Source organism: Paralichthys olivaceus, chromosome 16 (assembly GCF_024713975.1).
Source record: "Paralichthys olivaceus isolate ysfri-2021 chromosome 16, ASM2471397v2, whole genome shotgun sequence".
NCBI classification, from domain to species: Eukaryota; Metazoa; Chordata; class Actinopteri; order Pleuronectiformes; family Paralichthyidae; genus Paralichthys; species Paralichthys olivaceus.
In genome coordinates, this window is record NC_091108.1 from 6,949,614 (window position 1) to 7,170,000 (window position 220,387).

The following is a 220,387-nucleotide window of genomic DNA, read 5'->3' on the forward strand; positions in this document are numbered from 1 at the left end:
GAAGTTTATATTGCCGGCAACTTAAATTACAATAAATAACACATCACAATGTTCATTATATTTCATTAATACTCTGTAGTGAATCTGTAGTAAATATGAGAAAGCCAAATAAATGTAATGAAGTAATAATAATTGCTCCTAGAGTGTAGCTTAAAATGTAAAAACACACAGGTGAGGTACCGGTACTACAAAATTGTACTTGAATATATTAACTTAGTAAGTTTCCATCATTGCCATTATCTGTTTCCCCAGAGTCACTGCTGTGGTTTGATTGATTGGAAATTGATTAACAGATTCGTCAATCAACAGAAAAAGACTCGCCATCTAATTCCTTCATAAATTGTAGCACATTTGATTGATCAAGCATCAAAAATGAGTGTGGTTGCTGCGATTATATTGTATTTTACATTATCTCACAGTGAATTAAAAAGGATGTAAGTACGACTGTAAAACTGCAGAAACAGATGAAAAAGCTTTCCTCCTTTTTCATCATGATTAAAATAGCGGCTGGATGAGAAAAAAAAAACTTGAAAACCTTCAGAGGCTTTAAATGTTTGTGGCCCAGAACGAATTGATGTTTTTTCATCTAATTCTCCCACACAGGCATTCTGGGTAAAAAGCAGTCGGAGGACACAATAGCCTGGAGGGTTGTGACTTGAAGGACAGCTGACTCCATGTTCTGCAGAATGTATATGACTGAAACAAACCATTGTATTATCTTCGACAAGGAAATTATTTCCATGTTGCTCCACTGGTTTGTGGTTTGTAATTACCTTCAACAAGGAGGTTGTGTTTTCACCCCCGTCCGTTTGTTTGTTTTTGAGCAGATTACCACGAGACTTGGTGAAAGGATGTGTTATAGTTCAGGGAAGAATAGTTTAAATGTTGGTGCAGCTCTAGATCAGGGAGCTTATCCAGGAACTTTTCTTTAACATTGCGACATACAGCGTTTTAAACATTTTCCATTTATAGATCTCGATGAAAAAAATCACACGTTTGTGTGGATGATGTGCGTGTGTGCAAATTGCTATAGGGGATTTAAATCTGATTTCATAACTGTAGGGCCGTGGTGGAGATGTGCAGTCTAAAAATGTGGTCGCATGGGACTGTTTCTAAGTGTGATTGTGGAATAGAACATTTTAAAAAAGGAAAACAGTTCCTACATTTTACGTAAGGTGCAAACAGCAGTGGATTGTGATTGTGCTGGTCATTCACTGGGGATGTGAGTCTGTGTCCCTGTGGATCAAAAATAATTAAAAACAAAACTTACCGTAAAAGGTGGCATGTTATCTGCCCGCTGTCTGCACTTCCTTATTTGGTTACCACACATAATAAAACACTGTTACTCTTTTACAAACACCGGTTAACAAAATGTTTGCAGGATACGATGAATGCCTGCTGGCTGATGTCCTATTGTATTGTATTATTATACTGTTCTTATTCTATTTGATCATATATTATGCTTTGATATTTTTCTAACACTGGTTTCAGTTTTGTGCAGCAGTGTGGGTCATGTATCTGCTGTAAGGAGGCTGAAGACAGTGTCTGATCCCCACAGCAGTGAATGTTCAAATTCAAATTCAAACCTTTGTGAGCATCTTTTGAATATGATGTGTTTAAAATGTCAATATGACAGCTGAGGCTGGGAATAACACGGAACAGATGAAGCTAGTGGTTGATACATCAGCTGTAGATACAAGTTATTTTCATTGTCAGTTGGTTATTTTCCTGATTAATTGTGAATACAATACCAGAAATATATAGCAAAACAAAAGTTTTGTGTGCCCCGCGTGACATCCTCAAATTTCCGGGTTGGTCCTAATAAAAGGCAAATAGCTGGCTGTAATATGCCTGAGGATGCTAATGTTTACCAGCTCACGTGACTGGTTTATGATTGTTTCATATGATGAAAGACAAACAAAAAGGGGAGAGAAAGACAAGATCACGAGCTGAAGAGTCTGTTCTATTTGTTGATCATTTTCATTTATGATTTCCTCTTAATGCTCAAAGTGTTTCCCTTGTAGTGGCCGTTGCCTCTCAGCTGAATTCAGCTCAGCTTTATTTACCATTTGATACTTTACATAACACAGTACATTCAAAGTGTTTACCAGAAAGAAGAAATGGTTCAATTTGGCTTTAAACTTCTCTATTCCAAACTTTCATTTCGAGTGGAAAGTGAAATGGCTTTTAAATCTTAGAGTCACCATAATATTTTAGTTTTTAATAAACTCCTCTCCGTACTCGACTTGGATGTTTGAGCTTCGCTGTGTACATTTACATGATTTATAACTACTTGAAAGTAAATTAACATTTTTTTTGTTTTATGTGTCGTGGAAATTTGAAACCTCCTCTGTACATACAATGGTCTTTTACGTGTGTCCTCTTATTAAGACCAAATTGAAGTTATGACTGCAAACAAGTTCAATATAGTTATGTTTTTACCTATGTTGCAGTTAACTGTGTTTTTAAGATAAAAGCTGTGTATCTTCTGTCACATTCAGACACTTCACCCTCATAGATTTGAGGGTCGACACAAACCTTGATGGCCTGACGCCCGCAGCACTGTGCTCTAACAACTATTAACATAATCAGATAAAATGAAGTAAAGGGAACTGAAAGCCAACTCCTGCATGTTTAAAGTACTTCTGGCCATTTGCATGCCTCCGTGGATAAAAATTACACTCAAGGACATGACAGAAAATTGTAGGATCGACAGAGAGAGGCGACCACATGTAACAAGGGTGGCCTGGTTAAATCCTGGGATGTTGCAGCTCGTGATCTGTCCTTAAATCCTGAAGGCTGTCAGCATGACCAGACAAAACCCTGAGCAGTGAAAAATATTCCACTGACCTCAGAGTACATGGCACATTTTATTAAATGCCCAGACAGTGACACCAACCAGCACTTTAAAGCTGAGGTAAGTTGTTGATTTATTGATCAGCAGACAATTGTTTGTGAAAAGTAACCTAAAAATCACCGGCATTCATTTCTCATGAGAAAACCTTTTCCAGTTTTTCCATAAAGATTTTATTTTTTTATTTTTTTTACCCAAAATAAGAAGCAATCTGAATAATTTAACGATTATTACAAAGACTAACACTGAGACATATTGATAAAGAGAAAACAATTCTTGGTTGCTGCCTTAAAATTATTCTATGAGAAAAAAGAATATCCTTGTTCAGGCTTTCTCTATTAATATAACTTGACAGAAAATTTTAAAGCAATTTGATAAAACAAATTACTTCAATATGGAGTAAACAGCCTAGGTCTTATAACTAGATTTTGAGTTCCTCTAAAAGGACCACAGGATGTAGGACTCAAATAAAGTGGTTCACATATGTGATTAATCAAATTATGTCAAAACCAAATGATGTGGAGTAAACATTTGAGGCCTCTGGAGTTCTGAAATCCACATGGATTATCACTAATGCTGAGACACTAACCAAGGCTCAAGTGTTAACAATTAACTTCTCATGTCAGTGGAGTGTAATATGTGCCTCTCCTCACTTAACTGACCCATAAAATGCCTTGTGTATAATTTCTCGGGGCCAAATTATGTTTACACCCTGGTTCAAACCTGTTAGCGACACTAGAATGTAAACGTTATTTGGTTTGACAGCTCAACCTAGCATGTGAGGCTCCGGAAAGTGAGCGCTCCATCCTGCGTCAGTGGAGCAGATAATTTTATAGCCAAAAAGCTTCAAGGTTTTTTTTCCACCCGTTCTTAAAAGTGCACAGACTGAACTGTGATGTGAATTCTTCTAATAAGACTCATTCACTACTGATGTTGAGAGAAAGCATTTTAGACCCGATAATGTTGAGGTAAGATGCACAAAGGGACAGCCCAGATGAATTATATATACATATATATATAAAAGTGTGATACTGTCATTAAAACCTCTAAAGCAACATACACTAGTTACAGCACATAACCCAGATGACTCATATCACTTTGCTAGAAAACAGTGCAAACATTAAGAGATGCCGTCAGAAGTGATGTGAGTGGTAAGATATGAAATGGCGGGATGCCAGAGAAGAAAAGTTGAAAATGTTTGGTTGAGAGTTCACTGATGTTGATGGATAGTCCTATGTGATGAGCTCATGGGTTCAAAAAACCTCTTGTGATCGTCTCTCCACTTCACAGATGATAAAACTTCTCCTTGTTGCAGCAGGTCGGCAAAGATCTCAAGTCTGAAAGCTTACATGCATATGTCAGATTTCTCACACTTCTGAGGAACTCATCTATCTGTGATTCAAAAGAAAGAGCATCCATGCTGCTTAGTTTTGCTAGTTTGAAATGTTTCCTTTGACGTAAATTATTGTTATCACTTGATTCCTCTGGGTCATCTGTCACTGATAAATGATAGTCATTCTTATTGAACTGAAATGCCTGAGGCGAGAGATTAAAATAATTTAGATTCAATATCTAAACCCTCATGGTCTAACGGTGGACAAACTCGATTATAACTGATTATTTATTTATGAACTTTTAGACGTCTGACTTTTGGAGAAATGTGTTGTAATCTTATTACTCTTATTAGTCCAATATAATGAAAATTTTTGTACATTTATTATTCAAAAAGAGTGAAAAGCCTTTACCTGAAGAAATTAAACTGTAAAGATACAACCAAAAGAAAATACAACAAAATCCATAGAAGGATATTATTATTATTTTTATTATAATCATTATTTTTATTAAATAATAATAATATATCTATGTCACACTGAAAACTAGCTAAAACTATGTAGAAATATAAAATATATCAAAGCAACATCAATCGATAGTCTGTCCTCTTGTCTATACTCAATATTATGGATAATACATAGGAGACTTAAAGGCTGTAGTTCCTATACAGGATTAATGTTCTGTTTAAATTGACTAGTCTGCCCTCTGCAGGAAAAGGGAAATAAAAGTGTTTATTTGGCAACACAACAAAACTAACCTGAACTAAACTTAAGTTTAATCACAAACATTTACGGTCTGTCCATTAAGTATAAATATTCTGCAGTTTTTCACATAAGAAAGTTGTTAGTATAATAGTGTGATTGGCAAACCATTACCCTATCCTTTGAATTCATTAATTTATGATTTTTATCAAATAAATAAACTTGCTTCCCCAGTGGGAAACTGAAAATCAAACATTTAAAAAAAACACATTATGAACTAACAAAAATGATCTCATCTCTTTCTCCACAGGTAAGCAGTCGCTGTGAATCTCTCTAAATATTCCCCTTTTTCAATTTTCATCGTTAAAGTTTGATAAAGAAAAAGGAGAGAGGGACAGGAACAGTTGTGTAACATTCATGTTTCAGATCTGACAGACTAGTTGTTATAATGAAAAGAAGAAGAGTGATAATTATGGATGTAATGATGTCATTGATGATAGCAGCAACAGTTCATATAATAATGATATTAAAATAATAATAGCAATCCTGCAGGTCTGGAGCAACTCTGGAACTACTACAGATGAGTTACACTTCATGCACTGACCTTTCATCAAGGTTTTATTTTAAGAGATGCAGTGACAGTGGTCATTTCATGAGAAAGACAAAATCAACATTAAATTAAATTATATTGAATTAAACATATAAGGCCCACAGCCTGTCAGGACATCAGGGGATGTATTTATTTATTTATTTATTTTTACTTCAGGGTAAATCCTATTTACAGCTGCCCGTCAACTGCCGCTCCCCATGGGATCATGGGAAATGTAGTCTATGTTAAAGTGGATCATACCAATCTTTAAATCCAACGTAAATAGCAGTAAAAACGCAGATGAACTCTTTACTCTATTAATCTATAGTCTGTCACTTATTTCCCAGTGTGTTTCATATCATTTTATTATTAACGTCGGTTAAATTAAAGTGTAAATTCTTGATAAATCAGTCGAACAGCCAAAGTCCGCCCCCCCTCTTCCGTCACAGCTGAATACACGCGGCCCGGTACCGCGAGCTCTCTTCTACCGTCGGATTACAGGCGAGGCAGCACGCGACGGCCCCGAAACTCCGAGCCACGAAACGTCGAATAAAACCCAGAGTAAGTCCCGACAAGTTTCATTTCCTCCAGCGGACACTTTACTGGAGCTGCAGCTGTTTGTAAGAACCAGGAAATGTAGCGAGTGTGTGAGTTTGTGAGCGCCACGTGGTCAAAGTGAACTACGAGCTGGAGGCGGCTGTCAAAAAAAAAAAAAAAAAAAAAAAAGTTGCTTTGTAACTTGTGGAGTTGTCTCGATGCTGGAGTTTCACACTCGATGCCATTACACAACATTAAGAGACGTGAGACATGTTTGATTAAAGAATAGAACAATGTTGTTTATGTGCAGCTGCTTGTCGACGTTTCTCAGATTCAGTCTGGGACTTTGAGAGGAACTCTTCTCAGACACTTTGTCATCGTGTTGAATGTTAGATTATTAATATAATTATTCAGGGGACAGACAGACAGACAGACAGACAGGACTGGAACTGCTCCCACACTAACTTAAAGGTCCAGTGTGGGAGATTCAGGTGAGAGGGATCTATTGGCAGAAATGTAATGTAGAATAATCCTCATGATGTTTTCACTAGTTCATTTCATCTAAATTGTATGAATTGTAGTTTTCTTTACCCCAGAAATGGCCCTTTATATTTAAATACTTTATATTCAAATTATATTTTATACTTTATATTTACATGGATGGGACCCTCTCTACGGAGGCCGCCATGTTTTTTACATTAGTCCAGACTGGACAAACTAAACACCTTTTGAGTTTTTATGACAATTAAAGTCTACCACAGGTTCTTTTTCATGTTTGGAAGGAGAGGGTGAGGTGAGGGGTGTTCAGCTGCAACATGACACCTCAACACTAGATATCACAAAATTCTACACACTGTACCTTTAAGTCAGCTTAATGATAACTTAATAGACGGTCAGTGTGGCTAATTGCTACTAGTTCGACGGGTTAACATTTATATTAATGTGGAAAAAGGAGCTTCACTGATCTCTCACAGGTCATGACAGAGCCCAGGGTGTCTGTCTTAAAGAGGCTTCGACTGGTTTGTTGCGTTACTCGACTTTGTCATATTGTTTATTTATCATCATCCTCAGTCTTCCCCTGGTCGATGGCTCGTGTGCAACATGCTTCCAAACGGCACCTTTTACTAAAACTGGTCGCTCGGGCGCTTCAGCGGCAGCAGCAGCAGCAGCAGCAGCACTGTCCGTGTTGAGTTAGTTTAATGTCGGTGACACCAGCTCAGTGTCGTGAACGTTAAAGGTTCAGTGTGTAAGATTCAGGTGAGAGGGATCTATTGACAGATTTAATAAAAACTAACCCTAGGGATGTTTCCACTAGTGTCTTCCATCTAAATTGTACAAATTGTTGTTTTCTTTACCAGAAAATGGCCCCTTTATATTTATATACTTTACATTGGGTGCGGGTCCTCTCCACGGGGTGTCATGTTTTTTACAGTGGCCCAGACTGGACAAACTAAACACGTTTATGACAACTGAAGGCTGTCACAGGTTCATCATGTTTCGAGGGGAGGGTGATAGTGAGGGCTGCTCAGCTGCAAGATGCAACTCCACCACTAGATGTCGCTACATTCTTCACACTGAACTTTTAACTAGCGTTCATGTGTTCAGCTGCTAGTGAGGGGAGGGGCTGTGTGAAGTTTTGTGCCAACTGGAGGAGGCGAAGGTGGCACTGATGGTATCGATACTGTTGCAAATGAGTATCTATTTTAGTATGAGGTTTTTTTGACAACCCTAGTAACTTGAAGCAACAAGACGGATATTAAACATGAAATGCACACTTCTTACGGTGAACATTTGAATTAATTATTCAATTTATTAAGCTGTTGTAAATTACTGCGTTCATTTTATCTTCAGCACTTGTTGCTTCCCCATAACGGATTATAAACTGTTTGTGTTATCTATCTTTCCTCTTTTCGGTATCAGCTTCCCATTCCAGTAACCAAAGTCGAGTATTAATGTCGAGGCTGCTCCTCACAGCGTACTTTGGTGAGGTTGAAACTTTTTACATTCCCAGTTTATTGACCAGGTGCATCCAGCTAAAGCTATTGTGGTCTGATACAACAGCTCTGCATTAATTAATCCTGGTCTTCAGACCACTTCAGGTACATGTTGATGAGTTTTCGAGGGTGCAATTTGTGCAATCTTTTAATTGCATTGAGGGGTTATTATATACAATTTACAAAAGTTTTTTGTTGGTTTTGCTTAAACAATTGGGGCTGGAACCAACATTGTCTTTCCATTGATTCATCTGCTTTCAATTAATCTCCATATGTTCTCAATTAACCAAGGAGTCATTTTTATTAAAAAGAATAAAATATGACAGTTACTGTTACTCAATCACTTTTGGAATTGACAAACGTTTGGCATTTTTGCTACGAAAAACAGGACTTCAGAAATTGATTATCTTAATGGTTTGCTGTGAATCTTCTAGTGACAATCAATAAACTAATTGCTCAATTAACTAATGTCAATTGAAACTAACCTTTCAGATCAGATAACCCTTTAATAGAGAAATGGATCAGTCTTCGCCTAACAGTCAGCAGGGCAGGCAGGCAGAAAAAAATTGGCACAACCACAGTGCCCATGAGCAAGCCGAGGGCAACTACTATCGCCGACTGGCCTCCAATAACAACGGACCGCTGTCGTCCTCTCCTCGGAGCCCAAGCACCAAAGGCCACTTGACCTTCCACTCTAGATACACCAGCAATCAGCAGCAGGACCCTGTCACCATCGTGAAGGCCTCTGGAACCCCTCACCGTCAGTCAAGTAGAGGCCGCAACCGCACCTCCTCCGAGAACGAGCAGGGCGGCAAAGGAAGCAGGGGGCCATACCAGCGGAAGAGGGTCCACTCTGAGACGCAAAGCCGGCCCAAATGGGACAAGTATGACTCCTCTCGCACAAGGAATGGGAGAGACTTGCTGTGTGTTTTCAGTTCATTTAACTATGATGATGGTTTTCGGTTGCTGTCTGTCTGCATTTTTGTTTGGCCTTTTTGTTTTGCTAACTTATGTATCGTGTGTTCAAGGGTTTTCAGTTTTTTCCAAAATTTCTCTCACTACACAGGCCTGGGTAACAGTTTGAACAAATTTGACGTGCCACAGAATTTGGTTGGATGTATTCAAACTATTTCAGACGGTCTGATGCACTTCTAGATTGTATATTTAAAATTTGAATGGATCTTAGTGTATAATACTTTTGATAGGCAGGTTTATTTAAACTATAGTTTCTTGTTGACTGACGTAACGGTTTCCTGGCTTGGCCAAAAATATAGCATCTTCATTCTTTACTATTCATGACTTTATAGGAGATCCATCCATCCATTGACAAAGCAGTGTTGCAGAGGGCTTCAACAAATAATTGAATCTCTCTTCTCACTGCATTTCAATGCAACAACTTCCAGCTGCCGTATTCTCTATATTTCTGCTGTTTTATTTCAAATCATTGCAAAGGGAGAAGAAACTTTTCCCTCTCCAGAGTTTTTAAATCCTGTGCAGTCATTTAATAATAAGCCTTTAAAAAATCCAAGGGTAATTCAGTCATGTGTGTTGTTTCAAGACTCAGAAATCAGCTCCAGGAAGCTCAGATTAAGTAAAATATACTTGAACTTTAAATGCTAACCATGTATCAATGTTACATGAGAATCAATGTACAAATTATAGTGATATTCATGCATGTGTAGTAAACTGCGTCTGTGTTTTGATAAGTAGGTTTCTGCTATGACTAAGGGGGTTGTTGATTTGGCTGTGAGCAATGTTTTGTTCTATAATCCAGACTCTGCAGAGCAGGCAACTCTGTTTCACTGGCTGAGGAATGTGTAGACGCCCGTCTGTCGCTGTAATCCCACCAGTTCAATTAGAACTGGGGGTGAAACAAAGATGTTATTATAACCTTTTATTTTTTTATCTGTTATTTTACAGAATGTGATCCCTCAGTTTTTCTCATGTCAGCTTGTGTTAGAAGAAAATGTCTGTCTCATGGTTTGATTTGTCTCACCCTGTTCCACCTTCATGTCATCTGTGAATCTGCACGTTGTGACATGTAACAAGCGAGTGTCTCGTTAATGTGTTTTCTGTTGCTCATTTCCTGTGTCTGATCGAGCCGTCTGTCACGCTTTAACACCCGGTCACGACGCCTGGATAAACTGTCCGAAATACTAATGAATGTTTTACGCTGTCGGGATTTATCCTGAATATCTCACTGTATCTCCTCAGTACCAAGATGAGTGGACTCCAGTGCCTCGCCTCAGAGAACATCTGGTTCGACAAACAACGCTACGATGAGGCGGAGAAACGCTTCTACGAGGGAGTCAACGGGCCCTCCACACATCAACAGGTACAGAAAACACTTTTATTTCCAGCCACACAACAAAAGACTTTTATTATCAGGGCTGTATGTTCATTTTTTGGCACTTCACACTGGTGCTACAGAGGTTGATGGGTTTTGTTGAGCACAGGACACAAAGTTGTTCCACAAGTAAACATTTGTTACTCTGAAAACAGTCGCACAATTAAACTTAAACAGATCTGTGACAAGCAACAGGCTCCCTAATACCAAACCTCAACAAGTCAGGGTTTCCGATAAACGTTGCCAGGACATTACAATTGTTATAGAAAACACAGCTTCGTTTTCTTTCATTACCATATTTTATCGTCTCTGTCTGAGTTAGCTAGCTCGGTCGACGTGCTGAGGTAGAAGGGATGGTTCAGTTGGAATTGTGGGATTTGTTTTTTAATGTATGGACTCTACGCAGGCTTGTTTTACTCGCACAACAGAACACGGCTTACAAGTAGAACAGCAATGTGAATGTAAACACTCGCACACACAGAACTTTGAAGTATATGTCTCACTGTGCAGCCCTGTGTATATACTCGTACTACATTAGTGTCTTTTTTTTAGACGCCTTTTATTGTCAATCCTGCACCTGTGGCACTTTCTCTCTTCCTGTCGTCCTCCTTCACAGCTCCCTGTCAGTCTGTTGGTTTTAAGCAATAGTTACATCATCGTCTGTCATGGCGCTCGGCAGCTCGGAGCAGCCGCGTGCATGCCAGTTAAGCCACTCGATTTAGAAGTGACTCGTCGTACAGAGAAGGGTCAGGTGGTTTGGCAGCTGTCTCTGCCTATCAGGCTGTCCAAGGCTGCAGCTCTCACTACACAGGCCTGGGTAACAATAGAGATTATAGTGTGATCGCTTCTAGTTCTTAAGGGGTAATTTCACCTACTTAGGAAAAAGGGATATCTCATGTGTTTGTTAGTCTTGAGAAACGTGCCTCGGAAACATCTTTTTAAAGTTGATTCAAAAAGTTCATAAATATTTTTTGAAAAAACGCGTTCACATCAGTTTCTATCATGTCACTACTGATGGCTCTGATGATCCGTGTAGCAGCCGACTTTCCTCTTCACCCAAAGACTGTTTTTCTTCTTGTCTTTTGTGCGTTTCCTCCCTTACCTTAAACGCTGTATGTCACCGGGTGCAGGTGAAAACGGCCCCACAATCTGCCAAAGGGCGCCAGCAGAAACGGCAGCACAGAAATGTAAGTGGTGCTCATTCAGATTTGCTGTGGTCAGACCTGAGAACGCTGCAAGCCTGAAACGGACTCTTTGGGTGTGTTGACTGCATCTGCCTGTTTTCATCGCACTAAGATGTCTCACCCTGTACCAGCATCTCACACCCTGCATCTTTTGTAGCCACACAAACACTAACTGGTTTTATGTTGCTCAATTTCATGTTTATTTTGGAGGATATTGTGATGATTATCAAATATAATTAAGATGCTAATTTATTGTTGTAACACTAATCTTTGTTGACATTTCATATAACTTAAAAGTGGGAAATAAACTTGTTTGCACTATTGCCGAGGGTTGCATCAAAAGATCAACCCTAGTCATATCGGTCCGTGCTTAGCTCAGCACAAAGACTGGAAACCTCTAACCTGTAACTGGGAAAAAGAACATCCACCCACTTAAACCTGTGAAGATGTCACTGCTTAACAAGTTAGATCTCGCTGCTTTTAATTCATACAGAAAAGCAGATTTATTTTGGTTGCTTCCCCCCAGCTCATGTTTGATTTTAACCTTGCACGACTTTGTTTAAACATAATAATTGATTTTTGTGGCTTGTTGCTTCACATCAGACTTGGATTGGATCTCAGCCTGGATAATGATGCACCTGGTTTGCTACATTTCAATTTCCACCCTAAACTGCAACATGACACCAGGATAATTGATCTGTGTTAATCTTTCCACAGTCATCCTCACATGCAGGAGCAGACCAGGAGCTGGTTTCACGCATGAAGAGCCTGGAGCTGGAGAACCAGACGCTGCACAAAGGTGTGTGTTTGACTGCTTTTTCACATGTTATGGTTTAATTAATAGTATTAACAGAATTGACGTTTGTTGTGTTTTTGCTTCTGCAGTGGTGGAGCAGATGAGAGCAGCCATGCTGAAGCTGGAGTCCAGAGTAGCTTTGCTGGAAAAGACGCCTGCACCAGCAGCTGTCCCATGTACTAAGGTAGATAAACAAATTAGAATTTATTATAGTATTGTATATTAAGTCATGTCAACTACATGAATAAAACATGCACTCAGCGAGCAGTCTAGTGCAGTGATCCCTCAAAATGAAGTTTCTAAAATTGAAACGTTTTCAGACGGTGCTGGAAAAGAAAAAAGTTAAAAACGGACCTTCCCCTCTAAACGGTTTAAATGTACGACTGCTTTGTATTTTCCAGGCTGCACCAGTCCAGGCTGCTCCAGCCAAGGTGGAAAATAGTGATGATGATGACGACGACGATGACATCGACTTGTTCGGCAGTGATGAAGATGATGAGGAGGCCGAACGGCTCAAGCAGGAGCGCCTGGATGCCTATGCAGCCAAGAAGGCCAAGAAACCAGTCCTCATTGCCAAGTCATCGATCCTGTTGGACGTCAAACCTGTGAGTATCACAGGGTTCCTGCAGTTCCTTAAAGTCCTTAATTAAGAAAAAGGAAATTAAGGTCTTAAATTGGCTGCAAAGTATTAAATTTGCAGGCAATACATTTAAGGCTGATGGGAAAATTGTCACGTACAGTGTCCTACCATCCAAATCGTTTTTAATTGCAAAACACCAACGTGTGTTGATTTCTTCTGCGCTGAATGTTAAGTATTCATGTGTTTCTTAACACAATCGAACAACTTGCAAATTATCAACATAAAAGTTATTTAATAGAAAACTGGTTTTATCTTCAAGTCATTGAAGCTTTATCATGTAAACCCCCTGAACTAGAGAACCCTTGCTGTGATCAGTGATGCTACTTAAGTTCATTAGCCGCTGCTACAGAGCACAAGTCCCCTGTTTATTCAAACTGTATTAAAATTGAATGAATAATTTATCCAAATCACACTGAACATCCGTGGGCCCTGAGCAGTACACATGTCAAGTAAGAAGTTAGAATTACTACATTTATTACATAAACACTGCATTCCAAATACAAGAGATTTCTGGAATTAGTAGCTGAAAACCTGATTTACAATCTTACATTAGAGGAAAGACACAAAGTTTGGAATGAAAAAACAATTTCTAATCCATAAATCTGATTTAAAATGGATTATAAAACCCAGTGTAATAAAACTTGAACAGCATGTGGTGGAAATAAGGTAAATGTATCATCATCTGATTGCAAAAGCTGTAACTCAAATTTGCTGTAACTTGCGCCGAATTGTCTTGAACTTAAAATCAAACTTAATGTTGATGTCCTTCCTCCTCCCTTTCCCCTCAGTGGGACGATGAGACAGACATGGCGAAGCTGGAGGAGTGCGTGCGCACGGTGCAGATGGACGGGCTCCTGTGGGGACAATCAAAACTGGTGCCAGTGGGCTACGGCATCAAGAAGCTGCAGATCAACTGTGTGGTTGAGGACGACAAGGTCGGCACCGACATCCTCGAGGAGGAGATCACCAAGTTTGAGGACTTTGTAAGTAACCGTCAACTTTTATTTGTGTGTCTCCATTATTGCAGCTTACATGTTAAAGGGTTGGTTCACTTTAATCCACCTGATGTCTAACATGCAGGCTGAGAAATATTACTCATCCTTAAAGTATCAGTAGATAGAACGGACAGCGGTGAAAATGGTAATCTTTCACTCTTCAGTCTTTGACCTGGAATCTGTTGTGCATGAGTGACCTTTGTGCACCGCAGTCACCACCTTCAATTAAAATAATTTGTTGAGAAATGCTGCACAGTCTTGTCTAAATCTCTACTAGAAAAGAAGGAATCCTATTTCAAAAGATCTTTCATTTTTGTCTTAAACGTTGAGGGGAAAAAATACACCTAAAGAATTTTAGTGTATATCACTGAATGCTTTATTTGATTTTAGATTAAACCTGGATAAACACATCACAATATAATACACACTTTGACCCATTTGTTTTTCTTGTTTTTCCTTCTGCAGGTCCAGAGTGTAGATGTAGCTGCCTTCAACAAGATCTAAGCTCCACCTGCTCTTCATTTGCTCCACCAAAGTGTTGCTGCTGCTCATCGCTGATACTGTAATTAAAGCTGTGAGCATGAACATCTGTCTGTTTGGTTTTTATTCTCTGTCATTTCAACTGTTAAAGTTTAAGGAGAACACAGCTTCAACACTGAACCTAATCCCACCCAAAATCCTGGGTACACCGGCTGAGTGAATGTAGTTTTCACTTTGTGAAGTAACACCATCGTTTCAGACACATTGTAGAAAGACAAAGTCCCAGCTCGGAGGTCCAGATACACTCCGATCCTGCTGCCGCAGAGAGCCCCGATGGTCGCGCTCTCCTTATTGTGCTGAAATGAACAGACGGAGTTGGAGCAGTCCAGACTCCAGGATTTGGAGTTGTGCCCCAGCTTGCTGTCGCTCCCTCCTCCACTTCTACTCATGTTCTTGTAGCAGACGCCGATGGAAACCCCTCCCTTCCCAACCCACTCCACCTCCCAGTAGCAGCGTCCGGCCATACCGGCTCTGCACAGCACCTGGGCCCAGTTGGTGAAGCGGTCCGGGTGGTCGGGGTAAGGCTGCGGCTCCAAACGTGTGGTCACCACTCTCCGACCATCAGAGAAGTTTAGATAAGGATTGGCTGTGTTTGGATCCAGGGTTAAATCATTGTAATCTGGACAGAGGAGAAAAGAAGAATACATTTAGTCCTGGGTAAATTTATATTCAAAAGTTTAATGTATGTGTCAACAATATGTTCAATAATTTCAGAAGCAAATCAATAATTGCACTCACATTGTAGGAAATCATCTCTCGTCTTCGGTTCTGAGTTGAACTGAACTGAATTTTTTGCTGTTGGAGATCAGAGTTATACATGGAATTACTGAATAACTTATTTGACCATAAAAAGTAAAAGGCATGTACCTTTAGTCTTCTCAGAGGTGCTTTGATTGCTGGTTTCCTTCAGTGAAATCACTAAATGCAAAGAAAAAAATTAATTAATTTGATCATTTCTGAAAACAATTCTGATTTTATGTTTGTTGAGAAAAAGACGTACCTTTCTCAGAGATTTTTTGGAATTCTTTTTCGAGTGTTTCAGCCAGACTGTCCTTCAGATCAGCCAGGGCTCCTTTCGTGGTTTTGTACATTAAATATTGAAGTGCATCAGTTCTGGGCATCTCCACCGTCTTTGTAGGGAAATGAAAAGACTTGGAGCTCTGCAGTCACAACAAATTATTATCGAAATTATTGTTTGTTATTATCGTTTATCACGCTACTGCACAGACAATGTCTATTTCACTACTGCAGTCATACACTCTAGCCTTAAGAGTTGTGTGTTCTTGAAAGTTCAAATTTTATCTTAGATTCTTAAATTTATTGATAAAATTTTCTCTGTATTATCTGAATGCAAAATTTAAAAAAAAGATTTTCTCTGATTTAGTTTGTTTCTTCTCAAAATACCAACTTTTTTTAAACATTGACTTTATTCTCGATACACAAAGTAAATAAAGTAATAATAATTCTTAAAGATGCTGTTACAATAATCAAAGTTTCAGGAAATAAACTTGGACAAGCCTCTGCTTTAGTTCTACCTGAAGGAAGTGGACGTGATCCTCAGAGCGACAGAGCTTCTCCAGCTCGGCGTCAGTCCTCCTCAGCTCCACTATCTCCCTCTGCAACTTCTCCAGCAGCTCCTCAGCCTGACTGACAGCAGCTCTCTCCTGGACACGGATCAGCTCCTTCACCTCGCTGCCTTGTTTCTCTATGGAGCGGATCAGCCTGGAGAAAATCCTCTCGCTCTCATCCACTGCTGCCTCTGTGGAGTGCTGCGGAGGATCAACTGATTAATCTGTTTGGTCTCCAGGAGTCACACAGACCACACTCTGTAAATTCTACAGTTTGTCCACACAGTTAAATCTACACACTCACCTTAATGTATCCGATTATATATCGAAGTTCTTTCTCCGTGTCCTTCAATTTCTGCACAGACTTCGAACAGGTTTCTTGGAGTTTTTTCTAAGAGAATACAGAAGATAAATATCAATCAGTGCTGCTCGCTCAAATATACTTTTCACGCTTCACCTTCAAGATGGACTCTTGATTTTACAACCACAGCTTTGGATCGTAGCAGGGCTCATTTCACTGTGTTTAATGTTTGAAATGCTGAAGCTTTAGATTGTCCATAGATTAATAAATTAAAGGTCTGTTGAGTCGGCTGTTACCTATCAACAGATTATGAATAAATTGATCAATCTATCTTTTTAATCCAGCAAAATTTAGGTTTAGCCAGGTTTTATTTAGAGATTCATTTCCAGCTAATTAGTGGAGGTGACTCAAAAAATACTGCGGAGGTGAAGGAGGGAAGAGACACGAGTTATAGAATATACTTACCGTACAAACACCAGTGTGGTTGTGCAGTGCAATCTCTGTCTACATACATTCTTTCCCCGATTCATATATATATATATATTCATGTCACTGTGACCTTTGACCATTTAAATCTAAGCAGTTCATTCATTAATCCAAGTAAATGTCAGTGACGAATTTGAAAGCGTTTGCTTGAAGTGATATAACATCACAAAGTGAAACGTGTTTCAGAGGTGACAGGGACCCATTGACCTTCGACCCCCACGCACCAAACTCCAATCAATACATCTGAGTCTGAGTGAATGCTCCCTGAATCCAATTATGATCAATATACTGACTTTGACATGTCATCATCAGAGGAATGACTAGAATAAAGTGAATACTCATCGTAGTTGTAGTATAAATATAACTGACTGTGTTTAGAAATATATTTTACAGAGTGTTCATACACACCTGTTGTGCTGATCTCTCCTCTGCCACTGAGACTGTGTCGTGGCCCTTGTGTCTCTCCTTCAGGCACTGAGTGCACACACTGTGTTGGTCAGTGCGACAGTACAGCCTCAGTGATTTGTCGTGCTGCGGACACATCTTCTCTCTCAGCTGATCTGAAGCTGGGAGCAGTTTATGAGTCTTTCCATGAAAGCGCTCTTCGTGGACTCTCAAGTGAGCCACACAGTACGACTGCATACAAACCAGGCAGGATTTCACAGCTTTGCTCTTTCTCCCAGTACAAACGCTGCATTTCACTTCATCCGGTTTGACCAAGGTTTGGGCTGAAGCTTTCAGTCCGCTGCGCTGAAACTGTTCCACCACTTCACCCAGAACCGTGTTTCTACTCAGCAGAGGTCTGGGATTAAACACCTGCCGGCACTGAGGGCAGCTGTACTGGCCTTTCTGCTTGGTCCTGTTCCAATAATCCTCGATACAGTCCAGACAATAGCTGTGTCCACAGGGGATCGTCACCGGGTCTCTCAAAACCTCCAGGCACACTGAACAACAAAACTGGTCCTGTTCTATAGAAATAGTTGCTGCTGCCATTTCTTCTACACTCCAACAGAAACGGGAAGGGACAAAGATGGGCGTAGTTGTCAGGTGAGGTGATCACAGCCTCTCAGGTTTCACCTGCTGAAAGCCTGAAGCCTCCAATCACAGCCTGCACTAGGAAATAGGTCGTCCCAGAAAAAGCAAACAGAGCAAAGAACAACCTGGTGCTGAGTTCACATACGTAGGCAAATTCATTCATGCATCATCTCAAATTTGACACAAAACATTAAGCATAAACGAGCTGAGGTGTTTTTGTGCACAGTAAACCTGTTCTTCTGCTTCTACCTGATAAACACACAATACTGCGAATACAATGAAATATAAAAACCAGCCCATTTTTCAAATGAACACAACCTTGTTTAAACAAGTGTGTTTGGTTTTTTAATGTCAGCACATCATACATTATATATATTATATTATTACACATGTCTGTAAAGCAGAATGTTTAGTGTTAGCAGAGTTTCAGTAAAACAACATGACAAAAAAGTTTATAAAATCAGAAATGAATAAAAACTAATACTGAACTAAATTTCAAGGCAGTTTTCTAGCAAATGCTGAAATAAGACAAAGTGAATTCAGTCCTGTTTTTCGATACCTAAAGGTTCAGCGAGGAAGATTTGTGTGAGAGGGATTTATTAGCAGAATTTGAACATAAAATAGTGAAGTTTTCACTAGTGTATGATCAACTAAAATGTACGAATTGTTGTTTTCTTTAGCTGAGAATGGGCCCTTTATATTTAAATACTTTATATTTACATCGGGAGGGTGAGGTAAGGGGTGTTCAGCTGCAACATGCAACTTCACCACTAGATGTCACTAAATTCCACACACTGAACCTTTAATACAACAAGGTAGATGTCTGTGCGGTTTTCAGCAGCACTTCCTTCCTCTTCGCTTTCCCACCTGCACTTAAAGCAGGTTGAAGGTACAGCTGACTGGTGAAAACTAAAAGACTTAACGAGGGGAAAGGGAGAAGAGATCAGTCAAGTCCAGCGGCGTTCAGGCCGCGAAATACTGATAGAAGTCTATTTCCTCCTGGGGTGAGCGCGTCGCTGAAGGTGCCTCTGTCTGGATCCCGAGGAGAATTTGGCACCTGAGCAGAGACACGAGTAATTATTAGTCAACAGCAGCATTAGGCAACAAATATGTTCCTGTACTGGACAATAAAGATGGCTGCTACAAACATTTTGACCTAATATGTCATGTTAGAAGCTGATGTTCCAATTTAAGTACTTATACCATTAATACCAATGAAATTTAAGGAATAATGTCATAATACTGTGACTTTTCTTATTGGAAATTTACAACTCTTTCTCGTAAAATTACAACTTCATTCTATAAAATTTCTGACTTTATTTTTTTAATTGATAATGTTTTTTCATGTAATATTACAACTTCATTCATGTAAATTTAAGTTTTTTTTGTAAACGTACGACTGTTTTCTCACAATATAATGACTTAATATCTGTAAATGTAAACTTTTGGGGTAGTTTTACAACTCTGTCCTGTAAATTTACAGCTTTTTGTAAATCTATGACTTTATTCTTGCAATTTTTCCCTGCATACTTCAGACTTCTCTTCTCTTAATATTATGACTTTCTTCTCAAAATCGTTTTGTTTTTCACAGAAAAGATTTCACATAAACCAACTCCTTTTTCCTCTTTCTATATTTGTAACATAATTTGCATCATGTACTAAAAAAGCTCTTTTCACAGAAACACACACGATTTCTGATAATGTCTCTATTTACCAAATGGTGAGAGAGCAAACGTGGGCACAGCTCCCTGGGTGAGGAAGGGGTTGAGAGGACTCACGGGACTTTGGTCCAGCCCAGGCGGAGAGATCGCTGCAAACACAAAAAGAACAAAGACGGTTAGTGCGAAGCCTCAGCTGTCCACGGTGTCAGGTTGCAGCAGGAACACGACTCTCATCTCTTTTACCAGTGCAGATTCAGCAAATTCCACTATAAACAACCAAGCTGAATAAGGTGTTTGTACGGCAAGATGTGATATGGTTAGAGGTGGATACACAAGCAAACAGTTTCTACAGGATTACATTTTTTAGAACATTTATAGACAATTGATATTACTTATTTATTTTATAACCACAATTACCTCTGAAGGACGTTATGTATATGTCTGTATTTGTCTTTATGTCTGTCACTTACTAGGATTATGCAAAACCTACAGAACAGATTACCACCAAACTTTGTGGAAGGATGTTGTTTAGTTCAGAGAAGAACACATTAAATCTTTGGATTCCAGATCAGGGAGTGAATCAAGGAATGTTTTTCAATTTCTTTTACATTTCTCAGACTAAACCAGGCCCATTTATGGGACAGATATTCACGAGTGTGTGTAATTTGGTGCAGATCCAAATAAAAAATCGATCTAGCGAATTTGGATGTGGTTTCATAAGTAGACTGTTTGTGGAGGTTTCTTAATAATATCAATAGTTTATCACATATAACCTATAGCCCTTTTCTTATTTTGCACACACACAAAACAACACCCTGTTATACGCAGTTGACAATGTCTGTTTGGGGTATACACAACTTTCCTCTGATGCTTTTCATTTGCTTTTTATGATGTTTTTATGTATTCCCTTGTTGATTTGTGTATTTGAAAAGTCCTTCTAAGGACTTGTTAAGTGAATTTGCTTGGACTATAAATGTTTGACTGGGTGGCATTTCTGCAGGGACACTCGCCCCTATAATAATAAATCTTAGATAAATAAATACATTTTATATGTGGGCTTAAATCTGAAATTTGCCTAAAAAGGTTTTACAATGTGTATAACATACAACGCCTTTTCATGCAAAAGGATATATGTGTCAGTAAAAGTCAAATAAACCCTTTAAAGGGTTCTTTAAAGATGCTTTTACATTGTACATTGAATTCATTCCTGACAGCCAAAAGTCTTGCTAAAAGACTTATTAGTAAGATGAGCATGAACTCCTTTATAGACTCACCTGCTGTTGCTTCCATAAATAAGTTTGATGCAGTGTCACCAGCATCTGTCGAGTCTGTCTGTGCAGCAGGATTTGAAGAACCTACAATCACCACTTCTCTGACTACAAATCACAGAAACACAAGTCACATGAAGAGAGATGATGAAAGAAACAATTTGTTCCAGATAAAAACACAGATCTGACACAAGCCTTTTGCATCTACCTCTCTCGTAGATGCTGATAAATCCTCCCTGGCAAACCTCCTGCAACAGTCCTTTAAAATCTGACACAGCTGTCATCACTGTGCTGAAGGTGAGATTGGGGTCAATGGTGACTGGAGGCAAAGCTGACAGCTCAGGTGGAGCGTGGAAGGACTGACAGCTCTGCAATCACAAACACACAGAGCAGGAGGGAAATTAAGTCTGACGTGTGTGTTTAAGTCACAGAGTTTCTGTCCTGAAGATCTGAAGGAGAGAATAAATCTGAGTGGAGTTACTTGGAGGAAGTGGATGTGGTCGTCGGTGTGGGAAAGTTTGTCCAGTTCGGCCTCGCTCTTCTTCAGCTCGGCGATCTCCTTCTGGATCTTGTCCAGCAGCTGCTCAGCCTGACTGACGGCCGTCTTCTCCTGGGCTTTGATCAGCTCCCTCACTTCAAAGCGTTTCAGCTCGATCGACCGAATCAGCTCGGTGAAGAGGGCGTCGCTTTCTTCAGCTGTGGCCCGAGCAGAGCGCTGGCAGAAAGCAGATGTAGATTCTCACATGATTTACTTGCCACAAAAGAGTGGTGCTGCTTCCCAATAGAAATATATGAATAAATTGTACACTGTTTACACCAATAAAGATCTATCTATTTAGTGAACTGCTGCATTTATATATCTGACAGAACTGAGAGTTAGCTCTTACCGAGACAGAGAAAATGGCCTGTCTCAGCTCCTGGACCTCCTTCTCTCTGAGCTGAATTCTCAGCTGTGAGCTCTGCTTCATGTCGCCGAGCTGCCTCTGAGGAAAAATGTTGTGAAAAAATTGAATTAAAGCCACGTAAACTTTTACAGAAATTACAGAATGTTCGTCTTCAGAACTATGCATTTGCTTTCGCAGCCAGGGGTCAAGGGGAACCGGTGAGAGAAAAATGTTTGTCGGCACCACAGTATGCTGTAGTAAAAAAAAATAACAGGACCAGGTCTGAATCAAAAAAACAATTGAAGTTAATAATAATATGGTCCTCAGAGAAAGTTTGAACCATTAAGGCCCCTTGTGGAAACAGAGGAGGCTAATTTAACTGTTTTTTGAGAGACCTCAAAACTGAAATTCCTGTGTTTTGTTTAATCCAGACCACATCAGAGCAGCTGTACTAACACGTACTAACACGTACTAACATGTGCTAGATCAACAGGGGCTCTCTAAAGACTGTGTTTATGAAAATAGAACAAATGGTGAGTTCATAGCTTTTTATTTATCTAGAGTCTTGACCATATTAGACCAGGCCAAGATTGAGGATTAGTACATTTAAGACGTGCCAAACCTGGACTCAAATAATGTTGGTGCTCTAGTGGCCCAGAGGCACAGACCATAAACCACAACATCCTTTCTCTGTGTTTGGCTAAGGACGTTTGTTTGAGGTATTATCACACCAAGCAGTTTTTAACCCATTCAAGTCATCCTCTGTCGATCAATCAATGATCAATGATGTTTTACATCAAGTCTGACGTTATTTACTTTATCAGTGGTCAAACAGTCCTTTGGGGACATTTCCCTGATAAATTAAAGAACTGATCAAAGAGGCCAGATAAGTGCTGGAGGAGGATTATCTACAATCGTCAATAGTTAGTAAATGATGTATCAAAGTTAATAAAAGTTTATAACCTCTTAAGAAACTGGCACTATAAGTTTTTGTCCTTAAGTTTGTGAATAAGAGTTAAAGTGAAGGGTCTTTAATGTTATTTATAACTTTTAGTATTTTGATCAGAGCATCAATCTAAACACTTGATCATTCAACATGTGTTCTGTGTCTCATCAGCTCTGACTCGATCGCTGATCATCACCTGTCTGTCCTGAGCCTCTGTCTCAGCCAGCACCGTGTCGTGTCCCTTGTGCTCGTCCGTCAGACACAGGTAGCAGATGCACTGTTTGTCGGTGCGGCAGAACACCTCCAGCAGCTTGTCGTGCCGGGGACAGATGGTCTCCTGCAGCTTCTTGGAGGCCCACACCAGCCGGTGCTTCTTGAAGGCGGCGGACTCGTAGTGGGGCCGGACGTGGACGTCGCAGTAGGAGGCCAGACACACCAGACACGACCGGACAGCCCGGTTCTTCCTGCCGGTGCACACGTCACACTCCACGTCGTCGCCCTCAGCGAAGCTCTGGCTCTCGGGCGTCGCGGCCTCCTGGAGTCCGGTCTTCCGGAACTTCTCCACCACGTCGGCTAGCATCGTGTTCCGGGCCAGAGGCGGCCTCGGGTTGAAGTTGTGACGGCACTGCGGACACATGAAGACCCCCAGGTAGTCGTCCTGGTCCCAGTAGTCCTGGATGCACCTGGAGCAGTAGCTGTGTCCGCAGGGGATCGTCACCGGGTCCTTCAGCACGTCCAGACATATGGAGCAGTTAAACTGGTCCCGGTCCAGCACCACCCCGGCCTGGGCCATCGAGCAGTACCGACAGTAAACACGTGGAGGGAGAGAAACCGGAGAAAACAAAAGAGAAACCGCAGAAGACAGAGGAGGACGCGAGAAGACCTCCGGACAGAGGCTGACGCTTTGTTTACAGGAAGTCCAGAACTGAAGGGGCGTTACCGGAAGCGGAAATAGGGGGGCTTTAAAAGTTAAATTCACTTGTGTTTTGTTAAATTCAGTAGAAAGACACAGTTTACAGCTGCCAGACGAATACACAACAGTAAGAAGTAATTTAGTGAAGTACAAGTATCAAGTTGCATTACATGGAGCAGTTAAGTGAAACGACTGGATACAGTAGCTGAGGTTTTTCTTTTTTAAATAACACATGATTTCAAAAATAATATAAACTAAATCTTTAAATAGATATTTTATTATTATCAATCATTATAATAATAAATCAATGTCGTATGTTTTCCTAAGCTCACGAGGAAGACACATGGTAACTATGAAAAATAACTTAAATAATGTTTTAATTTAATAATATAATATTATTACACAGTAAACCAGAAATGATCAATACAGCTGATGGAGTAAAAAGTAATGTAGTGAATTATAAAGTAGCATAAAGTGAAAAAAATATAAAGACTGAAACAGTACCTGAGGACAATACTACATAACAGTTTCTTTCCAGCAGTGTGTATGTGGTGTTTTATGACAGCACCAAACCAATAATGAATGTCTACAAGACAAACTTAAATTTATTTAACATTAAATGAGAAACCACATGTACATACACTGAACCACCAAATTGCAAACATATTTTACATTCAAAATCCTGAATTACAAAGGTAATGGCCATAGCTGTCTATTTACTGTATTTATTGATTATTGAGTTACTTAAAGTTAAAGATGACATCCTCAAATGTCTTGTTTTATCTGACCAACTGTAAAAAAACATTTGCATGAATATTTAACAGGTTAAAGTTGGATATCTTCATATTTGAGAGACTGAAAAAACAGAATATAAATGTTCAATAGGACCAAAAATCAACACTACATCAGTAGCTCAGGTGAATGCTAAACTTATAATAAAGCAAACTCACACAGTAAAACAGTTTCCAATGCATTTTTTATTAAAAATGCTATTAAATAATTGACAAACACAATAAATGTATTCTGGTACAGTGTATCCATTTCAGTAAATTATAAATAATGATGAATGGAAAACAAAAAGGACAACACACATGTTCAAACTTAAAGGAATTAAATATGAGTATTGTGCATTAGCAACATAAATAAAAGCTTAGACAGTGCATCTTTAAAAATGAATTCAGTTTCCTCTTCAAACAGAACAATACATTACTTTGGTCAAAAACTAAAGCTTGGATGAATTCAAGGGAAAGGTTCCAGATTTCAAAAAGGCTGCCTCAATAAAAACCAAGCATCATCCAAACATTCAGTGTTAATTGTGCGTCGCAGGTTTGGAAATGTTGGCAGCAACCTCATACAATATCAACATTTGTTTATCACGCATGTCAATCTGGATCAACCACGTTCTCCTGAAATCAAACAGAACTCAAAATCAAGAATCCCGCCCTTTAAATGCATGGATTACAAATTTGGTCAAGGAACAAAAGTGAACTGAATAAATGATCCCTCAAACAAAACAAAAATAAAACAAGATTCCCTCTCACGTTTTCCTCAGAAGTACAGTTGGGTCATTCCGTGTCAAATCATCAAACTTTTTGGAGTTAGAAATGAGATGCAACTTCAGAAAAGTAATAATGTCTCTGCAACAGCTTAAAATCCATCTTTCTGGAGGTCTTGATTTCATTATATGTTTTTGTATAATTCAACTTTAATTGTTATAATCACTCATAATGCTGCTAGTCTTTATATTGTAGACATGAGAACCAAACCTGTGAACTATATTAAAGGAGATATGACTTAAAGGGATAGTTCACCCAAAAATTCACTCTTTCTACTCACCAGTATGCTGATGGAGGGCTGGATGAAGTGAGTGTCATCAAAGGGTCCGTAACCCCCGACATTCAATTTCGACTCGAAACGACAATTACACCATGTTTTAAGCCTAAATGTACATTGTGAAGTGAACACCACAGTTTCTTAATTTAATTACACTAAAATTTGGATTTCCATACGTTTCTGTGATCGGCCCAAAGGGTTGATGATTTGACACGGAAAGAGCCAGTTTGTTTACTCACTTGTGTTATCTTGTGCAAGGTGCTGATGCTGATGGGAAGATTAAAACTAGTTCCTGTTACATGATGTCTATTCAAGCATTTCATTACGCATACTGTATGTTTTTCCTAAAAAGTTATAATTTTCTGAAATCATAACTGCAGACTACAACCAATGGAGAGGAACAGGCACAAAAAATATCTTCTGGTTGTTTGAAACATGCATCTATGTCAGTGAAGATTAACTTTTGCTCTACATGCTTTATCTGACGTTAGAGGAGTTTGCTAAATGAGAATGAAGATTTCTAAAGCCAGTCTACTCACGGTCCACTACTCAATAAGCTGCAAGGATAAAGCTGTTGTTTCTCTTTTGTAAGAGAGAAACATCAATTATGATCCCAGTGCATACGTGCATTTTAAAACATGTAAAACCTACAGTTCAAGTTTTCATTTTCAGCAGTTTTATGTTCAGTTCACTTCCTACAAAAATACACAGCAGGTAGGATTGACCCAGAACACATCAGTGGAATCTTATAAGTCAAGTAAAACTGTCTATGATGTTTAACTGTTTGTGTGCATGTGTGTATGGATGTATACTGTATATGTGCGTGCAATGCAAATGATATGTGTCTACACTCATGATGCATGATGGTGTCATGGTGTGGCTTCACTTGTTCTTCTCCTCCAGTCCGCTCTCTGCTCTCAGGGCCTGGCTGCTGGCTGTAATGAAGCTGATCCAGTGTTTGAGGTCCTCTGGAAACTCGGGACACTCGATCTGCACACACACACACACACAAACAAACACACCCAAACAAACACAAACAAAACTTTTATGAAGCCCTACTCTCCATTTTGAAAACTTCTGTAAAAGACCAACAAAACTATTTAATAAAGAAAAAGATTGTTAGTTGCAGGACTACAGCTTTACTGATAAATACCATTACTCACCTTCCTTTTGCATACAAATTCTATAATGCTCTCTGGGCTGCAGCGCACCACATTCTGCCTGCAGAGCATGATTGCAGATACAAAGCCATCTTTCTTGGACACAAAGCGCTGCTCCAAGTAAAAGGCCTTCTCGTCCCATCCCACTACTTTGGTCCGAATCTCAAAAGCCTCACGGAAGGCCAATGAGCGCCGGTATCGGATGGTGGAAGCCCCTACCACCATTTTGGCCCCCATCCTGCATGAGGCCATGAACAGCCCGTTTCGCATGTAATGGTGAAAGCGAGCAAAGTCACACTCCCTCAGGTATCGAGAGTTGTTCATGTGGCCCATGTAGTCCAAGTCATGGGGAAGGACCATGCCATCGATGCTTTGCTCTGCTAGAATGTCCCATATTCTGGGCTGGAACCACGACTGGACAAAGACCTGGACCCCGCGCAGGAAGTACCATACATCCAGAGTACAGAAGAGCAGGAGGAGGGCTCCCAACACCAGCAGCAACATCTCTCTGAAACAATAGAGATATACACTATAAACTGCACTTAGGTCAAAATATACACTTTGAGTAGGTGCATTCAACAAATCAAGGAAAAGTTCCTCCAGTTAAACTTATCATTGCTCATAGAGCGATAGAAGAATAGTTAAAAGAGGATTAAAGGTTGTGAATCACATTAGGATTTAAAAAATTCTAAATCTGATAATATTACATTAACGTTGTCATTTTTTATACTGGTTATATGTGTGTTGACACAGAGTCAACAGCACAAGGAAGTGATGGAACGAAAGGACAGAGCAGCTCTGAAGTGCAATTAGAGCGATAATTAAACAAAGTAAAGAGAGCTTAACACAACAAAGACAAGTACAATACTATAGAACGACCTACACTGGAGGATGCAAGTTCACGATCATACTGAACATATGAAAGCCAGTAAGAAAAAGTAGGTTTGCTGAACTGCACTAAACACAGAGGCATGTATGTGGAGGAAACGTTCCCCACTGCCTTTACTTAACTCATTCACAGATTTTGATATTATCTTGCACTGTAGTGGAATTTTGAATCAACCGTTTAACTTTTTCTGGACATGTTGTGCATCTTTCTAGTCCTTTTCTGTCTCTTCATGTTCTGTAGCCTCTCTTTAGTCATTTGCATCCTTCTGTAGTTATTAAGCATGTGTGTGTCTCTCTGTGGTTGTATTACAACCTACATCTTTATGTGTCACTACAACTGAGGCCTATCTATCAGTAATCCATCCATTATGTTAATTCCATGTTTATCTTACGCAGATCACGTTACATCCCCTTGTCGTTATCCTAAACAAACTTTACTTTGCCTTATCATAGTAACTCCTCACTCAGAGCAGTGTTTCTAAATTCACGACTAAAATATTAAATACAATTATCAATGATAATGTAAATAAGAGTAAAAACACGAGGTTTCACTCCAAAACATAATCTTATGGGTAAAAACCCGGAAGCATCCGACTTGCATGATAACTCACTTCAACCTTGAGGACTGTGGAGCTAACGCTGCTCCAGTCAACCTGCTGTCACAGACAAATCTGCTAGCTTAGCCGCTAGCTGCGGGCGGACTGTGGCCTCGGTGAAACGCAGACCACGTCCGGGTTCAGCTCTTGTTCTACCGATGTGTGCTTTCAGGCTGTGAACGCGGAGACTCGGACGCGTGTCTCTGAGGTGGCAGAAACCTACCGTGCGCCCCGGACTCACAGCGACCATGAGATGCGACGCTGCTGCAACTTGAAGAAACCGGTGGAATGAATCTACGCGACTTCCGGGTGCTCGGTGACGACACGAAATCTCATTGGTTGCCGTGTCGGCATGGTTACGAAGTCATCATCATTATCGTCATTATAACTATTATTATTGTGGTTTGGTATTTTTTTATTTGCTGGTTTTTATGATCCTGGTATATTTATGTATTCAATATGAATATATATTAATACTCGCTACATTCTAAAGATTTGTTTTTATTTTATTTTATTTCCTGCATTTGTCAGCCACTGGGTGGCACTGTATGCAAACAGATAGATAGAAGGCTAGATAGATAAATGAATAGATAGAAGACAGAAGGATAGATGGATAGATAGACAAAGACAGATAGAAGGATAGATTGATAAATTAATAGGTAGATAGATATAGAGAGGCGGACAGAGAGAAGGGTTTTATTGTCTGTCCAAAAGTGACAGACCTTCTCCTTTAGACAGTGCTCAACAAAACACATAATCTGTATATTTTTTATTTAATAAGAATCAGCTGGATTGATTGGCCATGATTGATTTTTTTCTGTTTTGGATTTGATTATTTTCAATGAATGAATGAACCTTAGTTTGGACAATGGATTTGCTTTGACTGAATGCATCACATCCCCATGATGCATCAGTGACAGCTTGAGTTTGGACAAATAGCAACTGCGATAGCGACACAAAGGCACAATAAAAGTTACGTTTTAAACATACAGTACGTGCACAGCTCAGTGTTCAGTATTCATCCTGCCAGCAGCTGATGGTGTCAGCCTTTTCTCATACCAGGTATATTCAACTGCCAATGTAATATTAAAGCTCACTTTTCATTTACTTTTAAGCTACTGATAATGTGAATCCTTTTATTTTTCTGGTTTAAAAGATAAGTTACTGTACACCTGGTTTCTACGTTGCATATTCCATTAGAGTGACACTAACTGATTTGACATCTGTTTCATTTTATTGTTACTCTACATCTATAATGGTTGTATTGCCTGTGTATTAACTGTGTATTGTACAGTGAGGTCATAAACGTGCGTCAATAGGATTTCAAAATTCATTTGTTTTAATGCTTATATGGTACATGAAAACATATAATCATGTTACTTCTCTATTGAGGTATGTCGTTTTTTTAGTGTTGGCATCTATGTAAAGCTCTATATCAAGAGTAAAGTAGGCACAAGCATGTGACAGTCGAGCAGCGAACAGCCGCAAATATTTCTCTCAGAAGACTTTGAATCTTGATCGCTGCCTGTTCACAGCTTTATTTGTTCTTCTCCTCTAGTCCGCTCTCTGCCCTGAGGGCCTGGCTGCTGGCTGAGATGAAGTTGACCCAGTGTTGAAGGTCCTCTGGAAACTCAGGGCACTCCACCTGCAAAGAGCAAATGACCTTCAGTGAGCAAAGGATTTATTAAAACCTTAACAGTGTTTAATTTGTATTTGTATTGAGGCCTGCTCTCCTACCTTTCTTTTGCAAAGATGCTGCATGATCTTGTCCGGGCTGCAGCGGATCACACTCTGCTTGCAGTACATGACGGCACACACCAGGCCGTCTTTTGTTGAAACAAATCGCTGCTCCAGGAAAAAGGCTTTGTCATCCCAAGTCACGATCCGACTCCGCAGCTCGTAGCCCTCACCTATACACAGAGCTCTTCGGTAACGAATGGTGGTGGCCCCCACCACCATCGAAGCTCTGAGGGCTCGCACGGCCTTGAACACGCCGTTGCGTGTGTAGAGAGAGAAGCGGGCGAAATCGCACTCGCGGAGGTAACGAGCATTGTTCATGTGGCACATGTCGATGTCATGGGGAGTGACCCGGCCTGTCAGGACCTGCTCTGCTGTGACGTCCCAGACCGGAGGCTGGAACCAGGCCCGGGCCACCGTTGCCGCCACTCGTAGGAAGTACCACACATCCAGGCTGCAGAAGAGAGCCAGCAAGGCGCCGAGCACCCACAGCAGCCACCACATCTCTCTAGAAAGGACATAAACAAGCAGAGGGAGCAATGGGGTCACTGTGATGTGTGAGACCAACATCTTTTATGTGTAACTCTCATGATATTCCATCCTATTGATGAGTGTTGCTGCAGCCTCAGCTCACTTAAAGCTGTCATAAACAAACCAGTGTGAAGTGGAACACCTTCCTTCAATATGGAGGACATGGGCACTGACAGACATATTGGTGTCAGTGTTTATGCCTTTATGTGCTGATATGAAAACTTATTTTGAAGAATAAATAATGCAGAAATATTCATATTACATTTAAAAAAATTCTAATTCAAGTTTTTTGTATTTGTATTTGTGTTTTCAAGGGTTTGATAATGACATATTAAGAGTTATTGCCAATTTATAAAAAAGATACATCATATATTAAAGATATGTTGGTAGATATTTATGCATTGGAAATGTATTACATTGTTGGCATTGCCAACCAAAAATCCATATTGGTCTGGTACTATTTACTCCTTTGAGTGACGTTTGTGAAAAACCTACGCCCTGCTTTTTTTTTTCCTTTAAAGGAAATTAATATTTGAGTTTTGTGTTTTTTAGTTGAAACCAATGGGCCTGAGGCTTTTTTGTCAACAGTCACAATAAAATATTAAGGATAAAATCTGCTTCATCATCAGAAGTTAAGCTTAGGCAAATATATGACATTAACCAAAGCCAGTAAATGTCAATATATTTGTAAAGCATTTTTAAAAAGATAAAATTATAATGCTCTTGATATTATCTTATATTAATGTCAGTGTGGACAGCTGCATGGTTTTGGTTAATTTGCTCCGTGTTTTCTTAACTGGCAGCTGGAAGAAAATATATCTGGGGAGCAGGTTCCCTAGTTGGAAAAAAATAATATCATCAATCAAAAAGAAATTACCACCTCAAACTCCTTCTCCTCTTTCAAATCTCTCTTATATACTCATTATATAGCTTTTATTTCTCTCTAACTCTCTTATAGAAACTTCTTTTTATCTGTTTCTGTGCTCTATTGCTGTGTGATCTTCACTTTGCCTTTAAATGGTTTCTTATTTTGGATTTTCAAATTGTAAATAACCTTGTAACTGTCTTTTGAACGGTGCTATACAAAAATGTGTTGTTAATATTATTAAACTCACATATATCAGCTTTAATTCAACTTATGAGACAGTGGTAGCAGTTTGTAGTCCAAAACCAGTGATACATTTGTATGCAGGTGTATTTTAGTTTTGTGTATTGTGTAAGTCAGTATTTCTGCCAAAAGTAAGAAGTAGTGTTGAAGCACTTTAAGCTGCAGTGTGAATCCTGTGTGTTCATGTGGAGCTGATTCTTTCAAACATGAAGTGAAACTACAAACAAATCAATGACTCTTCAGGATCAGTGCTGTAAACACATGTGAAGGTGTAAACAGGTTCTACAGGAAAATCAGGAACTGGTGAAAACTCTGTGAAAACTGGTTGAACCTCTGAACAAAGCTTCAGAGTTAAACAACAACTCAAATGTCTTAAACCAGAAGCGAAGCCTGAGCTCATGTCAGGTCGGAAGTGAAGTTACCTGCTGAGGCAGCAGTTTTATCTCAGACTTTACGCAACTGACGTAAACAAACGGCAATAATACGAGTAAATGATTGAATCCACGAACACTCACCTGCGGATTCCTGATGCTTCTACTCAAACCTGCGGAGCCACACACACACACAGACACACACACAGACACACTCAGCTACACACACTCAGACACACACCTGAACACACTCCGCCACACGCGCTCCATAACAGAGGAAATCTTCTTCCGGAAACGGTTTTCAAAATAAATACATAATTACATTATATTTATTTAGAACTGGGGTTTTCGACGTTCAATCAACATTAGAAACGTACAGAATTTGAATAGCAGGATTCTGTTTGAATTCATCTTCATGCCAACATTAATCATTTGGGATCAAGAGTGAGTGTACTGAGTTTTATTTTTTTAAGTTTAAAATGTAAGGACATTTATTTTGAAGCCGACTGAGGCGCGTCTTGTTATCAGGACGTGACGTAGAACAGAATCCTTGGCTCTGATTGGTTGCCCACTTCCCCATAATTATCTACCACTGAAGTTAATATTGTAATCTATTAAACATATTAATGAGAGGTTTGTTTCTGGAAACAGTTTATTGCGTAAATAAAAATGAGTTTTATAAGTAAAGGTTTATTTGTCCTGGCTTAAAAGTATAATTATAAAAAGTATTGTAAACCACAAGTGGGCCTTCCTATAAATATTCACGAGTAAGCCTCTTATCAACTAAAATATTGAAATTGTAATATTAAAACTAGGTTTTGATAGTCAAATAGTAAAAGTATTTTAGTTCATAGTTCAGGTGTGAGTTGATGCTAGTTGATGCTAGGAGCGTGTTAATGTATTTAGATTACTTTAGACCGTATATAAAAGTTCAATGAAAATATTGGTTATTGTAAAAGAGAAGAAAGGCTGTGTCCTTCTAAAATGGTTTATTGTTGTGGAATCTCCATCAAGACAAACTTAACACACTTTTATTCCCCACTCTAAAAGGTAACTCACACATTTAGCAATGTCACAGAGTACAATGACAATAAAGTCTACTGAATTTGAATATGAATTGAATATAGGAACAAAGAAAAAACTGGAAAACAATCACCAGACAGCAAAGGAAGGAAAATTACTACGATTGTCCATACAGTTCTCATCTTAGGGCAAAATTACTATAACTGCAAAAACTGAAGATTCACTTTTATCCGCACTAAGAAACACTTATAAGCTACATTACATTTATTAATCTGGTGTATACACGTTTCTAGAACTGCATCTATTTAACTTTGTCAATTCAAACTATGGAAAACATTTATAAGGAATGAAACACAAACAGACAGGCTTTCTATCGAGTAATTTTAAGGGGATTTTCAGAGATTATCTTATGCAAACATACTAAAGCTTCTTCATCATCAAATCAATAAGGTCTCATGTACATTAAACACAGGTCGAACCACTGTGATAATGATGATCAACAGAGTCACTGAATTTGACGAGATCGATGATCCATCACCATTTTCTTCATGTTCCAGTCGGCTGCTAGGTGGTTAAGATCAAGGTTGTGTCCTGGGCCAGCTGTCGGGTCATACTGGTGTCTGCAAGAGTGTATACAATGAACTGTGAAATTACAGTACATGGCAACGTGGCAGATGAGATCGATAGCTGAGATTTATTGTGGGAGATGGAAGTTATGTAGTTTTATGTTTAAAAACGCAAAAAGCAATGGTGTTGTTAAAGCAGTAGCAGCAGTAGCTAACATTTCATTCGAATATCACTCAGTAGAGGGCATTCCTCCGCCAAGGCAGATCAATTCTACACAAGTCTAGTTTGTATGAAGAATGGAGCAGCACATGTTCCGGCTCAGACACAGTCACAAGAGCAAAATCTCTGGAGCGGAGTACACGACACCTCGTTTTCTTCCTGATATATTTGTATTATTTTGTTTTGCATCTATTGCGTGTTTGAAACAGCCCACTTGCACGCTGTAAATTCTATGAGCAATATCCTGCTGTATTTCACATGGGCTCACTCAGACATTCTCCAGAGGTTTTACCAGGGGGCTGGCATGGAAAACAAACACATCCAAACCAATAAACACACATTTAACAACATTGGTGCAGGTAACTATTTCCATCAGTAGTAAATGAACTCACTGTTTGAGGTGTCCCTCGATGGCTTTGCGTTCATACACGGTGCCGTACACCGTTTTCACTGGATCAACAAACATCTTTTTGGTGAGTGGACAGATTAGATGTTGGGGTATAAACTGCTGCACATGATCCACCAATTCCTTTAAAATAAAATAAAGAGACAAGACACATTCAAGAGACGGACACCACATATGTTGATTTTATATAAAAAGTTTGAATCCACCACAACTTTAAATATGTTAGTTCACTCACCTTCTCCATTTCATCCAGTGACTTTCCTGCAGTTTGCTCAGTGTGTTTATTCGCTTCCAGCATGTACTTCTCACGGTTTGTCAGGAACTCCTCAGCCAAAATGCTTCAAAAAGAAGTTCAATATCACATCAGATACTTCAAATCTCTGAGTTAAGTTTATTAATATGCATAACTCACCTGTCCAGTGGGTCATCAGGCTCAGGGATGATGAGCAGTCCATACACAGCATCAAAGATGTCTCTCATGGTAATGTGAGCATTGTAGCTGCGGTCAAAAATGCTGTGGCAGATGCGGCCCACACTGTTGATGTTGCAGTGGTACACCTGTAATCCTGTTAAGGAAATCTTGCAAGCAAAACGTGTACAGTATATACAAGACGAAGAAATATTTAGGATAATAAGTTAAAAATAACACAGTTGACTCTTGATATAACTGGAAACCATGTTGGGATTACACTAGCCATGACGCCAGTAACATGCTGATGATCTGTCTTCTAGGTACTCCAGAGTCATCACTATAACTTATCACAGATCACAGATACTTAGTTGTTACAACATTATTTCATGACTTGACGCAGAAACACTAATCTTCTTTGGCTTTCATTTTGATATTAACCACACACCAGTGGAGTTTACTAAAGTAACTGTATCTGTCACAGTTGTGACTTTGAGCAGCTGCTTTGGCAGCCTGTCATAACTTTTTAGTTGTTTTTAGTTGTGTTTTGGCAGGATACTTGTGTGACAAAGCGAACAAGTGGAGGCTTCACTGGGTATTCAGGACCAAACTGGCAGTATAGCTCAAACACTCCTTTCTCATAGGGCGTGTCGGGAGGGCCCTGCATGAGAATCCTCCAGAATGCTGAAGAGATTAAAAATAAAAATATAGAAAAAGACTGCATTTTACTTTGGAATCACAGGCGGTCCCTTCATGACTTTATCAACTGAACATTATCCTGTTCAGCAGCATTAGACAGCGCCACCTACTGAAGTCTGACTCTGATGTGAAGACTCTGAAGAAGGGATGAGGGTCACAGTGCAGGCTCTTCAGCTCCTCCAGGAGACGTCTGTCCTTTTCCATGAAGCGTCCATCCTTCGCCTCCAGAAGCTTCTTTTTCAGAGCACTATTTTGATGAGATAATGCTTCAATCTAACACTCTTATCTTAAAAGGTCTTCCATCATTGTTAATGTTAACATTTCACAAGGGTCAGATGACCCTGTTGGGCTGTGGGGTGTGAAATACTTTGGTTTACCGTATGTCTGCAAACAATCAACAAAAACTATATGTGTTTGCGTAAGTTTGATACTTAATCATTTGATTTCACTTAAAAATATAAATGTTAATTTAATCTCACCTCTCTGTCCCGCTCACTTTGTTGCTTAACTGGGTTGGCAAGGATGTATCTGGATACCTATCATATCCGTTAGTTGCAAAGATACCTGTTAAATCACGCTATAAAGGGGAATAACAGGTATAAAATCAAAGATTACACGATGAAACATTTTATGGTTGATTTGATTTAATTTAGAGTATTTTCATAATGCCACTGACCTCACTGATAGATGATGCGTCAAGTTTTTTCTTGGGTTTCCTCTGCTCCAAAGACAGGACTGTTTCGATCTCAAAGAGCTTCAAACCCTCTTTGATTGTCTGTGGATTGAAACAGCAGCCACCTGGAAGCAAAATGCATGTGTGGTATAAAGATGACGTAAATATCTGAGTGTTAAAGTTAGGGAAAGCAGCGGTTTAGAAAATGTGACTTTTGGATATTGTTACCTTCACTGAGGAGTTGATGACCGTCTGTCAAAAACTATTATCCATGAAATTTTGTGGATGGGTGGAGCATGAACCCTTTAAATTTGGGAGTGGATCCAGACAAATGGGTGGATTCACTCACATGTCCAAATCACACTAAATTCATCAGTGGAAGCTCACTGATGAATTTAGTGTGATATCAGGCCCTCAAGAATACACATGCCAAGCATGAAGCTGATAGTATGAACGATTCTGGAGATATGTGAGCCACAGGCAGACAGATCTTTGGAATTTATAGATAGATCCGCTTACTACACTCAAGTATGAAAGCATACCTGTTGCATTGCTGATTCCATGCAGCATATTGTTCTTTACATTTCCAAGAAGGATTGAATCCACAATGATGTTTGAGTTTAACAGCCTGGCTGTAACTGCAACTGGCTCTATTGAGGATCTGTGGGAAGGTGAAAACGTTTAGATTAGGACCTCATCTGCCCCCAAATGACAAACAACACTTTGTAGTTGACAGAGTATGAAAGACAATACAACTAACAGATGAAAAACAGCTTTACTTAATGTTATTCTGTAAAATACGTGTGTATTAGAATGGTTGATCCTAACCCCCTAACCATTTAGAGAATTGATTGAGATAGATGATAAACACTGAGGGATTACAGAATCAACCATCGCATTTACAAATTAGCATGAGTCAATGTCTGCTCAACTAAAGGTATGCTAAGCATTTCATATTTATTTTTGTAGTTATATGTAAAGGTGGTAGTGTAGCACATAGAATGGAAATTTACCCAGAATCATTTCCATCAGTGAGGCACATGATGCGAAGTCGACAATCTGGAAACGTCTTTTTGACCTTTTCCAACTCACACGACCCACGTCGTAGGGCATCATACAGCAGAGTGCATCCATTCGGTTGAAGGATACGGATGTACTCCTACAAATGAAAAGAAAAATCTTAATCTTTGAACATTTGTTACTAGGTGGATAACAACATTAAAAATTAGATGCAACTGTTCTCAGAAAGAACCCTCCTTGGCTCAGTTTGATTCTTTACCTTGAACTTTTCCAGATTTTCAGTAAATGTGTGATGAGTTTTCACCATTGAGTCAAACGTCACCAGACCAATGACATGATGGAAATCATAAGCCATGCTTCTTGATGCAAAGTTGTCAAAGAGCTCCTTCACAGCATTAATTTTCCTTATCCCTGCATTTACATAGCACTCTTCTTCCATGGATGAGCTTGTATCTATCAGGACCTGATGAAAATAAAAAACATTTAGAAAAATATTTAGCTGTTTCAGATCTAGATACTTCAGCATGCATGTACATTGTTTATATACTCAGTGGTGTAGGGAACTAATACCAACAGACCAGAAAGGATGATCACATGCAACTACAACTGTTGCACACCACAACGTCTACCAACAGATTTGCTCACTTGTAAAAATGTTTTCTGGTCTTGTGGGTGCTCCGTTTCACACAACATGAAAAATTACATCAAAATGCTGACCATCGAGGTGAGAAGTGCTGATTCTTATATTTATTTATTTTTTTTACACTCAAGTTTTACAAAATAAATGATGTACTCAAAATAGCAAGGATGACTATGGGAGTTTGCAAAATGAGACACAGCTAAAACTAAAATATCAAATATAAAAGAACCTTTACAGATTCACATATTTTTTATTGTTTCAAGTGAATTTGGACTTTTCTCTGTACATGCTTTAAAGTGTGTTTTCTAAATGTAGGAGTGTCATCTAATTTAAGACTTAGCAAGGCAATGATATACCAGTATGGCTTCCTTTGGAGTCCTAGTTGTGACAAATGATCCATCTTCTCTATAGTCACCAGTCCTGTGAAAAAAGTTAAATTATGTTTATTATCTCTTATTTTTCTGTTTAGTTTGTCATTTTCATAAAAGAGAGAAAGAAATACTAATACTTTGGATGAGAGTTGATTTAAATATAATAAATGAAGTGGTGTGAAAGATTGTTGAAACTGCACTCTATAAGTGAAATGGAAATTCATGTTGTATTACCTTAAAGGACTAGAATTACCACACTGCGGTTGTATGCCTGCAGTTTCTGTGTATATATTTGTACGTACTTTTTATATAAAGGTCACAGTAACCTTTACCTTTGACCACTGAAACATAATCACTTTATGTTTGAGACCAAGTGACAACTGATCAAAGTTGAAGAAATTCCCTCAAAGCATTCTTGAGATATTGAATTTTTTGTATGGACGGACAGACGGCCCACCTGAAAACATAATGCCTTCGGCCACTGGCTATCGCCGGTACGGAGGCATAAGAACAGGCATAAAAATCCCAAAATTGACTTTGTTTTATATTGTATGCATACTGATTTAATTATGGTTGTTTTTATACACGCTGTAGGGTTCAGGTGCTCACTTGGCCGCCAGTACATTCACATCCACTTCAGTGCTCGTGCCATCCAGACAGTTGTGCACCCTGATCATATCTGTCGATCCTTTGCTTTTATACAGATAAACACCAAGGTTATCTGCAAAGAGACAAATTCACCAAGAAGCAATCACGAACATGAAACCATAAAGACAAAAATGCTTTCTGAAACATGCTAAAGGGATGGTGATACAGACTGATTTAATCGAGTACCTTCACTCAGCAGAACAAGGCAGGCGTCATTCTCTCCAAGCTTCTTCAGATGTAGAGGTGGGGTCACGTTGAGATGAGGGAAAGATTTCAATCTTTCAACCATTTTTCCAAAAGTCTGTTCATGGACCTGAAAGCTGTCATGTGATTGCTTATTGTAGACATTTAAGGATGAAGTAACCATATGTCTTTACCAAAACATTTGTTAAATGTATTTTAAAAACAAAGCACTGCAATACTTAGCTAAAGCTTTTAAGTTGGTATTTATATTTCTTTATAAAAATTCAACAGTATAATTTAATGCGAAGGAAAGAGTTGATGGTACATACTTCTGACCAGTTATCTTGTCATGATTGATCCAGAGAGGATAGGTCTTAATGAATGGAGGCAAGCTGAGCAAGATTTTCTCAATGTCAGTGGCTCTCTGTAATGAAGTCTCTCCCAAAATCTTTTCTGTGCAGTTTGGAATTTTCACCCCATCTAAAAAGAAGACAGAATATGAAACTGTGCAAAGTCCATGCCAAACTATTCCAGAGGCAGCTGTGATCACAGCTCACAACCTCATATCCAGACATCTGTGATTCATTTTCTTATTTATGTACAAACTTACTGCAGTTAGAAAAGTTTGGTGGTATTATTATTATAATATTACCTTTCACTGATTTCAATGTTTTCACCCTGGTCTGTTTGATGGCAGAACGAATACACATAAACTACTGAGCCGATTTCCACAAGACTTAATGAAAAGATGTGGCATGGGCCAAGAAAGAACCATTAAATGATGGCACTTGACTGTTTTCCATTTTTTATTTTCACCAGTTCCCCAGGGAATGATTACATCTTTAATATATTGATGGAAAACAAAAAGGGGGACTGATATCAATTAGTGTGTACAATTTTGTGTGGCTTGATTTGTTTGTTCTAGTTTTACCTTTGATATTCTGGAGAACGTTTGCTCGTTCAAAGGCACCAGGCACTCCAGGCACTCTCACCGGTTCACAGAAACGTCCGTTGTCTTGAGATGTGAGAGTGATTGGTGCGTAGTTCTCAAAGTCTGATTTCTGTTTCTATTCAAATAGGACAAAACATTAGGGATTACCTGGGAATCAGATTTAAGACACATTGATAAATATATTCAAGTACAGAAACAACCAAAAGCTCACATTTATCTCAACCTCCACGATTGTGTTTGCAGATATTGATTTCTACACAAAATGTATAAAGTTGAATTTGAAATTACAGAAGCCCAGTTAACTCGAACCCTAAAATCATCATACCTTTGCTCTGGAGATGAGATGTGCCCAGCAGCACAATGAATTCTCAAAGACATCGATGTCCTTGATGACTTTCTCCCCTCGTTCTGAGCCAAGTTGGGGCAAAAGCTCTCTGAAGAGAATGTACAAGCCTTCAACTACTGAAATCTGCAAGTATGTGTGAGGAAATTAGGATTACATAAAAAAATAATGGGTAGTTATTGACTTTAGAGGTACAAAACCAAGTAGAGTTTAGCTAAAACTATACCACCTCATATTGTTTACCTTTTGATTCCATGTCATTGTTTCATTCCTGCTGAGCAACTGATGCAAACTTTGGGCAAGAGGGTTACATCCAGTCAGTTTTCGTATGTAGCCAACCAATTTATTTTGTATTTCTGAATGATGCTTCTTCTAAAAGAAAAAAAACAAACAGATGCACTTAAAAACATGGTAAAGAACACTGAAGGAGGAACCTAAACAATTAACCATCTTAATTGTTAGATAAGCTAACCTTTCAGATTAGTTTAAATTCATTTCAGGCAAGGGCACCGTGACAGATCTAGAGCAACTCCCTGAGCTGATTATCAGCTGTTTTTATGGACTATTCAGGGGCAGCCAATAGCCTAGTTGTAGAAGGAGGGGTGTGTGTCAAATGCCGATTATCAACATCCATCCTGAGTGATCCGATTCGCAAGCAGTTAGTGGTAAGTACAGGTCTGAACACACACGTCCTGAATGAGTCCCAAGATCTGGTCACTTAGACCACATTTGGAGGTTGTCTGGTGGCTGGTCTGGTGGCTGGTCTGGTGGCTGACATACAGACACATCTGTATCCACAAAATCATTTGCTCTTCGTGAACACAGATGACGTACTTGTGAGTTCTTACGTAATGCTGTCGACTTGTGATCAGATCTCTCAGGATGGATGTTTATACCAATACTAAAGTAAAGAGGGTCATGAGATATATAACAATATAAGATCAACACTGCTTACAACAATGTAAAGCGAGGACAGGAACACACTCATTCCTTTCTGGGTTTGTTGGACTGAAGGCACAACATCATCAATGAAGAAAGACTCTTGGGATGGACTGTTATCATCATCTGTGTATAAAGAGAAGGCAACTGTTGACCTCTCAGAGATTCCATAGCTTTCCAGTGTGTTACATCCGTGGCGTTGACCTCTGCAAGTAAAATAAGCACACCAGAGAACAGAGGCAGTGCGTGAGTGCCAAGGACTACAAGAAAAGAAAAGGACACTTCAGTGGTTACGGAGATCATTCTGTATTACTTGTAATGAAGGACATGTGCTGGAATTCCACTTGCATTTGCCAACTTGAGTTTAAGAATGGTTATGGTGTCGTTTTTTAAGTTCACCATCACGTCGAAGTCTCCCTAAACAAGACAACAAAACATTTTAAAAATACAGATTCATCTTCATTCAATTTATAAAGTCTGAGTTAAAAAAGAACGGCAACGCTGCCATTTTTTAACCCTCATGAGAGACATCAACATCCTGAACCCTGAGTTCAAGTGAATTTTAAATTTATTTTTTCTTAACAATTAAGTTTTTGATATTTGCTTGGTTTGTCACCTAGGACATTTGCTTTTCTCAGGCACCAGTCTATTTAGTAGCAGCAGTTATAACCTTAAACTAAGCTACAGTTAGACTTTGAGTTGTCTAGTGCTTCGATTTCTTTAAGGATATCAGTTAATATTACTTGTATCACAACCAAGACACACCTTGAGCATGATGTGGCATCGGATAACATCCTCTCCTGGTGTATCCACACACTCGGCTTTGAGCGTTTGAGGAGCATATGTAAGGTTTTCCTCTGGTGTAAAAATGGCATAGATTACATCTCCATTTTGAATGTATCTCTCTTTCAGAGACCCTGTAAGAAGAGACAATAAAAATATAAGATGTTCTTGCACTGAAGCACATTTAAAAAAAACATTAGCAGAGCTATCAGTTTACTTTTAAAGAGTTATATTCGCTATCATGATGAGTTTTCTTGTGGTCTGCACTGTGGTTCTACTCTTTTGATCCCAAATGACATAAAAAGACATCAGCTGTATGATCACTGTATGCAGCTTCCACACTGTATGTGTGTGAACAGAACATAATAAAAAGTTTTCAAATTGCTCAAATAAAAGAAACTGTAAACGCTCTGCTCACATGTGTTGAAGAAAGGATCGTCTGTCAAGGGCATCCCGTCAATTGTGTAGAGACAGACTCCTGTAGAGCGTCCCACGTTTTCAAGGAGACAGATCCTCAACATCAGATCTTTAACAGTGTTTTGAGTTGGATCCAGATCTGAAGAAAAAAACAGACAAATAAACCAGACTCCTCATTTGTGCTTCTTTTATGTAGCCTATTCAGGGCTAGGGTTGGAAATAGCTCTCAGCTCAGAATCACAAAACACTTGTAAGTAAGCTGCGCCTATACTGTAAATAAGTAAATGGAATTACAGAAATGAATGTTAAAATGTTAAAAATGCATTACAAGGTTTGTTTCTCTTACCTGTAATACGTTTTGGTTGAGGACATTTAGGGTACTTGTACTGCAGGAAGAATGCCTTCCTTGATTTTTTCACAGTTGCCAGAGTTTGAACTTCGCACTTTGTAGCTTGGGGTCTTTGAATGGAGTTTTTCAATGCCACAAAACGATTCTTTTCCACACGACTTAAACCTGTAAAAAAAAAGAGAGAGAGAAAATGCCCCCCCCCCCGTCTCTCAAAAAGTCTTACAAGTGAATTTATCTTACACAGCTGTCTATCTCCTTTTTACATTTCCAACTGTGTTTTCTTTCCTTGTTTTAGCCGTATACATGTCAGCTACATAAGTCTATTGCTGCAGCCAACCAACCATTATTGTGAGCATGAGGTTTGCCCAAAGTGCAGTGGTAATTATTATTAATATCATATTGCCCAGCACAGGAAGATACAGGGGGTTTATATAGCGTCAATAAAATAATTTAGCTCTAAATGATTGTGTTTACTTATTTCTGCACAGCCCCCGAAATATATACCTTCTATTGTGTACATATATCACAACGACATAATTCAGTGTAGTTGTAGAATTGCCAGTAAATTACAAATTAGGACAAAAAATAAAATTTTAGCTGAGGTTATTTTCCATTGACTGGTGACAACATAGTTTTAACTGTTTTTCAGTGCTTGTATGATGAAGTCAGATGAGTACTTAAGTGTTCCAGGAGGCTCCAGTTCACTTTTCAGGTTAGGTAGGTTTGCATATTTTCAATCGTCTGGCAACTTGAATTTTCTAACAAAGCATTATATGAAACTGAAAACTTTTCAGCACTCTTACCTAAGTTATGGAGATCTTCATCCGTCACACTATCCAGGAAATCTCTCTCATCTTTTACACCATGCTGAAGAAACTGAATGTGATATGACTCAAGCCTGTACTCCTTAAGTAGGTTGAATATTTTACCCACCTAAACAAAGACATTAGGAGAATTGATTTAATGGATGATGGGGCAAATCCACAATTTTCTTTGTGATAATTCCTACTCTATCAGAACTAGTTATTCAGCTACCAAGTGACAAATTAAATGTGCTTGAATAAGATAATAAAAAAAGGATTTTGACTCTATAAGCATAACTTTAGATCACCCTTTTAAAAGAACATCGTATTTTTTTTCCTAATCATTTAAAGAGACACGATCTGATCACAACAGCTGTGATCACTTAATTTCTGTTGACTCATTCTCTTTGAGGGCAGGGTTATAAGAAAACGAAACCTATCAGAGTGAAACCTAAAAGAAATGTGTCAATTCTGAATTTTAAGAAACGTTCAAACACACCTCTTGTTTTCTTTTCTCATCTGCCTCCAACACAGCCTCTTTCTCAGCTGATGGGCACATCTTCTCTCTCAGCTGATCTGAAGCTGGGAGCAGTTTATGAGTCTTTCCATGAAAGCGCTCTTCGTGGACTCTCAAGTGAGCCACACAGTAAGACTGCATACAAACCAGGCAGGATTTCACAGCTTTGCTCTTTCTCCCCGTACAAACGCTGCATTTCACTTCATCCGGTTTGACCAAGGTTTGGGCTGAAGCTTTCAGTCCGCTGCGCTGAAACTGTTCCACCACTTCACCCAGAACCGTGTTTCTACTCAGCAGAGGTCTGGGATTAAACACCTGCCGGCACTGAGGGCAGCTGTACTGGCCTTTCTGCTTGCTCGTGTTCCAATAATCCTCGATACAGTCCAGACAATAGCTGTGTCCACAGGGGATCGTCACCGGGTCTCTCAAAACCTCCAGGCACACTGAACAACAAAACTGGTTGTGTTCAACAGAAATCATTGCTGCTGCCATTTCCTCCACACTCCAACAGAAACTGGTAGGGATGAAGTTGGGCTAGATTTCAGGGGAAATTGATCTCAGCCTCTCAGGTTTCATCTGCTGCACGCTGACACCACCAATCCCGGCCTGCACACAAGGAAATGGGCCGTCCCAGATATTGCTTAAAAAATTCCCTCAATGACTAAGTGAGCACTGTGTCCTGAGTAATTCTTCCATCTGTGACTGCACACAGTACTAAATAACATTGGTAAACCAAGACATTACCTTTATCTAAACACTAAGTTCAGAAAGATCTGTCTGTCTGCATGTGGCTCACACACCTGCAGGATCATTCACAGGAGGTTAGTGCAGCGTTAAATTTGGATACATTTGAATAAACAGGCAGCGGCTGGGACTGTTGTTGAACTTTGTGCATCAGCGATGATGTGGCTTCAGGGTTGTCTACAGAGTCAGCCCATTCCAAACAGGTATGTTTAGAAAGGGCAATACACACGTATAATAAATCATAATGTCTGGTATTTAACAGCATGACTATACACACAAAAAAAATTTCAGATACAGAAGAGACGGTGCAGAAACAGAGAGAGAGAGCCATATACAGCTTTTTCTCCAAGAGAGAGTAATAATTAACTTTTGTATGACCTCAGCTCAATATATTAAAACTAACTATAATCCACTGGAGAGGAGAGTGGATTTATAAGATTAATTATTGGTGTATTGATATAGATTAGTGGTTTAGGACTGGACAAGCACTGTTGCTTCCCTCTACTCCTTTTAAGACATAATTAGTTCATTTATATTTCTCATCGAAAGTCTGTTTATTATTCATTTTTGTTTCGTTCTTTCTACATTCATATTTAATGATAAACAAATCAAATCTATAATTAATCACTAACCACACACATCCCTGTGCTAACAGTAACATGCTACCACAGTGGAATTAGCATCCAAACGATTTTCCAAACTTATTTAAGTATCTTTTAAAAGCTTTTTAAGGAAAAAGAGCTTCCATAATTGTTTTCACAGATGAGCACACTGACCTTGGGACTTCTCCCTGCAGACATTTAATGTCAACGCTACAGACTAGCACGGTTTAACATAGCTAGCTTTGCTAACTGTGTCGGCTAGCTTAGCTCAAACTAGCCTGAGACACTTAGACCCATGATTAAAACTAAGACAAGATGGCGGCAAAGTAAATTCACTGACTAATCGGGAAAGTCACTTTGAGATCAGTCAGGAGACTTTGGAACAAAGATGGCGACAGTGGACGTGACAGGACTTACATCAACATCTGCACAACTGCTGTTCAAAACAGAATCACGGTTTCAATGTGAACTTGTTCTCGCTGTCATCCACCAAACACAGGGAGCTGTGTAATGGCGTCGCTGAGGAGAATCTCCCTCGTGACAGATTTCAGTTCAGTTAACACTTCCTGGATCCTCTTCACACCAAACACCATTGTTGTTATTGTGACGATGTACAAAAGATGTATGTAATAATAAATACAATGTAAAAAATAAAATAAGGCTATATATATATATATATAAACAAACTCATACATACCCAAAATAAAATATTAACTAATTTGCATTGTTATTTTTAGCAAAAAGGCAGGAAGATAAATTCTCATATTTGGAATATTTAATTTATTTCTATATTTTTTAATTATTAATCTAACTGACCTGTTTTTGTTATTTGATTGATATGTATAAAGATTGATTTTGTGTTGTAACAATGGACTGTATTGTCTGCTCATGGCTCTATTCACCCCACATTTGACTTCTATTTGATAAAACATGCTCCGTCAGTGACTTCAGACAGACAGTGAAACCTGAATAAACAATGTTGAAGCAAGACTCCATAAAGGTTTTAATTGAGTTGATCAACATTTTATTTTTTATTGGACCACACTTCACACATGTATAACCCCAGTGACAGTTATTATCTATGTCTACACTTTCAGTATAATTGCCTCTGATGAAGCATTGACAACCGGCCGTGTGTACAAACGACATTTGGACATGTAGGAAAAGAACACCTTGTTAGTTACACCTGTGGTTTTCCTACCGTCATGTTCAAATATTTCTTGTGAAACAGTATTTTTGGACTTTTCCCTTTTTCAAATACTTGGACACAACAATTACAAGAAATGAAATGACTGCTCTTTGCCCAAAACACAAGTTTCCAATTCATGTCTGATAGAAAAACTCTAAAAACCAGGTACAACGGAGAAAATATTGAATTTCTTTTTCTCCACTTACACCAAGTATGCAACTCAACATCAACACATCATGTTTCACAACACCAAACACTTTCTATTTGGTCTGGGCCTGACTTCATGTTGACACTCTTGAAGGAGGAACTGGCTGGTAAAAGCTGTTGATAACCCCCGGCTCTGTCTGTGTCTCCTGGACACTCGCTGGTTGACTTGTGGCACCTCTGAGTGGTATTTTGGGGAAAGTAAAGACTTTTCCCTCTAACTGTACGGACGCCGGCTGAATGGCTGCTCTGATCTTTCTTTGTTCACAATTGCTTCCTGAATGACTGGAGGAGTGAGCTGTCAAACAGTGGTTACTAAGGCATTGCTGGTAGGTGATTGCCTTCTCAAGATTACTATCGATTCGACTGTTGCTCTGTCTGTCACTGTTTCTTGCAAGACAGCTCCCAGTTTCAGACATGACTGAAGAATGAAAACTCCCAGAAGTCCTCTTCCTTCTCTCTTCATCATCTGCTTGCACTACCCCACCTCCACAGGTACTTTTCCTTGGCCCGTTTTGTGTCTCTGTTTTCCCCAATGTTGACCCAGCATAGTCAGTCCTACTGTTGCAGTAACTGCCTGCATCACTTACAGGGCTGAGTGCTGGAATGTGTGAGGGGGTAACACTGATGTTTCTGGGGCTGCTTTTCCTCTCCCTCTGTGGTAAATCATCTTCTCTGCTCAGGCTGCCATGGGATGAAAGTTTGGCTTCATGGACAGGTGAGTCGCTCTCAGCTTTTATTTGGAAACTAGGACTAGAAGTCGGGGGCCTGCAGTGGACACCAGCACTGTGTTGCCATAGAGATTGGTGGTGATCGCTCTTAATCGTCTGCCTGGAAGTAGTGAGTTTGGGGCAGATAGGTGGCCTGCTTGACATATTAGATGCTAATGTGTGTCCATGAGTCCTGGATGCAGAAGTCTTAGCGGGAGGAGGTCCGGCTGGTGGCCTGGGCTGGCACAGAGGAGGAGGTGGATGTGGTCTTGGGACCGATGCAGAGTAAAAAGCTTGTAGAGTCTCATCAGAGGCCTTTCGTTCTGTTGACCGTCTGGAGGAGAGGAATCAGAATGCAAATTAGACTTAATTTGTTTGGGCTGATGAACCCGGCCTTTTCCAGACTTTCATTCTAATTTAGTTTTAGATGACAGTCCATTGTGTGGTTGGCCTGCATGGCTTCCCCTCTTTTTAATTTCATTTGAATTAATTATGAGATTGTATTACTTTTTTTTTTTTAACTGCTTTTTCTCTATTCTATACGATTATATGAATAATGTTATCGTCCTCTAAGAAGATCTGCACTTTGAAAATCAGCTAGAAACCATTTTAAGATGCCTTTTCATGGACTTGTTTGATTGTATCTCCTGGACAATATTTTATTTATCATATTTATGTAAAATATTAGACCGTCTCCTTGTGGCTTTGGTCAAAGACTATGTAACCATGTTAAGAGAGGTGCTTAACAACAAAACTTACAAACCTGAACCTGGTTTTCATTTCCTTCACAGGGAGAGAGGGCGAGGCCGGGGATGAAGTGGCAAATGAAGAGGGGTAAAGCTCCAAGTCCATTTGTATTTCACCTCTTAACTCTCTCAACTCTGCACACACACAAACACAACAAATCTGAAAAAGCATGAAAATATTGAAACCATCTACTTCCATCCAAGTCTGGGGATTGATTACACTCTTGCTGTTTTAACTAGGCTGCTGCCTCATGTCCTTAAATTACCTTTTATTGCATTTGACCCAATGAAGCTTCTGCAGATTTGAAACTGTGTTTTACCAGCTATGGCAGGAGGGTGGGTAAATCTATCAGCATTCATTTTTCATTTGTAAATGTACTGTCTACTGTGCCACCAGATGGCAGCAAACACCACAATGTCATTATCTGGACTCACCTGAGAGTGAAGGTTCTGATTTACCACTTTTACTCCTGCACTTTTGTTTAATATTTTTCTGCAACACACAGGGACAGAGAAAGAGTTTGTGTTAACGAGGAGTGTACAGTGTAAATGTTTTAAACATGTTCATGAAAAAACACTTGGAAATAGCGAATACGGACAAATGATAAAAATAACTTTGGGAGAAAGAGGAAAGGAATGTGTGTGTGTGTGTGTGTGACCACTAAACGATTGAGCAGCAGTGTTCCATCATAATTTGGCCTCAAAAATCTACATCCAGAGCAACAAAAAACATAGCACTCTCTCTCTTTTTTGTCCGTGTGTGTGTGTGTGTGTGTGTGTGTGTGTGCGTGTCCATCGCTTGCAAAACCAAAAATTTGATTGAAAAGACAGTCTCGTATTTGTGTTGATTATGAATGACTAGCAGCCTCCGCTTCTCATTTTACACTTGCACAAATGCTAATAGAAAGTCTTTATGGCAACCGCAGACTATATAATACATTTCACAAAGAAACACACACAAGCATGTGCACACACACACACACACACACACATACACACACACACACCCAAACATACCCGCAGGCCTGTAGACTGACAGATAAAATATATATTTTTGGTCTATTTTCCCAGTGGGATTCAAACCCAAATCTCCTGGTGCTGTCTTTCAGAGCAGCAGATGAAGAATGTGCGGTCTCTCTGACAGCAAAGTGACTGAAATCCCAAACAGCTGTAAAACACACACACACACACATACACAAAATGAAAATAGGCTTTGTGGTCCATGTGGGGGTTTGACTTGCTGATATTTTAGGAAAGCTTGCATGTTCCTGTCATTACTCTCTTACATGAGCTTCTAAAACTAGAATCCGCCCATGATACAGTGTACACACAAAACATCCCCCTTCAGCTCATGCAAAACCAGAAACAGAAGAACATGGATTGCCACTCCTGCTACAAAATCCAGCTGACACCAGCTGCTGGTGGTGGAGGCCATCTTTTCATCATCTCAGGTGAAAATTTCTGTTGTATCCTGGGAACGTGCTGCTCTATACTGGTTTCCACACATAGTGCTGCAGAATATGATAGTTCAGATTTCTCAATCAGTCTCCATTATTGATTTAATGGTAAACATGTTTAGGTTATGAGGTATTTTGACTGCATGTCTCCTGGATATGCATCACAACACAGAGGATAACAATGTTCTAACTGCTGTTTCTTCATGACTGCTGCCTTCGATTTAACATCACAGTATGAGCAAAGCTGTGGTGCTCCTGTGCTGAAAAAGCACAGCTGATAGTATTAATAGCCAAAACCCCTGGACTGACATCATCTGTTCTATTTTTAACTACACAACTATAAAGGCAAAACTTCTTATGCATTGACGTAAGTCAGTTTGTGTATTTGGATGTGATGCAGTGAGCTTACATGAAGAACCTAACCTGGAAAATAGTGAATGAAAAATGTGCAGAATCATTTTCAGTTTTCGAAAATATAGAGGGTGACACAGACACATGTCCGGCAACACGACATCACAATGTTGGAATAATACAGAAAAAACCTCCCTTACTCATTCCGCACCCTTCCACCAAGTTTCATGGAAATCTTTCAATTGTTTTTTGTGTAAAAACAAAACTACGTAATAAGGCGACCATAACTTTGGAGGTACACTGGTTTTCTGAATAGCTTCCACAGATGGTTTTACACTCAATAGCCACTATAAACTCTTTAACTAGCATAATTGTTAAGACTTGTTTTAACAAGTCTTGTTGTCTAAGAAACGATGAGTCATCACTGTTGTGTTTGGAAACAGTTGCTGCTACATGATGCACTAAAAAGACAATTCGATCGTAGTTCACTGCTCCAGTGAACAGCTGCTATAAAAACTAGATAATTTAACTTCATGGCATAACACAACATTAATAGCAATCTCAGATCAAACACGATGGGGGTGGATGAGAAGCTCGCGGCACTCATCAGACACAGCACTTATCTCCAATTTAATCAAGTACCTTGTTTACAGCTCACTGACAAACACTGACAGAATCATTTTAGACTTTAACACATTTTCTTCTTATTTCCAGTTAATTACCAGCACAGACAATAAAAACTGAGAAAGATCCGACTAATTGTGACAGGCCTTGAAAAATACAAAACAGATGTTCACACTCATGCGCTGAGATTGAGTTGGAAAAGTTCAAATGTTTTCCTGCTTAGCTCTTCAAATGTGTAAAATCTTCACGTTTGGACCAGACTCCAAATTCCTTTTCTCCTTCAAACACATTTACACACTGACAATTTGAATCAGTGGATCTGTGACTACAGTCTAAATATTTTAGACATTATTGTTGGGTAACTAAAGCAAGAATCAAAAAGAATATTGTTTGATTGGCTTTTGCAGCGAGAATTGAGAAACCACTACTTTAAAGCTCATTAGCTTCTCTACTTACAGCTTCCACTATTCCTGTGTCATAGTCTCAGCAGGCGTGGCTTCATGAAGCCTTAAACTGGAGACAGTACATGAATTCACATATTTGTTATCAATAAGAATTTTTAACTTTGATTAAATAATTCCTGATGACGTGTTCTACAACCATAATCTGTGCTGCTTGTCATTTTTTTATTTAACATTTGATTTAGATTTTCTGTATAAACACCTGATAAACAGACTTAATAGGGTTATTGACAGGTCATTTGTCCTCCATGTGCAAATTCCCATTTTCCGCCTTTTTTGTTTCCAGACAAAGTGGCAATGTATAATACTTCCAGACAGTCACACATGTGAGGAGCTCCACACTTTACATCTGCTCGGGAGAAAAGTCTGACATCTGGCCTGTAACATCGCACTCCCTGTTTCTTTCATAATGCTGAACAAGCATGACAGTGTAATCAGATTGTAGGCACACATGCATGTGTGTGTCTTTGTCTATGTGTCTGTCTACATGTATGTATATGTATGCAGTAACCTATTTGAGTGACTGCAAGGGGACTGATCTTACTCAGCACTGCAAAGCTCTTGGCCAGACAGATGGAAAAACAAGCTTTTAGACCGAGCCCTTGCAGGCCTCAAGTGTGTGAGTGTGTGTGTTTGTGTGTGTAAATGGATACCTTGGTAGTATAGAGATTTAAAAGAGCTACCTGGGAGAGTTCAAGGAGTGTTTCAAACTTTAGAGTTTAAAGTTTTAATTTGTAGAACTAGTGTCCCTGCTTGAGGAAATCAAAACATTTTAATGGAAATAATCACCAAAGTTTAATACAGTCAGTGTCAGACTGTGGCGACCCACCATATTCTAAGTTAGTATGTCATAGATTCCTTGTAGATCAGTCTTCAGCACTATTTGCCTCATGCTCACTTGGTCTTTCCTTTTGCACACTTGCACTATTGTTCATTAAGTTTTTACCATCCACGCAGACAGCCACACCTCAGTTCCAGCTGCAGCTGTGTGTGTAGCTGCCAGTGGCATTTGATGCATTTCTCTCACTACAGCTTTTACTCTCTTGTCTGTATACCAGTCACTCGGGTTTTGTTGCATATGAGAATGAAAGGTGTGTGAGAGCAGGTGCACCCGCGCTGGATACATTGTGTGGGACACTTAGTTCTGATTTTGTATTTATAAATAAATTAATCATTTAACAATTAGCATCAAACCAATTAAACCTGATAAACATTGTTCAAATCCTACTGTGGTGTTACATTCTAGTAAAATTTCAAAGAGTGCAATTGCAAGGAACACTAAAACAAGCAAGAGAGTTTATTAGATTCAATTATGTACATATAGCGTAATGTAATTAGGCAATAGAATTCCAAGGTCAAGTATAGCTTCATAAATCAAGATCCTTACAAGGTTGTAATGCCATTCTGAAATTAATGGTCTAACAACAGCACATCAGTCAGTACTTTGACTGTGGCCTGGTTTCCTAGAAATACCTTTAGAATTTGAATCACTACGGTCTGGGAGATAAAATAAAGATAAATTTGTTTTCACTAATGTTTGTCTTACCTTTAAATCCTGCACCAGTCTGTTCAACACTTCACATTCCTCCATTAGCACAGACCTACACAGACAGACAGAGACATAGATAGAAGAAAATAGTCTTGATATTTATCATCAGCACAGTTGCTTTTCATTAAGTAAACTGAGCTGAGGCCAAACGTATAAACTGGGTCAAAGTGGAAACTAAGTGTTTCAGACTCTCACAAACACTAAAGCTCCAATGTTTCCTTTAAAATGGTGAAGATTTTCATTTAAACAAAGATCTTACGAAAAGGACAATAACTTGGTTTCACTGCCCCTAGAATTTTGTGTCCTGCATTATTAGACCACATTTGCGAAAGGTGTTTAAATCTCAACCAGGACACAAATCATTGAGAAAACAAATTCATTTAACTTATTTTATTAACATGAGCAATTTTATCAGTAGCATATGAAATGTAGTGGCATAAGTCAGAGGATATATAAGCAGAAAGGCACCATCCAATCACACAGACCTGACGTCTGCCAAGAGTATAGCCTCTGTGGTTTTCTTACGGTTCTGAGGAAACAGTGTCCTATCTTTCTTTTTCCTCCCTCTCTCCACAATTTCCCCTGCCTCTGGTTACATAACCATAGCAGACGTTATTCACTACTTTTAAATGAAAAAGAATCTGCCTCCTCTTGTCCTGTCTGGGATCCATTTTATGACAATGGGTCCTTTTGTTCTGGTTACTCAGGAAATGGTTGAGAGAGTGAGAGACAGAGAGAGAGAGGGAGAGGGAGGCTCCCTTCTAAGGTAGCCCAAGCGACTGCGCTGCCCCGTGGGCCTCAAAGAAAGGGACGTAGAGGAAGGAAAGGAGGGATGGCGTGTAATGGAGGCCACAGAGGAGAGCTGGGGGGAAAAAATGAGGGGAAAGGAGAGAGCTCAGAGGAACTCACTTACTGAGCACATGTGAATGTCATTTATGACAAACTCACCACAAAGAAAAGGATACGTATAGTAAACACAAGTGATGTGTGTCTTCTCATTGAATTACGTTTCATTGGATTACAAATCGAAGATGGTCCGTGATATTAATTTAGATATTCGTACCATTCCAGTGCAACATGTGATAATGACTGCATCATGGCTGGACCCTGTATGCCAGTGGTATCTAACCTATGGGTTGGGACCACAGACTGTATATAAAGATGGACGATGTGACCGCTCCCATAAAAGTGAAGTCAAAGTGTTTTGGAACCACTGCTGCGTTCTGCTTACCTGAGGCGATCCACCACTTGGTCAATGTCAGTGACATTCAGCTTGTCTCTAACTGCCTCAATCTCGTCTTCAGCGCTGGACTGGACTGAACAACGAGAGCTTGGTCTGAGGAAGAGGAGGTGATTTCAAGAGATTTTCTACATGATGAGACGCACTGTATCACATCAGTAAAATATTTTTCAAACCTGCTTCCGTTCTCAGTATCTCCAGGGCTCAAACAGTTACTGTAACGTCTGTCAAGGTGACCAAGGGCGTAGTTTACAGTCTCAGGTTTGTACCGAAATAGGAGCTCCTCGCCGTCTCTATAGCAACGACAGTACATACAAAGATGAAACCTCAGTCAGTTGACTTTATCTGCAGTTTTTTCACTGCTCTCTCTTGGTGTGCTGAATAATGTGCTTGCCCTGAGAGTGTTAACATCTCGAAACTTGATGTTTTACTTTAGATTATTTAAATCTATATTGTTTGTGCCTTATATCAATTGTATTGGTTTTATTATGTCTATTTTTCATGTGCAATATTCTGTTTTTTAATTTTTTTATTGTCTTTCAGTTGTAAAGCACTGAAATGAATAGCTGAACAGAGTCTAAAAAAAGTCACACTCTTGCTCCAAGCAGGTTGATCTATTAGCACTTTAAGCTTAGTTAAAATTATACAATTTACAAGATTTCATGGGTAAAAAAGCAAAGACATGAATTTTCAGAATGATCCCTAATGATTGGAGAAAAATAAACCAACTACTGGTGCAGGCAGCTGCAGTCTGGTCAGTTCTGTGTCATTTTATAGCCTTTGACTGAGGGAAAATGCCTTCTCTCTGGCTGCTCAGACAATGACATGAAGGTGTGGGTGGATGGCTGGTGCATCAGGGCCCCACAGGAGGAGGCCAATAAGATAAATCAGTTGACTTTTACAAGGTACACACCCACCCACACCCTCAAACAAATGATTCAAATCACAGGAGAAATCTGGTGTGGGGATGAGCACTACTGTCGTCTTCCTCGGCACTTAGCTGCTGCTGTTAATGAGGATTCACACAGATAAGTTGCATTAGGTCTTTGCTGCAAATCCAGTTAAAGGTCCAGTGTGTCAGATTTAGGTGAAAGGGAACTATTGGCAGAAATTTAATGTAGAATAATCCTCATTATGTTTTGACTAGTTCGTTTCATCTAAATTGTATGAATTTTCTTTACCCCAGAAAAGGCCCTATATATTTAAGTACTTTATATTCCAATACTTTATATTTACATGGAGGGGACCCTCTCTACGGAGGCCGCCATGTTTTTTACATTAGTCCAGACTGGACAAACTAAACACCTTTTGAGTTTTTATGACAATTAAAGGTTACCACAGTTTCTTTTTCATGTTTGGAAGTGGAGGGTGAGGTGAGGGGTGTTCAGCTGCAACATGCAATTTCAACACAAGATATCACAAAATACTACACACTAACTTTAAGTGAAAGTGCAATTAAAGTGTGAACAGTTTTAGCCCCGATATACACATGGGACTTAGCCTAATTAATTGTACGATCAAAGGCCTGAAACTCACAGACACACACACACACACACACACACACACACACACACACACACACACACACACACACACACACACACATACACAGTGCCATGCGTCAAAATCAACAAGTATACTAAAGCCTACTTCAAAGAGCAAAAGCGATTTGTGCTGGCACGGACTTGTGTGGCACCAATACTTGGATTTGTTCCCATGCAGCCAATAACAAAGGGCTACATTTCTCCCTCTGAATGGCACTTATTATAATCCATTTACATCCGAGCCGCAGCACTTTACAAGAGTGACTTGTGATGTGTGAGCGAATCAGGCTTCCGTCTGTGTCTTGCTCAGTGGCACTTTAATAGTCACGGTGCCTCAGTGGCCTCATGGTTACTTGATTGTCAACTTAAACATCAGGCCGTGCTGCTGTCCCTGTCAACAGAGCTGCCATAACAAGCACCAGGGTTACAGTATATATTCCAAAACCTTTTTAATTGTGCAGGAGATTAAAACGGGGGAATGTTGCTCATATAGGGATCAGTGTTGTTTGGTTTAAACTGAAATATCTCAAATGTATTGGACAGACGTGCTTACAATTTGTGCAGACATTCATGGTCCACACAGTGTGTATCATAAGTCTCATGATCTTTTTCCTATCACCCAAAAATGAGGTTCACGTTTGTAGTCTTGACGGAAACATTTCAACAACTACTGTTTTATATTAATTACCATTAAATGTGGTTCATATGTTCAAGTTTCCCTCAGAATTAATTTTTTTGTTTGTCTCCTATTTAATATGGTTTGGTTCAATACCTAAAGCATTATTGACATTGACAAAAATTATTCATTTGTCCCAGCTGCCATTGGCCTTTAAAAATAACTACCTCCATCGAGCAGGTTATTTTAATTTTTCAAAACTACGGAACTTGGTGGAAAGATATTGTATGGGTCAGGAAAGAACCTATTAACCTACCATTCATTTCTCAGAGAATATCTCATGGGTGATGATGACCTTCATGTTATTTAATGTTTTTTATATTGTATATTGTCCATCTTTGAGGTGTGTGTGGACACTGATGTCTTTAATACAGATCATTTCATTTTTTAAGTCAAGCTGGCACAAATCTGTTAACAGCAGTGATTCCAAACGGAGGATGCACGCACGCACGCAGGCACGCACACACACACAAAACCCCACAGTTTCCTGCTGCCTTTAGCTTAAAACTACAACATAAATGGACAGAGACAAAATCACAATAAAAGGAAGGCGACAAATTGACAGGCAATAAATGGTTTGTCACAAAAACGGAGAACAATCCATCTGTGCTTTTCATAAAAAGCCTCTGTGAAACCAGAGAGGTGTCATGGGGCAACATTCCAGGCAGCAGCGAGCCAGTTGCTGGGATAGTTACCAGCTCATACGACTGCACACTCTCTCTCACACACTCACACATACACATTGTGACACATCGTTTAGGCTATTAAACTGTAATGTGAGGATGTGTTAGGAAAGGCAGTTTTACTAACTGATATTATCCTGCCAAAAGTTTTTATGAGATTCTTCGGGATATTTTAATGCAAGTCATTAAATTAGAAATTGCTACAAGCTCATCTCCGATGACTTGTGTGATTAGCTGCAGCAATTAGAAAGTTTTATTACTACTTCATATACCTCACAGACAACTACTTCATAAAAACGACACGCAAAGTATCAAGCTTCCCTGTTGTAAGTTTGTGATGTAAGGTTTAAACACGCCTTTAATCCAATCAAGCTTTAAAATCTAGACTAGTATTTGTTGCTGTGGAATGCATGGATGTCTCCCTCCTATAATTGACTTATTGTTCATCAGTTCCTAAATTAGTTCGCAGCATTTCCATGCAGAAACCCTTTGTTCCACTGTTTTCCAATCTCATTTGTAACTGACAAGGGAACACAATTTAGTATTTTATGGCTCTCTTTGTTTGGGCAAAAATGACAGAGAGTGTGAGAGCAGGGTCTTAACCTTCTTGCCCGGTCCCATCGCATGGCATGTGAAAAAGCCATAAATAAGTGCTTGCGTCCTTGTTTTCGAAAAGTCTCTCACACTGAGATTTTGCATGAAATTGCATTCACTGAATGTTAGAGAAATAGATCATATGTTGACTTTAACGGGTGTTTTTACATCTGGACCAAAACTACCTTAAAAAAGTATTTTCCGTCTGATTTCAACTATAAAAAGTAAATAAAAGCCCAATTCCTGCCATTTTGTCAGCCTTCATAAAGTTTAATTAAGGGCTGAGAGATGAATAATTGTCTCGTATGAATTTTTCATGCTGTGCTGTAAAACTGGGGACATGTGGAGTATATTAAAGCTATGGCTGTACTTTAAAGACAATACTCTTTGTCATCTGTCACAGTGTCTGTACCTGTTTCCCTATACAATTACAATAAAATTAGTAAAGCTAACGTTATTACCTCCTCAAAGGCTTTCAACCCTTTCTGTTTGTTTCTTAGTCGGTTTGTTTTTAAGCTCGATTACTCTTCTACTGGATGGATTACCACAAAACCTTGTGGCAGGATGTACTGTGTTTCTTCTAATGTACATAAACTTATACTGTTATCATCACTGGATTTAGATGTACTGCCCTACAAGTACAAATTAATTTAACCCATTATGTTTTTGGACAGTATGTCCAAAGGAATCCTTAAGTGCAGTGAATTTAAGTGTGGGAGATCATACACCTACCTTCCCTCCCTGCTGGCTCTTTCTCTGAGCATCTGTAGTAACATCTTGACCTCAGCCCTCACCAGCTCTTTAACAGCAGGGGGGTCAGCCAGGGGGGAGCCCTGCTGACGTGGGAGTGGGGTCCCTGTCCTGCTGTCATGGTTTCCGCCTTGCTGGCTCTCCTGCCACACCTTGTACCACATCTCCGCCTTCAAGAAGTACCACAGTTAGTGAAGACAACCAGAGGTTTTACACAAACACCTTTTCAACATGTGTTTTACAAATATAGGAGTTCTTTCATGTCAATAGTAAGAAAGTGTATTAATTGTTGTGCGGTATCCACAAGGTGATGGCTCATGATACTGTGACGCGTTTGCAGCAGAGTGGGCCGTCGGGATACAATATGATATAAGCAGTGATTCAGTCGAACATCATTGAGTGACTGCTGATCCTGATTGAGGATGAAATCAAGACTTCATGTCTCAGAGAAGCCACGTGAGAACTATCTTACTACCTCTGAGTCTCAGTGAGTCAAAAATATCTTTGAATGAGTGTAACAATACATTCTCATGGAGCAAATGGAGTACATGGAACCAAAGTTAATTTATATTACACCAACATTTCCCTGTTGTGTAATCCCTAAATTACTAAAGAGAGGCTAAGCTTCTACATGTGCAACATGGAAGGTACATTTCATATTTTATGTTTTTATGAAAAACCTTTTCTCAATTCTTATTTTCATTTTCTCTTATAAAAAACATTGTCAGAGCTTTTTTCCTCGCCCCTGTTTACTGTAAACTGTTTTGAACACAGTGTTCTTAAACTTTTTGAAAACAGTGTCACACATTGTTAAACCGCTTTCACACTATATTATGTCTAAGAAGCAAGGGACACTAACTACATGTGGCTGAGCACAGTCATTTTGTGGTCGGCCTTTTCACCAGACAAACACTCTTGTGTGCTGCAGGACCATGCTGTTTTTCAGTCTGTGTAGTTTTACTGGGATTACTGCGGATGAAGGATTTGTACAAAAAGAGTGAAAAAGTTAGTCTTTATGCGTGACTTCCTGCTAAGCTAGGAGAAGGGCTGAGTGCCCAGGACTATACTTTGCAGTTAGTATTCTGCATTTGAATGCACACCTTCTATGTGAAAATGCAGATGGGCACACTCAAGTTTGGTTTAAATACACGTCTTCGAACCTGTGTCCTGCCAATCATTCCTGTCACGTTGAAAAACGCCACTTGAAAGAAATATACTGGAGGACACTGAACCCACCACTCCACACACACACAGCCCTTTTCCCTCACACGGTTCTCCTGCTCCTGTCTCTGGGTGTTGAGGTGTTTATGTTACAGGATTCGAGGCCCCGCTAGCTAACGAGTTGTTCCTGGAATTCCCCCCCCCCTCCCACTGCTGCGATACTGTTGATCTCATCTAGGAGCTATCTTAAGGGAACGCTGTTTAAACCTGTCAGTTAGAAAAAAAACTACAGAGAGCTACTACTCTAAATTATTTAAATTGCATTTTAGAGAACATTAGCCCAAAACAGCTCATTTTCATTCAGTGAAGAGAGGAAGAGTTTATCTGCAGGTACAGGAGCCTGGCCCTGTGGGCACACTCGAAAAGAGAGGCAAATATTCCTTTTGATCCCACCGCCGGAGACAATGGTGACCTTGATGGAGAGAGGAATGGCCCGGCCAAGGAATGAAGGAGTAGCCTGCAAATCCAATATTACTTTTCCCAGTGGCTTACTGACGGATGGAATTCATTACATGGGACAGAGGAGAGAAAAAAAGGAGGCATAGAGATAGATAGACAAGGAAAGGGGAAAAAAAGAGAGAGGGCAATGGTCCACCTCACAGTAAATGTTCACTCACCCACCACTGTATCTGGAGCACCTGAACACCTGCTTATTCATACAATTACCCAATCAGCCAGTCATGATGCAGCAGTGCAATGTACACACTCATGCAGATACAGGTCAGGAGCTTTGGACTTTGGACATTTGAAGAAAGGTCGAAGTTGAGTTGTTGCTTATTTTGTGGAGAAAGTTGGGGTTGGTTCTGGTACCTTGTCATGATACCTCCATAGGGGATTTTCTGGGCATGCCCAACTGGGAGGGAGCCCAAAGGTAAACCTAGAACTCACTGGAGAGATTACATATCCCACCTGGCCTCTCCAGGAACCCTAGAACCCTAGCACACTCAGCCTGCTGCCAAAGCGACTGGACCTCAGATGAGCAAAAGAAAATGGACGGATGGAAAAAGTTACTTTGAGGGTGTTGGACTATTCTCAGTATTTTCTGACACTGCTGATCTCTTTTCACGCACAACAGTCTTTAGAGAATAGTGCCAAAAAACAAAAAAACAGCCAGTAAGCACCAGATCTGAATCCATCAGCACACATTTGGGATGTGACAGAGCAGCATGGATGTGCAGCTGACAAATCTGCAGAGATGATGTGATTTAATCACAAGAACATGAAACAGAATCTCAACAGAACATTTCCTACATCTTGCTGAATACATGCCACTAAGAACCGGGGCAGTGTTGATAGCAAAACGAGGAAATAGCCAGTATATCTGATAAAGCACTTTGTGAGTGTGTTTACTTTTCGCTGGGAATTTCCCAAACTGCTAAATCTTTCTTTCCATCTAGGGTCTTACACATACTGCATACAAAGCTGTAGGTGGATTATACTTTGTACTTCTATCTTAGTGAAGACATCCATTGGTATAACGTCTCCCTTACCCTAACTGTAACCATCACAACTACATACCTTATCCTTATCCTACCCTAGTCCTAATTCTAACTGTAACCAAATCTTGACCCTTTAAGATCCCAGTGAAAGTGAGGAGCAGCCAATATGTCTTCCAGTTTTAGGCTCAAAGTGGTTCTCACAAAGATTCCTGTACAAGATGACAAAGACAGACAGACAGACAGACACACACACAGACAGACAGACAGACACACACACACACACACACACACACACACACAGACTTAACCTGTTCTGAAGTTGCCACATGTGACCTTTAGAATTTAACTGTCACTAAAACAATATGTGGTCAGTGTGTACATGGAACATTTTGAGAGCTGAGACAGACTGTGTGTGTGTGTGTAAGTGTTTTAAAAGTTTTTTCTGGCCTGTTGGTGCACTACAGGGAGATAGGTGATAAAATCTACAGATGGAGAGATTTAAATACCAAACAAACACACAATGAAACAGAAAAGACAGAGGTTGGCAGACGTGAAAGAAATCAGAAGCATGTGTATGCACTATGTGACAAAAAGAAGACAGTTTAAGGACATGACCTGGCTTTTTAGTGAGATGTGTGCTACTCCACCTTAGCAGGGTACTTTCTCTCATATTGACTGTGCAACTGTGTCTAGAGTGAGATCACTTAGCCAGAGCTGAGCTTTTTGGGGCAAATAGTTTACTTGGCCTTGCGTAAATATTGATGTCTGCCTGGCTCCCATTTGAAGTTTACTGCGGCACCATGCCAGTTAACCCACATTTCACTTTTATTGGGGAGTCTGGTCATTGTAATTAATAAACATATGCAGCCAAACTAACCTACTTACAAACCCTAAATAACGGTTCTTGAGCTGTTTGGCCAGGAATGCTTAGCTGAGCAAATTTTTTGATGCAACCGGCTCAAGTGGAAATTCTTGCTTGAGCAATCTTACTCGAAAACAGACCCAGCGTCTGGAGTCTTTGAAAGGATAAAGAAAAAACATGAATGATGAATCAGCCAAAGAGAAATGTTACAGCTTAAAAGCCAAGCGCTGTTGAGCTATAGACTGGCTGGAGAAAGAAAAAACACTGGAGATGTAAAAAAAATTTTAAAATAAAAGTCTCACCTCAGTGTGCACTTCTGTATACATGTCAACCAGGAAGTGGCCCAGTGCCATGCGGATCTTTGACAATTCTGATCCAGGAACATGTTCAGAGATCAGGCTCCACAGGGACAGGCCCCTGCACCAGAGCTGGCTCTCATCAGGGGACTGCATACAAGTGGCAGTCTAAACAGGGAAATAAAGAAATAACATGTGGTGCATTTACTGAAATACTGCATTTAAATCTAGAGAAACATCAAATTTAAAGGATATATAAGTATAAATATAAGGATCTCCTCTGGGAAGTGGCATAAATATAAATATAAATATACAGAAATTTACAGCATGGGTGTGGTTGGTTGGTTGGTAGCAGTGGTAGACTGTAACAAAGGACATTTCATGCATCTGTACTTAACTCGTTTAATCCAATCAGCAAAAACCTTTACTCTTAACAATCCATTATTTAACATCTTAAGCACTGGTGAAGAAATAACTAACATGGATTCAGAAGAGGCCGAGACTCAGCCATTAATTCAAGTGACAATTCAAGTGTTTCCTGCAGAATCCCTCATTAATATGAGTCTCTACTGTTCTTACAATCCACAGTTAATGATGTAGTAAATCAACTGCCTACACTCAAGTACTATGTTTAAAAGCAGGTACTTAGAACATCTCAGTCGATTTATTTGTACTTTAACTTTAGGAAGGTTTCTAACTTCATCAGCTTTGTCTCCATTCACTGTCTGCTAGTGGCAGCTAACGTTAGCCAGAGAAGCTACAACCTCTTCCCAGGACTAGCTAGCAAGCTACTAAAACAACACGAAGAGCTCATGGAGCGATTCTTCAACACGTTAAAGATTTAATAATGGAACTATCGTGTAAAGCTCCGGTGAAGTTCATAAAAAAATGCGAGGAACAGCTGCTCACCTCAGTTTGTGTTTTGTTGGTAGCAGCTAGCAAGGCTGTGGTTACCAGGGTAAACTTCCCGGTTGCTAGGGGGAAAGATATCGCAAGATCTTTGAACGTAATAATAAAGTTAATACATTTTTACAGTTTTTATGTTGTGTTCAAATAAATATTGATAGTACATGTTTAAAATGCATCACGTTAATTTAAACACATGCGATGCACGGTGATTATTTTATGTTTTAAGCCACTTCCGTCGCACCTGAGCTCCTGTGGAAGTCTATCTCGAGATGTTAACCTCTCGGGGAGGAACATGAGACGGGAGCTGAGACTGTGTGACCTCTGAAGGAACCAGCGATTATTACTTTCCCTCTTTATCCCTCAAACCTCCACCCCCTTCCGGGCTCCGCAGCAGTGAGCGCAGCCCGGGCAGCGCGCAGTGGAGGGAGGACGCACGGGCGGAGGTTCATCCAACAATGGAAGAAACTTTTCCAAACTGATCCCAGCTACTGTGGAGGTTTCACTTCGCTCCGTCGTTAACTTCTGCCTCGCTTTGGACTAAGTGAGATACATCATGGCGCAGGTTTCCAGTGAGCGCCTGTCCGTGGAGCGCAGGATACGCGCGACGCTGTTGGCACTGCTGCTGTGCGCGCAGGCCGGGTTTGGGTTCTCCGTCGCCGGGCAGCAGGACAGCACCTGCGAGGCCAACGGCAGCATCTACTACGTCGGGGAGTGGTACTTTCTGGACTCGGACCACTGCACCCAGTGTGAGTGCACCGCCGAGGGGTCAGCATGTGCCCGCACCGAGTGCACCTCTCTGCCGGCTGCGTGCATCCATGTCAGCCACTACCCCACCGACTGCTGCCCCAGGTGCGAGAAGATCGGCTGCGAGTACCGCGGAGTGGTGTACGAGCTGGGACAAAACTTCCAGGTAGTGATGACACATGATCTCCTGTAAATACACCACTGTGACAAAAGGCTGCAGTATTACTGCAAAACTTTTATTTTCAAGCATAAAAACACTGACCTTGTGTGGACTTCACGGGGCCCAAAGCTAAAGTTAATTTCTGAGGGTCAGATGTGAATCGTGGTTAGGCTGAGGTTGGATTAGGCCTGAATCAGCCATGGTTTAAATTGGGGATAAGGTTTTGGTTAAGCTGACAAATGGAAGTCAATGCAAAGATGAGATAAAATGAGATAATCCTCATTGGTTCCACAATGGGGAAGCAGCAGCAAGGACGGTAAAATACACACAGTACAAGTAATAAATAAGTACCATGTAACACAAACAAAAGGAAATATGTGTATATATAATATGCAATGTAATCAGAATATGTACAATTTAAACAGAATACATACATTGTGAGCAGAACAGTGTAACAGGATTGAACGTTAAACATTGAAAAGTCCTAATAATATCTTTGCAAACGTGCGTGTGTGAATGGGAAGAGAATTAAAGGAGGTTGCCAAGTCCAACACTGTAAAATAAAACAGTTTTAAAGATATTTTTATCAATAACAATTTATTTGAAATATTTTCACTCAAGTTCCAAATGCAGCTACATATATTTTGTATAACATGGCTAATTTTCAACAGGAATGTCAGAGGAAACCCAGAACAACATTGGCCCTTTTAATCATTTTAAACATCACAGTCAAGTAGAGCTTCAGGTGCTCTGCGTTAACTTTCTAGTTTTATGCATTTATCTATCACAGATATCACAAAACAAAAATGAGCACCAGTTCAACATAGTTGATGATTTAACTTTAGATTTCTTGGCTGGTTCATGCAGGTGTTCTGTAACCACTGTTCCTTTTCATTCATATATATATGCACCTATAATCTTTCTAAACATCTGTGTTAGAAATAGATGAAGATTTGATGGTAATTCTTTCTAAAAAACTCTGAACCACATGATTTGTATGTTGGTGTAACTTGAGCATAGAGCAGGGAATTGGAGGTAAATGGCGCCCCCTATTGAGATGGCATGAATAGGGCCTGGTGAACAAACTGTGTCAGCTCACTATCAACGATTAACTCTGATTTACATCATGAAGAGATTATAAAACGACGCATGCTGAGTCTCACTGAGTTTGTTCTCTCGCAGCCGTCAGAATGTGAGCAGTGCACCTGTGACAGTGATGGCATCGCCCGCTGTCTTGTTGCAGACTGTGCCCCTCCACCGTGCGTCAACCCCGTCTACGAGCCTGGAAAATGCTGCCCTGAATGCAAGGAGGGTAAGATGGAGAAATACTGTGTTAAAAAGCTTTTCATACTAAGTGGATGCCACCCTGAGATCTTTAGTCTATCTTCAGTCTATCTTTGCATGCAGAGGTGGGTGCAGACTACACCCAACACCATCCACTCAAGCAGTCAAGCACACTTATCTTTCTGTTGCTCGTCTCCCCAGGTCCTAACTGCTACACTGACGCCTCCCGCAGTCAGGTCATTCCTGCAGGAGAGCCAGTCTGGGTCGACTCCTGCACCAAGTGTCGCTGTCATGACGGCCAGGACGCCGGCTACTGGGAAGGAAACCGTCTTGCTACCTGTTCCCGCCTCAAAAACTGCACACCTGAACAACCGTCCACCCAGCACAACTGATCCGGGCCTGTCAGCAGAGAGTCAGCTGTCTTCTTAAAATACAAATTCCTGGAGCGCAGATCAGCTGCACACCTGCCACATCTAAGACGATGCTGAACCCTTCTCTGCAGCTAAAACAAAATGTCATCTTAAATGTCAGACTTAACGGATCATCTGCAACCACAGAAATCTTTGGAAACAGCAACCAAAGACTTTAAGCTCAGCGGTCGTGTCAAGGATAATCCATCCAATATTTTTATATCACTGACGAGGCCACATGAATTTGTCCCTTTTGTGGACAAGCATGAATCATCAATGTTTCCTCAGGCTGGAGGTCCAGAATTATCATCTGAAGTTGTGACCCTGTTGTGTTGCTGTCATTCTACGTGCTTTTGTGAGTTTTAATTAGTTACAACAACTAATTGACCCAAAGAAACCTCAGGGCAACCGCAGGAGTACTAGTTCTATCAATAGGGACCAACAGCAAATTGTTCACCCTCTTGGCCTCTGACAGCTTCATGCTGCCACGGCACAGTTATGTAAACGAACAGATTCAATTTCATATTGCTAAACTAGAAGATGAAATGTATCTCTTGAAAAACCAAAACGGTGACACCAGACGCAGGAAAACAGGGATGAATGTCTTCATTCAAATACTAGAAAACCTTCAACAAGGCCCAACAACACTCCCTAAATTGCCCTTTTTTTTAATCAAGATCCTTGAATTATTCTCTCGGAAATCAGTGAAAAAAAGCAAAATCTGGCAATTTTAGATAGAATAAAATTTTCCGGGTACTTCCCTGATTTATACAACATACTCCCTCCAAGTTTTGTGTTAATCTGTCTCATAACAATAATGGGACAGTGTTGTAAGAATAATAGATCTCAAACACCAGCAACCATTGTTCTTAACATCTGTGCTTCTAAAGAAAAATCCAGAATTAAAGACATCTGATAGGAACTAGAAATAAACCTGACTCCAGATCTCTGCTCTTTGACATTTCATCTGCCTATAGACTCCAACAATATGTTTTTATAATCTTTAAGGTAGTGGGCGTTTACAAACTTTAAAGACCCAGATGATGTTAATTTTGTACATTTCCAGACGTACTGTGTTAAACTACAGCCGAAGCACAAATGCAATGAGATTACTGGATGATAAGGATTTGTAATTGACCTGTCACGACTTGAAGCTGCACCAAAAATATATGCAGAGCTGTGATGCAATTTAGACGAGTGAATGGCTCAGTGAGGCACTAAACAATTTGAAACTGTTCTATACATTTTAAAATGTTATTTCCATTCTAACTGAAACACAATGGATGAGACTTTGTCCTGAGACATTGTAAGAGACGTATAAGAGACTTTGCTATAGCCTAACATAACTGTACAGTAGTAGACATTTGTAAACAGAGTTTCATTCAATGGACTTGTATTTGTGCATGTAAACTGTAGAGGAGGAAAAGAAAACATAATTTAGTGCTTTAGTCCTTGCTGTTTCCATTGTCAGGTTAAAACGATCATTTACTGTATTCAGAATCAGTGTATGATGAAATGTAGCATTAGGTGAATCGTCATTTTATAGTTTTGTATGCAGCCGCTCATTGATGATGATTTTTCTATTATTTTAATCAAGAGGGACATTTAAATGAAAACCCAAAATAATCTCATGTGTCTATTTGCAGTGTTGGAGGCTGTTATTTATATCTAAGACACCAAAAGAGCTTCTCTATGAAGTGTAATGTTACAACCGATGAGTTCCTCAGCCTTAAATCTTCATTATTTTAAAGCAAGGTTTGAAATGAAGTGCACACAAGTAAATTATATTTTGTCAGAATGTGTTAGAATGAGAAAAAGGAGCGGTTCTACTATAGCAATCATGCTCATCTAGAGACAGGAGTAGTTTGACATTCTGGAAAATATGCAAAATCTGCTTTCTTGCTTACATTAGAAGATCAACACCACTGTACCTTTATGCTAAACTAAGCTAACAGGCCTATTGACATGTTTATTTTGTATTTCCCATTTTGTCAACTCTTTCCTTTACGTGCAGGTTTCAATCCACTGCCTGAAACCAAAGGGAACTGACCCCCCTCCCCAAACCATGTAATGTCTCATGATGGTAATATACTGACATCCTGTAAAGTATTTCATATTAAAAAACCTTTTCATTTCCATTAACTATTGCTCACTTTGTTTTTTTTCTTCTGTCCATAACGTCTACAAGAACAATTTGCTGTTTTGTGAAAAGTTATGATGCAAACAATGCTGATTTCCTTGCAGAGCATTCACTGCTGACAGTTTGGGACCAGGCAGCGCTCCCTGCAAAGAAGAAAGAATATGTGAAAAGTATAGGAAAATAAAAGAGAGAAAGACAGATAGCGTCACACTGCAAGATGGAAGAGAAAATAAAAACTAAAGAAGCCGCCTGTAACCCTCAGGGTGGTATATAGAATTTTGGCTCAGAGTTGGTGCAGACTCAGACACCAGTAACAGGCTTATAAAGGTTGTCATGACAACAGGAAACACGGTTGCCAAAAATTGCGGATATTACAGCTCCGGATAACCTTGGTCTGCAGGTGACATTCCTGTGTAACCTGAGAAAAAAAGCAGGCACATTAACAGCCACACATTAAGAAGACAACACCATCATACAATCTTTAACATCAGATTTATTGATTGTATAGAAAAAGTAGGTTTGTTATGACATAATGCATTCTATATAAGATATAACATTTTCAACATTCAATGTACAAAAAAGACCCATAGCTAGAGATACAGTAAATTTTTAAAAACGCCCAAAGGCCTGAAAGTTGCGTCTGCTCTCTGCAGCAGACGAACAAAACCAAAAAATTTGTATTTTAAGTAGCGTTTGGAGTACTTGAACACCTGAGGCGTGCTCGACGAGTGGAACGGCTTCAAAAATCAAATGTCCATCAAGAAACATCAAGCACCCCTCTGGTTCCTCTTATTCTGGAGTAACAGGAAATGTTTAAAAAGGGATTTTTGCTCAGGTTTCTGTTTCTTACATAATCCATGTTACTGTTTATACACCGTGGCCATGTCTGTCTCGCTACATCCTTCATTTCCTCCATCCAGTGTCACTCATCTCGTACTTTCTTTGTTTAACTGACCTCGTAAATGTTTTCCAGTAATTTATCACAGGAGCCTCGATGAAGCTCGGGACACCTCACCCATTTTATTCAACTCAGTCTGTGTGAAACAGATGGACAGTGTTATACAGTGGGAGGATTGACAGAAGTGGGTATTTGGGTGTTGTGAGGTTGGAAGCATCAAACAAATTTCTATTTTAGAAATTTAAGGTTTCTGTTATGGCCACCACTTATAATTATTTCAAAGACAATCTGAGTAGTATAGAAAATTCAACACGATTTTAAGTGATCAAAACATGGCACCATTGTTGGTTCATTCACCCACAACTGACCTAAAATCCAAAAGTGAATTAACAGAAACTGCAGGTGTTAAAATCAGACTTCAGAATAGGGCAATTTGTAGTTTTTACTATCAGCACTGCACATAACTAAGTTTTAAGGCAAACGATGGATGTTTCTTCTTCACCCACATTTTCTCTTTGTTAATATCACAGTTTTTCTTGGTTGTTTAATGTGTTTTAGAAGCTGTCTGTTTTTAAATGTGTCACTGAACTGTGGAGCACGTCATTTCGCTCGTTGATTCTCATTATGGAAACTGGCTTTAGCAAATATTTTCTAATACTCAAGTGAGTTTCATGTCAGTCCAAGTTCATAGAATGCAAATCATGAGATGTTTAAGGGATCCAGGGTTACCTGGAGTAGCTCCTCCCACTCTGCACCTCTAAGAGACACTATTGAGTGTCATTATGGGAAATTTCCTTTTGGAATTTTACCAGTTGTGACTAAAGGTCCGATTATCCTGGCTACTGCTGCTCAAATTTAGATTTTACTATTTTCTTTTTTTCTGTCAAGTCATTACTTAGAAATGGAATTATAACATGAATCGCTGGGGTCCCCCTTTAACACTGTAAAATCAAATCAAAGCAATAGCTGTGACTATATCTGTTGTGTGCTGATAATACCGTTTTCAAATGAAAAGGTGAATTTGAGAAATTTGAAGAAATCGATTTGGACATAAAGTAAAAAAGAAAAAATGACTGGGTTAAAAACCAAATTCAAACCAAACCTCATCACAAACAATGATATAAAGCAGGAGATGAATAAAACAAGAATATTGCACAGGGTGAGCTGTAAACAGCAAAGAGAGGAGATACTGCATTGACCTCTCCATGTGTAGTCTGTCTGCCGAGGACACTGAAACTCACCAGGAGAGCATACTGCACTCTGACACAAAGAAGAAGGAAAGACAGAAAAGAGGGAGGGTGAATTGGGAGTGGGAGAAAGTGAAGGAAAGGACAATGATAAAAGGGGGAGCGACATAAGGGCTTGAGTACAGAGAGAGAGAATACATAAAATGAAGACACAGTAAGTGGCACTGATTCAGAGACACAAAGAGGAGCCCTGTCGATATCTATTGAGAGAGGAAGAAGAGCTCCAGTGAGACGCAGCAGAGTCTGGAGTGGATTCACCTCAAAGCACAACACTGTGCTGTTGACACACAGAGTCTGGACTGGCAGAGGAAGAAGGAGAACGCAATGACAGAGGAGATGATGCAGAGAAAAACAGAAATGAGTGTGAATCCATGTGTGAATGCTGAAGAGAGATCCAATCATTCCTTACATATAAGCATCACAGATATTAGGCTGAAACAAATATATGATCACATCAGTATCATCCGTCTTAAAACGCACATTTATACACATTGTCCTTTAGTGATACAGAATTACCCCTAAAATAATGACCTGCGAAAAACAACCTTCAGTGCCTCTTTGTGTCATTTCCGAAGGCATCAGTTTGGTGTTCAGGCGGCAACAGTAGAGATGAGAAGAAACAAACAACAAAAAGGATAAGAGCAACGCGTCAAAGTATAAAACAGTCAAAGGCTTCGATACGACGATGGAGGAAATCAGTTTCGTTTGTTCATTTTTTAGTCAAACGGAAGAGAGTCACATTTTTTTAAAATTCAGTAGAAAAAGTGTAAGTTTGATTCATTTAGCTCATCACGTCTTTAATCTGACAGCGTGATGAAATAGACTAAAATAAAGAACTGACGACTGAAGATGATAAAATCTGAAGTAGAAATAGGGACGTCAGTCAAACGGCTCAAACGATAAACTCCAATTACTGCTTTAAAATTCACAATTTCCACCAGCGGAAGACTAGGACCTTATAATTTCCTCTGTCCGGATATGATTCTCTTTTTTTCTTAACGATTAAAAGAAAAAATATAGTAGAGAGAGAAAATGGCATAGTAATAGTATTGATAATATGATTTGCAATGATTAAAAGAAAATCTGACTTCCAGGTTACATCACAGGCTAAAACAAAAAAGAAAGTTGATTATATCTCAGTTAATCTCGTCTGTGGAGCCGGTGTAAAATCTACAAGAGCCACCATGATTTTTTCCTGTAGAACATGAGTCATCATGACTATATCCTGACAGCTCATTTCTGATATTAGCACCCATATGTGTTTAGGAAAAATGGAAAAATGTACATCACAACCAAGTTAAATCTGCACTCAAACAAATACAGACCATGTCCACATGGCGGCCATTTACCTGGGACTTCATGCTCAGGGTGGGAAGCGTTCGGATACAGAATCATGTTGTATTGCTGTGATCCATGATGAAACCATATAAACACACACATTTTCAAACTGTAGGAATACGGGACCATATTACATTTAATGTTAGCGTTCAACTATTTCCTTGCCATGACAGCCGTCTTTACTCTGAAATGAAGCACTTCATGGCCACATTTATTTAAGACTGTGGGAAAATGAACAGTATTTGACGTTAACCGTTGTTGTGTCTTTTCAGGTGACCTCAGAAATATTCCGGAGGAGTCAGTCATTTCACGTTTTGCTCACTGGAACAAAACACAGTTTGTTGCATTCTGGATCTTTGTTCTGGATGGAGGATTTAGCATTTAGAGTTTGATTCCAGTCCATTTTACAATGAAGTTAGCCGGGAAGTGGTTTAATGCAAACATAAGCTATTGATGGCTAATGAACAAACAACAATGTCGTTTAACCTTGAAACATGGTCCCATGTCCCACTTTACAGTTACTGATCAGTTAGAGGGCAATGTAATGAAAACAGTTTTTCAGATTCTCTGTGTTAATATCTCGTATAAACCTGGATCACAGCGGCTCAACATTATTCTGCCCACGACAGCATTTGAGCTTCCCACCTTGAGCGTGCAGGCATCAGAGAAAAATGGCCACTGTGTGAATACAGGCTTTTGATGTCCTGTATCTTTTAATGCAGAAATGACTTAAATAAAGCTGAAAATATCATCAGTATGGACTACAGGGGTTAAAATCTTAACTGAGCTGTCAGTTTATATTTCTGCCCTGGTCCTACATTTTATTTCAAAATGCATTCCCATGGTAGTTCCACCATGTTGCCTTCAGACCCAAGAGAAAACTTTCTGCATCTTCAATGTATTTGCTTTTGTTGCAAAAGTTCTAATAAGTCAGAGTCGGTTTCCAAAGTTTGAGTTCATATATAAAAAAAAGAACAATGAGAACAAAAAGAGAGTTCTCGGGTGTTTGTCGCTGATGACGAACACGTTGTATCAGCTCCAGTTCTGAGTCTTCTGCTGTGGATGCAGGCACAATACACATTCAATAATTGATAGTGGAGGGTAAGATTGAGTTATTAGATCCAAACAGGACACTCCCTGATGAAAAATGTCAATATGAAATTGACACATGTCGAGTGAGCGTCAGCCGATACCTCTGATATGCAAACCGTCATGATGCAGTTCCACTGATCAACACTGCACGTCGTTACGTCGTGTTAATGTTTCAGCTTCCTCCAGTGGCAATCCTCGCTCCTCTGTCCGTGAATTCTTAGTAAGGTTTATTTTCCTGATATTTCCCAACCATCAGGCAGCACATTGTGTGTCCTTCAATTTCTGATTTATTTCCATGTTAACAGCCTGATTTTCAATCATTGGTTTATATCACCTCAATCAATATATTCCAAGAAGTCCCTCAGGATGCTGTCCATCATCTCCAGAATACGACATGAAAGTTATCAAAGCGCGCCACGATAGTACTGTCTCATCTTTTGATCACCCAACCACAGCTCCTGTCAGTGACCTCCGTTGATATGCCATTGGATGCTCTCCAGTTTACAAAAAGGATTGTTGACAGAAAGACATTGAGTTTGATGCCAACCTCCAGTCTGCCACAGATACTTTGGTCCACTCTTCTGAAGTCACTGATTGGTAAATGTAGGAGGTGTAGAAGCCACTGGCTGCTTGAAAAAAAACATCGAGAAGAGCCTGAGTCCTGGAAACAGACACGACAAGCTGAAATCTCAAAAAACAGACAGAGGTTAAGGAGAGATCAAGAGACTGTGATGTGCTTCTGACAACGCTTCCTTCAAACTCTCCAGTTTTCTCTTCACGTCCCTCGTTTAATCTCTCCTCTTTCCACCTTCTCCCTCCAGTTAAATTGCATCACCCCCTCATCTTCCTCCATCTCTCTCTCTCTCTAGCCCTTGATAGGCCGAGGCGGTGGCTTGCCGATCTCCACGGAGATGTTTGTGTAGAGTGGAAACCGCTTGACCTGAACCACTCGGTAGGTCAGCGAGCTGATGCCATCCTTCTTCATTGTGTTCTTTGTGTTCTGGATTTTATTGAATCTAACAGAGAGAAAGAGAGAGAAAACTTTTGATTAGTTAAAAACATAACAGTGCTAGAAATTCCAACATTGTATTGAGCTTTAAACAACATCTGATACAGTAGATAAGTTGTTTCCATCCTTTTTGGAAAGTGACGCCTGAAAACCTTTGATTTTTTTGTATATTTCTACCTGTTCTGGACAGTTTTCTTTTTTTTCTCTTGTGTTTTTACCTCTTTGCATCCGAAATAAGTCATAAGAGTTACTCAATAGAGGACGCAATTACGAAAAAACAAAATGATGTCAATACTTTTGTAAATTATACTTTAGAGGAAATAAGTGATAAAGTGCTCTAAAATAATCACAAACACTCTAAACTTATTTTACAGCATTGACATTAACATAAAATCACCATTCTGCTAAATTGTTTTAGCTGAGTTGTAGTGATATTCTTTTGCGATGCTCCTCATGACCAACAGGTGGTGCTATGGCATCATACTAGGACCCAGTGAAGGGCTCATCCATCATGTCTGCCTCGGTTTGTTTGAGTTATGCTGGTGTATCCTTCCCCATTGGCTGAGCTTCAGCAGTTACATCAGAGTCTGCTCTGGTTTCAGTGATTTCATATTAAAGATGGAAAAATAATTCACACACTATCAGACGGTAACACACTGAACTGTGTGTGGTGCAAACTCTGACAGATTCATAACACAAACCCTCCCTCCACCCTCACAATAATAGTAATAATAGGAAGATTGGAAATGAGGCCAGAGTGTGTTGGTGTCTCCAGTGTGTGTACAACGCTCTCGTCTTAAAGAGCGCTTTTTATGTCTGAGAACAGCCGAGGAGCTCACGTGTGCAGACGCCGGCACCGTGCCCGTTCACTTTTCAAAAGAAAATGGTGATGGACTCCAACATGAGACGTCGTCTTAATGATATGCGTGGACGTAAAACTGGAGTTGACACTTCAGTCCGACATGGACCACTGAGTCTACAAGTCCTTGTCAGAAGTGACTAGTGAACATCTCCCCCCCCTGTCTGCATCGCCTCCTTCTTCTGTCGCTCTCAAATCGAATCAAAAAGAGCTTTAGTGGCTTCAATGGAAGCTGGAAAAATGTCTTATAATACAAGAAGATATAAATAGAATTACGTGTTCTGACGTCCACTAAGGAATGGTGCTTCGATCTACGTGGGAAGGGAGTGAGTTTAAGAGGCAGAGTGCAAACGAGAGGAGGGGAAGGAGAGGAGAAACATCAGCTGGTTTAACTGAAATGACGGCTGGATGACAGGGAGGAAAAAATGGAGGACAGATAGGCAGAGAGATAAATATAAATCAGAGAGAGAGAGTGACAGATGGAGAGAGCGAGATATACTGATATTAAAAATAAAGTGAATCAGAACGGAGGGAGAGAGAAAATTCTTTGGATCAATCTATAACAGCGGAGATTAGAAGGAATAAACTAATCCCCATATAAATATAGAGAGACTCAAACACATGTGCACTTCTGTATGTGTGGCATCATTTCAAACCATCAGCTTTCTCATTTCAGTTTTATTTTAGAGTTAGAGGACAAGACAAAGGCAGCCCTCCTTGTATATTCATTAGTCTGATTTCCTAACTGGGCTAAGTAAAGCTCTATTTTAATTCCACTGACTGTCTCGCAGGAAAACATTTCTGGTTTAGGATCTGAACAATAGCTTGTCAAGCCAGTGTCTGGGGGTTATTTTTGCCCCAGTGGCATATATTTACATCACTGTTGTAGAGAAACATCTCAGGGGATATGTTTGACATTCTAGGAAATACGCTCATTGGCTTCAAATGTTAGGTGAAAAGATTGATATATCTGTAATAGTTAGTGTGGCTCTATCCAAAGAAAAAGGAATCAACCTGAGATTATAAAAGTCTCTGAAAAAGACAAAAATAGGATTCTTGGCTTGGAAGATTCATGGTAACCAGATGTTGTTACGCATGGACACGACACCAGGCTAGCTGTTTCCCCTTATTTTCAGTCTTGATGCTAAGCTAAGCTATTCTCTTTGATCTAGCTTCATATCCAGCATGAGAGCGATATATTTTCATCTAATGCTTGGAAAGAAAGCAATTAAGCCTAAAAATGTGTTATTGTTAAGTTTCAAGTTGTTTTGGCTAAAGCCATCATCACTACCATCTGACATCAGGCGCATCACCAAAGAGAAGCAAATCCAGTGTCAATAAAAAAACACAATTAAAAACAATATTCAAAATAGCAAATATTTAAATTAAAAGCAGTAATAAAATCAGATGAGGACAGAGACAAACACAGAAATTGTAATATAATATTTGTTTTCAATAATTTAGTATGGCCCAGAAAGGATGTTGTAAAAATTGGAATGGCCCTTGATAGATTCCACATAAGACAGTCTAACACACACACACACACACACACACACACACACACACACACACACACACACACACACACACACACACACACACACACACACACACTCCCAAGATGGTAAAATATGAATGGAATATTGAACAGTGTTATGTGCTACTCATTCATCTGCAATGCACAAAGCCACGCTTGCTGGAGACAATATGTGTGTGTGTGTGTGTGCGTGTGCATGTGCGTGTGAGCTAACTGATACTCTCTGCTGGTAATGAATGTCTCGTTTCTCCTTCTGCCATCCAAGTATCTCATTTCTATGCCTAACCACCACCACAAAGAACTGAGAGAATGGACTCCTGTGTGAGAGTGTGTGCATATTTGAGCAAACGTGTGTTCATGCGTGTGCGTGTGGGCGAGACGGTAAACATTAATCAAACAGTCGAGACGACGCTTCCCTTAAACGCTGGACATTACGCAGGTACTCCAGAAAAACTCTCCCAAAAGGCTCAATCATTAATCTGAATCAAAACAGAGAGGTAACTGCACCTGAAGACTAAGTGCACAGACAGATGCTCGGCTTATCTGTGTAATTGAATGACAGACCTCTGCGTGCACAACCTTAGGGCTTTTAAGATATTTCTGAAAGACAAATTGATGTTATAGGTTGTTGGTGTGGAAGTGAACGTGACGTTTCCAGGTTCATTGGACCAAATGAGAGCCAGAATTTATGACTCTACACGTATCTCGTCTGTCATAGTGATCATCTTAAAAGATGAAAATATCATACATATAAATATATATATAGCATCCAGGCAAAACACAGACCTTTGTGTAAAGCTCCTTCAGGAAAAGAAAGTGGTTAAAATTGATTTTCTAGTTGAAATGCAACTTTTCAGGAATATGGAAATCATAATAAAAACTAAAAAGGTCCTGGAAGAGATATAAACAAACATTTTCCTCCATACACCTCACTTTATATTTATGATATATCTTCTGTAGCTACGACGATATTGATTAATCTGTGTGTCTGCCTCTGTGTCCAAATACTCGGCTCCAAACAGAAATATCTTGATATCTCTGCTGAATTTCCATTTTGTTCAGATGTTCACACTGATGAATCCCTCTAATTTCTCTGGCTTTTCCTCTGGTCCGTACATGAGGTTCACATTTGTGGGTTTGAGTAAAATATTTCAAGACCTATTGGGTTGATGGTAATAAATCTGGTACAGACCTTCCTGACCCTCAGAGGATGAACTGTAATCACTTTGATGAGTTACTAACTTTTAATCTGGTTTTATCCTCAGGTTCAAATTTCTATTTGTCCAATATTTTAGTTTTGAAGCTGTACTTTGTGTTTAGTGCTGATGGGAAGTCGCTTAATTAAGATAATGAAAGAAGTAAACACTATAAAAGCTCAACAGTTTCTTACAGGTTTGTCAGTGATCATACCAGATGGTTGATGGAATGAAAGATAATCAGTCTGCTGCAAATAAAAACTGCATTAAAAGAAATCTAAAATTTGTATTTTATCTTTAGGAGATAAAAAGTGATGAATAAAATTTCCGACCAGAAGAGAGATACGGCGAGAGCTCCAACACTGTGTGAACCCTGATGGTCATCCCTCCTTTAACAACTCCTGATTATTCAGAGCCACTGTGCTTTATTCAAGTCTAAATCCCACTTCCTCTCAAAAATATCCTTTAAGCTGAATTTTCCAAGACTGTATAATGAATGTCCAGAAGGGTTGTAGAAATGACGTTTGTGCCGACTAATAGGCCTGTTATTTTCTGCCCCTTGGTATGGTTATGAATAATGTATCGGCTTCAAATAAATAGTGTCCCTGTTGGTGTCACCTCTTATTGAGGAAGTCTGGTCCACAAACCAGGGAGGGAGAGCAGAGCACCGAGCGAGAGGAGGAGGAAAACGCTATCAAGCATGCACACACGCACGCAAGTGGTTGATTTATTGACTTTGATGAAGGCAACTAGACTAGTCTGACCTAGCAGGCTCCCATCTCTATGGTGTCCATTCAGCAGGCAATTACAGAGGGATCGTTGAATCTCTCTCTCTCTCTGTCTGTCTCTCTCTCTCACGCACAACAATGATGGATGACATATTCGGCAGGCCTGGTTATTTCAGACTTCTTCATATTGAAGTTACTGCGGCCATTTTACAGTATAGATTGTTAGTTTGAAAGTGAATCCACTTCTAGATGAAGGTCTGACGTGTTACTTATTTCAGCAGTAAAACATCTTAATGTCGCCAAAGTGTTATTTCTTCTCAGTTGATGTCGCAGGCTTGACCTTTGGCTAATTGTCAGTTCTCACAGACATCAGAAGTTGGTTTTATCTTTATTTGTTAGCTTGGTGAAGGGAATCAACATAGAAATTTCACAAAATACCAAAATAATAAACTGCCAATAAAAGGTATATACTGTACATGTGAGACCAGAGGGAGTGTTAGGTTTTCTCTATTAAAATGTGGTTTGTTCCAAACATTTTCATAAATAATTCATTGGCTGCTTATTAGTCATGAGCATTGGGGAAATATACTGTACCTCTGGATTTCTAAAAAGAAAGTGAAACATTTTCATTACTAAATGAAGTGGTTGTTTTTTTGTTGTTAATTAATAATAATCAAAAGACCTCAGTAGATTGAAACTTTTAATTCCTTTTTTAACTGCAAATCTGAAACTTCTTACCAGCTGATTTATCAGCCGAAACATTCAGGGGCTAGAAACGAAATTCACACCAAATATGTCACAATTCGTTTATCTGCATTAACTGCATGAGAAAAACTGTCACTCCGCTCTCACATGACTCCTGTTGCCAGCAATTTTTAATCATCTCATAAACCAATTTAGGAGCCACAGCTAAAACCATGAGGCGGTGCAGCCCTGTCAAAACACTGTGGCACAATAATTTCACAAGAAATCACACTAAAATAATATTGGAGGAGAGAACCGAGTTCACTATATCTTCATTGTGCCTCGGCTGCAGCAGCTATCGATTTTTGTGTTGAGAGGCATCGCTGCCCGGCCAATCCAGGCATGAAAACAGGGCCTTCTAGAGGAGAATTAACAGTGATAATCCATGTTTAAGCAGCTTAATATGAGGTGCTATACTCCTGGTGATAAATAGGTCTAGAAGGGCTCATCTCAGAATATTGGTTCTCATTCATCAAACCATAACACATTTATATGGGAAAGCATTTTCCCATATTTGTTTTAACAGCAATTCAAAGGGATGAAGCCAGAAGAGAAACATTTAAACCCCTCGGCTATATCTCTTTTCATTTTTGTTTTATTGGAAATGTTTTTGTAAAATCTTCAAATCTGTCACTGACCAGTAAAGGCCAAGTCGATGTCCGCAGAGGATAGTTTTTTATTTTGCTCCATTATTTGGTTCTTAGTTTATCTGACGGCCCCATCTGAGGATCCAACTGTTTCCACTGCACTGACTTTGCAGGAAACTTAGATTATACAGTCTGTTTTAGTGTTTGTGAATTTAAAGAACCAGAAATGTTTGAAATCTACAAATGTCATTTATTCAGCATATGTCCACACCTATAAGGTTTCTTGCATCTTAAAACATCCTGTTATGAGTCATTGTGTTTTATCAGTGAAGAAGAATGTCTCTCAAATCTGTAACCTGATGCAGAACCATCTGAGAAGGCTTTGTTAGAAACGAATAAGGGTAAAGGCTATTTCCAACCATTGTTGTTGCACACAAGACATGGTCCTTCCTTCATCGGATGCTGATTGGTCTGAAATGCTGTGGTTCAGAATAGACTCTCAATTGCAAAGAACCAAGCAGCATTGAAACTCTAATTTTAAATTACTGGGTTGTAAAAAAAATATAGAACAGGAGCAGCAGAACTAGCAGCCATAGTGTTTTTGTGGTAATGTGGATTACAATTGAGGTAAAAACATAGGAAAGACTTCTCGTTTAAGCGTCTCTGTTTAACCAGGGAAAATAAACAGAATTAAATCAGATACAATGGGGAATCGTGATTGTTATCATGTCTCACTGCTGGCCCTCTATTTTTTCTTCTGTGTGTTCTGAGCAGTAAATATAGCTAACACTAATTATCAGGACATGTTATTGATAGTGTGCCCTTTGCAGCACCACATTATCCCAATTCTCTCAAACAGATATGAAAAAGTTAGAGGCGTGCAGAGTGTGTAGCTGTGGAACATAAGCGGTGGGATCGATCTGAATGTAAAGCCGTAGAACGAGTTTGGACAGTGATGCAGTACCTCTGTGGGTTGGGCTCGTTGTGTTTGTCTCGCTCGTGTTTAATCATTCTGTAGCGGCCGATCCGAACGTCTGGCCTGGACACCTTCATCCCGTTCAGAGTGATCCTGCAACACATACAGAGACCATATCTATTAGAGGGAGAGAGCGGGAAACAAAGACAAAGAGGGAGATTATAAGATAAATTAGAAGTACCGCCCTGTGGTTGTACGCCTCCACCAACCAATGCAATGTTAGTCCCTCCATGTGTTCCTGACAAACTGCATTCACTTTAATATGAGGTCAATGTGACCTTTAACCTATGACCACTGGAATCAAACGATCTTTGAGTCCAAGTGGATTTGAAGACATTCCCTAAAGGCAGACTTGAGGTATCATGTTCAAGAGGCCAAAGACATGTTTTGTGAGGTCATTGTGACCTTTGACCATGAAAATCGAACCCAGATTATTGAAGCCTCTTAATAGCTGAACTTGGAACATATTATTTTTCCACATTACATTTTTATTAGCAGTTAAAGTTTGACTTGGTTCGTGCCAAAGCCATGACTTCACATAAAGAGAACCACAAAGAGAATATCTGATTAATTGATTCAACTGGTCGGCTCAGACCAAAGCCATTACTTCCCATAAAGACAGTAGCTGCAGTCAGCTGAGTCAGAACAACGAGTACTACACAGATTTTCAAGTTCAAGTAATTACTCTTTGACCCCAAACATGCTGACCTCCACAGTGTGCCTCCCCCCGTCCCTCTAACGTCCCTATGTTATAAAATTTTACCCACCGGTTCTACAGGGACGGAAAAATCTGAAGCACTGCAGGATAAAGATTAGAAACGACGAGGATACGAAAGAATTAATGTTGTGAGCATGTAGCATCCTAACAGGATGACAGGCTGCTGGTCATTGTACGCTCTGCTTTGCTCTACTATATTCTCTCTTGCTCTTTTGGCCTGAAACTGCATTTTACAGAGTATCTGCACTGCAATAGCAACTAAAGCCATAAATGTGTGAATATTGTTTAAACATAGATGTAAATCCAAACTTATTCCTTAGTTACTACAAGTAATTTTCAGACATGAAGATTCTGGATAATGTCCTGAAAATTGGGATTTCACATTCTCTTGAACATTTCTGGGTCAAACGTGTTCACACTGGCGAGACAATGCCTCGCTGGTGGTGGGGTCTGGGTACAGCAGGAGGCAGGACATGATGTAGAAATTCATTTGCGTTCTCACTCACAGCTCCTAAAGAAATTTCAGGAAATAGACATATCGCAAACAGTGTCACACACAAACAAATGGCCAGACAGCGATCCCTAAGCTTTTACTGTAAAACCTAAAAAGAAAGAACAACTGAGGCCCGACACTTTTATAACACCACGAGAAACAAATGGTTCAGGAGCTGTGAACTTTACGGACACCAGCTGAGAGAGAAGCCTGGGATTTACAGAGAGTTTCAGTTAAAACAAAGCATGAGACCTAGAGACACAGAGTGGTTGTGTTGTATCACTGCCAAGATGCAATACAAGGGCAAATCTGCACAGAGATTTGTATCTAATGCAACAACAAATGGAGAACGGGGCTAACACAAACAACAGATCTGTTCCACATAAAGCCTGGTTTAAACCCAGGGGTTGAGAGAGACATTGATATTCATACCTGCAATCATATTGAGGATTGTGTGTGTGTGTACGGAATGAACAATTCTCATTCGCCGCCCACAACGCTCCAATGCAGACTGTGTCTCAGAAAGCATCCATGCCTGATATTGCTCCTCAGCAACTCCTCATCCTTTCTACCGTTCAAATTCCTGCTCTTGCATAGGAACTCCTGACCCTCTTCTGCCTTATTTTCCATCCCCTCTTCTCCTCACACCTTACATTTCTTGTGTCCTTGCTTCCTTCTCTACCCTTTTTCTTTATTTCCCCCCTGTTCTCTCTCCCTTATTTTGTTTCCTCTCTCTTTTGTATAAGTGGGTTTTTAAGGCTAAAGCCACACGTTGCAGTATATTGAAGGTTCAGAGACTTGGCTAACAATCAGCTTTACACAACGTCAATATTTAAAGCCACATCTGGGAAATTGTTGTTTTTTTTTGCAAGAATATTGAACGAGAAGATCTCACGTCTGCGTTATTTTCCTCTGGGTACACTCACAGTCCAAAGACGAGCAGCATAGGTTAACTGGTGACTCAAACTGCCTATAAAGGTTAATGTGAGCATGTGTGGTTGTTTGAATCTTGTTTGTCGGCCCTGCGATAAGCTGGTGACCCGTCCAGGCTGTACCCCACCTCTCACCCATCGTTAGCTGGGATTGGTTCCAGCTCCCCTGCCACCCTCAAAGGATAAGTGGTACAGATAATGGATGGATGGATGCGAAGAGTAATTAATGGGTTTTAGAGGTGAGGGTGTAAATACTTTTGAACTTTAGACAGAGCCACCATACGCCAGCTGTTTCCTCCTGCCGCTAGTGTTTATGTTAAACTAGGCTGTGTAGTTTACTGCTGCACTGTCCTTTCCTTTCCTTTCTCCCTCTGTTGATTTTCATCCCCCCTTCCTTCTCAGCCCATCTCTTCTTGTTTTCCTTCCCAGCATCCTATTTTCTGTTCCCTCCTGCTACAAGCTTTTCTCTTCATGGCTTGCTCACTTCACCTTCCTTCTCTTCCTGTCCTCTCAAAAGCACAGTAACCCGTGAGAGATGCAAAACTCAAACTCCAATAAAACAACCCTCCTGTAAATACATTCACTGAGAAACTAAGTAACAAATCTTCTTCCTATCTCTCTTTGCTGACTTGACGCGATTGCATAGATGACTGCCTTTGTCTGTGTGTGTGTGTGTGTGCATTCTCATGAGCATGCATGCCTTTTGCATAATTTATAGATTTATTATGGTGCAAATAATGTGAGAGTGTGCAGGACTCCACTTCCTGAGCTTTTCATTGAGCTTATACATTACATTATGTACAGTGCTGCATCTTTAAAATTATCTTCCTTGTGCCCACTGCCCTGCAGAGAGTGAGGATAGAAATAGGACTCGATCACTCTTCTTCCAAATCGGTATAAATTTGTGAAGACAAATTAGTGGTTGGTTGTGTTTGGACTTTTTAAGGAACACTTAATGTTTTACAGCTTCGGATAATATGTAATAAGACTACTTGTCTAAAAAGTAAGATATCAACAAGTGTCCTCATCAACAAGTTTTCAGCGTCACATACAGCAAATATTACATCAGAGCCAAACATCAACATCAAATAATTTTGGTGGTGGCAGTGATTCTGACAGACACTGTAACAGATTGCGATAATATATCTTAACTGTGGTCTGTGAGTGACTTCTTAATTGGTAATGTGCAGTTGTGCGTTTAGATCTAATATATCACTAAATGTAAATGTGAAGTGTGCAGACGGTGAAGAAAATTACAGATCTGCGGAGGACGCAATTTATGAAGCTTCACAAAAGTGAGAGCGCACAGGCACTTGAAGTTTGAGATTTCTCTTCAAGAAAAACTGAGAATGATTAAAAAATTAATATCAACACACGAAATGAATGTGTGTTGTGAACACTTCAATGTTTTGGTTCAGTCTCTCATCAAACTTTTCATGAGCAGCAGCAAACAAGCAAAAAGAAAAAAAGAAATTAGACTAAAATTCATCAGACGGACAGAAACATGACCAGAACAAATTAAGGTTAATGCAGGTTTAAACCATGAGGCCCAACACGTTCACCAAATGTATCATCTGTTCATGTGTTGGCATAATTAGAAGCAGTAGAACTCATCGTGCTTGTGGGATGTGGGAAATGTTCAAGCTTTGGAGGCGACAGTTAACTGGGCTGTGAGATATTGTACGTTGTCAAACGTGGGCAACAACAAAATAAAAATAATCCTTAAGAGAAAACAGAAGCCGTGTTTTTGCAACTCAAAGATAGGTTGGTCAGAGTGTGTTTGCCTGAGGATAATATTACCAGTGCCTCTTTGAAATCTGTACCTTTTGTTTCATCCTTGTATTTCTACTTTTTAACTTCTCTTGCAGCGTTCAAAAAATGCTGGTCTGAGACACCTTAAAAAAAAGGGACACCAGAACACAGAGCAAAATTCCCACTCAGGATTGTGTAGTAGGGTTTGTGTGGTTTCAGATGAAATGTATGAAAACGTGTGTGAAAGAAACATCCACTTCAGCTGTGACCTTGCAGGGTTGTGTGTAAGTGTGGACGCATGCGTGTGTTGTAATGTGCCGTGTAGAAACTAATCAAGTAGCTTCTCCTCCTCCTTGTAGACAGCAGAGAATTGTGCCCTTGACCAAAACAAAACTTCAGCTGGAGCAGAAACGTGCACACACACACACACACACACACAGACACACACACAAACACACGCACGAACACGAACACACGAACACATAGTCCAACATCACATCGGTGGAGTGATAATTTCTCACTGCTGTGACAGCGGCAGGCAGTAACATAGCGTGACAGCATAGTGTGATTATTATGTAACGGACAGGACGCTGAGGACATAGTGAAGAAGCAGGATGGGATTCTAGTGTCTCCTGTGTGATGAACACTATCCTGAGCCGGAACATTCGACAGCCACCTCCACAGAAACACAGTGGGTGGGTGGCGGCTATAAAACTCCCCACTGTCGGGGGTCCTCTGTGCGCTTTTTTGGGGAGTCAAGTGAAAATGAATGGGAGCTATGAAGGAGAAAATAAAATGGAAAACACTGTGTCTTTTCAAAGACTGGATCAGTGTTAAATAAGAATATTTCTGCCACGGTAAGAGTAAAGCAACAGCCTCTGACTGTAATATATTTATAAAACTAGGTTGTACGCCTCCGTTAACCAGTCAACTTAAACCCATGTCTGTCCAGACTGCATATAAAGATGCTTCTCCACTTCCTCTACCGTCTTGTGCATTTGGAGCCAAAGTTAGCACAGTAGCGATTGGGGGATGGAGCCACAGTACTGAGGTAATTTTAAGTTTGGTCACTGTCCTATCCACTAACATGGAGGAGGTGGGACTAATGGAATGTAATAATAAACAACACAGAGTGTGATGCCTGAGTTATGGCTAAACATGTGGTTTGTGAGGTCACAGTGACCTTGACCTTTAACCATCTGAGTCTTGAGTTGACGTTTGTGTGAGAACAGACGTCTCTACATATACAGACTGAGGGACAATCCCAAAACAAAAACAGACTCTAAAGGAATTTAATCAAAAGTAACCTGCGTATTTTGGTGTAATTGAATTTCTACAGTTTCTGTCTTTTGTTACACAACAGGTTCACAGGATAAAGTGTACTTACACTGTTCCTCACGTTAAAAGCATCAAACACAAGAGGCCTTATATTGTGCAGGAGTCACACAAAAACTCTGTATTTTCCAGGACTGAAATTTATACAGTAAACATTTTAGATAAGACATTTTTATCATGCTTGAGCTGTTACCCTGATTATTAAAGGCTCCATATAGGGATAGTGTGGAGTGAATCAATTCAATAGTGTGGACTGCTTTTCTAACAGCAGCAGAGAGAAGAAGAGAAAACAGTCCAGCACGTCTCTCTCCTGCATGATAATATGATCTACCATGAAAACCTTCATTTGCAGCCTAAGGCAAAGAAGGACTGCATGTGTTTGTGTGCATTCTGGGTAAGTGGTCCGAACACACACACATACACACAGAGGATCTACTTGATTGAATTAATCAGGAATTTCTCAGGCTCTCCTCTCGTGTTCCCACCAGTGGAGTTAATTGCATTAGAGCAATGGAGTGAAGGAGAATTGGGAGTTAAGTCTGACATCCAGCCTCGGTTCCCTCTCCAGAAATGAGATGGGAGAGGTAGAAGAGGAGGAGGAGGAGGAGGAGGAGGTGGTGTGGGTTGGAGCACAGCAGAGAGAAAGTAAGAGAAAAGTGACGCATGTGGGAGTGAATATGAGAAAGAAGGAAAGATTTGAAACCTTTTGCTTGTTGTCTTTTTTACACAAACTGAAAGATTGAACACTTTCCAAGCAGAGTTATTTACTGATGTTGTTGCCAGTCAAAATACATGAAATGAAATTATATGTCTGAGATCTGAGCAGGAAATTCAGATTGATTATTTCTAAATTAGCCTGAAAAGCTATTCAAATCAAATCAATGTGATATTAGAAAAGTAAAGAGACTCAGAGGAGAAACAGGGGGGAAATACTTTGGAAGGGAGTATAAATTTAAGACCTAAGCTTATGGTCTCTTGCACAAACATGCTGTATTTTATGGTCGCTGTAATGCCAGCCAATTTTCTGCAAGCTACTCCTCATGATTCCTGGAACATTAGCTGCAAATTGCAAGAATATTTCCAAGAAAGGACAAAGCAGCTTGGTACTCTGTTGGTGTTATGAGCAAAATGAAGAATGTGTTAGTACAGCTCCAGCTACGAGCCAAGCAGCTTATTGTTTTTCAAGTTTTGAATAAAGAAAAAATAAGAGATGTTTGGATAAGTGAACAACAGGGGGTAAAATCCGATAGCTTCCGGAAAAAGACATGAAAACAGAAGAAATCTTTCTTTCTAAATCACAAATGTTGGCTGCTGAAGCCACGACTGTTGGGATTGCATGTCACTTGAAATCCCTTATACGTAACACAATATCCGGAGCAATGTCATGAAAGAATGAATATAACATTTTGCATAATTTCCTTTGAGTTAAACCATTAACAGAATACAAAGAGAGAGAGAGGGACAGCGGTATGGCAGTGATGCACCTTGATGTTGGTTGCCAACTGCCAATAAATCAAACACAGAAGAAGAAGAGGCATCAACCTGGTATTACAGTACGCCCAGGAAGGGTGCATCAACACCTTAGATGGCGGTAATGCACCCTGACGAAGACGAAGAAGAAGAGGCAGCAATTATCAATATTCTTAATATGATGTGAGAAAAATTTAAGGGGTTGTGAGACAATGTAACTACTCTAATCAGTTTCAATTTCTATATGAAAACTGGAAAATTAAATTTTTTATTTCTATTTTTCCATAACTGATAAACGCTGATATTTCAAAGGACACGTTATGAGTCTCATTGTTCTCATTGTTATAATCTGATAGAATTCCTTCATCTGGTGTGGGGGACAAAAATAGGCCTGTTTGTTATATTCATTAGTAAAATAAGCAACTCTGGGCTTTCTGGAAGAGACATCTAAAAACTACAAGTTTGGCTGACTTTCACGAAGGCTTGGCAAAGTGTTAAGTCATCAATATCTTGTGAGGATATTGGGACAACATGGGAACACGTGCCGTCCTTGTGGCCGCGTGTGTACATGATGCTGGCTCAGGCTGTTGAAAGCCACTGCTGGGTGGTTTAGTGGGAGGAGGAGGGAGTGGAAAGAAGGGAGTGTGCATTGAAGGCCAGTCTGCCGGGGAAGCCCTGGGGGGAGGTGCGGCCTCTACCCAAGGCTACTGTGTGTTCAGGGAGGTGAGAATGTAGAAGAAGAAAACCCTTCCCGTCTCCTCTACTCTCGCTTTAATATCATTTTAGATCTAGACGGGGAATGGGTCATGGGTAAGTGGCAGTGGGAGTCATCTAAGTGGAATGTGTCCTCTCCACCGCATGCTTGGGCAGCGGGAACAGCTCGTTCCCTTGGGCGGACAGTAAGCTAGCAGGACCCATTTCAGGCAGTGGCCATGTCATGGTCTGTGGCATCAAAACCAGCACAAAAAGGGAAATCGCTGGAGGGAAGCATGAGTGGGAAGCATGAGTGGGAAACAGGCTGAGGCACGGAAGGTTGCAGGGTTGGAGGAGAGGGGGAGCAGGTGCTGGAGTAGAGTATGAAAGTGTGATTGAGTCATGGAGAGCTTATCGAAAACGTCATCAGATGGAGGTTCAGGGAGACTTGGACTGGACACCAGGCTGATGGACACTAGGCTGCTCGCAGGGTTCAAACCTGTGACCCTGGTGCCTTCTAACAACAGAGGGCAGATTTCACGGGTGCCAAACACTGTGATCTCCACCGCTGCTCTTTTATCTCTCTGCTCCTGTTCCCTTCTCTTCTAGTCATTTCACTGGGTCCTGAGAGATTGAGCCGACCCGCCTGTAAGTTCACTCAGCTGGAGACTCTACGCTCCCCTCTACTCACTGCTGAGGCTGAATGGCCAGAACACTTTCAGCTTCAGATCACACAAGATTGAGGCCTCAGAGCGAACTAGCATGTGACTAAGGAGCATAATAATAATTCTGCAAGTGATTACCCATAAAGCAAAGTACTGGACCAGATGATGGTTCTATTCAGGAGGTAAAGAGATGATAAAACCTCACAATCGATCCTGAAGGGGAAATTAACGTCCATCAAATTTTATGGTGGTCCATCAAACAGTTGGTGAGAATGAACCACAAATATCAACTTCATGGAACTACATGAAACATCACGACTTCACACAAGTCATTAGAATTCATCGTCTGGGAAACAGAATCATTGATTTGAGCGTTGGTCAATTAACAATGTCAATAATAATAATAATACTTATAATAAGTTGTTTGCTTGTGCCACAGCTAATGCACGAATAAACCAAACCCTTACAAAGAAATGTATCAAAGTTTACGCCATTTGCAGAGTGACATCGTCGCTAATCTTTAAATTGTATGAGCACTGAGATATTTATAGGCGACAATACACTCGTAAAATAAGATCAGTTGAGCTTAAAATACTTCAATAGAAGGTAAATACCACAAAGAAACGTATCTATTCAAAGAAATATTTAACATCAAATTCACATAATACATTCACATTAGCAGGAGGAATTGGAAAGTGTCTCCTTTGAGATCTACAGCTTCTGTCTGAGGATGAATTTTGAAAGTTACGGTAAATTTGAATAACAGAATTCAACGTCTGAGGAATTTTTTTAATGCAGGGATTTTAATGATGTTCCTGCGTGTCACTTCATATTTCATGGCAGTCGGAGAGCAGGAAATATCTTGAGGGAAATATACAGCATCTAATGGCCGAGCGCAGCCATCACCCAATGAAAAGTTTGAGGTTTAACTTTATCTGTCATCCTTAGGCACACACGCACGCACGCACACACACACACACACACACACACACACACACACACACACACACACACAGATCTTTTTTATCATATCTTGCTTAACAATTCTCAAAAACACCAATTTTCAAAGATTATTTTTCCCGTATTGTACTGTTTAACTTTTCTTATAATGCTATTACACTGAGAGGAGCTTCACAGTGTGAGAGTGACAGCGGGACACACACACAAAAGCAGATAGTGAAGAAAAGAGATACAATACAAAGATGGAGGTCGCATTAGGTGAAAGGGAACTATTGTCAGAAATTTAATGTAGAATAATCCTCATGATGTTTTCACTAGTTCGTTTCATTTAAATTGTATGAATTGTAGTTTTCTTAACACCAGAAAAGGCCCTTTATATTCAAATACTTTATATTTACATCAAGGGGACGTTTTATGACAATTAAAGGTTACCACAGGTTCCTTTTCATGTTTGTAAGGAGAGGGTGAGGTGAGGGGTGTTCAGCTGCAACATGCAATTTCAACACTAGATGCCACTAAATTCTACACACTGTACCTTTAAAAGTCAGACAATAAGTTCACCAGATAATTAAACAATTCTCAGTGCAGACAAACATTGGAGAAGACGATAAAGAAAACTAATGGCCCTGAAATGCATTTGGGGCGTTCTGAAGTCATCTTTCCGTCTTCCTGTCATGCAGACGATATTCTCCCAGGTCTGATGCTGGCACACGTCCACAGTAATATCATTAGTGAAGTCGAGCGAGTCATTCAAAGCCGACTCAAACGCTTCAAATGGTTAATTTATTTGGGAGTCATTCTCCTTCTCTGAACAATTATACTAAATCAACCACCCCATGAAGAACATCAGAGTCACTTACAGTTCAGGGACCTGATTTCACCACGTTTCACAGAGTAAACAGACTAATAATGTGCATATTTGTGTGAATAGGTGTGTGTGTGTGTGTGTGTGTGTGTGTGTTTTCCAGGTTTATCATCCAACACAACCCTGACAGAATGTATTATATTTAATATTCTGTGAGCTGTATTCACTAGAAAATGCTGCTCTTGACAAGTATTTCATTTTAGTTTTGGTTCTTCAAACTTTACCACCTTTATGAAAATATCAGTTAGCTCCAGTTTCCACTCTTACCTGTTGTAAATGTCATCGTCCTCCCCTCCCCAGCCCCAGTACTCGTTGGGGAAGCCGTTGATCTTCAGAAACTGTTTTTTACTGAGGCCTGAAACTCCTCCAAAGTAGCCTGCGTAGGGCAGCCTGCAGGAGGGGAGGAAGGAGGGATGGGATGGATGAGGGACGGAGGGTGAGAGGGGAGATGAGTTATAAGGGAGCAGATGAGGACAGATTATAATAAATATTTTTTAATTATAACTGATTAAAGAAACAGCAGTTTTCTTTTCTCAATTAATGTTACCTTTGATCGCAATTGATTAAATACCATGAGCGTTTCTGTTTTGTTTGTTTTTTGTACATTATCTCTATACCTACGACAAGCTACCTGACTGTTAAAACAGTTTCCATTCCTCCTGAGGTCTCAATATACACATTAGCCTGTGTCATACAATTCAGAGAAGACAGACACACACCAGCTTTTCCTCCATTGTGCATTATGTAGCTGGAAGCTTGGTTTCTATTGGACACAGCACAGACCATCGAAAGTAATGGTTTGAGGGCACAGCAGTGCCTTTGTCACGTTTTATTTAAAAGGGCTTTAAAGTGAAAAAACAAACTAGAAAACCTCTTGAAATTTCTCTTTCCAGGTCGTGTTGCCAAGAAAAACATTAGTCTCAACACATCAAATGACGTCATCATAACTTCATCAATAAATAAAACTGTTAAACTTTAATGAGTCTTTAATGACTCACGTTTAAATCAATTTAAGTACATAAGTGCCCCTTAATGAATAAGTTGAGAAAACAAATCAAGCGAGAGTTTTGAGAGGAGAATTAACTGATAATAAGAGAACATAAAAACATAAGAACAGAAATACAGAAAGGAAGGAAAACTAAAATTAATATGAGGGAAGAGAGATGGTGATAAAGAATACTAAACTCATGGGGGAGGGTCAGTGTCCTCTTAGTGAAAGTATCAACCATATTATGTACATTATAATATGTATGTATAATTTGTATTCTTCCCTCAACAGTCGTGAGGCTAGTGGAGCCGGATGGACGTCAGCTGGGACATCTAGTGTGCCGCCTGGAGACAAACCTGAGGGGGGTTTATGGATGTGTGTGTGTGTTGTGTACAATATGTGTTGTCAATGTATGGCAGCTTCCTGACAGGAAGAAATTAATGAGACCGTATGTTTCTGCACAACTTTTTCTTGCAACAATATGGTGAGGTGTTTGTTTATGTATATGAATGTGTGTGTGTGTGTGTGTGTGTGTGTGTGTGTGTGTGTGTGTGTGGACAAATTGAAAAAGAAAGGGCTGTTTGAGAAAGAAGAAAGAAGCAGAAGAAGAGGAAGAGTCTGCTGCAGGGGGGTGACGCACATTCAACGGTATTGACTCATGTAAACAACCATCGATTTATGTGACTAATTCCTCCATAGTTTATGTTTTAACGTCACTCACATATATACATTAAGCTGAGTCCCAAGATAATCTAACATCTGTTCAAAATGATTTTAACAACATGATAATATAATATAATCTTATACATTGCATGAGGTCCTGTGATCGACTATTGTGTTTTGAAGGAGCTGTGATCATGTGACCTGAGTTTCGCCGCCAATTTTAAACATTCATTCTCATTTAGAAGCAGCCAGAGTTTTGTTCCTGAAAAGTTTACGGCTGCATGGAGCCTCCACTGAATATTTCAACAGCTCTTTTTTTCCTTCAGGCATAGTTGCCGACTTTTTCCTTTAGTCTGGGAGTTTTCTAAAAAACCAGGAAGGTCGAACCAAAAACAGGCTGCTTCAGACGACTCTAACCTTGGGAACCAATTCTCTATAATGATCTGATTTTTACATCAGCAATTAACCACAGTCAATGTTGTGACCTTCCACGTCATGTTCTCAGTCTTTACTGCTTAATCGCAAATAAGAACTACAACGTCGCTAAACACCTGGTTCTGTATTTGTTGCCAGATAGCATTAGCTTATTGAGCACTTTATCAGCGAGCCGCTGTGACCCTGCGAGGGTTTTCAGTGGCATAACTCTTGAAGAGTGACAGCTCTCAGACGGGCGGGTCACATTCAATGGCCATGTTTGGGCCGTAAATCAATGCTTCCAGTGCTTTTAGAAAATTGAGGGCAGGTGTGGCGCTACAAACTTCAACAGGGGGAATAGTAAACTGCAACATGCATTAAAGGTCATCATATACTGGAGATGAAGCTTTGTGATGTGCAGGGCCTGAAAAGCTGTCTATGCCTTCAGAGGTTTTGCAGCACTGAATCAAAGTAATATATATATATAATACATAATATAAAATATATTCTAATTGTTTCTGAGGGCTAAAAAAAAAAAAGTTAAAAAGAAATGGTTGACTGTGCTATTGTATACAATATATCTTTTATATTTGATTATTCTATGTATTCTTTTACAAATTGATTATTTTAAAAGTTACCAGTCTGATGTTGGATGCTTTATTGAATATCAAATATTGTTTGGATAATTGGTTATTTTCATGTTGAGAGACAAATCAATTAATAGACTCAATTTATGGTATATTTTACATTTCTAATGTTTTTAATTTTTCTCATTGATGAATTTAATAACAAAATATGCACATTGACAACTAAGCCATGACATTTTGTGTTGCTCCAACCTGCTACATGCACACTTCACTTCAAGGTTAATAAGGGTCTTTGCACAGCTGTAGTCCGAACTTGTCAGTTACGCTTTGTGTCATCTGCTCTTGTTACGACTACAGAAATGTGATCAAATCAAGATTGGCAGCACTGGATTGTGATGCATTTTCATGCTAATTTATGCCACAGACAAGAATTTCAAAGTATAAAAAGATTTATTCAAATTAAATACTGCTCTGTCAACTGCCTGTCACAACAAAGACTGCAGGCCATTTCTTAAATGTTTAGTTGGGAAGCCAGTTGCATATCTAAATTTTACACATTTACATTTTACAAACTAAGTGTGGCAAAGTGTGAAAAGGATCTACAGTAATGATTTGAACAGGCAGGGAGGTAAGGAGCCAATCAGACAAAAACATCCTTTAAGCTTTCGAGGTAAAATTATTCCTTTAGGTGTCGTCGCTGTGTGTTTTTATTTGTTCTGCCAAGTGGGATTACTAAAACATCAAAATCAATTTGAATTGGAACTGATTTTTTAATAATGGCCAGAGCTCTGACTGTGTCATCCCACTCACTCAACTGAAACAACTGAACGGTGGATATTTCCCATAATCCCCAGGTTCCTGAACCAGAAGAGCTGCTGCTGTAACAAATCCACCAAACTCTGTTAAGAATGCTTCATACTTTTAAAGTTTCCAGGATCTATCCTTAATATTGGAGACAAATGCGCACCAAAGTTACACAAAGCAAGAACAGACGTTCAGGGTGAGAAGTGGAAATGTAAGCAGCACTATTCTCCCTATTCCAAGTCAGTGTATTATTAAAATCTATTTGAAGCTGCTGTTTTGAGGTCGAATAAGTTGAATAATGTTGCTTTAAGATGGTGTGGGCCATGCTTCATCCTCCAAACTTAATAAGGAGCAAACCAAGTCGAACGCTGTCACCTCACCTGAAGCCAAACTTGTCCATGGCGATGGCAAAGTGTCTCGGCTGGTCGTAGCAGTGGTAGAGGTTACGGTCGTCCATCGGGATTAGGTCCACGTCGCTAAAGATGAAGCAGTCGTACTCTCCGTCCTTCAGAGCCTCCGTGTAGCCGACATTCAACAGTTTGGCACGGTTGAAAGTTTCCTCACCCAACTGCAGGTAGAAACACAAGAAAGAGCATGATTTCATTGTTTATGTATAGATGAGGAGAGCTGACATAATAGATCCATCGATGAATGTCGTCTTCTAGACATTGAATGCTGTTGCTGTTTTCAGTTTTACCAAATTTTAATCACTTCATCGTTGCATCTAACTGAATGTTTGCACCAAATTTGAAGAAATTCCCATGTGGCGTTCTTGAAGTATTGTGTTAACAAGAATGGGATATAAGAACGGACAACCCCTAAACATTAGGTCGATGGCTATCGCTGGTATAGAGGCATAAAAATGTAGTAGTTTGTACTAAATGTAGTGTGTGTTCATCTCTGCATGCAGTATGAGCTGTGTATTGACCTGCAGAGGTCTGACCGCAGCAGTGAGTTGCTGCTATTTTTCAGCCTCTGCATGGCCCAGGTTTAACAGTTAACAGCTAAAGATATATGGATTCTTCCCAGACAGCACAGCAGGGCAAGAGAGTTGAGGTTAATATGAGTGACGGTTAGAAATTCAACATTGTATAATGTACTGCATATCTGTTTTTGCAGGGTCCTTGTGCAACAGCTCGGCAAAATCAGAGTCCTCGTCAAGCTGCAGAGACGTCAGCGAGCACAAAGCGGAGCTACAGTGGAACCTGACACTCTTTGGCAGGCACTTTTCTGTCGCACGATCACAGTTGATTCTCCCTGAATATTTTCTGAATTCATTCCAACTTTCATGACACTGATGAAGCCCAAGTGGTGGATAGAGAGACAGTGATATGGTGTCCGGTGCAGAGAACCTTTGTGCTCTCAGCGCCTGGTACTAACAGACAGTCATAAAGACGTGTCTCCTCAGGGAATGATTTCATTCACTAATGGTACAACTACTCCATTTGTTCAGGTACAAATAGCCTCAAGTCCCAGAGAGAGTTTAATCATCATAGTAACAGCTAATGTCTCAGCTGAAGCCCGACGGTTGGGTCTCTGAGTTCCTCTCTCCACTGTGTGAAAACGTTGGACAAGAACAAATTACTTTACTTCGGTCCTTTTAGTTTTCCAGTTGTGTCTGATTCAAAGCCAAAATATTTCAAATATCTCTCTTGCATTTTGCTGATATTGATGTGTGGCCCACACTCACACATACACAACACCTACATGAAATATATCGTCAGTCGATGGTTACTGACCTGACGGTGGCCAACTGAGTATTTTCATAATCATTCAATGACGTGAGTCAATTTTTTGAAGATGTGTAGCTCTTAGCATGTTAAAATAATAAATATATCAATTTAAAATGACATTTATTTGTATCATCTTTCACATATAAGATTACAATTTAAAGAATCAAGCAACAAAGAGAAAACAAAACACAACCTTCAGCTGATAACTTAATTAACTACTTCAGAACATTTGGAATATTCAAATTGACAACAGAACAACTATCAATTAATATTTAAAGCAGACCAACATAACAGAAATTAAAACATTGTCTAAAAATACAATTATAAATATTACTAAATTGCTATTTATCTTTGGGGGTTCGATTAGTGGTTGGCTGTGACGCAATAATACAAACTTAATTTGTTCATTTTAACAGTACTGCTGCTGATATACAATATCACAATTGTATTGGGTTAGCTGCAAAGAGTCTGACTATTTACTCTGGGTAATGAGCTTTCTGAATTATCATGACTATTATAGTTTCATGCAAATCTGACTTGTGTGGCACAGTTAAGTCCTAACGGCACAGTGTGTAAGATGTGAGGGGCCCCACATGACAAGATTACACGTTTATGGTAATGAGACTGGGTCCCAGTGCGGAGCTTCATTTCTCACATCATAAAAAAAGGACTTCCCAGTTGGAAGAATACATCAGTATCTACAGAATCCGGGAAGAACAGCGAACCACTGTTACAAATTTGCCGCAGCCACATATTCCTATAGCCATTAGAGAAAACCACTCACTCTTGACAGAATAAGAGAATCTCCAAGATAATTAATGCATCTGCTGCTCGTCCTCGTTCTTCTGTTCAGCACAGTTCCTTTTCTTTCCATTTATTTATTTATTTTTTCCATTCACACTTGCTTTCATACTGGTGCATTATCAGTTCAGACTGACCGTGAATCAAGTACAATGTGTAATCCCTCTGGTAAACCCGCTAATACCTGAGATTTCAGAGCATAATCCCCTGTGCAGGTAACAAAGAAATCTATTGTCACAAATCCACCAGGCCTCCAAACATCAGCTTCTGCCCTTTATTAAAATAACAGTGGGTTCAGTAGGTTTGAGCAACATCATGTGGGGTTAGGAGAGCAAAATACCACTGACGTCGGCCAAATCTTCAAAAACATTTTAGATTAAACTACAATATTCTGTCTTGAGATATTAGCTAGATATTTTTCAACACATTATAGTTGAGATTTTAAATATTTAAACTCTAATCCAATCTAATGTTGAAATGATTGTCCAGAACATTAGAATCTGAGGGGTTTTTAATTTTTCCTCCAACGTATTCACAAACACCGGTGCACCTCCTTATTCATGCACTTATCTATTGAACCAGTCATGTGGCAGCGGAGCAAAGCATGACATTAGAGTGGGGAAAAAACATGTGATCTCAGTGAGTGAGACCATGGCATGATCGTTGGTGACAACATGTTTTCAGAATAGTGACAAAAAAACAACATCACACATCCTGTGAGTGACAGTTCTGAGGATGGAAATGTCTCGTTGATGAGAGATGGGTCGAAGCTCGACAAAGAGACCAGGGCAACTCATAGAGCAACACGTCTCCATCTCGTGTGCAGAAAATAATCTCAGAACGCACAACTCGTCAAACTTTGGGGCAGATGGGAAGCAACAGATGACCACAACGAGTTTCGCCGCAGTGGGCAAAATCGTAGCCTGTTCGGATGAATGTGGATTTGTGCTGAGGCTGCAGATGGTTGGGTCAGAATCTGGCATCAACAGCATGAATCCATGGACCAGAGCCGGGTGTCAACAGTCCAGGCTGCTGCTGCTGCTGCTGGCGGTGTAATGATGTGGGGAACGATTTCTCTGGCACACTTTGGAACACTTAATACCAATCAATCGTAGTTTGAATGCCGCGGCTTATCTGAGTATTGCCGCTGCCCATGTGTGTCCCTTTATGGCCACAATTTACTGTCTTCTAATGGCCCCTACCAGCGTAATAATGAACACAAAGCACAAGTCATCTCAAACTGGTTTTAGGGAACATGACAGCGATTCCAGTGAACTTCCGAGGCCTTCACGGTCCCCTGATCTGAATCTAGAAGTACAACACTAACGGGATGTGACAGAGCGAGACGTGGTAGCGCGAATGTGCAGCTAAGGCAGAAATGTCAAAATACTGGGTTGCAATCAGTGTGTTAGTAAGCTAATAAAGTGCTCAGTGTATGACAATGAAGAAAAATAAAATGACAACTACAACATAAGTAAAAAACATCTAGGAGTATGAATACATCTTTAAGATCATCATGCACTCATAAATCTCATGCTCCTTTCTTCTGCCACCTGTTCCTCTGTGCATCTGCTGTCCATCTTCTCATCAATTCAACCAGCGCCTGCTGTATTTAAACCCTCATCCTTCTCTCCACACTTCATCAGATCATACACACACTACGATCAGCTCAGTATCTTCTTCATGATTCGTGCCGCTCTGTCTACTCCTTTGTTTGCCGTGTGCTTCAGGTCCGTCGTCCCTGGTTTGATCGGTACCTCACCTCTCTGCTATAGTCTCCTGAAGTATCGGACCACCGCCTGCTTCACTCCATTGTCCGCCCCGGCTCAGTCTCCTGTATTTTGCAATTGCCGCGCTCCACTGATTTAAGATGTGCATCACAAACAACCCTGCCTTTGTTTGAACTTTTAAATACGAGTCTCAGTTCTGCTCCTGTTAGATGGGTTACACTATATTGAATAAGTCTATGTAGCTTCATTACATTCATCACTTAGACTCTGGTGGCCCGCCTCCGTCTAATTTGTCCCGCCACAGTTTCATAATCATCCGAGAATGTATTGACACTTCTCGTTATAACATAAAAGATTTTTAATCTTATTTGCACCAGCACTCGTTGCCCTGCTGTTGCTCTCTTTCTCTCGCTCTCACTCTATCGCCATCTCTCTCACAAACACCTCATCAACCCTTATCGGCCTGACCCCGCCTCCCGGTGCCAACTAGTGCCACAGATAGAATCTAACTCAATGCTGCACCTTATAATTGAATCGTATATATCTGCAAATCGCCCGTCTTTGAAAGGATCTAACACCATTTATATAATTTATAAATGTTTTTAAATATCTTTCTATCTTTGATTATATTTACACAGTCTAATTTTTTTGCTCCTCTGTCGTGTTGCTGTCTTGCAGCAGATGAGAAAATACATCTTCACCAAAAAGGCCCCCTCTTTTTGAGCCCCTTACCTCATTAAGCATTATTGTGGTCATTGTTTATTACTCTAATAAGACATCTGTGTGTGGACCTCTGGGGCGTCTCAGCTTTATGACCCTCTACATCTTTCCTAATCACTTCCTGCCATAAGCGAGTTTACATCAAACTGACACCCATTATATCTGACAGGCCATTTAAGTAGTGGGGATATCTTAGCAACACGGACACAGCAGTTTCCAGGCTCTCATGAGCGTGCAGGAGCGTGCACATCCTATTTCTGATGCCTTGATAGAAATTCTGATATTCATGTTGTACAGTATTTCTTTAAATCAAACAAATTATTCAACAACATAATTTTTCAACAACATAACCTGGCAAGACACCAAATGGAAGAGGAGAACAAATTCTTCCTCTGTGTTCAAACTAATTCCAACCACTCTATTGTTGTGTTTTTTCTCAGCATGAGTTATTTCATTTTGTTGGCACAGTGTTTTCTGTGGACTCTGCATTTCCCTCTGCTGCCAGCTGCATTTTTCTTTCTCTCCCTCTCTATTACTTTAGGCTGTTGTTTCCTGACCAAAAGCCGCCTCCATTTTCTTCGCACCCATAATGCACTGGAACAAACTGCTCGGCCACAATTTGCCTACAGTGGCCCAAAGGGACCGGTAAAGCCGTTCAAGTGCGAATATTTGACAAATCAACAAATTAGATGTGGACTGGGTGCAGAGAGGGTGCTTTAATTTAACAGCCAGTTTTTGGCTCCTTAATTTACAATTTCACAGGCATCTTTTTGACTTTCAAGGACATTTCTGCTCCATTAATTTTTGATCAGGCTGCACATAATGCAACATGCATATGTATGTGAGTGTGCACTCTCAACCTTGTGCAAATGAGTTTACTGACAACAAGAACTTTGTGACATGTGTGTGTCACAAAAATTGTTTCCCTCAGTTCAGCCCAGGCCTCTTGAGCCTCACAGTTATTAAGTTATTATGAAAATTAGAGACCATCTTGTAGTGGAAGCAAAGTGAAAACATTATTATTACACTGTCACTGCTGGTAATAATTCGATAAGTTCTTGACAGACATTTACACGGCACCAACACTACATGTTTGAAAAGATCCAACACCTTCAGATAAGTTTGTTGCGTGGGTTCTTTCTTTCTACAGTTCGCCTGCATTTGTCACAAAACTAATTTAAAACCTGAACAGGTACATCACACTGACGGATCCTGCATCTCAGAGCCGTCTCTCCCTGTAGGGGTTCGCTTCAAATTAAATGGGCCACGACTGATTCAATACAGACAACAGTCAACAAACCACAGACTACTTCATTATGCATCAACTGGCATTTATAAATAATAATGCTGATATTTCTTTTTACATGAAATTACACTGGCAGAAGCTTTTATCTTTGGAGTGACTTTAAAATATATTTTTTTATTCATAATATTTAAATATATAATTTTAAGTGTTTCATACACGACAGCAAGTACAATTTACATGTCACATGTCATTTACTCTGGAAAAGAGTCTACTACTGAATGCTCAACTATGTTCGTCAGTTGCTATCTTTGTATCCCTGTCATTTGTCTTTTTGTGTCTACAGCCCATAAAATCAAAACAATGAGCTGAAAGACAATAAAAAAATCAAAGGATGCTCAAAGTCGGGCTGTCACTTTTTATTTGAAATTCAAACACTGATTCAAATGTGAAAGAAAGTTCATATTCGAACTGTAATAACCTCTTTGAATCCAAAATATCAGCCCGTCTGAAGTAGTTTGCCTTGTGATCCAGCAGAGGGCGCTCATTATCGGCTTGACCTGTTACATGCCCTCTTAACCGATCAGTAAAGTAAGTCAGTAATTGTGTCATTTTTTGAAACGAAAACTAAAATGTTAGCAAGGCAAGCCGCCCCGAGCGGACAATCACGACACCAAAGCATCTGAGAAGCAGCTTGTGGAAGTGTCGGGGCTTTTGAATGAATTGTGTGTCATGTGGCTTTGAGATCAGACCTCTTACTGGAAGACCGCTTGGATAAATCACTGCCTGTCGGCCTGGGAAAATATGGGAGGGGTAATTGAATGGAAAATGCTTATCATCTGCCATCGAGGTGTCCAGTGGCTCCACAGCAGCCGCTCCGTGACTGACAGCAGGAAACTGTGGTTGTAATGCTCCTTGTTGTGGTTGTTGGCAGCAGCTGCTTGTATTGTATTGTGTGTGTGTGTGTGTGTGTGTGTGTGTGTGTGTGTGTGTGTGTGTGTGTGTGTGTGTGTGTGTGTGTGTGTGTGTGTGTGTGGCAGTCAATCCTGATGGGAAAACTAGTACGTGAGGAAAATTGGGAAATGATACAAACATTGATAAATAATGAGAGAAGGTGCATCAGTGCCTCTTCAGGTTTGTATCAAGACCTTTAGTGATGAGATTTAATCCATGTGGAGCTCAACAACTTTAATGAAATTGAAACTGATAATGAACCATCTCTGATAAAACTGTGAAAAAATCTCACACCACCAGAATCTGTTGAAAGCTAAATGTGCTCTTTTTCAGAGTAAATGTTGGTTAAATAGTTTGAAAATCCTGTAACTAGTTTTTGCAGCTTTGTTTGTTCGATGAAAACATCTGAGGGTCCAAACCAAACGATCTTGCATGAGGGCTGCTGCATCCGTCAGGCTCTAATTCAAACCTTTTACATCCACACTTGATCTAATGTGGGCTGCATTCATGGTGTCAGATTGAGTGGTGGGCCTCCCTGACCCTAACCCTCCTGTATATACAATATAAAAACAAAGCAAAGCAAAGACACTTCACTCTATGAAGTTGGCTCATCCATGAGAGTAGAAGGTAAATCATCTTCTGCACTTGCTTCACCTGTTTTTCTCTTTCTGTGTCTGGCAGTTCTCTCTGCAGTAATCTGGTCAGTGTCTCTCTCCCTCTACATGCCCTCTGAAAACCAATTAACCCTATCAGCCGTATCTGAGCATCACCAGATAAATCCATTGCTGCTCCCACTAACAGTGTGTGAGAGAGTGTGTGTGTGTGATGAAGCCCGGAAAATAACTTTCTACCAAGTGTGGTCACCGCATACACACGCATACAGACGCATACACACACACACACACACACACACACACACACACACACACACACACACACCTGGGGAGTTGCCATGGAGACAGATTAAGGACCAGCCTGTACTCTGCCTGAATGACTGTCACAAAACAGAGAGTCAGTGTGTGCATTTGAATGCAGTGTGTGTGTTTGTGTGTGTGTGGGTCTGTGCACAAATTTGGAGCGTCCATGTTTGTGTGACAGGATTTATCTGTCTCCTGCAGACAGACGGAGGTGGGGTTTCACATCCTATCATTTGGCCGGTCGGTCAGCGCAGGGAAAGCGAGACAGCAGGAGACGTGGAGAGATTTCACCTTATCTCTCTAAATGGATACTGGGTTGAATGCGTGCCTGTGTGTGTGTGTGTGTGTGTGTGTGTGTGTGTGTGTGTGTGTGTGTGTCTGAGCTCACGTGCAAGGAAGAAAATTTAACTGACCTCTCCCAAGTCCAGTCATAGCTTATCAACTGTAACTAGCCACGGCAGGTGCATCAACCCCACGGTTTCTACGACCATAGACTGTATATATAGATGGACAACAGACGCACATGATTCTACGTGATTCTTGCTGTTCTGGGTTTGTACCCTCGTGTTTGAATGCAGCATCATTTTTCCTGTAAGTTTGGATTTATTAGTTATTTGATGCTATATAACAGGGTGAAACGTTGTGATTGACACCTTTAACAGACTTGCGATTGGTCGAGAGCTTGTATCGATGGGACAACAATACCTCCCAAAACTCCTCCAACAGTCTGAGGAGTACTACAAACATAGGGAAATATTTGGATTTTAGAAGCTGATACCAAGGAAATTACGAATTTTGCTATAAAATCTAATTTTCAAGATTGCTGCCAGTTAATTCTCCGTCAATGACTTAGGTAATTGAGGTTTTTCTTTCTTAATTGTGTTTGCCTGTGTTTTACCTGTTTTTAAATATGTCTCGCCCCAGGCTGTGTGTCTGTGTCTCTCCTGGCTCATCTCTGCACCTGTCTCACACCTCATCAAGCTCAGCTCAAGTACCAAAACTTTATATTCCCGCTCAATGTCCTTTCTACTCAGTGGTATCCACTCCCTCGTCCACTTGTTAATTTCCTTGTGTCCTCTCCCCTGCGTCTCGCTGGTTATTTCTGGTGCCGCCGGTGCCAGATCTCCTGCCATGCTTTTCCTCTCCTGATGCCGCACACCCACTCACCTGCCACGACACTCCAAAGCATCGGCCAACTACTCATTCCAACCATCTCACACTCTGCCTGCCCCTCACCCCTGCCTCTTCTCTGTACCTTCATCCCTTCAGAACTCATTATCTATTCACTTTTAATGACTGTGTCCACATCTGCCTTTGTATCCTGAAAAACAACCGTTACTGCACTAATTGTTTGAGCTCCAGTGCAGGTTGGTTCCTGGGCGCCAGGGGAAATAGTGGAACAGTCATGTACAGTGGAGGGGTCAATACAGGGGCCTAATAACAAATGTTTGCCCCAGGTGGTAAATCTGGCCGTGAATACAAAGGTCGACTTGCTCCAATGTTCTGAAATGTTTCTATTTTCACCCCTTCCAGAACAGCTTTCAAATCACATCTGCTGAAAACATAAAAAAAAAAAACTCTGGACAGAGTTTTCAACTAACTCAGGGAGCTGTTGTGAGCTTAATTAACAAGCTAAATATGTAAATGGACCAGCAGCCTTTAATTCTAACAACTGACTACATGTCACATTCCCCCATTCAAACAGCCATGTGCTTTCTCTACTGCACCACTAACTCTCTAATGATGAAGCCATCAGAGGTAATCTAGGGCTCAAGTTTCTTGCCTGAGGCATCGGAGGAGCTGGGGATTGAACCACTGACCTTCTGGTCCTCTACCTCTCCTCTACCACCTGAGCCACCACCATGTGAGATCCGAACTTTGCCTTGTCTTACTTTGGGTAACGGAAGGAAGAAGGCAGTGTAAGAAAAGTGCATGTGATCGAAAAGGGTGACGGAGAGCTGCTGTGTTCATTAGAGCCTCTATGAACATTTGTGACTCAATGCACTCGACCATGCGTTCTTAATAAAAGATGATGATCCCTTCATTCCCCTGCCACCTGGGAAACAGGAGGCTCATCAAAGCTTGATTAGATACCGCAGTCAAGCATGCACACACACACACACACACACACACACACACACACACACACACACACACACACACAGGTCTTTGTATATCTAATTCATAACCTTACAGTCTTCAATCATACTCGCAGCAGCTTGTATGCAGCTTTAGAGCTTGGCACAGAGGGGTGAGGAGTGTGACAGAGTTGGCGTGGGGCCAGAGTAACTAATTTGCTGTAATGACTTCCTGGCAGTCCGGACACAGAGGAGCTCCCGCATAAAGCGAAAGGCCAGGCCACGACAGGCAATTCAATTACTATTCCGCCTCCGTGACGTCGCTACAGCCGCAGATCGAGACAACATCGACACAACAACCGGTGATGATGTGCTCCTGCGCTGCGCCGGAGCAAGTAATTTGTTGTTGGTAAATAAAAACCTCTCAAATACAAACAGGAAGTTCTTTTTTATTGCAGGAATCTGGACCGAGACGTCCCCCTGGAAATTAACAAGTGAAACTGCAGAACAGTCCATTGAGATGTTGTGTAGAGAATTCAGCATAGATTCAAAATGTGAGATAAAATGTGTTTTTTAATTTTATGTGAAAAAGGAGATGAGGAAATCACAATAATTCTGCCCTCTATGTGATACACTGACACACACTGTAAATGTAATGGTTTTATTCCTAATTAAAGGTTAGAACGATTTGAAAGGTTCTTCGAAAAGGCCAAATATTCTCGAGGGGCCAAAGCTGACACAGCACTGGAAATTAAAATTCCAGCATGATTCATTGTGCAGCCTTAACTTACATAGATTAAACCAGCAGCAAAAAATAATTAGAGCCTTTAATACATTTTATTCCATGAGGCAAGAAACTTTACTACAATATTTGAACAACTGCACAAATTTTATTTTGCACAAGACTAGAATAATAATACAACTATGATCTCAATGTGAAAAAAATCGAATCAGTACTAAATTTGAAGCAAGTGTTCCTGACATATTGCATCAGTTCATCCTTCAGTCCAATTGAATGTTTTTACCAAATTTTTCTTATTGCGATATCGTGTTCGCAAGAATGGAATGGACGGACGAATGGAAAACCTGAGCCTTCAGCTACTGGGTATCACTGTATTCACCACTCATATCACATATGCTGCATCAGCTTGTTCCGGCTATATGATGATAACACTGAGTGAAATAAAGATGGAATCGCCACATATTATTTTTTACACCGTTCACCACAGATCAGCCTCACACATTCAGTATTTTGGGCATTTTCGGGACCTCAAAAGCTTCCAGGCCGTGAATATATAGGCTGCGAAGTCAAACTGGAGCTGGATGTAACTGATGCATGAAACAGAAACTGTGATGCTGGAACACAGGGTGACAAAGCAGAGTACAGTTAGCAGCAAACTGACATGACAGCATACGAGGGCAGGAGAAAAGAGGAGTGACTCGCACCCATGCATAAATGTGACAGCGTGAGCCACAGAGGAGAAGGAGGGTCAGAGAGAGAGAGAAACGGAGAGAGAGAGGGAGGGAGGGAGGGAGGGAGGGAGAGAGAGAGACTGATGGACAAAAACAAAGGGAAGTAAAGAGAAAGAAAAAAAAAGGTGATGATCATGATAATGACAGAGTAGCTGCCAGAAATGAAATGACAGAAAAGGTTAGAGCTGCCCTGCAGGAGCTGGCCGGCATGTGTCACTCAGAAACAGCAGACTCATACTCAGCACGCACACGCACGCACGCACGCACGCACGCACGCACACACGCACACACACACACACACACACACACACACACACACACACACACACACACACACACAGCCACCTGACATGTGCAGACAGAGGGACCGACGTGCCAGAGGGAAGTGACAGGGAGGTGAAGGGCAGACAATCAAACCCACCTGACATTCTGACAAATGTGGGGCCAGATGGTTGCTGAGGTTTGTTGCTTTGACCTGACCTGCTCTCACAGACATATGGGGCTCTGGATGTGACAACAACAACTGTGATGCTGTAAAACCCAAAACAGGGTTGCTCTCTCCGCAGAGACAGGATTCTCTCGCTCTCGTCCTCACTCTGGCACCACAGCCGTAGCGTGCCTCATCACATCTAACCTCTCCAGCATCAAGGACACTCCCGCACACAACAACTCCGACACTCTCAGCTTGAAACTATATTCCTGCAAAGTAAACCACCGCTGCTGCCGTGTTAAGACATCGGGCTCCGAGCAGCACTGACTCATTTCTCACACCGAGCTCACAGTGGCCAATAAAAAGTCCAGATAAAAATACCAAAAAGAAAGCATCCGCAAAGAAAACCCTAACCACAAAGGGAACGCAGACAAGATGGAGCAGCCTCGAGTTTTATTATGAACAAAGTTATATTTAACAAAGTGACGGCAGCACTACGGCCACATGAAGAAGGAAAGGTAGGCCACGGGGAAAAAGAATCTTATCCAATCAATTCATACTATTTCAACTACCTCATCTCCACCCACATTTAAATGCATCGTCAATTTTTACATCAAAAAAAGGTAACTTGAAAATGTTGGCGAGTCGAAAATGAGACGAGGACATAATGTCTGACTGAAAGATTCCATTTCGAATCTGCAGCACCTGCATCTTCAGCTTGAAAGCATTTGGAGAGAGCTGCCGGTGTTTTCATTAACAATTATTTGTTCCAAGTGTCAGACAAGATGTTCATCACAAAAAGTTCTCAAACTCATTTTGATGTTTTTGTCGAACAAAACTTGAATATATTAAATTCTAAATTGTATAAAACAGACAAAATAAACCAGACATCACATTTATGAAGCTGGAATTTGCAAATATTTATCCCACATCCTCACATCGTTTCTGTTTGAGACACAAAAAGAAGAGACAAGAGTGAAGTGAAGCAACTTGCTAAAGAATAAATGCTACCGTAGCACATTTAAGGTGGTTCAATAGGTTTGTCAGACATTGCGTCCGAAAGTTCAGACGGCTGCCCGACAAAACTATGTCAGGCACCGGTTCCCCACAACCATCTAGTAAGAAATCACTCTGTGGGTTTATCAACACGTCACGGAACCGTGTTATCGGGGTACGATTCGTTTAGAACACGGAGGTCTCTTCGATACCAAACATCATCAGCTCTGACATCACGCCTCTCCTCTGTGGTGTCGTCTTGTTTCCACCTCCTCTCTGTGTCAGGTTAGGAGCAGGAACGAACACACAGTTGCACACAGCACGTCCCTCAAACCTACAGCTCCACAGTCAGATGACTCATCCTTGCCCATTTCCCATCAGGACCAATATGGGACACCATCTGCCTCGCCCTAATAATGACGGAGCCTTCACCAATTTCCCCCATCAGTTTGAGATATTGCTCGACCTGCATGTGTGTGTGTGTGCAAAGAGCGTGTGAGTTTGAACTCAAGCAAATTACCAATGAGTTATTCTCCAATCTTGCTGGAGGAATCTGGAGACATTCCTCATATATGCCGTGTATGTGTAATAAGATGACAAGCTAATAATGACATCATGATTCTTTCCCTGACATGATTTTTTTCTTTCTGGGAGACGACCGATTCAGTAGCATCATAACCCGAATCACAGAAGTTTCCCTCAGTTCAATGTAGATGGAAACAGAGGAAGTGAAAGACTTTAAAGGTAATCAATACGCTGATATTACAAGAATCTAATGACTGAGTGGAATGTAAAAGAATCAGCTGACTGTGCAGCTCCCCCCAGTATATACACATTTATGCTCAATGAACGTAGAAGTCAGTCAGTATTCTGCGTTCATGACGTCTGTATTTGTTCATATGTTTTGAAAATGTACAAATAAAGACGAGTGTGAGGAACCCCCCAACACATGGAATCAAAACAGAGCACACACACACACACACACACACACACACACACACACACACACACACAGCGGATGACAATTACATTACGTGAAAGTTGAAGATAAATGAAATCCTGATATTCTCCAATTTCTTTTCTTTCTTCTATTGTTTCCTCTGTTTAACTTCCTTTCCTTCTTTTTGCCTTATATCTCGACATCATAGTGTCATATCTTCTTTTCTCCTTCTTTCTCAGTACCCGCTTTCCAAATGAACATTTTCCTTTCTTCCATCCTTCTTTGCGTCTTAAACCTTTCCTAACTTCAGATCAACACCGTCCTGCGTGACAACATTTCACGCCGCAGATTCTTTAACGATAATAATGCTTCATCAGACAAATTTGTCCTGTATGTGCCTCATTGATTACACTGGCAGTCGTTAGTTTGTCCCTCGCAGCAGTTTTCAGTCTAACAGAGTTAAACTATTTGTCATTCCCATCTGCTTCTAAGTCTAAGCCAACCTCTGACATCTTTCAAAAACAATTCAATTACGTTTTTTTTTTTCTAAACTTGAGGCCGGTGCAAGTTGCTGCACTTGAAATTAAATCAAGCTTACACTGGCTGTTTTTGCCATCATGAGGGTGTAAGGACAACGACGAAGATCTAATCAGAGCCGAAAGCTGCCCTAGGAGGATTTATTAATTAGTATGTTGGTGTGAAAGGAAGGAAGCGTGGGAAGTCGGGGAGTTGTCAAGGTTTTTTGGTAACATGACCGCACTGTAATATGAATACTAATCAGCTCTAATTAAAATAATTGAAGTCGTCGCAGCCACCAGGAGCTTCCTAGAGTGTTTTCTTCTTCTCAAAATCCAGAGATCGATTCACTTCACTGACAAGCTGCACGTCACCGGATGCAGATAAACTCCTCAAGAGGCCAAGAGACATAAATCAGACTTTTAAAACAAATGTGCAGTAGATGTTCTCAGAGGAGATAGGCCGTGTGATCTATTGGGATGTTAAAGCTGGTCCATATGATTCATCGTATGACTGTGGTCAGCAGCGTGGCCATGCCGAGAATAAGAAGTGCTGTATCACTCTCCATAAATTCTACAGCCTTCAGTCGTAAAATACTTCTTTGGTACGGATCTGTAAGCCTGGCCGGAGGACACTGCTTAGCTATATATTGATAGTATATTATATATTATGAGTGGAGGATAAATGCTGGATGATGAAGTTTTTTTTTAGACAGGATTACACAAGAGTATAGAGCTTGTGTAGTTTGTGATATTTGTCATTTTGTTTCATTTTGTCTATAAAGTACAACCTTTAGAGAAACTCTCCACTGCCAACTTTGGTGGAGACGTACTTTTTTAGAACAAACATAATTTTACTTCAACAAATCATCTTTGTTTTTTGTTTTTTTAAAAAGGGGCCAAGAACGTACATTATAAATAGTGTTGCAGATTTTGAAGCTTGCATCACATGCAACGCCAGAGAAAGAGTCAGTGTGCTTCATCATCTGGGGACGACGACCACGAACAATTCATCGAGTACTTGTACTACTATTTCAGTCTGAATTTCATCATATCACTCGAAGGGTTTCGAGGTTTACTGCCCAGCACTGAATGTACAAATCAAAAGGGCACCTGAAGAACACAAACCTCTGCCAAGGCTGATTGTCCACTTTATCACCATATCGCATAAGAAAAAACAAAGAAAGCGTAACCTCCTCTGTGGAGGTAAATGTCATTGTAATTCCAGACATTATGGACTTTGGAGGCTGTACAGAAGAGTTTCTTTCCTCACAGTGAACTAACGCTGTTCACATTTACAGAAAACACAATAATGGTTTGATTGCACTGAAAAGAAAGTGGAGGCATGTTGTTCTGCCATCCAATAAAAAGAATATGCCCATAATTTGCCCTTGTCATAAGCGAGAGAGGAGACTGAGCGGAGATGAGGACTTTTCAGTCTGAGCTCTGCAAGGGTACGGAGCCCATCGGGTGCTTATAAACCCAGAATGTGGCCAATCAGCTTATTGCACAGCAGGGGTGGTGTGTGTCTGTGGTTGTGTATGATGCAGTGAAAATAAGAACGGCATGCTTCCATCATTTTAGAATAAGAGTAACAACACACCAGAAACCACAACATTGAAACTAGGGGATGAAAAGGATACGAATAAATGCGTCTTTTAGAAAATAGCAATTAAACTTAAGATGCTGTGAATTTCAGTTGTAACACAGTTATGCTAAAGCCCTCATCAGGGACAAGATACTTTTAAATAATATGCATACATTATATGGTTAAATATTCCTTCCTCATTATTAAGTATAAAACAAATTAGAATTACAAAATCCTGGGCTCAAGTCTGACTGGACAATACTTAGTATGTCATGCTAATTGTATCTCCAACATTTTATTCGATCGATTTCAACTGAATGTGGATTAAAAACAGATCTTGGTAACATGAAAAGGAAGGAGTCATTATTCTCTGTTCAAAATCTGGACACAAAAACGATCTCCATGTGGCTTATTAACGGTTTCCCTCAATTCTCTGTGATTCAGAAACAAAATTATTATTTCAAGTGTTTGGTTCAACACAAGTCTTTGAGAATATGCCCCAAAGATTTCAGCCTGAAAACAACAACCTTCTGAAAACCTTTTTTTTTTTTTTATCACTCCTGTTGTATCTCATCTTTAATATTGAGTTACAAAAACAGTTCAGGTCAACCAGCCAGAGCCTGAAGTTCTGTGCAACAATTGCTGAATATTGCCAGTTAATCCAACCTGCATGTCTTTGGTGTGTATGAGGAAAGGGTTACTGCACACATCCGTACATAAAACACTAAACTTCCTGACTTCTACCAAATATGCTTTTGTTATGTCTCAGCAAAGCAACAAAAATCTCCAGCACGACTCAAATGCTGCAATCGACCGTTGACAACTGTAAGTTGTATTCAATTCAATTCAATTCTCATGCAGAATAAACATTCTCTGTCTTTCGCCTGAACAGATATGCACTGAGTGTCTTCCTAGAAATCAGAACCACCACCACAATAAAGAAACACAAACACTTGCTCCAGCAATTAAACAAAGAGAGGAGAGAGATAAATATGAATCGCATCGCAGCACTAAAAACTTCCATTGAGCGGTTTCATTCAAAATATTTTCTCCAGAGGTTTTTGTTTTTTTTTACACCTGGCATAAAGCTGGGAACGTGTGCTGGAGGAAGAATAACTGTCTGATAAATACGAAATCTTCACTTATGCAACCTGAGCGTCTGAATACATCAACATCAAAGCGACTCCATATGTTTCTGGTGATACCGAGACCTCGTACGCTATTTTCTCCTCCAAAACAGAGACATTATTTCAAGTAACAACTGTCTTTCCTGCAAAACATGTCAAAAGAGCAATCCAGTCATGCAATATAACAATATTACATGATCATAACATATGTGTCATGCATGCATCAGGGTAAAAACTGGTTTCTATCAGCCACAAGCGTATTTGTACAGATGACTTGTTGTACCATAATCCTCCTGCTCTCTAATTATCATCTTAATGCACTCAATAATCACGCACATTCTCGATTCTCTCCTCAAAACACCCGCTGCAGTTTAAATTCTTGCTTTAATTGAATTTCCACTTTTCACATGCTCAAGAGAATTACCACACTTTTATTTTCCACCTTATATAATCATCTTATATCATCTGCCGATTTGGAGAGAGAGCGATTTAACGGCAGAGACGATGAAATCAACTTTTATGATTGGCACACGATCAAACAAAATTAGAGAGAGAGAGAGAGAGAGAAGGGAGGGAGAGAGAGATTAGACTTCACATGCTGTGAAATGCAAATAACCAGTGGATGTAAAAATTAATTGCTTCATGAGTTTATAAGATCCTTTACTACAAATGATCACAGAATATTGACCAGATTTTCTTAAAGATGTTTTTCATGTGGGTGAAGCAGATGTTCAAAGATGGAAGCAGAGGGAGGAATTAAATTCTTCAAAGATGTTTTGATGGTTTAAACACGCGACTGAGGTTGAAACACGCTTCAGCAGCAACTTCAACACGATAAAACGGGATCAAGAGTAAAATATACTCGACTCGGAGCTGACGGGGAGGAGAAGACGAGTTTGGGAGAGGAGAGTTTGTTCAGGGGAACCAGGCTGTTTTACATTAGATGAAAATTACTATTTTAATAAATTGAAGTGGCCTGTAGAGCTAATGTGCTGATGTTACGTGATCATTTTCCATGATGTGAATCAGCGGGTTATTATATTAATGGTATTAGTCGTTATCTTGAAGAGGACCTTATGTCATTAAGGTTACAGAGACCTCCACTGCTACTGTATAATACAACGATCTGATTGGCTCACAGCTTGAAAATTCATCACCTGAAGGATTTGAATAAAATATCCACATGCTGTTGTTATTTCAACTAAGATTATTTTCGATAAATCAAACTAAGACACAGAGGCTCGACCACCAAGGCTCATTTACAAGGACCCTGGTGGGATTGCAACATTTTCTATCAAATTAAATTTAACTCTGATCACAATATATAATAATAACTTTCACAAATAAACCAGATTACAGATAAATAGAGATTCATGCATCCAAATCAGTGTTAATGTTCTTTTTTTTTCACCTGTACAATACTCTTACTCAAGGATTGAATAATTTCTGTTTGACTGTCCAATGAAGACAAATGAAGGGTCCGTCACTGAGTTTATATTATTTTAAACAAAATAACTACAGGAAACTAAATAAACTTTTCTCCTCCTTGTGAAGACAATGTTAATACAGCAAGTTATGATCAAAATCAAGTCACTCCTAAAAGTGTCTATTTCAATATTAAAAAACAAATAAATGTTCAGCAATAGTTTGTGTAAAATGGATTATTCCATATTAAGATTCAGACCAACAAACCGTTACCTTCTATCTGTTTCACTTTTACTTTCATGTATTTTTTTGTCTTCTGTTTTCCTGAGAAAAAGTGAAGAAATTGGCCACAATATCCTTTTCCCACTTTGTCTTTCCATTGTCATTGATACAACTATCACATGAGCTCATTATTTACTCTCTTCTTCGTATTCTCACATTTTTCAGTGATGTGCTGCTCAGTTAAGCGATGACTTAATCTTACTTGACATATAAGGTCTCTATAGTTTGTTGAATTTCTTTCTTTCCACGATTACACTTTATAATCACATAGGAACAAATTGCACATCAGTTTCATTCGGTTCGACAGTGGCGCACTGAGGCTTGATTGCAAAGTCTATAATGATACACTGATAATTTAAAATGCAGCTGAGACAACATCATAATCCGACGGAAAGACAAACACAGGAGCTGTACAGCACAAAAACAAACACTGACAATCATCACATTCTGAGTATTTCCAGACTAAATGCTAATGTGAAAGATGGAAGATTAAGCAAAAAAGAAAAGGAAATCATTATTTTTTTATCATAGAGACAAACTACAACAGGAAACGAGGAACAAATGCATTCTATCAAACCAATCTACCGCGTTCAATTAACACCTCTCTGCCACCGTCTCAGCACAAAGTCATTATTGCAGGGCGACTGTCGAGGCACAATCATACCGCAAGTTAGCTGCATGAGCTTCACCTTCACTCATGGAAATATAATCAACCCACTGGAGGGTTTAATCCCAAATACGTCTGCTGAACCATGAACCACGACATACAGCCGCTCCACGCAGCACACGGGCGGGGCTGGATGTATTTCAGTACGTGACAGGCGAGCACATCTCTTCTGTCTTGGACTGACATGTAGCTGCTCTAAAGGGAGTGGCCCTTCCTTCTCATCCGAGCCATCAACAATGACTCACTGTACTTCAATGTTTTGTGTTTCTGCAACAACTCCACATGAGATGATGGAATTGCTTTGGCCGCTGGTTACAGCTGGCTGTCGGAACCCTCCTGGAGGATTGTTCAGTCATGTGCCTCAGTTGGAGTTTGAACTCCAGCTGTCAGCACCAGTTACCAGAAAACAGCAAAATATGTTCCAAGCCGCACGAACAATTCAGTAGGAAATGTCAGGAAATTACTGTATTTTGAGATAAATAGTTTGGATACAGCAAAGTGATATTCAATTTTATTATTAGAAATCCATATTTTATCCCTGCACCAATCATGCTTTGCCTTTGTCATGAACAGAGAGCTGCTGCTTTAATACCACTGGTGTATTGTGGAGGTGCCTCAGTTTATACGTCATCCCCATTCTAACCTCTCTGCATGATAAGCTGAACAGTACGGAGCCACTGCTGTGAGATACTGACGACCATTTGACTAAAAGGTTATTTCAACAGTCACTTTACTTCCTGTTGGAAGTGGACTTTGAAAATGTGTCTAAATTACATGGTAGGCAGGAGGTTGACATGCTGTATACAGTAGTACAAATATTCAGAGTTTTACTATCCAGTACAAAGCAAGGAAGTATTAAATAGAAGATAACTGATGTAACTGGTTGGGAAATCTTATCTTGAAGGTATTCAATGCCGAAGCTCTGATTGAAAGACTTCTTGCTGCTTCACAGTCTTCTATACATTCCTGAGCTCTGCAGTTTGATGTGCAAATGCACCAAACACAGTTAATAATTTACAGGCATGTCATTAGGGTCGGTCGCCCCCATGTTTTCCAGCTAGTTTTACACCTGATAAGTGGTTGTTGAGGAGGCTCGTGTTATTAGACTCGATGTAGGAAATTAGAGCACTGGTCCCACTGGAGTTTCAGTCTTGGAATATGATCAGGACGCCACGAGAAATTAGTTTACGACCATCTGCCTGCTCTTGGCTCAATATGTTCAAAAATGTGTAAGGAGGAAACTGAACTCGCTCAAATAAATCTCAAACAGTAACAGACTGATGGCTACAACATAAAGTGAGTAATAAACAAAATAGAAGATTATCTCACTGGGTTTATAGGTTTAAATAATATATTCTATATATACAGAGTTTTTATTCATGTGTCATTTCCTCCAAGCTTAAAAAACCTTCAAAAACAGACTGTAATGTCGACCTGCTTTTACATAAGCTGCTAGTTTGCCAAGCTAACATAAATTTGGAGCTATAATGATAACTGAACATAACGCCAATTGGACGAATCATTAGCTAACAGACTACGTTACTAAAACTTTCCGCAGAGAAGGGAACATCCACAAAACAAGGCGCTGCCACACCATAAGTTTATTTTCATATAGACTCAATTAGCCAATTATTAGTGTACTGAAAGAAGATAATTGCAGCATATTCAATATCTTAGAATGAGCCTTTTATTACTAGGGAATGAGTCCGACATGTTGCACCAGCATGTTTCTACAGCAGCCCAGAATGGACAAACCAAACACTGGCTCCAAAGAGGGCCTTCCCTGTCTTTACTGTACCTGAGGACTATAGGTTTTTGAACAGGCTTGGAAGAGAAGTGTAATGCAATGAGTATTCAATTGGTTGCAATATGCAGCTTCACCACTAGATGCCACTAAACTCTGCACACTGCACCTTTAATGTTTGTATGAAATGTAATAACGATCAAGTGTTCTCAGTTAAACAGCTGTAAAAGACAATAGGTTACATGGTGCTTCATCACTGCGGAAACTTCTGAAACTTTAAATTAAAAATCCAATTAACTTTACCCATGAAATCATAATGAAAACCAATCTCTCGATGAAATTCAATCTAAACTGAGTGGAAACCTCTTTTAAACAGACACTGACGTGCTGTTTGCAGAAAGTTCACCACAGTGGATTATAATGGATTCAATTTAATATCTTTGTTTTGGATTTAAAGGATCAGAATTGGTTTGATCATAAGAGGATTAGAGAGAATTACTTCTTCTTTGTAGTAGAACCTTCTATGGATTTCAATATTGGCCACAGGTTTGAAGCCGTAATACTCCACAACACATTATCACATTTGCTACACTGGCCCAAAATGAAGGACAAAAATTCACTCCTCCTGTTTTGCTTTTTCATCTGTCTACTCGTGGTAACCTGGCAACAGGGCGTCACTGGACCAAAAATCTTTAATAATATGCGAGAGCCCTCTGCGGTGTGACATGACCTTGGGTCAGTTTATAATTACACCGTGACAAAGGCTGCCCTCCATCCTGCAACGTTTTAAAGGTCATACATATGATTGGAGTGGAGGGCGAGGGAATAGAAAAAGAACTATCCAGTGCATATTTACCTTGAATCAAGAGCATTCAGTGTGTGGAAGGGACAGCTCGGGGAAATAGGAGTCCTGTAAGGCAACACCAAGCAGTTCTCCTCTTATATTAAGTCCTTAATGATCTCAATTCTGAGACGTGCTTGAATTTTGGCCTCACATATTGTTGTAAAAGCTGGATTTAAAAATGAAACTATCATTTAAATCAGTGGCTTGGAAATAAAAGTGTGTTTGAATGCGAGGAGCAGTCACTCTTAACACAAACTCTTCCAACAACCCCTGAAACTCCAGACATGAACCAAATAATACTTTAAACCTCTGTGAAGCCACAATTTTGACCAAATTCATTAACACAAATTCTCTTTAAAAGAACAGGTCTTTTCCTTTTAGAAATTTTAAAACTGGGAAGATACTTATATAAAAGTTGAGTCTTGCTCAACTACAGAAAATAATACATCTATCTCTGCGATTTAAATGCTTATTTCCACATGGAAAAACAAAGACATACCATGAGACATGTATAGGTGTTGTTACAGTCACAGTTTCTCTGTGGGTGTAGGTGGTCCCAGTGGTAATTAGCACAGAGGACCTGTGGAGACCTGAGCTTGTGCTGAGCGCAGTGTTACATCCAGGAAAATGTTCAGGCATGAAAGACAAATGTGATCTTTTTGCTTGACAAAGATTTAAAAATTCTGCTAACACTGCACAAGAGCTGAGAACAGGATCACGTGTATCATAAACCTCATTTATGTGTGCGACATTTTAGTCACACATATAGCACAAACACACACACAAACACACACACACTCTCATCCTCTGGGAGATGCCATGTGGTGGAGAGTGAGGTCAAAGACGAGGGGAGGAAGGAGGACAGGAAACAGGGAGAGTGTATGGAGAGAAATGTACAGAAAGAAAAGACGAGGGGCAGGAGGAAGAGGGGAAACAAGGCCTGACAGAGATACACCAACCTATCACACACTAGTCAGGGTTGAACGCCTGCTTCCTCGGCAACAGACAAACCGTTTAAAATTGCTGCAGCTCTCTGGAATAAACAGCCTCTTTCACATGCACCCTCACACACAAACACAATAGACTTTACCCGTCTTATGCATAAAGATGTTTTTTTTCTTTGCTGAAATTATGGTCTCAGGGAACATTGCCTTTCAGTCTGCAGCGCTCCTTTTTGTGAGAGAATGAAATGGTGTCAGCGAGGTCAAGATGTTTACTCTGATTTAATCCCCATTAGTCCTCACACCCATCTGCTCCTTTCATTGGTCTGTCAAACGTCCACTGTATCTTGTGACACCAGAAGGTTTTGGGTCTGATTGTCCACTAAGTTTTAAAGGTTATTTTGAAGTCTAAACTATCAACTGTACTAAATAATAACGTCCCGATTTTGGATCTGATTCAACTCTCACCGTGAGCTACGACGTAGCCGGTTTCACCGAATCTTTCAGAAGTTGTAAATATAAAAACATGTTTATAAACATATTTATTTATGAATACATTTAGGGATTACTTGTGTTGTATGAAAGAAAGTGATTGGGTGAGTGATAGCCAATGAGAGTGAGCTGAACGGGAGGTGTCACCAGCCGGATGTTTGGTAGAACTGAAACAGGGCTTGACCAGGAAACTTTCTGTGTGTTCCAAATTCTCTGGAATCGTGTATGTGTAACTATGTGTGCTGCATCTTAATTGGATCACCTAAGCATGTGCGTTCTCGTGTCGTTATGTCCGTGGTCTCCATCGTTTTTTAAAATGTATCTCATACAATCTTGTCTTAGCTGAAGTATGCTTCTCTATCATAACACATCCCAACACACGCTCTGTTCATTTACAGTATGTTTGCCGCTTTACTTGTCTTTCACACCAATGGTGTGAATGGTTTGTGCCAGGTGAGGACGAAGAGCTTTGTTGAAAACATTTCCAACATACAAAGCTGCAAGAACTCTGTTACATGAACAAGCACAAAATTACATCTCTATTATCCACCCAAGATCTGGCAGGGTTGTGGAGCAGAGTTACTTTTACAATAGCAAGTCAGAGAAACATATAAAGAGCTTCTGAATTCGTTCTTATTGTGAAAAACAGTGATATCACACCAGCAAGTTCAATCAAACGCTTGTAGCTTAGTTGCAAAATCTGCTCCAACACTTAAAAACGTGTATTTGGTGTGAATATTTTAAGGACATTTTAATTTATTCATCTCAGGTGAACTGTTGCCCTGTTTAAGCTTTTAGATGATTAAACCTCAAATAGACAGAATGAAGCCACTCTATACTTTATTCCAGCACCAACCTAAAGCAGAATAAAAAACATTGTTTGGTCTTGACAGTCCTCAACTTCTCCTTTCCCGTCTCTAACATCTCTACTCCAACTCTGTTTATTAAAAACCGAACCACTAATAAATACAGGATGCAGAAAAGCTGGGAAGAAAGAGACATAATGGCCTCTTCCACAGAACCAAGGCCATGTCAGATATCTCCTCTCTCCCCACATGCGGTACAATGCCTCTCTTTGTCTGATTTTTATAAAGGAAGCTTTTGCTTTGCTGCCGCTGCGACTACAACAGCCCTCTACCGCTGAGACCTTGAAACCAACAATATCAGATCCATTGTGGAGAATCAATATGCATTACTTTCAAAGATGCTGCTATTGACAGATAACTTCTTTTTCTCCTTCCCAGATTTAATATGGGGCTTTATCCTCGCTCATATTCTCCTGAGTTTCTTCATCAAGGTGTCGAATACCTTTTCTCATTCCGCAGAGATAAACAAGTTGAAGGTCAGTCCGCTCAGAGGGATGGCTCCATATACAGCACTATGACACCTGCCATCACACCACAGCCCATCATGCCAACGCTACATTATTGACCTCCATCATCACTGGGAACAGTCTTGTCCTTGATAATAAAACTTTATTCAAGGAGGGATGGGAAGGACTTCAGGATGTTTAAGTTGCGTGACAAACTATGGTAAATGGTAAACTGTAATTATACAGCCCTTTTCTTGTCTTAATGAATCTAAAAGCGCTTTACAATACAGTTTTTGGCCATTTACCCATTCACACAAACCTTCACACTGTGCATCTATGGGCAGCACAGCCGTCAATGGCAATTTGTGGTTCAGCATCTTGCCCAAGGACACGGGAAAGACTGGGATCAAAACAATGAAGGACGAACCCCTGCGCTACCCCTGAGCCACGGCCCCTCAAACAATGTGGTGATGAATGCAGGTAATGTGGGACAGGGATCCTGAATTAAGCTGCAAAGTTATAATTAGAGCAATCAGTGCTAACCAAACAGAGAAACATATATATCCACCATTGTTGTTGTTGTTTCTGTTCATAACACAAAGCAACAGAGGGCATGTGCAAAGTCTGACGCCATCAAATCTCTGAGTGACCTAAAATAAATCGTGCTTGAATGTGGACGAGAGAGAAACGTATAAGAATGTTTGTTTTGCAGAATATCTCTGACTCAAAACAAAAAGATTAAGTTCTTCATTTACTTCATCTTGGCAGTAATATATTAGTTCTGTGCAAACATATTCATATGCAGACAACACTTCTTGTTTTAAACTGAGAAGAGAGTGAATAAATATCATCATTGTTGGGAAATCTCATAATTACATGTCCAAATATTATCTTATAATGACAGACGCTGCATAAGTACAGCACCGTGTGAATATATTTCATATGTAATGATTGAAGTTTCTTTATAGAGGCAGATTTTCATCAACTATAATGTAAACGTTTTCATGATAAACAGCCACGTGTGTTATTGGTACAAACGTCACTTGTTCATAATTCTGTCGTGGTCTTATGAAGCCTCCTCTCGCACAACAAAGCACAACACTATCATACAGATGAGACGCTGGGATTTGCAGAATTTATAGTGCTGCAGAGGAGGGATCACACACACACACACAGAAACGGTGCTGATAAAGGTTTGTTTTGAAACAAGAGAAAAAAAAAACTAGGCGGTCCTCAGAGAGAGTTGGAAGTAACAGGACATCTCAGTCATCCCCGTGTCGCTTTGGATTCCCTCTCTGCAGCTATTAGAAAGAAAAAACGATAAATGAGAAGCAATTTGGGGCAATTTTCTCAACAATTACCACTAACAGTATTTTATCTGTCCCACTTTTGTGCTTTAAAGCTCACCACAGTCTGCTCGACACAATGATCTCATCCCTGCTGATAATCTCTAATACTGCTGACATTATTATAACCTATCTTCAGTGCAGCCTCTTCTAGTCTTGCCAGAAGTAGACTCAAATAATGAAATACAGAAGCAGGGAAGAATGAAACACAAATGAAAAAGATAGACAACATAAAAGTGTTGTTTGCGTTTATGACAAAGTGTATTGGATGGCATGGGTTGCAGAATATTAAAAACACGTGGGGTGTTTGTAATAATTCACTCTTTAGAAATACAAAGCTCATTTCTCTGTGAAGGTTTTTCTCTGTTTCCATCTGTTCAGTTGCATCTCCCCATCTCAGAACACCTATGGATTATTATGTGTGCCATACCCACAGTCTGTCCAGCTATTATTATATTCATACTCCACACTAACATTGATTTCCTGTGACCAGACTGAAATCAGTATCGTTTAAACCCTTCATAAAGACGGTCTGCACTCCGCAAATGGAGCTGCTGTATACAGTTGATGAACTACAGTCTGTGACAGAAGATTATTGCAGGATGTTATTATTAAAGGCACAATGAAATGAATAATCGCTTTTAAAACGGAGGCGTGGTTCAAACAGACGTTAATAACCTCTCATTCACTTCAATGAGGCTAAAGCAGTGCAGGGCTCAAACAAAAAAACTGAGGATCATCTGCAAAAAAGTTTAACTTGGCTCAACTTTTGCTGGTCAATCAAATACATGCAAAAGCATCTTATTTTTATAGATTAGCAACTTAGTGTGAGCGGAGTAAATCTACTGCTTACCTTGCAACCCTGCTGATAGAGTGTAAAAATGATTACGGCTGTGATTACTTCCAGGAGTTGTAAAAATCTTGTTTCATTGCATTGTAAACCACCGCAGAGCGTTCTGGCAGCTGATAAACCTTCAGGATCAAGGATTACTCAAAGCTGCCTGGGATCTTGAATCTTCTTGGATTAATTGTCCCATCGTTTTCTGAAGCAACAACGAAGAAACTTCAGGGTTTTTTTTCTTCACTTTTATTCTCGTACATTCTGTGTTGAGTTTAAAGCACAAAAACATCTGTTTTAATTATGCATTACGTTTTTGTTCACACTAGTTTTTGCAAAATCAGTGGTAACATTAAGTACAAAATTCAGATATGACTATATCCATCCATCAATGCTTATCTCTGCTGTGGAGGTTGCACATAGTGCTGCACTCTGGGTAAGTTGGGCTCCATCATGTTTTCCAGTCTATTGCAGGACTGAATGACCTGCGTGTCGTTTGAAAACATGCAAACTCCTCAAGAAAAAAAAAAGGTTCAGACCCTCTACCTTTTCTGCACATTGCAAATTGTGAGAATATCCAACATCTTTGAACCTGTGCAATAGTTCACGTATGAAACTGTCAATATTTAAAAAAAAATATTTGCAACATCTGCAGTTGCCTTTCAGTGTGAATGTGATTTTCTGCTGATTATCAGCAATACTAAACCGACCACTGAAGCCGCCTACAGGCTACCACACCGAAATCTATTCAATCATCAATAAAGTAGGAGAGCGCACTCATAATTAATCTTCTCCTGTAATCTCTGTGAGCAGGAGGGAAAGAAAATATTTATTTGTCTGGTCTTTTCTGTCAGATCAGCGAGGAGGAGGAGGAGGAGGAGGAGGAGGAGGAGGGAAACAGCCGAGCTTCGGTATGAGAGTGGAGGTGAGTGCTGGGGGGGGGACGAATGGGTTTGAATCAGAGTGACATTTCCAGGCCGTTTTAATGAGAGGTTGTCAAGGTTGTTAGAAGGTTTCATACACACACAATGCAGCTCTATGAATAGCAAGGTCATCAAGTTTGGCTGTTTGGCTGAAAGCACAGGAGGAAAAACATGGAGAGTGAGCGGCTGCTGTCCAAATATCACAGCGCTGTGGCCCCGAGTGGAGGCACAGAGAGGAGGTGGGCAGTCACAGAGAGGGGGGGACAAATAAACATTCAATATTTCCATGTCAAATACTTTCTTACTCTTTCATGTCACATCAACTTTATTTTACATAGCGTTACAACCACAACTCTACAACTATAACCTAACCTGATGAAAGATTTTAGTCATTGACGTTGACGAATCTTTATTTATCAGAGAAACGAGCCCCTCGGCGTGTGTGTGTCAGCTATAGAGTGTCTGATTAAACACTGATTTTATCCAGTGTTTTTACCAGTTTTAATTACCTGGTGTGTTTGTTATGCAGAGGAGGAATATAAATATATAGATAAATAAAACCCTGAAGAAATCCACCTTAAAATAAAATGGCGATGAGTCATTTAACACTGAAGACTCATTAATTAAATATTACAAATGTACATGTTGCATGACACAAAAATCTAGTTTGGTTGCCTTCTGTATTTTGGACAAAATTATTTTCTTTATTTTATATAACTGCTATGTTTTCTTTGTAATATTTATTTTACATTAAGACAAATCCTCCCTTCATCCTTGAATGTCACAGACAAATATTTGGTGATTGGCTCATATTTCTAAATGTGCATCCACCACCGGATGTTGTGTGAGTCGATGCCACCATCGTCACTGTGAGGTTCTAACGCTGCAGTTTGTCAGTTTAAAATCGTTCAATGTTGACAGCAGCAGAACAGCATGTCCGTTTACATCTACTGTAAAGTGTGTACCTTTAGAAAATCGTGACCTGCCTCAGAAAAGTTGTTCCACACACTAAATATTGATTTGTGCCAGTTCCTCCACGTTTTATGTCTGTACATCTTGAACTGGTTCACTCTGGGGTCCACGTCGAGCGCTGTGCATTTATTTTTTATGCTCGCTGCAGCTCCCGTCGCCCATTTAAGACAATAAAGTTGACTAGAACCTGTAGCGAGTTAAAAAAAGTGAGACAAACCTTCAGAGGTAAAATTGCAGTCGACCAGAGCGCTCTGTATTATTGAGTCGTGAAATGTGTGAAACAGGGAGCGTCTCTGTCTTTTCTCCTGCTGTCTCAACAGCTCGGCCATAATGGATGCTTGATTGAAAGGGAAGTTGAGAGGAAAAACAAGGACGTTAAATTATGCATCACTAAAACGCTGAAATGTCAATTCGCCATTGCACCGTGCTTTAAATCATATTGGTGCACTTTATCTGGAGTAAACAAGCAGCTTATGGTTTGTATTTTAATGCAAAGAGAAGCGGCTTATTAAGACGATGCGTGTGTGTGTGTGTGTGTGTGTTTGACAGCTCTTCTGAGGTTCAGTGATTAATGACACACAGCTGATCAGCTGATAAAATAAGCACAAGAAAACCCTGAAACATTCTGGTGTAGAGATTTAAAAACAGATTTAAATGGTTGCTTGATGTTGATGTGTTTAAATATTCAATTAGTGCTTCTTTTGATTTATCTGAATTTAAACATTATCTAGTGATTTAAGACAAGATAAGTGAGTAGGTATTTAACGTATTCAGCGTAATATGTGAACTAATTCTTGAAATTTGGTCAGAAATGTGCGTTGTTAGGTAACATTGACCTTTGACCACCAAATTCTAATCAGGACTTGATTGAGCTGAATGTTTTTAATCAATATATTTTATAATCAGGTACTTTCCATTTACTGAAGCTATACTTTTTAACTCCTGTGCTCACACTGAGAATCAGATGAGCTGTCGCACACTGGGTGGTCCTTAGATAATCCCAATACAAGACGCCTGGCCCAACCATGTCCACATGATTGCATCTCTTCTGCAGCGACACTCAGTTTTATATCACAAAAATGTCTCACTAGACTAGATTACAGTTTTAGCCATGAAATGTAAACTACTACTTCAGTTATGAATGTATAAATGAGATCATACAGTTTACTGATCTTTTAGTCCAAGTTCCAGAATAAAAATGTTTTTCTCGCTACGATCAACTGTAGGTGATGTTAATGGATGTGCAGACAGAGGAGAGGAGAGGAGAGGAAGAGAAGAGAGGATGGGAGAGGCTAAAACTGATAAATCTATCATCCTTCACAGCTCAGACTGGTGCAATCACATCAAGCCCTTTTCACCCGGACCTGAACAGGGTTTATGAGTGTGTAGAAAACGAGAACATTATTTTACAGTACTTTAGTAACGATGCTGCAACGCAGCACTAAAACATGGAAGAGGAGAAGGAGAAGAAGGAGGAAGGAAGCAAAGTCTCATCAGATCAATATCCTATTCCACAGTCAACTGCACAAAAGTCCCTCTTCTTCAGTTCTTTCTTTAACATTTTCAATTCCTAGTAGAGAGATAGAAGGAGCATTAACCATGCATGACGTAGAGTGCTGGTGAGGGTGAACGACGGAGAGAGAGAGAGAGAGAGAGAGAGAGAGAGAAAAAAGAAGGTCTGGAAAAGGCTTTTCTTTATTCTAAGAGGTTTAAGTCTAAATATCTCATCCAGGCCTGCACCCTTTCCAAGCAGATAAGAGAATAATGAATGTTATAATTCAATAGGTTTTGTTCCGTCTATCACCTGAATTAAAAATGCTAATGCTAACTGGAGATAAAGAGCAGCGTGAATGAATATTCTATGCTCGTGCTGTTGCAGTTTCTATACATCAAGCTGTTACTGCACCATATTCACAAAGACAGACGTACAGTGCTGTGGCTGTGAGCATCCTGTGCTCTTTTAAGTCATCTCCACAGTCTTCCTCACTCAGATCAAAGAAGTCTAGACTTGGTATGTTTCTGAATTTAACAACGCAAGACTGATATTTCAATTTGGACCTATAATATTATCATATTTTCATGACACAATCATTTTGTGCTTTTATTTTATTTATCTGGTGTCCACATAAAGCATTTGAGGTAAACAGGGTATGAAAATAAACAGGAGTTCATCAAATATTTATTTTTCACATTGATGAGTGGTTGTGTTTGATGTCACAAACCTATTAATGCACTGATTACTGCTGATTTTACAAAAATTAAAAAAAGGTTCATTAGAATAATATATTTCTGCGTTGCCGACCAGTTCTTTCAGTGTGGATTGTGCATGTCCTCCCTGTCTCTTGGCAATCAAGTATAACGGGAGGTCTCTAAATATACAGGTCACAGAGATATTGGTGTTATTAGTGAATATGTTTCCTTCAGAGATGATTTGTTAGTACTGTGGTATGTTGACATTACAAGTCTGTTTTGTAACACACACACAGAGACACACACTATGTGGCCGTCTGTCTGGATGTTTTTTGGACCAACGATCTGCCTGAGCCACCTTGATGTGACCTTCACCATAAAGCCCAAACAAATACAGGCAGAAACACACAGAGCTTAATCCCTCCTGATCCTTTGGTGTCCACTCAGTGCCGGACGCTGCTGGAGCTCCACGAACGACATGCATAAGAAACACGAGCGGCATGAAGGCCGACTACATTCACTCATCTACAGCACAACCTGAGGCTCTGGACAGATGCAGAGGAGTGACTGAGAGGCAGAGTGTGTGTGTGTGTGTGTGTGTGTGTGTGTGTGTGTGTGTGTGTGTGTGTGTGTGTGTGTGTGAGGTGGCAGAGGGAGAAAGGAGGTGGCGGTCATATCTTGGTGGATTAGTGGAGCAAGGCGCCCGGCAGAAGCTTAGTAAAGTGTTGTATGTGCTGAGGCCAGATGTCAGCAAGTCGCGTTTTATCCTGCTTTCTTTTGTGTCCTCTCGATTTTCTACTGGTGCTAAAATGGCACGAGAATTGAGATTAAGAGACTCAAAAGTATCTCAGAACATTTGAGGTACATCTTAAGGAGTACATTTTTTTTTAAATAAGCTACTTAGGATGAAAGAGGGGGAAAATCGGTGTGGACGCTTCTGCAAAGGATCAAATATACCCAAGGCTTTCAGATTCTCAAGAACACGTCTACCTCTTTACACTGAAATTAGTGATTATACGTGACCTTGTCACCACTATACATTAACTACAAAACCAGTGCAAACATTGATTTTCCCCTAAAATTGAAATCACCATTAATTTTCTTAAAATGTAAAAACACATTGAACACACTGCGTCAAGTACAACTTTGTGTTTTCTTATTTCTTATCCTTCAACTCCTTGATATCCAGCTTGGATTGACCTGAAGCTTCCATAAAAATCATAACAGCAGATGGCTCTTCTTTCTCATTTCTGTCACTCACCCCTCCTCCCCCACACACTCTTTCTCACCTGCTTTTCTCTTTGTTCTGTTGCTCTCTATGTCCCTCTCTCTCTCTCTCTCTCTCTCTCTCTCTCTCTCTGGGCCCCTCTCCAGTTTTACATGATGAGCTGACGGCCAACAAACAAACATTGGCCCCGGTCCTCGGCCGGCGAGAGAGAACACGCAGCAGCAGGGCAGAACAGCGAGGTTGCTATATCACTTTCTGCCTGAACCCTCTGCAACGCCTACTCACCGTACCTCACCGGCAGCAGCAGCACGGCTTTCTCACAGCGAGACGATGGCTGCTTCAAAATGTCCGTCCGAGGTGAAAACAAGGGCGGAAAGATGGTGCAGCCAAAAGATAAAGTAAACTTCCACCTGAAGTAATGTTCACATGAATTCATGCAGTTTTATCAGTAAGTGATGAGCCGTTTCTGAGACTGAAGGATACAAACAGAGTTCAGACATCATGACATTTGAGCTAGAGGAATATAATATAATAATGGTTCAAAGTTCCAGAGAACCTTTATGTGAACTTTTTCTTTAGAACATTTTAATCACAGATATGTTTCTGAAGTCAAGGATGAATGGAGGAGTTATTTCTTTTTTTTCATCACTTAACTAAGTCACTGGTTGGAGCTGCTCTTTGTGCTGCATATAAAAAACAAACGAAACAAAAAGCCGAACAAATGAAAAGCATCCATGAAGATATTTTTTAAATTATAAACATATATTACAGAATGCGCACAGAGAAATGTTTTCAATTATATTAACACTATTAATAATCATATATAAGCTTAGGGTACATTAAGGTGATGCAGAAAAATGGACACTCATTTCTTAGTTAATGTCATATAATGGAGATCTGAACAATATAAGATATCTTAGATATGTTATTTTTCAAACTATACCCTCTCAATGTATGGTCCCACCAAACTTCTATATATAAGAATACAGACACACTGACATTCACTTGTACATGTTTGTGTGTGTGTTCATGTGTGTGTGTCCTTGCGTGCCTGAGTCTGAAGTACAGGTGCACCTTGGGCATTTTTTTAAATCTCCAGGGGCCACTTCTTTCTGCAAAACGCCTATTTTTTTACTCTGAGGACATGACAGCCATTATCTGTTAGCAAGGAGACTGCTGGGGTGAAATTATCACAGCCCGTCCCCCCCGCCACCTCCATCCCTCCCCAGTGGCTCGGTGTTAAAAGGTTCCAGACTTTCACTCATTTAACACTTGAGCGAGCACGATAGCAAAGTGCTCTCCACCACGCTCCCGGAGAGCGGCGTCGGGTGTAAAGGTTTAATCGCCCCATCGTGTCAGATACATCAGGACGTCTTGTCGTCAAAATGCCACCTCTGTCGGTTTGACTCCCGTTTCTCTCACTCTGCCTGATCTTGTGTCTACCTGCCTCACTGTCCGATTCAGCCACTTCATGTCGGGTTGTCCTCTATGAAACTCAGAGATGGCTGAGATTTCACTTTGAGACAAAGATACACTTAAAAATGCAAATACCATTGAATAAGAGCAGAACAGCTTTGTTCATACAATTACAAACTTGTGAATTATTAATTTAAAGTTCTCAACCAAAAAAAGTTCACAAAGAATGTGACACTTGGGGGAACTTTTTCTTTAAATTTGGAAAAGATTATTTAATACTAATGCTCCAGCTGCAGGATTGAAATGTGAGACTTTCTGATACCTTTCTTTTCTAATAAAAAACTGAATTTAGCTGCTGATCATGAATGATAACAGTTTTTAGGGGAGACTAACTCATTACCACTTGTGGTGGAGGTGAAGTGCACATGGCTGCTCATCTTTTATTCAAACAAGAGGAAGAAATTAACCACATGACGCAACACAACTGCATCGCTGGCTCTCCACAGGTTCAAATGTATTTCATAAATGCATGCGAGTAATTTCCATTTCAGACAAACGTTAGCTGAAATTCAAAATCGTGGAGTGGAGCAAACCTGGATAGTTTCGCTGAGAGTCTGAGTGAGAGGATGAGTGTGTGTTTGAAGTGCAGGTGAATGATATGAAGCCGCAGCTGCAGCTCGACTGACGCTGCCAACTATGAAATTATATCATGTTGTTGTGTGACAGCACATGAGGACTCTCATCGCTAGAAATTTATGCAACAGGATTCAGAGTCTGGGTTCAACTTTTACAATGAGTGCGTTCAACGACCTGTGCAGCCGTCCTTGAGCAAGGCACTAAATCTCCTTTTCTCCACGTGTGATGCATCCATGTTATTACATTTAATTTTAATATGTTTTATGTATTTTATGTTTATTTCAGGTATTTTATTTTTATTTCATTCTCTGTACTTTGACTTGATGGACTTCAGTTATTTATAAAGCATACTAATTTTAATTTTGTTCTTATGATGTAAAACATATTTATAACTTTGTTTTACAGATTCAAACTGATGAAATAATAGTATTGTAGACCTGGTGGGAATGTCAATGAGAAATGACTAATTCTAAAAAATAAAATAAAATAAATGAAAGAAGAGACAGTCAGGTTAAAACTGCTGTGGATGTTGTGGCCTCTCTTACAGCTCGACTCCCCCTTGTCCTCTGTGACTGCTTCTTATTTGAGTCAGGAAAGATTTAGCTGCTTAGAGAATATGTGTGTTTATGTGCGAGGGAGAGAGCGAGTGTACAACACTGGAACCATCGGCGTATCAAGAGTGGAGCACAGCAGGGCAGGCGGAACCAAAGGTCTGTTCCACATGGGGAGTGATTAAGGTGTTGCGAGAGGCCCACGGGGGAGAGAGGGCAGAAAGGAGAGCTCATTACCCATAATGTGGGAGAGAAGGATCTCACACACAACACACTGTGGAAGACTCACACTGTCTCACAACATCGCTCAGAAACTTGTATATATATTTTGTCAGAAGAAGAAAAACAGTGAATGAAGACCAGCCAGAGATGTGAAGCAGCTGTCAGGCGATTAAATACCTACAGAATGACGTGTTCTTAATTTTCCACCATATTAGTGAATACCTGACGATGACCTTAGTGTTCTTATCACTCCTCTGCAGAGCTACTAACCTGACATAAGCTGACAGATCCAGTTCATGTCAACTTTACATCATAATTTGATGTTGGAATAAAATGTTCCTGCAGCTTCCTACTTGGTCTTTAACTCAGTTACACAACTGTTTTACGTTTTATAAAATTAATAACAAAGCTCATTTTCAAATGTTCTATAAATTGAATAGTTAATCACCTACATTGAATTGAGTTGTGGTCTCATGCTATCAAGCTCACATGATCACTTTCCTCTCTGCTCCTGACACAGGTTTGTGTTTGATTGTTCGTGATTAGCAGCGTCACCAGTTTGTCTACGTGTCTGTTACGGGAGACCCCAAACATTTTTTGGATCAGCCACAAAACTTTAACAAGATCTTCTTTGAACTAATTCCACTGAGCTGCACCGCTGACGTCATCGACAACTCCGACACTTGTCACTTGACACTAACAAGTGACAATAGCCTCCATACTCATAATTAGACGACTGTCAGTCATTTTGCAACAGTTAATTGGAAAAGAAATCCCCGGATTAATCGTTAATCCAGCAGCCTCAGCTGACCGACCTGGTTGATGATGTAGATGCCGTAGTCGATTCTCTGCCGTCTGAGGATGGGGTGGAGGTAGTGGAGCCAGTACTTCAGGTGGTTTTCTCTGTGACGGAACGGGATGATGATGGCCACCTATGCGACACACAAATAGTTCCAGTTATTATAAAACACATTGACGCCTTTCTATACCACCTGCAACGATTGGCCAATGATCAGTCAATATATTATTTAACTATGCTGCTCATTCAAATATCAATACATTCATTGGGAAACTTTGGGTTTCAGACTGATGCCAGGACGAAACAAAACAAAAGATGAAATAATCATTCCCCCAGGAAAATAACACCACTGGCATTCACATGTACTTTTCATTACTGGTTTTTATGTTATAAAGATCAACTGATTATTAAGAAAACTATTAGCAGATGCTCTGATCATCGCTTTAACTGTTTAATCAGTGCTGTTGACAAACAGGACACAAGTACAATCTGTACATCTGCTGTATCTTAAACTGTTCTGCAGGTGTGGCCAGAGAGAATAAGTGTCATTTGTTTCATCAGACGCTGAACGGTTCTCCTACAGAAAACAGTTTCCATAGAAAGTCCTCCTCCTGGTTAATGTCTCTGCACATGTGAAGTCTCTTCATATTTATAATGAAGCAGCTCTCAGCGGCATCAGGGACGTGAGACAGTGAGTCACTCTCAGCTGTCCAAACAGTGCAAGGTTGAACTGTAATTGTAGGTTCATGGTAATTTTGTGCTCTGATGAAGATTGGCAGCAAATTGACCTTGGTTTCTTTATAAACTCACCCTGACACACACACACACACATATTAAAGCTGATGTTCAGTCTGCTTCAGTGACCACTCGTTTATTTACACTTCTGAAGATTAAAACCAAAATGACAACATAATTAATAATATTAGAAAAAGAAAATTAACGTAGACCTATTTACTAATCGTCTGCTCTCAATTATTTGGGTAGGTACCAATTAATACCTAATGTTTCCTTACGCTGGGGATGTTTGACATTCTGAGAAGAGACACACAGACATGATCCACTGGAAAGAGTCAAAGGTCAAGAGATAAATGCAGAATTTATAATCCTATTTAGGCCGAGGGATTAGGTCTAGGATTCATTTTTGGAAGATGAGGGAAAAAATAGAAGAAACTTAAAATAGACCATGACCCACAAGGCAAAATCGAATTATTGTGACAGATGTCTTTCTAGTAATTTAAAAAATCCTAAAGAATTTTGCATTAGTAAAAATGTCACATTAAATTGAACATATAATTGTTTTATTATTCAAATAACAGTGGCAATATTATAATTCACCACTCACATTACGTTCTTTGTTCACATGCACATTATATTCATATGCACATATATCACTCTCCTTATATACAGTATGTATGTACTTACACTCGTATATAAAATGTGCATTGTATGAGTAAGAACTGATGGTTTTTTTTTTGATTCGCCCCTGAAAGGAAGGGCACTGGAAACTCACAACTTTGCACCAATATGATATCAATCATTAGTTTTCTGATAAAAACAATCTTCTATTTATTTTGTGCCAATACCTCAGATCTCTATCACCAAAGACTCAAAGATGTTACGAGTACAACAAAGTGTTTTCGGATATTTTGGCCATTTTCATTCGGAAAGTCAACTAGTGAGAATGTAAAAGTATCAGGAAACTTTGAGCACTTCCTCGCCACCAATCTGTGAGTGATGAAATGTAGTTTTCATCATATGTAATTACTTGTGTCTAATTTGCTTCATTGCACATCATTTTCAATCGTATCTTTTTATTTAGTCACTTCATTGAATACAGCATCGACCAGAGTTGATGCCTTTTTCTGTGATGAGGCCTTAATAGTAGAGAACAGAGCTTGTTTTAATGACCCAAAATGAGCCTGTAGAAAAATGTATTTCTTTACTCCTATCAATATTTCAGAGGGACACACATAAGTGAAGATAATAAGGGAAGCTGCCAAAAGCAATGTCTTTAACTATGTGTCAGGAAATAACCACTTTATACACCACTGAGATACAACATCTATTCAACCATGATCCCCAGCTTCCTGAACCACCTGCTTTCACAAATCCACCAAACTCTGTTTAGAATGATTCATATTATAAAAGTTTCTTCACTGAATACTGAGATAAGTTCTTGTTTTTAATGAATTTTAAGTCTTTTAAACGGATCTAAAATTCAGTACTGAAGTTGCTGAGCCTGATTCTGGTCATTAAAGCAGCGTAAGAAGAATGTGTGTGTGTGTGTGTGTTTTACAGACAGAGAGACAGTTACAGACCTTCCATCTAGGCCGACAGTCGGGAGGGGTGTAGCGGCCTCCCTCCGTCACGTTGGGGTTTTCTTTCTGCACTCGCTCCATCGTCATCTGGGAGCTGAACTCGATCAACAAGCGGCCCACTGAGGACAGGAGGACAGAGGGATGAACAGTTAGCATCATTGGGAGGATAACGGAGAAGAGACAGAATTAAAAAAGAATACGAAAAGAAACAGATGACGGGAACGAGGGATGTTGGGAGGGACGGGGAGGGTTTTTAGCTTCAAAGCAATTCTGTACGTGTATCAAAGCAATATGTGCAGAAATAATGGTTTCAAGGGATATCCTCTGCACTATGCAGCATTTAATAAGATGCACAGGCTTCAGAAAACATATATTCCTAAAAAATAAACAAAGACTTTGAAGTCAGTCAGTGTAAACACAACATGAAAGGCAATTACGCTGCTCAGTGATCAAGCCACACCATATGTTATATCATCTCAAATCTATCTATCCCCCCCATTGAGTACCAAGGGATCAAATGCCATCTAAATGTTGTGTGTGTGTGTGTTTGTGTGTGAGTGTGTGTGTGGATGAAATTGCAGGCTCAGACTAATTTAAAAGAACGTTTGGTTTTAAATCTCCGGCCCGGACGATAAATACAACCCTGTCGTCCTGGGAGCCAGGATCATTAAAACACAGGAGCAGGCTTCGCTGTTTGGGCTCAAACTAAAATCCCTGCAACCATAACCTCCTTTTAAAACAAGTCAGAGTTTGAGCGCTCACACTGTAGGAAAATCCCAAATATCACTCATTAGTGAATGTTCTCCATCAGTGTCAGTGTCATGCCAAGAAATCGTTCGTGTCACATGTTTAAAGGACAGAAAATACAATAAAAATTTTATATTTCTCATTAAAAACTCCAAACAGGATCACGTCTGGGAAAGTATCATTGGATTAATTACATACCCTATGATAGATATCAATCAATATATGTGGATATAGAAGTATTACTATCCTACTTCCAAACACTGGAACCACAAATTCCACTTCTATTTTCAAAGGATAAGACCAAACTGATTTTATATTTCATGAAAAAAAGTGAGGAACTGATCTGACAAACAGATTTTGCCTTTAGAGGGAATCTGCAACTTCCGATAAGTAACTGATATAGTTACGGAAAGAACTAAAATGAGCGTACAAGAGATGTTGAAACGCTGCTTCCTTTTTCAGCTCCACACATCTGAACGATAATCGGTTGTTTGCTCGTCGTTTTGCAAAGTTACAAAAAGTTACACAAATTGTCAGACATACAGTAAGTCCTCCCAGTACTTAGAGACACGGTTTTGAAATCTTAAAGTGTTCTGTCTCCACTGATCATACTTCTACACAGTCAACATGTCTGGTCTGCAGCACTGCAGAGAGGAGAGGAGAAGAGGAGATGAAGACGGAGAGATGAGAACCGTACATGTACATGAGCTAATAATCCACTTAGCATTGACGGGAGTTTTGTGTTGAGAGGTCTCCTCAAATCAACACCGCACAGGCAAAGTAGTGTGATCGATGCCAACAAGGTTACGTGTTCATAACGCACCTCTTTACCATCGCACACCAGCTGAATGCAAATAGTCCCCACAGCCCTCTCCTCCTGACCACTTCTGCCCATCATCCTCTCCACTCCCATCCACACTCGTGCCTCCCGTTTCTCTTCCTCCTCGCTCACACTAATGAGACAGTGAGAGGAACATGGTGTTTTCATTTCGTCTCAGCGAGCTGTTACTTAGCTCGTGGACGATGCATGAAAGACACAATAACAAAAGAAATAGGACGAGAAAAAAAGTTCTTGCACAAAATTGTGTGGTTTTTACATAACAAGTTGGGTTTTCTGACACCAAAACTCGTATAATTAAATTAGTTTGGATACTAATGAGTGATGTCATTATTAAACATATAAACTGACGGGTAGAAGTCAGTTTGATGATTTGAGTAGATGCAGAAGCAATAACAGAAGAAAACAATAATACAAGTGTGTGAGTGTGTTAATCCAGCTGAGAACATGTGAGGAAACATATTAAATGAACAAGCTAGAAAAAAGCTAGAATGAGAGAAATGATAAATGAGTGTTGTAACGTGTTGTTGATAGCAACACAATTATCACACAAACACACACACATAATGTCTCATGCTTGTGTGGTGATATTAGAGTCATACATTATAATCACGCTGCTTGATCGCTCTATCTGGGACACTCACTGCACTGGGGGGATACATCACTGCTTTGTCTGCAAATATACACTGTATACACACACACACACACACGCACACGCACACACACACGCACACACACACACACACACACACACACACACACACAGATATTCCCCCACAATAATGAACCAAATCTCTGAGCTATTAGGATAGCAGCACGTGTACACAACACACTGAAAGCAGACCTGAGGCAGTTAGCATGAGTGTACAACACACACACACACAGACACACACAGACACACACACTCACACACACTCACACACTCACACACAGTGAGTTGGCCTATTTGAGTCTGTGATTCAGACTGGGTCAGACGACTTGATACCAAACATGGGATGAAAATTCAGAGCACTCGTGTTTTGTTGGTTCTGAGGGTTTTTGTGTGACGTGTCGTTCATTCAGATTGTGGGAGTTACCTGTCTCTTGCTGTTTCCCTTCTCACCACATAACTCATGAATCAAAGCTGAACAATCACAGAAATGTTACAGAGATTGAACATGATATTTATTTGTTTTAATGGAGCCACCTGCTGGGAACCAAGACTTGACCCGAAACATGAATGGGACCATGGGGGGGTCTGTGTCAATATGTCTGTCAGATCTGATCACACGGTGTGTCAATCACTTCCAGAGAATTACATGCTCTTAGGTTGAGAGTGTGAACTGTTCGTGCACGTTAACTCTTACCAGCATTGGCACTAGATTTATTTTTCCAATTTTCCTTGTGTCCATTGTGGATCCGTGAAAACGTATCTTATCCGTCATCTCTAACATGGTTCTTAGAGGGCAGAGTGTCGTATGGATCCGCAGCACAAATCATTACTGCAATCATTAAAAAAAACCTGACAAATAATCTGTGCTGTGGTGCTGTGACTTGTGAGTAGTTGTGTTCTTTAATTTTGATTATTGATCAGATAAAAAGTCAATTAATTTATAGTGTGTGTTTGTTTTTACATTTTGAGAACTAATTTAATGACATTATGTAATGAGCTTTGTCTAAAACTGATCTATGCATAAGAACAAAACGCACACATTTTGAAGTGATATTAAAACTTTGATTTCTCACCACTTCATGCACAAGATCTCGTGATCAAATCTGAATCAAAAAAGGTTCTGTAGTTTGACTGGCTGTTTTTATGACATAACTTTCTTCCTCCTGTGAAGTATGGCTCCGTGTTCACTTCCCCATGACTTGGTTTGTCCAAACAGAGTCGCTGGTCAGGCCATCTGAGCACACACACCACACGACAGGCTGGTTGTTAACCGACCGTCCTGTTCTGAGACACCTCCTGCCTCCGTGTTACTTAAGAGACACGTGAAGAAGTGCCACGGTCAGATTTCACTTCATAATGGAGTGTGGTTCTTTGGCCTCAGGATGAAGGGAGAGATGAGTCTGAGAAAGTGAATGAGTGGACAGAAAAAAGGAGAGAATGGAGAGTGAAAGGATGGAGAAAGAAAGAAAGGAGAGATTGCTCCTCTCCTCCCGCCGCCCACTGACAGACTCAGTGACAATAGAGACTTTCAGCTCTGAAACGTATTACCCTGTCTATCCTCTTCTTCTCCTCTCGTTCTATCATTTACAAGTGCCTCTACCAACTGCAGGCTATAACTGCCAGTCTTCCAGAGATGAGATGGGGAGAAATGGAGAAAAAGAGAGATGGAAGGAGGAGATGAGAGAGAGAGAAATACATGAGATGAAGAGAGAGGGAGAAAGTGGAAGAAAGTAAACTTTGAAAACTTCTGCTTATACACTTTTTTTTCTTCTTCTTATATGGTCACAACCCCTTTTCAAGAGTCTTCGGTGTGGAGCTGTCCTCTGAAATTCATTAGCAGCAAAGACCACGTTCCACTGTGCAACCCTGTTGGTGAGCGCGTGTTTTTCTATCTGCATGTAAGTATGTGTGTTTTCGTGTGAATTTACTGGATTAGAGGATTATCAGTATCTAAGAATCTCCTCGACATGCAAAACACCCAGTCATCTGTTCACGTGGGTGTGTATTTATGCACAGCAGCCAGTGTGTGTGAGTCTGTGTGTGTGTGTGTGTCTGCCAGAAAAGAGGAGATGAGGTGTTAACAGTTGTGTGTTCACAGCAATCACAAGCGGCAACATCCACAAACAGATAGCTTTGTTGTTACAGGCCATTTTTACTGGAAAATGAAATCCTGACAACAAAAAGGAAACATGAATTTTACGAAAAGGATAATGTGAAACTCGTGCGTTCTCCGATGATGCAGCCGTCTCTTCAAACACCACATGCCAGTATTTACTTGAGAGCAAAGATTTATATATAACAGATAAATTCAAAAATAGTCAGGAAGGTCATTCTTGATAAAAATGTGCACTGAAATTGACAGAAATCCAGAAAGATAAGACGAAACTCATGGTGTGCTTAAGAAGATGTTGGATGGAAGATATAATGCACATAGTTTGAAGTTATGGAGCTTTGGTGAGCGAACACAAGGTTTGGTTGGAGAGAGTTGTCAGGTGGAGCCCTTCAACGGGCTTCAACCTCGATACATCAAGATAAAAAAGTTTGAAAATATCTCGTTCTTTGATACAAAACTGTGTACTTACAGATTTAACAGGATTTACGACTCCAAGGTGCATTTCTGTAACAAACACGCAGCTTGATATTCTGTTGCATGAGCTGCTAATGCTGAGCAGTCAGGCTACTACTCGCACTTTGTAAACGTGGCAATATATTCAGCTGGGAAAATGAATTCGCGTTTGAAATTTGCTTTGATTTCTTCCTCCTTTGCTGCAGAAACAGCGGTTAAGGGTTGTGGGTGATGTAGTGTGTTGTGTTAATTCGCCAAACTGAAAAAGAAACGCAGCCGTCTCTAATATTAAGCTGGAACATTTCACCAATGACGGGCAAAACATGAATATTAAATTGTGTTACATCACATAAACGACCTTAGATGATAAAATAGGAGGATCCTGCTTCAGGAAAACTAAACTTTTCATCTCTATAAAGGAGAAAATCAGTGAAGCTTTAGTGTTTTGTGAGAAATGCTTCATGTGGTCTTTTAACTACAGTCACAGATGCATTACTGAATGTGGCTACTGGGCTTCGACCCAGTTGCAGACTGGTTTGAAGTTAAGTCCACCAAATTAATAATAAGAGATTTCAAATGACTACAAAGAGACAAAACAGCCACAACAAAAAGATTCAAAACAACAGAAACTCAAAAGAGATTAAAGTGAGGTCAGTCCAGTAAGACACAAAACACAAATGAAAGTATATTTAAATAAATGTTACGTATACGTGTGAATTCATCAAATCACATTCAAGTTATTTGATATATTCACATGATAGAAACCTGTTCATTAAATGTGACCCTTTATATCACGTACTATAGTTACAAGAACATTTTATATTTCATTTATAAAGTTAGCATTTTAGGCCAAACTGTTTCATGAGTGAGCACCGAGACTCGAAATGCAAATCAACCATAAAGAGATAAAAAACCAACAAGAGACTTAAAACTCAAAACAATGACCAAGAACAGAAAATGACCACGTGTGTCATGTTGTGTCTCAGCTCAGTCAACATGTCTTCCTCCTGCTCCTGGAAGAATAGGATTTGACCTTTTCCTCATCTGTGTCAATGGGCCGATGGTTTTTTTTAAATCCCTCCAGTGAATAAACTGACTTCATCAAATAATTCCCCTAGGATGTTTGTTTTGCCTTTTTATCAAACTCCAGTTTATTATATTGTAAATTGAAAGACTGCGACTCTGCCACCGGTGTTTTCCCTTGGATGTGTTTTGTTCCCACATGCAGAAATGTTAGCAGTCAGGGAAACAGTGGATTAAAATTAACAACGAGCGAGCACACGAATGAGCCTCAACAACAAATCTCATCAACGAGTGTGAATTTATAAGCAGGCTGATGAAAGTAATTGCAGCACCAGAGAGCTTTATTGTGGAAATGTCTTTTGTTGTAGTGCTTTCCTCGCATCAAGTAACAGTACTTCTATCAGCATTTATTGACGTACTGTTTGATGCTCTATTCAATACCAGTGTTGCGGATCATTACCCGAACAAGCAAGGCAAAACGCACTTAGTGGCTCCAATCCATGTGCGCAGTATGTTCACCGGCGTGTTTTCTGTTCGGAGACGGAAGAGATTGGAAGTAGGGGGCGCGAAACAGATGGAGGAAGGGTGGAACACAACAATGTATCCTGGCAAAGAAAAAACAGAGCGTGTGAAGATGGTGGACAAAGACAATATCAGAAATAATAAAAGTTAAGAGTGCAGCAGAAGGGAAAAGGAGTTTGTTATAGATTTGAGATACTGACAAGACGGCAGCAGGAGAATAAATACAGGGAACGTCAGACAGAGAGGGACAGAGAACAAAAGAGCTGAAGAAACCGGAAGAAAACAATGGAAAGTGAAGCGGGTGACAGATGGGGTGAGTTTGTGAGCCAAATTCCATGGCAACATAACTCCTCTGAAATGAAAGTGCTGTTCCACTACGCAGCAGAGCTCTTTACTGTAATTATCAGGTTTTCTTTTATTACAGGCTGTCATCTATGTTACTAGCCAAAAATGAATGTGGATGTTACAGATAGCACGCACACACACACACACACACACACACACACACACACACACACACACACACACACCCGAGCAGAACTAATGATAAAAGAGTGGATTTGGCTAAACTACCACTTGAATTTAACACAGTTGTTCACATCAGCTGTATTTACAGTTTTAACAAAGTGCTTACCAGGTCTGGGTCAGGATTCATTTTAAGAGATTTGAACTTTTAATTTAATACCTGTTTCATGGCCACGCTGACTGGAGTTTGAAATAATGATGGGAAACCAGTGGAGACAATAAAGCCTCAAATGTTTTATTATTAAATCAGATTTTTTTTTTTCTGCACTTCAGCTGTAAATGACCCAGACCATGAAAAAGAAAACATTCATGGTGGAATGAGCCCCTGAAAGAATGAATTCATCTAGTTCATGCTACGTTTTTACTCATAACTGTGTAATTGTGTTCAAACACACAAAGATTGCAGGTAAGTGCACTGAAGACATTAGATGGTGGTTGGTGCACAGAGCAGAAGCACAAGGTGACACTACAGACTTTTAATAAAGACGAACGGCATCACTGCCTCCCACAAGTGTCTTAATCACCCTCTGGTGTCTCGCTGCATTTTAGGTCATAAAACTTTGCCTCTTCCATGTCATTGGTTTGGATAAAATGTAAAAAGTTAAAGTACGAAGTACAAACTTCAAATAAAGTTTTCTCAAAGATGGTTTCTTTTACTTTAGGTTTGTATCTTTACTCTGGCTCGACGTCACATGATGTCAGCCTTCATGTGGGGATATTTTGAGTATCAGAGGTAATTCAAGTAATGAATTATGTCAGAATTCTTATTTCTTTCTTACTTCTTATTTCATTTTATATAATAATGATAATAATCATGATAATTAAAAGACAAAAATCCTTTTATTCTAATTTAAATGTTCATTACCATGGCAACAGCTGCAGAATTTGTGTCAGCTCCGTCATGAATACATGAAGAAGAGGCAGGGGAAATAATCCAGTGTTTTTAATCCCATGCACTGTTGTTCAATTTAGAGAAACAGACAATTATGCGAACGTAATCCCAGATTATCATCATCCTATTAATCTGGAATTAACCTATCCCAAGTAATCGAGGGACATCAGCCACAGAGAAGCTGAGTTGTGGTCTGGCTCAACCAACCATTCAAATGTGTGTATTTCCCTAGATGCAGTTTTTTGGTGTGATGTCGACTGTTCTACCTCTTACATGATATCAAATCTGCCGGACTGGCAGAAGAAGCAACACTGGCACGCCAGCATGTGTAAGTGTGTGTGCTAGCATGTGTGTGTCTGCGTGTTTGGCCGCACAGCTACAGGTCTCACTCCCACTGTCCAGCTGGCATACAGATGTGGTGGTTGGCACGTATACTGCCGACACACACACGAACCAAAACAAACTCCACACTATTCGCAGAAGAATCAGTATCCTGAAATAACTGCAGCCAAGGTCACGATGCTGCCAGAGAGCGACGAGGATGTTGTGGTCAGAGATGAAATGATGCAGGGAGCTGCCAGAGGATTACCATGCATATCATCAGAGTTTTATAAATCTGAACTGAACTGAGAATCGTCTTGATTTGTGTGGAGCCAGACAGAGAAAGAAATACTGTCCATCATCAGGGCTCACATTAAGATCAAACTATACCTCGTGTTCCCTGCTAACTGTAAATGATGAAGGCAACGTTTAAAATAAAATGATGTCCGTTACAGCTTCATTGTTTACAATGGTTGAGATAATGAGAACTCTAAGCTCTTGATTATAAAAACTGAAGTCAAGCTGAATTACACTCATCTTAACTGCTTAGTTTACATAAAAAGAAACGACGCAGCACATTTTCCATCACTAACACTTTCAGTCCTCAGACCTGCATCAGGCAAAACTTATCAAATCAGCGTCACATTAACAGTATCATATGCTGAGCTCGCAAAAATGAGCCCACTCATATTTCAAAAGCTGTTTTCAGCAATTTCAGGACACAAACTGTGAATTATTCTTATAAAACCTTGAGATCAGAACTCAAAGTCCTAATTAACAGGAGGCTACTTGTGTGTCAATCTGATGAATTTACCAGCATGTGGATATTTAACAGATGTGTGAACACTGATACCAGACACACACCCTGGTGAACCTGCATTAGTGAAAGAAACGTATTCCTCTCAATGCCACACACACACACACACACACACACACACAAGAACAAACAACACAAAAGCTAATTAATTTGAATCTTAAAAGCGTCAACAGAGTGAGAGGATTGAATCTGAGTGAGCTTCAGCAGCTACTGATAAATCCCAGACGTGGAAACAGGAAGGAGCTTTTGGTTAGAGGATCTCAATTCTATGAGTGCAGGAGTTCAGAAACACGATGGACGCATTTAGTGATATAGGAACAGGATACAAAAAAATAATGTGGCTACTGCAAGAACCAGACTAATAGGATCTTGTCTCTTGAGCTTATTAAAAGCCTTGCGTCGCGTTTCTGGAGATGGGATGGAGCAAGATGAGTGATTTCAATACATCAGGAGATGGATATGGATGAATGACTCAGCACATACAGTACAGGGACACAGAGATGAAGATGTACTTTGCTGCTTTGGAAGAACCGAATGAGTCTATGTCTCAAAAACAGATCCTTGTAAATATATTGCAGCCTAATCCTCAAATTGAACATAATCCTCCATTAAATCATCACTGAAACAAAAAAAGTCTTCTGAACGCTTCCTCTCCGCAGAAAATAGCTTAATTTAACCTCTGAGAGCATTTGCACTGCGGCTGGTCGTTTAATGATTTTTCACTCTATTGCAATTACACTGGGTGTAAAATGACTTAATGACTGTGAGGGTAAAAAGCAGGCTATGTGTTTTAATTCGAGTGCCTTGCAGCTACAAGACATGAACAGAACAGCAACAGTTTTTAAGAGCTGCACCATATGGCTTCTAGTTTTTTTCCCGTGTTCTTCTTTGACTCAGCTCAATTAGGGAAATAAGCAAAGAAGAACTACAACTGAAGTCATCCGTGCCCGTCTCAGAACTCACAGCAACTGTAGCAGCGGCGGCAGCACAATGAATCAAAAGCTGCCCGATAAGTCAGACCCTCATTTACTCCACAGTGCATCACTTTAATTAGGAGTCACACAGAGTCACGGATGAATCCTCACAGAAAATAGCACAAATATAAAAAAAGGAATATGGTTCAAATGTGCTGTGTAAGTAGTAGAAATAAGTAGACAGGTGTGAGGTCCAGCGTTGTGGAACCACGCCCGAAAATGTATAAAGTGATGTGAAGTTTGGTTTCTGTGTTTTGGTCTTATTCAATCAAGTCTGATATTTATCAACAGAATGAGATGGTATCTGTCTTGCTGCACTTTTATTATTTGGGGCCTTTTAAATTTGAGATTTTTATTTTCATTTCTCTTCTAAATGCAAAAATATCATCACATTAACCACAGCATCACAGTGTTCACGGTGATGGAAAAGCTGAACAGGCACAAGTTTGTCTGGTGTCAAAAAAAATCCTGTAAGTGCAAATAAGAACCTAAATTCAGGCCCCACTTTTAATTTTCTGCCATTAAACTACAAAAAGCTTAAATCAAATTAAACAATTTGGAAGGATCACCAGGAATTTATCAAAACAACTATTTACCTGCACAAGCGTTTATATATCTATAAAAAGAAAATATAGATATGATGGGTAATAAGTGCCCTTCATTATAATGAACAGAGGATAATGAACTGAGTCATCAGTCCCCTCAGGAAATGTTGTTTCAGTGGCTCTGCAGGTAAAGATCAGTCTTTTGCTGTCTGTGTCTTCAGGCTGAAAACACCCTTTATTATGAAGGGACGGCCAGAGCATCACAGACACAGAGCGGTAGAGGGATGGGATAGTCCTCAGTCTCTCCAGCTGCTTGGTGTTTGCTCAGCCAGAAGCCCTGACAGGCTGCTGCGAACATTCCCCACACCTCAGGTCGCTCCTGCTCTTCTCTCTCCATTTAGAAATCTGACTTCAAAGATAAGACATGGTCCACAGCCCAGGCAAAGGAGCATAAAGGTACATTTCTCTTATTCAGTAACCTCTGCTGCAGCGTACCTGCACACGTTAATGATTTATGCTCAGAGCTGAGGCTTAAATCAGCAGCGGCTGTTAAAAGCCGTTTGTTCACTGTGACAGCACAATCACACTCTTTGTTTGTTGCAGCGACTGTGAATTTATATATTGTTTTCAAAAGCTGCTATAAAGTCTTCTGCTGAGTTTTTGAAACAAAAAGGTCAAAAGCAAATAAAAACTATACTTTTTTTTTTTTTGTAAAACCTTTTCTCTTCAGAAACTTTTTTCTGACCTGGAAGTCATAGACTGTTTTTCTCTACCTGAAAGAACCATTACACAACACACACACACACACACACACACACACACACACACACACACACACACACACACACACACACACAATATCATGGATTCCCGACTCATCTGGTCCCGACAGGCTCAAAGAGTTTGGACAAAACTTTTGAACTGATATTCAGGTCAGGTTTGGTCACGTTGGCATTGGCGACATTTTGATTGTCAATTGGTGGCTGAGTGCAGTATAGATTATAAACCAAGCTTCCTCCATGTTATTGGATGGGACACGTATTGGAGGGTTTCTGTCATTTTAGTTAGTTATTATCACATTAATGTTTCGTTTTCCAGGTGAGTTTATCGAGTGTGTGTATCGGCTCCATCCCCCAGACTCTGGCTTAAAATACACAAGATGGCAGCCATCATATATGGGATATTTTTGGCTTCATTTCTGGATAGTAGGAAAAAGTAGAAACACATTGTCCATCTTTATTTAGTGTGTGCTGACAGCAGCTGACAATGATATCTATCTGTAGGAATGGGATCAGACAGACAACCACGATTCCATTCAGGTTTGGCAATACACAATACACACACCTTTGCCAATTCAATTACTCACTACACACACACACTACACACACACACACACACACAGCAGGCTCAGTAAACAATAAATCCTCGACTTCATAACAAATCAGCTCTTTTCACCTCATATTCTTTTTATGTCGTGCCGTGAACAACAGCAGTCACCGAATCAAGAACTAAATACAGAAATGAAAACATGTTAGGGCGATCTAAAGCGACCACCGGCCACATCGGCTTTTCAGCGGTGTGAGGGAAAAATACTCCAATAATAAGTTAATGAATGTAGAAGTAGGCATTCATGCAAAATAAGGGGGAAGAGCGCGATATTTTCCACCAGCAGTCGAGCATAATTGTGCAGCAACATTTGAAGTATAACAACAATTATAATGTGAAAGCCACATTTCATTAATTTCACAGCTCTGAATTCTCTTCTTTAATTAATGGTAAATAAAGTCTTTTGAGAACTAATTATTTAGCCATTATGAAACTGAGTAACTGATTATTAGTGTGGAAACTGTTGTACTGTGGCGGCTAATGGTGGCCACACTTCATGCTTATTCTATCTCAAAATTAACCTTTTAACATCCAGTCTATTCCTTCTTAATTAAAACAAACGGTTTGTTGGTTTCTTGCAGTGGTTCAAGATAAAAAGGTTTTATTCCGTCACAGAGCTCTTTGAATGTGTGGCATGTTCCAGGGTACAGCTGGTGACAGTGACGATGACATATGGAACTTAGATGAGCTCTACATTTTGCATCAATACCATCATCGGGTCAAAAGTTTTATTTGATCAAAACTTTGGTTTTTGACCAAATACCAAAAAATTGCAGTCCAACAATCCTCAACTGTATTTTGTGCTAGATCTAAAACAAGTAGGCTATAATACAGTATATGTAAAACCATCCACGGACAATATGCACACACACAGAAGTTCAGAGTTTGGCTGTGGCTCTAACAGGAGCCAATTTAACTGATGTAACCACAGTTTTGCTTTTCTGCTGGGTTGAAACCCCTGACAACGATATCTGTCTCCAAAGACACAGATCTGATTTCAACAGTGTGCTCTGAAAGACCTGAAAGAAGAGAGGGATGAGGAGAACTCTGCAGGAGGGAGGAGGGAGAGGTGAAAGGAGGAGAAACAGAGAGCTTGCCGAAAGTGGGAGAGAACAATGAACTGAGGGGAAGATGGGAGTAAAGTAAATGGGAGGGAGAACGTAGAGTACAGAGCTGCAGAAAGAGAGCGACAGAGCCGAATGAATGGACGAGGGAGAGGCAGGGCTATGGAGACAGAGATAGAGGGAGATGGGGAATGCATGCACAGAGGAGGAGGAAGAGGAGGAAGGACAGAGGAAGGACAGAAGGCTTCTTTTGTTTCCTCCTCATAAGCAGCTGTCCTCTCCCCTCTGTTCAACATGCTCTTTCATCTCCAGCCATGCAGAGATAAAGAGAGGGAGGAGAGGAGGAGAGGAAGCTATCCGTCATCCATTGAAACTCTTATGGTCACCATGTGAATAAAGCACATGTTGTACCCAATGTTCCTGTGTTTAATTCAACAACATGTCATACTGGCTGGGGCATTGCAATGGGGCCAGGCAGGTAATTGAATGGGGTGTGTAGGGCCCCCGTACATCCCTTTTGCCGGGGGCCCTCAAAGTCCCTTGTAATGCCTCTGCACACTGAAATATATTGAGCAAAGAAAATGTATGTGTATACGGAATGGAAAAAAATAAGGAGCAGATATGCTCTGAAGAGTTCTTTTCACTCCCTTAGTGCAAAGCAATGTTTTAATCTTGCCACTCCCGTTTTGAGAAGTGATCTACACACAGTGATCAACTCTGTCTCCGACAAAATCTGTACTTTTCTTTGCCGCAGACACCTCAGAGTTTCTAAAAGCTGCCTGGACCACACTATCCTGCAGCTTTTGTTCCGATCATGAGTCTCGTTCTTGGAGAGGACGTGGGGAGGAGGTTGAGCGGATGTTTAGGGTTCAAACCATCCCACACGGGGAAGGCTCCTAAGAACACTTGCTTGAGGTTAGGAAAACAGTTTTGGTGGAATATTGACAAAGTTAGTGTTGATGTCAAATGTTCAACTAAGACTCAGTCTCTGGTTTGAGTTGCCAAAAGATGACTTTAACACTGTTTATCACAGCAGCGGCTAAAATAAGGAAAACAAGTGAAATACATTGTTCAGGACAAACATCCTGTGAGGAGAGGTTTACAGATACTTTACAGTCAAGATCAACAGCTTTCACTCTGTTTTTAAAATCAATAAAAAATGACAATCATTTCCTACAAAACTAATTGTAAGCAAATAATAAATTAATGCGTTGATTTATGCTTACCTTAAAGAATGATTTTGGCCACTTGGGGGCCGCAAACACAAAACACAAAATTCACACCCTATCACCTTTCTGAGTTCCTATAAGCAGCTTCAGGTTTGAATATAATCCCTTTTGGTATATTTTTAGACAATTCAGATATTCATGTCCAAATCTGTGCAGTTTGAATCAGCTCCTGTGCAGTGGCTCTGTGTTTCAGGCTGATAAACAGGGTGTATTTCTGCATGAAGCATTTCAGATATGTATTAAAAAATAACCAAAACTGCAACAAGCCAAAAAGAAATCGCTCCGAATATACGTCTAAAACATTCATCATCACTGTGCTGCCGCTTTGAGGAGAAAGATGGAAGGAGGGGCGAGGAGGAGAGATGTGAGAAACAGTTAAATATTGAGAGGAGAGGAGAGGAGGGTGACCTAACTACCATCACATCTCGTGGTAAACCGATCTTTCTGCCCCCTGATGCCGGCTACAGTTGCTCCTCTCATCGACTACAAAAGCCTTCAGGTCTCAGTCTCTCTTGTTTGCACAAAAACTGCGCCCCGATTCACAACGTGAGGGTTTGTTTATCCAAGACTTTATCCTCTGGTTTCTTCTTCCTCCTCCCATGATTTGGATGAATTATTAATATTGTTTCTTGTACTTTCTTCTGTCTAATATTTCTCTCAGCGAATGCATTCGGCATTTTGAGGCAATATGATGCAGCATTTGCCGCAGAAATGACAGACAGGCTGCTCAAGACAGGAGACTTGCAGAATTTATTGTGAAATGTTCTTAAATAAACCAGAACCCGACTGCACAGAGAGAAAGCAAGTCTACATGAATTGGAGAATATGAAAGTAAAAACTCAAATAAGTGTAGTTTTGACAGCATATTGTCATCATGCCGACTGGGCTGCTGAGGTTTAAGAGAAAAAAAACTGTTTTCGTTGCTCTATGAAACATGTCAGGCAGCTGCATGAAAGCAATATGAGGAAGAAGGACAATTTGAATGTGAGGTATTGCCAAACATTTGCTGATGCAGGTGTTTTGAGGCAGATATTCAAATGCTAGCCTGCCAAATACGCCCGCCGCTGGAATTCATCACACTGCAAAACTTTGTTATAGTGTGGCTGATGTGTAACATGGTGTTTTTGACCGTGTGGCCTCATCTTCAACGAGGGTCGGCTAAAGCTGAACACATAAAAATTCAGTTGAGCAGGTTTTAGATACAGATATGAACTACTGTATCTGGAGCCGCTACAAAAGCACAACAAACACACCAGGGAGGGTTTCATCACTTTGGAAACAATAAGCAGTGAAATGTTTCTACATGTGGGATGGAAATGTAACCGCGGAAAAAAACAACAACAGAACCCAGAGCTGGAGGTTTGAGGAAAACAGATGCCAGACAAGTGCAGGGGTTGGTAAAGGGGCATCAGTCTTTGTCTGCTAAGCCATGCAAACAGGGAACAACAGACTGTTTATGTCAGCACAAGCACCACATTAGCATAGCTCGAGCTCTGCGAGACTCGATAAGCCTTGTGGCAGAGGCACGATGGATGGATGGATGGGGAGGAACATGAGACTGACAGGGGCGCAAATAACGGCAAATGGTGAATAGTGAGAGGGAAATGTGGGAACATGGAGAAAAAGAGATTACGAGTGTCAACAACCATGAACAGCTTGATACATCATACTGACTACAGGGGGCTGGAGCCAAATTGCAGATCATGGTGGTCAAGAGGTGAGGACACCCTGGAAAGGTCTCCAGTGCATCACAGGGCTGACACATGGAGATAAACAACCATTCGCATTCACACCTTTGGAATCGCCAATCAACCCAACTGATATATTTTTGGAAAGTATAATATACACAAAATTTCTCAGAGCCACGTCCGCTCATTTTGTCCGACCAATCGTCTAGAACGTTCATTAATTCGGTTCATTGACAGATGAAGAAAAGCAGGAAATCATCACATGTACGAAGCTGAAACTTTGAATTATTTACTTTTTTTTAAATTACACAAATTGCTAATTAAATATTTAAGCAGTTGCAGATTGATCATCTTTTGATGGACTTAATATAGCAGCTCTATTTCATTGCTTCAGTAGTTGCACTTAGTCAAATTAAACCAAAGCAAACAAGTGCTGGTGCTGGAAATTAGATGATTTTAATAATTTGAGACTAAATGCGACAAGTGATGTGAAGGAGGAACTTGTAAGAACTTAATTAAAGCTCTGTATGTTCTGGATTGTGGGAGAACACAGGGAAACACGAGACCCCAAAACACAATACAGCAGAGCAGACAGCACGCATGCAGCCTCTGACAGGAAAAGTCGTGGCACAGGAAGAACGGAGCTGAACACACAGATGGCTGAGTCCCACTCCAAATGCTGTGAGGCTGATCCAGTATCTCTGCCTAATTGGAGCAGAGGAAAGAAGGATCATTTCCAAACCAGACGGTTTTAGCCCGAGTGTGGACAAGAACCAAAAGTCTGGTCCTCAGTGTCTTAACGTCCTCAGCTAAATATCATTAATTAAAACAAACTTAATTCAGTTAAAACTTAATTGCTCCTCTTGTTAAGCTCTTGCCACTAATAGATTTACTGGACCACATGGACAAAAAAACTGACAGGCTGCAGGGAAGTACCAGTCTGACATTATTCTTTAATTTTATTATTTCGAAATACACTTTACTAACAAGGTAGGGCTGGGCAATAAAAGAATAACTATTGCAATATAATTTTCATCAAAAGCAATATAACACAGATGAATATATTGCCTATGTGTTGTGCCAGCACATCGAGGAGGTGTAACAGATTATTTATTAACCTCAGATTTGTAAAATGTTTTGTTGTTTATCAAGTGTTTGTCCAGTAAAGTAAAGGCAGGTATAAAACCACCACCTTCACTCAGGAGGAAATAAAATCACTCTTTAAACTTGAAAGAAATAATAATGTGTAATTTATCGTGGTAACTATTGATATTGACTCACGTGCAAATTTATCTTGATTAGATTTTCGGCCAAATCTTACAGGCCTGAGTCTGTAAACTCTCTGAAGCTGAAAATCTCTCTGAAACTTTTGTTTATATACATAAGCTATTTCCTGCAATTTCCTAAAACAGCTGTGATATAAAATACTGAAAATCAGGCTTTGGTTATTCAGACAACACTTTGTCTTAATTTGTAGAAAATGGGAAGAATAAACATTGTATAACTTTATTATCAAACTGTAGTGCAAGAAGGCTCAACAGGAACCATCAGCAAAATACTAGAGTCATTGTGTTGTTGCAGGTTTTGAATGTGATGGATACACTTCCAACAGCTTCACACAGCTTCCTCTTCATGTCTGCTGTTACCGATTACTGCAACTGCTAATTGTTCAGGAGTTTTTCCCCTGTGGCGTGGACCCAATACATGTGTAAGTGTATGCATACTTTGCATTTGTGCAAGGTAGGTGTGCTGAAGCGAGTGTGTCTGTGTCTGTGTCTGTGTATGTGTGTGTGTGTGTGTGTGTGTGTGTGTGTGTGTGTGTGTGTGTGTGTGTGTGTGTGTGTGAGTGTGAGTGTGAAAGAGAAAAAGATAAAGGCATTCTACAGTTCAAAGCGGTGACCTAAATTCAGGTACCATGGTAATGTACCATACTGGATCTCCTCTCAATAGCCTGAAAAACAGCCTTTGAAATAAACCACGTTTGGAGCCATTTCCTTTCTTCCCATCACTCTTGTATGTGTTTCCTGGTGTATTTTGCACTGGCTGTCTCTTCTCCACACACACTGAACTGTACAATGTTTTACACTTTCCAGCATTTTTCTTTTTAGAAACGAAATCAGAAAAGATCATTCATTTAGTTCAAACGATCTAAAACATATTAAATAAGTAAAAAAATACAGCCAAATATCGTGAATTACAGCATGTGGTTTGTCGGCACTGAATCTGCCAGCCCTTCTGTCAATACACAGACAGATAGAGCACAAAGAAGAGACGTAGGATGAGGTGATAAACCACCACTTAGGCTTCTGCTGTCGGTCCACTCCGCACAGTGATGCAAACTTGGCCGTATGTAGGGCAACCGTTGAATTTTACATTTTGGTCATATCCATATATCGTATATAAAAATGGACGACACGTGTGCACAAATGTACTTTGACTTTTTAATTTGCTCCATGTCCCATTCACTAACATGGTGAAGGTGGGATTTATCATCCATACCGGCCACCAAGAGGCCCTTTGGCTTCACTTATAAGGGGCGGTAATGTCGTCCATCTTTATCTACAGTCTATGGTCAGATCGCACACTAGCCAATGTCTGCAAAGAGAGAGTTTAAAGGTGGATTAACGAGTTAGTCAAACTTTAAACCTGAAATGTACTTTCCAGTGGAGTGACAAGCAGAGAGGTGATCTGTAGAATAAGCACACATACAGAAGATAAATCTCACCAGTGGAGCCCTTTAAATATAAATAATTACCTCATGACTAGTGAGCTGGAGATGAAATTAACAAGATGTGGCAAGACACAGCTACGAGGCAGCGCACATCCTGTGTGTGTGCATGTGTGTGTCTTTTTCAATCTCTTCTCCACTTTGAATTACATGGAAGTGAAAAGGAAGGTGGCCGTTGACCCAAAATGTTGTTTTGCAGCATCCGCATCTCAAACAAATGTGCAAATTAACACAAACACTCCTGGTCTTTGTGCTGAGAGGATGTTAGCTGGGAAAAAATTGATGAACAAAGCAACGTATGAAAATGTCGTATTTTCTGTCCGTTATTTTGTTTGTGAATTCCAGGCCACTTCTATGAGACCGCTTCCTCGGATAATATGATGAGTCTGCAGTTCTGGATGTTTTGATGTCCTTCAAGAAGAAATAGTTTTTCAAATGCAATTAACAAACACCAAATATATGAGAATATAAAGAAAAACAATGATTAAACTGTTAGTACTCCAGATCTCTGATAGATCGCTTACAAAGCCGTTTCCTCATTTTATTCCTCTGACCCACACTAACACACACTCATCTCACCCATCAGTCAGCTGAATTTTAAAGGGCTCATGAAAAGAGATGCCTGGAGGGTGCCAACAAATCCTTTAAATGTGCTTAGTTTAACAGATGCCCAGTGCATCGGCAGCGTTTATATATACACATGTATAAATAAATATATAATCTTAATCAATGAGCTCCGCTGTCTGTGGAGGGATGATGTGAGGAACCACATCACACAAACATCCCTGCCTCCTCATTGTCCAGGTATCAACAGCAGACACTTTTTAATCCTTCCGTGATCCAAGCATGATGTGAGATAACCCAGGCTGGATCACACGCCAGAGAAAAGTGGGCCACTTCCAGGGAGCCCCAGACCTTTCGTGGCCACATTAAACACAAACCTTCATATTTAATCTCACAACCTTTTACACACTTTGTCTCGCTTATCTGTGGTCAGATTGCAGAAGCAGCAGGTCAAGCAAACTAGTCCAGTGGTCCGTCTCCACAGCAACCCTTTCCAGCTCCTAGCTCCTGCAGCATCCTGAGGCATCTCCAGGCCAAATGAAATATATATAATATCTCCAGCGTGTTCTGGGTCGACCCCCTCTGGGTGTTCTACCAGTGGGATGTGCCTAGAAGTCCTCCTCACCCATCACTTTAGACATGACGAGGCAGCGGCTCTACTCCAGCAGCTCCAGCAGGGTAGCTCCTGTAAGGCTGAGCCAAGCAAATGCAAAATGCCAAATATTTGCAGTATTTCTTTGTAATATGGTTGATGTCACTAAACTGAGAAAGTATGTGGTTTTGTAGGACAAAGCAAATGATTTCGAGATGTAACCCGAAGTTCTGACTATTTGCAATGGACACCTTTCACTTTTTTCACATTTTAAATCAAGGAAATTCATTTTTTGCAGAATTCATTTGCAGTTTCTTCTCAGCTCCTCTTGCTGGAAGCTGCAGTCACTGACACAAAAGCCCTCTAAATTGAGGTACAAGTGTTATTTGTCTCTTAACAGCACATTGACCTGTCCAAGGTCCAGCCCGCCTCTCAACCAGCTTCAGTCCCCCTCGTGACCCATAAAGGACAAGCAGTATAAATAATGGATGAATGGATTGATGCATGAATGGATGACCCTGCAGACTGAAGTAAAGATTAATGGCTCTGCACTGGCTCAAGAGGTAGAGTGGGTCATCCACTACCCAGAAGTACATTGGTTCGATCCCCTGCTCTTTCAGTGAAAGTTTCCTTGAATGAATGCTGTGTGGCGGTATGGACGTGTGCGTGAATGGATGAATGTGCTTTGAGATTCTTCCCTTGTTGTGGATTTTTCTGTAGATGTTGCTGCCTCATTACTCATCAAATATTTGTCCCTTTCCAATATCCTGCACACTAAATACATCAAATTAAAAAGAAATTAAATTAAAGCCCAATTTCTGCTGTCATCATAGTCTTGTAGATGCTCATTCCACGTCGTACGCATTAAGCTTCATCAGTTCTAATCAGCTCAGATGCCAGGCTGACTGGACCTGCTGCCTCACACAGACCAGAGCTGCTGTGCATCTGATGCTAAACATATTAAAATGACAAAAACAACCCCCGGCTGTCAAGCATGTTGCAGGCTAATTTCAGATTAAATAATGTTGCACATGTCAGAGGCAACTGTCACGAGACAGTGGCAGATCATCCACGGGGAACGTGAGGGCTTTACAAAATAAACTAGACACGAGGCACAGCAGGAGGGACACTGAATTCCACCGGCAGGGGGACAGAAGGCATAAGAGGTTTAGGAGACAGTTGGGACACAATCCCTCTAGCTTGCTATTTTGTGACAGCTGACAGAGGACTGCGAGCTGGCCACCGCACCACATCAGCAACATAAGCTTTAAAGCATAAATGAATTTGCATGCACTTTAATGGTATCTTAAATGTAAAGAGATTGATGAAACATTAAACATCATGGCGCAGCACGTGCACGTGATGGCTGCGAGCTCTTACAGACGACTGATCAAAGATTCAATCTCCGAGATCACTGGTTGGTTCTGTGAGCTTTAATTGACTCTGACACAGTCAAACCGAGCGTGGTCAGATGATGTCCCGATGATGAAATGCGCCCGATGCAAATCGTCTTCCCAAACCGAAGCCTGAAGAAAGGGGCGAAGGCGGCTTAGATTCCTCTGTGAGGAGATCTTGACAGCGAGAGAAATGGTTCTTTAACTTCCGCCCAAAGTTAATAAAAGACCATGTTGTTGCTTTTTTTTTTTTTGGTGGTGTTGTTTCTTTTCACGTCAAGGTGAGATCAATCAAATACCTTGACGTGTAATATGAGCAGAAGCGGAGAAAAGTCCCCGAGTAACTGCAGCAGAAAGGAAGTAAATAAATAAATAAACGAAGGAAAACATGATGCGTTTTATGATCACGAGGCCGAACCTTTAAATAACATCCACCTGCAATGACAGCCTAGACTAACTCAAGGGAACTACCTGGATTGTTCAGTGTATTGATTTCTTACTGTCTGTGAGTACACACACACACAGAGAGAGAGAGAGAGAGAGAGAGACAGAGAGACAGAGAGGGAGGGAGAGAGAGAGAGAGAGAGAGAGAGAGAGAGAGGGTTAAAGGGTAAAAGTCTCAGGTGGTTCTGTGCTCAGAGCCTTTGCTTTTGTCTGGCAATTGAACAGAAACCAAAATACCTCTCCTCTAAATTTAGGTGAACTGACATAAAACTGTGTGTGTGTGTGTGTGTGTGTGTGTGTGTGTGTGTGTGTGTGTGTGTGTCTTTGCCTGACTGACAGTGCGGTCAATGAGCCTCTGGTCTCCAGAGGAAGCAGCGACTGTGCACTTACATGAAGTAGTGCTTTATGGAGACTGTGCAGTAAAAGGCACTTGTGCAGTTTTCTATCAGTGACAATGATCACTTTTGACTATGAAATGCTTCACATGGAATAAAGTTCACATCGGATCAGTGGAGGACACGACAGTTTTAAATATTGAAAGGGAGCGAGGTATAAGAAGTGGCAGCCGCACAGTGAACAGGTGACACGAACAGCAGCAGGTCACAGGTGCTGACTTCGGTTTGAGTCAAGTCAAAAACAGTCGACCAGCATCTCTCATGTTGCTGTCTCTGTTGGACCGAAACTCTTTTTGGCTGCAGCAGCATCATACTCTCGGTCATGGATGGTTTTATTGCACTGCTCTAGACATATGACCTGTAAAGAGTAGAGCCCAAACAATGTGGAACTAACCTAACCACAGAAACGGATGCTCAGGGATGCAATATGAATCTTTTCACTATGAACATGAAAATCTGATTGAAAACTGAAAAGCAAATGAAAAAACAAACCTCAAGCCGGCATTACAAAAGGTTTTATGCAGGGTTAAGGTAGAAAATGTGGATTTAAACAGCCTTTATTGTCAAAATATTCTGAGAGTTTAGGTAAAATTTGAGCCGTATTTTTGGGGGATATTCTAGATGAGCATTTTGCCTTTATTGAAAGGAAAGCGCGTGAAAAGAGGTGAATAAAGCTTGTCTTTTTTCTACAGGCATATATTTCTTTGTGCAGAATATAAGACAGACCTCTGCTTATGTATCAACGCAGCCAAATCTCTGACTCTCTCTCTGTCTGTTCTAATCTTTTTTAATATGCATTTGATTAATCGTTACAGCGTTACTAATCTCCTCTGATTACGATGAGTCTGCAAAGCAAACGTACAATATGTTTGATCAATCAGTTAAGTATTGACCTGAATGGGGCCGTCCCTGACACGTGTCATCTCGTTGGCAATAAAGATGACAGTATAAATAATGGCCTCGCTCTTTAGACATTAGATATAAGATTTATATTTCTGAAATGAACGGTAGTTTCCTCCACGGCACATGGACCTTTTTTGCGTCTTCTTCTAGCAGCAGGGAGTCTGGGAGCTGGTTCAATGAATCTCACCCTGATGTATTTAACATTACCTCAACTAATCACTCCCCAACGATAATTTAGCACCGCAGGGAGTCGCAGATGAAGCCTCATGAAGAAATACTGTGGCTGGAAGAAGACATTGAGAGATAAGCAGAGGTATGAAGAGGGAAGGGTTGTTTATCGGTTGTTTGCACGTAACTGCACCGCCACAGTTTTTCTTACATTTTAATAACTTCTACCTGTGCCTATAATTTCAGTCTCATCTAAATACATTTGGCTGTCAGTGAATGAGGGGCTGTGAATAAAAAGAAAAAGAAAATATCTATTCTTTAAATGAAAGCATGTACTTTACCTGAGCTGTGTCATTTGAAATGAGGAATAAAATGTGTCATTAACTTTATGCAACTCTCTGTTTGTCAGTTTTATCATCACGACATAACCATTTATTGTCGATCTATGGTATCGCCCCCTTACTGCCACTGTGTTGTTTGCTTTTACACCGACACATAAATCCATGCAATATTCAGCACACTCTCAAAACTGCTTCTGACTACGAACGCACCAATCCGACGTTTTCTCTCTGGAAAACAGTTCCAGCCATTACCTTGACTCAGCATATTTGCAAATACCTCAAGCATGAGGTCAGGGGATCGCTGTGACACTAGAAACTGAGTCAGCAGCTCGGAAAAAATGTTACTGATGGCAGAAATACAGATTTTTTTATGACACTGACAGAGAAACTGTATTTAAAGTGGACGCCTGCAAAATATGCAAACATCTTAAAAAGGTCAGTTACAGAGTCGATATCAATCCAGCAGACTGATCGTCTCCTCAATTTCAGAAATGATTAGTGGATTCATTCATCAATCAATCAAAAAAAATGTTTATCAAAAGCTATTTTGATGAACTGACATACTGATGAGCTATTTTAATAATTAAATATTATTTCTGCAGGTTTCAACAAGTGCCGAATGAGCATCTCAAATTTATTTATTTATTTTTTATTGACTCAGTTCTTTGCAAGACTAAGATTTGACGAGACAAAAGCAGCCGGATGTGTCACCAAAACAAGGATCGATGGTTTAATTGGCTTCACTTCCAAAAACACATTCCGCTTCTGAGATGATTGACACGCTGCAGGATCAGAGCTGATAACATATCCTCCAGGATCAACTCGGCTATCAGTCATCGCTAAATTACACCAGCAAATTACAATCAGTTTAAAAAAAGAAAACAGAATTTTCAGTTTCTGCATTTTACAGCTCATGCTCAAAAAACCTGCTGAAATCCACTTGGGTTCTAATCATGTTGACACAGACCTGAGACCTGCTGCACTAAACTCCAACCTGACCTGATGAGGATGAACTTTGATCGAACGCAGCCTGATTTAGGTCCCAACTCGAGACTTCAGAGACATGAAGACCTCTAACAAGAGTACAATGACACAGACACAGTACAAATACCCAAAGTTAGATAAAACTCATGAATATAGCCTTTAAAGACAAATGAATCTTCTGGCCTTCAACTGCTAGAAATATAGGTGATATTTTTATATTTTGGTTTATGTTTTTAATAGAATGCAAAGAACTGCAACTGATAAAAAGAATCAGAATCAATGTAAATAGTAAATATTCTGTATTTTTATAGAGCTTTTCTAGCCTTGATAACCACTCAAACTCTAAATGAAACCAATCACTAACAGGTATTTGATAACAGAACAAGTAAAGCTCCTGGTCCCAACTTATTACCGGTGACTTAACTAAGTTAAGGGCAAGGGGCGCCCCACCTTGACATCGCCCATTGGTTCATGAGCAGCTGTTCAAAGCCTTCAATTTCATATTTTGTTCAGTGCCATCTTGGTTGTTTGACTCTTGCAAACACTTTCTTCAACCTTTAAACAGTGGCGATGACGCACCAAACTACGTCCTCCCTCTGTGAATAATTTAAAAAGCAAAATCAACTTTCACACTCTTCGCATGAGTCACCTAAAAGCCTGAATAGAGGTGTTAGCTAACACATTAGCCGGCTCCATTAAGATGAATCATCAGAAGGCAAGTAAAATGCTGAAGTAGTCCTAACATGGGAAAATGTAACTAAAACTTTTAAACTAAAAACTCAAGAAGAAGATTAGATGTGCTGCTAAATCAATTCCATACACTCAGATGTGTATCTATATGGTAGATTTTGTTCTTATTATGATGTCAAACATCAAATTAAAACTCTTTTCAAAACGGGATGGAGTATGTTTATTTTAGTGTGTGTGTGTGTGTGTGTGTGTGTGTGTGTGTGTGTCCACCCAACCCTCTAAATGGATCTATTCACTCCACAGAGGATGTGGCTTCTCCTCAATGATGCTGCCTCTGGCATACTAAATTCTTCTTCTTCTTCAATCCACCCTGATTCTTCATCTTTTCCGCCTTCTTCTGACGACCCCGCCGCCACCCCCCACCCCCACCCCTCTCTTCCTCCACACCAACTCCTCTATTTCTCTTTTATCTCTTCATCATCAGCTCATCTTTCTCTTCCAGCCCTCCCTCTACTTATCTTTTCATTTCCCCGCTCATTTTCTGCTCCCCGTTCTCATTTGTTCTGTCTCTTTCTCCTCCATCGGCCATTATTAACCTGGAAGTCTTCCTCGCACCAAACATGAAACACCAGAAGATATAATGAAATATCTGATCTCATACATCAGGTCCAGTTATTGTGTCCAGTTCAGTGCAGAAAGCTCACAGAACTAAATATGGCTGCACCACATCTTACACATGGTCACTGGAGTCGTAAAAAAGAGGGAACGGCACTTTTTTCAAGTTTTGACTTTTATACTTTTATACTCTCGACAGTATCCATTGACATGTGGGAGTCTTGTTATGATGAGAATAACTTTGAAATATGCTGATTTTTTACTTCTGTGGGTGATCATTGCAGTTATGGTAACACGATCGTAACAAAATAACTTCTGAGATTGAAGGTCCATAAAAGTGAAGCCAAAACAACTAGATTACCCCTGGTGGCTGACTGCAGTATAACCAGCCACAAAACCCATCTAAATAACTCATCTACCATCATGCCCTTTGATATTTTTTGAAGTAGCAGTGAAGCCAAAGTTCCTTCATTGCCACATGTTGGCTAGCAAGCAGAAAAGGTCAATGTCACCTTCTCCATATTAGTGGATGGGACATGGTGCAAACTAAGTTTTTTCCCTGAAAGTTTGGTTTTAATTAAGTGGAGTCCTTCTTTATTTATAGTCATTGGGTAACTCCACTACACCAAAGTCATAGAGGCCAAAAAACAAGTAGTAGGACAGTTAATCAGCTAAATCAGACAACATCTTAGTCTGATGATCAAAACTACTTTATCTGAAGGAGAAACCAAAAGTGACCTCATAGCACAGGTATAGTACTTAAACTTGCTGCAGGTGCTGTAAACTGCAATAAAAGAGTTTGGAGAATAGCTGTGCCCAAATGAGTTTGACTAACCTGGGGGTTTGTTTCTCATTTTATGGCTATACGCAAAAGTCCTATCTCGTTTGGACTGATGGTCATATCAAAAAATAAAAGCAAAAGTTCCAGATGAGTCTGAAGGGATGCTAGCAGCGAGGCACCCAAATCAAATCAATGCTAAACACAAAATACATTTAGTTTTTCAGTTATTTAGACATAAAAGTGTTCGACAATGAAGGGAGGAACACAAACATAAAAACAAAGAGAAATTTCACTCACCACAGAGGTAAACCTGATGGTGGCGCTACAGGAAGCAAGGAGATGTCTGTACAAAATGGCCAATTGAGCGAATCACAGCCAACAGATTTTAGCCTTTCAGCTTTATTCTTAATTCTGGAGACATGTTTAACAAAATAAGAAGAGAGAAGTAGTAAATGTCCAGAGAGAGATTAAGAGAGCTGTGTTTTTTTCAGTAGGCGGCAAAAGCACAATGCACCATCACACCACAGTTGACAGAAATAGAGACGTTATGACGATGTGACATTTCTATTCAAATCTCAATTCTCCAGGTTCATCTCATTCATTCAAATTCAAACTCAAACCCCTTATTTGTAGTCCACTTGTGAAACCACTAGTAATAATCCTTTTAACCAATCCACATCAAATCTCTTACAATGCTAATCCGTCAGGCATGAAGGTCCACGGCAGCCATTCATCTGTGCTCTGGCATGCATTATTAAATTGAGATGGTAATTTGTTGAATTGCTGGGCTGGCCAACAGTTTAACTATTCATGTGCTGGGTGTTCACACTTTCACGTAATGGGGCAAGACATGGTGCAGTTGTGCATTATGTAGAAGACAAGCATGACGTGACTGAGAATGAGGAAGATAGAAAACTATAACCTGTCAAATTAAAGGATACGATTCAGTGTGCAAGACACTTGGATTAAACATAGATTATCAAACGTGCAGATACAATAGATACGATTTCAATGGATGAGATAACAGGATGCGACACTAGATAAGACAGTAAGGAAGTTAATTAGCTAGAATAATGTAATAGTTAACTTTATTTTTACAGCACTTTTCTTAACAAAGCTACAAAATGCTCAACAAAGAAAAAAATGAATTAGAAGAACAGCAATTAAAAAAAGAGAAAGATAATCTGATCATAAAACAGGAGAATATAAAAAAGTTAGACACAAAAAAATCACACTGTATGCCAAAGACTCATTAGAGCTTTATGATGAAATGGAATGATAAAAGGAGAAGTTTTAAAACACTACAGATGTTGCCTGACTGATCTCAATACGGAAAAGTTCCAGCAGCAAATGTTAGAGTAAGTTGCTGCAGAGATTCTCAGGAGTTTTTCTTCTAGCTCCCCGGTGATAGAATCCAGCATGAAAATGCAGAATTCAGAGGAAGAGAGTGTGTCACGTTATTAAACTGGTAAAAAAAAAACAAAAAAAGTGACTTTAATTAAGAAGGCGCAGAAGAAGGTGTCCATTGGAAAGACAGGATTTGACAGCTTTTGGTGACATGGGCTGATGCCAGTGTCGATGTGCTGTGAACAAAATCATGTGTTTCCACAGTGGAATTCATACGTCATGTCCTGCCTCCTGCGTGCTCAACCCAGGATCCAGCCCTCGCCTGAATGTTCCAGACATTTTCCTGCTGACACGGACAATCTCCTGCTGCGTTCAAATGCGAAACTCAAAGTCTTGAAATGTTGCCTGGACCGAATTTCCCAAAACATTCTCTGGAGTTCATGTCGGCTTATGTCTCCGTCCTTGTTTCACATTAGTTCCAGTAGAGTCTTTACCTGCCACAATAATTACCCTCATTTCTTATTATTGGCGCCAATATCAACTTAAGAAGTTTGTCAACTAATCCAAACAGCTGAAAATTCAGCCTCTGCTCTTATAATAAGCTCTTTAAAATACATGCTGAATTGAATGTTAACTGAAAAAAGAAAACAACGTCGTCTTGAGCATGTCTTATTCCAGCTGAAGTGACGACTGTGAAGCTCTATTATAAAGGATGCATCTTGTTAAAGAAAGAAATCCACTTGTCTACACCAACACCCACACAAGCTGAGGCTGCTTTGCACTGTCCAACCTCATCCTTAAAAAAAAAAGGGAAAAAAAGGTCTTGAGTCTTTAATGCGATGATGTAACCGCCTCACAGGCTTAGATTTATATCATACTATAGACCCACAGATAGAAATATTGATCAATCTTGCATGCCTATTCAAGGTTACATAACTAGTGCACTGCAGTTTTTTTTTAGCCCTGACAGACATTTCCTCCATGAAACTCATCCAGGCAGCTGTTTCTGTGGGACCTAACATTGCAAAGCGACTGCATAATACAGCAGCATCCCACTGCACAGCCAGTGAATATATGCACAAAGTACGCCTTGAACACTCGTTTCAAGGCGAAGCGGATCCCTCGTCAAAAGCACCGGGTTCCACCCACTTACGACAAAATATGACAAAACGTCAGCCCACTCGTGGATTCACTGTCTCTCCTATAAAGACAATGACTAACGGACTCACGAGGGATTCAGGCTCGTGACGAGATTGATCTAAACAGGAGTTTTGACTTTGGGAACTGCTCCCTTATCCCCTGCTGGTGCTCTGGTGCTGCGCCTGCTCCTTCAGATCATGTTGATCAAACCAGGTTGAGGTCATGAATATATGCGAGCGTGTTTTGTAATATCCTCCATGAGGCAGAGGCATATACAGTCCAACAGTTTCATGCCTGATATTTGTCATCAATCACACAATGCCTGTGGCTACACTTTGGTGTATTTTATATTCATATGTCAAAGCATTAAACAAGCCTGACATTATAAAGGGTTTTAATGATGATCAGACTCTACAGGCACAGCAGCTGCTCCAATGCTGCCATGCTCACAAAGACAATGCTAATATACTACTGGTTAGCAAGTATAATGTTTGCCATGCTCGCATTCTAATGTGACATAGTCAGAATACTAACATTTGATTATTAGAAGCTTAGACTGGGAATGTCATTACATTAGATTACACAGTATTCGATTATATTCACATTTATTTTATTTTACTCTTGTAGCCTTGTAGCGGTCTTTTTCAGTAAGTTGTTGAGATATGGATGACAAGTTGTCATAATGACAATTTACCCTATTTTTATGGCATCAAACAAAACCATAATTACCAGAAAAATGAGACATGGACATTCATCAAAGAGATAAGAAACTACCTTAAGTGACAGAAACCATATTCCAGACAAATGACTTTTTATTATAATCCATGTCCCATTCACTAACATGGAGGAGGTAAGGTTTATGACCTGTACTTCAGGGGGAGATCAAGTTGCTTTGAGATCGAGTGCAATTCAAATACAGAAATTAAGATTACAGAAAGTTGTTGTATCACAGTATTAATTCATGGTTGGATATCGACAGGTTTGGAGTCACGGTTTGGGGACAAAACAAAATAAAATTTACCCAAACTTTGCCGTCTGCAGTGTGATGAGTGTGATGCAGATGGACACTATTTTCTCACATTGCAGTGCAGATACATACAGATACACATAATCATGCTGAGTGCCTAAAGAACAAAACATGATCTATCGAAATTTGAATCAATATTTTATCAGTAATAAAATAAAACAAAACAACAATTTAGAAATACAATCATGAAACTTAACTATTCCACGGGGATGGTATCTAACACCAGAATCCACTCAGCATGTGTCCTTGTGCTCAAAGACAGTCGACTGACCTTGCACACCTCGTATTGTTAATTCACTGTGGCCAAGCTGTGAACCGCCCACTTTCTCTTGTCATGACATAAAGTCGAACAAAGGTGGCGCAGTGCTGAGGTATTGGAGCATGCTGTGGATCGCTGTGGGTCATGATCAAATCATCAAGTAATGGTGCCCTTCTCCTCTCCTCACGACCGGTCAGATAAACCCACTGCATTTACAGGTTGAGGGATTATCCCATATGGATGTCAGCAAATCCCTCAGATAATTTCAAGCCATCCGCTGTTAGCTCGACATATATGCACACGTAAATTACACAAAGACACAATTACGACTGTGGGCGTGAATCCCTCACCGCTGCTACTTATACTCAGGTTCAAATGAATACAGACTTGAAGATTCAGGGTTTTGCATAATTAAAAAAAAAGATTACTGCAATTTATATAGAGAAAAAATGTGTAAAGAAGTTTTAAGGTGGCCTAGAGATGCAAAACCTCCTGTTCAGAAAACCAAATGACATCTAACATCTAAAACTAGAATGGTTCTCACACTGAATTTGACCTTTCACCTTATTATTCTATGCTTTTAAAAAAAAATTGGAAAATTAAAAGACCATAAATATATTTTACTGCATCAGACAGACAACTGACTGTTTTCACAACAAAATCCATTTCAATTTATGCTTCAGTCCAAGTGAACACATTAAACTCAACAATGGCAGCGGTTCGGTTTACAATAAAAGCTTTCAGATGTGTTTTTAATCCCATGTTTCTATCTGCTTCAGAGGCTGAGAAATAAAGACTGTAGTGAACGTCAAGTCTTCCAGAAAACCCTCAGGTTTTAGGAGGTTGTTTTCAAATGCTTGGGTTTTAGGATGCTTTTATAGACAGCGCCTCAGGTCTCAATGGGTTAAGAGCATCCCAAACACAAAAGGTGATAAAGTGCAACAAAAATGAGGGAAAAAGAAAAAAAAGACAAAATAAACTGAGCTGATGAGTCGACACTTGAATTTTTCAGAAGCTTCCCATCTGCAGCAGAGGGCCCGTTAGTGTTTTCTGTCAATAATACTTTGTATACATTATTTTAATATGATTTTAGAAAGCTCAAGTATACATATATATGTAAAACCATGTACAATACGAATATGTTCTCTGTTAGAGACCAGGTGGAGGTTATCTTCACCTCAGGCTGCCATTCAGATACTATCTATGAAAATGTATTTTTGTTGTTGTTCTGTTTATCAGAAAGTTTGTGTTTTTATTTATTTGCTTCCCTCAGTGTTGTTGTGTTTTCAATTTAAACTACTGCAGTTGATTTTCCTCCAAATCTTTTCTCCATCTGATTTTCGTTAGTGAGCGAGCAAAAAAAAATCCAAGATCTGAGAGGAAACAAAGCTGAAATAAGAGAGAGAGAGAGAGAAAGAGAGAGAGAGAGAGAAAGAGAGAGAGAGAGAGACAGCAGTGTGTGTGAGGGGGGGGGGGGGTGTTATGTAATTTATCATTTGAAGAGCTTGCTTGTTAGAGCACACACATCTTAATAGTTACTCTGCACCGAGATGACTGAAATGAGGAGGCATTTTATTAATCCACACACACACACACACACACACACACACACACACACACACACACACACACACACACACACACAATTTGTTTGTTACAAATTCGAAGACATTCCCTCGAGGCATTTTTAAGATATCGTGTTCATGGGACAGACAACCGGGGGTTGTCGGGTTTGGGTCGGGCTCGGTTACTGCTCTCTCAGACTCGGCTCGTGTTCACTCAGCAACATGAGGCCCGACCCGCGTCACACACACTTAGAACACTGTCCCATCAATATGGTCAGGGGAATAAAGGGAGCAGCAGCATTTGAAGGACAAAGAAAGTGATGAATGTATGTACAGCATAAGCAAACAAATAAATGTGAAGCAGCAGTTCGGACACTCTCTTTACAAGTTAGCCAGAAGTTAACAACAATATCTCAACGCAATGGTTCTCCATCAGATTTCAAACTCCAAAAAACCTGTTTGTGAGTGCAATCAAGCTGTAACAACCAGTTCGAGCCCATTGGAGAACAAACTCTGAGTCCTGAAGGTGAGCTCTCTCTAGCCCTGCATCAAATTTCTTGACTCCACAGCGTTTGCAGAGGACTAATTCTGCCGTCTGCCACAGAGATCAGTCAAGGTGATGAAGTTGTGTGGGACAGTTGCTCCAGACACGGAGTGACGCACCGATGCTGAGACGCGGCTCATGTTTCGCTGTGTGAAAGCACACACGTTGCTGATGCTGCACAATCTCTTGTTTACATTCACAGTGAAGAGAATAATGATTAGCAAATAAATCTAAAAGAAAGACAGATAATACAAACAAACACGTGATAACCAGATATCCTGAGAGACCGATGAACGGACAAACGCATGGAAGGAAACTCACAGACACAGCACAGCCCACAGCCTGTAGAAACAAGTGAACGTCAATGAATAAAGGAAGCAGGGCTATTTTAATGAAGTTATGGCAGCCATTATGTTGTCTAGAGCCCTTTGCCTCAGCGGCCATGGCTGCATTGTTTTTCTCTTTGTGTGGGAGTACAAGGCGAGGCGTTTATAAAGGGAACAACCTTGTTTATTGGCTTGATTGAAAGCTGTGAGGAAAATAGGCTGTTTTCCTTTCTCACTGGACTGATGTTATTTCCCGGCTAATAACACAGTGATAGGTGGGATAACACTCGCACGACAAATAAATCCTGAGCTATTACACTTCTGTTTGTCTCCAGGTTCTTTTTCTTAATAGTCTACCTGAATTACTTCATCACAAGCGTGATTTACTGGATTATTTTGAGCAGAAACTTGGAAACACTGGTATTCTGTGCTGCACAGGAAGATATGGATGTACTGTACCAACACCAGTTTCTGGATGGCTCCAGCTTTCCTGGTGGTTTTTGCCTACAGGCAACACTCAAGTAAAGTCCAGGGTTACAGGTGACTTGTCTTTCCTTTCAAGTGACTCTATGGCAATATATATATATATAAAAAAAAAAGTACAGCACTGAGGACTAGAAAACTGAAATGTGGTCTGAAAATTGCCCAAATGTTTTCTGTGTCCACACAATGTGAGTGGATGAAAGCTATTTTAAAAAGCATGTTGTCATAAATTACAATCAATTTTTTAAACTCCCACCAAACTCTTATTACCATGAAATCAAAAGCACCTAAAATGGCACTCGTTAGAAAGGAAACCTCCACCAAGGCCCAACAGTCCAGCCCACAGCATTGTGTAGTAGTCCAGTGTTTGGACTAAATTATAAGGGAAGGTATAAAGCCACATCAACACTATAGAGAAGCTCTCAGTAAATCATACCTTTGTTCCAAACCTCAGAGACGCCTCACTCTTCTGACAATGACTGAATGAAAGAGGCACAAGCAGCAAAGACGAGATCTCTGGAGTGAGATCACACCACTTGATAGATGAGCTGCTCTGTGATACAGCAGCATTTCAATATTGAGCCGCTGTTCGTTTCGCAGCATCTCTTACATATGGGGAAGGTAACTCACCGCGGACGCTACACAGAAGGAATTATAGTTTCCAGCTGGTTCACGATAAGGATAGGAAACTCAAAAACTTTTTTTTTTTAAAGCAGTTATTTGAAAAGTGAATTGATTGGGTGGACGCAGGCCATGAAATCCTCAGAGGCTGAAGTGCAGCTTTAGAAAAAGAGAAGCAAGAAAATGGCAATGTCAAGACAAAGAAAGTAATTAATCAAAAAATTAAAAGTGTGCAGCGTTTGAGTTCCATCCTCAACTCCCAAGAGGAAACACTTTCCAGTGTATAGTTAATACAGGATGAGCAAGGAATTAGACGTTACGATTGAACAAAGAATGTTCAATACGACATGCCACACATACGATGCAGAGATTCACTGTGAAATATTTCAAGAAATCAGATTTGTCTCTGTTCAGTTCTCATCATCAAGCCTTTCACGATGAGCATGTCAGGTGCATCCTGTTCTACACCAGGCATCTGCACTTTTACACAATGTAAGAAGACAGTTAATTCTTGCTAATTACATTTGATTGGGGAATCAAACCCTGTAGAGAATCCAATTAAACCAGGTCTGTAAAAAAGCTTTTAAACACCCAGTGTGGGTTGGTGTGTGTGTGTGTGTGTGTGTGTGTGTGCGTGCCTAAGCATCCACATGTGATTTGTGTGGGAGGAAGTGATTAATAGCAAGAATAAATAACAGGGTTCAAGCTTCAGAAGACTACACCCCACACACAGACACACAGACACACACACACAGATGTCTGCGCATCCACCGGCTGTAAGAACTCACATATCAAAACCAAACACATTAAAGTAGGTCTCATCGTCCACTGTGGACTAGAAGCAACACCTAGTTTAAATAATGTTGGTCCCAAATCCACAGGAAACACAAGACAAAGACTCTCTTAAGAAGTCGAACTTCTCAAGCTTCTTCAAAAACAACATGGCATGTCTCTAGAAATGGAGGAAGAAGCAGGAAGTGATTTGATGCAACATTTCATAGCAGAGGTTCTGTCATCCGCCCTGAGAGATGCCGTCAGCTTTAAAAGTGAGTGTGTGTGTGTGTGTGTGTGTGTGTGTGTGACTGCATCGACAAAAGTGAGCTGACGAGAGAGAGATCTGACTGAATCAATGATCTGTGTGAAGCAAGACATTACCAATTAAAGTTATCAATCATTACGTGGTGGTCAATGTTGATATTCTTTAATATCAACATTATTAGTAATAAATGAAGTGTAGTGTGTAGTAGTGGGTAGTATTGTGTAGTAGTGTGTAGTAGTAGTAGTTTTATTGTAAAGTAATTTCTGTAAGAGATAAAGAATTTAAATAAACAAGTAATTAATGTTTACAGCTTTCAATTTCCAATCCTGTGAAGTCGTGATTTTTTGGTGACAAAGAAAATCTTTTCTTTTGCCAATATTTGTCAATACCTCGGTCACAGTTTTTGATGAGCAGCTGATTTGTATGTCTCACATGTCACTAACACCAACACACACACATGCAGCCAGGATGTAAACTGTGGATGGTAGCCACTCATACAGGCAGCACCTGTCAGCTGGTGTTCTGGGAAAGCCAAGGGCTTCCTCCCTCTCTTTCTCTGTGTGTGTGTGTGTGTGTGTGTGTGTGTGTGTGTGTGTGTGTGTGTGTGTGTGTGTGTGTGTGTGTGTACCTCCATTCAAGGTCCCTCTCTTTTTTCTCTCACACCCCCTCACCTCTCCACCTGCTGTTGCTTCCTTCACTCCATCCTGCCTCCGTCATTCTCACTTCATACGAAGCATCATACCACCATCCATGAGATCTCCCTCTCTCTCTCCCCCTCTCTCTCCCCTCTCTCTGCACCTGTGACTGAAAAACAGACTCGCTCAGTCTTCCTCTCTCTGTCTTCCTGCTCATTACAGGCCCGAGGCAGCCACTCCATCACACAGAAAAAGGCTGAGATAAGCTACAAGAGTACACCTGTGCCTGGTATGAATGCCAAATCCAGAGCAGCCAGTGACAGCCAATTCCCGGCCAAATAATGGAATCAGCGCAGCCCGGCTTCAGACAAATCAACCTGACGGCTTTATCTCCCGACTCCCGATTTCAAAGCACGTTACAAACCTCATTATCAAATGAGAAAAGCAATCAGTAAAGAGAAAAATGTTGACACTGCTACAATGCGCCGCTCGAATGGGATTAAGTTTGCACCGCTCATTTACAGAAGGAACAGGTGGGAGAGAATGAGAAACATGTTTTCATTTCATCAGCAAAAGTCTCTGCTGAAATATGAATCTGTTATATTAACAACCACACGGTTTTAATACACTGGAATATATTGGAATGACAAATAAGGAAACATATTCACGACTGGAAATGAAAAGAATTAGACTATCATCTGTCGGTATGTATCTAAATACGCATCATGCTAATACAAACAGTATTGAGAAATTCATCGATGCAGTGATGCATGCTGTAAATTTTCTAATAATTTCTTTGCATGTTTCCTGGAGAGAAGAACACAACAAGTCTTTCTATTTTTATATACTCTTCAAAACCTGTTCACTTTCTAAATTTTCTATATTTGAACAAATATGTTGGCACATTTTTGCTTTTTCAATTAGCCTGTTAGCACTTACTGACCTGAATCCTTTCAAGTGGAATTAAGTAATTGGAAAAGTATCAACTAAATAATTAATACTAAATGACATTTCTTTTACAGGAAAAATCCTGGAAAACATTACAGACTGAAAATAATGAGAACTGAAATTATTGATTAAAAAAAAAAAAAATTAACAACATTTAGCATTTATTCTAATTAAGCTTCAAGGCATCTGGGGAAAAGCAGGTGAATAACTTCATCAATGGTGATATTAAATGCATGGTTGTGTGTATATCATGTTTAATAGTGAAGTACTCGACTGTCCTAGGTAGAAAACATTTATCTTAAATATGGAAACTTCGCGTATCCATCAATATATCAATAAATTTAGTCTGATGAAATATTTTTCATTTCACGAAGAACAAAATGTAAATTTTCAAGTTTTCATGCATGTTTGGCTGACGATGTTAAAAAATCCTATTCATTGGCTTCAAGGTGAGCGCAGAGAAACTTTCCTCCTTATGCTGATGAGCATGAAAACTGCCCTACAGTGTAAACGCCTGCACATATATTATTCAGAGTTCAGTGTGTTTAGAAGGTTATTATTTGGTCTCACTGGTATCAGGATGAGTAGAATGGTATAACAATGTTGAGACAAAGAGGAAGCAGTTCAGGCCTGTACTTTAGCTAATGTGAAATAATGACAGTAGTTAGTTCCTCCATTCTGAGCACCATTATGAGGGAGTGTTCATTACAGAGAGCAAAGAGGAAATGTGTGTGTGTGTGTGTGTGTGTGTGTGTGTGTGTGTGTGTGTGTGTGTGTGTGTGTGTCCACTGTGTAATTATAGATTTAGCAAACCCCAGGCTTAGTGTGACTCAATCAACTTCTGATTTGTTGGGTGGATGGATACTGATGATAATGAGGTATATGTGTGTTCATAAGTGCACACTCACGTATACATGACACATTGTACTGATACACCTTCTTCCGACCAGAGTATGTGACTTACACTGCCGTCATATTTGATGTGTGTGTGTGTGTGTGTGTGTGTGTGTGTGTGTGTGTGTGTGTGTGTGTGTGTGTGTGTGTGTGTGTGTAATATACCAGGTCCAGACACCTGGTTCTGTTTTCTTATTTTATGATATATTTATATATATATATATATATATATATAAATATATCAATTCTCACAACTTCATAAACTGCTTCCTTGCTTTGAATTCTTCCTTACATTTAATTGAGGCACTTTTTCAAGCGCTGCATTGGCTCATAAATGTAATGCAGATGATTACAAATACTGAACTAATATCTTTAGACAAAAAAGCTGCCTTCTGTTAAGAAGCATTGATGTGTACCTGTGCTTCTGTGTGCGTGTGTTCCTGTAAATGTGTGCTTACTGGTCCGGCCACATGAATCTTTGCTAATAGCTCCGCTGTGAGTCCATAAGGCTGAAACACCACCGTGTAAATCGTTGACATTAAATCTGTTTTATGTTGCGGGCAGAACCGGGGGAAAAAAACAACTAAATTATGGCTACGTTTCCTCTCCCCTTAATTGGAAAAAGACTGGAGATGCATTTATTTCCTGCATATAAAATAGTAGCCTCTAGCATCGAGCTGAGATCAAGGTCTCATCTAGCCTATTCATTACACTAATCAATGATGTGCAAATTCTCCTGGTTTACGTTATCGGGCGTACGATACGCTGTAAAAACAAATACAACGAGCCGACAGGATAAACAAATAAAGCCAAGAGGACATTGGATGAGTTGATTCAGCAAGACAGAAAAAAAACTCATCTCAAGTTCATTCATGTAATCAAATACTTATATATATATATATACATATGACTTTAATGAAGTAGAATTTACAGCAGAGGATGGAAGGTAAAATTACATAACAGCACAAAAACAAAGTGTACGCAAAGCACAAGACACAAGGGAAAACCCCCCTAGTTTCCATTTGGATTTGGATTCAGAAAAATGTATCACAGGCAATAGAGGTCCAGGCAACCATTTTCAAAAACTAAGACATGAATGCAACCGCTTATTTTTTATGACTCCATGTTATTAGAACAATAAAAGACCTGAACCACCTGCAAGCCTGTCGTAACAATTCAAAAATGTTATCCCATGTCTGAGGACCGTCAGCGCCACATGCTTCAAGTAGAGTACAGATGTGCACTTTAATAATCAGTTTCAGCACAGACTGAGATTTTTTACACCCTGATGGATGCGATGGTTAAATTCACTGCAGGACCGACACAACCAGCTCGTCTGAAAACTGGGAGACAACTGGCTCATGTAGTGAAAGTGTTCAACTTATAGTTTACAGGACTAACGTTGCCAGTTATCGTCTAAATTACCTTATGTCTTATGAGTACCTGTGTTGTAATAACATAATTCTTGTGATGATCGTATTCAATGCAAAAACAAAACTTTCAATCAATCAAATGAATTTCTTAAAAGCACTTGTACATGGTAGCTGAAGTGGAGGAGTACTCTATGAGATTATTACTCACCGAGGCCGGGTGGGTTCTCAGGGCACGGCGGCAGCGGCTTGGGGGAAGGCGTCTGATTGGTCTCAGGCTGCGCGCTCGGCATCAGCTGCTCGCCCGTGGCCAGGTAGCTGGCTAACGTTGCATTCGGCCTGGAGAGGTTGTAATAGTAATAATGATGTCCACTCCCTGCTGCTCCGCTGATGTTATTCCTGGATCCGTTGCGTCCATTGTTGAAGCGGCTGAAGAGGTCGAAGCGCTGCGTGTAGACGTCGAAGTACAGGATCATCATGATGAGGAAGTGGAGCAAGCAGAGCAGCAGGACGCCTTTACAGATGCGCTCCAGAGTCCGGCCCAACATCAGCCGGGGCATGGCCGAGGAAAGTGACCGTCCTGCGACGGCCAGCCACGACAATGCAGGCGTGGCGGGGTTATGCTCTCATGGCAACAACTGTGTGGGCAAGATCAGCTGTTGTTAGATCTCTGTTAGGAACATGGGGTTGGTTGATACCCAACTTCTGCAGGAATCATGAGCTCATTCAGTAAGATAGATTGTGAGAAATCAGGGTGTTCTATGTGTACCCTGGTTCCATGCATGACAAGTACTTAACTGTTTTCATCAGCTTTGTTCATCCCAGAACTATAATTCTTTTGTTAAAAACATGGCAAATTTGTATTACAGACAAGTCCAGAGTAATCTAAGACATAAGGCCCCAATGCAGACAAGACTTAGCGGGACATGTAGTCATATGTTGCGTTGGACACTATCCCAGTGTCATGTTGCTGCTGCAGCCATGTGGTATCCCAGTGGTAGGAGATCCAGTCCAAGATTAGCGTTTCAAACTTCCAGGAAATAAGTGATTCCAGTGATGGCACATGTCTGACTGCTGCTGAGAAACAGTCATCAGTTTGTTATGTATGGGCCTGCAGACATTTCAGTCAGGACGTCACCTTCTATGGCATCAGATCAGTCGGACTCTTTGCTCATCGTCTTAAACCAGGAAGTCTCAGGCACCTGGAGAACAATAAAAGACAAAAGATAGAAAAATAGGATGAAGCCTAATTAATAGTAAATGTTATTTAATTACACCAATTTATCAAATGTTTAATTAAAGGGATAGCTTGTGCTGGTAAATGTTAATGTTTTCACTGCTTACTTAAACCAAAGCAGGTGAAAGGCGATTAATTATAGCTGTGAATGTTTTCAGTGCAATGACTTGTCGAATTATTCGTTGAATCAAATCAAACCAAAACATAATCAATCTTCCTGTGGCATTTTAAGAGAATTCACTGACCTTGTTCTTATTTTATATGCACACTTGAATAGCGTTGGAAAAAATAATGCAGAAGTTCTCAGTAGAGAGACATTTGGCAGAAACCAAATAAACAACAAAAAGCATCTGCAGATGCAAACAAACAAGCAGCCCTGACTGTTCAGCCAAACTTAAATGCTATGTCAATTTTCCAGGCAAGTGGTTTAAAAAGCGTTTATGATGGAATGAGAGGACGAGTGAGAAAACACAAGAAAGAGGGGGCACTTATAGTTTTTCTACAGCGATGCTTTCTGTAGCTTTATTGTTTTTCCAATCAGTCGGAGAAAGGAGAATATGAGGGTGAACGAAACAATAAAAAAACAGAGTGACATCAGAGCAATCGTCCTATAACCTGAGGGTTGGCGGTTTGATCTCACTCTTTCCCATCTGCACCCCGAAGTGTCCTTGGGCTAGATACTGCACATGACTGTGAATGCGTGTGTGTGTGTGTGTGTGTGTGTGTGTGTGTGTGTGTGTGTGTGTGTGTGTGTGTGTGTGTGTGAGAATGGCAATAAAATGGCAACCATTTCACACTTAGACAGAAAGAAGAAGCCAGTGAAAGAAATTCCATCCTAGTCTGGAAATAGATTACTCTTCATTCACATAATCCAGTTAAAAATTGGTACAAAAGTGCTAAAGATCCAGGGATCATGAAAACGTGAGTCATTGAAGAGAGCTAAAGCCCCAAAACAGGAGTCACACATCGACTTCAACTAAAACTGCTGCTTTGAATGGGGTGACTTCACATGTTGTCAAATTCCACAGCTAACATGGCACATTAGCATGGAAGCCATCTAGGATGTGTGTCAGGGAAACTGTGATTGTTGGCGTAATGGCGATGACACCAGCGCCAATCACTGCGCCCACCGTCAAGCATTAACGAGCGTCTCATGATTCAGCCCCTGTGTTGAACATTTGAAGGACTTCTGATTTATCTTTTTGGATCTTTTGCTGGACTCGTCGTTTGTAGTTCCTGATTCCTACCTGTTCACCAGTCTGATTAAAGACTGTGAATTGAAATCTCCTCGTGTGTCATCTGTGTTTGGATGTTTCTGGGTGTAACTGGGCAGTTCATTCTCAAACCAAACACTACAGAGGACAACACGGTGAGGGGGGCAAAAAAGGGGCGGAATCCTGACAGAGTCGAGCGTAAATGTGTGTGTAAATTGGATGAGATTCTATTTATACAACTGGTACAAATTGAATTATATCTAGCTTGAAAGTCCAATAATGGTGTAACTCATTTGAGTTTATGTGTTTTTGAAGCGATGGTGAAATTCAGCAAACAAACATATGTCAGGTGATGGAGCTGAAGCTATTTGGCTGCTGCTTCCTGCGTCTGTCTTTTGTCTGTGGGCAGGAAAGCCAAGACTGCAAAGACTGAGCCCTGAGGGGCGTGTGTGTGTGTGTGTGTGTGTGTGTGTGTGTTAATGAGATGGACTTCTACTGACCCAAGGACCCAGACACCGCACGCCAATCACACCATAATGCTTGTGCAGGTCAGGATTTATTTGCCAGCTGTGCTGCTCCTCAGCGACTTGACACGCTGCCGTGTAATACATCGCATCTAAATGTTTCAAACATGCAGTCAGGCAGCCAGATAGAAAATCAGTCCGTCCAACGGACTGAGGAGTCTTGCCCATTTTTCCGCTTCAACTACAGAGCTTAGGGGCAAAGTGGGCTGCCCTCTGTGTCCGACAGGTGTTAAACCGTGTGAGAGCGAGGTTTGGCTCTGCTGAAAATCAGCAGCAGGGAAACAGAAGAAGGATCTGTTTTTGCTGATCTGCTTATCAGATATCAATGTAAATAAAATACATGTCAGTGCTTTTTCTCTCGTGCGGGTATAAAACAAAGCCCATGAGGTCGAAATCCATCTGCACCTCGGCCTCTTTGCTTGCTGACATTTTGCTCAACTGGCTTTTCTCAAGACATCGGGTACAATCTTTAATTTGAGTTTTTTGTCTTGCTAAAGGTCAGCAGACCAAAACAAGAGACAATGAAACAGTGCAGAGGAAATCTCTGTTTTTCACCTGCTCTGTTGTTCATGTCACTCTTCTTTCATTCTCTGCAACATCTCACAGGTATTGTACACTTGTTTACTTCAACTTAACACAAATTCTGGGGTTTAGGAATGAGTCTCAAGACTTTGAGTAGTTTGAAGGTTGCAAGTTAAGGAAATACCAAGACAAGAAAAGATGTCCAGAGCAGCAGAGAGAATAGACCCTCTAAGTATCCACTTTATTCAACAATCCCCGTAACTGTCTTTTTAACAACAGCAATAAATTTCCTAACAGTCCCTGATCATACCATGTCTGCCAAGAATGCTACAGAGAAATGCAATAAAAATATGTGAAGTGGAATATAATCAGCTGTTTCCATCTCCATTAACTTTCAAGGCTTATTCTGAATGAGCAAACCTGAGACTAGACACTCCAGATGTCCTGAGGAAGAGACTTCAATCATCAGCCTCTATCATCACCATCATCCTCATCATCCTCCTCATCTTCATCATCTTTATCGCCATCATCACCACTGAGAAATGGTAAGTTATAGGCAGCCAAAGAGGGGATCAGATCCGAAACAAAATTGAATGGATTCTTACTCGGCCCATGTCCCATTCTTCCAAGTTTCACAGTAATTAATTTTGCAGTTTTTACGTAATCCTGCTGAGAACCAAACAAACCAACCAACCAACAAACAGACAGGGGCTAAAACATAACGTCTTTGGCGTGGGTATATGATGGGGGACAAAATGATGTCACAGAAAGGATATGGACATATGAACAAGGCAACACCTTCATCAAAATTGGACAGGAGGTATGTCCAAGTGTGGAGAATCTTTGTAATTTGAAAGGATTTGTGTAGCACATTCCAGTGTGTGTCCTATCACAGAGATTAGTCAGCCCACTAATCTCTATGAGAAGCTACAGAAAGTACAGCTTTAGTCACAGAGGTTAACAACCAGCTAACTCATTGTTCAGTGGGTTGTGGATTAATTATAACACTGCAAGAGATAAATTCTGTAAAGAGGTATGACCATAGTGAGCCTGTTGGATCCAGAGGTAAACAAGAAGCTCACTGTCTTCACTGCACACTTTGCATTTTAGATCAATTCCAATCAGCTTCCTTCAGAAAGCAATCCATTAAGACAGAGTCTCCGATGACATAATGGTGTCCATCTGATGTGTGTGAATGTGCAGTTTTCGATACTATGGATCACAACATCCTGATTGATGGCTGAGGCAATGGGTGGGGGTTTGGGGAGCGTACTGGACTGATTCTCATACCATATCTCAGATAGGAGCTTTTCTGCGTTTGGTCCCTACATGTGTGAAACTGCTGCCCTCTCCGGTGGTGTTCCCCAAGCTTCTGACTTGGGTTCTTCACTATTTTCTTTGTATATTTTTCCTATAAGTGACGCTGCTATGCTGATGATATTCTACTGTTTTCTTTTAAACCTGATAAGACTGATACACTTTTTGCACGATTATCTGACTGGCCTTAAGGTCTGGATGGCTAACAGCTTCTACAGATGGCTCAATGTATCGGGCCCCTTTCCTTCGCTCTACACTCTAATCTTAGAAATCTCAATTATTTCATCAGCATCTTCGGTTCATTTTACCTATTACATGTTCAGCCAGTGCATGTTTCTTCCCTTTAGGAAACTCAGGTCTATTGTATGAAATCCAGAGCTTAATACTCATTCATTGAAACTGGCCTTGGTCTCACCTTGTGTGGTCTAGTGGTTACAATCTTGTGATCTTTCTGTTACTTAATATATAATACAACTTGTGAAATGTTATCTTTAATAATCAGATGTTTCTGTGACCACCAGCTGCTTCAGACTGATACATCTTCCACCATTGTCACTGCAAACCAATGTGAGTTTTATTTAAAGGATTAGGATATTCTGCTGAAAGTTAAACCTTCATCTGTATCTTAAAGTTCATCCTTTAAGATACCGGTGTGAAATTTACATTTTAATAACACCGCAGGGCTCGGTTGAAGTGCAGTGGCTCCTGCCTTTGCTTCACGGTTGTTCATACGCACAATTACAGATGTGATGCTGCCAGACCAGAATAACAAAATACAGTAGATGAATTCTTAAACAAAGTGGATCTGTATGACATTTTAGGTTGGAAACACAACAGAGGATAAACAAGACAAAACAATGGGATGTAGGATTAAAAGGAAAGTGATAAGACACATTAATGATTCAGTCATGGTCTGAGCATGTTCACACCACTCTGTCACAAACAAGTGCAGTCTGTCAAATCAAGGCATTCAATCACAGCATATCTTCCCGTTTCTGCTGTTTAAAAAGAAAATTTAAAAATGGAGACACTGTTGTTTGATAATGTCCGATCTTGTCTCACTTTGAAACTTAACACAAAAACTGCAACACGTATCAAAATATACATTCAGGAGGAGATGTTTGCCCGCATGTCTACAACATCTGCATCTTAAAATTTTAATTGGTCGACAGACGGGTGACCAGACTGCTAATTTGTGAGGGTACATAATTCATTGAGTCTAGGCCAAGCATATGTTTGACGGGGAGATGGACTGTGACTAAACTCAGGGTGTTAAATGTGAAAAGACGACTCAGAACCAAACATCCAATATTAATGATTTTATCCAACAAATAGAAAAGTTGAAAAAAAAAAAAGTCGCCAAAGTGTCAAAAAGGAGACTTACAGTCAACAGCAAGTCTTAGATCCAGTAAATGTCTGGATCTCTATGTGCAAATCAAAGATTTCTATATTCTATCTTCCAGTCATACTGCACAGTTGACCGTCTGTTCCTCCCCTTTCTGCTTTGATTGTGCAATACCACTTCACTTCTCATTCAAGTAAACAGCTTGACTTGTCAAATATTCAAAAGTGCAGCCAAGCTTGACAATTTCCACAGAGACAGGAAAAGAAAGGGAATCTCCAGAACATGTTTTCCGACATAAATTATTTCCAGCAGAATTGTGAAAAAGGAACGTTTTGCGGTTTGATCAATTCTGAAGCAGCAAGTGTTGAGAGTAGTGCATCTTTCCTGTGTGTATCCGGAAAAGAAACCACAGATGATGTATTTTGAGATAAAAATATCTGTCTAAATATGTGATCCCCACGTGCCGTTGCTTATACACTAAATGCTCATCAAAATGTCCTTGACCAGAAGCTAATGTATTTTGAATGCTTTCTTTCATCAACTAGTCTAACAGCTCCAAATATTAAAGTTCATTATCCAACATGAGTAAAAAGGTGAAACCACATAATGTTTTTAAATATTTGTATTGATTATTGCTCATTTAAGCCCAAGAAAAGACTTATTGCAGAAAACAGCGACATCAGTGTAAACTATTGCTGTTGGCAATGCTGCACAACGGAAGCATCAGATTAGTTATATAAAGGGAGATGTATCAGTATGTTTGATCTCTAGCTAAATTAATAGCAACAGCCAGGGGTTTTATTTATTATTTTTTTATTTTCCTTAATACAAAAGCCTCAGTGCATCTATGTTTAAATAACAACAATGAGAAACAACTGTAGTGTTCTCATTTATAAATGTATTTTGTTGATACTTCTACCTGCTTCTACCAAATTGTTCTCACACCTATAATTACTTCCTGCTGTCGGCCTACAGGTGAGAATCCGCAGGTAATGAAACACTTTACAGACACCATAGCACGTCTCCATTTTAACACGGAAATACCTGAGAGGTGACGAGCACAGTTGGATGTGGGGAAAAAGGGTCAGGGGGTTAGGGGGGTGTCAGCTGTTAGGATGTCAGTGTTGTGCACTTCAGCAGAACAGAAACTCAAGGACACGTACGGTTTTCATTCGGATCACCCTGCTGCCGCACATGGCAGAACATCAGAGAGGGATGAAAGGACGGAAAGTGGCACATTAGGATGAGTGAAAGCTGGATATTTTACAGTGAGTGATCTGCAGAAGCAAAAACCAGAGAACATGAACCTACAATCCCATAAGGATTCACTGCAGATTAGTTGTTTGAAAGTGAAGTAGCACAGTCAAATAAAGTAAAAACTCGAATGACACTCACAGTCCATACCTCTGCCACAGCCCAACAGTCCCCTTCAATTCAAGTCACACCACAATGCGTGCACATATATTCAGTCTCTCAAATATGCCTGTTTTTTTAGTCAAGATCCATGAATTATCCCTTTGATTGGTGAAAATTTAAAGAACACCCCATCTGTTATGTTAATGTTAAAGAAACGTGGATCTACCCCAATTTAATGGGTTCTTACTCAGACCATTTTCCATCCTTCCATCCAGTTTTAAGGGAATATATTTAATAATTGTGGCATAATCCTGCTGACAAACCAACCAATGGGGGGACAATATAACCTCTTTGGTGGAGGTAATAATAGGCCTTGACTTTCTTATCATCCTTTCCAATGAGGCCAAGTTGATAATCATTCCCCAGTGCACTGTAGCTGCTCAGCTCCAAACATCAGAAAGACAAAGTTAGCAACTTGGTAGTGATCTTACCGGAACATTTAGCTGCTAAAAAGACAGATATTTCCCACAGGAGTCGGTAGAAACCAAAAACCAAACTACCAGCTAGACAGAAAAACGATTCTTAATGTTGTTGCTGGATGTGTAAATAAGGCTACGGCTTCCTAAGACGTTCGTCATGTCAACTTAAAAGGGAATAATCTAGTTTATGTTAACAGCTTGTTTCTGCGGCTCCCAAGTGGCCAGAAAATATTTTTTTGTCATTGACAACATTAAACAATAATATTTCTTCATGTTTTGAATGGATTATTATTATCATCAAACTAGCTAAACTGTAAATAAAACAGATGATTATTGTATAAAAATGAGTCCGATATAGATGGAAAAGATCATAGCCAGAAGAACTCCCTTTGTCTCTTGTCGATCCTTCACTCTTTCCCCGGGCCTCTTGTGTTTTAACCTACAAGCCAGCCCTCCCAGTCTTATCAAACATGCATTAGCCATGCTGCACTTGATCGTATGGAGCCTCTGAGCTCTCTCATGGCTCAAGCACATCTTGCTGTCGGCAAGTTCATCTCCCACAAACCAACTGGTGCACAGTGGGACGTACAGACGTCTATCTTTGGTTCGGCACAGGATCCCCCAACTGCGACTGTATATTAGAAAAAGCAGGTAAATCTATATTTAAAAAGAGGCCACTTTAAAAGAGGTCGTCGAATAAAGTTACACTATTTTAACTGATCCATCTCTGTGTTGAATTTCAAAGATTCAATTTAGAGGTATTTCATGATGTCTGCAAAAAATTCATTTCTCAACACGAAAAAATACATTTTCCAGGAAAGCCAATATATCCCCGGATCTCGGCTGAAAGTTACATCCCCGCTCTGAAAGCTCAAACCCGTGAGTGATACAAAAATAAAGAGCAAGAGGACAGAGAAAGAGAGGATGTTAATAGAGAGAGACAGAGACACAGCACACTACACACAGTCATTATGAAGGATCTGGGTCATGTCACTAAGAAGCAGGGCATTGATGGCACTGATACAACATATTGTGAAAATGACCCACTGTCAGACTGTACCATTGTTCAATCATAAAATATGTACACAGTTAATATACTTCAGCCTGAACCCAAAATAAATTATGCCATTCTCATGCTGAGATATATCACACATATAAATATAAAACTGTTCCCTCTTCCTAGGAAGCTTTTAATCAGAGCACCTTGGATCTACGTATCATTGAGGAAAATATACAGTATATCCACATCCTCTTAAAACCCAGACCATTCTTGGGTAGAGGACAACGTATCCACAGATTGTGTGGAGTTCTACAGGGTCAAGCATCACCAAACACAGGTGAACAGCTCTTTGTGCAGCAGCGGTTCTGGGGACTGAGTCCTGCAGTCGGTTTTTACTTGTCACGGCTCAATTACTGCAGAAAGAAAGCTGTAGCATCATCACAGGCCAAACAAAAAGACCATTCCCAACAGGCGGGTTTAGAATGATCACTGAACCAGTTAACATCCATTTTAACATCTTGATTATCACCTAAATATTTAAATTAAGCAAAAATGTTGAATCTTGACTGGTTCCAGCTTTTCACAAGCAACAAATGGCTGATTTTGTTTTGTGTTTTATATTATTGTTAATATTTTCCACTGCATATTTAATATATTTGGCTACTGATCAGAAAGAAAGTACATTTTTGACAGGAAAAACCAATCACTTGATAACCGACACATGAAATGCTGCTGAAATAACAAATACTTTTGACCTCAGCCCTGGTACTTCACTAGATAAATGTTTATCTGCAGAGAATCTTGGACCAGAGAAGTCCAAAGTGGAGCCTGCAGCAAAAAGTCATCCTGTGATAACCTCTGATTTGTCCCACCAGATGGGTTTGATAACTCAAGGCCAAAGTGTAGATTACATGATCGATGACAAGCATCTCTACTGGCTGTTGGAGGTGAACACCAGAGCCCATGCGGTTCCCCTGCCTGAGGAGAGGACTGAGACGATGCTGTGTCTACAGCCAGGCTCACACTGACAGTTCTTCAAGATTTGCAATGATCGTGCCATCTGGTATATTAAGGGGACTGACATTTATGAGTGTGTGCCATTTGTTGCAGATATAAATAAATAAATGTAAATTAATAAATAAAAATCAGGATCTAGCAGATTTAAATAGAAAATACTGTAACTACCACCAATGTGAAGCTGACATAACAGTAGTTAATCAACACTTTTTAATATATCTTCAATTATCTAGACCAAACATGATGGACTTAAAGCAGAATGTCCAGGATGCAGGGACAATAACATTGGTGAACTTATTTTGGTGGATTTGCTAATCAGGTGTTCATTGTAATTTAAACTGATAAATCCCTGCAAAGAAAACGGAGGTTGTCGTTTCCCGTGGACAAGACAAAAAATGGTGAAGGTGAAGAGCAGAGGGGCAGGAAAATGCTGCATGAGACACAGAAACATTGACTGTTAAAGAGATATCTCAATCAAGTTTGCAGTGAATCTGAACACCCTCTACATTCGCTACCAAGTGCATTCTATTTAAAAGGGAAGTTAATGCTTCATCTTATTTGGAAAATCTACAGTTATTTGACACGAAACTTGTCATTTGATTATTAGAGCCAGAAAACTGTGCCTGCTGACGTCTGTGGAGATTCTTGTAACAACAGAAGACAACAGAGTACAATAGGAACGGAGACGAAAGCGAGTTTAGATGAAAAGAGCCTAGTGAGAGTCAGAACAGAGGAGGAGAGAGTAAGAGCCAACCAAATCAGAACAAAACTGCAGTGTTCAACCCGGCTCCACTCAGCTCTGTCCATGCGGATATTAAATTGCCTCTCAGCTGTCTCTCGTCTGAAGGAGGTTGAACTGTTTTAAAGTCTGAGATCACACTGCCTTTCTGCTGTTCTTTCTACTTCTACGCTGAAGAACCCAGTTCCCTGCTTTGTTGCCAAGGTCCACTCTTTCTCCCACTTCTTTTCTCTTTTTCAGATGAAAGTGACAACACAAAGAGAAATCAATGAGACGCCGTGGCGTGGAAAGGCATTTGATGGAATGCCAGAGTGTTTCCACGTTAAGTCAGATGCTGAATGATGATGAGGAGTTCTTCTCCGCTGCGAGCAGGCTGCACCCCGAGTTGTGCAAGTACAACAAAGTCCCGTCTGGAGCTGCAATCCATACAGTGCAAACGTCGTCGTCATCATCATCATCATCTCTCTCTCTCTCTCTCTCTGTGTGTGCCCTTCCTCTCAGTCTCTCTCCCTCTCTCTCTAATCCAGCTGCTCATTTGGCATCAGAGCAAAGAAATAAATGAAGTGCTTCAGAAGAAGAGAAGCTTCACTTGGGGGATTGTGGGTAGAGGGAGTGCGATGAGGATTTGGTGAGGGGTTTTAAAAACAGTTTATTTAAATGAGTGGCTTCTTTTTTGGCTTGTGGGACTTTAGGCTTAAGGCCACTACCGTCCAATTATGCTTCAATGGTTGTGGACTTAATCAACGTGGGCACTTGGAAGTTATTTTCTTTGTAGCTCTATTTAGTTTGAAAAGGAGTGTTTAATCTTTTTAAGTGTAAAAGAGAAAAAAATACAAGCTCTCTGTTATCTGTGGTCATGTTGAATAGAAAATAGAAACCAAAAGATAAACTTTAGAGACAGACAAATTAGAATAATGCTTTTACAATAATATATGAAGACAGAGAAAAAGAAATGTCTGATTAATGGCTGCTCTATTTACCTTTAAAGAGACTGACTGACTTTACTAATCGTTTGTCAGGGGAGGGACAATTCTTTCTTAGCTTAGCACAGAGACTGGAGACAAAGGGAAACAGTTAGCTAGTCTTTGTCCAGAACCTCTGCAGCTCACAGGTTCTAACTTAGAATCATTAGCACGACTCATTAGCTGTCATCAGTTTCTGCTCTCACGTGTCACTGACTTCACTTTTTAGCTTGTTTATCCACGGTATAAATCATAAAAACCATATCTTAACCAAGAAAAGGTTTTAAAAAATCGTAAGGAATGACCAATAAATAATAATTTTTCCAAAAAGTCCTGACTCCATAAGTCCAAAAGTCAAACTTATTCTCAAATAGATGGTAGCCCAGGTATACACACACACACACACACACACACACATTCCCTCTCTGAACTCGCCCCCTCGGTTGCTCAGGGATGACCCATGTAGTTCCCATGACAACAAATCCCAACTTGAAAGAGTGACCAGAAGAATGCAGCCGAGGCACCGTGAGGAGAAACCTGCAGAAACCAGTGTGCAACATGCTCTTTGCTCCTCACTGGTTTGCATCACCGAGCTTCAGGAGAGATGGAGGCTGGTTCATCTACAGAGGTAACTTCCTCTGCACTGGACTGAAAACGCGAGAACTCTCAACTGTGGAGAAATGATCACAGTATTTACACAACATGTTCCGGTCACGAAGCTACAACATACAAGAGGCTAAATAAAAAGCTAAACAACGATTTTACAGGTTGATCATTTAATCCCAGAGACTTAGAAGTATATGTCTGCTTAAAGAAATGTTTTCACTTTGTATCCTCAAAAAACAGACTACGTCAAAATTTGCAATGGTTGTAATGTCAGGTGCTAACTCGAGATAAATGTATCACTGTGTTAAAACAGGTTGCATCACGCAAGCTAGTTCTTATTTAGAGATTACTTTTAACTAAATATTGTTAGGCTAATATCCTGGGCTAGCTGTTGCATAGCTAATTGAACAAACCAACAATGCAAAAGACTGAAATACTCAAATATTCACATTGTAGATCACATTTGGGAGATTCTTTTAAAAAATGTAGTTTAAATGATAAATCTAAACCCAAATCATTTCAATTAGTTTGCAGTGCTTAGTCTTTCTCTTATTTGCTCTTGATTGGAAGGTACTAAAACTTTTCCAAAAGCAATTTTAGCCCAGTCTTTCAGTTTTCATTAGACTATTTTTCAAGTTTTAATTGTGTAAGCTGATTAACTACATCACTAGTTGGAAACTGGTTAGCAATTACCACAAACTTAACGTCATTTGCAGGTAGCTGATGCAACTGAATCCAGCTTTTGCCACAAGCGAGACTGTGACCTTCTGGTTCCAGATCAGCCCGATTAACCACAGACCCAAACACCACCCTGCCACCTGTAATTCAACAGCCTCATGCCATCTCTGTGCTACATCTGAGGAGCCTGGAGTCAAGTCACAGACAGCACACGTTTTCACAGCAGATGGTCGGACGATGCTTCTGCAGCGTTGAGATGCTGGAGCAGCAAGAGATTAAACCAACAGCTGATGAAATAATTTCAACTCAAGGTCCACTTACTAATCATATTAATGTTCTGTTCAAGAGTCCTATTGAGAGGAGACGTGTGCTGTACCAGGACCCTGAAACTTAAGCAGTTCCATTAAAATTAGCAATAATTCTATTATGAACAGCTTCTTAGTTCTGTAAAAAAAATGGTCTAACAATCCATGAGATATAATCTGCTGATGAGAACTTTGTGATACAGTCAAAAGCTCCAGTGACTGGACCTTCAGCCAAATGAGAAACTCTCTTGGAGTCTATGTGAAATACACAGAGAACATAATGTACAGATTACATAATATTAATTTGACTACATGATAATCCTGAGAATGCAACTGACAATCTTTAAATCTTTAATCAATCTGTTGATTATTTTGATCATTATTCCAAAAAAAATGCCTAGTGATTAAAACTCCTTGTCATTTTTAAAACTATCAACTCCAGTTAGTGTGTTTTGGACAGAATAACCTTTTGATTAAAAATTACTAAATACTAAATAATGATAAAGATGTTAATCTTACAGGATAAATGATCTACAATCTAATCTAATCTGTCAGCTGAGTACAGGGAAGAGTAAACCTAAACTGTTATCCGTATAAAAATCCTCATCATCATTTCCAAACGTAGCTCCAGCTTCTTGCGCTGTTGGTTAAACAACACAAGCATTTTCACAACGTCCTCTTGGGCTTGCAGAAACATTTCCCACTGTTTTCTAACATGTATATGACTTATACTGTAGAATGAGTAACCAAGGAAACAATCAGCAAATTAACAGTGATAACAACACAGACGTTGCTCTTTCACTGAATTGCAATTGAACAACCAACGACAATAAAAGTATAAGAAAATGTTTAGTGCATCGAAGGGAACATTGAAAACTAGGCTGAAGCTGCGGTGCAACTTAGGTGATGAAGAGCAAGGCTAGTTCCAGTCCACTTGCTCCTAGCCTGTGCAGCAGTGGCCCTAAAGAGATACTTTGTCATAAATGAGAGAGATGTCAGGTTGGATTACGGTCTAGGTGCAGAGCTTCTGTGTAAACGCCTGGTTAGTTCATGATGAGGAAGCCTCCTCCTCCTCCTCCTCCTCTCTGTCATTGCTCCAGTGTAATGTACATCCTGATCTCACTGTAACTGAGATGCTGTATTCCTCAGCTTCCTTTAAAAAAAATGGAGGAGATTGTTGCAAACAGTGTACAGACCTTTTTCTTTTTTTTTAAATGAAACCTCCCAGTGGTTGAACAGTGTGAGGAGATGTGGTTGTGTTGAGGGGCAGTGCAGGGTGAAGCCTAGTATGGCGTTTGTTTAAAAAAAAGAAGAAGAGAAATAAAGAAATAGAAAAAGGCTGCTGGTTGGTGGATGTGTTCCATGATAACAAAAAAAGGGCAGAGCGATGCAAACACAGTTCTGTAGTAGCCACGGCTTCGATGGAGGCTGGAGCTGTGCAGGACTGCGAGATAAACGAGTGGAAACAAAGAAAAAGCGAGGATGCGATGCAGAAGCCAACAATGCACCTACCTTGATGTTGTCAGGAGGAGTCCTGTGTTTCCTGGAGCTGCTTTCATTCAGGGGGTGGGTGGGTGGGGGGGGTAAAGTGTCAAAGGCGGACAATGTTGAATCGGTGGAGTTTAAAAAGAAAAAAAGAAAAACACAGGAGAAGCTAAAGGCTCAGTCCAGTTCTGCTCGTTCTCTGTGATGTCTGTGTCTGGTCCTCGCTGCTGCTGCTGCTGCTGCTGGGGGGAGAAACGCGTGATGTTACGTTAGCACAGCGGCTAACATCACCCGCAACGACGTCCTACCGCAAACCGCAGAGAGGAGAGACGCCATCCTCATGTTTCCCCCGTCATCCCGCGGTGTTTGGCTGAGGATTAGGAAGAAAGCGAAGAGGAAGGATGCTCCGAGGCAGGTCCTTTCACTCCTGCTGCCTACGGAAGCTCGGAGGGTCCACACACCCCTTCGCCTTTATTTTTGTTTTCATGTGATAAATAAAAAATGATTCTATTATTTTGATATATTTAGTTCACATTGCTTTCATTACAAACCTCACAAGGCAGTACAAATATTTAAATGTTTTTAGATTTCTTACATTCTTAAAAGATTTTATAAATGAAATACCCTGTACATATATTCTTCATTAATCTTAACTGTACATGATTTAAGTCTGTATTACTTCCCTCAGTTCACCACGATCACTTTAATCATTCAGTATTTATCTACGTTCTTTCAATCAGGTTCACAGATGTTATCTTGTTCACCGTCCTTTTACACTTCTCTTACTTTATAATTTTGGCTTCACAGCGTATGTATGATCTGGTCCCATATTTCAAAGTTTATTGAAACTTATCTAAGTTTAAATCTGTACAAAAAATTGGGAAAATCAATTTTATGTTGAGCCAACCTGCTTGGTTTGGTCCTGGTAAACAAACACATTTCTCACATATTGTGTGGATTTTACATCTACACAATATGTAGCACGTGTTTAAAAACAGAGGAGGACATTTTTTTCTCAAGGAAGTAAAAATGAGAATGAATGAATGAAAATGGTCCTCAATTACTGAAATAAAACTTACAAGGTTTTGTCCTTCATGTTTCTAATATCTGTTTGATTATTATATTTATTGATTAGACTTTATACCATGGACATTTTAGATTAATAATGATGTTAGTTAAGAAGAGTCTCTTTGAAATTTGAATGACTGAATTGTTGATTTTGCATTTAAATAAATTACATCACAAAAAAAACCTCTTATCATAACATTTTTCTAATTAACACTTTTTAGAGGTTTATTTTCAAAGTTTGTATGTTTGCTCTACATCTCATTCACTCAACTGATTAGATTCATCATTGACTCTTTATAATCAACATCACTATTTGTTTGGTCTTTAAATTGGAAATGTATGTATGTACAGTACCAGTTTTATTTTAGCACCACAGATGTTGTGGTGTTCTGCTCCATCTAGTGGAAATACGAAGAAACGCACGTTGACTGCATGGAAACAACTTAATCGTGAACAGATCCACTTCAATCCATTGGCTCGTGTTTAAAAGACAAGTGCAAATAAGAAAAAAGAGGAAAAGTTATATTCAGTTGAATCAGAGATCTTGATTGGACCATTTTATTTTTCTCAAGGACATTAATGAAGCCAGAAGGAAGATCTGTTTTTCTTATTATACACAACGTCAAAAACATCAGTTATTTTCTGATCACCATCACATCAACAAAGAAAACACACAGTACCAACTACAGTCACTGAAAGCCAGGGGTTTGGTACGGAGCCTGGTGCAGTTTCATCTTGGTTTAATCATAAAACCATCGTAAAGGGGAAAGATGATTCTGCAGTCGAGACACAATTGAGAGGTCGGGTCTACGTATTCTTTAGTCTACTCAGCCCCCCCCCCCCATGTTAGAATCAACGTTTGCTATTCACTTTCAGAGCTTCACAAGAAGAGTCAAAGAAAGATTTCAGACAATTCACAACGAGCTGTGGTCTGTCACCCAAGTGGAATGATGCCTAAAGAACAAAATGTGTTTCTAAAGATGTCACCAACAAACATGAGACTGAATATTGCAGCATTTTGCACTCGGTGTCCACATCCACTCTATTCTACTGTCAGCTGGCAGCCAAAGGTTCAGGAAACCTCATGAAAAATAACTTGTTTACCCAGATTTCTTAGTTACCATTAAAGAAATCCACCTGAAACACTGTACAGCAGCCAGCTGACAGTAACATGAAGAGTAAAGAGCTGTGTTGTGATATACCAGGAGTCAATGCGCACTCTACACACACACAAGTCAGATTTACACACACAAAGGAATGTTAGAAAACATATAGGAAAACAGATGTGAACAGTTTACATTTGATATTAATCTCACCTGATGATTTTGGTGGAAATGCATTTTTAAATCTGTGAGTTGATAAGGTACAAGTCCATAATTTTTACCCAGAGTCTTGGACATCAGAGCACCTGAGATTGCTAAAAATACACGTCAGCGGACAAGTGCATCAATACGGTAATATTTTCTGAAAGACTTCACGCACTTACAATCAAGTTTAAGTTAATGCTTTATAAAAATAAAAGATTCCCCTTTCCAGTCTAAAGACAAGGCTGAAGAATCTACAGAGAAAGAGGACAGAAGTTTTGTTTGTTGATGTCTAAAACCATCTTCAAAGCACGGCCATCTTTATTTACCTTCTAAAAATCAACTGAAAGACTGAACTCAAAAAGTCGAGGAGACTCTGGGGAAAAACTGGGAGTAGTGGCTGGCAGCTACGTTCAAGAACCTCATGGATTTCAAATGAAGAAAGTGAATGACAGGATGACATATTCAGAGCAGATCTGCTGCTGTGATCCGTCCTCTTACCTCTCTAATGGTTTTTAATTCAAAACCTCAGATTCTCTCTGGATTTTAAAGTAAGAAACCTGACAAATACTGGATTTGGGCCACGATGTGGAGTAAGGACCACTTGCTTATTAGCAAAGAACAGATGCAACAACAAAAAAAGAAGAAGAAAAATGACAGACCCGGCTACAAACACAAAGGGAAACACTCATGCTTCACAGGAAAATAGAAAAAAAGAAATCACGTATCCAGTGTACACACACTCGCACACACACATACACACACACACAAATGTTTTCAAATACTCTAGTGTCATTTTTAACTCATCATTCATCCAAGAGTGGTCGAGAAATGTTTATGCTATGAATATGACTCAAGCAGGTAAATGACTAGACTTGCAACAGATCTTAATGTACAATCTTTCATGTAATGTACGGTTTTGTTTGCGCTAATTGACATTTTCTCGCTCCAACTTCAAAAGGATGCACCAACGACTCTTGAATGAATAATGGTTAAAAAAAACGAGGCAAATAGAGACATTTAAATAATTTACGATGTATATACACAATAATCCATCTTTTTTTTTTCCAGCAGTGTCTTTTCATCTTCTCAGCGTGTGAAAGCCCTCTAGTCGCCCATCTTTACTTTCGACGTCTGTAGGGGAGAAAACAAACAAACATCATATATACAAATTATTAGAGTATTTGAAATTCAAACACAGCTTGAGTCACCCTGTTTCAGGAAAATGCGGCAATGTCGACTTTTTGGGAAATAAGAATTGTTTAGATTAACCAGAGAGGAAAAAACAATTCCGACAGGCATTCTGGGTTTTATTTTCTGAACCTGATCCAAGCCTGATGTTTTCCTTAATTGCAGGCACTTGCAGTATAGAAAAAAAAAAATCTATCAATCAAATAAAGCCCAGCCAACGCAACCTGAACATGCCTGGCATCCGGTTGGTATCCACATTCTCCTTAGCACCGACATTTCTCACAGATTCCTCTCTGACGGAGAAAAGAACAACTGTAAAGACAAATAAAGAAACTCAGCCTGACTCACTCACCTGCAGAATGGCTACAATTACACCAAACAGGCCAATGGCACTGCCGAAGATCTCCACGATGAGAATCTTGACGAAGAGGCTGGCGTTCTGGGCGTCTGCCAAAGCTGCTCCGCTGCCCACGATGCCGACACAGATGCCACAGAAGAGGTTGGAAAAGCCCACAGTCAGACCGGCTCCAAACATGGAGTAACCTTGTAGAACAGAATAAAACGAGTCAGAGATAGTCAGGACTAATCCACATGTTATATGATATGTGTAAATGTACTAAAACTTCACGTTTTTCAGGTGGATATTTCTTTTATGGCTTCACTCAGCAGCTTTATGTCCATTTTCTTACCAGCTTGATAGTTCCTTGCTCCGATGGTCTCAGGGGTTGTTCCACTGAAGTTCTGTAGAATGAAAGATTTATTTTTAGAAGCAACCAACTATCATTGTTTTGCTGTGCAGCTTCCCTCATATCCCATGTGTACAATGCAGTAAGTTATGGATGTATTTTCCTCTGTACAGTTCTGCAGCCTGAAATTCCCCTGGAGACACAAAATGGATAACTTCACTGTTTTGTGGACATTAATGATGAAGACGCTCATTGCTCACCTCGGCCATGTTGCTGATTACAATGGCCATGATGATCCCATAGATCGCAACAGCTTCACAGAAGATGATGCTGGAGGGAGACATAAAAAACAGAAGCAGAAATAAATGGAGTGAAAATAACCCTGTGGATTAACAGTCACACTGCAATCATGGAAACAGAGTAAGAATGTAATTCACTGTCTAACCTGACAGGAACTCATTGATGCTTATTTAATGGCTGCAAAGTGTTGGTTTTGCTGATGACTTGGGATTTTGCTGGAATCATTTTACAAACAAAGAGTTTGCTGATGTTGGATTTAACATCTTGTTCAGTATATACATTTCCAAAATGTATAGAATTGTTTTAAAAACATGTTTTACTGGAGCTCACTTCTTTGTTCAGCAGCAATATTCAAATACATACACAGTTACTGTATAGCTGAGTGTTTTTATGTAATTAAAACATGTGAATGTAAAACAGATAAAGACAGAATGACACTGAAACTAGTTCTGTTCTTTAGTAAACCTACCTAACCAAATTCTTGGTCTTGATTCGTGGAGCCTTGACACCACCACCAATGATGCTTGAGCCTGTGATGTAAATCCCCCTGAAAAACAAAACCAACAATAAAGATATATTTAACCTCACAGAAAATACCAGGTGACGAGGAGGTCGAGGAGGATGAAGCCTCAACAAAGATGGACTGTTCTGAAAACCACAGGGTATGAAAAGTTAAATGCCACTAAAGGGTGGCTGGTGGTTGACTTTACTTTGTCAAATTATAAAACTCCACTTGATGAAGTTATAAAAGATCAATTTGGCCACTGTGGCAGCATATTTTAACTCTCACAATAAACGTAATGTTATTGATTTATTGAAAATAGAGATACATTCAGAGAAAACTAAACGAGCAAGCAGCTCAGACAGTGACATAAAACCAAATATTTTCAGAATGGGTCTTAATGGTGAAACAAATAAGATAAAAGGAACTTCTTTCACATTTTAAATTAGGTGAATGTGACATGCATCATAATCTCGCAAAGGAAAGTGAGATCAGTGATTAAATGTGTAAATCAGAGAGGCGAGAACATTGTCAGGGATAAATCTGTTATCTAACTAGATCAGATCCGACTCTAAAGTGGATAAAATATGTTCCAGCCGTGACACAAGGGCCCACAACATCTGAAGGACTCTGAATGTGTTGCCAACAGTCGCCTGCAGCTGTAGATTCCCGTCCTGCACCGTTGGCTCTACTCAGCCCTTATCAGTAACGGTTCAGTCAGTACAGCTTGTTGAATCCGCATCAGAGGAAGTGGCTGAAAGAGCTCTCTGACTGGCTTTTCAGTCAAGAAAATGTGGGTTTGGGTTAGATAGTTGTAACAAATACTAATGGTGCATGTTGTATGAGGGTCACTGACATTATAGCTCGTGATTTAGAAGAGAACACAAGAGTTCCAGTATGACTAAATTTCAGATTTTCCACTTCCTTACTTACACATAATGTTTTCCTGAGTGGTTCAAGAAAGAGGAAATGATAAAAGACAAACCAACCTGTGCCTTACACATTGAAATGACCTGACAGAAGTCTGCAGTATATACACTTGAAACCATGGTTCTTGTTAACTACTCACCAGGCAGCTCCCACCACTGACAGAGAAATGGCCAAACCAATTCCCAGATTGGCCCACATGAAGGGAGAGGTCTCCGTGAGGAACCTGTGAGTAAAGAAGAAGAACTGTTACTATCAAAATTACAGATTTAAAGTATCTTGTATAATCAACACCTGCAAGCACCAAAAGTTATTGCAGTATTTAAACTTTGATTAAAAGTAGAACATCAAACTTCAGATTACAATACTGACTTGTTAAGAAACTATTTATTGCTCAATCTCACGCACAGTTCAACCCTCTGAAATTCATTTAAAAAAGGAATCACAATATTGTTGATAATGGAACACAACACACTGGTGTGCTTCCTGTAGTGGAAACCAGGGCCAATATCAAGCTATTTCAATTTCATATCTCTACACATGATGTTTATATTGACCGATTTCTCACACAGCCCAGCGTAACTGTACTATGTTGTATATTAAATCTGCTCAATAACAAAGTGATTAGTTGCAATTTTACAAACAATTTTTGCAACCAAGATTGAATTATGTCTTCACGATCTTTTGTATTTGCAGCATAATTGAAAAAGATTAAAACAGGTTTAGTGCTGCTCTATCAAACTATCCAAGGGGGAGGGCTCTGAATCTGTCACAGCATTATAAAGGCAAAATTTAAACCTTGTGAAACTAGTGTTTGTAGGTAGCAGTACGACTGTGCTGCCTTGCAGTTGTGCAATCTGGGAAAACTTAGTTTCATTTTGCCACTGCCATAGTGTCAGTTTAGTAGTCTAGCATATCAACAGAAAGTCACACTTGTACTTTGTGAGATGACAGAATAACATTTATTTAAGATTGAATTGTCTATGTAGTATAATTTTATCCAAAGATCTATTGAACCTTACATTGTGTTGATATTCAGAGGATTGGTTTGTCAGATTGTTTCGGGGTTTTACTCTCCTGAATGAATCCTGTTCAAATGAATGTCAGGAGCGCACAGCCGAAATCAACAGACCCGAGCAAAATGAAGACTGTGCGTATACAGACAAAATGTAAAAGAGGCTGAAAAGAGGCGATAATAATGCCAATTATTTAACGTGTAAAAAGGTGACACAGTGTAAGAAAATGTGAGGAAAAGGTGGCACTACCAGACAAACACACTCTTACACTTCTTTTACTTTGTGAATGTGACAGTGCTTGTGCTGGGACTACTCACCATGCCACATCAAAGCGGAAACCCAGGTCAAATATGGTGTAGCAGATGCCTGAAGAAACAGAGAAACTCTTAATTCACATTAGGAGAAATGTTCAGACAGCACCAGCACACTGAACTGTCAGCCTGCCATGACTCCAGTCCGTGTGCTGCCTGTGTGTCAGTGTGCAGAGGAACCTCTCCTCGGCCTCGTGTGTGCAGCAGAGTCACAGTAACGTGTTGAAGTCGTGCACAGAAGTTGCAGCCTCGGTGCGATTGTTCACTCTCACGTGAAAACTGCTGCAGTTCCCATTTCGGACCCAGTCAGCTGTGTGTGCGAGCTGCAAACCAGCTGACGTTAGCTTAGCTTCGTTACATGGCCTTAAACGTACCAATAAAATAATATGAATAACAACCAGTGAGTCAATAACAACAGAGAGGAGAATGAGTCACCATGCATTTCAAACACTGCTGTCCAGGGCTTGAAGCTGATGATGCTAGCGGTTAGGCATTAGCTAGCTAGCTAGCAGTGGATTACGCTTCTGCTAGCGACATGCTAACAGGCACGGAAGAAAAAGCTGCCTGTTCCGAATGATAACATAATAAACGATGACAGTAAAGTGTTGTGACTTGTATCGTGTCGTCCATTCACCACTGTGCGAGTGTAACCTTGTCTAGCTAGCCGCTAAATTAGCTTGCCAGCAGATGCTAGGTGATAAAACGGAAACAGCCGCAGCCGCTCTGGCTCCATGTTTTAGCCTGGTCCCTAATCACCGCTGTCAAACGCTAAAACTCACGTTTCCACGCAAACACAACGAGCGACTGTGTGATAACTACTTCACGAGTCCAGGAAACAAACGCTTCCGATCATTTTATTCCACATTCGGGCTCGTTTTCAGGGGGAAACCATGATCTCACCGACGATGAGTATGGTGCTCCAGAAGGCCAAAGTGACCCCCGTGTAAAGAATGGCGTGTCCGTTCATCATCCACTCCAACAACATGTATCCGAGCTGCAGGGTCGGCGGGAGACGGTGGCTCCGATGTCCGATCAGACGCCACAGAGGTAAAGGTGGAGAGGAACCAGAGTGTGAGGAGGCGCTGTCAGTCTGATGATGGAGGAGGAAGAGGAGAGTCCGTCAGCTGATCCTCACACGGGCATGTGACTGAGGAGCAGGGCCGCGTCCCCTTCTGCGGAGTGTTCGCGTCCTAACAAGGAAACCACGAAGGTGACATCCACACACTGCAACTCGGTGCAAGTACTCAAGTACTGTACTCAGCGTGTATGTGGAAGGGTGTATATAATGCACATACTCAGCATTTTTTAATTGAATTGATTTATTTTTATTCTGTTGCCTTTTTTAATATTATAATTACATATATACGGTGTGTCATAAAATCCTCAGAATTGTTTCTTCATTATTTTCTTGAGACTAATTCAACTCGATGTTTTTAGTCGGGGCCTCATATCACTTTTGAAATGTTCAACCAAAGAGATTTTACCCTCACAATGTCTATTCAAGCCAAAATCAATGATTTGTCAATTGCACAGGAAAATATAAATCATATAAAACTTTTCTGGGACGCACACTTTTAACTAGTCATAGTTGTAATGGAATGCGTCCATGAAGGCTGCATTCCACACGGATTGCAGATAGTGGACACTAGATGTCCCTGTTGATCAGCTTGGTTTGTACTTGTGAGCAATCACTCAAGCTTGTATGCATCACTTCTTTCTTTCTTTCTTTCTCTCTTTCTTTCTCCAAAAAATCAAAACAACAACAATAATAATAATACAATCATTGTTATTACAACTATCTCTTGCCCTCTGTCTTCTCTCCTTCCTCTCTCTTCTCTTACTCCCTCTCCCCATCACCAGGTGTTGGCCTGGTGTACTAATTGTGTGTCATCTCTATAATATTGTGAGGTCTCAACCTGACTATGTAAAGAGATAATGTATATTGTGGATTGTTCGCTGTACGAATAAAATCAAAAAGATCCAAATCAAAGATCTTACACGATTGAGCCACGCTGGACAGAAGAAAATGTCACAAGAAGAAAATATTTCTACATTTCTCAGGGAGCTGCGACGTCCCTGAATGTCAAGTGTGACAGGAAAACACTTTGCAGCTGCAAAACAAAAATACAATCGAAATACAATCTATTGAAGAAACAGTAAACCACCAAGCTGTGGGTTGAATGCTTCTTTCTTCTGGTTCTTGAGAGACTGATTCAAAATTGACAGAAAGAAGCTGCAGCCTCTTTCATAACAAACACTTTCTATCATTCTCAGCCGTCCATTCTAAACCGGGATCTTTGGAATGGATAGATCCTCCGCTCCATGAGCGTGCAGCTTCTGTGCAGAGAAAATCCCACATGTTTATTAACTGCTGTTGAAATTGTGAATGTAGAACATTTTGAGTTTATTTACAACTGTTGAAATGTGTTTTGCATCTAACCTGAGGCTGTTCTTCTCCACAAAGCCTCCCTGTTCTCTGCCCAGCTGTCAATCTACATTGCAACAAATAAATCACATTTCTAGGCTTTATATTTTGATCTTGTAAAGTTTCTGATAACCTTTTCATTTCTGCGTTGATTCATTTATCACAAAACTTGATGTTATTTGATTCAATGTATAAAAGACAACAGAACAAATGTTATCCACAGGAATCAACTTAAAATAGAGTGGACATCAATAAGAACAAAACATTTTTATTGTATATTTCAGGAAATGTTCCCACATTGTTTTACATCTGCAGCTTCACACCCTTTTTTATCTCAATCTCGTCTAACTCGAGTCCAGGACAGGAATACCCCACACATCTTAACCCAATTATTGTTCATTCGGACTGTGAAATCATTGGAATGTAAACATGTCTGTACTCAAAAGGAGACAGTGACAAGGTTTTACAAGCCGGAGCTGGTGTCGTCTGTAGCGCCGTCAGGGAACAGATGACTATGTCATGTATCTGAAAGCTTGCACTGGAAAAGAACTAAAACTAATACAACACTTGCAGCATCATTTGTAATATTTTAGATGATAGATTTCGCTGTTTTCTTCCTCAGCATGCACACATCTAAAACAATTAAAAATTCATCTCATTTTGGATTAATTGGTGCCTCTTTGCCAAGGCTTCGCCTTTAATAAATCACACAGCGCCACTTCTGTTTATGCAGCAGCACCATATTGTTCATTAATTGTCCAGGGTACACATCACTCTGGTGCAACCACAAGAACCAGGAAAGCTGCTTATGTAAGTCTGCATAATTCTTAACCTAACTATATGTGTGTGTGTGTGTGTGTGCTTGATTAAACTTCAATCACCAACCTCTTTGTCCACCTCTGCTTTACTTCTGCTCGACAGCCTCCGGGGTCAGATTGACCTCATGCTCTTTCAGCATGTTTTCATTATAACTTCACTTTTCATTCAGATTTGTTCGCTGTTCAATTTCAACAGTTTAATGATGTTTTTAACTTGAGCAACATTCAGGCTTTTAAAATTAGTTTGGACACAAAATGAAACAACATGAGCTGCAGTCTAAACTTCTTTTGGTATTTGGAATCAGCTGTTCCGACAATGATAACTTGCGTCAGTTCTCAGCAAATTTAAAAGGTTAGATGCATCCAGTGGTTTCTGATCTGATATTGGTATTGAACTGTGACATCATAATATTGGTGTATAGACTATAAAAAGGAAATCGTTCTGATATAATTATATAATAATTGGGTGACGTCCTGTGTTGCTGAAGTGCATTGTGTTTCCTGCGTACAGCAGGACATTAATGCCAGAGGAGGCAGAGGCAGCTGGAGACTCTGTGTTCATCTGGTCGTACATTTTATTATTTATTTCCCGTGTTTCTCTGTAGCACTGCACTGGTGGCTACCTGGGCCATGAAAGCTGACTGTATTATGTTTCCCAAGCATCAAATTGTGATTGTCGTTGTTATGACGACAGCACCAGCTTCAAGCGTTGGGCATGTTAAACTTTAAAGCAGTGCACACGTGTGAGTCACAATTACGCAAACGTAGCAGTGGTGAACAATTTCCTTCCATTCACTTCCAATCTGTTAGAGCGGGCGAGAACATTTGCTCCCTGTGGTGAAGAAAAACGCAGAATGGATTTGCATGAAGTCCAACGTTGGTGAACTTTGACCTGCGATATTCGCATCACTTTCCCAACTTCTCCATCATGAACATGCAAAGAAAACACCAAACTATACCTGACTGCACATTAAAATCTTGACCCCATCAGCCCTTATGTTAATGCACTGCAGCTTTAAACCAAACACCATATTGTCCAAAATGACCTGTGCTTATTCAGGGCACGTTTCCACATATCAATAGCCCCGAGGCCTTTGTGTGTATGAATGTGTTTACACAATATTCTGTAAAAGACTCCTCCTTTTCATACAGCTCTGTTTAATGCATCCTCATGCCCCTTTACCAAAATGTATTAATAAAATCATTGAAATTATGTCATGTAAAAAAAATTATCATATCAGTGCCCAAAGTTATATACACGATGTTGATGTAAACGCTTTTTGTGAGATCTTAAATATGAAACACGCACTTTTATCATTTTGAAATATATAGTTGAGTCTATAACTTTGGTGAACTGCTGATGAGTTTTTGTTTTTTTGTGGTTTGAAGAAATGTTGTTCAGGCGGCAAACACGGCTCCATAAAAGGTTAAGAAACCTAAAACTGTGAGCAAAAAGATATGAAACAGATGCAGATCTTCAAGAGGCTTCTGGCTTTTTCTAGTTAAGGTTCAAAAGCAGAACATTTCGCACTGTGGAATAGGCTTCACAAATAAAAATTTGATTTGATTCGAAACAGCAGGACAAATGATCTGAACAGTGTTTGATTTCATAGCCAAGATAACATCAGAAGGGAGTTCAGCTGATGAATATGTATAGAAATAGATGACATTAATTTTTTAAATCTCATATTGTTCTTCTATGCTTTCATTCCAGAAACACTAAGACAACGGATTCTGTCGATCGAAATAAAAATGGATTTTTTTCTAAAATGACATGAAATCTCCTGAAAATGAACAAGAAATAGTTTGACAGAGTGAAAACATGTCCTTTCTTTTCTCCTCATTTCATCCATTTCCATCCTGCCTCTTTTGTCAGGTGGGAAAATGGTCCCAATTTATCAACGCACCATTTATTCACATATGCAATGTGCATGGACTTCATTTCACATCACATTAAGAGGAAGCACACGGTGTCAGACACCGTCTAAATACAAATGTCTCCTTAAGATGCTGACAGATGCCAAGGGTTAATAAAAGAGACGAGACGTTGAGTAAAAATGTTCCATTCAGGACCATAACAAAGCTAAACTTAATTTGTTTACATGCATGTTATTCTCTGGGATACCTGATGCACTAGAAAAGGGACGTAAACATGAATATAATAGCTCTTCCTCTCCTCCTCAAATGTACTGGCAGAATTGTTTTTGAAATATAAGGAACATAACACTGCCGCTCATAAAATTAACTTTAATCAGGATGTAAGCTTCCACTCCAACTGCAGCGTGTACGTGAAATTTCCCCAGACTCATCTCTGTGTGTGTAATCATCACTCATTGACATCAGTGGGTCTATAATTTTGTGTGTGGATGCTACAGATGCAGCTCCCCTTTGCATAACAAGTAATCAGTCCATCCAGCTCTGAGCCACACAAATGAACTATCTTTGGAAAAGTACATTGAGTTTCAATGGCAGGCAGAAAAAAAAGGCTTGGGCATTAGTTACCGGCTTATCAACTGTGCTCATGTAAGCGTGTGTCATATCGTTCTGTCCAACTCGGGCTCTTTTGTTTGTCCGTTTCCTGGCTCTGATCAGGAAAACACACAAACAAATGTAATCTGTCTTTTTGTTTTTGATTTTACAAAACAAACCCAGCTGTGAACAGACTTTCTCATGCATGGGTGAAGGGTATTAATGGGAAATGTTTCTATGTGTGTATATGTAAATGAATAGTGGGCTACATACAAAACATTTTGCATTGGGTCCCGTTGATCGGCTCTGCCAGCAGCCGTGACACGGTGGCAGGGGCTGCACTGATATCATATGGGGCAACAGCAACAGTCCACTGAAAGTTATTTTTCTAACCAATAACTCGAATGTTTGTTTTGGGCGTTTGAGGTATTTTCTTTAGGTTACAAGAGAAACCAAACCTGTGGCGGCTGCAGGAGGATTCGATCCTCTGAGCAGTTACAAGTAAAATCAAAAAATTAACAAAAACACTTCAACATTCATTGTGAAGAACAACTGTGATGTGACTTCACTCAGAACAGTCTTCAACTGTTAAAATGTGAACAGGAAACGATCAATTTCTGATCGTTAAATTGTTATTACATAACTCAGGAAGAAAACCATAATTCTGTGCTGTGATGCTTCCACACGGGAAAATATAAAAACAATCAGAAGAGGTCAAACCTGCAGCTGCATCTTTATTATGAGATCAACACATTTCTGCTCGTGGTTGTTGCCTGCGTTGGTCCCTCAGTGAATTCTTATGATTCTGAAGGTCAATCATCTATATAAAGCTACGTTGCACAATGTTTGCTTGTTACATGACGCTCTATGGGGAAATAAATACCTGAAAGCGCAGAACAGGGAAGTGACAGCAAGGCAGCGTCTTCAGCCAACAGGAGCAGTGGTGTTTAAAGGCAAAGAAGTTCTTCAAAATGATTTATTTTTGAATGTCTTTTGAGGACTAATTTAACTGTAATAACTCAGCGCTCTCTATGGGAGGGCATCCTTTATGTCCTGTAGCCCGTGAGGTTGAATCCAAGGCCAAAGACGTCAGGGAAACACAAAACAGCCCGTAAACCTTATTACTTTGAGGGTTGATATGGTGACAGCTTCTCCTCTTGAGTTCAAATCATCTCATTCAGGCCTAATCTATAATTAATTTACATAATCTGTTAAACATTAGTATTATGGATGAATACTACCTTAATCATAACTGTTTATAAAATCCATTTCGAATATTAATTCAAAAAGCATTGATGGGTCCTTAAAAGGGCGAAGGCCACAGTGTGCTCGCTAATGACGGCCTTTGAGCTAAATATAGAATTCATCACTCTTTATGCTAAACGTCTGTGTTATCCATGGTTTCAAGAGCATGAATAATTAAAGACATGACATCACATGTTTCACATCATTTCTGAATGCAGTCTTCAGTGCAACCCCTAATTAAGGACGGTAGTGAAACTAATTACAAGATAAAATAATATTTGTATGATCAACCTGCACCGGGCTGATCGTGCAGTGTTCCCGGTCGTTTTATTCATTAATGTGTATTATTCTATATTTGGTGTATGTCATCAATCAATCAAATTTTATTTGCACAGCCCGTATTTACAAATCACACATTTTCTTATGGGGCTCATTTGTCTCAATGCAGCCCTGCAGGTTATCATCAAATCCCCTTCACATGTGTTAGTTCTGTATCTCGACATCATCATGTAACATCACAGATTTCATAAAGTTAATCACTGTGACAGTAAATGCTGCCAAAAAAAAAAAAAGCCTGAATGGAGAAATTAGAGACTTTTTAAATGGAAAAATTGGAGATGAAAAGGACAAAGCCATAATAGCATGAGATGAGAAAATGACTCGATTTAATCTGCTGTCTGTCTTCCCTCCTTCCTGCAGTGCTGGTGTCAGCAGGCAGTGACACACCCTCTCACTTATGATTGATTTAAATGGGCTTGATGAGCCAAAGCCATGCTTTAAACTCTCAGCGGCAGATGAGGGCAAGATACTCTGCTGCTGAAAACTAAGTGCAGTCATTCCCTTCCTTTGTTCTTAAAGAAGAAAAATGAGATTAAAAAGATAAAAAACAGACTGACTTGACATTTCAAGGTTGCGTAAAGTCACCGGCTGGACTCCGTCGATTTTCAGACAGGAAACGCTTATGTGTTGTCTTTGTACAGTTTTGAACATTGTCTTTTCTTGTGAAATTCAGCTGTGAGATACTCAATGTGCACTTAATGAACTATTAACATCGTTCAGCATTAGTCACGATGAGGAAAGGCCTGCTGCCATGCTGTTTAAGAGACAATTATCATAAATATAGTGTAGGAAGTATGTTCTTCTTGCAGAGCAGATGCAAAAGTTGCTTATCAAAGTGTTTTTTTCTATCAGACGCATACAGTCATTGTGGACGGGGGTGCAAATACTATCCCAGCTCTGAACAACAATGTTCATAGGAGGGGCAGAAACTCCAGATGTCAAAAGCAGAGACCAGGCACAAGTGTTGAAAAGTGTTGAAAAGGAAGAAGACTTTACAAACCTTCAAACAGTCTGCTGGTGTTTCTCTGCCCACAAACCAATCACCGCTTTAAAAGTTATTCACTTTTCTCCAGTGAAACTCGTCTGTCTCCCTCCACTCAGCCTCCCCCCTCACCTCTCCTCCCCTTCTCTCTTATTTTTCATTCCTGGTCTCTCTTCCCCACTGTCTCTGTTTACTCGTTCCCTTTCCATTTCTGCCTCTGCGGCATCTATTGATAGATCCTAAAGTTCAAGTCCTCTACCCTCAGAATGCCAAACAGTGTCTACAGCTGTGCCACCGCAAAACCACCGATCGATATATTCAGTCTGGTGTTAACTTTTACCGTTACACATCGCACAAGTTTAAATCCGAGCAGTGAGGCAAATACTGAAATCCATATTTGAGAAATAAAAGAAAGACCACAAATATTCTCTTTTGCATTTTTATTCTGGATATGAAATTTGTCAGATTACAAACATATTTTTTAGATATTGCAAGAATAAATATGTGAAGCTACATGGTATCTGTATATATAAATATATAATCATGATCAGATTATGTCAGTAAATGAATAAAACATGATGTGAATGGTAGAGTCTCACCTTCGCTCTCTTTCCCTCTCTCTCTCATCATAATTCTTACTTTTCCAACTGCTCATCAATGATTGATCATTAATATTATTGATGCTCCTTATCAAAGGCAAACTGAACGTCCGTCAACTCATTCCTGCCTGTTAAATTCTCCCTGGTAAAGTCGACTGAGCACTTCAAACGACTGTGAGGTCACGGGGATACGTCCCAGTGGAATCATCGGGATGTGTAAATCACACTTTATTTTTAAATGCAGATGTTCCTCATGTCACAAAGTCCTACCATCGATTCCATATGTTTCTGTACATCTTCTTTTACATCTGTGTGCTGTGTTTTTGAAAGTTGTGTGTGTGTGCTCATAATTTGTATTTATGTATATTTGAAACTATTTACTTCACTGCTGCCCACTGTGACCAGGACTCCCTGGCAGAAGAAATTATATCTCAATAGAAGCTTCCAGGTTGAATGAAGGATAAATAAATAAATAACATAAAAGGCAAATGGACCTGAGAAGAAAACGAATAAACTAAATAACAATTGAAGTGTTCTTGCTTTATTCAGGGTACTTGACTGTCACTGCTACAATTGCAATCTATTAATCCTCAATATTAAAGCTGCATTACTACTTCTACCTCTACTACTACTATTAGGCAGTTTGTTTAATTTACTTTTGTCTGTTTCGTTGATTTATATGAATAAGGTTTATTATTACATATTATTATTATTACACTTACTGCAATAATTAAAAATATGTGTCATAATGTGCTGTTCTCCTTGTGTCATACAATCAAAGTTCTCACTGGTTTACTGTTGTTCAACAATACACAAAATACAAAACACCCACCTGATCTCATGAGAGGCTCCTCTTCATCCATGATTGTCTGGTCTCATTATCCCAACAATAGATAACTACCACTCTAACACGATTGCCTTTGTTTATCTATGAAAGCAGGGTGCTTAAACAGAGGCTTTTATTTACAGTGACGCATCAGAGAATGTATAAAATAACAATGTTTCGTATTGCCCTCCCCCCCTAAAAAAAGAAAGAACGAAAGCTTTGTTATGAAGTAGGAACATTTTGTGATTGTGCAGAGACGAGGGGGACCGAGTTCCCCTGAAGAGAAAAACTGTCTGTGGTCACTTTCTATTTGTTTCATGTCTCTTGAGGTTTTCATCTGTTTATCATAAACGGGTATTCATGATAATCTCAGTGAGTAATACTGTATTGTAATACTGTATTGTAAGTGTTCAGCAGTTTTGCAGAACAATGATGTGAACTTGCACAGTGAAGTCTTTGTGAACTGTCATTATTCTCAGGGCAATTTCACATGAACGGCTCCGTGTGCGTGATGCGTGTTCAGCAGTCGCTTGTCATCACCACATTTCCTGTCGAAAAGCGTTGTTAATGAAAATATGAAAACGCTGACTGCCTTCATTTCTGTTGCAGGAACTGTGGCGCATTGAACAATTAATTTACTCTCTTTGCCAAAGAGAATCAAGATTTTTAATGAGTTATTTGACTTGATTATGCGAGATCAGAGAACTACTGGAGCCACTGCTGTTCTTATTATCTTGTTCCTAGAACTTTTAGAGCCTGTGTTTTAATAAAGTCTCATGAGACTCATAGACAATGCAGAGGATACTCAGCCTCATCTAAAGAGTACTGGAGCCTGAGGACTGTTTGTGCAGTGAATGTGACAGGGCTGGATGAGGTCTCAGCTACTGTAGAATAAAATTTACACAACATTGAGCCTCACATCCCAAAAATGTAGAGCACCCTCACCAGCACAAAACCACAGAGATGTGTCATTTTAATTTCAGTTAAGAAGACAACATTTATGATTAGTTAATTAAAAGAATGTCAGCAAAACACTGCAATTAAACAAATAAAAAAGAATCCAACACAAAACGTGTAGTGAAAACGTGCAGGGATGGCATGATTTATTTGATTTAAAAAAAGTATTTTGTTCCATACCAGTTGTATTTTTACTCTTTCCGCTCGGCTCTGCAGCTGGTGAGTTGGCCTGACTTTTGAGTTGGAGTCTAACATCTTGTATTGCTGGTGAGCTCATGGTGGAGTCTGTTGCTATGGCTGAGGAAGCAGCGTGTGTGTGGCTGAACACGTTGGTCCAAAGACTGTGTTGTAATTCAGTGAAATGGAGACGTGAAATGGTCGGTAGGTGTGAATGTGAGTGATGGTTGTTTGTCTGTGTCCTGGGTGTACCCCACCTCTTGCTCAATGTCAGCTGTACTTCGCTCCAGCTTCCCCCAGAGAACACTCAAAATGATTCGCGGTATAGATAATGGATGGATATTTGTTTTCATATCCTTTAATTATTTTTATGTATTTGAATTTGAATTAAACTGAGCATGATCTGTCTTTATATTTACACCAGTGAAATCAGTGGCTGATTGGTTTACCAACATAGAGCCAAGCACAAGACACATCCTTAATTTATTTGTGGGTCCATTAAAAAAACCCCATCTGCATCTAGAGTTGAAAATTACACCTGACATTAGTTTTTAATTCCCTTTACTCCTTCAATTAGTTTAAGTGATCCTCTTCAGGTTCACTATGCCATGAACAAAAATATCAATAACCCAACCTTTTAAAATGGCGCACTATGATTTAGTTGACATTCTGTCTGAATCGCTGCACAGTAGAAATCCTTTTGGGTTCAGTGTCTTGTTAAACGTGCCGTGTGGACATAGAGACCGGAGATAAAACCACCAACTCTAATGAAAACAATCATTACGTAAATGTGACCCTGCATGTAAAATGGTTATTTAAAAAAAAGTTTTGATGTTTAAACCTGACAAACGACCCTGTTGCTATTTCCTGTCACTCTTAAAGTAACCGGTGTTTGCTTCAGTAACTTTCATTCAAATCACCTGTGGAGCCGAATGCATGGAGACAATAGAAAGAGGAAGTTGTGACAAAATGTTACAAACACTTATAAACAAGATGGATAACGTTGCTAGGAGACCCTGACATAAGCCATTTATCCCAGAATCAGCTGCAGCTGAGTACAGACTGTATGTACATGTGTGTGTTTGAGTGTGCGTGTGTGTGTGTGTGTGTGCATGTGTGTGTGCATGTGTGAGTGTTTGTGGCTGCTCTTCCCACTGCGTCTGTGTGTCCTTGCTCCAGCTCGTACTATGAATCCGTCAGCATCTCTCTCTCTCTCCCCCTCTCTCTCTCTCTCTCTCTCTCTCTCTCTCTCTCTGAGTCAAGGCTGTTGGTTGGTGCAGAAACATAAATCCCAGTGAACTCAGTTGTGCCTGGAGAATGAACAGCGGATGATGCTTGAGATTTTCCTTAACTCAAAGCTTTTTGGCAACCGTGTGCGTTTGTCAAGGTCAAAGAGCAAATATCGACTCCTACTCATCACACGTCTTCTCTCAATCAAGTTCCTGTTCTTTCCTCCACAACAAGAGCCCTGAATGGAAGATTAAGCGGAGACATGCTTGAACATCACTTCGGGCGGCGGAACAAAGGGAGGTGAGAGGAGAGGAAGCTGCAAGTGCCCTGGGTTGTTTACTCTGAGGTGTTGGATGGTCAAGCTTGCAGGACGCATTCCGTCTGCCTCTCAGCAGACATTTAACAAATCCCCAGCAGAGGCGCAGCTCCCTTCAAAGCTCTGAGGGCTGATGTGGTGCCAGCGAAGGTGGGGGGGTTAGTTTTCATTCAGCTTGAAGAAAAGAATCATTTCTCCTCCTCTCCTGCACCGACTGCTCCTCTGTGTCCTCTTCTCATGAGCACGTCTAAATTGTGTCTCTTTTGTGGTGCTGGTGGTCGGAGCTGGAATGAAGCAAAAGATGAAATGAACACTCTGCAACTCCAGGGACCTTATTTCCTCGTCTGCTTTTCAGTCTCATCATCACCTTTCCTAACTTTTGTCCGGTTTTCCTCCACTCCTTCTTTTATTTAATTCCCATTTTCACTTCTCTACGTCTGTTGTGATTTTTTTTCCTCCTCTTTCTCATTTAAAAATATCCACCACTCTCCTTTTCTTAGCCTGAGGGCAGAAAGGATTGAGTGTGCACCTACTGCACACTCTCCCTCCTAATTGCCAACCCTTTCCTCCATTCCTCTCACACCCCACTCCTCCTCAGCACTCACTCTCTCACACCATCCCTCGCAGCCATCCTGTCAGAATGTTCTCTTCCGAGGAGCTGTGGAACTCCACCGAGCAGGTCTGGCTCAACGGCTCGGAGAGGGTGAACTTCTCTCTGGGAAGGCGCGAGAGCGACGACCACGAGGAGGAGGATGGGGATCAGCACCCCTTCCTCACAGACGCCTGGCTGGTGCCCCTCTTGTTCTCCCTCATCATGCTGGTGGGTCTGGTGGGCAACTCGCTGGTCATCTATGTCATCTCCAAACACAGGCAGATGAGGACTGCAACTAATTTCTACATCGGTGAGTGAGAGGAAAAGCACGTGTATGTAAATCTGTGTTTTGGTTGTTTGCAGAAGTAGCTTTGTGTGAGAACTAATGCAATAAACAGTTTCTGATCAGTGGCAGAGGATGCACAGCGGATCATGGACTCAGCTTCGAACACATCTTCCGTGCATCTCATGCTTCTGATCTTATGATGTGCATCTCTTTCATCTTCCCTGTGACACCCCCTTGCATACCAATGGTGGGTTCAAAAGACTGTCCAGGGTGCACGAGCAGGCACTGTTGTTTTGCTCAATTAGAACCCAGCTAGCAACAATGTCTGTGTTCATTACAGGTTTTTACTTTCCCCATTAGAGGAGGAGACAGGGGTTGAGATGTGTCCTGAATGCCAGGGTAGTTTCTAAGATGTTCACCTGAGAACCTATCAATAGGTATAATAATGATCTGCTTGGGGTGTTGAGCAGGTGTTGCTGACATAATATGAGCTTATTAGTTTGTACAAGGATAAAAGTGCTCAGGGCTTAAAACTTGTTACATGTGTTTGTGCATATTTGAAAAAGTGTGGCTCCTCTGCACATAACGCCAAGGGGATGAAAGATATTAAAGTCATCAATAATAAAGTTTCCAAAGAAATGCATCTGTGATACTTGGAGAAATATTCAGCCTGGAAAAATGAGGGATAAAAGTCAAAAAATTCAAAACATTGGACAGCAAATGCAAATGAATGAGTCTTTCCATGCACTGCTGTTTTGTGAATATTTGGAGTTGGTTTGTCACAGTGCTTATTCTCTATACACCATCACAGAGGAAGAGGGAGCAGCGAGATGATTTAAAGAGTTCCAGCCTCAAAAAGCTGAAAAAATGAAGAGTATGTGATGAAAAAGAAGTTTTTATGTTAGTTTCTTGTATTTATTTTAGAAACATTACTGGTCTCTCATCGCTTCACACGTCTGCTGTTTTCATTTCGAGTCCAGTGGAAGCTTTGGTGAAAGTTAAATTTTACATTTAAAGACATAAAAGTGTTAATTCTTTTTCTTACCCAAACTAAACATGTGCATTAGAAAAGATGGATGGAGGATTACATTAATCTTCATCTTCAATAAAATGAAAGAAAGAGGAACATCCATCATGCACCAGTCGTACGTCTCCTTGTATTCAGTGAAAAAAACCTGTGATTGATTTTTGTTGATCAAGTCAATTACAAGAACATCTGACGGAGCTGTGGCGCCACCTGTCAATTGTGGAGGATTTCAAACGTGACTGGTTAATGGAGGTCAAGTCCAAAGAAAATGAGATGTCACTTGTCAGAATGTCATGAGGACGCGCTGTGTGTAAATGAACTCGTCTGTCGATGTGTAAATGAGGTAATTGTATGAATGAGTGTTTCTGCGTTTGCACAGCACTCCGTGCATGTGACAAGGATTTCATTTTTGATGATATTTCAAGGCTGCAGAACTGAAACTGTTTCATATGCAGCAACATTAGATTAGCGCCTGCACCATCTGCCCATCCTTTCAACATAATGGTCCAGCTGCTGTGATGTGATTAGATCTGCAGGTAAAGCAAACAGGAACTCGTGTGTCAGAATGAAAGATCCGATGGAGAGGAGAGAAAACCAGATCTGATTACCCGTCACTCCGACCTCTGAGTGGAGCGCTATCGAAACATGAAATAGAGTTTTTTGTGAAGATACTTGGCAGCCACCGTGAAATTGAAATAAGTGTGTGTGTGTGTGTGTGTGTGTGTGTGTGTTTGTGTGTGTGTGGGTGTTCTGCTCGACCTGTTGTCAGTCAATCAGCTGCTTGATTTCCTTAAAGCACCTACAGCAAGGAAACACTGGATTTACCTAAACATCACATGTTTCACAATCCAAACACAAATCCTGAAGTGGACACAAAATCATCACTTCAGTCAACAAGTTAGATAAAAAAGTGAACGAGAGAAAATGCATTGTATTGCATCCGATTGCAGGGATGTTATTTGTTGTTATGTCAGTTTCTGGTAGACACTGGTGATCTGTCTGTCAACTGGGATTGGCTCCCTGTGACCACCCAGAGGATAAGCACCATAGATAATGAATGGATGGATTGATGGATGGATATATTGATAAAATAGAAAATGACAATTTGCTGCATTTTCCCGAAACCCTGTTCGACAAATTCAGATGTGTTCTTGTGTCTAGATAACCATTCCAAACATCAGATTCATTTAATAGAAGAAAATGAGTAAATAATCACATTTGAGAACCTGGAACCAGATCATTTTTAGTGTACTTGCTCAAAGCGACAACATAATCGTGTAAAAAAAGTATATTCACTTTCACCCTGCTTTATGGCAAGGGTGAATAAATGTGATTGTGGTTTGATGTTTCTTTGTCTTTTATCCTCAGGTATTTTGAAATCATCGATTAGATAAGAACCTGACTCACACTATCTGTAAAACATTGCAGCAGATGGTGCTGCGGACTATGCTCCATGAATCACTGCTTACTGTGGTTGTTGTTTTGTGTTTGTGCAGCAAACCTGGCTGCCACTGACATCATCTTCTTGGTGTGCTGCGTCCCCTTCACTGCCACCCTCTACCCCCTCCCTGGATGGATCTTTGGCAACTTCATGTGCAAGTTTGTCGCCTTTCTACAACAGGTAAAACCATCACCCATGAAAACAATTAAATCAGAAACGTAATGAGCGAGCCGAACATTTTCATGTTTGAATTGTAGAAATCGGTTGAAGACAGCAGGATTAGTTAGGTCCGTGTCCCCATCCACTATCGTGGAGGAAGTAGGGCTTAGAATCTATACTGAACCCAGCCACCAGGGGTTGATCAAGAAGATTTGGCTTTCGCTTTTGGGAAGCTTATGTCATTAATCTTTGTACACAGGTTTCCCCAAGTTGCAGCACATTTGCTATGTCCAGAAACATACTGATGAGAGCATCCTCCCTCACACATGAATTAATTACATCCATAATGAAAATATTGATCTGTGCCGAGTACAACCACGCAGGAAAGCCCCCGAATGACACAATTGATTGGCTCATATTTGACCCCCACTGCCACAGACTGATCCAGCCCACATGCCGTGTGGAATGATGGCACTCAGGCAGTCCGCTCCTCTTTGCCAGATGGCCTCAAGTAATCCATAGCTAAACCCTATGTCAACCAAAGATGCCAAAGGTTGCCTGAATATGCTTTCTGCTGTTTTTGTTATAGTCACCACTTACAACATGGGCCCCTTTATGTTCAGCTCCAGATTACACCTTGTCCAGAGCATCGCATGTTTGCCAAAAAAAAGGCGAACAGGCTGTATTACAAGTGGACTCACATCAGCCACAAGAAGAACAGAGGCTCTGTATCATTGCCTGAAGTGGCCCTCACATCCCTATTCCAACTGTTGTCCAGCATTGGTCCCTAATATCGGTTGTTTTGGTGCCACAGTGGGTTCAAAGCTTCTCTTGTGGCTGAAACAAGATTTGATGAGCGAGTGGGGAAGAGTCGGGGTAACTCCTGTCTGTAAACAAATCAATTTGTGCAGCTTTAAAAAAAAACAGGGGTTCTGCTGCAGAAACAGATAACACATCTCAACATCTAGCTCCAGCACTTTGTCATAGACGTGATTATTTACACAATGTTTTCTTTTTCTGTGCACCATCTGACTCCATGCAGCTTAATTTTATTACAATTTACCATGCACTAATAGCTATTGTTTAGAAAACAACACCGTCACTGAGGGTCTAAAAGAAGAGGCAGGTTACCACAGCTCCTGTTTAGATAATATGCAACCTCAGTCAGGTGACGCAAAAGCTTAACCAACACAAAATGAGACGCAACTTTCCTTAAAAAAAATAAACTGAGCTCATCTTATATATGCTGTAAATGTAAGTAGCTTTTGTTTAGAGACTGGGTTTGAAGTGAACCTATCTCACAATGAAGTCAGGAGGGAGGAGGAGACGACGTGTCAGGCTCATGAAAGATGTTGAAGGCAGAACGACGAGATGTACGAGGCTAATTTGAGCATAAAAGAGTGAACATGTCAGTCAGTCGGGAACATTCGCAGGCAGAGCAGCTAAAAGCATTTTTAAATTGAAATCACAAAGACACGATTCAATTAATTCATCTGAACATGGAGACTTTTGTGCTCGTCTTTGCTGAGACAGTGACTCTTTCCTTTTTTCACATTCACCTAATCACTTTCTCTGCGGTCTATTGTCCAATGCTGCTCCGTGTTTTGAAATGTTTTTAATCATTTTCTGTGAAGCTAAAACCATTTATTACTGCGTGTACTCGAGAGAAGGGTCATTAGGTTTTTCTTACTGATTTCCACGAGTCGGGGGAACTGACTGCTCTGTTTATAAGAAACGACGACTGTTCGCCTGAGAATTTTCTCTTAACTTCTGCAGTTCAATAAAAACAACCAGGGAGAAACAGCTGGTGTCGTAAACCAGGGCTTTGATGAGATTGGTGATCGATACTAATGGAGCGACTGCTGCTTGAGAAGCTGCCAGTTATACCTGTCCTCTTTCAAATAATTGTGTTTTATGAGCTGAACAGTGGAGACGAGACGGTTAACGTTCTTTCACCAAAAGTAATTTGAAGAAAAAAAAAAGATTTAATGGTTTGTACGACATGTGCAGACGGCAGGAGTCCTTCATGATTGTAATGGAGGAGATGGTGGCACTCCAGGCTATAAAAGGTAAGAGGAACAAAACTGGATACAGGACAGCAAGAACAAATCCTTCTATGTTAAATGTCCTGAACCTTACCAAAATAAAATGTTCTTTCCTGACTCCAGCATCCTTGCACACTGTGAGGCGACGGGGGAAAGGTGGACGGAAGAGGAATGACAGGAGACTGCAGCAGATCACTTCCTGAGCACTTTGGACACATCAGACATGATTTATCCCTTAAATGTTCAGCTTTGAAGTCAATACTTTCAGTGGAAACTTCCACATCTATTAATCATTTTAGCATCTTTCTTTGTTTTCCTACAGCCCAAATCATTAACTCAGTCTCTGCACTCTCGTTAATCTTGCTCCCAGCAGCAGCAGCAGCCAGTGTTGATAAGACAAACTGAAATAAAGCTTTATATTTTATTAACCAACTTAATAACATTAGTTTTTACTTGCGTCAAAGCCACAGAGAATTAGTTTCACACTTTGCCGCTATTGTTCCCGGCAGCTGTTCAGATATTATCTCAAAAACAGAAATACAAGAAGAATTTATTTTATCATTAAGAAAAAAATTTTTTATTTGAAAGTGGATTTCAGCTTCCACTTTGTCAGTGGCCTCGACACCGAACTCCACCTGACCTCTCTGTGTCACTCTCATCATATCCTTTGAAACCTGCTCCTCCGAACCTCTGGAGGCTAATGGCTGCTGGCTTTACAGTCGCCGAGAGGAGGAGGAGGAGAGCGAGAGAAGGGGATAAAGTACATAGACGAAAGAGGGACATAATTAGATGCTATTTGGAAAAGAGCGCATGGAGAACTTCTGACCCCTGAATCCTCCCCCGCTGCAAACATTTCAAAGCAATATGCTTTAGTTTACCTACATACAACACAGTGGGACCCTTAGAGGTGCGTGTGTTTGAAGTGAAATATTTTTCAGAGGAGGATGAAAAGAAGAGAGAAGCATGTCTGCTTCAACCTATGGAAAAACAAAGAAAAACAAAACATGATAGGAAACGTTCTCTTATATACATTCTTATATATATTCATATTTATTAAAAGAAATATTATTTATTTTTAAATTATTTTGAATTTTGCATTTTTCTGTCTTCACATGAACACTTCAGCTGTGACAAGCATTCTGCACTAAATTAGCATTCACGCTGATGTGGCAGATTTTAATTGAATCAAGCACTATTGAACCCCATTAAAATTTAATTGAATGATTTGTTCACATGCTAATTAAAAATACTTATCACACTTGAAGCTTCCTCCATTCCCTCCTTCAATCTTTCTCTTCCCCTGCAAGCGCTTCACTTTATTGGAACCAGAGTTCATTAGCAAAAACCTCAGACAAGTTGAGAGCGAGGCTGGAATAAAGCTGGACAAACAAACCTTTCTTCTGTGTTTTGTGATAAGGGGTTGACTAATTATAAGGGATGCAGAGACACCATTAAAGCAGATTTTAGATGTTCTTAAAAGTTTGTGATAGACTTCTTGAGAACGCAACTTTTACCAGGATGTTGGAAATTCTACATCTTACAATAAATAAAATCCTTTTTTCATATTTTTGTTGCACGTTTCTTTTTAAAGGGTGTTTGTTATGTCTGATATGGCAGCAGCTGACAGACGTAGCCTACTAACAACAGAAAATCAGGGCAGGGCAAGACAGTTCCTTGTTTCATCCCATGTTGTTAGACAGATGCATGATCTTCCCATGTTTGCGTGGGTTAAATTGTCCATAGGTGGGAATGCTTGTTTCTCACTCAGTGATGATTTCACAATGTTGGCTCCCGTTTCCCTCGCAACCCTCAAAAGGATAAGCACTACAGATAATGAATGGATGATTTGTCATAGTGGAAAAACAGCGATGTGGCCTCTGTGTAAGGAAAGCTATCCACTTCATCCAATGGCTCTGTAAATGTTAGCGATTCTATAAACGCCTGATCTCGAAAGAAAAATAAAAACATGTGCTCTGGCTGTGGCGTAAGTTCTCACAGGAAATGATGTGTACTGTCAGCTGTAAAAACTGTGTCGCCAGAAACAGAAAACAAAAGCATAAAGATAACACATATCAAATGTCAGTAGAAATTAAAAAAATGGAAATATGTGATTCAACAATGGTCAACCAACTGTCAGTTTGATAAATATGATTCCCTGTATGTGTGTGTATGTTTCCTTGTGTTTCATAGGTGACGGTCCAAGCCACTTGTATCACCCTGACAGCCATGAGTGGAGACCGCTGTTACATCACGATCTACCCTCTGAAATCTCTCCGCCACCGCACCCCCAGAGTAGCCATGATCGTCAGCGTCTGCATTTGGATCGGTCAGTCCTACTCGTCCGATAGACAAAACATTTAATAAATGTATGTTTTCTTCTAGTTCAACTAACACGGTCCTCGTCCTGTCTCAGGCTCCTTCATCCTGTCCACCCCCATTTTGATGTACCAGCGTATAGAGGAGGGATACTGGTACGGTCCCAGACAATACTGCATGGAGAGGTTTCCCTCTAAAACACACGAGAGGGCTTTCATCCTCTACCAGTTCATTGCTGCCTACATGCTCCCCGTCCTCACCATCTCCTTCTGCTACACTCTGATGGTGAAGAGGGTGGGTCAGCCCACTGTGGAGCCTGTGGACAACAACTACCAGGTGAAGCCACGGTTTGTTTTGTGAATAACTCTGACTGCGGGGTTTAGGATCTGGCTGAGCGGTTCTGATTCTGAGCCAATTAAAAGCTTTTCTCTGTGAACTTAAAGGCAAAGCAAAATGGTTTAATTAAAACAATGGATCACACAACTGTATGTAATGCATGTAAGACTTTGTAGCTCCCTGACAGCTCTAAGTTTTAAAAATAAAGCCATTTCTTAATAATAAAAAAACAGCCGATAAACTCACTCCTCCATGAGACATCAGGGTTTTTGTCCAGAGTTTATTTTTGCCCCAAGCGGCTTAAAAAGAGTTATAGTAGATCAAAACAGTTTTATGTGTCAAACAGTTCCTTCCGTCTGCCCCTCAGGTGAACCTCCTGTCTGAGAGAACGCTAAGTATCAGGAGCAAAGTGTCCAAGATGGTGGTTGTGATTGTCCTCCTCTTTGCCATCTGCTGGGGACCCATCCAGATCTTCGTCCTCTTCCAGTCGTTCCATCCAAACTACCGAGCAAACTACGTCACATACAAGATCAAGACGTGGGCCAACTGCATGTCGTACGCCAACTCCTCTGTCAACCCCATTGTTTACGGATTCATGGGAGCCAGCTTCCAAAAGTCCTTCAGGAAAACCTTCCCATTCCTTTTCAAGCACAAAGTCAGAGATAGCAGCATGGCGTCAAGGACCGGCAACCCGGAGATCAAGTTTGTCGCGGCAGAGGAAGGCAACAATAACAACGCTGTGAATTAAAAACGACAATTCAAAATAGGAGGAATGAGATTCACAAGGTCCAGAGCCGTTGCATGAAGACAAAGAAAGACACGATAAACATCAGCCTCCAGATCATTGTGTGACTGAGACGTTTGGCAGACACATTTAATTTATGTTCATTAATACAAACCGATGTGGAGAAACACAGACTCATAATACGCTTTGGAACAATATGTCAGCCTTTCCACTGCCAGAGCCGGGCGGCGTTGGCACAACGTGTCGTCCACGTAACCGAGGACAGACGTTCATGTCTGTAGAAGAAAAAGGGAAGGTTTAAAACATGGACAAAAGATTCACAGGTCCTAATCATGTCTGCAGCTTGTAAAGTGTCCAGCATTTGGACGAATGATGGTTAAAGACAGTTTATGAAAACTGAATGTACATTTTGAATTGAGTATTCTAGAATAGATGCCCATGGACATGTTATTGTTTTAAATGTATGTTGTTGCACCCGTCACTACAAAGAAATAGAATAATTCAACGGGAGACACTTTAATGATCTGTTTTCATATTTTAAATAACTTTATCACATAGGGGAAAATTACCTAATTCACTTCTTAGATGAAAAGATTGATACCAATCTAATGTCTCATCACTAAACATGAAGCCAGAGCCAGGAGATTATTAGCTTAGCTTAGCACAAACACTGGATTCAAGGGAAAACAGCTAGCCTGTCTCTGTCCAATATACATTCAAACTATGTGCGGCCCACAATTGGCTCTACCTCTCTCCCCATTTTTTCAAACTACTGTGAAGTAAATTTAAATGTTGCTCGTCCTTTTATATGATTTTTTAACATTATAAGTTTTAAGATGAACCGACTCAAGCCTCCTAACTCTCCATCATTAATCTCTCTGGATGTGAAAAAGAAAGACAGTAGTCTTCATCTTCTTATCTAACTCTATGGCACAAGCAGAAATGTCAAACTACACTTTCAAAATCCATCTCTGTATCTTGTTGTCAAAGTGCAAATACTGTATATCTGGACCTACATGATGGTCTATTCCTTTCTCTTCCTCTTTCTCTTCTTCTTCTTTCTCTTCCTCCTCCTCCTCCTCCACATCTCCTTCTTTTTGGACTATGTTCAGGCATCTGTTATTTCGGGGATGACACAGGGTTAACACCATGTTTTTCTCTTTGTATGTTGAAACAGCCCCCAGCTGAACCCCCGTTCAGATGGGGGCTGGGGGAGCCGAGGTTACAGCAGGTGAAACATACACTGTGTTTACCTTTCTTTTGTGTCAGATACATAGACACTCACACCTTGGCACTTGGCACATCCAGGTGTTGTTTACTGGAATCAGTCGTCACAGTCCCGCACACTGTCCTGTACTGGGAAAAAAAATTGTGCAAGTACATGACAGCGTGCGGGCCTGTTCAGCGTTGCTGAGAGACCTGTTCAGCCGTCTGGAAATGGAAAACAGCCGATCATTGTTAGTCAATCTACTGAGTCCCTGAAAGCTCTCCGCCATCTAGACTCAGTCCTTTTTTCTGTCCATCCCACTCACTGACATTCAAAAATTCTAAACTCCAATTTCCAAAGTCGTGCTAATACTAATTTGAATTGTAGATATGCCAGGACTTGCATTCATCAGGGCTCCATTTAAATGACATCAAAGTGTCTCAAGAGGAAAACCAGAGCTCCATAATGAACAGAGAACAAGAAACAGAGCGGTGCCCAAGGATTGTGATTCATCGAGCAAACATTTGACCATACTTTGCACACAGAGCGGTGAAATGGCCATGTGCCTCACTTCGACTGAAGACAGTAATCAGTGCAGCACAACAGACAGTGAAAGGTTTAGGTTTAAGAGAAATAATGAATTCTATGGGTTGAAGTTGACTGCAGGTCATTTATTTTTAACCGAGTGTTGCTGTGAAACATAACATGTTTAATTAAATGCTAATGACTACTCATTACTTTTTAATGTATACTCATTATTGTGCTGCATTTCTGCCCCATGAGGCTGTGTGCTTTACATCCATTAGGACCAAAGTTATCAATGATTGTGTACGTTTTCTGCTTAAAATCCATTATTATCTTGTAACTAAACTTGTGAGTCTTAATAATAACATCTGTTTAACAATGTTTGGTTGAGTTCTTTCAATACAGAGCAATAGATCTGCCCACACTGTCCCATTCATTACCTTAAAAACAAAGACTCAGCTCCACCGTTTCGGTTTCAGTTAACCGAAGCTCTGAAAACATGTTCAGTACATGATGCTTTTACATCACTGTGCCTGGTCGAGCTGAATGAAGGCGGCAGGAAGAGGTGACCAGTGAGAATGTGGGAGGGTTGATTCATTGAAAAGCTTGGAGCCAGTAACACAGAGGTCACGGTGAATTTCAGCCTTGTGTTTATGACAGATGTTTCTGATGTCATCCGTGATGCATTCACATTGCACAGATTCTCTTTGTGTGGAAGCGGAGGCATTTCTGAACGCAGCAGGAGCGTCAGGCTTTTAAGATTTATTCATCGTCCTAAGTGCTGAGATATAAATATACGTTATCTTTAGTCATATTCAGTCAGTGTTTTAGTTTTTAATAATTTCACACCATTAAACATCTGGAAATCAGATGTCGAGGGGCCATTTAGCTGTGAAGGCTGAAAGAGCTGAACCTTTGCTCGCTCATTAAATTTCTGTTTCACACGAGACAATGCAGTGAAAAAACTTGACCTTCTCTTAAAATAAATCCTGGAAGACTATAAAGATCTTGTCATCGCTTTCATTTTGCAACACAGGCCGAAAAAATGTGATTCTTTTTTATTCTTTTTTTTTTAAATTACAGATCATTGATTATTTTACATCATTACATTTTACATATGTCGATTCTGTGTCCACAGCCCTGTATAGATCTGCTAATGTAGAGTTCAACACCTGCTGGTCCTTTTTGTTCAAGTGCTGTTGTTCTTAAGTGTTCACACTGTCTATTTTGAATTTTGACAATAAATATGATGTAACTCCACTTTATTATTTTATTGGAAGCGTGCTTAAGTCGATGAGCTTATAACCTGCAGGCAGAGGCAGTAACCCACATGGAGCAAGCGCAGCACTACTACTATATACTACTAGTAATAGTAACAAATTAAGAGAAATCAATCAGCTTCCAAAACTTTGATTTAAACGTCTCTGTCGGGGGTAAATGCTTCACATCGTCGTAGCTTTCTTTCTGTCACTCTGATAACTTTAACACTGGGGGTAATCAGTCATCCCTTATTAACTTGAGAAGTGGTTCAGTTCATTCAATCAAAATGTAGAGGAGCAGAATATTCCTCATCCCCAGTGAGTCCTCACCAACAAGCAGCATATTCCCAACATTAACCAGCAGCAGCTTGATATCCACACGTTACCGTCCACTGACAGAACTTGTTTGTTGTGTGATTACTGCTGCCTGAATGCTTTTATTAAAACTCCAATCCCTCACAGTGCTGTTGATATGTCATGCAGCCTATTTCCACCACTGTTATATCACTTACTGAATGAAAGAAGAGAAATAATCTCAGCTGACACACATGCTATTCTTTTATTCCCCTCTACATCTTTGCCTCTACTTTTAAATGATCCCTCCTTTCATTTAGCTGTTATACAACCTTCTTTTTGTAGTTTGCTGCATGCAAGCCATCCTCTCTTGTTTCTACCACTTCATTTTGTTGAGGAAGGACATTAAGTAAGCACATTGGGGGAAAAAAACACAAAATAACTGAATAGAGAGCAACACAATGACTGAACCAGTTCTTTTACCGATGGTGTACAAATATACATCACTTGTTTTGTTTACCACGGTTGAAGTAAACAGTGATGCTCCTTTTGCAGCTTTTATTCAGTTGGCAGCTTCGATTAAACCACTAAAGATTTTAGTGGTAAATTACAAATGAGGATCTTTTACTCAAAAACTATTTGACATTTAATTATTTTGCCTTTTATTAGAATGATTGTAGGGCAGCATGGTGGTGTGGTGGTGCCATCGCCTCACGGCAAGATGGTTTGAATCCCAGCTTGGCCAGATGCCGTTTACCCTACACATATGTTTACTCTGGATACTCCAGTTATATGCAAATTTGGCTGAGGTTAATTCAAGGTTAATTCTTTGTTGGCAAGATATATTGGACAAGCCCAAATATCAGGTTTGATTGGCTCTAGCTCCCCCCCAAACCTAAAACAAAAAGGATAAACCAGATAGATACGGGATGAATGGGTGGATATAGGATTGTAGGGTGGAGAGAAAGTTCCTGGTTCGATTCCTAGTTTGCATTGAGTGTCTGTTTGTGTGCCGGCCCTGCAATACACTGACAAGGGTTTTATCCAACGTCAACTGGGATTATCCTCAAAGGATAATTGGTAACCGTATAATGAATGAATGCATGTATGACGGGAGATTCGATTTTAGCAGTGAAGAATATATTGTCATACTCTTGTATCAAAATTCTTTATTGGCATTGCTCAGGTGCAATAAAGTTGTAGGAGGCATCTCTCTCCAGTCAAGATATACATACATTTTATTAATTCTTTATATTCATGAGGAGGCCGGCTTCCTTGTGAGATAAACTTCCTCTGTGTTTTAACCAATCAACAAAAAGGTGTAAAACTGCTTTAAGATTGAGGTTGTCGATGTTTGTCTCTGCCGTTGTGATGTTGGGAGGGTCAGTGCTGACAATGATATCCACAGTCTCGCACCTTCCTGAAAGATCATCCAGCAACATCCCTGCTGTCCCCCTCGACATGCCTGCACTTGTTGTGTGCACTTCCCAGCCCTTCTCCTGTTTCTATGGGCTGAGATATCTCTGCTGTTGGTCTCAGTTCTTTAAAATAGCTCTTTAGGAAGCTGGACAAAAAATAATCATGTTGATATAAAGATGTATGCGTCAGTCTGTGGGGAATAAAGTCCAAATGAGGGGTTGGCTTTTGTCTAACAGACTTTAAAGGTTTCATACACCTCTTGTGCGGCCCCTCAGACGTAACGCAAACTGTTCTACGTGATTAATAAGCTCACCTGGCAGAGTGCTCAGCTCCCACAGGAAATTAACTTTCAGATTAGAACATTTAACATAGATGATTAAAAATTGTTTCGCAGAAAAGCCAGGAGAGAAGCAGAGGTTTTTATTTGCCATCCTGGTAAAAGCCTCAGCACTTGACAATCAACTGGGGATGTGACAGAGAATTAAAACAATGTTTTAATGTCACTCACAAACTGCCATCATTGCCCCGACAGTGCCTGCTGGTCAATGTAGCTGTATTTAAGCCTTAATGAGATTTAATGTTCATTTTATGAGCTCGTCAACAGAGATAATTCATCAATCACAGAGTCGAGTGTGGGCAATCAATTAAAGCTAAATTGTATCTGATTGTGTCTGACTGTATCTGTTCTGACATCACAGTCTAAGACCTGGAGAAGAACGAGAGATGAAACATCAATTTGTCTGTGAAGAAGAAACCCCTTCAGGAATCAAGTGTTTCCCTCAGAGTAAAGTGTAAAGCAGTTACCGGAAATTACTGCCAAAGGCAATTTCATCTCTTGGCATGTCCAATAATGGTTTTCCTCTCATGGCTTGTCATCTGAGAAGGATTTTTTTAAGACATCACTCATTTATGACACAGTATTTCCCACTGCGTTTGTTATGCTCAGGGCCCGAGGTGCCTGGAAGTTTCCATCCATGTGATTTCATGTATGTTTTCAATTTGTGTAAGAAAAAAAGAAAACCTGTGGAAATGTGGGGAAAAGGGTCAAATGATGGAAAAAAGTTTGTATATGAATGAAAATGCAACAAAGTGCTCTGGAAACAGATCCAGCGAATAAGCCATGACACACATGATGCACATCTCTTAAATTTCTTCCCCAGTGTAGAGTAGTGGCAAACAATAACGTCACACATGAAGAGTCAGGAGTGGAAACGTGTGTGGCCACTTACTAAAAATACTTAAACATTGTGATAAGAATTGTCAAAAATGACACATACTTCAAGGAAAAAACATTACAAGGGCTATATTACATGTGATGTCCCATCTACTAACATGGAGAAGGCAGGGTTTATGACCTATACTGCAGCACATTGTCCGCCATCTTTATATACACAGTGTCAACCAGCAGCTGTTCATCTCCAATAACTAACTCCTGATTTTCACAAAACCAATAAACATTCAAATGCATTTTCTCTGGTTCTCTGGAACTGTTCAAACTATTTATTCATGTGAATGGAAACTGATTCCAGACGGGGACGAAGCACAGCCAGCATCACATGCTACCTGCTGCTCGGGGACTGAGTGTGGTGCTGCAAGACAATTCACTATTTGCATCCTGCTGTGGAGCGAAGTCCCAATCAATAGCAATCACTCAAATTCATGAGCTGCTGCCGAGTTACATGTCACACAAGCCAGAGTCTGTGCTGCTGTGGGATCTGGAGATCCACCTGTGTTGCAGGAGTTGCTGATTTATTGTCTCGTTCCTGCAACTGTGATGAGCGTGCGAGTGCTTTTGCTGAGCCCATTTTAAAACAAGGGGTTTTAACCTGGATGCCGGAGAGTTTCTCCACCAGTGTTGCTCCTCAGCTCTGCAGCAGCTGACGGGAACGCAGCGGTGATCCAGAACAAATTGTGTAAGCAGAGAGAAGAACCACTGAGATAAGAGAGACAGATGTTTGATCTCCTGAGAGCTGACGAGCCGTGGTTCCTGAAGAGGGAGACAGAGAGCCAGAGTCACCGGGGGAAACGCTTAACAAACTCATTCTGAGAACAACTGGAAACAAAGGACGTCTGGCGGAGGGGTGTAATGATCTGTGGCCGTTTTTCTTGGCAGCGGTGCACGTTCTGTGGTGCAGAGCCGCTGCGCTTGTGAGTCAAGTTTGTTTGTGAGGACGGGGGGAAAAATCTAGTCTGTGCTCAAACTGCAGCAGAAACAAAAGTATGACTGTTGACACCACAGATTGTGCTCCGGACCCAGAAACCACTTCAGATGATGCTGGAGGCCCCATGAGACGGGGCTGGCGTTGTGTAATGGAGCAACTGGAGTCGGCTGAAAGGTTTTACGCCTCAGACATTTTAGGGCATATTGTAAAAACCGGCTGGTGATTCAA

General features: G+C 40.1%; 11 protein-coding genes and 1 long non-coding RNA gene across 19 annotated transcripts; 3 read left to right on the top strand and 9 right to left on the bottom strand.

The window, feature by feature from the left end:
* Positions 1-5,795: 5,795 nt before the first annotated feature.
* Positions 5,796-14,554, top strand: eef1da (eukaryotic translation elongation factor 1 delta a (guanine nucleotide exchange protein)). Of its 7 annotated transcripts, none has more exons than XM_020106455.2 (9): positions 5,906-6,037; positions 8,500-8,891; positions 10,222-10,342; positions 11,485-11,541; positions 12,256-12,337; positions 12,424-12,518; positions 12,736-12,939; positions 13,763-13,957; positions 14,435-14,554. In XM_020106455.2, the coding sequence occupies exons 2-9, from the start codon at positions 8,524-8,526 to the stop codon at positions 14,471-14,473; spliced, it is 1,161 nt and encodes a 386-aa protein (XP_019962014.2). In that variant the 5' UTR covers positions 5,906-6,037; positions 8,500-8,523; the 3' UTR covers positions 14,474-14,554. The 7 variants fall into 7 exon arrangements, with proteins under 7 accessions (XP_019962054.2, XP_019962046.2, XP_069368011.1 ...); XM_020106462.2 differs by having other exon boundaries at positions 12,751-12,939; XM_020106487.2 differs by lacking the exon at positions 8,500-8,891 and having other exon boundaries at positions 5,896-6,037.
* On the bottom strand, positions 14,313-17,929 carry LOC138404810 (E3 ubiquitin/ISG15 ligase TRIM25-like). Its single transcript, XM_069511907.1, has 7 exons — positions 17,273-17,929; positions 16,382-16,468; positions 16,045-16,278; positions 15,510-15,669; positions 15,377-15,427; positions 15,248-15,304; positions 14,313-15,128 (listed from the first exon to the last, which is right to left on the bottom strand). The coding sequence occupies exons 1-7, from the start codon at positions 17,855-17,857 to the stop codon at positions 14,602-14,604; spliced, it is 1,701 nt and encodes a 566-aa protein (XP_069368008.1). The 5' UTR covers positions 17,858-17,929; the 3' UTR covers positions 14,313-14,601.
* Positions 17,930-18,198: 269 nt separating this feature from the next.
* ftr67 (finTRIM family, member 67) lies at positions 18,199-24,529 on the bottom strand. Its single transcript, XM_069511908.1, has 7 exons — positions 22,855-24,529; positions 21,716-21,811; positions 21,310-21,543; positions 21,037-21,196; positions 20,835-20,936; positions 19,614-19,709; positions 18,199-18,956 (listed from the first exon to the last, which is right to left on the bottom strand). Exons 1-7 carry the CDS (start codon positions 23,449-23,451, stop codon positions 18,889-18,891), a joined length of 1,353 nt encoding a protein of 450 aa, XP_069368009.1. The 5' UTR covers positions 23,452-24,529; the 3' UTR covers positions 18,199-18,888.
* A 1-nt stretch (position 24,530) lies between these two features.
* Positions 24,531-28,409, bottom strand: LOC109641926 (protein THEM6). 2 transcript variants are annotated; one of them, XM_020106527.2, is made up of 3 exons: positions 28,272-28,409; positions 26,568-27,072; positions 24,531-26,394 (listed from the first exon to the last, which is right to left on the bottom strand). In XM_020106527.2, the coding sequence occupies exons 2-3, from the start codon at positions 27,066-27,068 to the stop codon at positions 26,287-26,289; spliced, it is 609 nt and encodes a 202-aa protein (XP_019962086.1). In that variant the 5' UTR covers positions 27,069-27,072; positions 28,272-28,409; the 3' UTR covers positions 24,531-26,286. The 2 variants fall into 2 exon arrangements, with proteins under 2 accessions (XP_019962086.1, XP_019962078.1); XM_020106519.2 differs by having other exon boundaries at positions 28,064-28,359.
* Positions 28,410-29,364: 955 nt separating this feature from the next.
* LOC109641915 (protein THEM6-like) lies at positions 29,365-32,079 on the bottom strand. The gene is made up of 3 exons (XM_020106508.2): positions 31,940-32,079; positions 29,786-30,293; positions 29,365-29,693 (listed from the first exon to the last, which is right to left on the bottom strand). The coding sequence occupies exons 2-3, from the start codon at positions 30,287-30,289 to the stop codon at positions 29,586-29,588; spliced, it is 612 nt and encodes a 203-aa protein (XP_019962067.1). The 5' UTR covers positions 30,290-30,293; positions 31,940-32,079; the 3' UTR covers positions 29,365-29,585.
* A 690-nt stretch (positions 32,080-32,769) lies between these two features.
* LOC109641850 (uncharacterized) lies at positions 32,770-45,658 on the bottom strand. The gene is made up of 26 exons (XM_020106423.2): positions 45,520-45,658; positions 43,739-44,362; positions 43,240-43,369; positions 42,434-42,601; positions 42,089-42,226; positions 41,653-41,804; positions 41,201-41,304; positions 40,904-41,093; positions 40,192-40,320; positions 39,931-40,074; positions 39,585-39,720; positions 38,983-39,133; positions 38,657-38,790; positions 38,432-38,543; positions 37,808-37,871; positions 37,071-37,274; positions 36,805-36,950; positions 36,334-36,452; positions 35,795-35,916; positions 35,598-35,695; positions 35,229-35,365; positions 34,979-35,103; positions 34,423-34,568; positions 34,246-34,348; positions 33,997-34,133; positions 32,770-33,438 (listed from the first exon to the last, which is right to left on the bottom strand). The coding sequence occupies exons 2-26, from the start codon at positions 44,246-44,248 to the stop codon at positions 33,324-33,326; spliced, it is 3,714 nt and encodes a 1,237-aa protein (XP_019961982.2). The 5' UTR covers positions 44,249-44,362; positions 45,520-45,658; the 3' UTR covers positions 32,770-33,323.
* A 434-nt stretch (positions 45,659-46,092) lies between these two features.
* On the bottom strand, positions 46,093-62,991 carry ccdc24 (coiled-coil domain containing 24). The gene is made up of 10 exons (XM_020113437.2): positions 62,849-62,991; positions 62,608-62,672; positions 61,705-61,866; positions 57,863-58,050; positions 53,810-53,926; positions 53,625-53,729; positions 52,391-52,445; positions 48,387-48,444; positions 47,969-48,086; positions 46,093-47,539 (listed from the first exon to the last, which is right to left on the bottom strand). The coding sequence occupies exons 3-10, from the start codon at positions 61,852-61,854 to the stop codon at positions 46,573-46,575; spliced, it is 1,758 nt and encodes a 585-aa protein (XP_019968996.2). The 5' UTR covers positions 61,855-61,866; positions 62,608-62,672; positions 62,849-62,991; the 3' UTR covers positions 46,093-46,572.
* Positions 62,936-67,347, top strand: LOC109647645 (von Willebrand factor C domain-containing protein 2-like). Its single transcript, XM_020113456.2, has 3 exons — positions 62,936-63,517; positions 64,694-64,823; positions 64,997-67,347. The coding sequence occupies exons 1-3, from the start codon at positions 63,161-63,163 to the stop codon at positions 65,185-65,187; spliced, it is 678 nt and encodes a 225-aa protein (XP_019969015.1). The 5' UTR covers positions 62,936-63,160; the 3' UTR covers positions 65,188-67,347.
* A 473-nt stretch (positions 67,348-67,820) lies between these two features.
* On the bottom strand, positions 67,821-185,117 carry b4galt2 (UDP-Gal:betaGlcNAc beta 1,4- galactosyltransferase, polypeptide 2). Its single transcript, XM_069511324.1, has 8 exons — positions 184,686-185,117; positions 170,084-171,074; positions 131,287-131,405; positions 128,985-129,101; positions 93,276-93,463; positions 89,707-89,829; positions 79,545-79,649; positions 67,821-72,936 (listed from the first exon to the last, which is right to left on the bottom strand). The coding sequence occupies exons 2-8, from the start codon at positions 170,430-170,432 to the stop codon at positions 72,786-72,788; spliced, it is 1,152 nt and encodes a 383-aa protein (XP_069367425.1). The 5' UTR covers positions 170,433-171,074; positions 184,686-185,117; the 3' UTR covers positions 67,821-72,785.
* A 1,134-nt stretch (positions 185,118-186,251) lies between these two features.
* On the bottom strand, positions 186,252-193,158 carry atp6v0b (ATPase H+ transporting V0 subunit b). Its single transcript, XM_020111856.2, has 8 exons — positions 192,864-193,158; positions 191,970-192,018; positions 190,779-190,862; positions 189,677-189,754; positions 189,168-189,237; positions 188,911-188,962; positions 188,574-188,764; positions 186,252-188,164 (listed from the first exon to the last, which is right to left on the bottom strand). The coding sequence occupies exons 1-8, from the start codon at positions 192,946-192,948 to the stop codon at positions 188,138-188,140; spliced, it is 636 nt and encodes a 211-aa protein (XP_019967415.1). The 5' UTR covers positions 192,949-193,158; the 3' UTR covers positions 186,252-188,137.
* Positions 193,159-204,083: 10,925 nt separating this feature from the next.
* Positions 204,084-213,800, top strand: kiss1ra (KISS1 receptor a). The gene is made up of 5 exons (XM_069511694.1): positions 204,084-205,248; positions 207,748-207,872; positions 212,087-212,222; positions 212,310-212,548; positions 212,916-213,800. Exons 1-5 carry the CDS (start codon positions 204,987-204,989, stop codon positions 213,294-213,296), a joined length of 1,143 nt encoding a protein of 380 aa, XP_069367795.1. The 5' UTR covers positions 204,084-204,986; the 3' UTR covers positions 213,297-213,800.
* Positions 213,132-214,411, bottom strand: LOC138405154 (uncharacterized). The gene is made up of 3 exons (XR_011238836.1): positions 214,310-214,411; positions 213,448-213,568; positions 213,132-213,285 (listed from the first exon to the last, which is right to left on the bottom strand). It is a non-coding gene; the product is annotated as an uncharacterized lncRNA (long non-coding RNA).
* Between the last annotated feature and the right edge of the window lie 5,976 nt (positions 214,412-220,387).

What these genes read in the sequence shown, in the direction of transcription:
- ccdc24 (XM_020113437.2), bottom strand. Translation starts at nt 61,854, where the DNA reads ATGCAGTCCCCTGATGAGAGCCAGCTCTGGTGCAGGGGCCTGTCCCTG. An exon ending in GATACTGAGAACGGAAGCAG is followed by an intron (nt 53,730 to 53,809) that starts GTTTGAAAAATA and finishes CCTCTTCCTCAG; the next exon opens with ACCAAGCTCTCGTTGTTCAG. An exon ending in CAAGTGGTGGATCGCCTCAG is followed by an intron (nt 52,446 to 53,624) that starts GTAAGCAGAACG and finishes CTGTCTGTGTAG; the next exon opens with GTCTGTGCTAATGGAGGAAT.
- LOC109641850 (XM_020106423.2), bottom strand. Translation starts at nt 44,248, where the DNA reads ATGGCAGCAGCAATGATTTCTGTTGAACACAACCAGTTTTGTTGTTCA. An exon ending in TCAACCAAAACGTATTACAG is followed by an intron (nt 42,227 to 42,433) that starts GTAAGAGAAACA and finishes TTTTTTCTTCAG; the next exon opens with ATCTGGATCCAACTCAAAAC. An exon ending in TGGAATCAGCAATGCAACAG is followed by an intron (nt 35,917 to 36,333) that starts GTATGCTTTCAT and finishes TTTTGCTTCCAG; the next exon opens with GTGGCTGCTGTTTCAATCCA.
- b4galt2 (XM_069511324.1), bottom strand. Translation starts at nt 170,432, where the DNA reads ATGCCCCGGCTGATGTTGGGCCGGACTCTGGAGCGCATCTGTAAAGGC. An exon ending in ACTGTCGGCCTAGATGGAAG is followed by an intron (nt 129,102 to 131,286) that starts GTCTGTAACTGT and finishes TGTGTCGCATAG; the next exon opens with GTGGCCATCATCATCCCGTT. An exon ending in GCATCTACATCATCAACCAG is followed by an intron (nt 93,464 to 128,984) that starts GTCGGTCAGCTG and finishes TTCTACCTGCAG; the next exon opens with TTGGGTGAGGAAACTTTCAA.
- eef1da (XM_020106455.2), top strand. Translation starts at nt 8,524, where the DNA reads ATGGATCAGTCTTCGCCTAACAGTCAGCAGGGCAGGCAGGCAGAAAAA. An exon ending in GAACCAGACGCTGCACAAAG is followed by an intron (nt 12,338 to 12,423) that starts GTGTGTGTTTGA and finishes TTGCTTCTGCAG; the next exon opens with TGGTGGAGCAGATGAGAGCA. An exon ending in TCACCAAGTTTGAGGACTTT is followed by an intron (nt 13,958 to 14,434) that starts GTAAGTAACCGT and finishes TTCCTTCTGCAG; the next exon opens with GTCCAGAGTGTAGATGTAGC.
- atp6v0b (XM_020111856.2), bottom strand. Translation starts at nt 192,948, where the DNA reads ATGTTGTTGGAGTGGATGATGAACGGACACGCCATTCTTTACACGGGG. An exon ending in GAGCACCATACTCATCGTCG is followed by an intron (nt 192,019 to 192,863) that starts GTGAGATCATGG and finishes CTGTTTCTTCAG; the next exon opens with GCATCTGCTACACCATATTT. An exon ending in TAATCAGCAACATGGCCGAG is followed by an intron (nt 188,963 to 189,167) that starts GTGAGCAATGAG and finishes TTCATTCTACAG; the next exon opens with AACTTCAGTGGAACAACCCC.
- LOC109641926 (XM_020106527.2), bottom strand. Translation starts at nt 27,068, where the DNA reads ATGTTGCTGCTGGTGTTGGGAGCCCTCCTCCTGCTCTTCTGTACTCTG. An exon ending in AATTTGTATGCAAAAGGAAG is followed by an intron (nt 26,395 to 26,567) that starts GTGAGTAATGGT and finishes GTGTGTGTGCAG; the next exon opens with ATCGAGTGTCCCGAGTTTCC.
- ftr67 (XM_069511908.1), bottom strand. Translation starts at nt 23,451, where the DNA reads ATGGCCCAGGCCGGGGTGGTGCTGGACCGGGACCAGTTTAACTGCTCC. An exon ending in ACCACATCCACTTCCTCCAA is followed by an intron (nt 21,197 to 21,309) that starts GTAACTCCACTC and finishes TTGTGATTGCAG; the next exon opens with AGCTGTCAGTCCTTCCACGC. An exon ending in GTTTGCTCTCTCACCATTTG is followed by an intron (nt 18,957 to 19,613) that starts GTAAATAGAGAC and finishes GTCTCTGCTCAG; the next exon opens with GTGCCAAATTCTCCTCGGGA.
- LOC138404810 (XM_069511907.1), bottom strand. Translation starts at nt 17,857, where the DNA reads ATGGCAGCAGCAACTATTTCTATAGAACAGGACCAGTTTTGTTGTTCA. An exon ending in AGGAGAGATCAGCACAACAG is followed by an intron (nt 16,469 to 17,272) that starts GTGTGTATGAAC and finishes GTATTCTCTTAG; the next exon opens with AAAAAACTCCAAGAAACCTG. An exon ending in ATATAATCGGATACATTAAG is followed by an intron (nt 16,279 to 16,381) that starts GTGAGTGTGTAG and finishes GATCCTCCGCAG; the next exon opens with CACTCCACAGAGGCAGCAGT.
- LOC109641915 (XM_020106508.2), bottom strand. Translation starts at nt 30,289, where the DNA reads ATGTGGTGGCTGCTGTGGGTGCTCGGCGCCTTGCTGGCTCTCTTCTGC. An exon ending in AGCATCTTTGCAAAAGAAAG is followed by an intron (nt 29,694 to 29,785) that starts GTAGGAGAGCAG and finishes TGCTCTTTGCAG; the next exon opens with GTGGAGTGCCCTGAGTTTCC.
- kiss1ra (XM_069511694.1), top strand. Translation starts at nt 204,987, where the DNA reads ATGTTCTCTTCCGAGGAGCTGTGGAACTCCACCGAGCAGGTCTGGCTC. An exon ending in TGCAACTAATTTCTACATCG is followed by an intron (nt 205,249 to 207,747) that starts GTGAGTGAGAGG and finishes GTGTTTGTGCAG; the next exon opens with CAAACCTGGCTGCCACTGAC. An exon ending in CAGCGTCTGCATTTGGATCG is followed by an intron (nt 212,223 to 212,309) that starts GTCAGTCCTACT and finishes GTCCTGTCTCAG; the next exon opens with GCTCCTTCATCCTGTCCACC.
- LOC109647645 (XM_020113456.2), top strand. Translation starts at nt 63,161, where the DNA reads ATGGCGCAGGTTTCCAGTGAGCGCCTGTCCGTGGAGCGCAGGATACGC. An exon ending in AGCTGGGACAAAACTTCCAG is followed by an intron (nt 63,518 to 64,693) that starts GTAGTGATGACA and finishes GTTCTCTCGCAG; the next exon opens with CCGTCAGAATGTGAGCAGTG. An exon ending in CTGCCCTGAATGCAAGGAGG is followed by an intron (nt 64,824 to 64,996) that starts GTAAGATGGAGA and finishes TCGTCTCCCCAG; the next exon opens with GTCCTAACTGCTACACTGAC.